Source organism: Acomys minous (genome assembly GCF_964271855.1).
Source record: "Acomys minous genome assembly, chromosome: 3".
Classification (NCBI taxonomy): domain Eukaryota; kingdom Metazoa; phylum Chordata; class Mammalia; order Rodentia; family Muridae; genus Acomys; species Acomys minous.
In genome coordinates this window covers 86,338,915-86,593,453 of record NC_140485.1, presented here as the reverse complement: position 1 = coordinate 86,593,453, position 254,539 = coordinate 86,338,915, and the positions used below count along the sequence as shown (strand labels likewise).

Below are 254,539 nucleotides of genomic sequence, written 5' to 3'. Positions count from 1 at the left end.
TATAGATGGTTATGAGCCACCATGTGGTAGCTGGGAATTGAACTCAGGACCTTTGGAAAAACAGACAGTGTTCTTAACCTCTGAGCCATCTCTCCAGCCCCCAAAATGAGAACATTTTGCCCAGTGGTTTGTTTGCCACATTTGAAGCCATATCCATAAGGAGGTTCTTTGATATTCATCATCTTCTTTGAGGTAGGCTGGATATTGCCAGGAGTTAACCTGTCTTATTGTCAATAAATTCTTAAGATAAAAACATTGTTAAATGCCATATTCTGTAGGGCTTTGAATATTTTGATGACCTTACCTTATCTTTCTATAGAATCATACCTGTTACACCTAGGATGTATATTCTTTGTGATATAAATAGACTAGTAATTGACATGACCATGATTTGGTCAATTCACAAGTAACTTGTCTAACTTACTTATCCTAAACAGCCTGCAACAGCACTTTCAAGGTATTGGAGGTAAACCTTGTATGCCACTTGAGTGGTATGGGTACAATACCTCATATTAGGGTAGACATTTATATAATGTGTGTGAAGAATAATCTTAACTTTGAATTCTATACCAAAGTATCAAAATTAAACTAATTTTGCATCAATATATAAATTTCTATACCAATGAATTAAAAATAACCTTGTCGAGCGGGGCGGAGCGCTCAGTTATACTCTGGGTGCTTGCCCAGCGCAGCCTTGGTTTTCCTGCTGTGACGCAAGTTGGGCGGAGCGCTCGCTTCTACCCTGGGTGCTTGCTCAGCGCGGTCTCAGTTTCCCTGCTGTGACGCAAGCCTGGTGAAGCGCTCACTTCTACCCTAGGTGCTTGCTCAGCGCTGCCGCAGTTTTCCTGCTGTGACGTGGGCTGGGCGGAGTGCTCAGTTATACCCTGGGTGCTTGCTCAGCGCAGCCTTGGGTTTCCTGCAGTGACACAAGCTGGGCGGAGCGCTCACTTCCACCAGGTGCTTGCTCAGTGCAGTCGCAGTTCTCCTGCTGTGGCAGACGGTTCAGGCCCTGAGAAACTAGCTGAACTCGACGCGTGGCTCGGGCCCAGTATCCCTGGCTGGACTTAGCAGGGGACCCAAAAGGTTGTGGATACCTTGGCCTGACCCAACGATCATTCAAAGACCCAGAACGATTGCAGGACCCACAGCAAAGGGGAGCTGAGGATCACTGGTGGTGAGAGCCCAAAACGACAGGGATAACCTCCTGCCATCCACACCAGTGAAGTATCAGGGCTTCCAGCCTACGGAAATCGTGAGAAAACAAGTGAATCTATCATCAGACTCCCTCCACTCAACTCTGGAAGTTACCCAACAAAAACAGAGATGGCAAGATGTCTAAGGGACAGCGTAAAAGCATTCGCAACAACATGAACGTCTCCAGTTCCCAGCTATCCCAAAGAAAACAACCCGGAGAACTCACATACAATGGAAACACAAGAAAATGACCTCAGATCCTTGGTAATGAGGATGTTAATGGAGGAAACAAATAAAATTCGAAATCAGATGCAGGAAGAAGCAGCGAAGCAGGTGCAAGACATAAAAGAAGCACATAGAGTGGAACTGGAAAATTTTCAGGAAAATATAAACAACCAGATGAAAGAAATTAAAAAATCTGTTCAAGATATGAAAATGAAAATAGATTCAATGATAAACACACAGACAGAAGAAAAACGAGAACGTAGGGCCTCAGAGAAGAAGGCGAGTGACACAGAGGTGAGTTTTTCTAACAGAATCCAAGAGATGGAAGAACGAATCTCAAGTCTAGAAGATACAATAACAGATCTTGAAGCAACCAATAAAGAAAATGCCAAATCTGGAAAACTCCTGACACAAAACATCCAAGAAATTAAGGACACCATGAAAAGAAGAAATCGGAGGATAATAGGCATTGAAGAAAGAGAAGATATCAGACTCCAAGGCCCAGAAACTCTTCTCAGCAAAATCATAGAAGAAAATTTCCCCAATCTAAAGAAAGAGATGCCTATAAACATACAAGAGGCATACAGAACACCAAATAGAATTGACCAGAAAAGAAAAACTGCCCGTCACATAATAATCAAAACACAAAACATACAGAACAAAGAAAAAATATTAAAAGCTGCAAGGGAAAAGGGCCAAATAAAATTTAATGGCAAACCTATCAGAATTACACCCGACTTCTCAGCAGAGACCATCAAAGCCAGAAGGGCCTGGACAGAGATCCTGCAAACCCTAAGAGACCACAGATGCCAGGCCAGACTACTATACCCAGCAAAACTATCAATAAACATTGATGGAAAAAACAAAATATTCCATGACAAAACCAAATTCAAACAGTACCTATCCACAAATCCAGCTTTACAGAAGGTACTAGAAGGAAAACTCCATCCCAAAGGGTCAAGCTACAATCAAAACTACTCAGGAAATAGATAACTATACCATGGCAAAAACACAACTACACAAACGCTCAACTGGAACCAACATCAAAATTAAGACTCTTAATAGTAACTGGTCGTTAATATCTCTCAACATCAATGGTCTCAATTCTCCAATAAAAAGACACAGACTAACTGAATGGGTGCATAAACAGGATCCAACATTCTTCTGCATTCAAGAAACACATCTCACCCATAATGATAGGCATTACCTCAGGATAAAAGGTTGGAAAAAAATATTCCAAGCAAATGGACACAAGAAGCAAGCAGGCGTAGCCATTTTAATATCGAACAAAATAGATTTTAAACCAAGATTAATCAAAAGGGATGAGGATGGACACTTCTTACTCATCAAAGGTAAAGTCAACCAAGATGACATCACAATTCTGAACATCTATGCTCCCAATACAGGGCACCCACATTTGTAAAAGATCTGCTAAAAAGGCTTAAACCACACATTGATCTCCACACAATAATAGTGGGAGACTTCAACACCCCACTTTCACTGAAGGACAAGTCATCGAAACAGAAACTAAGCCGAGAAATAACATCATTAACCAATGCCATGGGTCAAATGGATCTAACAGATATCTATAGAACCTTTCACCCAAACAAGAAAGAATATACCTTCTTCTCTGCACCCCATGGAACCTTCTCCAAAATTGATCACATTGTAGTTCACAAAGAAAGCCTCAACAGATACAAGAGGATTGAAATAATACCTTGTATCCTATCAGATCATCATGGGCTTAGGCTGCAATTCAACAACAACAGAAATAACAAAAAGCCTACACGTATGTGGAAACTAAACAACTCTCTGCTAAATGACACCTGGGTCAGGGAAGAAATAAAGAAAGAAATCAAGGAGTTTCTGAAATTCAATGAAAATGAAGGAAAAACATACCCAAATTTGTGGGATACATTGAAAGCAGTGCTAAGAGGAAGATTCATAGCACTAAGTGCCTTTAAAAAGAAATTGGAAGCATCGCACATAAACACCTTAACGACACAACTGGAAGCCCTAGAAAGAAAAGAAGCAGAAACACCCAAAAGGAGTAGACGTCTGGAAATAATCAAACTCAGGGGTGAAATTAACAAATTAGAAACTAAGAAAACAGTCCAAAGAATCAACAAAACCAAGAGCTGGTTCTTTGAGAAAGTCAATAAGATAGACAGACCATTAGCCAAACTAACTAAAAGGCAGAGAGACAGTATTGAAATCAACAAAACCAGAAATGAAAAGGGAGACATAACAACAGACACTGAAGAAATACAAAGAATCATAAGATCCTACTTTGAGGCATATATGCCACAAAATTTGAAAATCTAAGGGAAATGGACGATTTTCTTGATCAATTTCACTTGCCAAAATTGAGTGAAGAACAGATAAACAAGCTAAATAGTCCCATTTCCCCTACAGAAATTGAAGTAATCATTGATAGTCTCCCAACCAAAAAAAGCCCAGGGCCAGATGGCTTCAGTGCAGAATTCTACCAGACCTTCAAGGGCGAGCTAATACCGATACTCTTCAAGCTACTCCAAAAGATAGAAAGGGATGGAACATTACCAAACTCATTCTATGAGGCCATAGTCTCATTGATACCTAAACCTCACAAAGACTCAACAAAGAAAGAGAATTTCAGACCAATTTCTCTGATGAACATCGATGCAAAAATACTAAATAAAATACTTGCAAAACGAATACAAGAGCACATCAGAGATATCATTCATCATTACCAAGTAGGCTTCATTCCAGGCATGCAGGGATGGTTTAATATACAAAAATCCATCAATGTAATCCACCACATAAACAAAATGAAAATAAAAAACCACATGATCATCTCTTTGGATGCAGAGAAAGCATTTGATAAAATCCAACACCCATTCATGTTTAAAGCTTTAGAGAGATCGGGAATACAAGGCACTTTCCTCAACATAATAAAGGCTATATATAGGAAGCCAATAGCCAAAATCAAAGTAAATGGTGAGATACTTAAGGAAATTCCTCTAAAATCAGGAACAAGGCAAGGCTGCCCACTCTCTCCATATCTCTTCAATATAGTACTCGAAGTTCTAGCCAGAGCAATAAGACAACATAAGGAGATCAAGGGTATTCAAATGGGAAAGGAGGAAGTCAAATTATCCCTATTTGCAGATGATATGATAGTCTACATAAGTGACCCTCAAAATTCCACCAGAGAACTCCTACAGCTGATAAACACCTTCAGCAAATTGGCTGGATACAAAATTAACTCAAAAAAGTCTGTAATCTTCCTATACACAAATGATAAGCTTGCAGAGGAAGAAATTAGGAAAACTACACCCTTCACATTAGCCACAAGCAATATAAAGTACTTAGGAGTTACTCTTACTAAGCAAGTGAAGGACCTGTTTGAAAAAAATTTCAAAACCCTAAAGAAAGAGATTGAAGATGACATGAGAAGATGGAAGGATCTACCTTGCTCATGGATCAGGAGAATTAACATAATAAAAATGGCCATCCTACCAAAAGCAATCTACAGATTCAATGCAATCCCTATCAAAAATACCTACACAATTTTTTAAAGACATTGAAAGTTCAATTCTGAACTTCATATGGAAAAACAAAAAAACCCAGAATAGCTAAAACAATCTTGTACAATAAAAGGTGCTCTGGAGGAGTCTCCATACCTGATCTCAAACTGTACTATAAAGCAATAGTAATTAAAACAGCATGGTACTGGCACAGCAACAGGATGGTTGATCAGTGGAATCGAATCGAAGACCCAGATATGAATCCACACACATATGGTCATTTGATTTTTGACAAAGAAGCCAAATCCATTCGATGGAAAAGGGATAGCATCTTTAACAAATGGTGCTGGTCTAACTGGATGTCTATGTGTAAAACAATGCAACTGGACCCATATTTGTCACCTTGTACAAAACTCAAATCCAAGTGGATTAAAGACCTCAACATAAAACCAGAGACACTAAATCACTTAGAAGAAAAAATGGGAAAGAGCCTGGAACATATTGGCACAGGAGACAACTTCCTGAACAGAACACCAACAGCCCAGGCATTAATGTCACCAATTAATAAATGGGACCTCATAAGGCTGAGAAGCTTCTGTAAGGCAGATGACACGGTAAAGAGAACAAAGTGACAGTCTACAGACTGGGAAAAGATCTTCACCAACCCCACATCTGACAAAGGTCTAATATCCAAAATATATAAAGAACTCAAGAAATTAAATACCACCAAACCAAATAACCCAATCGAGAAATGGGGCATGGAACTAAACAGAGAATTCTCAACAGAGGAATATCAAATGGCTGAGAAACACTTAAAGAAATGCTCAACCTCCTTAATCATCAGGGAAACGCAAATCAAAACAACGCTGAGATTCCATCTTACACCCATCAGGATGGCTAAGATCAAAAATTCAAGCGACACCACATGCTGGCGAGGATGTGGGGAGAGAGGAACACTCCTTCATTGCTGGTGGGAATGCAAACTAGTACAACCACTTTGGAAATCTATCTGGTGCTATCTCAGAAAAATGGGAATAGGGCTTCCTCAAGACCCAGCTATTCCACTCCTTGGAATATACCCAGAAGATGCTCCAGCACATAGCAAGAAAATTTGCTCAACCATGTTCATAGCAGCCTTATTCATAATAGCCAGAACATGGAAACAGCCTAAGTGTCCTTCAATAGAAGAATGGATAAAGAAACTGTGGTACATATACACTATGGAATACTATTCAGCTATTAAAAACAAGGAATTCCCAAAATTTGTGGATAAATGGATTGAGCTAGAAATGATCATAATGAGTGAGTTAACCCAGAAGCAGAAAGACTCAAATGGTATATACTCACTTATATCTGCATATTAGCCCAACGGGCATGTCCCACGAAAGCCTTCACTTACCAGGAAACTGCGACAGAGGAGAGGACATTCTAGTGGAACTCTAGATGAGAGAATCATGAGAGAAAGGCAAAGTAGAAGGACCCAGAGGGTCCTAGAAGCCTACAAGTAGAACATTATGATAGGCAGATTTGGGCACAGGGGTCCCGCTCAAACTAAGGCACCAGCCAAGGACAATACAGGCGGTAAACCTTAAGCCCCTACCCAGATCTAGCCAATGGACAGAACACTCTCCACAGTTGAGTGGAGAGTGGGATATTACTTTCTCACATACTCTGGTGCCTCACCTTTGACCATGTCCCCTGAACGGGGAGACCTGGTGGCAATCAGAGGAAGGAGAGCAGGTTACCAAGAAGAGACTTGATACCCTATGAGCATGTACAGGGGGAGGTAATCCCCCTCAGGAACAGTCATAGGGGAGGGGAATAAGGGGAAAATGGGAGGGAGGGAAGAATGGGAGGATACAAGGGATGGGATAACCATTGAGATGTAACAAGAATAAATTAATAAAGGCATCAGTAACAGCAAAAAATAAAAATAAAAAAATAAAAATAACCTTGTGAGCATAGTTAAGGGCTTAAGTTGAGGAGTCAACTCAATAATCTCCTTTTTGTCCTATCATCTCTATATATTTATATGTTCCCCTTCTTTCTTTTATGCCCCTATCTCCAACCCTAAGAAAGAAAGATAAAGGAAAAGAGAGATCCCTGAGTCCAGCCTCGTCTTCTCTCTGGAAAAGACCAATAGTAACGTATAACCAACTTCCAATAAAAATAAACATCTGTAGCCCAAGAAAGCAACCAAAAACTTACCCCACCCACTTTAAGTGAAGTGGGCATCTCTTACGGTTTGTTCCAGCTGACTTTGGACCAATAATACCTTTGTAGGTTCCCAAATAAAATTGTGGAAATGGCTAAATAAGCTAGAAATAGCATTTGTGGTCCAGTTTCTAAATGTTGAGCAATTCCAGGCTTAATAGAAGTCCTGTGTGTGACAGTCTGAAATGCTGGACCAGTTGGGATCCAAAGCTTTCTTTGAAGCAGTCTTGGGAGCTGTCCTGTTCCGACAGAAAACAGCAACTGAAGCACTTGGGGCTGGAAAATGAAGGGTGCAGGATGTCATCTTACAACATGCTGACAGGAATGAATCCAGTCAGGTCTGATCCAGCTTCAAAGTCAGTTTCTTTTCTTCTGAAAACATATAATTTCTCACATGCGTTATACACTCCTAAAATTATAAGTGTATGAGGTGTGCAGGATGCACATACAGTTAAGGCTAATTCTTTGCTCTTTGCATGAGCAGAAGAAAGACATCTATAAATCTTCATTCATGCCATATGAATAATGGCATCCAATCCTAAATCACAGGGATTCTGTAACCAGTAAGAAGCATTGTTTATGCATACACTTTCGTGTCTCATCCAGTCTCAGAGCTATTCCCATGTAGTAGGATTAAGAATATTTTACCTGCTTGTTCTGCAGTTTTAATTCTCTCCATCCCGATTGTAGCCTCCTCCCTTATTTCCTTCTGATCCCATCCTCTCTCCCTCCTGCCCTCTCCCTTTCTCCCCCAGCCCTCAGAAAGGGGGGCCTTCCTCCCCTAATATCTCATCTCAGCTCATCAAGTCTCATCTGTACCACCTGTATCCTCTTCCTCTGTGGCCTAGGCAGGCCACCCAGCCAGGAGGAAGTGATACACACTGGGAGCCCAGAGGCCATGTCATAAGTAGTCTCTACTCCCCGTATTGTGGGACCCATGAGGACACTGTGCTGCCTATGTACTGCCACTGAGCAGAGTGTCTAGGTCCTTGCCATGCATAGTCCTCGGTTGGTGCATCATTCTCTGCAGCATCCCCTCCTCTGCCCAGACTTTTTAAATGTATATTTTATTTATTATGATTTATTTACATTACTTCCTGATTGTTATCCATGCCCCCCCCAGTTATCTTCCCATTGCCACCCTCCCTCTCCTGCCAATTCCCCTCCCTTAGAAGTCTAGAAACAGCCTATTATGTCTCATTAAAATAGTCTGCATCCCCTTTCATTGTGTGTCCACTAGGCCATCTTGCCAAGGGGCAATGACCAAATAGTAGGCACCCAAGTGCATGTAAATGACTACTTTCTATTGAAGCATACTCCATTAATTATTTTCCTTATGTGACCCATAGCCTTAAACTCAGGCTATGAGAGGATGTAGGTAATCAGTGTCCTAGACATATGTTTAAAAGTTACTGGTGACTCACTGGGCAGTGATGGCACAGGCCTTCAATCCTAGCCCTGGGAAGGTAGGGAAAGGCAGATCTCTATGAGTTCAAGGCCAGCCTAGACTACAGAATGAGTTTCAAGAAAGCCAGGGTTACACAGAAACCCTGTCTTGAAAAACCAAACCAAACAAAACAAAACCAGTATTGTTGACTCAATAATTTCTTTACAACATCTGAGCTGCAAATACATTGTTAATTTAAGCAAAACAAAAAAACTGAGGAATCACCGCTTCTGTCCCACCTTTTGACACCTTTACTCTTAGACCTCACTTTTGAAGCTCACAGGAAATAGATGAGAGGATTTTAGTTAGTTGAATTTTGCTAATTTCTTTTTTTAAATGAACTATCTCAAACCTATCAAAGTGCATTTCTGTACTGCTTCAGAAATAAATTAAAACATTTCCTATAGTAGCAGTATCACTCATCTCAATTTTCCCCTCTCTTTCCATTCCAGTAGTTAATCCTCAGCCTGAAATATTAACTTTTAATGTGTATATTCATATTGTTAATGAGTTTACTATATAATTTTATGTCATAGTTTATACAATTTTCACATATAAACAACTCAGTTGAGTACATTCAATCATAAAGAATAAAACTATGCTATTTACAAGGAAAATGAAATAAAATGGAGATCAAATTATCCAAAATAAGAAAGATTCACATAATCAACATTTCTCTTAAATACAGAATCTAGATTTTTATTAAAATAAAAGGGAAAAGAGGGCAACTAGGGTTGGGAGAGAGGCAATGAGAGATGCTAAAAGAGAAGGAAAGTACAATTGAAACACATCATCTGAAATTTTAAAACGTAACAATGACAGCCATTAACTTGTATACTAAGATGGACGAATCAAAAGAAGAGGTGGGAAAAGAGGAAGGAGAAATAGAGAAAAATAGGTAGGCAACTTGTATGTTGTCTGCTAATATACATGTCTTCACACTTGGGCAATTCCCTTTCTTTCAGTCTCAGCTGGACTTACAGATCATATCCAGTGGACAGACTGTGTAATATGCTGTCACATCAAAAATCAGATTACTAAATGGCCATAATTTCCATATTTGGTACTGTCCCTTATTCACTCTTAGACTGAGCACTTTATGGGCAAGTCGACAGCTATGCCATGATTGGTCAAAAGCTAGCCCTATGGAAGTAGACCTAATGAGGTCTACCAACAGCCATCAACATAACTTGGAAGTAGTATATTATCAGGATCATGAGAAGATCAGGTTATCAGACCCTAGGATTATCAATGATTCTGAGCCAGAATGACCCAACTATGTTCCAACTGGATGAATCCCTGAACAACAGAAATTACAAGATAACTAATGTGTATTATGTTATGCTGGTGTGTCTGAGGTATTTTATTTCACAGCCATAGATAACTAAACACAATGTCTTGCATAATTCTAAACTTTTTATTAACATGTCCTATTTATGTTGACGCACAGCTTAAGTTTATGATGTATGAATATATCACAGTTTATTCATTTTTAAGTTGATTGGTTTTTATGTGTCACTACAAATAATTACCCCAACATTTTTCCCTAACCCTTATATAAACTTTTAAATTTCACAAAAATTTACATTGCTGAGACTGGAGAATAGTTCAGTGGTAGAAAGTATGCTTAGCTATAAATTCAATCCCAAGAAGAAAAAAAAAGACATAAGAAATGTAAGGTTTGTCTAGTCTAGTGAAGTGTATTTTTGTTGTTTTTTATTTCGATATGGGGGGGGGTGATGCTAAATAAACATTCATTGTACCACTGAGCTATGCACTCAGGCCCTATTTTGAACATAATAATCCATCAAGATAAAACTGTGTATTTCACTACAGAAATGAATCTCTGTAACTGATGTAATTATAAAACAAAGCAGCAGCTTCTCATTAGTTTGTCCTGAGTACATTAGTGAAGCTAGTTAGCATGCTTCATGACTGCAACTCTCCACTTTGGTTTGACTGCAAAACATGCTGCTCCTTTCATAGCTCGTTGGGAGATTTCCTCCCATGACGGTTCTCTAGAATAGAGAAGCAAAGTCCCCTCCCACCTAATCCCACACCCATTATCCTTCTTTACCACCCAGATGTAGTAGGCTCTGCCCAAAGACCCACAGTGGAACTACCAGGCTTCCTGGTATTCTTTGTAAAACCTCTGAAGAAATGAAAATAGTCCATGTTATCACTCTTGGCAAAGCAGGGCTGGATAAAATGTCATCGTGAATTAACTAGCATGTGTGCATGCTTTGTGGTGTGACAGAGGTTTTAAAAGGCTCTCTATTTTTGACTTACAGACTTTAAAAGCTGACATTATAACTTGTTCTTTTCTTATAGTAGATTTGGTAAAATAAATTGGGGAGAGCAGAATTGATTACTCATGCTAGCCATATTTCTTTATGTCTTCTATTTCCAATCTCATAATGATAGGAAAAGAAAATCCCTGCTTTATCTTTGACATATAAGCAAGCTACTTCCAATATCACCACAACTGTCACTGAACATAAAAGTGCTAAATAAGGAAAAGTTTGCTTTAATTAGACATACAAATCTAATAAGCTGCCCATGATGACTGTATTTCTGGGACATACTCAGATAAGAGTGATATGGCACCTCTATTCAAGGGATGTGACACTTGCCCAAACATCTCAGAAAACATTTCACTACAATTAAGATTTATTCAATAAAATTAACCTATAAAATTCCCTCAATATTTGAATCATCTTAGAAGCAACCTGTATCTTCCTCAGTGTGTATATATAAATACAAAGAGATGATAAATGATTGGTAGATAGATAATAGATAAATGATAGATAGATAGATAGATAGATAGATAGATAGATAGATAGATCTTATTGCAGCAAGAGAATAATATACTAAGTGCAGTTTTCAACTAAAATTCAGTTACGTAGATACTTCAGAAAAGATAGCAAAGGCCAGCCATGGAAGATCTAAGTGCCCCTTCTTTTCAGGCAAATGCTGTGTCCTCACCTCAGCCTCCACAGCACGAGGCTTTTTCAGGACCTCAGTGATCTAACTCACCATGCACATAAGAAGCACTTGAAAAAGATCTCTGGAATATATGCAAACTTCATAACAATAAAGTTTGACATTAAAGCATACAAAAGAACAGAGAACTAAAGCTTTTTCAAGCACACATTATTTTCATTGTCCCATCTTCTCTTAAAAGGATCATTTGAGGGCTCTCCAGTAAAGGTCAACAGAACAAAGTGAGGTTATGGAATATCCTTCCTGCCTGTCATTAGGCAGATAAATGTCTTCCTGAGGCAGGAAAGCTGATAGGAATGAGAGCAAAGTAGAGGCAGAATCTAGGAAATTAAAGGTATTTTGCAGGCAATGAGTTCAGCAGTAAATGTCTGTTCCCAATGTCTAACAGACCCTGTGGGGAAATATTTTTACAGCCTCCACCCCAGGCTTCAATTGCTTTAACAACATGTTCCCTGCTAAATATGTATTGTCTAAAGAACCCGATGCTCTCTATAGTATAATTCTGGAAAGCTATACAAAAGTTTTATGAGCAGTGACGTTAGGAGACTGGAGGGAAAGACTTAATGTCTAATACTACGTTTGATTTTTTTGTTTGTTAACTTATGCTTACACAGTAATTTTCTAGTACAGTAGCTTCAAATGAGGATAAAGTAAAAAGGTGCAAGAAGTCATAATCTCTTGTAAAAATGCATACACTAAAACATTTTTTACTTTTTAAAATATTATTTTATTTTATGTGTATGAATATTTCTCTGCAAATTTCACCACGACTTAAGATTTATTCATGTGTGTCTGGTGCCTGTGGAAGCAGGCAGGCACCAGGATTCAGAAGAGGGAGTCAGATACCCAGGAATTAGTGTTACATATGGTTGTGGGCTGTTAGGAGGATGCTGAAAACCAAACCCTGATCGTCTGCAAGGGCAGTAAGTGCTCTTAATCACTGAGATCTCTCTCATACCCCATAAAGAAGTAGTATTTTTAACACAACTGATTAGATGTACAAAATTAAGTCGTTTGAGCAAGCCCTGGCCCCACAAGGCAAGTATTCTCCTTGCAAAAGACATGAATACACTTACAAGGAGTATTGTATAGAGACACAAAGATGTTACCGTGTGAACAAGGAGCCTAAGCCTAGAACTGTGTTGGGACCAAAAGTCAGGAAACACATGTTGTCACATAAAACTGGAAAAGGGGTGGGGAGTTTCTCCCTCCATGGGAAAGAAAGCATAGTTCCCTACTCAGGTCCTTGATATCCAGGCTTCTAACTACTTCAAAACTTGGAAACAATAATTTTCAGTAGTTCTGTCATTGTTTGCTTTATGTGCTTTGATGGAAGCCACAGGAAACTAATGGAGCTCTTCCTTCTGTCTTGTGGTATCATAGGCCCTCAGGAGCCTCCAGGCTTTAGAGGCCATAACTTCTGCCTCAGCTCTGATGCTTCGTATTTATCTCAGTGTCCCTGATTCTTCATGCTACAATGCTTCCCAGCCCAGGTATGCTGGTTTCCACACAGAGAAAGACTGTGATCCCTCCTTGGCTGTGGATCTCTCTCTTATACTCAATTGTCAGTCAGATGTTAACCTTGGACTGCCTAACTACTCATTCTCTGTCTGTTGATCCATGGCTACTCCTACTCATGAAGATGAAAGTGGTTGTGGGTCTTCCTCTGGTCCAGCCCAGGGGAGTAACCTCCATCTAGGATAGGTGTCATGTCCTCTTCATCTTTTACTCCAAGGCCAGGCACATGGAAATCTCAGTTGCCCTTTAGTAGACTTTCCCACTATGCTGTTGCAATGGGCAGCCAAGTCATTTCAACCACTTCCAACTTAAGAGCCAAGACCCCGAATCCAAGCAGCTGTGGTAGACTCATCTGAAAGAGATGAGGAGGTTTGGTGTGTTTCTAGGACTCCTGCAACACTCACTCTTTCACACTTAGAAATTCCATCTGACACATGAGCCAAAAGTACAAAATTTACCCCAGGCATGGCATCAGACCTAGGTTACAATTCTGTACCCTCTGAAATGTTTTTACATCTATTATTCCACCAGTCTGCATGCCTATCTGCCTTGATTTTATTTGGTTTTAAGCTTCTATGTGGCTGCAACCCAAACTTCAGAGATTGCCATTCAGTATCTGTTCGGAAATGAATGAACAATTCCAGTAATCACTGAATGAAAACCACAAAGTTTACACAAATATAAAGGAAGGCTCTAGAAAAGTAAATGGTCTCATTCCTCAAGCCTTTATTATAAAACCAACAGAATATGTTTAAGTCATTAAAGATTTGGAAGGAATAAGAAGTTAGAAATAAAAGGTTATTTCTCTTGAAATTCACAAATTTTAAGACAGCATGTATTAATATGATTTCATTAACAAATTATGATCCATTATGATCCCTCCCATACTGAAGGAATAAAGAAAAATTACCTAATGAAAGAAGCTAGTTCCTAATTAGGATCAGACTGCAGAATTTGCTCAGTGTAATTTTCCACTGTAAATTGTGGGGTTGACCTTGGTCGGCATTAAGGACATGGGCTTGAAAACACATCTTTCCTCTGCCATCATGTCCTCATAAGACAACAATGCCTTCCACAGACCATTACTCAATCTGCCTTCTCCCCTATTCTCCTCCTGCCCAATGTCTCTACCTTTAAGGAATCTTCCTTAGGAGACAATAACATATATGACACCCATGGGGATCAGAAAAGACACAAGACTTAGAATCAGACAAGTCTGTAAGTAGGACCACATCAGTGCATCTTACTCCCTGTGTGGCTCCATCCTGTGACTCATGCTTCTGAGTTGTATGGCAAGATAGTATCATTTTTCTTGGGTGTTCAAAGCAACTGCTCACATGAGCTATTACAATTCTGAGTCCTGTCAACTATGAGATTGACACTCCTCCCCTTTCTGCACTCAAATTCCCAGAGAAGCTAAGTAAATTTCCTAAAAACATGCAACAAACATATAGCAAGGGTATGTTCAAAATATTTCCCCAAAGTGTCCATTCCAATACCCTGACCTTAAAGAGTAGCCACTTAGGACTCAACATGTGGGAACCGACTCTTCTTAAATGAAACACTAAGCTTACTAGCTTTCTAGCTATCCATGCTTGAGGTCCAAATAGCTGCCTTTACCACAGTAGCATCTTTAAAGATTGCATGGATACTATTTACTTCCATGAAACTACCTACTAATACCTGTCCTTCCATTCTCCATCCACATTTCCTGAGATCCAAAGTCTTCAGACTTGTCTTGCCCCCCCCCGCCCCCGCCCTGTGTGTGAGTGTGTATGTCTGTGCTGAACTGGTGATTTCATAATGGGGTAAGAATCAGAGCTTTGCACAGCCTTTTCATCTACACTTACTGGTTCACCACATGAGTAGAAAATCTGTGGAAAAGTTCTGTCTATGTTCACCAAGAAATACAGCTTCCTAAATCAGCACTTTGGAAAACTTCAGGGCTTTGAAATTTTTCCAGTCATTCTAGAAATGTCTAAGTGACTCTTAGAGATAGGATAACATTGATACAGTGGAGATGGAAAATGAGAAGAATTATGTAGAGATGAAACAATGATTATATTACTATGATTAATATTTGTCTGAGATTCTCAAGTCTTTGATGGGGTTGAAGAGCAGATAGTCTTACAACTAAGCTTAGTTGGTTAGGGGTTAAGATGTTTTTATATCTAGATAGAAGTTTTAAGTTAATAGAGATGAGATAGGATAGATATTGATTTTCGTTCAGAATTTTAGACTCAACAAGATAGGGAGGGTGTTTACTTCAAGTTTTCCAAATATAAATAGCCAAATCACTATGAATGTAACATTTATATAATTTCTGATTGTTCTTCCTGCTGTATGTAGTTTATTTTATTTATGTGTAATAATATAATTATATATGTCAAAAAAGAAATACAATAATAATAAATTGTATTTTAAAATATTTGTCTGAGAAAAATCTTCGAAGTAGAATTCATAGGCTCTCATATTATTCAGACTTCTCTTTATTCCTTAAGAACCTGTCATCTATCTTCATTTGTCCCTAAATTTGTCACTCCCAGATAGACAGGTGCTATCATCTAGAAAGTTATTTCAACACCTTTGATACCTCAGCAATATGGTTGCCCAAATATGACCTGAGCAAAAATGATACCAATTAATATGTTACCATGGAATGAGGAAATCTTCTAGGCTTCCATCTCCAGACAAAGAATTGCAAGCAACTAAGGAATGCTGAGAGAGAGAATCAGTCGTCCCTAGAGATTAGCCACCTAACTGCCAATTGGTCAGGCCTGGGATTATATACATACAAGCAACACAAAACAGACTTAGCAGGTGTATTGATATATTTAAATGTTTATATATGTGTGTAATGACACAATTAAAGAAAAAAGATTATGAATTTTGAAGGGCATGAGTTCAGGGGAACATGAAGGGAGTTGTGGAAGGAAGGGGAAGGGAAAATGGTATAATTATGTTTTCATTTTTAATTTTTAATTGAATTAAAATTAAAAATAGAATTTCAAGCTGGGAGTCATGGTGTTCACCTACAATCCTGGCACTCGGAAGGCAAATGCAAGGAATTACAAGTTTGAGGCCAGACTAACCTATGTAGCAAGAGTGTGCGTCAAAAATAAATAGCTTATTGATATAAATGAAAGAATGGCTCACAACTACTTATAATTCTAGCAGCAACACCCTTTCCTGGCCTCCATAGGCAATTGTACACAAATGGTAGACACACACACACATACACACACACACACATACATGTAAAAATAAATATAGATTTTAAATTCTTAAAATGTAGATATCAAAGACTAGAATAGACTATGGAAAATATGAAAAACATCTACATGCAGAGAAATCTTTTTTGATAGTAATTCATTTCAGTCATATATCAACGAATGTGAAATTTTCCCATAAAAATGAAAAAGCTGAAAGCTAATACGCCTTTCCTCTGTGTCTTAGAGGAAATTGTATATATTTCAGCAACAGTTCTTTACTTAAAAACAACTTTATGAATTTAGCTGATTACAAAGCAATCTCAGTTTTAGAAATCAAAATAGCTACTGCTTTCATAGCCCTTCTTTTCTTCAGAGCAATTGTCCCCACTGGCTGTTTTTCTCTCCATAGGGCAGCTATTCTCTACACGTTTTTGAAATCATCTTTCTAAACTCTCCTCTGAACCTCAAATATATTTCTCTCCAATGGTAGCAAATATTTATTCTTCAAGGGAGAATCTGATTTTTAGAATGTCTGACATCTGTCAACCCAAGATAAAAACAAACACAAAGCCGGGAATAGTGACACATGCCTGCAATCCCAGCACTCAGGGAGGCAGAGGCAGGCAGATCTCTGTAAGGTCAAAGCCAGCCCAGCCTAGAAAGTGATTTCATGACAGAAAATGCTACACAGAGAAACACCTCTCAAAAAACCAAGAGGGAGTGGGGGGGGGGGAATAGCTTGCATTAAAAATAAAATGAGACTAAGATTTCTTAGTAATTGATTTTGAAATTATTTCTGAACGAGAACTCTAAATGGGCAGCGCATTCTACACAGATGTATAGAGAGCGGGGACTGACTCTGACATGGACTCTGATGTCCCCTATTTGACAACTTCCCCTTCTTTCTTTCTTTTTTTTTTTTTTCATTTTTTGTTTTATTTTGTTTATTTATTTTTTGTTAATTTATTCATATTACATCTCAATTGTTAGCCCATCCCTTGTATCCTCCCATTCCTCCTTCCCTCCCGCTTTGCCCCTACTCCCCTCCCCTATGTCTGTGACTGATGGGGACCTCCTCCCCCTGTATATATTCATAGGATATCAAGTCTCTTCTTGGTACCCTGCTATCCTTCCTCAGAGGAAGGGTAAGCAGGCTACCCAGATGAGACTTGATAGGCTGTGATCATATGGTGGGGAAGGAGGTCCCCTTCTGTCACAGGCTTAAGGAAAGGGAATAGGGTGAAAGAGGGAGGGAAGGAGAACAGGAAGAAACAAGTGAGGGATAACAATCTAGATGTAATCTGAATAATTTACTTAAAAATGCAATGATTAAAAGAAAGAAAGAAAATATGTTTTCCTCAATGGCAGCTTCACTGGAGTAAGAACTGCCTTCCCAAGATCGACTGTGTTTGTTCAGTGGTATAAAAGTCATTTTCTTCTCTGTGAGCATAAATCACACTCCTCATCTTGCACTTTTCACATCATCTTAATTAGACATTCATAACTGATGCTACTCTTGCCCCTTCACCTAGGATCAGCGATTTGTTTCTTTTCTAGTGCAGAAAGTTGTTTCTCTTCATGTTTGTGGAGCCAATTAGCTGGTTGGGGGCACTGCAGATTTGCCAGGTAGACTCACTCTTCAGTTTACATCATTTTCTGGCATTCATAAACTATTAAGGTTAACACTAAATTGTAGCTTTCCTCTGTTTCTGAGGCCAACAGCTTGTGGAGGTTAGCTGGGCCCCTTTCTTGTCTAATTTAAGAGCTCATTAGGAGCCTTTTGCCTGCTTCCCAAGAGCATGACTACCAAGGTGATCAAGGGCTGAGCTCTGCCATACCACAGCAAGGGCTGAGAAACAAACTCTTTCCCCGCTCAGTGTTTATACATGTCTTGTCTCCATTTCTGCGGCCATATCTCAGTGTTTTGCCTCCCTGTGGTCCCAGAGGAGATAGCACATGAGCACCTCCTGCTCCACCAAGAACTCAGCAGGCTGATGGAATCCTGGCTAAGTGTTTGGGAACACACTGGAGTTACCCAGGCTACCAGGGATGCTTGAAGGACAGTGGTCAGCTGTCATAACCTCATCTGAAACTGGCATCAGGCTAAAGCAGGGTGTGTATTCCCTTGGGCTATATCACAGGAGCGTACCCCAGGAGGAGGCTCAGGCACCTTAGAAAACTCCTTTTAAGAGTCAGGAACCAACCTTCTTTGAGCCTTTGGACAGCAGCTACTTGGAGTAGGAGTTCCTGCACCTCTTCTGGCCCAACTCAATATTTAAGGGCTGAGTATCAAGAGATTTTGGTCTCCGGACAAGAATGGAGGGCTCAGCACTGACCTACTGCTAATGTGAGTTTTTGCCTTTGTCGTAGACAGTTATACCGAGATTTTTATTTGGTTCAGAATTGTCTAATTACTATCATATGTAAACTAAGCTCAGATGCTTGGTTTTTTGTATAATCAAACAAAGCTTCTGCCTCTCAGTTGAGGAGAGTTGTCATATTTGTTTCTTTTGGTGGTTATTTGAAACTGAAGCATTTAGAATGGCTTATTAAAATGAAAAGTGAAGACTAGTTATTCTAACTAGTGTCTCTAACTAGTCTCACACGAATCACTTGCTGAGGATATTGACAAATCTGAAAACACATTCTGAACTGAATCCCTAGGCTCTCCGTAACAGTGGTATGTTACCCATCCTTCTAACAAGTTTACTACAGGTTGGAAAAAACAGAATCTTCTTTGTAAAAAAAATAGATTTTGTCTGGAGTTAAAGTTTTTCTGTAGGATCATACAACCTGCCTCTGGTGAGTGAGTGTGTAAGAGAGGGAAAGTGCAGAAAGAAAGACAAAATATCACAACCTGTGGTGATTGTTTCTTAGGATTCCTTGATGTCTCATACTTGAGAAGAGACTAGCAATATGCTGTTGGTAGCAATCTATGCTGTTGTAACACAGATAACACCAATGGTTTGTGTGTAATTAAGATAAATTTTCTTGCAAAGTACCTGTGTTCCCACTCTGCCCAAACATGAAGACACTTCTGCTTTGGAAATATACAAATGTATTTTTCAGAAGGGAATGAAATATAGACTCATTCAACACTGCCTTGCCACTCTTCTTCCTTTGTTTCCTCAGCTCCCCACTTTTCTCATTGTTTGTTTTTGAGATTTTTCTTTTTGGTGAAAAGGAGATGAGGTATATAGGTCATATGCAACAACAGCAGAGATAAGAATCTCTAACTGCTCAGTGACACGAGTCAAGTTTCTCTGTATGCTGGCAAAGAAATGCATAGTCACTGCCCAAACCACAAAGTAAAGTCTTCTAAAACCCCTCAGACAGCAATGTTTTCTCATTAAGCCTGTTCATTTATATTTGGACATGCACCTGTTGACTTCTGTTGCAGCTTGCCAAGGCAGATAGACAGCGGGAACCTGGAGCAGAATTAGCCCATTCTCAGAGCTTGGGGTTCCCCTTTGAAGATGGTGCCATTGTTTTTAATTGAGCCTAGGCAAGGCTCATCAGATCATAACATGAAAAACAAAAAGGAAAGAGTTTACTTGGGGTAGGGTCTCACACTCCTCTTGAGATTATCACAACATTGTTAGGCCTTCCCTTTTAATCCAGGAACCCACTGGAATAGACTTTATAATGCATTTCCTAGTCCTGAAAATCAGAGGTGAGAGCCAGGGGAGCAGAAAGGGAGAAAAATCTTGTCTGGGTTTAGAAAGTGTAAATGTGTGTACTGCCTGTGGCTCCTGCTATTGCTTCAAACAGCCCATGGCAGGTTCTGCTTCTACCACAAAGGGTGATGAAGGTACTTAAAGCCAGAAGGAAGAAAATGGAGTGTGAAACATGTTGCAGTTAAGAAGCACTCTTCCAAACATATGTGTAATGCGAAAAGTGACCACTGTGGGATGGTATCTGTGATGAACTCCACGTGGTTGAGCATTGACCAAGTTTCTCACATCTCCAGCAATCCTGAACCAAGTTGTTCTACTTAAGTCCCCATATTTCATAATGAGATCCTATGTCTCTCAGGATTGGATTTAGAGTTAGGTCCTTAAGAGGGAAATTTTAAAATATGGATAACCTATATATTTTATAGATGAGGAGGAAAAGTAATAAAGCAATTATAAATAATAAATGTAATTATTTTGTAATTGCTGTACTCTAGGCCTTATGGAAACATAAATCCATCATAGACTCCCACCAAGTAAAAAAACTTATATCATCACCAGGCATGGAAGTACTGCATATTTCTTTAATGCCAGCACTGTGAGTTGTAGGTTATTCAGGTTGTTGGGTCTACATAAAGAATTTTGGTCCAGCCACTGCTATATAATGAAGGTCCTCTCTCAAAAAAATTTGCCATCAACTTTCTTTACAGTCATTAGAAGAGGTAAGGACAAAAAGCTCCCAAAGTTGTACAGTCAGTTTCTCAGAATAAAATATTTCAGTGTCTCTTTTGCAAAGAATTCATCAGCTAGCTCAACAGTCTAAACAGTGACTGGAGTCCTTTTGTTTTGCTTTGCTTTGTTTTGTTTTGTTTTTTCAAGACAGGGTTTCTCTGTGTAGTCCTGGTTGCCCTGGAATTCTGTAGACCAGGCTGGCCTCAAACTTATGGAGATCTGCCTGCCTCAGCCTCCCAAATCCTAGGATTAAAGTCATCCACCCCCACTGTGAGGTAATGGAAAGCCTTAATTTAAAACCAAAGTTATTGAACAAATCTTCAGGGTTAGAGAAAGTGTCCTGATTCCTAAGAGGTGTAGAAGCATCATGGGTGAAAAGTCAGCGTTCTCCTCCTGTGTACACTATGACAGCCTGTATTACTAGCTCCTTTATATAGCCCCCTTCCTTAAATGTACTCAAAGTTCTTCTTTACCCATGTGTTATGATCTGGTCCTGCCACAGTTTAGAATTCATTGGCATTTACTTTTGCCACATCTATATTTCAGCAAGTACTTCAAACAAGATACACAGATAGGATCTGCAAAATGGAGACAAAGAACCTGCTAAATGGCTTAGCTAGCAAAAGTGTTTGTTGCAAAAGCCTGATGGCCCAAGTTCAATGCCTGGATCCCATGCTTGAATGAAAAAAAAAAAAAAACAACTTTAGAAAGTTGTCCTCTGACCACCATATGTCCACTAAGGCACTCAAACACACTCAAACACACACATCATGTAATTTGAACATAATAATTTTTAATTTAAAAAGAAGTGAAACAGAGGTATGTGTTTACCAAATGATGATAAAACACTCAGGGACCAGCAACACCTGAGTCTGATACACTAAGAGGAGTTCCTTAAATTGCAAGAATTGTGAGAGGCGGCCATCATAATTGTAGCCAGGAAGAGTATGGTCACTCAAAAGCATGACAATAAGAGGACAATCCATGGCAGTAAACAGTCTAACCTTAATCTCTCCCATTATCCACTATAAAACATAGCCAGAGCTGAAGGGAATCCACTTTCCTTAGAACACAGGATAGGTTCAGTGTCTGAACAGAGTAGAAAATAAATCGGAAGCAGTATTGAGTGGGTAGGAGCTTGTGTTAATGAGACTCATTAGAAACCTTTAGAGTAATGATCATTTACATCACTTACTTGGAATCAAAGATGCAAATTCACAGACTTGCTACTTCAAGATATTCTGATATACTCATTACCTCATTGAACTCCTATAGTAATGGGCATTCTTCCCATTTTGCAGATGGTGGAAATAAGATTTAATCAAATAACGTGGTTTGGCCAAGGTTTTACAACTAGTAATGACAGTAAGAATTCAAATTCAAATCTGTCCAACCCTGAAGCTGAGGAAGATGCACCTGTGATTGTGGGGGGTCCTATTAACATCTGTCACACTGAAGCCATACACGGGCATGGGAAACCACACAGGGACAGATGAATTTTGTGAGCACATGCTGAATCTGAGGCTCTTAAAGTAAATGACCAGTAGATATGTGCATGTGAATTCAGGCCTGGCAGGCTCCGAGGAAGAAGGAAACGGATAGCCTTGGGAATGGGGTAATGACAGATGCTCGAGTGTAAAGACCATTACCCAGTAGCTCTCTAAGCATAGAAGAGATGAGGAACTCTATTATTTCTTGGTTTTCTTTTTCCTTGTGTGTGTTTGTTTGTTTGTTTTGCTTTTAGAAAATATAGCCTTACCATGCTGGCCTTGAATTAATTTGTCTCCTACCTCAGTAATCTCTACAGCTCCAACACACAGCACATGCTACCTTGTCTTTTGTTTCTTTCTATATGGATAGTCAAGTGTTCAATAAACATTGGATATTGATAATATAAAATATTAGTTAGGGCTAGGGACATAGCACAGTGGTAGACTATGCAAAACCCTGAGTGCCATCCTTAGCAAAACAAAAGGAAAAATAATAAAATGAAAAATTAACCACTTGCTTATTGGAGGTCTTCAAGCATGAATAAGGTCAGCTTACTCCTTTGATTCACATCAGCCTTCTAGATTGGACTACTCAGTTATGTCTAAATCAGTAGTAATAGCAGCATTCTTGAATCCACTGCCAATGGGACTATTAAAAAGAGACTAAAATGTTGGAGAGATAGCTCAATGGTTTGTTGCTCTTGCAGAGGACTAAGATTTGATTCCCAACAAGATTGTGGCACACAACTATCTGTGTCACTTGAATTCCAGGGGATCCAATGCTCTCTTCTGCCTTCTAAGGGCAATAAGTATGCATGTAGTACACATACATATAGGCAAAATCATGTATAGACAATATAATAAATAACTCCAAAAAGGAAAGAAACAACACTTATTGGGATGTACAATGGGTAAAAAGCACAACAGGCTTGACAGATTGTCCTCGGGCAAATTTTTACTTTATAATTTAGCCCCCCCCCTCTCTTATTTTGATTGTTCTTAAAAATACTAGTTGTCAAGAATATTGTTATTTAGTCCAGAACATGATAGGTAGTAGTTTTTTAAAATATGTGGTTTATTTATTATTTCCATGTCCATTGGTATTTTCCATGAATGTATGTCTGTGTATTAGGCCTGAAACTAGAGTTACAGACAGTTGTGAGCCACCATGTGGGTGCTGGGAATTGAACCAGTGTCCTCTGAAAAAGCAGCCAAGGCACTTAACTGCTGAGTCATCTGCCTCACTCCAGTAGTACAGTCTTTGAAATGTTAGATAACATTGTGGTTTTACCTGTATATTCTAGTATATTAAAGCTGAAAGAACTTACAATAGAGGAGCAGATGTGTATTAAGAGGTCAGGCCAAGATAAGGTGAATCTTGGATATAAAGCAGGACATGTGTTCATTGCTCTACTGATTACCATCATTTAAGTGTGTATAGGGCAGTTATGTCCATACAAGTCCATACAGAGTCTAAACAACAAATAGACCACTGTATTATAAAGTCCAAATACTTTGGTTTAATAGGACACTATAATAAACTATTTACAAAATTTTCATACCACAAGAGTTAAATGGTCTAAAATCACAGTTAGTACAGTCCTTAGGAGAATAAGATCAAACATGTGGAGAGCCATTTGGGTTTTGTTTGGTTGGTTGGTTTTCATTGTTAGGTTTTTTGTTGGTTTGGTTTGTTTTTTTTTGGTAGGTTTTTTGTTTGTTTGTTTGTTTGGTGCCTACCCCCCCACCCCCACCCCCACCCCACCCTAATACAGGGAAAAACCTTGTAATGAAAATGTCCACCTATAGGTGGCAAGCTTGCACTGCTGGGACAATGTCTTTGTGTGCCCTTGCTAAAAGAATATGAGGAAAAAATTCACATGAACTTAAAATGGAAAAGAACACACAATAATTTATAAGATGATTAGTTTCTTCTGCAAAATAACCACGTGGAATTTCCCAAATGTATTCATTCAGAATATATTTTGCAGAGTTCTTACAAAATAACATCCCCTGGCTTGGAGTAGGAAAGACACACTCCTACCTGAGAACACAGGCAGGCTGAGGCCTTCCACCTGCAAGCACATCCAGTACAAGGCCTTTCTGACAGTAGCTACTGTCTTTGACTTTACAGATGGGAGCACAAAAAGTCAGAAGCCTCAGGGCAGAGGCAGCTGAGCTGCATTGTGAATCTTGTCTCTGACACAAAAGGCAGAAAGGGACAAAGATCCACAACTTGTGAGTAAGACTAAGGATTTTTTTTTTTGAATAGTGTCATTCTCAGGATGAGCTGGTCCATCTAGAGTAGAATGGACTCAGTGGCCTAAGACCTATTCTTACCCTAGACAACCACACTCACTCCCTAACCAGAGGAGGCGTGTTTCCCAGAATGAGGGACAGGACCTCCTGGAAACCTTTCAGCAAGACAGTTAAGAGATTAGCTTATTATTAAGACAACAACAGCCATCTTACTTTAATTTTTAAAATATAACCATCTTGCTAAATGTGTTTAATTAAAACAGCATTGAAATCAGGTGTGGTGACATATGCCCATGATCCCAGCCCTTGAGATTCAGACAGGAGGATCAGGATCTGGCTACATAACTGCTCTCATATGGAATACAGAAGAGTACGTTTTCAGAACATTGCCTGTACCAAAGCATACGTTCAGATTACACTTCAGTGATTACTATTGAATTGTTTGCTACAGGCTGAACTGTCTTCTTTATCGAATCTCTTTCCCTCCATATCTTGCATTCCACCTAGGCCACTTTTGTTCCATGTTTTCAGTTTCTTCTACCTCATACCAAGTCTATATAGTTTATCAGAAATCCCTGCTGGATAGCCTGTCAAGTATGTCCAGACCACTTTTAGCACTGCCATTGCTCCTTCAAGGTGAAGCTCTAGTTTTTTCCTGGAGTGGCCACCTCCAATCTTGCTTCCCTTCAAACTGTTCTCAACACAAGAACCATAAAGACCCTGTTAAAATCAAGTTAGACCTTTCAAGCCTTCTGCGCAAGATTCCAAAAACTGTCTTTATTTGTTTTTGAGTGAAATCTTATGAAGGCTTCTAGGATTCTATTTGGTGACACACACACACACACATACACACACACACACACACACACACACACACACACACACAGAGAGAGGCTTTGTCTTGCCTCTACTCCTGTATTCTTTGAACTCTGCCTTCTTAGTAATTCATGGATACCCCAGATACCCTCATGACCATACATTAGCATACAGTTTCACTGGTCAGGGTTCAGCTCATTATAAAAAGATGTGAATGTCCCTGATAAGCTACAGTGTTGGTGATCATTGAGGAGATAATGGCTGACAGAAGCTTTGTCAATTATGAGACAACACTACTTGACCTCAATTTTCCAATTATTCAAAGCCAGAGAGACCTTTTAAAGTTACTTTTTGGATGTACATGAACTAACTATTTAATAGCATTTTGAAAATAGTCATACTCAGTTGTTTTGAGAATATTTTCCTCTGAAAATATTGATCAATCTATTTTCAAACCATTTTGCACATGATATTCAGCTCCTCATAAGACACTTTTGTCAGTGCTCCCCACATGCATGTGCTTGTCTCTTTTTCTCCAGTATAACATTTACTTTTTATTTTCCCATTTTCTTTGGACTATGTCTTTACAACTTGCTATGTCACTTCTATTCTTTCAGTCACCTGGAGTAAAAGCCTCTTGGTCACCCATTCATCTTTGAAATTCCTGCATGATTACTCCAAAGCAACACACAGCTTTGGATGAATAAGGCAGGAGGCACTGGCAGGGCTGGCATTAAACCAGGCAGATGATGCCTTCATACAAATTAGGGGAAAGTGAACACTCTGAGTAGAATACAGAACGAAGGCAGAGCCAAATACCAACTTTTGCCTACGGAAGAGACACAACCTTCCCAGTAGGACTCAGGAACTCTGGAAATGGGCCAGGAATACAAGCTTGTCTTGATCACTGCACATAATTCTATCACTCCCTTACAATATATCCAAGAGAGGTTGCCTGACTTGTTTGAGATACAGGTCACCTACCCATCCTGGACACAATAAACAATTTTAAAACAGAGAAGAGGTTTTACAACCCTGTCCTGAAGCGGTTTTCTTCATTAGCATGACAGGGTTACTAATCCTCACGGGGAATCCAGCTTATCTCTCCATTTAGCACAACATTACATTATTTCCCTCTCTTTACAGAGAATGAGGAATTTTTGCTACTCATGTCTTACACAGGTTTTCTCCCCCTGCAGCGATCGGTCACTAGCATCCTAACAGTAAGACCTACTGTCAGGAGCCTGGCTGATGCATGGGCTGCAGTTGAATAAGAACATTTGACTCTCAGTCATTTTGCAGTGGAACACACCTCCCAGATTTTTTACATGATGTGGCACCAGCTTTGGGCATTTCTCATTCAGTGTTCGTCTCTGTCATCTAGTCTGAAAATTGGGCTAGAAATACTTGACAAGTCACTAGCTGTCTCACAGTTACAGGTGGTGACGTCGCCCTGCTGCAGCTGCTTATCCATGGAACTGAAGGTTAAGACTTTGTTCCTGAGATGTAAACTAGGGAAAAACCCCACATAAAGCACCAGCGTTGGGCAGAATATCAGACAGACAATTTTCAACTGAAATGCCAGTTATTAGAAGTCATGTGGAGTCAGGAGTTGCCATGGAATCCATTTATGTCTAAACCAGCTCCTCCTGCTGGAATAGTTTCTCATTATCATGTCTTTTTGATGGGAGGGGCTGGAAAGAGAAAGAACACTGTTCAGTATCTAATAAGAAATTTGGTTATTACTCTAATGTACTCACATCCCAAAACGAAGAAGCAATTAAAATTTTTAAGAAGAGTTAGTAGAAATTTTTTAATATCCATTTTATTGCTGTCAGGTTTGCTATTGAGGTTTTGTTTTCCCCGAGGCTTTGCATTATTTAGGGAGCAAACATGATGGCTTATGGCATATTTATCATCACAAACAAGTTATTGGATATCCAGGAGAGAAAATAAATATAAAAGCAGATCTAAACCTTGATAGGATGTGCATTTGCCGTGCATGTGTTGTCTTCTCTTCTCTCCTATGTATCATTTTTATTTAGATTCTTAACCAAGCCATTCTGGCTTTCCTTCTAGTAAAACTGCTTGTTAAGATCAAGCTATCCCCTTGTTTCCTCCATGTTATTCACTCCAATCATGAGAAGTGATAGTGTGACATATGCTAATCCTTGAGTTGTTTTTGTGCTAAAGACCCCATGAGGTTGCAAGTAAAATACAGAAATAGGTTGATCAAATGTCATTTTGGGACAAGTGAATTTCAAAACACACAGAATCCAGAAATTAGAAAGTATGTTAACATATGTACAATATAATTGGTTATAATTAGTCAGAAGATCTGCTAGATGGAGAAACACTGGAATTATGTTTGCATATTTATCTCACTCTGTGTTTTGCATTAGAGAATACTAAGTGTGTTGTTTCATTTTTTAAAAAGTGTATGTAGATGACTCTGAACTTTGAGCCAGCATTCCTGTTTCTACTTGCCAGTATCACCAGCAAACATTACTTCCATGGATCCAAAGGCTTTATCTCAATTTAAAGGTAGGCCCTGTCTTCTTATTTCCCCTTACTTAGTGCCCTGTGATCTACCTGGGAACCAAGAAGCTAACATCCTTTAATGTTTCTGAGTTGATTGCTCACAGGAGACAAATTCAAGGAGCTCTTAGACTGAATCTTTCTAAGAAATGCTGAATGATATTTTTCACCTGCCAGATAGGAAAGAGTTAAAATGTGGCTTATCAAAAGCTTGTATCAATTAGGATAACTTTCCTGGACAGCAAGTTAGCAATGCTAATCACAGGCACAAATCCATGTACCCTTTGAGCCCACCACTCTACTGTTAAGAAACTGTAGACAGGTAAATGGTGTAAGCGCAGGGCTGTTCATAGCAACATGGTGATGACAACAAGAGAAATTAAATCTCAATACCCTAGTGGATAACAGAGTAAATCATTTTTACTAGTACATACCCTTAACATGAATGCTTCATGGATGCTCAAAAAAGAAAGAATGAGAAAACTGTCTGAATACTATCATAGAAAGTGGAAATTTAAAGCGCAGAACGTTATATCAAAATCAGTCTTAATGTTTTCTTGAATATGCATAATAAAACCCCAACACTAAGAGGCCAAGTAGCTATGTAACAGCTGACACAAACTGACAGTGCAAAGGTATATTTGCTGGTCTGCAGCTTGCTTTAAATGTCATCTAATAATCTGAATTTCCAAGAAGGCCAGCTGTTAAGCAATGATTCTGGTAACCTAATTGTCTGGACATTATAGGAGGAGCACTGAGCAGTGGATAAGTTCCATCCCAGTAGTGGAGTTCTGACTTTTGAACAAATAACCTTGCCTCATACCTCTCTAGAAGACTCCTAAAGAGACCCAGAAGCCATATATGTTAACTGTAACTTCTTTTATAATCAGAAGAAACAATAAACAGAAGAACAGTGATTATATGATAATGAATCTATCCTAATTCATACCCATCTTTCAACAATTCGTACAATTGTTTTTTTTTATTTATGTACATTTTATTTCTCATTTAATTATTTTGAATTTATACTACTCAGTTATATCTTGTCTGCCTTTCAAAGTTTGTTTGTTTTTCTTTTTTGGAACAAGGTACCAATCAAACCACCCATAAATAAACAGGCTTAATCAATGTACAAAGGTCATGGTTGTTAATTCTGAAATAGCCATCTCTCATTTTGGCACCCAGATGAGAAAGGGAAAAAGGTTGGCACTTCCTGTAAGCCTGAACCCTACTGTAGCTCCATGTTGTACACTCTAGAAAACCTTAGGCTTTGTATCAATACAATTGTAAAATATAATTTTTATTTTATGTTTTGGTTTTTCAAGACATTGTTTCTCTGTATAGCCCTGGCTGTCCAGTGACTCACTCTGTAGACCAGGCTGGCCTCAAACTTGGAGATCTGCCTGCTTCTGCTTCCCAAGTGCTGGGATTAAAGGTATGCACCACCTCCACCTGGTATAAAATACATTTTTTAAAAACATTTCCTTAATGAAGAAGATGCTCATGAGAACATGGCAAAAATAGCTACAGGTCAATAAAGCTCACCTGTCATAGTGTGACCTGAAATGAGACAACATCAGCTTTTCCAGGGGAGAGTCAAAGCCAATGCATCAAGGCAAGGCCTCTTCTCTTCGCTAGTGACAATTTCCCACTTCTAACACCAAACACTCATGTGGAACACTTCACTGTTTTTCTTTAAAACATAAAAAAGGGGCTGGAGATATAGTTCAGTTATCATATTTCCAGTTGCTTTTCTTTAATACATGGGACCCTGGGTTCAATGCCTAGTATTACAAACCGGGCAAACAAACAACAAAAAATGCTGGAAAATGGACAATGGAGCCAGCTGCTGAGCCTGCAGATCTAAGTTGAATCACAAAGCCCTACAGACTGGAAAGAAAGAATATACTATCATAAAGAATATACTATCATAAGTTTCCTTCTAACCACTACATGTACACTCACACACAGGAAATAAAACTCTGGAAAAAGAAATGAGCCCATCAGGAGAACCAATGGCCATTTTCTGTCTTCCCAGTGTGTTTCACACGTACCTGTCCCAAACTCTCTGTCTTCATTGAAGCATAGCTAAAAATCCTGAACCCTGGAGCATTTTGATGATGCCTTGAGCATGTGTCATTTTTCCTGAGGCCAAATTCCCTACAGAAGAGTGATCTGGGCTAGGTTTGTAGCGCACATCTTTAATCCTCACACTGAGGAGGCAGAGACAGAGACAGGTGATCTCTGTGAGTTCGAAGACTACACAGTGAATTCCAGGCCAGGGAGGACTACATAGTAAGACCCTGTCAGAAAGAAAGGAAGGGATGGGGGCAGGGAGGGAGGGAGGAAAGTGATCTGCATGGATGGCTTCTTGGCCCTTGTTTGGTGGCTTCCCTCCTTTCTGAAGAGGCAGTAGTCAAGTACCAGTCAGAATGAGCCATCTGCACAGAACCTCCCTTACTCTTGGGCCTTACCTCAGTAACCAAGCCACTTTTTTCTTATTATCCCTCAAAAGCAGGACTAACAAGCCAAACCCTCCACTCCTTACAGCATCTCAAGGAGACTAAGAGAAGGAATTTCCAAATGTAGTTCCTTTGCTGGCCATAGCAGCAGCACTTGTTAGTGATAATAGTAATGGAAGTGGTCTTGCCTTTCAGTATTTTAATTAACCTGCATGGAGACTTGCATAGATGGCAGTCCCATGGTGGATTCAAGAAGGCAGTCCCTAGCCAGGAGGTATTCATTCTCCACTCCATGTCCGCAGTGAGGCAGGGTCCCTGGAAGGACCAAGGCAACAGCTACTTGAAGATCCTGTCCTAGCATGGCACCTTAGTTAGGTTAAGCAACAGTCTCCTAGTATCCACACTGGTCCCAGTAGCCTTAAGGGCTAGAGATGTTGCTGATATCCCTAGGTAAAGCCATCACTCATTTCTTCTGGTGTCCAGACTTACAGAGCATCATAATCCACTGCCTTCCATAGGATTTTATATTCTTAAATCAATGTGGGGCTAGAGGACCATGCTTCAATGTCTTCTTCTGCTACCAACTCCACCACAGGTTACCCAGAGGATTAGCTAGGTCTGGAAGTAGGCAGCTGGTTTACTTATTTGAAGGGACCCACCACACCAAAATCCCTTACTCATACTTTCTAAGAGTTCCAGGGCTAGGCTAGAAACATAGTTTGGGGTTCACTGGCATTAGCAGATAAAAGGGAAGGGCAACGCTAGTCCAAAGACCCCACAAAGCTCTGAGTGGTTGGTGTTAGAATACTAGAGATGCCCAATTTCTGGACCCCTCACCTTTTCCCAAGTCATCTACTATGCTCAGTCCCTCCCTGTGGAAAATCACTGGCCCATCTTAGCCAGCTTATCTAGAGATCTTACAATTAAGAAGCTGGTTAGGAACCATTTTTCTAGCTTCCCAGTGTCTAGGTCGCTGAATTAGATATGCATCATTCCTAGCTCAATTTCTGAAAAGAAGCAAGATGAAAAGTGTCTGCTTCCTGAGTGGTACACTTTCATCAGCTTCAGTTTCAGAATGTGCAGGATCGGTTTTCTTTACAGCTACATCTTTTTAACAAATGTTTTATTTTAAGTCATAAAACTTGTTCCTGCCTATACAATGACGAACAATAGAAGCAGCACTCACTGTTCTGCAGCCAATTCAAGGTTGTATTTTAGACTACAGTTTCAAAATGTGGACGGAAAGTATCGAGAATATTCAGAAAAATGGTACAAAATCCTTACTTGTGTGCATCATTCTTGTTTTACAAATTGGTGCCTACTATTTTCTAGTGTGTAGCTACTGAAGCAAATAATTTTCTGATTTTTGAAGGTCAATTAAGGCAGATACCTGGGTATGAGAAAACTAACTCTGTTTCTCTCTGTCTCTCACCCTCCCTCCGCCCCTCCCTCCCTCCCTTCCTGTCCAGTTTCAAAGATTCCTGATTAGAGGAGCAACATTTATTTCCTTAAAAAAAAAATGACAGGCTTGCCCTACAGGAGGGCAAGAAGTCTTTCAACATCACAGCAACTTCACAAAAGCTGTTAAAATCTAACTGTAGGTCCAAGATAAGATTAAAATTACCGTGTGTTTATAAAAAAAAAAAGTTAGTATTTCTGAAGACCTTAGTATATCCCGAAGCTGTTCCGAGGTAGACAGTTGAACACTGCATATAACATATTAAGCGGCTTAATGTGGTCTTCTTCAGATTTTGTATCGATTATAATTATCCCCTTTATCTTGATCTTGCCATTAGTTAAAATCCTTTTATTCTTTACACACCTGAGAAGATGGAACTTGTGAACATGCAACAGTGAGCGCGTGTCTCTGGCGGTCTGACAGGAATAACTGGATGTAGTTCTAGAATGTAGTTTAGGATGTGGCACGAAGGCTTGAGAGGAAGATAAAGGGCATGAGAGAATTCTGTGCAGAGCAGCAGTAGTTAGCACTGCAATGCAGGTTTGGGCTGGGGAGGTGAAACCCAGCTTGGTAACTTGTCCTGGGATTTCTTTCAGTATTCACTTGTTGTTGTACAACCTCCTGGCTTGGCATCTCTGACTTGGACTTTATCTGAGATCAAGAAGGGTCAGCCCGCCCTCCCTGTAGAGGTCCCTCCCTGGCTTTCTGGACTTGGTTGGCAGCACAGGCTCCTCCAGTTCCCAAATCCACCTGGGGAACCTACTGTGCTCATGCTCCCACAGTCCTTGGGCGCCTGCAAACTCAGCTAGAGAGCCCGACACGCCCCCACAGGCTCCGGCCAGCCAGGTGGCTTCTTAGTGCTCCTGAGGAGAGGGACTCCCAGAAGTCTGTAGTCATCACTCCAGGATGTTAGTCCTCCTGGGACAGGAAAAGAGAGGAGTTAGTCTTCTGTTGTTTTGGTTTGGTTTGGTTTTGGTGGTTTTGTTTTTGGTTTTGGTGTTAAGATCGATGTTCCTGAAGTCTCAGTACTCCGGTAAGCGACTAGAGTGCTGGGCACTGGTGGCTTGCTTTTGTTGGCAAAGAAGTACATAGGGATAGTCCTCGGATTCAGGAAACTTGTTTAAAAATCCCCACACCAGCACGTGGGTGACACACGAGGTTCGGGTTTCCAGCTGGTGTCCTGGCTGTCCCGAAGTGCGAGGGACTGGCGGGCAGGGTCCAGGTGCTCCGCATAGAAGCCAAGGAGGCCAGTTCCCGCTCCGATCTGAACACAAAGATTAGAAAAACAGGTGGTAGGTTGCCTGGCTAATTCACTATTTCGGTAAATGAGAGTTGTGTGCTGAAGATTTAGAGGGTCTGTCACCTCTGGGCAGGGCATTGACTATATTAATGGACAGCTGAGCTTCTGTGGAGCCTTGGAGGAACTTGTTGGGATCCTCAGTACAGTTGTTTTGCCGCCAAGACTCCCATCCTCATTTTGTCCCTCTTTGCACGGAGGCAAAATACTGAGTGCCTCTTCAAAGGCGTTGGTCGGAAAAGCCTAGCCTCGGCCGGCCGACTCCTTCACCAACTCCCACAGAGGGTAGGGTCAGATTTCAGATCCCAGAGAGACATTTCCACAGCCAGCGCTTCGTTTGAAGTAGAGATGGGGTGTGAAGGAAAGGCAGGCTGCACAAATCCTGTCCAGAACACAGTCGGAACAGAAAACTGCGGCATAACTTTAAGGTACCTACCATTGTTTGGTTGGCCTCATCCTGAGTTTGGTACAGGTTAGTGGAAAAGGGAGTCACCAAAGGTTCCCTCCCCCCCCCCGCCCCCCCCCCTCTCTCTCTCTCTCTCTCTCACACACACACACACACACACACACACACACACACCAGTAAGAAACTTGAAAACACCTGGTCTTCCTGGAATCTTCCATAAGAGCCGCAGGACATCTTTACCTCTCATTGACAGTGTATCTTTAGATGGACATGATTGGAACCCACCCAGAGTTAGGCCTCTAAGTGGCCACAGCCACTCGGGAAATGATTCCTTCTGGATTATAGCCCTGTTAGCTGGTTCCCGTTTTGAAACACCTACACAGTCTTGGTTTAATTCTTTTTCTCCCTTTTCAAAAACGTTCGCCCCTTTCCAGGTGTCGCTGGAACTATTCCGCACACTCCACAACGCCCCCATTGTCCTGGAGGCTCCCTTACTGCCATTTGGAGGCGCGCGGGAGGGGAGGTGCATGGGGTAAGAGATATCTTATTTTTCAACATACACTCTTAAAGATGATCGGAGTATCAGGAAAGCGCACGACTCTTTCCAGCGAATTTATTTTCGCAGCGGCAAAAAAGAGGAGCAGAGAATGCGCTATTTCCAGAGCGCTGCTGACTTCTAAGGCGGGTGAAACCTAGCATGGCATCTGTGAGCTGCATTGTCTTAAGAGAAACTTAACTTTTTTTTTTTTCATTGCGATCTGTTATCTTTTTCTGAGATGACTGAAAAAGAAAGCGCTTAGAACAGGAGGGTCTCTAAATTATAGTTTTTTCAGAAGCCGTACTTGTAAGTTCGTTTGAGAATTGGTGGGGAGCTGTATGCCTTTCAAGTTCATTCAGTTAGTCTGTGCCCTGTCTGGAAGAAACATTCATGCTGGTCTTTTGTTTGTCGAAATAAAACCCGCAGAGTTGCCCAACAGTCTGAATAAAAGCTCTGTGAGACGTCTATCTGTATGTCAGTTGTTCCAACATTCTGGCCTCAAATATCACCTCCTTACACGGACTACCCACACGCTGTTTCCCATACGAGACTGCTCAGCACAACTGATCACCTAATATCAATCACAAACCCTAATCATTTCGAAAATGATGCCCTTTTTGGAATTAAAGGCAGGTATTTATTTCATCTGGCGATGAATTCTGTTACAGCGGTGTAATGGTAAAAGGTCCAACGTCGGTCTCCCGCGCAGAGTCCGCAGGTATGAGCCTCGAAGCCATGGGCAAATCCTAGCCCTTGTCTGGGATGCTATCGCATCCCTTCCTGGAGCCCGGACCAGGCCTCACGCTGTGCTCAGACACCCTAGTCCAGGGAGCGCGAGTGGCACCCGGCACACAGAAGGCCTCGGGGTCAGGAGCGACGGCGGCAGCGGGGCAGCGGCGACCCGGTGCCCAGGGCTCATTAGGAACGGAGCCGCTAAGCGCGTCTTAGGACCCGGGCCCAGGCGCTTGTTTGGGGGGTGGGGAAAAAAGAGAGGGGAGCATCAGTGCCACTCAACCCGATTGGCCAATAAGCATCAAGCCTTGAAGTACGTCTTGCCAATAGAAAGAAGGAAGGCTGTGAGTGGCATTGGAGAAGGGCGGGAGAAAGGGAGCCTGGGAGCGAAGTTGAAGCTAAACCGGGTAAGCTATAAAGAAGTTACAGGGGGCCGCTTTTGGCTCCCAATTAGGAACAGTACGAGCTCCTAATCACCACGGAGGACTCGGACTCGGAAAACACCTCGTCTGCCCCGAACCTGTGTCTTCCTCCTGCTGATACCTACCTATCCCTCCCCTATTCCTGCCCAGGGAAGTCTTCCCAGGGTCTTCAGCACGCTGCGGGTGACAGCAGGGAGGCTGGCGCGGGGGCTCGGCTTGCGCGTAGGTTTGAGCGCAGTTAGGGGGTGGGAGCCTCAGCAGCCTCCCGAGCGTAAGGTAGGTAAAGCCAGAGGAGCCAAGAGCGTCAGGCGATGCCTGTCAGGGGCTGTAGAGCATGCCACCTGTTAACCCTGCTCTAAGGTGCGACGCGGGCGACTGTTGGAGTCCCCGGGGGCTTGAGGCGTAAGCCGCGCTTCTTGAGGAACCCCTCAGATATGAGCTCCAAGGAGGAGAGGCAGCTAGACTGGGAGGCGGTGGAGGAACTCCAACAGGCCAAATCCCGGTTCCGCGGCCCGAAAGCCTGGCTTGGCGCACAAGGTTGGGCGCTTAGGAGAGGCGCGTTTAGCCGTCGGTGTTAACCTCCCGGGCCCGGGAAGCGGCATCCTAGCCCGGACTCCAGCCCGACTTCACCAAATCTTAAATACTCCGGGTGGCGACGAGCAAGTATGGTCGCACAGGCCCTTTGGAGTCGTTTTGCGGAATTGCAGTGGGTGTGAGTCTAGTTAAGCCGCAAATCTTTCAGTCTCTGGTGTTCTTGTCTTCGTAGTGATCGAAAGAAGTTACCACTGATCCCTGCTCTTCACAAAACCGGTCGGAAACAGAGGGAGCCGGGAAAAAAAAAGCTTCGGGTATTATTATGTCTGTTTTACAAGGACCCGGGTTCTCACCGCTGAACAGATGAAAACGCTGGCCAGTATTTTATTCTTAGAACCCCAAAGGATTGCCCGGCTTTGCCGTGAACCAGCAACTTTCTTTTATACTTAAACCTCACGTTTTCAAGAAAATATTTTGCTTGCTGAGCTGTTTGTTTCTACCATCATCCCGTTCTCCCTGGAGCAGACTTCAGCCTCTTCGTTTAAAGTTATGTTTCTAACGAGTGTGCTCTCTAATTGAAAGTTAACTTTTGGTTTTGAATGATTCTGTGGAGTTTACGTTGTAAGAAGAAAGGGAGCCCGAGACACGATGAAAGAAAAGTCTAAAAATGCTGCCCGGACGAGGAGAGAGAAAGAAAACAGTGAATTTTATGAACTGGCAAAATTACTGCCCTTACCCTCAGCCATCACCTCGCAGCTGGACAAAGCATCCATCATCAGACTCACGACCAGCTATCTCAAAATGAGAGTGGTCTTTCCAGAAGGTAAGCGCCTGTGCCTAGATTGAATGGTAACTTTCCCTAGGCAGCAGAGAAATGTATTAATGTTTGCCATCACAGGTTATATTCTCTGAAAATGGAAATTTAACCAAACCATTTGACCGTCAGCGCTGGACGGCTTGTCCTGCTTGCTTGCCCTGGCTTTTCTACTCTCTTTCTACCTCCCCATACTTTTCTTTCCAGCCCATCTGATATGTTTGGTTGGGAAGAAGACTGATAGTGCTTTTCTCAATACTTGGCTCAGTTGAAAGTACTGCTAATCAAACATGACTTTTCTTTTTATTCCTCTTGTCAGAAATATATCCAGTAGAAAGCAAGAGTATTGCCCAATTTCTTACTTTTGTCAGATAAAGATTAGACCTATATACATGGAGCTAGGTAAGACAGATAATAAATTCTCAAAAGGACCACAATTCTGCAAGAAGAGCTGGTGTATGCAGGAACAATATGTCCTGACTCCATCAGTTTCTGGGCTGTTTACAGCAAATTGGTTCTGAGTTTTTAAGATGTTCAAAGAGTCCTAAACTGGGGCTTGGTGAATTTTATTTCTGGCTTTCTTGTTATCTGTAAAAAGCAACTCAAAACACTCAAGACTTGAGGAAAGTAGAACAGGCAGAAATGTTTCACCAGCTGATAAATGCAGACAAACTTTCATAGGGCCTAGAAGTTGGAATAACTGAACAGCAGATATGATTTAAAATTGGAATTTCAGTGACCAAGATCCACTGTGAGAAGCAGAGCCAGCCTTCACAGAGCATGGTCATCTGTGATTTCATTTCTACTTACTAGGAAAAGTTAATACTCACCAGGCAAGAGACACTTTGATCTTCCATTTGCTCATTCTAACTCACAGCCAAATAACAAACAGAATAGAAAAATATTTTGTTAGGGGAGGAAGTTTTGAGAATGTAAAAGAGTGATTACTAGACAAACAAAACTTCTAGAGAAAGAAGCGTGTTTATTTACAAATGAGAACTTCTTTTTGACCTGTTGTTGGTTTGGGGTGTTTGAGGGTTGTTATTTTTGATGAGGGGTACAGTTATTACTAGGGATGAGGTTTCACTTCAGTTGATCTTGTTTAAAAGCTTGAAAAAGTGCTTCAAACTAGTCAGGGCCACCATAAAAACCTTCTAAATAGTTTATTTCTACCCTCAAACCCATCAATGGTATTATATAGTTAGTTCCTTGAACATCTCTTTTCACCCTGAAATGCAAGACAGAGAGAAATTACAGTTTAAAAAAATATCTTTTTAAAAGTTTTTGTTTTTAAAGAAGAAAACAGAAAAGACTAGGAACTAAAACTCACACTTCACATCCAAGCTGTGCTGATAATTGCCGATGGGAAAATCACCATTATGCCACACTGCCTTCTGCTTAAAAAAGAGATCTATCTGTCTTTTATACTGTCAGCGCCTACTTTATAAAAATAAAGCTATTTTGAACTCCTCTGGCTGAGCTGTTCCTAACAGGATTATTAGCAGTGATTTGTCAGCTACTGCAGTCTCAGTGGGCTCCCTTTCTGCGTGATTTCTAGTGGGTCTCCTCAATTATTGGTGCTGATGTTGCTCACTGTTTGATCAGAAGCAGCATATGGTGCTGCTAGTGGGGCAGCGAATAACCGCAGGAGAAGAAAAGAGGGCCTGCTTCCCCAGCAGTCACTCAGCAGAGCCCGGGAAACGACAGGCCAGATCCCCTAGTCTGCTAAGTGCAGACCCGGGGAGGTTTGGAGAGTCGGGTAGGATATTTTTGTTTTAGTTTTGTATTTTAAAACATGAAGATTTCTTCTGAAAGTGCTAATTCTTAAAAATTAAAAATTGAGTTATAGAGATAGAAGAAATAGAAGGACCCAAAGTAAATTCTCATTATCTTAAATAAAGCACAGGGTACTCTTGGTGGCCAGGCCATCCCCTTTGGCTACTTTTACAGCCTCCTCTTCCCAAATCCTGGCCCCTCCCACCTCTCCTCTCTTCTAAGGCTGAGTGTGTGAGTTTATGAGGAGGAGGGGATGGACGATGTGTGAACTCTGAGCACATCATTTATTTCTCCAGCTTCTGTGGAGTTCATAACTCACCCGAACATCCAACCGATGAGTTAGACAGGATCCGCATAACAGCTGGCACCTAGGGATGAGGTTTCAATTTTGAGAATGTTTGAGCTTCAAAACACAAACAAACAAACAAAAACACCAAATAGAAACACAGCCCTTTAAGATTTTTAAGAAAACAAACAAACAAACAAACAAACAAACAAACGAAAACCGGGAAGTTTTAAAACTCAGTGGTTTTCAAAGAAGCAACACAGAGAATAATCGCAAAACCAGGTACTACCTGCAGGTGGTGCCAAATTTGGGGTTAGCTTTTACTTAGGGTTCGACTTAACCTGCGAGAAACTGAACACTTTATATCGCTGTAATCTTTTTAGTGGTGCTAAATAGAATTTGAAGTTACTTTATACATCTTGAAGCCTTCCTACCACAATAAAGATTTATTTTTAAAAATAAGTGTAGCTATTTTATCATGGTTAAATATCCTATCACATTTAACATGGATTTTTATAAGCTGTCTAATCTCAAATGATTAAGAATATGATGGCATGGCTATAGGCATAAAAACTTGTTTTTGTCCATACATTTTATCTATGCTTCTTTGTAGTGCCCAAAGGTTCTACGGTAAGTGAACAAACAAATAAATTCTTCCCACTCTTCTGGGGTTAAGGGGAGGGACTGAGAGGATACAGAAAATAGATCATTCTTTGTACATTCCCCCCTTATCATTGTAGTACCTGTTGTCTGGGTCCTTGTTTTAGTATTAGCTTGTTTATTCAGAGTAGATACTACTGAAAAGTTGAGTGACAAATAAGGGAGGAAAAAGAAAAAGAGGAAGAATGAGACAGGGATGCAGGTATTTGGAATAACTATGAATTTAGTATAAAACTGGGTGTGGTTGTGAACACCTGTAAACACTGTTTTAAGAGGTGGAGGCCCAAAGCAGCAGATGAGGTGAAGAGAAAAGTGAAGGAAGATAAGGAAGGGGAAGGAACAAGCATTAGGGAAGAGGGGAAATCAAGGCAGAGTACTATGAGATCATTGAAAGTACAAGTCTTCTAACTAATCATTCTAAAATAGTGTTGAAATGGACACATTTAAGAATGTAAAAATGTATAAGTTTGTGTTATTATCAAAGCCAGAAAGACAGTATTAAGGTATTAAAACAACAACAACAAAAACAAAAATAGGACTTTATATGCAAAACAGGACAATGCAACTTTCAAAGAAGTACATATTTGTTATTTAGGTCTATTGTAATTTTGGCCAGGAGCATAGTGTCATGCAGAATAAGCTGAAAGATCAGATATGGTTTCAAATCCTTAATTGTTTGTAGCTTTACTAATATCCGCACTTCATTATCTATGAAAAAATAAAATAACCACAGAGTTGAAATTAGAACATGTATATAAACAAAATTCCCCAAACCTCCAACAGTCACCCAAAACCTGAAATCCTTAATCATTGTAATTTTTGAGTAAAAAATATCTAAAGAATAAAAAAGGCCCACTTCCCACGTGGATGTGTGATTTAAGGCTGTTTTTCTTGCCGCTCAGAGAAATGTGTGAGCATTGGGTTTCCATGTTTATTTTCTCACACAAGTTTTTCTCATTTAAAGCCTCCTTTAAGCACAGTTTATGCTCAAGTCTGGTTTTCTCTGCTTAGCTCCAGTTTTGATGTTCGTTTTAAGTTGGTGCAGAATCAAACCGTGTATAAGGCAAATTTATGACTAGAACTTGTAGATTCGATCAATGGAAAATAATTTTTAGAGAAAACTTATGTATTGCTAATCAACAAACATAATATCATACACTATGGTGGGATGCTTCAAGACGGGCACAATCATCTTTCTAAGGCTAAAACTTATATTTAAGGATAGGTCTTGGTTTTAGGGGCTTGTTTTTCATTTCGAGGGAAATCTTATTAGCTTTGAATTTTTATAGTCAGATGCAAGCTCCAAGCGAGGACTCCTGGATTCTTGCGGTATTCCCTTATCAGTCCACGTATTTCTCAAGAAAAGGAGAACAGCAGTAACGATATCAATTATTTGGGTGGGTCATTTCTTGCCAGTATCTTGGGCCACAGTTGTTTAGGATCAGTTTGGCTATTCCGAAGTTCCTAACGAAACAGGTAAACTTCTCACCCCGACCCCCCTCAGGATTGACAGGCAGGCAGATCTGACACTCTGGTGGCTCGGTTCAGACCCCAGGGTCGCTTTCTATCTGTGACCCTAGTACACCTTTTCCACCGCGGAAAGTTCGTAGCCCACTACGAAAGATATGTAGCGTCCCCCTTTTGTATCGTCTCTTTTGGAAGTTTTGGCACAGTTTCCAAACCTTGGGTTCATGGGGAATTGGGGACGTCTCTGCCCCTACCTAACAGACAGATTTTGTCTGACACCATAGTGTGACACACTCTTAGCGATGCATAGCCGCTGATTCCAGCCCAGGCGGTACTTAGAAGCTTAGAAGAGATTCGTCCCTTATTCGCGGGAGGGCGGGATCCGTAGGTCTTCAGGTGCCCGACTGCTCTGTTTTGAAGGCGAGGGCTTCTAGGGAGGGGGCATTGCCGAGCACGGCCCCTTGCGCACACCTTCAGCCTCCGCGCAGGACACTCGTCTCTAGTTTTAAACTAGAGCTGGGGGGAAACCCAGCAGTCCCAAGTTTCTTGTGGTGTTCGATATCAGGCAGCGTGTGCTGCCGGGTTACACAGCCTGTTTAGCAGCCTCTGTTCCCCAACCGGAACGGTGAACTTCAGGGTAAGGATGAAGCACAGGAAACCCGAGGCCTGCTGTGGCCCGGGACAGGAGGGCAGCCAAGAGCAGGGCATGCGCCACGGCTCCACGCAGCGTTACCAGACAGGCCTTGTGGAGGTGGGTCGCCTGAACTTCCTAAAGCACCCTTTCGCTCAGTGTCCAGTACAGTTCCTAGTGCTAGCAGAGACACTGGCGCGCCTCGGTGTTGGACGAAGTGTTCTGTCCTGGGGCTGCACTAGGGGTTGGCCCTGTCTAGAGCACCCATCCCGGGTCCCTCTGTTCCCCAGAGAGCTTCGCTGCCGACCCCGCAAGCTAGAAGCGGGAGGACGCTTGCTGCTAAACCCCGGGAACTCTGGGGCTTTCAGCCAGGGCGCACATACTTGGGAGTTGGAGCTTTCTTTTTCACACCCTCTGCCCAAGTAGCAGCTACTTGCCTCTGGGGACCTGAAGTTAGGAGAAATGTGACAGAGCTTGTCTCATTTCTATCCCTGGTTGTAGACGGGTCACAGGAGCTCTCCCCATTGCCTCAGGGGACACTTTTTTTTTTTAAATGGAGATGCCTTGCTGATAAGGGAGTAAAGAAAGAAGGGGCCACTACAACAAGCTCTTCTCTTTCTGGCCAGTAAAGGAGGCGATGGAGCCTAGCCTGTAATCTGTATTTTGTGAAGGGCATGAAATCCATTCGAAGAGAAAGCCCGATCAATTTATTTTTGCTGCTTGCAATAACACAGCTGGATGATGCGTTGAGCGCGCGCTAGACTGAGGCTCATCATTCATTCACCAAGAACCGGCCTAAATGGTGCCTGTGGGATTAGGTCAATTTTAGTGGATCTACTTCGGCTCATTTGGTTACTAATTGGTTTCTTGTTTTATAAATCGAAATCTCATTTTCAGGAAATTACAAAACCCGCGCAGTCAGTCCATTGAGGTAATCCTTGGGTCAGGGGGTATTTAAATGGAAATGTCTCAACCGTACACCAAGAGTAAAGCAACAGTGAAACTTGCTTGAGTTTTCACATGAAATGTGAGCTAGCCCTTTAGATTCATAATAGATACATCCCTTCTAATACTACTTATGTAAATATGATAAACCAGACTTTAAGGGAAGTGAGGGGCCTGAGAGAAGAAAAATTTATCTGCTGAGGTTAATGTGGCATATCTTGGAAATCTTCCAAAATAGATTATGTTTTCCTTTGTCTTCAGCCACTTTAGCTGGGGAAAATCCTTTTGTCTGAAACCTGATTTAGTTATCGCCTCCCTCACAGAGAGCCTTTTTCTCCTTTGCAAAACCCCGGTCCCTCTGCCTCGCGGAGTTACAAGGGAATCTTTAGATCTTGTTCTCACTGTAATCCCGCCGCAAAGGGAGCTGGTTCCTCCTCATTTTAAACAGACAATCAAAGGATTTGCGAATTTTCTGCGGTAGGTCAAGTGCAGAAACGAAATCTCAGTTGCCCCTTTGCCAACTGAAACTGGGTGCCAGGGCGTTTCACCGAAAGAGGCGAGAGGGCCCACAGCAGCACTTTAAGACTTGGAGGGAACTGGAACCTTGATCTGGTTGGGAAGGTATCCTCCACACTTTGGAGGGAGAACTTCTTCCTTGTTGAGATCTACGAGTAAAGCAGGGCGGTCAGTTCCTCATAAAACATTAACCCAGCTTCAACCGTGTGACAGGTTTCCTCTGCGGACAAAAAGGGAACGCAGCTTCTGTGAAAACAAGTTTCCTCCCAGGTGTGAGGGGGGTGCAGAGCAGGGAGAGGGACTCTCCTGTTAGTTCTCACCCGCACCCGCTAGGGCTGCTTATTAACCTGTGGGCAAGTCTTATTTTCCTTTGTAGGCGCATGTTAATGAGGGCACAACCCTACAAAGCAAAACTGGCGTCCAGAGTTCTTAGGCAGGATCTTTTTACACGCCCCCGCCAACCCCATGACCCCACCCGGTGATTTTTTTCAGGTCTTTAGAGTACGGAGGCGGTTCCAGGCGACCCTCAAAATTTTCTATTAAAGACATTTGTTTGCCTAAAACGCAGGTTTCGCTAGCTTGCGGGGCTACGAGGACTAGTCCCAGACAACCGCAGCCTCAGCTCACTGGAGGACCAGCGGGAATATTCTGCCCTCTGATCCCACGAAGCTTCTGGTTTTCTGGGCTCTGCGGGGCCCCATGGTCGAAGCCAACCAAGTCCTCGGCACTCTGAGCAAGGTCCTTCCTCTTTTCCTTAGTGTGGCCAACTCCAGTTGCCTCTTCTGGATTGGGGAAGAAATTCAGGAGGATGAGTTGGGAGGGGAAGGAGGGAGGCGGCAACCAGAAGGGGTGTGTACTGGCTCTTTGTACTAGTTCAGGAGGCTTACTGGGGCTAGAATCACGGAGTCACTCTGGGAGGAGAGCTGGGCGTGCTGGGGCGTCAGCAGGATCCTACAGCGCTACCAAGGGAGGGAGGCAGTCACAGGAGTGGAGCTGCAGTATTTGCAGAGCAGTAAGGAAATCGTTAGATTTATTTAGGTGTGCAAACACCCAGAAAGACCCCATTTGAGCATAAGGGGCACTTACTCCTTGTCACGGTTTTTATCACTTGCTTAGGAAACAGGTCCAAGCTAACACCTTAAAAACAAAACAAAACAAAACAAAACAAAACAAGAATTCTAACCGAATGTTTTATTGTGAAAAATTCTTCCCTTTTCAAATTACAATTCGAGCATGTTTATTACAGTATATATTTCAGAGTATTTGTTCCTAACAAATTAAATCACCTTTAAAAACTTGGTCTTGGTCGTGATTTAAAACTCAAGGATTTAACTATTGAAGTAATTTTACTAGCGACAGTTAAAAGATACCCATAAATAATTGAATATGCCTATGCACTTTTTTGTTATTTTTACTTTTTTCTTGATATGGGTAGTAGACAATACTTTATACTAATATATGGAGAGTCTTAAATAAACATTTCTTGAGGCATTACTAGAAAATGTTTGTGCCAAAGGTTTGAAAGGTTAACATGCTAGCACAAAGGGGAGGAACACTCTGTCTGTGTCTGTACTAGAGAAGTAGAAATAGGCTTCTCCAGTTCCAGAACAGTGCAAAAATAGTGCCGAATGGCTGGAACCTCAAAATAACCAACTCCAGAAAAGTCCTTGATGTTCTTTTGGGAGGGGGCTAGGGTGCAGAGGATAACGCAAGGCATGTGGGGCGCGGGGGGGGGGGAGGGGGGGCGGGCGGACCGTAGAATTGCCTAGGCATGATAGAGTAAGGGAAGCTGAATGTTAACCACAAACAGGGTTTTCTCCAAGGATATTCAGGTCAGGCTGAGGGAAACCGGTACCTAGAAAGACTGGCAGCCAACCAGAAAGGCCTCCAGGGACTGAACTTTTGTGGCCCGTGGCCTCTTGTTTCTTTGGGTTTCAGTTGACAAAGCGTGAGGACTTTTTCGGGCTTCTTAGAAGGGCGGGATGAAAACGTGGGTTGAGAAATCCCTCTTCCCCCAAACAGAACAGGAATCCACTCTAAAGTTAGTACTGGGATTGTCCAGGGCGTGAGCCACTAGAACTCTTGCTGGAAACCTATCCAGTTCCCAACCCCGGCAGATATGATCCGGAAAGGGGCGAGGCTCTGAGAGACATACAAGCTGTAACCATCCTCTAGCCCCAACTACCTACAGGGCTTGAGTTCTCTCGCTAAAGGTTGTGTGTCTCCACAGGGCTTGGCGAGGCATGGGGCCACACCAGTCGAACCAGCCCCTTGGACAACGTTGGTCGCGAACTAGGCTCTCATTTACTCCAGGTACAGAACCAGGACTCCTGGCCGCTGGGCCACCATCCGGGCCTTTGTTTTCTTCGGGCGGAGGGCGGGTTTCCAATAGCTCCCCTTAAATATGAGCTCTCAACGTGAGTGGGTCAGTGGTGCCTGCCTCAATAAGCAGAAAGGGAAGCAAACCAAGACTTTGAGTTTGCAAATCTGCCTGCCAAGGCCCCATCAGGACTCTGTCCAGGAGAGGGAGTTCCGTTTGTCCCTTTTTGGCTAAGAAAACTGAAATGTGCGGCACCAGGCCTGGGAGGCCGGGCTTAAGAAGCATCTGAAATGATGAATTTGCAAAGGAAAAAACCGGAATCTGCAGTAAATGCCCTCGGTGCTTTAAGCCGGCGCATTCCGGATTCAGCTGCGTCTGCAACTCATTTTCTCTCTTCCCGGTATTTCCCAAGCTTCGTTCTTTTGCCAGTGCTCCTCACTTTAGGCTAGTCCAAGCCCTGTACAAATCCAAGAACACACATATGCATCCCCAGTAATGAGTTTAAACAATTTGAGGTGGCCATTACTTCGTTATTTGCAGTGCACAGGATTTTTTTTTTAACTGCCCATTGGCCGCTTAAGTCGAAGAACAAATATTTTAAATAATAAAACTCCCAGTGGCAATTTTTTTTAGGAGTCACATTAGTCCCCCACTCTACATCCTCTATTATTATGCATGTCGGCTGAGGTCCTCTAGAGTGGCAGCCGGGAACTAAGGAGCTTAGCAGACCGAGCCAGCAGGAAGCACGTGGTTGGGTCCTTCACTTTCCATTGCTACCTTTCCCTCTCCCTTCTAGAGGCCAAATAGATTTTAGTTTTACTGAACAAAGAGTGGGTGAATGTTTCCCCATTGATCTGGCCTCCATTTTGAATTTATCTAGAAAAGCCCATAGCTCTCTTCACTGAATGTTTCTCTTCACTGAAACATTTGAACTTAGATGAATTACCTGGGTCTCCTATGCTGTCTTTCCTTGTTCCTGTATATTTATATTTTTTTCCCTAGCAGTATGAGCAGAAAAAAACACCTAAACAGTTTTTTGCCCTTTATACCTTTCTCAGTTTCTTTCCTCTCCTCACTAAGTTTCTGGCAGTTACACCCTGAAATTCAGGGGTTCTTCACTCCCCTCTTCACTGGTGCCCACTTTCCTACAGTCTGATTTTTCCCTCATTGGGCTGCACACAGGGGGCACACACATTCCAAGGCTCTGCCTGAACTGGTTCAATGAACAGACACAGGAAGCTTACTTGTATGCCACACAAAAAGCCCTGCCCTCTTGATATTTCCATTTTTAGTGGTGCTGTGGAGTTTCTGGGGGTGCAGATGTTGCAGCGAAAAATAGGAAAGGGAAGAGAAGGCCTTTTTTAAAAATTGAAATGGGCCCAATTAGAGAGGGCTCAGCTGAAAAAGTGTCATTTGGGCCAAGACTAGAAGGCGGTGACACTAACGGCAACACTCTTCTCTTTCATGTTCCTACAATAACACAATTTCCTTAATTCATCTTCTCTTCTGCCTGTCTCTTTCTTAAAAATTTTACACTACTGGCTCTGATGTCCTTTGGACAAATTCTTAACTGTGTTTCTGAGAGATCACAGCTCCAAAGCTTCCCACAGAATTGAAACCAGCACCTGTCACTTGAACTGTTTAGTCCTTGTGACCCTAGCTGGTCTCCAGTCTAGACCACTTCCCGGGGCTCCCAACTTTTGTTTCCTACTGCCAACTAGACACATTTAAGACAATAATGTATTATCTCCCTTTCCTGACTTCTGCTTACACAACATCTTGGTTTCCAATTGGACAGGTGACATGGGCTCACAAGAAAAATCTCAATTTTTCTGTTTTCGGCCTTAGTTAGCAGTGCTGCCTTTTGATTCATCTCCTGACTGGAACCAGGAAATGAGCCTTACTTTCTCTGTCTGCCACCAAGTTAATATAAAATTTGCATTCAGTACCATCGTTAAATCACACCCTCCCCTCTCTTAGACCTGATTTTAGGCCTGCATGTGCTCTTCATCTTGACTCCTGTAGGTCTTTCTGCTAGGAAAAAAGGAACACATGAAATATGTTACTTTCTTGCTTAGAATGTCTTTTAGAGCCACAATGCCTGCAGGGGCAATTACAGGGCCCTCAGATTGACATTCCAAACTCTAAAAATCCACTGAGTATGTGCTTATCATATTAGTCTCACTAGCTTTTAACACACCAAGCCAACCTTCCCCTCAGTCCCTGACTTCATTACATCATTTCCTGTTCTTGAGATGCTCTTCTCTTTAGTCCATGCTTCAAAGTTCTTCAAGACCCCTAAAACACTTAGATTCCGGCTCTCCCATCTATTCAACACTATCTGCTTAATTGTGTGGTCAACACATTTAACTTTGGGATAGATGTCCCTTTCAGCTCTCTGAGTTATCCTAGGTCTCCATTGCCTCATTCACAGAGATGAAGGGACAGGTAAAAGTCTAAGACGTTTCCTTATAAAGAGCCTGCCAGCTTGGTGCATCAATGTAAACATAGACAAACACACATATTGTAACACTGCTTTACAGACTGGCTGCTCAGAAAAGCCTCTCATCTCCTAAATCCCCCTCTCCTGAGTTTTTCTTGGCCAGCTTGCTTCTGTCTATAACTTCAAATTGCCAGTTCTCCCATGTCAACCAGTGTCTGTTGCACTAGATTACTCTTTTCATTGTTGATCACAGCCTCGAAGGAACACTTCAATATTTACACAGGTTCTTACAGGAATCACTACCCTCAGAGCCTGTTGAAGGCTATGATTCAACTCCTATACCCAGAACTTTGGTGTGCATCTGCCAACAGATTTTTTTTCCTATTGCAGTGGATCTTGAGTCTACACCCTCAGTCTGACATGTCAGTGTGCTGCACACTTAGAGACTTGGGAAGTTCAAAAGAGGAGATCCTTGTGGTTGTTCTATGTCCTGTTTTTGGACAGTCTGTGACAGCCTCATCTTTCTGTCCTGACTGTCTCTAATGTCAGTTCTCCTTGCTTCATTTCTTCAGATCTCTCATTCTATTTCTGCCTCCCCAGACTCTGGATGGCTTCATCTTCGTGGTGGCCCCAGATGGGAAGATCATGTACATTTCAGAGACAGCTTCAGTTCACCTGGGCCTTTCTCAGGTAGGTGAGTGGTTCACCCTTCCAGCCTGCAGTGTTTACAGCTGGAATTGTGCAGGAGGGCTTCCCCAATCATTTTATATCTGCATTTGGGCACTGAAAAAACTCTCAGGTGACTGGAGGACTCAATCCTCTTGTTTCTGGACAGACTCAAACAATTGCTACTTTTTGGAATTTTTACCGCAAGTTAGAAGGTGGGAGGAGGTTACATACTTACCTTGTTTTGCTGAGCCTTACAAGGGACGTGACTGACTATCATTGCTCCCACCACTGCTGACATTTATGAATATTTTACAGTCAAGGAAGCTGAGAGTTAGGTAAGATACACTACGTAGCAAGTGACAGAGTCTATTCCATCTTTATGGTCCTACTGACCCCCTGATCCAAGTTTTCAGCTTCTTCCAGGGGCATTGTACCACTGTAGAGATAGTGACACCGTCCTCTTTACAGGTAGAGCTGACTGGGAACAGCATCTATGAATACATCCATCCGGCTGACCATGATGAGATGACAGCAGTGCTCACAGCCCATCAACCCTACCACTCTCACTTTGTACAGGGTAAGGCAGACAGGCCTTAAGCTTCTGCTTATGTCAGTCAGTTTGGGGGCTTTCCCCATTTAGCTTTGGCTGCTTGGGGCTGCCATCTCTCCTCCTGAGCCTTCCTCCTCTTCTTTCTGGCAGAGTACGAGATTGAACGTTCCTTCTTTCTGAGGATGAAGTGTGTTTTGGCCAAGCGGAACGCTGGCCTCACCTGCGGTGGCTACAAGGTGTGTGGTAGAGATGTACTCAAAAGGCGGCCAGGCAAAACTTAAGGCTTCTGGGGTGAGGAAGGTTGGTTCTTGCCGCTAGAACCACACTTGTCTGCCTTCATAGGGTCTTTGGAATTGGGGCCCTGAAAGCTTCACTGTGGTCATTAAACTGTGTGGGCTCCTGGAGGACACTTAAAAGACTGTGTTCACAGATCAGGACACTGGTCTTCTCTTAGAGAAAGTAAAGCTTTAGGAAAGCAAAACTTTTGAACCCCTCAGTCATTTGATTCTCATGGAAGTTAAGAACTAAAGCCTTAGCTACAAGCTGGGGTTCTTTAGTTAAATGATGTTTTAATTAAATAAAAGCGTCATTGGAAAGCAAGATTCCTACCCTGATTCACCTGTGGCAGGGTTTGGTGGGATCCATTTGTATCTCTAACTTTATTTTATTTTATTTATTTATTTTTTAACAAGCTCCCAGGTGAATTCACCGTGGCTGAGCAGCGTGGGGAGGGGGTTCTGCCAAGCAAAATCCTTAACTGGTTTCAACACAGCCTCCTTTCACAAGCTCATCCTGATCTCTGCTGAGTCTCGCCCTTCCCCCTTCACCACAGGTTATTCACTGCAGCGGCTACCTGAAGATACGACAGTACAGCCTGGATATGTCGCCCTTCGATGGGTGCTACCAGAATGTGGGTTTGGTAGCTGTGGGTCACTCCTTGCCTCCGAGCGCTGTTACAGAGATCAAACTACACAGCAACATGTTCATGTTCCGAGCCAGTCTGGACATGAAGCTTATTTTCCTGGACTCCAGGTAGGTGGGCAGTCTACAGGAAATGTAAAGAAAGGCAGTGTTCAGAGAGGGAGAGCCTTCCCTTGATATTACTAGCCCATTTTACAGGTGGGGCTCCTGACTAGGTTTTAAGAAATGGGGGTGGGAGACAGGAACCCAGGTAAGATGGAAAGTTCTGCATTCATCCTTAGGGGGTCCCCCTCCCCCTCGCAGGGTGGCAGAGCTGACTGGCTATGAACCTCAGGACTTGATTGAGAAGACTCTGTACCATCACGTGCATGGCTGCGACACCTTCCACCTACGCTGCGCACACCACTTACGTAAGCCACCCCCTATTCCCCCAGCCCCCCACCCCTGCCTAGTTGTGGAGCTGGACGACGACTGAAGTCCAAGCAGATTCCTGGGAGTTCTCCCTAGAAGGAAGAGGTGGTTGTGGTATGGGAGAATCCGAAAGGGACTGTTGTGACCTGGTATGCTATCTTAGACTTAATGGAACGGGTAACTCTATCGGAGTCCGGGCGAAGGGGGCGTTCCCCTAGTGGGGTTTTATTCTTAACCTGCAAACACCACTAAAGATGAGAACTGTTCAAACAACCCAGGCTACTTTTCTCATGCGCATTAACTCACTTGCCTTTTGATGCAGCTTTGCTGGGAGCTTAATCTCCCAGTACTGAGGATTTAGAGCTGGAAAAGCCGGACTGGGAAAACCCTTAACTTCTAGTATTTTTTCCCATTGCTAGTGTGGAAGACAGCGGGCCCTAAGAGGGACCGTACTAGCCATTACCATATAATAGGTATCTAGTAGTGGGGCTCAAGACTCAGTGCCATTTAACCGAGTAATTAACTGATGGGTAATTTGCCTGTCATCTCTCCTACCATCGCTGGCACTCAAATCACACAGCACTTGGGACCTGTCTGGGACCCGCCGGTTCACCATCGTCTGCCTCTGTCTTATAGTGTTGGTGAAAGGGCAAGTGACCACCAAGTACTACAGGTTCTTGGCGAAGCACGGCGGCTGGGTCTGGGTGCAGAGTTACGCCACCATCGTTCACAACAGCCGCTCCTCCAGGCCTCACTGCATCGTCAGCGTCAACTATGTCCTCACGTGAGTGCCATTATTAAGTGCTGGCCTGGAACCACCTACTGAGGGCTTGTGTTTTTGTGTGCACGGTCAGGCTCCCGTCCCCCCAGGAGAGGCGGTTTGACGTTAGTTGTTCTGCACAGCCGCAGATCGAGGACTTTCAAGGCTCTCTACGCTGTTTTCTAGGAAAGGAGTTAGGAGAGTCTTTTCTTTTTTTCTCTTTCCCAATACGGTCCACATTTGCTTTGTTTTCTCTCTTAACCTTTCAAACGAACCCTGTATTAAATACAATTTAATACGGCAGAAAGAAGAGAGAGAGAGAGAGAGAGAGAGAGAGAGAGAGAGAGAGAGAGAGAGAGAGAGAGAGAGAGAGAGAGGAAAAGATCCGATGTACAGAGCCATTTACTGTTAACAAACTGGACATCTGTTTCACTTTTTCAGATCTGGGGTTTGAAGTTCTTAATTTTAAACAGAGTCTCCAATCAAAGTTAGAATTCTGAAAGAGTGCTTCTTTCCTTGAACCACAAAGGGAGCCTGAGTGACCAAGAGAGTCTAACTTTAACCCCTAGAAAGCAAAGGCTGCGGGTTAGGGTACAAAAACATGTGGGTGCATCTTCACTAGATATGCGGGGGTGTGACAGACAGGGCAGCTGTTGCTGCTGTGTTGGAACCTTGTTTTTTTCCAGAACCATGCCTCGAAGCTGATCACGTGGTCTAATATGCGCCTGCTGAAGAAGGCATATTCTGTATAGTGTTTGTGAAGGACAAGTTGCAAAGGGTTGAAGTCTTTATAAAGAATTCTTTTGTGTGTGCAGCTTTTTAAAAAGGGGCTGAACATTTGTGATTTTAGGGGACCTCAGAATTGTTTTTACTTTGGAAGTACTAATACACAGACACTTAGCAGAAATGCTGTTTTGACATTAGGCAGTTGGCTATAGAATGCTCTTTGGAATATAATATAATATACACGATGAGGGTTGGATTCATTCCACATCGCTTTAAATTGTCAAATAAAAAATGCAGTTTTTGCTTAGCAATAACACTCAGTGTTTTAAGAACAAGATCTAATTCAGTAGACTCAGAAAATGAATTTGGTTTAAGTAACGATTGATTATTTAAGAAAAAGAATTATAGATGGTTATTAAGAATATTTTAATTGCTCGCTTTTTCGTAAACTATGTTAAAAGAAGTATTTGATGTTCGTAATAGCAAAAAGTAGTGTATTTTAGTACAGAGTAAAACGATATTATTTTGGGTATCATGAAACAAGCCATCTATCTAATGGACACAGATTCTCATATTGCTAAAATCAACACAAGAAATTGGCAAGACATAATTTATAAAATGAACAGGTGAAACAGAAGTAGTAAAGGGTGAAAAATTATGTCTGCTTACCATGGAAAAGAATGAACATTTTCAAAGAAAGTGCTTTGTATGTCTGAGACATCACAAGCATTTTATATAACCTCTGCTCCCTAGTGGTGCCTGTGGCTAGTAATCATTCTTTATCAAACACCAGGGTATATAGTCACACAGACCCCTATAAATGATCTGAAAGGAAGTTTGACTTCTCAATGGTTAAGCTTAATTTGTTTGGAGTCATTTTGAAATATTCTGTTTTGCTTTCCAGTGGTAAGTGTTCTTTGTTTTGTTTTTTGTTTTGTTTTGTTTTTCCTGTTGCTGGGTCATTCTTTACATACTTCTTGAAGATTGTAGAATTAGACCCTTAACTTTACAGCAGATTTAAAAGAAAATAATGAATATAAATACATGATTTATGGAAGGAAAACTAGTGTGGCACACATTTACTGAACATTTCGTATCTCAACTGAAAACAGAAGGAGACACACAGAATAGTACATGCATGGCACACAAGATGGAAAGCTGAACTTGGTTACCCTTTTTATGAGTCTCAGCTCCAATTCCTTGTATAAAAATCCCCAGAGCAATTTTTATAGCTGCAAATGTGGAAACTGCTTCAGATAAAATGTCATCAATTGGCTTTGTGTGTGTTGACAAGATTTCCATAACGAACAGGTTGCTCTTTGTTTGATGTGTATATCACACATCTGGCTGGAAGTTACTAATTTACATTGTCTTAGCAAATTAAATAGATGGCTATTGATTCTCTATGGTAGTGGTGGATTACCACATTTGTTCTTCGGACTACTTCTCCATACAGCCAGAGAATAGTGAAGTGGATCCTTTCCAAACACATCACCTCCACAGTGTCCTTAAATACTAAGCAAGCTCTGAAATAACTTGACACTCCAGATGTTTTCCAAATGTAAACATTTATATAGTATACACTTTGAAGTGATTTTCATGCCATGCAAGTAGAGGAAAATTTTAAGTAATTAATAACAGCGTAATATGTTGGTGAAACCTATGCTCATGCAAAGTTTATTTTTCTAATTTCCTAATGACAAATGTATTGTTAAAGTATACTTAGAAAAAAAAGCAGTCATTATTTTCTAATAAATGCACCAAAGAACAGAAATATCCCTAACCTTGCCTTGATATGCAGCTGCAAGAGTTCTTATAAGAAAAGTTGGATGATTTTAGAGCAGGTATTGTGTACATTCTGCTTTACTGGCTTCTGTGTGAGTACTGTATGTTGCAGATCTGCAGGGAAAAAGAAGAAGACAGCATAGCTATGAACATTCTTAGCTTCTCCACTGTAACATCTGTAATGTTTTTGTAACATCACCCTACAATGAAACAAAAACACAACTAGCTTATGATTTTCTATAAGACATGCATAATCTGACAGAGTTGTATTCCACATTAAAAAAAACTTATATAATCAGTGCTCCCAGGCTTTCAAATGTACATTAAGCGCTAGAGACACCCTGGTCTTAGTATTAAGAGGACAAATTGAGAAAGTCGTTGCAGTGACTGCTGGGGCAAGGCCTGGGAGTGTAAAGTAAAAAAGGGAAGTACATTCTATGAAGGCTTAGCCAGGAATTCATATGTACTTCAGTTTAATTGGTAGTGGTAATTATTCATAGCTAGTTCAGATGGAAAAACAGTATTTAATGCATAGAGAGTTGAAAATGTGAAATACCTAATAAACTATGAAAAGTAATTTAAAGGAAAATAGAAAATACTGGTTCTCTTTATAATTACAGACTTTGCATATTTTAAAGTTAAAAAATACTCTTCTACTTTTAAGATAAATAAATGGAATTCAACAACTTTTGAAAATATCATAGCATTTTTTCAGACCTGGATGTTAAAAAAAAATAGGAGACTGTTGACATTTGCCACATTTCTTTTTGTCTCTTGATGACTGTAGGTGATCAATTTTTATTCATATATTTCCTACTAAATAATTTCAAATAAAGTTATAGACATTGTGCTCATAACATTTTTACATGTCCTATCTAGCTACTGTATCACTTATGATGGTACATTTATAGTATTCTGAATTTCTGCCTATTGAAGCTAGCAAAAGTATAAATAGGTACCATTAAAATCAGCTTATCACTAATCAAATGTTTACTGATGGCCCTAAAGGATAGAATATTTTAAAGTCGATTTATAATAAGAATTATAGAATAATACTATTCTGGTATTATGCCTGTAAAATAAAAGAAAAAATATATATCTTTAACCAGAGAATGTTAAAAATACTTTTAGATTCATTTGTTCTTTCAGATAGGTTAGTGGTGCTGAATTAATTTCAGTGCTAAGATTTAATTTGTTTAAATTTATTTAAGGACCAGTGGTATTTCTATTGCTAATACAATTTAGGAAATTCCTTTTAAAACTTGGTGAAATATCTATCTATCTATCTATCTATCTATCTATCTATCTATCTATTCATCAAAAGTCAGATGAAGGAAGACCCTGCTGACTTACTGAACTTCAGGAAATACCAAACAGGTCCCTCTTGTGCCTCAGATCTGTGAAGTTCTTGTGTAGATTTAATCTTTTTGATGGTTCAAAATAGTAACAACATGTTAATGTATTCCTGCAAAGGAGATTCTATCCTTACTTGTATTTAATTCCTATCAATAATACGGAACATCAAAATTGTCCACAGATGATCCTGGAACTTGCTCTGTAGACCAGGCTGGCCTCAAACTCTGAGATCTGTCTATCTCTGCCTCCAGAGTATTAGAATTAGGGTGTGCACTACAACACTGAGATATGTTCCCCTTTGAAAAGGTCTTATTGAGTAGCTCTCATTTTCTCAATTCTTCTATTTCAACTTCCTGAATGCTAGAATGTCAACATAATCTTAGCCATATGTGCTTTGAATTTATCTTTTATGGATTTGAAAATGTAGTGTTCTATAAAGTAATGAACACTGAACACACATATCTTTCCAAGTGCTTAGTTGCTTGATTTTTTTCTTGAGAGTTCTGTGTAGTGGTTGGATTACAGATCTCACTTCTATTTGTTGGGTGAGGAAACCAAGGTTCACATATGACAAGTGATGGAGCCATGGATTTAAAAAATCTTTAAAATTATTATAATTTTATTATCATGCACCATGTGCATGCAGTGCTCTTGGAGGCTACGAGAAGGCATTGCTTCCCCTGAGACTGGAGTTTCAGCCAATTGTGAACTGCTATGTGCGTGCTGGGAATCAAACCTAGGTCCTCTGGAAGAACAACTGTGCCACTGCTCCAGCCCTCAAAAACCAAGAATTTAAAAACCTACTCATTCTCTGAGAATTTCTTTGATTATATTCATCCCCACCCCCTAACTCCTCCCAAGTCTATCATTTCTCCATTTATATCCCTATCTACCCAAGTCAGTTTGTTTCAATAATTAAAAACAAAATGACCATTTAGCCCAATTTGTGTTGCCCAACTGTCACACTCAAAGAAAACTGACTGTCCTTCTCCCAGCAGTATTTGCTATCAAATGCCAATAGCTCCTAAGACTGTAATGGGATTACAGGCCTCCCTCTGTCCACGTATGCTGAAATTTTATTTGTTTTAACGTGTGCATGTCACAACTGCCATGGCATGGAACTGCCTAATTGTGTTTGGAAAACACTGTTTCCTTGAAGTTATCTATCATCTTTGGCCTTTGAAGATCTTTCAGTACTATTTTCAGAGTTGATCCCTGAGTCTTCTGGGGAGGGGTGTGATGCATGCTCCATTTAGGGTTGAACGTTTCACAGTCTTAGAGTTTTTGTGTTAATTGCTACCTACCTCAAAAAGAAACTTCTCAGATAAGGGATGAGAGATGCTCTCATTTGTGGGTATAACAATAAATCATTAAGAGTGATTTTAATAGCATGTCCATTTAGCAGAATAATAGTACTAGTTTTTCCCCTAGGGTGTGTGACTTGTCTTGCTGCAGATTCTTGGGTCCAATAGCAATGACAACTATGGGTTCTATCTCTTGGAGTAGACCATAGATTTAATTAGAAAGTAGTTGGTTACTCATATAACACTTGTGTCACAATTGCACTACTTGGGATATCTCTTTTTTTGTAATGTGATCCTTTTTAAAAATTAATTTATTTAGAATACATCTAAATTGTTATCCCATCACTTGTATCCTCCCATTCCTCCCTCCGTCCAGCTTTCACCCTATTCCCCTCCCCTAGGTCTATAACCAAGGGGGAACCTCCTCCACCACCATACAGTTACAGGCTATCAATTCTCATCTTGGTAGCCTGCTTATTCTTTCTGAGTGCCACAAGGCCTCCCCACCAAGGGGAAGTGGTAAAATATGGGGCACCAGAGTTCATGTCAGAGTCAGTTCCCACTCTCCTTACAACTGTGGAGAATGTCCTGTCCATTCGGTAGATCAGAATACGGGCTCAATGTTTACTGCTTGTATTGTTCTTGGTGGGTGCAGTAGTTTGAGAAGACCTCCCTGGGACCCGATCCACCCATCATGATATTTTTCTTGTAGGATTCTAGGATCCTCTGGATTCGTCTATTTCCCCATTCTCCTATATCTCTCTTATCTAGAGTCCCAATAGTATGTCCTCACATCTATCCCAATCTCCTGGTAAGTGAAGACTTTCATGATTCATGCCTTTTGGGCTAGTGTCCAATTATAAGTGAGTATATACCATGTGAGTCTTTCTGCTTCTGTGTTAACTCACTCAGTCTGGTCATTTCTAGTTCCATCCATTTGTCCACAAATTTCAGGATTTCATTGTTTTTAATAGCTGAGTAGTATTCCATGGTGTAAATGTACCACAGTTTCTTTATCTATTCTTCAACTGAGGGATGTTTAGGCTGTTTCCAGGTTCTAGCTATTATGAATAAGGCTGCTATGAACATGGTTGAGCATATGTCCCTGTTGTGTGCTAGAGCCTCTTCTGGGTATATTCCAAGAAGTGGAATAGCTGGGTCTTGAGGAAGCCCTATTCCCAACTTTCTGAGAAAGCGCCAGATAGATTTCCAAAGTGGTTATACAAGTTCACATTCCCACCAGCAATGAAGGAGTGTTCCTCTTTCTCTACATCCTTGCCAGCATGTGGTGTCACTTGAGTTTTTGAACTTAGCCATTCTGATGGGTGTAAGATGGAATCTCAGAGTTGTTTTGATTTGCATTTCTCTGATAACTAAAGATATTGAGCATTTCTTTAAGTGTTTCTCAGCCATTTGATATTTTATTCAGTGGAAAAAGGATAGCATCTTCAACAAATGGTGCTGGTCTAACTGGATGTCTACAAGTAGAAAAATGCTATTAGACCCATATTTATCTCCATGCACAAAACTCAAGTCCAAGTGGATTAAAGACCTCAACATAAAACCAGAGACACTAAATCTGTTAGAAGAAAAAGTGGGGAAGAGCCTGGAACACATTGGCACAGGAGACAACTTCCTGAAGAGAACACCAACAACCCAGGCCTTAAGGTCAGCAATTAAGAAATGGGACCTTATGAGGCTGAGAAGCTTCTGTAAGGCAGAAGACACTGTCAACAGAACAAAGCAATAGCCTACAGACTGGGAAAAGGTCTTCATCAACCCTACATCTGACAGAGGTCTAATATCCAAAATATATAAATAACCCAAGAAATTAAACACCACCAAATGAACTAACCCAATTAAGAAATGGGGCTCAGGGGGCTGGAGAGATGGCTCAGTGGTTAAGAGCACTGACTGCCAAGGGATGGGATAACAATTTAGATAAAATATGAATAAATTAATAAAATATATTTTTAAAAAAGCACTGACTGCTCTTCCAGAGGTCCTGAGTTCAATTCCCAGCAACCACATGGTGGCTCACAATCATCTATAATGTGATCTGATGCCCTCTTCTGGCCTCCAGGGGTACAAGCAGGCAGAGGCAGGCAGAGCAATGTATACATAATAAATAAATAAATAAATAAATAAATAAATAAATCTATCTTAAAAAAAAAAAAAAGAAAGAAATGGGGCTCAGAACTGAACAGAGAATTCTACTTGGGATATCTTATCAGACCAGTCATTATTGTAGCTCTTAGAGCTCTCAGCTAGATGAGCTGTCTATTACATCAAATATTCACTATTTTTCCTTTGTGGTGACATCATTAAAAATCATATCTTAAAGAGTTTATGAAATATTATATATATTGTTGTTAACTGACTACCCAGTCATGTAATTGAGCATCAGAATTATTCTTCCTATTTAACTGTAACTTTATGCCTGTAAACTAATCTGTTCTCATCCCTCTTTACTATCTGAAGCTAGAATACAGTCTCTGAACCAATGACAGTATCCTACAATATTTAGCCCTTTATATTATCTCATATGTATACCAATAAAAACACAGGAGGTATAAACTGAGGTTAAAAACCTGCCAGCTCAGCAAGGTAACTTTATTTTCTGAACTATATACAAAATAGCTATTTACAAGTCTACTTCTACACGAAATCTCTTTCTATCTATGTCATTCTATCAAGCTAGTCTACCTTTCTCTTGAGATCCTCCAAATCCAAGAGGGTTCCTTCACTCTATTTTATAGAATGTTGTTTATTCTGTGTCTTGACAGCTGCTTCTGTATTGTTTCTACAAGCCCAGAGAGAAAATCCCTATATTTTATCTGGAGCATCTTTCATGAAGGCTTCTTCCAAGCCAGAAGAGAAAGCTCTTAAAACTCTACTTACTATTAAAGAAGTCTTTAGCTTTTCCCCTACACCCTTAGCAAGCTGCCCCATGTCACCATCAAGTCAGTAGCCCCCCTCCCCCAGCCCTTTGCCCAAGCTATTTTATGTTTACAGCTCAAGGCCATCTAGCTGACTTTGCTTCTGGTCATAGAGCAAAGACCACAAGACCTCTCCCAAGCAAGTTGCCTTATAAAATAGGCAGAAACTTTCCATTCTTTAACACTCTTTTCTATAGAGGCTTTCAGAGGCACACCAACTGCATCTGACATCCATTCAAGCCTCCATATCCTGCCAACAACTAGGTTTTGCATGTACAACAATCAAACATCCGGCAACAGCATGCCGCCTTTCTCTGTATGAGGATGAGAGTCAAGCTAGATTAGGGGAGGAAAAGTCAAAGGGGGAGAGTTGTGTTTAAGTGAGGAAGGCCTGTAGTGATTAGCCCACCCGACTTCAAATTGGAATTTAATGTGCATTCATGGTGGAAGGTTAAGAAGCTGCCTTGATATTATTGCCTCAGAACTGTGTGTTCAGATATTAACATTTTGCTCCTAAAGCAATAGTGATGGCATTTTATCAGTGATATTTAATTAACAACATATAGTTTCCCCTTTAAGCCTTATTAAGGACATTTAAAATGTTACAGTAAAAATAATGTAGGTCCAAAATATGCTTTTTCTGATTTCTTGCATCTCTAGATTACAGATATGTTATTGCTGTTACTCATTTAATTTTTGCTACCAGGTTTAACATTTTATGTTCTTGTAAAACAAAAGTGTTAAATTAGATGTTAGCAGTGAATTGGTAAAACCAATCATACTGTTTATCAGATTTGACAGAAATTAGCTTTTGTGTGTGGGGTATTTCCATATTGTGTGTGTGTGCGCGCATGCGTGTGTGTGTGTGTGTGTGTGTGTGTGTGTGTGTGTGTGTGTGTGTATGTGCTCACAGTTCTTCCTTTGACAGGAAGGAGATAATTCAACAGCAGCTGTCCCTTGTGGTTGAGAATTGGAAACACTCAAGCCTTCGGTTACTGTGCTGTTCTCTGATATCCTGGAACTGCTTGTTTCCTCTTCCCCTTCTGGGCTCCACTCATCCCATGATGCTGCTGTGACTTAAAGAATATAGACTCACAGGATCTTCCCTTTCGTTTTGGAGTGATGACTACTTGGTCATTTACTATATGGTGGCCAGCCTCATTTCTCCTCTGGCTTTCTTCTCTGTTGGCAGGAAGGTGTTCTGATCTTTCACCATATAATAGGAAAACATGGATCACTGACTCATTTGGAGGCCAAGACATGCTAAAGTGGTTCATAAGTGAAAAGGAGCTTTATTTTAATTATAAGAAAGCAAGCTTTTTCTTTTTAACAGTCACCATTTTGGGGGAATACTAGAATACTTGGTATAAGCTCTTCATCTGCAGCTGGACCTGGTGATACAAACTTGCAGTCATAGCTATTCCAGAAGCTCAGGCAGGAACAAGTTCAGGGCCTGTCTTGGCTATAGCATGAGCTCAAGTTCAGCCCAGATAACTTAGTGTGGTCTTATTTTAAAATAAAACACAACCCACTAGTAAAGTGCTTGCCTAGTTTGCCTGAAGTCTTAAGCTCAACCCTTACTGTGTGTGGCTCTGCATGCAGACCTTAATAATTCACCAGAAGACTGCTACTGCTTTTCTTTAGTTAGTGTTTCTCTCTGTACTTTGCTGCCATTGGCTTATGATATTTGATGTTTTTCCCGATGAGCAGGTGGTGAGAGAAAACTCACTGGGTTAAAGTGTTTTCTGTGTTTATGCTATTAAACAAAGATGGCTTGGCTGGAATAAGTGAAACATGGAAATTCCTGATGAATATCTATAATAAAGAACCTGAACATTTTGTCTTGATTTCAAGAGCACCCACCTTTCTCCCTTTCTTGTGTTTTGGACATTCCATGGTCCAAGAAAAGTAAAGGAATTGCCTGTGGTGATGGCAGAGCTGAGAGGGATGAAAGGGGACTTATTTTTGCACAACACTGATAGTGTTTAGGATCTGCCTAGCTTTTGAATTTTTAAATTCCTAAAGGCACAAATTTTGGTATTTATAAATGCCACTCTACTCAGTTCCTTAACTCTATTCTATAAATGTTGAACCCTATGTGTATAATTTCTCCCATTCAGTTAGTCTCACCAGTTGTTGCTGTAATATGCTCTAAAGGCAGGAGAGGTATCTGCTTGCAGGGTGGGAAGCCAGAATTACCCAGTGCCCCCTTTGTGCCAAGATGGTTGAGAATACCTGATAGAGATTACTTTCCCGGAGAAAAAGAACATTTAGAAGAGCCAAGTTTTTATTAGATCTCTTATTTAATTGGAACCACATTGTTAGTAACTATAGCTGATTGATGTTAGTAATTATAATTTCTAGTACAAAAAACATGAAATATTTGCATTTTTGATGATATTCAGTAGGGCCTTTCGTCCTCATTATTCTACATGGATTGTGCATGGCAGTATGTGAAACAAAATTTTGGGCAGCACTTAAGCTCAAACAGCCTATAGTAGACAGCCAAACAGAAGAGACCCCCTAACTTGAGAAGTCAGGTTAGCCTAGTTTGAAATGGAGCTAGGAACACTTGCACTGTTTGTTGAGGGTACAAAGTTCAGAAAGACTCAAGGTGAGAGTGAGGCTCAAAGAGATGGGACTTAAAAGGTTGGAAACAGGATTAGGATCTTTTGATATGGGCCAGTGACTTGTGTCCATTGGAAGCTTAGCTCTGCATAGTTCTTCTCTCAGTAAGTAATTGGAAACAAGATGCAAGCTGCTATTGGTGGAAGTAAGGTTTCCTGCCCTTCTTCACTCTGAATTGTTTTGCTGGAGGTAGGCTTTAGTTATCAGCTTTGGAAGCTATTCTTCTCAAGAATCTTTCTTTTTCCAAATTATTAGTGATGCACCTTCAACATGAATTTAATACTTTTTTTACACTCATGCACAGAATATAATTTGGAAAGTCTGAGATACTAGTGTTTTAAGTTGAATGTAAATACTATTGAAAAGAATGAATAGTACTACCATATAAAGTGGTTTTTATATAGAAGTTAATTTTCAAAAAGAAAATGTGAGGTATATATCAGGACAGGAAAGTATAAGGTCAGGTTGTGACTTGATCTGGATTTGCAGGACCAGAATATCACATTTGCCTCTCTAATTCTGTTCTTATGAGACTATGGTACAGTCTAACCCCCAGGCTTCTTATTAGGATGCTTTAAACCCTAGAAATTCCTGCAAGGCATTTGAAAAATCTGTTATAAAATGAGCTATCATTACTTATTATCATACAAGATAGCACAGTAGCTAAGAGTCTAGTGATTATTCCCAGTGTTGCCACTCACTAGCTCTGTGAGCTGGCAAATTGCTCAACTCTACTGTTTGCAGTTTTAATATGTAAAATGTGGGCAATTTACCTTCTAGAGTCATTCTGACTATTAAATGAAATAGTGTGTGAACATATTGGCACTGTACTGAATTCAAAGTAACATTGAGAAAACATCTATTAGTTGGGTGCTTATTTTAGTGAAATAAAAAGTATTTTTAGCACACTAATAAGCCCAAAACAAATGTGTATGAGTCTTTGGGTTTTAACAGAAGGAGAGCATGAGTTTTAGGAAGGCAGGAGTTTGCTTAAGATTAATAAGTCAGTAGTAGTCAATTTGATGTATTGTTAGATCCTTATTCAGTTGTTTAGGAACCTTTATACATGCCTTAAATTATAAAATATTATAAAAGGTTTACTGAGCACATGGTGTTTGACAGGTACCATGCCAACTTTGAAGGACACAAAAATGAGTGACAAATGTCTTTGGGGGAGTGGGGTAGGAATGAAAAATTTTAAGTACATGTGTTCTTGTCTAACTTTCCTATAGGCCTGATGATGATGAAGTTTTATGCAAGGCAAGTACTCCTATCTACATAAGAACTTAGAAGAAAGCAAAAGTGCCTTAGCACAACTTAGTTTGTCCCTGGTGAGCACAGAGGTGGTCAGAGTCCTCCCAGCTCAGGAGAGAGTAGAGGTATTGCTAGGACTTGTGCCTATTTGGAGGTATTTCCTGGTCTCCAACTCTCTCTCTCTCTCTCTCTGTGTGTGTGTGTGTGTGTGTGTGTGTATGTGTGTGTGTGTGTGAGAGAGAGAGAGAGAGAGAGAGAGAGAGAGAGAGAGAGAGAGAGAGAGAGAGAGAGAGAGAGAGAGAGAGAGAGAGAGAGAGAGAGAGAGAGAGAGAGAGAAGAGAATTCACAATTGAAAATTTCAGCAGTCAGCCTGGCTATAAGCTAAGGCGTTCAATTCCAGTTTTCACAGAGGCATTGTGGCTCCTTTGTATCTCATTCTTTGGTGGTGGTGGTGGGGCGAAAGCTGTTATACTCAAGTTGATTTTAGTTCTTCTGAACTGAAGTTAAGCTGATTTTTTCCTTTTAAGTGAGATTTCTCATTATTTTGTGGTTATACTGATAGGATTATTAATCACAATGAATTTTAACATTGAAAAAAATCACTAGATTACCTTTGTAGATTTATTACATTTCAGAATACTGTCAATAATTTTAGGTTTCTGTAGTTGTTTTTCTCTTTTTCTTTTCTTAATTCATTTTTTTTTGAAAAAAACTTTTGTCAGGATCTCTCTAAATAACCCTGATTGTCTTCAAACTCACTTTGTAGACTAGGCAGGCCTTGAATTCACAGAGATCCACCTGCCTCTGCCTCCTTAGTGCTGCAATTGAAGGCATGTGCCATTATGCCTATCTGGTTTATGTAATATTTTAAAAAGTATTTTCTGTTTGAGGGATGAATCCCAGGTAAATGGCCTGTCTCTGTCTCTGAAAATTGTTCTTTTAACTACAATACTTAGGAAGACGGAGGATAAAGATGCACTCCTATTGGAATGGCTGATGTAAGGAGCTCAGTGGGACTAGGTTACTCAGTCAGTGCATGATAGGTAGCAGTGGAAGCAGTGTGCAGACCCTGGACTACATAGGATAGCATTTTTGTATGCTTCTTTAAGAAGAATGGTCATGTATTAGGATGGGCAAAATAAAGCTGTTACTTTTACACTTAAAAGCCAAACATTGGCTTTTTATGAAGTAGCTGGTGACAACTTGCAGATATTTTGCCAAGGTCTATAGAATCATTCTTTCTTTTAATTTGACATCTCCACAGAGACTCTCCTGTCACCTTCCCTTTGCCAATTTAAGCATCAAAAGTAATATTTTTTTTAAAAAAAGTAGCAGTTGATAAATGTCTCCTATTGAATATCATTTTGTTTAGAATATCTAAACAAAATCAGAATTCAAATAGGAGCTGCTGTTTTCACCATTGTGATATTTTTTGATTGATTGTAAAATGGATAGAACCCTCCACTGGATTTTTCTTTCTTAGGGATTTCCTGTTCAAAGAGAATTTGTTATATACACATCAGTAAAGCTGTGCTAATATAGGCTTCGGGCCAGATCTTAGAAATAGCCTCATTATGTTGAACTGGATATCATAATGGTATCCATTAAGGTAGGATTCTCTCAGTGTTTGTACTTTCAAACCCAAGTCCCTTGCCACTTTTTACATTTCATCAGCAGTAGCACCATTCCTTGGTAACGTATCCAGAGAAAGTGTGGGTCTCACATCCCTCCTTCTAAGCATTGCAAGCTAGAATCTGTGGCTTTCAGTCTTCTTAGGGGTTTGTGGCTTGGTGTTGTTCATTCATCATTTTACTTTCTGGGTTTGTGGTGTATGTTCTGGTGACCAAAGGGTAAAATCCCAGGATTTACTTCCTTCAGGTATCTATGTAGTTGCTATTGCTGTCCAAATGTGCAGCATAACAAGAACCGCCTCCCTTCCCCAGTCTAATGAATGTCAATCCAGAGTTCTTCATTTTAATTTTCCCAAGCTTTAGGAGACTCACAGTGTTGGAAGTCAGTGTTAAGTGTCATTGTGGAAATCATACTGCAGCCCTCGCAAAATGAAGCACCAATTGTGTAGCTATGCTGTATTTGGCTTCTGGACCTGATGGGGCTCAGGAATGCTGGAAGAATGAGGCACACAAAGGTAAAGGCAGAATAGGAGTTGATGCAAATTCTCCAACTAGAGCATGCAAGAATGTGGTGAAGTGTTCTATTGCCAACACTAATTGCAAACTGGGGAAAATACTAGACAATATAGGGCATTTTACACTTTAATTTCCTTCCTGTTTGTGTGTTTTCTCAGTTGACTCATTAGGACTTTTATTATAAAAAAGTTTCTGTCATAAGAATCAGCTTACTTTCTGTTGTGATAATTAAGGGGATGATAAGTGGTGTTTTAGATTGAATTTCTAAGGTAAACTGGGGTGTTGTAAATATTCAGCAAATATTTTACCAGTGCCTGCTGCATGCCAGGCTCTTTGGTAGGGCTGTGGATTGACACAAAATGACAGCTGAGATGCCAGGCTTTCATACAACTTTTAGAAACTTTGGAGGCTCAGTTTGTGTTGTTATAGGTAAACTAGAGGCATCTTGCAGAAATATTAGATACAGTGTGAGAAAATGAGAGAAATCAAGAACACCTAGAGTTTTATCCTGAGCAACTTGGGTAGTGTGGGATAAAGCAGTTTTACAGGCAGTGGCAGCAAATACAGTTGAGTGTTGCAGGTTTCTAACTTGGAGGTGCCTGGAAGAGTCACATTCTGGACTTCAGTGTTGGTGGTGTGGAAATGTCTTAGCTAGTGATTGGAGATCATCAGGGTATGGAAAATAGGACAGAGAGTAGAACAAGATCACTGGTGACTAGGTGACAACCAACAGGGAGGAGAAACTTTTTGGGGACAGAGCAGTAGCTTTGCAAAACAGAAGCTTGAAAGGAAATAAACAGCCAGGTTCTGAGAAAGTATCCTTTCTCTAGTACTGATTTCCCATCCTTCTTCAGTCCTCTTTTACCTGATTGCTTTGATTTATTTTCATACCAGTTAACAACTTCTCTGGTTTCCAAAGTATTCTCCCCCTTGCAGCATCAGCACCACTGGAGAACAAGTAAAAATGCACATTTTTTTTTGCACTGCATCCTAGACTTGTAAATAAATGAAAAAAAGTAGAGTCTGGCAGGTTTGTTTTTTAACAAACCAATTCTGTGCTTTTTTAGGAGTGCTGAAAGTTTGGGCTACTGTTTTCAGGAGAAGAGTCACAAGCTAAATCAAGCTAAGAAAGCAGATGGGAAATACACTATCATCTCTTTCTGGGCCAAATGTCTAAGGCTAAAGAAATAAGTGTATTTTATTTTGGCCAGTAGAGCACTTCTGAAACATTGTCATGGGGAGCCTTGCATGTTAACAGCAGTTAGCTACCTATTCATCTATTGATGACTGTATGCTGTGTGTAGTATTATAATATCTGCCTTCAACTACACAGAGTGAAAATTAGTCATTTCAGTGTGAAGCCCAAATTCTCTACCAATTCTTGAAATCTTTCTTTAACACAAGATCCTGGCTAGACAATTTAAAATGATGCTCGAGGTACACATTTGATGAATTATGAATTTTATTCATAAAATACATCTCAAATTTATTTTAGCTGTTTAAATAATGGAGCTTAATGTATATTTAGTCAAGCATTACAGTAGTAAGGGCTTAAGGAGATTAGAAATAAATGAATCCAATTAAAGAACATGTCCCTGAGATTTGATATGTCATCTGTAGGAGTGAACTGTTTGCACAGTGACTGTAAAGAAATCATTAATGATTAACTATCCAGAAGAGGGTTAATCAAGAATAAATGTTACAGGACATACTTTAAAATATTTAAGTTAAACAAACAATGACTTGTGCATCATAGCATCCTGCTCCATGTCATCATTTCTGCTGTCTTTTCCAGGAGAGTTCAAAGCCTGGGGTTTTTATGTCCCCATAACGCACAAACATGAGCTTTGAAATGTGCAGAGCAGGGAAGACTTTCCTACAGTACCAGGCACTTGGTTTCACAGGTCTTCTCACATGAGGTTGTGGGGGTAGAATTTGGGGACCCTGTCACCTTGATATGTAATCAAGCTTTCCATTGTGTGGATTATCATCTTTTGACTATAGGTATTTTTTTTCCTGTTTCTGGAGCCAAAAATAGTTGTGTTATCTTTATGTTTTCTTCTAGAGGATATTTTTAGGGTTTAGAAATCAGTTTTCCTTGTGATCAAAACTAGGAGAGAGAAGAGTCATGTTAGGATAGAGCCAAATGTAAGGGGTTAGGTGACAGCAATTGTCAACCTAAACAAAATAACTCTCACCTCAGAAGGAATAAATGACAGTTAATAAATTGTTTATTCTGGAGCTGCATTTGAGTGGCCATGACTCAGAAACAGATTTACGTTGTCCCAAATGTCACATTCCAACATGGTAACAACCCAATGAAATTTTACAATAACAGATCAAAGAGACATTTTTCAAATGCATCAGGTAGGTAGGTTGCAGTAAGCTGGGAGATTCTCAGCTAAAGGCCTCAGATGCTACCTTATAGCATTCATAGCTTTTTGGTTGGTGAAAACTAGGAGTCTGCTTGTGCATTACAAAGTGTTTATCCAACAGTTACAAATATGTATATTGCATTCAGAGGTAGATTATAAATTACTATTTAACAGTATTAAAGGTGGGCCATTTGGCCCAAAATAATTTGACTTTTGATTTGGAACATATCAATTTTTCCATATCTTGTAAGTTCCAATTAGTTAATCAGTCTTACAGAAGGCTCGGTGTAAGATACAGTTTCTCCTATAACATTCATTTACAGAGTTCCTATTGGCCTATCTAACTTGGATTTATTTATAACTGTGTTGGTTTGGGTAGGTTTGGCCTCCATAGATTCATGTGTTTGACTGCTTGGTTCATGGGAAGTGGCACTATTAAAAGGTGTGGCCTTGTTGGAGTATGTGTGGACAAAGTGAGTCACTGTTGGGCTGTGCTTTGAGGTTTCTTTAAAATTAATTAATTAATTATTTATAATATATTTTATTTATTATAATTAATTCACATGTTACATCTTTCTATTCCCACCGTCCCTCCCTCCCTCTTCTGCCCTATTCCCCTCCCCTAGCCCTCTGACTATTCAGCTATTAAAAACAAGGAAATCTTGAAATTTGCAGGTAAATGGACGAACTAGAAACACTTATCCCGAGTGAGGTAACCCAGACCCACAAAGACAAGAATGGTATATACTCACTGATAAGTGGATATTAGCTCAACATAGACATATTCTGAGAGACTCCACCCGGTGGCGGATTGGGACTCTGGGCGGAGTGCTGAGAGTTGTAGGGAAGACTGGGGCAGATGGAAGGACAGGAAAGACTAGAAGGGGCGAGGAGCTCAATAGGGAGAGGACCATCAAGGCGTGAGGGTCTGGACCCAGGGCGACCTGCACAAATTGATGCACCAACCAAGGACAGTGCATGCAGAGAGCCTAGGACCCTTGTTGCCATGTAATGGATAGACAGCTGATTCTCCAAGGGCAGAGGAGGGGGGACTGCCACTGAACCTCTGACATGCACTCTTGTGCCCACGATTGGATCACTGCCTCTTGGCAGCATGGCCTTTTGGCACAGGCTGGGAGGAGGAATGTAGGCTATCCTGTTGAGACTTGATAGGCGGTGGCCAGCCAGCCAGTAAGGTAGGAGCCCCCACCCCCCATCAGATCTTTCAGGTCTCTATGCTCAAGGTCCACCCAGTGTTGAATCCAGTCTTCTCCTGGCTGCCTCCAGGTCAAGATGTACAACTCTTTTCTCCTCTAGCACCAAATCTACCTGCACACTGCCGTGGTTCCTACCATGATGAAATCTCTGAAACTGTAAGCCAGACCCAATTAAATGTTTTCCTTTATAAGTTGCCTTATAAAGGTGTTTCTTCACAGCAATAAACCCCAACAAAGACAATAACCTTTCCCTGTTTTGGTCTCAAATTCACTATCATCCTGCTCAGTCTTCCCAGTCACCATGCCTGGATATTTTTTCTTTATATTGACATCTTTCTAAATGTGAACTAAATTAGGAGTGCAGGACTGAGGATATAGCACAGTTGGTAGAGTATGTGACTAGCATGCATGAAGTGCTGTGTTTGATTGCTAGCACCACAGAAGCCAGGCATGGTGGTACATGCCTGTTATCCCAGCACTGAGGAGGCAGAGACAGGAGGGTCAGAAGTTCAAGATCATCCTCAGCTACATAGTGAATTGAAGACAACTGTGTTACATGACACTGTTTCAAAAACCGAAAACAAAGAAAAACAAAGAAAGAGAAAACCAAAGCAAATAAACAACAAATAAATAAGCAGTTAAAGCAGTAAAGGGGAAGATGATCAGGCTTTAATTTATCCCATTAAAAAAATCAGGCAGGCCATTTTGTGCTTAATTTGTTTTGATCTGTCTTATAAAAACTAAAATTCTCCTTGTCTTCTAAGAAAATACAAAACAGAAAAGATCAACAGAATTTGGGTTTCAAACCTAAAGGATGAACAGCTATATTTAAAACTTTAGCATTGAAATAGGAATGTTGTTTGAACATGAAAATGAAAAAAATCTCATAGTAAGAAATGTGGCCCCAAATTAGTTCACTTTATCTCAATACTGAAATACTTAACATAAAACCTTCAGAGACAGAAAATTCTGCAAAGTAGCAAGAATTAAAAACAGATCAGTACAGAAGTGAAATATCTAGGTATTATGAAAGCATATGTGTGTTTGGACAATTAAAAATCATGAATGGTATTCTTAAGAGGTTAAACTTATGAAAAAAGAAATTCAATAGTGCTTTATGTTTCATATGTAATATTCACAAATACAAAATCTTAGATATAAAAGAAGTTGGTATGGTAGGAATGCTTGAAACTTGCCTCAATTAGTAGTCTGTTCTGATTATAAAAGTGAAAAATGCTCATTACAGAAAACTCATGACAGTACAGAGAAATATAAAATGATAAAATATATTTTGATGTATTTCCTAGGAATCTGCACTTCAATTTTAATTCATTGCCTCTCATTATGCACACAGTACTTGTTAATTTAAAAAGAAAAAAAATTGAGTTTATTGTGTTTTTCACATCATTGGAGTCCAATCATTTAATGGCTGTATAAAAATTTATCACAAGGTTATGCCATATCTTAGTAATTTCTTTGTATTTGGTTATTTCATACTTCTAACTAAATGTAAGGAATGATGGTAATAAATACCTTATATGGATATTTGATACTTATTTTTTAGTATTTTTTGTAAAATTATTTTCTTTTTTTTAGGAAGCTCTCTGTCTTTTAAAATATTTATTTATTTATATATATTATTAATTTATTCATATTACATCTCAATTGTTATCCCATCCCTTGTATCCTCCCATTCCTCCCTCCCTCCCATTTTCCCCTTATTCCCCTCCCCTATGACTGTGACTGAGGGGGACCTCCTCCCCCTGTATATGCTCATAGGGTATCAAGTCTCTTCTTGGTAGCCTGCTATCCTTCCTCTGAGTGCCACCAGGCCTTCCCTGAGTCATCTCTCCAGCTCCATTTTCTATTTTCTAAGTATACATTTATATCACTAGAGGTGAAACTGCTGGAAGTAAAGTATGAACATTCTCCACACTCTTTATAGGTGTTACTGGTTTGTTCTCTTAGCAGTAGCAATGTGGATGTCTATTTACTCCAGTATATGTGGTTGGGATTCATCATTAAAAATACCTCTGCCAAATTAAAAGCAAAATTATCATCTGTTGCTTGCTTTAATGTATACAGATTATTACTCATGAGTCTAAACCTTTGAAATATTCCTAAGCAATTTGTGCAACCTTTTCTTACTTTTCTATTGTGGAGATATTGCATTCATTATCAGATTATAGAATTTATTTCTCTTTGGATTTAAAAATTTATTTTTCTTGTCTTCTTCCATAAAATTGTGGTAGCTAGAAAAAATAGTTTAGGATGAAATGATTTTAGGATTCTAGTTTTCCTAAGTATTATATATGCTTGAATTATAGCTTGATAAAATAAGTTAATTTACTGCAACAAGAATAGGATTTGACCCTGACTTAGGATCTCACATGATTTCTGAGTCATCATTATTAATTATAATCTGGGAATTTGCTTAGTAGATATCTTGTATTTATGTAGGAAGTTGAGATAGTAGTTTTGAATTTTTGGCCACCTGGATTTGAGATGAGTCAAAGCTGATTACATTGAAAATTGCTTTTTTAATCACTAGTAAGTGAGCTTCATATAAGATATATTAATTAGAAAATAAAGGTTGTTATGTGAGAAGTAGTTTCGGAGTTTATTGTCAATATATGATATTCACCACAGCGACACAGACATACTCTGGAAATGCACAGAGTGATAGCTACAGTGATGGATGTGTGAACTGAGAGGAAAAAGGAGAAATCACTGTGGCCTGTAGGAGTAGGAAAACAAATCCAGTGTGATGGCAGCACTGCACTTAGCACCATTTTAACATGCTTCAAGGATTAATTCAAAGTACTATATGTCTGCTATGCAGATGATCACTTCTCCATGTGTTACAGCTTTTTGCTGTACTTTTTGGTTGGTATTGTTTGCCTGCTGGTTGCATTCATAGCTATATTTCTTGAAATCAAAATGCAATGGTAAACTTTGTTCCCAGGTATTGTCTTCCTCATGTGCTACTATCTACTCTAAAGAGTTTTAGATGAAACTTTCAAAGTGATGGTGAAAGGTGGTTTTAAGGAAAAGGCACTGTTGATAAAAGCAAAGAGTTTGGGGGGAATGACAATAGACAAAACATGAATCTATTCATTTATATGAAACTATTTCATTTCCAAAGGTGTCTTAGCCTAATTTTCAGGCAGATTGTCTTCGTATTTGAGCTTCTCAGTACGGAATCCTCCTTATCATCACTTTCTGCTGTGCTCCGTGGGAGCCTGAATATGAAATATAAAGCAGGTCTCTCTGCTGCCAGGATTTCCTGACGGCTAGGTAGCAACTCTGCCAGAATACAGAGAAGGTCATGCACTATGCGTGAGAGTGACTCTAGCATCCAATTAAAAAGTTTAGTGTAGGCACAGTCATCCCCACTTAATCTGATCACGGCTTAATGCAATCCTCTGCTTATTTCAATCAGTGCCTTTGGAGCCAAATCAGTTGTGTGTCTCTGTTTTCACGTTTTGCCTGGATAATTTGATCAATTTCAGCTGTTGAAAAAAATAGCTCAGTTAGAAAATCTGGCAATGTCTTTTAAGAATTGACATGAAGCATAATGTCCCCAAAGAAGCTCCAGGATGACCGGCTGATCCAAAATTTCCCATGTCAAAAGTAAATGTTTAGTTTTCTAAAAAAAAAATCATATAGTGTGGTGTTGGGGTGGGGGAAACATTTTTGTAAAGAATCTAGAAAGAACCTGAGCAATGATGCTGCCTGCTTCTTTGCACACAGATTGCAAGGTTGTGAATATTAAACAAAATGATAGAAATGATGTTAATGTATTTATCTGAGGCACAACATTCCTTTCATTAGCTTTACAAAGGTTTCACGGGGAGCTTTTTACATTAAAAGTTGCCATTGATTTTATGAATGGTTGTGGTGCATTGTTAGGGGAAGGCTGAGGAAGGCCAGTGGAGTGAATGTAGCTCCATTTTTTCTATTGAAATTGAAGTCATTCCAAATATGTACAGGGTTACTATAAAGTTTAAAGTAGACTGGGTGACTCATTCTGAACACTCAATGATTTTTGACTATCTAAAATATGATAAGAGAATTACTTTGGTCTGAAAATATGGATGAACTTGACAGCTACAAGTCCAAATGATTGTGTGTTACTCATCTCTCATTGCTTTCAGAATGAGGTACCCAAAGACCTCTGTGGTGGTTGCACAAATCATTGAAAGGAGAGAAAACCAAATGTAAATCATTCTTAACTGCCTTTGGAAGAATATATCAAGTACCATATGCCAATAGTTCCTCTTTTAATTTGCCAGTTGTGGAAATCAGTATGAGCTACCCTTAAAAAGATAAATTTTGGAGTCCCAATTATATAGAACTTCTCAAGAAAGCTTTAAGTACAGAACCATGACTTTTTGTTGTTTTTAAAATTATCTTACTCATGTTCCTCACCAAACTCTTTGGAATCCAAAAATCTGGGCAGCTGAGGTTTGTTTTGTTTCGTTTTTGTTTTTTGTTTTTTGTTTTTTGTTTTTTGTCTTACTTCAGGAGAGAAGTGTTAAATAAATGGCTCCATTAAGCATTCATGCTATCTTGAGTATGTGTGGGGTACCAGAATTGCTTCACTAGACGACAAGGAGAGAAGTAGAGCCAGACTTCTCTGGTGTCCGAGTTTGCAGGAGGGAAATGGGATTTGTAATGTAATCCCCATAAGCATCCAGCCCTTTAAGTTGTACAAATGAAATACTCAATTTAATAGAAATCTAAAAGTAAAACAAATGCTTTGTTCTTCCCAAGTCTGCCATTCAGAGCTTCTCTTGGCAGCACATCAACCGCACTTGAAATGTCTTTAAGTGGGTATTTTTTTTTATTATGCTTTTCATCCTAACATATCTATGGAACTGTTGGAGTTTTGAAAAGAGAAACAGGAAGGCTGAGTCACATTGTGTATTTGTGTTGCTCTAACAATTCCATGTCCTTACATAGTAATAAAAAAATCTTACCTAAGTATTTTGACCACATGCAGTAGAGCTTAAAGACTGAAATGTAACTGAAATGTGCTTGGGATGAAAAAGAAGAAATACAATGTAAAAAGTGTTTTTTATTTTAGAATTAAATTTTTTTACTTAGTTTTTTCTTTTTTTTTTTTTAATATTTATTTATTTATTATTTATACATAGTCTGCTCACATATGTGCATGCCTGCCAGAAGAGGGCACCAGATCTCATTGCAGAAGATTGTGAACCACCATGTGGTTGCTGGGAATTGAACTCAGGACCTTTGGAAGAACAGACAGTGCTCTTAACCTCTGAGCCATCTTTCCAGCCCCCTTTGTTGCTGTTTTTTGTTGTTGTTGTTGTTGTTGTTGTTTTTGTTTTTTGTTTTTTTGAGACAAGGTCTCTCTGGGTAGCCTCTGCTGTTCTGGACTCTAGTAGACGAGGCTGGCCTCGAACTCACAGCAATCCGCCTGCCTCTGCCTCCCGAGTGCTGGGATTAAAGGCGTGCGCCATCCCGCCCGGCTCAGTTTTTTTCATACAATATATTTTGATTGTAATTGCTCCTCTGGATCCTCCCCCCACATCTTTATGTTGTTTCTTTCTCTTTAGTGTTTACAATAAACGGCATCTAAAGTGAGGTAGAGTGGTGAAGTAAGAGTAACACTGTTGACTGAGCGTTTGCTGTTCCAGGCTCTGTGCTGCAGGGTTTTCCCACATGATTTTCTGTAAGCCTCTGTGCCTTTATGAATAACAGACTAGAAATGAAAGCTTAGATGGCAGGTTGTTGGTAAGAGACAGAGGTTGGCTTCTACATTGATCTGCGTGATGCTGTGCTTTTCTGCTAAGTTTGAGCAATTATTAGTATTATTTAAACATTTTAAAAATAATTTTTTATTTTATATGTGAGAGTGTTTGCTTCATGTACATGTGTATACTATATGCATGCCTACTGTCTACAGAGGCCAGAAGAGGGCATCAGATCTCCTGGAAGTGGAGATGGTTGTGAGCTGCCATGTCAGTTCTGGGCAGCAAACCTGGATCCCATGGATTTAAACTGCTGAGTCATACCTTGAGACCCTAGGGGCAGTTATTTTTAATTTTTTGCTGTTGTGGTTAAGGATTTTTCATTTTCATTAAATCATCAAGAGCATTGATATAATTCTTATATTTTACAATAATGTGAATATGCACAAATTTAAACTATATATTGAGTTAAATGTTATTTAGACTTATTTAATTTGTAATATTTATATTATTGAAAGCTACGTAAGCCAGATGTGGTGCTGCATGAATTTAGGTGGCTTTCTGTGAGTTTGAGATCAGTGTAATCTACAGAGTGAGTTCCAGGACAATCAGAGCTACATAGTGAAACCCTGTCTCAAAACAGACAAACACACAAATAAGCCATGCAAAAGTTTTAAACAGACTTAAAATTTTTTAATTTTCCCATGAATATATGGGAAAATTATACACATTTATGAGGTACATCCTGATATTTAAACACATGTATGCAATGTGCAATGGAACAGTAATTAAAACTTTTTCTTTTTTTATATATTTGAAACTTTTGATCTCTTTTCTTCTAATTTTCCAAAAATATATAATAGGGTATGAACAATAGTTACTTTCTTATGCTACAAAACACTAGAACTTAAATACTAAAATTTCAAATTCCCTTTCCTCTCCTCTCTCTCCCCATCCTAGACTTAAGTAGTGGCTGTTCTACTCTGAGAACTTACATGTGTAGGATAGAATATGTGGTGCTTGTCTTTCTCTGTTTGAATATTTTTTAAGGATAATCTCTTGTATAGCTTAGGCTGACCTCAGACGTGACATGTACTGGAGGATGCTGTCAAACTTCTGATTCTCCGGCCTTTCCCTTCCAACTGAAGGATTATTGGCATGTGCATTTGTGGTTAGTTTGTGTGGTAATAGGGATCCAACTAGGACCTGCTGGCTAAGAGACAAGCACTCTCTATTCACTGAGCTACATCCCTGGCCCACCACTTAACATAATGCCTTTCAGTTCCATCCATGTTGCTTCAGATTACAAAATTTTGTTCTTTATTATGGCAAAGTGGTACTGTGTGTGTGTGTGTGTGTATGAGTGATATTTTCTTTAGCCACTCATCTGTGTATGAACTTTTCAGGAGTGGCTTTGTGATTAGTGATGCAATAAGCATAGGAATTCAGATGCCTGTTTTGATATGCTGGTTTCATTTCTTTCAGAAGTATGATAGCTGCACGCAGCTCAATTTGTAGTTTTCTGAGCATCCATTATACTGCTCAGTAATTTGTATTCTTATCAGCAGTGTAGTGAGCAAGGGTTCATTTCCTCAGTACTCTCAGTAGCATTTTTTTTTGGTGTGTGTGTTTTTGTTCATTTGTTTGTTTGTTTTTAATAATTATGATGGGAGTGAGAGGATATATTTTTGTGATGTTAATGATAGATAGTGCTATTGAGTCTCTTCCTTTGTTAATTGTTTCTAGCTCTTCTTTTGAGAACTATCTATTCAGGATACTTGTCTATTTTTAAGTTGTTATATTTGGGAGTTTCTGTCACAAGATCTCTCCTATATTTTACTAGTATTCTTCTGGCAGATGAATAATTCACAAATATTTTCTTTCATTTGATAGATTGATATTCACCCTGTAGGCATTTTTATTTGTTGGCAGAAGCTGTTCAGTTTGATATGGTCCTATTTTTCAAATTTTACTTTTGCTGACTAAGCTTTTGAGATCTTATAAAAACAATACAAAACATCATTGTATATCACAGTATCTTATGGTATTTCTTCTACATTTCTTCTACTTATCTAATAGTTTCAGGCTTTGCATTTAAGTTTATGACCTATCTTGGGTTAAATTTTTTATACAGTGAGAATAGGTATTTTGAGTCTTTCATACAAAGATACCAACTGTTGGTTTTACTGTTGAAGCATTGCATATTTTTTCATTGTATGCTTATATGCTTTTGTAGTCTGGCTATTATTTCCCATTGGCCCAGGCCCTTGTATTTATGTTAGCACCAAGATTTTTTGCTAGCATATATACATATAAATATATTTGCACATATAAAGAGCTTTATTTTTCATTACATTTTTATTATTTAAGCAATTCTCATACAATGTATTTTGGTCATATATTTTCTCCTTTCCCAGGATCTCCCAGATCCTCTTCATCTCCTTTCCTTCATGTTATTTTTTTCTTGAAAAACTACTCAAAACCCCAAACCCAGAAAACAAAAATCACAAAGCCACTACACAACAAACCACACACACACACACACACACACACACACACACACACACACACTCACAATCTCACTTTGTATTGGTCTGCTATTCCTGAGCGGGAGGCCTGTCCTAGGGTGTGGTAGATATATCTCATGTCCCTCCATTGGAGAGAGCAGATTTTCCCTCTCCCAGGAGGTATCAATTGCTAGGTGCTTCTTCGTGAGGGGTGGTGTAGTATATTAGAGATGAGGCACTATAGCACCTTTAACTTTTTTCTTTGTGCTCAAGAATCTTTTCACTTATATACGTTTTAGGATTGTTTTTTGTGTTTGTTTAAAGAACAGCCTTTATATTTCTTTCTGTTAGGTTGTAAGCACTGAACCTAGTGCCTCTTTCATGCAAAGCAAGTGACTCATCCTTGATTTATTCTCCCAGCCCACTAATAGTATTTTTGGTGATATTGCACAAAATTTCTAAATTGTTTTTGGGTAGTGTGGACATTATAACAATATCAATTATTTCAATCCCTGAACACTGAGAATTCTTTTCAGTTTTTATGTCTTATTCAATTTGTTTAATGCTTTGTAATATTTCTTGTAGAGGACATTCATTTTCTTTGCTAAGTTTGTTTTTAAGTATTTTACTTAGAAATATCTTTTGTTGGTAGGATTACTTTATTTGAATTTTTTTTTAGCAAGTTAGCTATCTGTGTATAAAATGCAACTTTAAAAAAATTATTTATTTATTTATTTATTTATTTATTTATTTATTTATGTATACAATGTTTTGCCTACATGTATACATGCACACCAGAAGAGGGCACCAGATCTCATTATAAAAGGTTGTGAACCACCATGTGGTTGCTGGGAATTGAACTCAGGACCTTTGGAACAGCAACCAATCCTCTTAACGTCTGAGCTATCTCTCCAGCCTTCTTTTTTATTTTTATTTTTTACTTTAAGATAGTGCCTTATCTTGTAGCCTAGGCTAGTCTTGAATTCATGGGAGTCCTCTTGCTTCATCCTTCTAAGTTCTGGAATTATAAGCACAAGCTACCATGCTAAGCCAGATATTTATGTTGATTTTGTTATTTGCTTTCTTGAGCAAATCTGGTGGAAGCAACGGAAGGGTCTTTGGCTCAATGTAACTAGTATTCATTGGCTGGGGACAAGTCTTTTTAAAGTTGTGTCCTTGTCTTTCTCTTCCATTTATATGACTTACTGTGCATTTGCCTCCATAATATAACAAAATATCTCTTTGCTTATGTTTTCTAGAACATTAGAATCTACTGGGGGAAATCATAATCATTTGAAAAGTATTGTTAGAGTAGGAAAATTTTCTGGTCTCCTTTGTACCTCCCTCAGGATCAGCCCTGGTGCCTCCTTCCTGAGAGATAGAGGCCTTCTGTTCATTGATCTCCACAAACCCTCTAGAACTGAGCCCCACAGCAGAGATACTCAGTAAGTATAAACTGAATGATCTCAGAAGGCAGGAAGAGCTTCAGAGGGACAAATGGGATGTAAGATGCTGGGGGAAGAGAAAGCCCACAAATCAGAAGCTTAGTTTAGGGGCTATTGTTTAGATAAAGTAAGGGGCTGAAGAAGGAAAACAAATCAGGAGTCATATTGTGGAACACATTGCATTTCTGAGTAAGGATTACCCATGGTCCACATTGTTTTCAGAAGGAGGTAATTATAATCCTTCTGACGCTAATGTGATCAGACTTCCTGTGCCTGAAAGACAAGGTGTATGACTTCTTTTTAAAATCTTTGTTGTTCTTGTAGAAGAATATTTTTACTCTCATTGAATGATTTGAATAGTCATTGTCATATTTAAAGTGTATTGGTTCCAGGATTTACCCACAGATACCCCAGTCTATGAAGTCCTCTATATCAAATAGAATATTTGTATATGCTCTACATACAATTCCCTTTATGCTTTAATGTTTTCTAGGTATGTATAATTCCTAAAATAATACAAGTGCTGTGCAAACAGTTGAACTATATTGTCTACAGAACAATAGGAAAAACATCTGTACATGGTTCAGGACAGATGTAATTAAAAGTATTCTAAGTCATGTGTTATTTGGCCTCACAGATGTGTAACTTGTAGATGAAAATACTGTGTCTGATGGCATGCTACTGTACTTTGCTGATACGTGTCATTGCACTGTCAGTGATAATACTGAAACTATTTTAGATGGTTTCCATACTTACTCATTTGAAAGACTCCTGGCTTCAATTATGATATTGATTTTTTGAGTTGATAAGTAAATTGCATATATGTATAGCACACAGAGGGGCTCTTTATATATGTATACATTGTGCAGTGGCTAAGTCAAGTACTTTTAATATATACTAGGTCACGTCCTTATAATGTATGTTTTTCATAGTAAGGACACTTAAAAATCATCACGCAGTAGCTTTAAAGTAATTTGTTATACTTTTCTATTTGCTTGATTTTGCTAGTCTTCTAGAAAGGGAAAATGATTATAGATAAATGAATATTTGCTCACTCAAGGAATATGCCTGATACATTCTTGTATTAAGTTTTACATATGCCCCTTATCTAAAGAGTATTAAAAAAAACTTTTGGAAATGCAAACCCATTAAAGAGATATAAATAAATAGATAGATATAAAGTTCACAGTGTTCTAGTGAGTAAAAAGAATTTGTCATTTACCTTGGCACATTCGTTAGCTCTGGAATTCAAGAAATTTCTCCCATAAGTGGTGATGAAGACTATTTGAAAAAAGTTACTGTGAGGAACTAGTGGGAAGAGTAGATATTCTCTGAACACAATTAGAGTTTTCAAGTGACATCTGATCATGTCTTGAGCGTGTACCTGTGGGCAGGATCATGTGGACTTTATAACATAAGCTCCTTAAACCCTTCTTGCAGTCTGCAGTCACTATGTATGTTTTTCTCCTCAATAGATTACAATCTACCACACTCATTCTCATTCTTGCATCTCTACCTGGCACAGAATCTGGTGTATCAGAGGCTCAATAAATGCTCACTAGAAGAGTGAAGGAATGGGAAAAAAAATCTAGTGATAAAATGTGTGCTGAAAGACTGATTTAGTTCTGTTGAAAGGGACAACTACTTTGAAGCTGTCTTCCTGTTAGAATGTTTATCACAAGGATATTGTTGATAATCTGGTACTATCAGTTCTCTGTTGAGTTCACTAACATGGAATACTTTAGGGCACATTTAATAATTCATACCTCACCATCCAGGGCACAAAAGCTCCCCTTAGGCCTTAAAACTCATCCTTTTCAGGAGGAAGAGAGGGCTGCTGGACTTCCTGAGGTATGCTGGGGTAACTCAGCAGATTTCTCCTGGGCTGCTTTCTGAGTCATTATACTTACTGTTTAGGTTTTTAATTAAAAACACTTATCTGAGTAGTTAAATGTGATGCCTATTTTCTATAATAAAAACAATGGCTGGCCACCACATTCACACACACTTGCTAAATGTGAGGCTTTTTTAGAATAATCCAGCTGTTTGAGTAAACCAGCTCTATGACTAACTCTATGACTTTCTTTTTTTATGTATAGAGTATTGTCTTTCCTGGTGAGAAAATGTGAATCTATTCCCTGTGATGGCTGACTAAAGGCTTTCTTCTTCACTCCTGCAGAGACACAGAATACAAAGGGCTCCAGCTCTCCCTGGACCAGATATCAGCCTCTAAGCCCACCTTTTCCTATGCCAGCAGCTCCACACCCACCATCACTGACAGCAGGAAGGGGGCCAAGTCTCGGCTCTCAAGTAACAAGTCAAAATCCAGGACCTCTCCATACCCCCAAGTAAGTACATGGATGTTTTTACAGTTTTTTCTTCTAACTTAAAGTTGAAGAAGTATAAAATTCAAATTATTATGTGTTGTTGATAGATTAAAAATGTTAACGTTAAGAAGAATTATGAATTGATTCTGATGTTTGCTGTATTCATGAGAGTTTGTTTTCATCGTCACAATTTCTTTGTTATTTCAATTGATTCTACTTCCAGCTTTCCCTAACTCCCAGCAATGATTAACTTGGAAGATTTAGCCAGCATAATAAAATATAGGACATGAAAAATTCAACATAGAAAAGTTAAATTAAGATGGAAACTTCAAAAGATAAGAGGTTGATGAAATACCAGTGAGATATGAAATATGTGCCACACAACAGATATGATACTGAGGGATTTATTATATGAGCATGGGGAGAGAATGGAAGTGAGGGTGTACCCCAGAGAGAAACACAGAGATGGAGAGATGAGAGATAGAGAAAGCAAGAAAGTAAGAGGGTAAGAGGGAGAAGTAGGAAGAGAGGTAAGAGAGAGAGAGAGGTAGGTGCCCAGTGGCAGGTAGGCAATGGCATCACTGGTAGACTGGAACAGAATCCTAACAGTTGAACTAAGAAGAAAGAAAAGCTTCAGAATGAGATATGCCCACAGATTGCATATGGGAGAAATGGGACAGACAGAACTTTCCAGATTACAGGATGGAAACAAGTCTCTCTTCTTCAAAACGCACTGATACCCAAAGGAGGTATCTCTAAAACATTGCAAGTTACTTTGAAGAGAAATGCTTTTTGGAGGGAAAAAGAATATTTTTGTGACCAGTGTGTAATAAATAGGAACTAATTTTTGGCAAGGTGTGTATGCAGCTTCCTGCCTGGAGGGAGTGGCACAGGTTTGAGGATTCTCCACTCCCTGTATCCTGTGGCCACTTTACCTCCATCCTTTTATGAAGATGGACTGTTAGACTTCTTAGTTCTCACTGTGAGTAACTCAGAAGATTGTTCTTGGCATAGTAGGAAGCCGAAAGGCTTTCCAGGGCTCTATACTTGCCTAAAGATTATTATTCTTAAAAAAGCCAACCTGTGGACCACTGAAATGACTATTTTTGTTCTTTTCAGAGCTGTTACTTTGTCAATATAAATAAATGTGAACTATTTGAAGCAATATTTTTCATTGACTCAATGGCCATTAAAAAGACTGGGAGGAGGGGAAGAGAGAGGGCTGCAATTAGGCTATAAAGTGATTAAATAAATTAATGAAAAAAAAACTATTTGCTGGATTATTTTAACATTTGGAAGATGAGATGACAGTGACTTCTGCCACCAAGAGACTTAGGTCACATGCTTGAAATTTTTTCACAGAAGGTGCAATTTCTTTACTCTGACAAGATGGGGAAGTAGGTGAGGCCTACATGTTCTTTAGTGCATGACTTCTTTCAGGATAGCTGAATACTTTACTTGTGAGGCATAAAATAAGATGTCCAAAGACGCCAACAACAGGAGCTGCTGCTTTCTCTAGAGAGTCCGTGAGGAACTTTTTATATTACCATCTGGTGCTTTGGAAAGTGAGTTTTATTGCTTCCTTTTAGGAATGGATTATCCTCTGGGTAGTCCTTTCCTCAAATATGTATGAATGTTAGACATAAAGATGAAAGAAGAATTCAAATTAGGAAATACTAAATTAAGAAGGAGTTTGTTCTTTGTTATATAGGAATTAACACACATATGCGCTCGCTCTCTCTCTCTCTCTCTCTCTCATGTCTTAAACCTCATTGCATGATCTATTTTCTTTCATGCCCCATTAATGTCTAAAATCTCTATCAGTTCACTCTTAAGAGTAAATGCTTTCCCATTAGATGACTTCTTATTCTTGTTTATCTGATGAAGAATTAATCTGAAAATTAAATATGTTGCATAGTTTTTTAAAAGTAGAAAGTAGAAATTCCTATTTATTATTTTCTTTAGAATTGTATATTCTTCAGTGATGTTTTATAATGTTTAAAGTCATACACAAACAAAGCAAAAACAACACATATTGTTTAGATAGGCTTTCTCTTGTGCATTTATTTTTGTATTAATAATTGGATAAATCCAGTACTTAGAATTTTGGCTGTAAGCCTCATTTTAAGCAACAAATTTGAGTATAAATTATGTTTACCTAATATTTATGTGCCTCCCAAAGGTCATTCTTTAACTTTGTTTATTTTAGATAACCATAGTGGTAGAACAATCAGTCTTTAAGTTCCCACAATACAGATTCGAGCACACACGTGTCAGAAATAAAACACACTATTTCTATTTACAAGGAGCCATTGGTACAGGCTGACAAGTGAACAGGGATTTGCAATTAATTGCTTTGGTATGAGAGCATCCTCCAGGAATTCACTGGAAAAGTGTCACAACCAGGGGAAGTCATCATTGTTTCTGCTGGAGGAAAGCAACTTTGAAATCTTCCCATTTTAGATACATTTAAAACCCCAGAAATTTTAGAGAAAAAAATATTTTCCCAAAATATTTGGGTCAAATGTTTTTTTTAGGAATAGCAAGTCTTTAAGTTTCATGCAGCATAGGTTTTTTATATGGTTTCACTCAACATATGTGAGCTGAGGGTCTGTTTCAGGAAGATGCTATGGTGATCACTGTGAGATTTGGGGAGTATGGACTGAGTAAAATATATGCACGTGGTATAAGAAATACTCTTAAAGATCTCAGTAAAGTTAAAGTAGTAAATTATACAATAGAGCAAGAAGTGTAATGAGAGATGATTTATGTATAGAGGGCTTTGTGAATGGTACCTGAAAGGTGTGGGTGATACAACTTTGGGAGTAGGATCAGGCATATGGAAATGAGAAAGCAGGATTAGAAATCAGGAAGACCAAGATTGAGAAAGTCAAGAACATGTTATTGGTGTGACTGGGCCTAGGTATGGAGTGAGGAAGGTTGGTCTTTCTGAATGACTGAGTGATATGTTCAGAAAAACAGATTGGTGCAATATATTCTAAGCCAAGAATTTTAAGTATTTTGTGGAGAAGAAATAAATTTTTGGGGGTAGGAGAAGATGGATATGATAAAGCAAGGAGTCCTGATGTGAATCAATAAAGACCTATTAAAGTTATTTACTGAAGTAGAATGCAACATGAAGAAAGAATGATTAAATTTCTTTATCCATGTCTCTGTACCCCTTCTTGTTATAGATATATTTTACATTATTATTATTTTGAAATTATACTTTTACAGCTTTTCTCAGTTTTTCTAGTCAAACTTGCACAGAATTCCTCCATTTGTACTAGTAGATAAATAATGATGAGTATAGCTTGAATTACATTTTAGATACTTCTGCCCATCTTTGGTACATATTAACTTTTTATTAAGAGCTTATTATAAAGAATTTGCAAATAAAAACCACCACATGTTCATTTCCCAAAGTATTCTTTTCTCTTTGTTATTTCCATCTTCAAATTCTCATTTGATGTTTCAGAAGGCGGATTGCAAAATGGAGCTTACAAAGTAATTGCTTGTGCCTCTTATTAGGTTAACGATTACTTAATGATTCTATATTACTTGTTGCCCCCTTTTATTGATGTATATTAGGCACATTAAAAATTTCTAGCAGATGTCTAATTAATGAAAAGCAGCAACTTTGCTTTTTTTGAATTATTAAACACTCTTCTATGAACAGTCAGGATATGCACAAATTACAATTCACTCCCAGCCCCTAGTTTGGGGGTGGAGTAGATGAGCCCTCAGGTACTTCTTTGGTATTAGAAACACTTGGGAATGATTTCAGATTTGATTACATTATGGCTGCTTAATGAATGATTCAGTCACCCTCGAACCTCTGTGTATTCCTTGAATTGGAAAAGGTCAAAAAATGGAATTGTTTTGAATGATTTTAGAAAAACCATGATAGAAAATATTATGGATAACTTTTTAAGATTCTCCACATAGCTTCAGAGTTGCTGTCATAGCACTGTAGTATTTTATTGTTACTGGTTTTATATACACAAAAATAACAATGCAGTTTTTATAGTTCTTTTGGATTTACTGAGTTTATAGAATTTATTTATCAGACCTTACGTGTTACAGATTACTATTATGTTTGCTACATTTTTTAAAACTAGCCCTGACTACTCTAATACCAGTTGAAAGTTATCTTGCCATGCTTTACCCATGTCAATCATGAATAAGTTGCCTCCTGACTTCAGAGTCTCCTTTTAAACTTTTTATATTGGTGCATTTATGGTTGTGTTTAACAAGCCAATGCATGCCAGCTGAGTTTATGGCATCATCCTGCTCTCCTCTCACCTTTTCTCTAATCAGTAGTAACCAATGCATGTGTCATCCCAAATAAGGATATATACATTACACTGTGGATGCTTCTGAAATCTGAAAGTATTTAATCACTTGCTACAGACACACTGTAACACTTGCAAGTTTTATTTGACATCTGTTCCTTTAAACAGTCTCACAGAGCCCTCTTAATTTTCATGGCCAGCAATCTGGATTCCTTTTGATGAAGGTAGAAACTCTCTTGAAAAAGGCTTTTCTGGCCTCAACAAAACACTGGTTGAATTATACTGGAATTCTGACATTTGAAGTTACAGGAAAAAAAAATACCAATAATTTTGCAAGAAAGTAGTTCCATTACACATAGTACTTTTGTTATTATTATTATATAGATATTTTTCATTTGATGTTTTATATGTACATGAAGACATGGAATTCTTTACTAATTTTTAAAAGTATTAATTTATTTGTATAAAATGAAATCATCTTCCCAGAAAGTCTTATATTATGTGGACTAGTTTATATTACTAGGATTGGGCCTTCGACAAATTTAGGACTTTTCTTCTGTAGAAGTATCAGATTACTACAATTTTGACCCTTTAAAATTATCTCCATATATGAACTTCTGAGTTTTATTTTAGGAAATATGTTGTTCAGTATGGTGAGACCTCTGCACTTTGGCTTTCTGCTTTCTGTTTTCTGTCACGTTTCTTTTTTAGGTAACACCTAAGGTATGTAGTAAAATGCTAATGGTGAGTGCTTTAGAAACCATGTGCATGGTATAGATGGGAACAAAACTAGCCTGTTAGTGAGCAATTAGAAGATGTGGTCAGTCATGGGTTCTCAAGGTCATAGCTTCTGCTTTCTCATTCCCTTGGCAACTAACTGTCTGGCAGAGGGGAAGACAGTTGTATTCAGGAGTATTGGCTTCTGCCTACTCTTCTCTTAATTCCTTCAAGAAGGCTGGAGTCATATCAAGTGTCTCTTCTGACCACAATGAGATCAAACCAAAAGGTCAATAACAGGAAGAAAATTGAAAAAAATTCACAAATATGTGGAAATTAAATAACATTCTCGAGCAGGCAATGAGTCAAAGGGAAACAAAGACTAACAAAAATTTTGAAACAGATGAAAATAGAAATAGAAATAAGACATGACAAGCTTTACCAGATAGAGCAAGAAATATGCTAAGAGAAAACTTATAAGTATAAAGAGTTCTTTAAAAAAGAATAAGAATCTGTAGTGTAGCTTAGGGCAGAGTACTTGCTAGGGGGCTTATTACCCAGCCCCACAAAAACCAAAGACAACAGAAACAAAGGGATGACTTTAATTTACTTTTATACCTAAAGATGAAGTTCACAAAAGGAAAACAAAAGTAAAGATTACAAGTAAACAAAACACTGAAAACCTATAGTTAAATCAGCCAAACTGAGAAATCTTTTCAAAATGGGATTAAATTTGTTTTTATATATTTTGATCATATTCTTTCCCCCAACTCCTCCAAGATTTTTTCCACCTCCCTACTGACCAGAGTATATGGCTCTCTCTCTCTCTCTCTCTCTCTCTCTCTCTCTCTCTCTCTCTCTCTCTCTCCTCTCTCTCTCTTAAAAATTCAAAACAAAAACAAACAAACAAGGAAACAAAAATGATCAAACAAAACAAGACAGAAAATACCAAGTACACAAAAGCCAAGGGGGTCTGGTGTGTGTTGCCCAGTGACTTGTGAGCATGGGGACTACCTTGGAGTATGGTCACTTCATTGGAGAAAATGGACTTTTCCTTTACCATAATGTATTAATTGCACATAGTTTCATGGGTTTTGTCCATTTATCTTTCTCTGTGCTGGGGTTTTAACTGGCTGGAACTTACATAGGTCTTGCGTATGCTTCAATAGTCATTGTGAGTTCATAGGTATAACAGTGCTGTATCTGGAAGGTACTGTTTCCTTGGAGTCTTTCATCACCTCTGTTTTTTTAAAAATTTATTTACTTACTTTATATCCTGGTTCTAGCCCCATCCCTCCTCACCTTCCAGTCCCACCCTCCCTCCCTCTCCTAATCCTCTCCCCCTATACTTCAGAAGAGGAGAGCCTGCCTTCCTATCCACCTTGACTCATCAAGTGGTATAAGGACTGAGTGTGTCCTCTTCCCTGTGGCCTGGTAAGGCAGTGCTGCCACAGGAAAGTGATGGAAAAGCTGGCAAAAGAGTCAATGTCAGAGACAGCCACTGCTCCCCTTACTAGAGGACCCACATGAATCCTGCTTTCTCATTTCCATATGCCTGATCCTACTCCCAAAGTTGTATCACCCACACCTTTCAGGTACCATTCACAAAGCCCTCTATACATAAATCAGCAACATTTTGTAGGGGGTCTTAGGTCCAGACCGTACATGGTCCTTGCTTGATGTTTCAGTCTCAGCAGGCCCCACTGGGCCCTGGTTAGTTGGCTCTGTTGGTCTTCGTGTAAAGCTCCTGTCACTTCCAGGTCCTTTTCTCCTTCCTCCCACTTTCACTTTTCCACAAGGCCCCATTTGCATCGCCCAATATTTGGCTATGAGTCTCAGCATCTGTTTTGAGGTGCTCCTGGGTGGACCCTCTCAGAAGACAACTCTACTTGACTCCTGTCTGTAAGCATAGCACAGTATCATTAATATTGTTGGGGGGTTGTTTCTCTCCCATGGGTGGGTTTGGTTTGGACATTCCCTCAATTTCAATCTCACTACTCCTTCCCTGAGCCTCATTGGGAGAAGCTTAATACAGATATCTCATTTAGGGCTGAGTATTCCAATGTCTCTCACTCTCTACATATTGCCTAGCTGTGGTTTTCTATGTTAATTGGCATCTATCTATATAAGTAGCTTCTCTGATGAGGATTGAGTGATGTTCTGGTCTATGGGCATAGAAATATATATATATATATCCTTTTATTGCTATGATCTTTTAGGAAGATAATTATAGTAGATTTTTCCCTTAGCCTTAGGTTCTTGTCACTTTAGCAGTGTTAGGTATGGCTTCCATCTCATGGAGTGGCCAATTAAAAATATTGGTTGGTAACTCCCATATTTTGTCACTATTAAACCAGTATATCTTATAGGCAGGTTACTATTGTCAGTTTCATGGTTTGTAATTATGTGATATTGATGATTCCTTTTTTTCTTTGCTAACATGCAGGGTATCATCAAACACCATAATTGTTAGTCTTGGGCACCAGCTCAATTTCTCCGTGTTCAGTTATATAAGTGGTCAGCAGTAGAGCCTTCTCAAATTGACAAGTATTAGCTGGACTAATATAGGAAATAAAACAAATTTTAACTGCAATGAGACATTTTAATTGCATATTTATAAAGTCATAAGCATATAGAGTATTTTAAGTGATTATGTGAACAATTATACATAAAAATTGCCTGACTTAGAAGAAATAGATGTAGTTTTAGGAGATAAAACCTACCAAGACTGACTCATTAAGAATTAGAAAATCTCTAGAAGGAGAGTGAACTGCCTCTGACATGAACTCTGGTGCCCTCGATTAGATCACTGTCCCTTGGCAGAGATGCCCTGTAGGAACACAGAGGAAGGGCATGCAGGCTACCCAAATGAGACCTGATAAGCTGTCATCAGCTAGTGGCAGAGAGGACCCCACTGGTCAGAGGTCTAGGCAAGGGGAATAGGGTGGAAGAGGGAGAGAGGGTGGGAACAGGAAGATAAGAGCAAGGGGATCACAATCAAGATGTAATGTAAATAAATTATAATAAAAAAGAGAAAAAACCCACCTCAAACTAGAAAAAAAATTCCTAAAGGGCTAGAGAGATGGTTAGCAGTTAAGGTCAAATATTCCTCTTCTAGAGGACCAGAGTTTAATTCCTAGCTCCCACATGTGGTGATTTACAACTGCTTATAACTCCAGCTCCAGGGGATTCAATGCATTCTACTGGTCTCTGTGGGTACTCAAAGACATGGTATACATTCACACAAAGAGAACACACACAAAGCAGCAGCAACAACAACAACAACAACAAAAACCCAAACAATGACCCTCTCTTCCCCAAAAAAACCTTCCAAGAAATACAAGTTCATGATCACATGGCCTCACTACTAAACACTTCCAAACATTTACAGAAGGATTATATGTGAATGTTTTCAAAGTTGTCTAAAAAAATTGAAAAAAATTTCCCAAGCTAATTTGACAAGGCCAGATCCTTTCCTTACCTATGCCACAGCCAGACAAAGACACCTCAAGAAGAAAAGAGAGTACTGTGAACAAAGAAGCAGACTGTCCAGCTCTGCTAACATACTAAGCTGATAAGTACATTAAAAGGACCATCCATGACTAGGTGGGACAAATTAGCAATGTGACCACAGTGGAGTTTAGGATTTATATGATTATTAAAATAGGATCAGGGAAACAATTTGACAAAATTCTGCATGATTTCATTAAAAACTCTAAAAAAAAAGTTTGTTTCGGAGCAAATGTACTTCAGTATAATGAAAACAACAAATTCGATAAGCCCACAGCTAACATCAGGCTTCATGGCGAAAAGCTGAAAGATATATAAAATCAAAGTGTCATAATGTACAATCGATACATATGAATAAAATAGTAAAAAGATCAGTACCAAGACAATACATAAGCAGAAAATATTTGCGCTGAGCTGAAATCACTAGAGCAAGGATTGGCATCACACTGAGAAAGAATAGCATAGCTGGATTTCCTGACTTAAAACTATCTTATAAAAGTACAGTGATAAAAACATTATATTAGCTTGAAACAGAAATAAATTCATGCCTACCTGATTAGCTAATAGTTGACTAGTATGTCAAGAGTACACAGTTAGTAAATAATGTTTGGAAAATTTGGTTTGGATATTCAGTTGGATTGGGATATCAAAAGAATGCATTGGACCTCTGTTCTACCATATCCAAAAATAGCTTGGCTTACAAGAAAAACCAGAGACTACAAGGTTTGTAGAAGAAGTGAAAGAAAATGTAAGATACAATTAACCAAGGGAAAATATGGATATATTTACAAACTTGCTTGTGGTAATACTTTTAGAATGTGTTTATTATGTTATATACTGTAAATATATGATCCTCAATTAAGATATATAAAAGTTCAATGCATATTGTTTGCTATCTTATCTATCCTGTTTGAGTTTTCTTCAGTTTTCTCTATTTAGAAGAAGAAAATGTAAGCCTGTCCATCTGTTTAAGTCTACAGTGAGGAATGAGTTAACTCATCAGAGGGCCTTTAAGTTTCTATTTCTTTTCCCAGAGAAACAAATATGATAAATCTTGTAGTGTGCAGTGTAGTTATGTAATTAATCATTTGTCTAGACCCAGGATAAAGCTGAGAAGACCACATAAAGCTTATGTAAGGGAGCTGGAGCAGGTAGCACCATCTGTATGCATATAATCCAGACCCAATTTAACTGCCACCTACACGTGGAAGATCTGAAAGTGAGTCAGCACACAGTGCTATTCTTGTTGGTGATACCCTTTACTTCCATAATTACCATTCAAATTAATGCTAGCAGTTCTGGAAACCCAGGTTTTACCCACTGGGCTAGAGCTACTTCCATTACCAGAGAAAGCTGGTATATCCTTGATCACTGCAGTTGGAGTTCCTCCGACGTAAAGGCTTAGTAAAATGTTTATTTCATGTTTATTCCTACCTGTTTAAAATTATCTGTTGAGTGAAAATACTTATATCTGTAAGAATTCACCCTTGAATTTACAAGAGGGCTGGATGGATTGCAGGTCTTATGTTTGGGAACCTATGAGAGATGCCTTATAGAAGGACACTAGAGGAAACTTAGTCCCTGGTCTGGCATGCTGGTTTCTATTTAGGTGCATATAACTTTGACAGCTGATGAGATGTCTACTATGCTTACTTTTCTGTGAGAAAAGGAATAAACAAAATCCAAGAAACATTTTTTTTTCTCTGGGGGTGGATTAAGAGAAGACCTGTGTGAGAATGTGTGTGAAATACACCTGTATGCGTTTCTTGTGTTTTTCTTTAGCTTCTTTTTCCTTGTTTGTTTATTTTGTCCTATTCTGGTTTCTTTATTTTTATTTTATCTTACAGTACTTTTTATAGATGCCTGTTTGCTTCCTAATCGAGAGGTCAAGAGAGAACATGGATTTGGGTAGATGAGGTGGGGAGGAACAGAGAGGAGCTGGGTAGAGGAATCATCAGAATAATAATGAGGTATATGACATTTCAAATTATAGTTAAGACATATTACAAAAAATTCTGTTTTTATTTTATGAGCTTTATCAGAGAACTTACAGGTATAAAAGATTTATTGCCTGAATAGTTTTTGAGCTGGATATAGCCATAATGTGGATTAAAGTTTTTATTTTTATTATTAGTATTTTTTGGGGGAGGTTCTCTGTGTAGCCTGGGCTGTCCTGGACTCACTTTGCAGACCAGGCTGACTTTGAACCCAGAGTGATCTGACTGCCTCTGCCTCCATAAGTGCTGGGATTAAAGGCATATACCAACATAGATGGTGGATTAAAGTTTTTAAAATCACAATAAACAATACAGTATATCATAAAGGGATCAGATAATTAAATAATGAGTGAAAGTTTTGTTAGCCCATTACTTGGGAAGTTGATAGTTGTACCACTTACTAAAATGAAGGAAGAAATAACCCAAATATTTAGTTTCCAGTAATTTAATCGTGATTTGCTTTCCAATCACCTGTAACATAAGTGGGTTTATTTACTACACATTTTAAAATTCAAGAATAATATCCATTTTCCTTTACAATATTTTCTCTGGACTGGTGTTACACATCTCATTGATAGAATGTTTATCTAGTGTCAGCAAGAATGTGGATTCCATACACTAGAAAAGTAGGGAGGGAAGGAGGAAGAGAAGGAAGGAGGGAGGGAGGCGGAGGAGGAGAGTGTTTCCTATTATTTTTAAAAAATTATTTTAAAAACTCTTTGGAGCCATATGATAAGTTAAATAATTTTTCAGAGGATTCTTTTCCAGTGCCAAGTATTTGTGACATTTATAAAGCAATCACATTACACTTAGCTTTTCTTTGCTGTTTATTCTTATATCAATAATTTATAGTTAAAGCAGTGGTAGCAATATTTTTCTGGAAGGAGATCAGAAATCCAGAAAGTGATGTGCACTTAGCATTCTTCTCACAATTACAGCTGAGTTTTCAGAGCCCTAAGTTCTTTCAGGTTAGAAAAGAACTCTGTTGTTTTCCTGTTGTACATAACATTCCTGTGATCATAGACATGTGAATTCAGTCAGCTTCGAATGAGTAAGTTGCATTATTTTCATTTTAAAAATTGTTTAATTCTGCTATTAGTTTTGTTGCTCATCCCTGAGAAAATCTCTGTCTATATCCGGTGTGTGTAAGCCACAGCCATTTCTAGCAGTAAACAGGACTCTTGGCTGAGGGAAGCATCCCAAAGCAGTGGGCTTATTCTAATGGACATGCTGTACCACTTTAATCTAACTCTTTCGCCATCTGTTCTCCCCATAACGGTGAATGAAAAAAAAAAAAGGACATATTTTATGTTTCAGGGTTACATTAGTAAAAGTAAGATAAAAGTGATTTAAAAGCATGCATATGTTCTCAGTACAATCCAGTCTGCATCTGTGATTCTTTTCCTCATGGTTCAGACACAAATCAAGAGGAAATCTGCTCATACTTGATAGAGTGAAAGTTTTTCATGGAAAATAGGACTTCACCATCAGAGTGTCTCTTAATACATTTACAGCTAAAAATGATAAAACCTCAATGAGCTGCCAGAATAAAAATAGATAACTGTAACATCTATTGCTGGAACATCTGGCATTTTTTTCTGAGCTAGGTTGTAACTGCCACATCCAGATGAATGCAGAACATGTTGTTGAAGCAGACTTCTTTCTAGTACTGTTAGGACAAAAGGGAGCATCTGTGGGTGTAACTGCTTAAGAAGACTACTTTAGTGACTGTGGGACACTATCCAAGGAGTATCAAGGTGACTTAGTAGGGTGTCCCAGTTGGAAATAGTCCCTTTTGTATAAACATTAAAGGAAGAACTTTTTTTTGGTCTATTTCTTTTTTAGTCTGCATATATATAAAAGGAGGTAGTGGAAAGATACACAATTCTGGAGTTGCTCTTTCTCTCTTAAACTTCATGTCATTTTGAGCACATGGTTGTTATTTTTCAAGCCGTATTTTCTCTGACAATGAATAGTTTAATAATACCTTTAAGATGTCAACATTTAATAAAATTGTCTGTGGAATCTAAAAGTGCTGGACAGATACCAACTGTTTTCTAAGGTACCTATTGTAAAGGGAATCAGTTAACACACGCAAATCAGGATTCATGATCTCTACATCAGTCAAAGTTCATTGACCTACTGTAGTAACTAAAAGTATGAAAAGGGAAGCTGATATTTCCCTTCTTTCAATTTTTCTCCCTATTCAAGTGCTTATCATTTTATCACATATTAAGGTTATTGTCCATGCATCAATGTATCTATACTAATGTGAGCACCTTGAAGAGGGGAGGGTGACTCTATTTTTCATATCAGCTGGCAGACTGTAATGTAAGTAGTTTCCATTGAATGCACATGAGACTTAACTGATGGCTTAGACCTTTAGCCTTGTGAGATATAGTCTCTCCTGGAAGGAATGAGTTTTTTTTTCATGAGCTGAATCCCAAAAGGGAGCTAGTGGTGGCATATGGCTTCCTGTTTTAAGAGAACAAGGGCATCCATCTGATTTGTTTTTAAACGTGAAAACATGAATGCTTGTTTTGAAAACTAAAATGAAAAGTCTGAGGTTAATTAAGGTATAGCATACCTAGAATGACAACATATTTTCTAAGAAATGAAAATGGAAATCCCAGTAAAATTAACCCAAAATTAATTCTCAGTGAACTTTCTTTGATGGATGTAAACTAATTAAAATAGGAAATTAAATTTATTTAGTTTCTCAGCTTTATGCTAGAGGCCATGATGCTACTTTTCAAAGAAGAGCAGATAGGTATCCAGTAGCTCATAAATCATGCTTCTGCTTGACAGTACAGATGCCAAGAATGGCTAGGGGTTCCATCCACAAGCTCCTTGCTGTCTTAGTCACTGTTCGATTGCTGTGAAGAGACACCATAACCAAGGCAACTCATAAAAGAAAATGTTTATTGGGGCTTTGCTTACAGTTTCAGAGGTTTAGTCCATCATCATCATTGCAGAAAATATAAATTTGGCAGTACACAGACAGACAGGCATGGTGCTGGAGAAGCAGGCATCAAGGACAGAGAAAGAGAGATAGAGAGATAGAGAGATAGATAGAGAAGAGAGAGAGAGAGAGAGAGAGAGAGAGAGACAGACAGACAGACAGACAGACAGACAGAGACAGAGACAGAGACACAGAGAGAGACAGAGACAGAGACACAGAGAGAGACAGAGACAGAGACACAGAGAGAGACAGAGACAGAGACACAGAGAGAGACAGACACAGAGACAGAGACAGAGAGAGGGATAGAGACAGAGAGATGCTGACTGAGTGGACTTTTAAAACCTCAAAGCCCTAGTGACACACCTTCTCCAGCAAGGCCTCACCTCCTATTCCTTCCCTAGCACACCAACTGGGGACTAAGCATGCAAATACTGAGCCTATGGAGGCTGATCTCATTCAAACAACTACACCTGCTGTAGGCTTCTTTTTGAAATCCATTTTTCATTTTGTTTTTTATATCCCTTCCGTACCCCAATCCCTTCTAAGACCCCGACACCACGTAGGAGAGAAAGATGATTGGCAAGGAGAAGGGGCATACTTCTCATTGACTGTTTCCTGCTGTTTAGTTTCATCAGGTTCTTTGGGGGCATACCAATCTCTGTCGTCAGGATATTCAGCAAGCTACAGCAAACAGCCTTCTCTTCCTCCTCTCACAGTCTTCTCCAAGAGTTGTTCTTGAAGCCCTCCTTCTTCTCTCCCCTGCCCCTACCTCGGCTCCTGTATTTTTCCTAACTGACAAAGACCATGCCTCCACAAGAGGTGGTTTCCTGTTGACAAGATTGTGCGTCCTCTTACGAGGCTGTTAGCCATGTATGGACAAAATGGAGCAGCCCCCGTATCCCACACCTGGGATTAGAACAAAAACATGTTTACATAACATAACTGAGTTTTTAAAGAACTGAAAACAAACGTCCACAATACGCTGCTATGCCCCTTCTCTGCCCTTGCAATGTCTCTCTAGGCTTTGATGAGTGTGTAAACTGGGAAACATTGAGAGCAAAGTGCGCTGTGGAAAGAAATGCTTGGGTATTTGTAATAACATTGTGTAGGGGATTGGGTAGTAGCTTAATCTCCTTTTGCAGTTGGGAATGCATATTTTAATCTCATATATGTCTGTAATATTCTTAGTACAATGAAAACACCACTTCTAGATAATGCAGTATAAGGGACAAAATATTTTCCAGAATGGTTTTATGATAACTACAAACCAATGACCTTTAAATGGCAATCGTATGTCTGTAACACACTTACATTTTGAGGTTGTTGTTTGTTTGTTTGTTTGTCTTAGTCCCAGCTGACCTGGAACACACTATGTAGACCAGGCTGAGTGGGAGCTTATAGTTTGCCTGCCTCTGCCTCCTGAGTGCTGTGCTTAAAGGCATGTTGTTCCTTTATGCCCAGCCTCCCCCTTGATTCTCAGGGCAGTCCTCTGAAGCACTCTGTTCCTTTTCTTCTCATGGCAAAACCAACAACCAGGAAGAGAGATCTCGTGTACAAGTCACATCACATTGTGGTGCATCAACCCTTGTTTCTCCTCAAATTCTTACCTGATGAACTTGAATTGTCTTTTTATGATCAAAGATCACAGTCAATAGTGAGACTGAAGATATGTTAAGTTTAAGCTTTGTTAGAGGAAGTTTCTTTTCCCTCCCTTCCTTCCTTCCTTCTTTCTTTCTTTCTTTCTTTCTTTCTTTCTTTCTTTCTTTCTTTCTTTCTTTCTTTCTTTCTTTCTTTCTTTCAAGGTTTCTCTGTATAACAGAGCCCTGGCTGTCCTGGACTCACTTTGTAGACCAGGCTGGCCTCGAACTCAAAGAAATCATCCTGCTTCTGCTTCCCCAGTGCTGGGATTATAGGCGTGTGCCACCACATCTGGTTTAGAGCAAGTTTCTATTTAGAAAAAATGTATTTTTACAGAAGGCATTATATTAAATTATTTTGTGAAAATAAGGTAATTTTAAAATATTTTTGATGTTCAAATATTTATTTTGAAATTATTTCACATTTAAAGAAAACTTGCAGTGTTATTGTAGTGTATTCATGAAAACAGGATAGCATTATCAGTGTTTGTCTCCAGTTAAGTTTGCTTTATCATGATTTCTTTCTTACTATTCCCTTCTCTCATATTTTTTCCTGTACCATTTTAGAGTCATACATGATAGCATCTTACCTAAACTTTGGTATTTGTGTATTTCATCAGATCATTAATATTTTCCCAGATAATCTCAGCATAATTATCAGTCTGAAGAAATTCACATTACTAACATACTTAGCCTCATGTTCAGATGTAAGACCAAGGCAGTGCTTTTTGTTACAGCATCTCCAGTTTCCCTGACGTACAGATTCTTATCCAGGACTTTATTTGTACATAGATGCTGCAAATTAGAGGTTTTAAAAAAAATTGAATAGATCCTTGTCTTGGCCACTTTTCTTTGATGTTACTGTTAGTTTTGCAGAATAAAGCCCAGTTGTTTTATGTATAATTTGAGTTTGTTCTGCATCTTTATGGTTCACTCCAGTTACCCATTACTTGAGGGGTACTCACGGGAGCACCAATACCAGAGTATGTTCATCTAGAGGCCTCTGACATCCGTCTAAATTGTTTGGAGATATCAAAGTTTATCACTTCTTTTTTCACTGCTTCCTCCACCACATAACCACTTCTTATCGTTTTCAAATGAAAAGCAGTATTTGGTTAGACTCTTGAAGATCCTAAAACTAGTTTATTCCTTATAAAACTCCTTCCTTGATTCCTCATCTGTGATCATTTATATTAAAGAAACCTTTGTTAGGTTGGCTGAAGATTTATTTCCTAAACCAAATACTCCTTCCACACATGACTGATTGGCACTATCTTACGGGGAAGGTCCTACTCATCACTATTTAGCCATTTCTTTGTTTACTAGCGTGGTCTCATTGATGTTACTGTGTTGTGTGTACTGAAATCTTCTGTCACTGCTTTTACTTGCCTTTGATCAAATATTCTCTATTTTGCCAGTTAAATTCCTTAAAACTGGTTTCTATATATTTTTGAAACATCTCCATAATTTTATTTTTTGAGCACATTTCTACTTTATGGATCTTCAAGATATTTCAGACTCTCCTCGCACCTGGCCCAGTCCTGGAAAGAGTTCTGTTCCTTTTAGAGGAGAATTGTATTTAGAAATATTTAGTATGAATATTCCCTGGAGCACATCACTGCATTTCAGCTGACCACACCGGGAGATAGCTCCCTATTGCCCTTCTTTTCAGCCCTTCTCCTCCTTCCTTGCAGGACCCAGTTCGCTTGTTCTTTGCTTTATACATATTGTGTTTTTTATGCAAAAGTTAGACTGTATATGTTTTGCTTCTCACATATTTACATGAAATGTAATATATATGCAATATATATTAGATTCTTATTTTCTCTCCTGTGTATTCCCTTGTTAAAAACAGCTGTCTGCCTCTTTGTTATGCATATATGTTGTTTATTAAGCTGATGTTTTGTGTTTCAACATTTGGGTGACTTCTAATATTTTACAAATACAATTGGTGCTATGTTAGGTTTGACACGCAGCTATGAACTTTAACTGCTTAGTTTTGAGTTTTAGTCTTCCTTATATTTTAAATGTATTTGTCTTATTCTGAGAGTGGTGTGTTGGTCTCCCAGTATGAAACACCTCTTTGAGTTTCTTCTCACATCACCTCCAATTTCTGCTTCATATGGAAAAAACTGGTATGTTAGATAGTAGATCACAGTATTTTTTTTCTTTATGAGTAATGGCTTTAAGACCTATTTTGTTTCATTTGATTTTTTTAAGCCAATTTATACATCAGTAAGATCCCAGTTCTCGACTTTTGGTTTACACTGGCCTTACTTGTGTTGTACCTCTTTACTTTCAGACTTTGAAACACACCATCTTTTTTGTATTATTTGTGTGTTAAGAGAGGTGTGTGTAGTGTGTGGCTCATGTATTTGCACATGTGTGTGTACATGCCCAGGGCCACCAGAAAGTCTCAGTGGTGATTTGGTTGTCTTGTTCTCTTTCTCCTTCTTATTTTCTTGGAATAGGGTCTTTCATTGAACCAGGAGCTAGGCTGATGGTCAACAAGTTGCAGTGACTTACAGGTATATAGGCCCAGGCCCAGCTTTTATATCAGTTCTGCTGATTTGAATTTAGATCCTTACATTTGTCCAACAGGCATTATGTTCTCAGCACTTGAAATACTGGCTATCATCATCACAGATTGATTTTTTGTTCTGTGAATAAGATAAAAATCTCATTTCTTCTTATTCGTAATTTAATCTGATTTAAACTTATTGTCATCATTGATATATTTTTCTCAACACTGTCATATTATTTTATATTAGTTATTGAATGCTTTATAATATGTCTATTTATAATTTACTGATTTTATTGCCATTTTAATTAAAATTTAATTTTGATACAAATATAAGTTCATGTGAAATTGAAGCATGCAATTGATAAAAATTTTAATTTGTGGATAATTTAGCAGAATTATCACACATACTTGTAGTGGTAAATCTCACTCTACTGTAGTGCATTATCATAACTATGATATTACATTATTGCCAAGTCATTTCACTCCACAATGATCTTACAAGTTTACCTTTAATAGTCACAGTGATTTTTCTTCTGTACCTAGTTTTCTTCTCAAACCTTAACAAGCACCTATATTTTGTATCTACTTCAAATCTTGCCATCAAGTATGTTATATAGCTGTAACTAACATCTCAGACCTGTAACCTCAACTGTTTAGGAGGCTGAAAGAGGAAGCTTGAATGTCAGAACCTGCTTGGGCTAGAAAGTACGCTCAAGCCAAAACAGGCAACATAATAAGAACTGTCTTTAAAAAACAAACAAACAAAAACAAAGGAATGCATGCTATCCAGATGAGACCTGATAGGCTGTCCTCAGATGGTGGGGGAAAGGCCAGAGGGGAATAGGGCAGAAGAGGGAGGGAGGGTGGGAATGGGAAGGTAAGAGCAGGGGGATTACAATCAAGATGTAATGTAAATAAATTATAATAAAAATTACCAAATAATAATTAAAAAAAAGAGGGCTGGAGACATAGATTCTGTCATTCACAAAACCCAGGATTCAATCTCTAGTTTTGAGAAAATAAAATAATAACCAAAGAATGATGTATAATTGGAATTATACAACCCCCTAAGGTTGACTCTCTCTGCTCCAAGCATAAGTCTTTAGAGCTCCATCAACATTATTATATGTATTAAAACTTCATTCCCTTTTATTGCTGAATAATGTTTCGTGGTCGAGATATACTACATTTCATGTATCTGTTCATGGTCTGAAGACTTTTAGTTTTTTTTTTATTTTGTCTATTTAAATTAGAGCTAGATAATGGATACAGCTCAGTCATAAAATGATTGCCTGGATTTCAGAAAACAAAAAATTAAAGAAAGAGGAAAAAAAAGCTGCTACAAGAACTCCATAACAAAAACCAAGCAATCATATAAATAGACAAAGGAATTGAATAGATATTTCTTCCAAGAAGAGATACAGTGATCAATACATTCATGAAAAGGCTCAAGACAACCAATGTTACAGAAATGCTAGTAAAAATCTCAGTTAAATACAACCTGTACATTCATGACAATGGCTATGAGAAATACATGACCGTGCATGTGCACATATACACACACAGAGGAGGTGGCAAGTGTTGATGAGTGCATAGGGAAGTTAGGACTTTCATGTGTGTAGTATTAGCAAGAACACAGAATGTGTGTAGCTTTTTTGGAAAGTAGCATGGCAGTTTGTTAAAAAATGAGATGCAGAATTTTCATATAATTCAGCAGTCCGACTTTTGCTCACAAGGCTCATCCAAATATGTATAAGAGTTATTGAGCCTTAATCAGAGATCTCTGTATACAAATGTTTATTATAGCACCACACCAAAAGTGGAAACTGGCCAAGTCATTAGCAAATGAAAGGAGAGGTAAAAATATAAACAATCAATCATTATTCAAATTAAAAATGTAGGTAAATTATGATGCATTCTACACTATGTATAAACCTGAGGACACTTTGCTAAAATAAGTCAGTCACAAAAAGACATGTTTGAGACACCTATAATTGTCAAATTCATAGAGATAGAAGGTAAAAATGACAGTTTCAAAGGGCTAGGGGAAAGAAAGGAATAGCAAGTTATCACTTAGCGGCTATGGAGTTCAGCTTCCCAAGGTGCCAGTAAACTACACCCCAGCCATGTAGTAGGTATTTTTGGTTCATTTCTAAATGTTAAAAAATTGGGTTCCTAATTCCAGTTAGCATTTGGTTGCATGTGCACCCATGTGTGTATATGTGTGGCTCTAGATATTGGTTGATGTTATTTAATTCAACTTAGATTGATGTCTTACATTTTCTGTTTTTTGTATTTGGCCAAGGTTACCACGGAAGTTACAGTAGGAAGGAGTGAGGAAACAAGTCTTTCCTCTCCACCTAATGCCCCTCTCATTATGTGCCTCTTATTCAGCCTTAGATTACTGCTATCATGTCCCTTTTCTTGTTAACAGAAATTAAATAATCTGCCCAAGCCCTTGTAAATGTAATAAATGGAAAAGGAAAACTAAAGGAGAACTGAGCTTTCCTCTGCAAGTACTCACTCTCTACTCTGAGCTCATTGTAGTCAATGGCTGTCTTTCTTTTTTTCTGTTTGCTGGTTTCCCCCAAATATATAATAACACTTGAAATATTTCAAATAACCAATACAAAGTGGTCAGCCATGAAATCATATACATACAAATAAAACTGTATGAGCTGAGCAGGTTGTGCTTATAAATTTAAGAGTGGTGTTTGTGTGTGTGTGTAACAACAATTAAAGAAAAAGAGTCCAGAGGCCATGAATTTGATATAAAGCAAGGTGGGGGTAGGAAGGAGAAATGATGTTACTATAATATAATAAAAAAAATAAAGAGTTCAAAAATTAAAAAAAATTCAAATCCAACAATGGAGTTTTAGTATTCACAGCAGTGTTTATATTGAGTTCAGTTAATTTTAAGAAGTAATTATTGCTAGGAATGGAAATGCAAGCCATTAATCCCAGCACTAGGAAGGTAGAGGCAGGCAGATCTCTGTGAGTTAATGACCAGTCTGACTTACATAGTGAGTTCTAGGTCTTTAGGGGATATACAGTGAAATGCTATCTCACAAAACAAAGCAACACACACACACACACACACACACACACACACACACACACACACACACACCTATAAACCAAAACGACTAACTATAGATCAGAGTTTTATTTTTTGTGTGCTGGTACAAGTTCACACGTTTTCCTTAAAAAGCAAACATTTATAACTAGACTTGGTCTGTAGTTTCAAAGCAGTTTAAACTCTGCCTGCTTAAATGTCTCAGGACAGTGTCTTTATTATTGTGGTTTCCAGGTTATTGACAAGAGGCTGCCCTTCAGAATCTTTTCAGGTGTTATTGAAATATGTACCTCATGTATGGCTGGCTGGGTTGCCTCCTGTAGGATTTTCTTCATGAGCAATTCACAGACTTTACTCTGCTGTGACATTACTTTCCCATATACACTCAGGGAAAGCTTTTTCCACTCAACAGGGCTCAGAAGTCTTGACTGGAGTACTTTAAAAATAGGTCTAGTTTATACTTTTATAAAAAACAAGTGATGCCTGGGTAACTCTTAGCTTGGAACGACACACATGTCTGAGTCTTTCTGAGGCAAGCATTGCTGAAGGAGACACAGATGTAGTATTCAGTTCCCCACTCAGGAGGACCAGAATGTGTTAACTTTGCTCTACTGAAAGAGAAGTTGCTATCTTGTGGAAAGAGGCTGGTGTGACTGGAAGAAAAGGCTTTTGCCAGGTGGGAGTTGTGAGGTAGTGATTAGAATTCAAGGTACATTGGTGTCTTCCACCTACAGTCCTGCAGGGAGACAAGTTTTTATTTTTATTTTTTCGTAATGGAAAATGCTGAAAGATTGTATTGAGAACTTGGGAAATAATTGAAATAATAATTAGAATGACCATTCCTAACTATTGGAATTCTTGACCTTGAAATTTGCATTCAGATTTGTCCTTTTCATATGACTCTTACTAACATAGTTTTTGGTTGTTCAAACTGAGGTGCTTTACCTCTCTTCCCAAGCACTCTGGGTAGAATTTCTCCTTGTATTCAGGTGGGAAAAGTCATGCTCAGGGTGAAGCATTCGCTTTACCTTGTGAAAGACTCAGCACAGGTTATTGTTCAACCAACTAATGACAAAGGTAGTGGAGCCCAGATTCCTTTCTCATGAATCACTATTCTCCTTGTAGGCTGAGAGAAAGTATACTACAGACTCGCTTTCAGCATCTTAACATTGGATTCAACATTGGTTCATGTTTTCTCTCATCTCTTTCTATTCTTTTTTTTTCATTTGCTTGTGTGTGTGTGTGTGTGTGTGTGTGTGTGTGTGTGTGTGTGTGTGTGTTTGTGTGTTCATGTTCAGATGTATATGCAGGTACATGCATCACATTGAATACATGTGGGATAAGAGGGCACTCTTGGCTGTTGGTTTATACCTTTCTCTTACCTTGTTTAAGACAGAGTCTTGTTTATTTCTGTGTGCACTGGGATAACAGATATACACTACTTCATGTCTAGTTTTACATAAGTTCTAGGGATCCTAACTGAGGTCCCCTTGTATGAAAAGCACTTTATGCACTGAACTATCTCCATTTTTTCATAACAGTGATTGACTTCAAGTATAAAATTGTACTTTGGAGTACAGGTTTACAATTTTTTTATTGTTTAATTAATTTATTCAGATTACATCTAAATTGTTTTCCCCTCACTTGTATCCACCCGTTCCTCCCTCCCTACCACTTTCACCCTACTCCCTGTTCGCTAGGTCTATGACCAAGGGGGCCTCCTCCCCCACTATATGGTCATAGGCTATCTATCAAGTCTCTTCTTGGTAGCCTGCTTATCTTTTCTCTGACTGCTACCAGGTCTTCACAGCAAGGGGAAAGGGTCAAATATGGGGCACCAGAGTCATGTTAGAATCAGTTCTCATTCCCCACATAACGGTGGAAAATGTCCTGTCCATTGGCTAGATCTGAGTAGGGGTTCAATGTTTATTGCATGTATTGGGTGGATCTGGAACCAGGGGGTTCTACTCAAACTACTACACCAAATAAGGACAATACATGCAGTAAACATTGGAGTACAGGTTTTAAGAGCAGATAGACCATGAAGTATCTATGTTCTTTGAAAACACAATGAAAGCTTTGGAGCAGTATTAAACAAATAGCAAGTTCTCAAATTATCATAACAGATAAACTCTCCTAGCTAAATCATGTTTGGTACTAGGGAATCCTTAACTGGCAGAAATTATTACCACTTTATGAGTTTTAAAAATATTTTCTTTTATTTATTTTAACTTAAAATAAAATTTTCATATATTATCATCATACTTTTCCTATCTCCCAACTCCTCTGAGGCCCTTTCTACCTCTCCACTTACACAATTCCAGGCCTTTTCTTTCTCTTTCTTTAAAAAAGGAACAAAAACAAAGAAAACAAGAAACACACAATCACACACACACACACACACACACACACACACACACACACACACTCCAAAAATGCAAGCCAAAATATACAAGCAAATCAATAAGATTAAAAATATACTCAGATTTGGGCACAGGGGTCCCGCTCAAACTAAGGTACCAGCCAAGGACAATACGGGCAGTAAACCTTAAACCCCTACCCAGATCTAGACAATGGACAGAACATTCTCCACAGTAGAGTGGAGAGTGGGATATTACTTTCTCACATACTCTGGTGCCTCACCTTTGACCATGTCCCCTGGAGGGGGAGACCTGGTGGCACTCAGAGGAAGGGCAGCAGGTTACCAAGAAGAGACTTGATATCCTATGAACATATACAGGGGGAGGAAATCCCCCTCAGGAACAGTCATAAGGGAGGGGAATAAGGGGAAAATGGAAGGGAGGGAAGAATGGGAGGATACAAGGGATGGGATAACCATTGAGATGTAACAAGAATAAATTAATAAAGGAGAAAAAAATGGAAAAAAATACTCAAACAAAGTAATATGAGACAAAAGGTCTACAAAAATACCATTGAGCTTATTTTGTGTTCACCAACTACTCCTGGGCATGGGGCCCATCCTTAAGCATAGTTAACATAGCTGAATTGGAGACAAGCAGGTGTCAGTTGCATATAGTTTCTTGGTTAGGGGTAGGAGCCCATGTCCACTTTCTCTTTTCAGTACTGGGACCCTGTCTGGCTTGAACCTTTGTAGGCCCTGTGTATGTTGCCACAGTCTCTGAGGGTTTGTTTCAGTCCTCTGGAAGATGCTGTTTCCTTTGGGCCATCCATTACCTTTGACTCTGATAGTTTTTACATACCCTTTTCTTCATAGATACCTGAGCCTTGAAGGGAACAGTGTAGTGAACACATCCCATGTAGGATTGAGTGCTCCAAAGTCACTTGTTCTCTGCACATTGTCCAGTTCTGTATTTTCATGATAGTTTCCATCTACTTCAAGAAGCTTCTTTGATGATGGCAGAGTGAGACATTAATCTATGGATATAGTGAATATTATCAGGCATCACTTTTTCTTGCTATGTTTGCAAAACATAGTGCTTGGTTTTCCCCTACGTCCATGGCCCACAAAGTTTCAAGCTCTTAACTACCCTAGCATCATCAGGCTTGGGTTCCTTCTCATGTAATGGGCCTTAAATCCAAAGAGTGGTTTGTTACTCCTATAACTTTTTTGCCACTCTTGTGCCACTACATCTTACACCAGCATATCTTGTAGGCAGATCACAGTTGTATTTCCCATGGTTTGTTGCAGGGTAAATGATTACCTTTCTCCTTTGGTAGCATGCAGAATATCTTCCAGTGCCATGAATGCTAATATATTACCAATTTTAGTGGCATAGGAGATTCTGAAATTGAGCACAGCTTCTTGGGAGGTCTGTGATCATGCTTTGTTTCTTTTTTTATTTATTTTAATTTATTCTTATTATATCTCAATGGTTATCCCATTCCTTGTATCCTCCCATTCCTCCCTCCCTTCCATTTTCCCCTTATTCCCCTCCCCTATGACTGTGACTGAGGGGACTTCTAATATGTGTTATTATTGCATGTATATTTGTGTACACCTATGTGTATAGGTATAATATGAATGTGTGAGTGTGGATGTGCATATGCCAAAATTGCATGTATACCGCCATGCTCATGTGGCGGTCAGAAAGACAACATGTAGGAATTGTTTCTCTTTTTCTCCTATGGAATTTGGGGGTTGGACTCAGTTCTAGGCAGCAAATGCTTTTACTGATTCAATTTTTATCCTGCTGACTCAAATTCTACATTTTGCTTTTAACACCTGATGACAGAGTTTCGAGAAGGTGAGCAGCAGAATTCCAACAATGATAAATGGCCTGTATTCCTCCCATAAGATTCTATGTGTAACTGAGCTTCAGAAGCATAACTGAACAGAATAGCTTACATAAAGCAAGGCTTTCAAAGTTACATTGCACTCGAGCTAGGGAAGCATTTAGTAACTATTTTGCCTTGTACTCACGCGGCGCCTAGCACAAATTTCAGAGTTGACAGTTTAGCCCAAAATTTCCAGGGGCTGGAGAAAGGGCTGATTGGTCAACAGCTGATATTGCACTTGATGACTGTAGTTCAATCCTCAATACCCATACTATGTGACTTATAACCACCTGTAACTCCAGTTGCAGTGGGGATTTACGGCCTCTGGCCTGTGTGGGCTCTCATACTCACATCCATATACCTACATTCATTCCCTTATACAATTAATAATGAAAAACAAACAAAATTTAACAAAAACATTAAGGCTCAAAACACTGGTACCTTAAGCTTTAGATTTTTTTGTTTTGTTTTTGTTTTTGTTTTTCTAGACAGGGTCTCTCTGTGTAGCTTTAGTTGTCCTGGAATCGCTTTGTAGACCAGGCTGGCCTCAAACTCACAGCGATCCCCCTGCCTCTGTCTCCTAAGTGCTGGGATTAAAGGCGTGTGCCACTAAGCCTGGCTAAGCTTTAGTTTTTAATCTTGTTTTTTTCTAAGAAGAAACATAAAAAGCAAACTGATATAAAATAGGAAACTTTCTTGGACTCTTATTTAGGCAAGTCTGTTTGGATGATGGTGAGGAGTTTGTCTTTGATTCTTGATTTTGTTATTCAGTCCCCCCTTGTAGTCGTGGCCAATTATTTTACTCTGTGCCTTAGCATCCTTTTCCATACCACTGGGGACACTCACATTGTACTGAAGGGTTATTAGAACTACCTGGGGTAAATCACTTCATTCATTGTCTGGGACTGTTTGCTATTATTTTTATCTCTTCCAGCAGCCAGGAGGATTTTCTGTATGGATATTAGCTAATTAAATTGCTCAAAGTTAATGGGAACCTTAATGATACAGTAAGTCTTATTTTGGCTGCCTCAGGCCTATGTTACTCCGGTACATGTAAAATGAAGGCTGTTTTTGTTTAGCTAATTTATTTATTATTGATGTTGTCCCTTGCCCTTTTGGTTTCAGTATTCGGGATTCCACACTGAAAGATCAGAATCTGACCATGACAGCCAGTGGGGTGGAAGTCCCCTGACAGATACTGCCTCCCCACAGCTCCTGGATCCAGAGAGGCCTGGCTCTCAGCACGAAGTGTCCTGTGCTTACAGGCAGTTCTCAGATCGCAGTTCGCTCTGTTATGGCTTTGCTCTGGACCACAGGCTGGTGGAGGACAGGCACTTCCATACCCAAGCCTGTGAAGGAGGCCGCTGCGAGGCAGGCAGGTACTTCTTGGGAGCACCACCGGCCGGGAGAGATCCCTGGTGGGGCTCTCGAGCAGCCTTGCCACTTACAAAGGCCTCCCCGGAGAGCAGAGAAGCCTATGAAAACAGCATGCCTCATATCACCTCTGTTCACAGAATCCACGGTAAGAGTTTAAAGGACAGCAGATTCTCAGCAGGAGGCTGTACACTGGAGGAACTGAACCCAGTGGTTTTCTACCAGTGGGATTTTAAAAGCTAAGTCCATTCAGCAAAGTGTATTTATTTGGTAGGTTTAACACATTTATGACAGAAGAGAAAAATAAAACCATTTCCCATTTTAAAAGCCATAAAGAATAGAAATGAAGAATCAATATTTATAAATCTATTGAATTTGTAGTCATATTTAGATTTTTGCAGTGTCATTCTCATTATGGTCACACAGCAGCTGTTTATCCATGAAAGCACTATTCTTATGTTGGAAAGGACAGTCTTTGTTTAGTGGACTATGGCTTTGCTAATAGATGTTTAGCTTCTCTGGGAATCATGCACAAGTACCTGCCTCCTATCACTATGACAACCAAAACACTAGGTTGAAAAAGAAGCTACCAGGAATTTCACCTTGGGATAGTTGCACAGTTTCACTAGCCCAGAGAAATGGACACTAGTGTTAAAGCTTTGATAATTGGTAATCCTTTCTTCAAACTAAATTATTCTGTAAATTCCAAAGTAAATTACATTAGTAATTACTTTATTCAAAGAAAATGAGATAAGAGTCTATCATGATCATTCTAAATGTGGGTCTAGGTGGGTCTTTGATAATCTCCCCATTTTATTAAAAGTCGGTGACATTATGAAGGCCCTTTTTATCTGTCTATCTATCTATCTATCTATCTATCTATTTTTATTATATTTCTTTTATATATATTTATATTATTACACATAAATAAAATAAACTACATATAGCAGGAAGAACCACAAAACAATAAGGAATTATATAAGTGTTACATTAACAGCGATGTGGCTATTTGTATTTGGCAAACTTGAAGAAAAGATCTTTCCTATCTTGATGAGTTTAAAATTCTGAATGAAAATCAATATCTATCATATCTCTATATAAAGGCCCTTTTAACACTCTCCCTGCTCTTAACATGAGAAGTGTGCTAGATCATGTTCCCTTACACAAAGTCCCCATTGCAGTTACTTCTATAAGCAATTTTAACCTTTTTCTATCGTTGCCTTTTATTTTTCTGCTTTTCCTTTGAGTAAACAATCTGTTATGAACCAAGAAACATTTCGGTAGTCTGGTAATGGAAACCTAGGGCAAAGGGCAATTACTTGCCAGATAAAGGTGAGAAGCAAAATTCTGTCTTAACCTATATGATCTAGAAAAAAATGTTAGAAATAAAACAAGAAAAGAAGGAAGTAATGGTCTGTGTGCTACACAGCTCTTCTGCAGCATTCGCTCATATGTCCCTTCCTTCTTTTTTTTTTTTTTGACTTTTATATTTATTTAAGACTAAGGATAATTAAGCTTATAAAATATATTTTGCATGCATTACTTGTCAGTGTTAGACTTGCCTCCTTCATTCAGAACAAGTTGTTATAAAATGCTAATATTTATTTATTCAAGACCTTGTTTCAGAAATGAGTAGCTCCATTTCTGTTTCAGAAATAACCAGAGTTTTCATTGTTATCTCTGAAGCTATTGTGCTTACCCTACTATTGATAACAACATATTTATATTTTTATTATGACAACATAGCTATATTATCTGTCCATACATGTGCTTATATACAAACATTTTTATTAACTCCTAATTTTCTAAAAAATAACATTTAGTGTAATCCTACTTAACTTTTGTGCAATCTCATTTACAACAAACCGAGAATTATAAAAAATTTCAGTGACTTATTTAAGATATAATAATTCAGATTATACAATTGTCTTCTTAAACTAAACTAAAAACATTTTCCATGTACCCATATAAGATGACAGTGCTCTAGAAAATAGCACAAATCAAATTGTATTCATCTTCTTCATGGTATTTGTAGAGGTATAGGTCCAATAATGTATACACATGGAAAAATATGAATACATTTTACTGTTTCACTAATTGGCAATCTCAACTTGTGAGGTTTATCTTCCAAGAGACTTTTTATAAATGTTATATGCAATTAAAACCCACTGATACATATGAAGACAAGATATATCTGAATTCAAATAAAAATGTCAATGTTTTGTCCTATAGGCCTGTTTCTATTTCCAATATTGCATTAAAATGAAAAATGTAAGCATTTTTTTTTTGTAGGAAAGAAATACACTTGTGTTTGTGTATGTGAATTTTGACACTACTTACTTTTACTTTTTGTGATGTAGGTCGAGGTCACTGGGACGAAGACAGCGTGGTCAGCTCTCCAGACCCTGGGTCAGCCAGTGAATCAGGTGACCGATTCCGCACCGAACAGTATCAAAATAGCCCGCACGAGCCTAGCAAAATTGAAACTCTCATAAGAGCCACCCAGCAGATGATTAAAGAAGAAGAGAACAGATTACAGCTAAGGAAAGCCCCTCCAGATCAACTGGCTTCTATTAATGGAGCTGGAAAAAAACACTCCCTCTGTTTTGCAAACTATCAACAGGCCCCACCAGCAGGTGAAGTCTGCCACAGCTCTGCTCTTGCCAGCACTTCACCATGTGACCATGCCCAGCAGAGAGAGGGAAAGATGCTCAGCCCTCATGAAAATGACTATGACAACAGCCCCACTGCACTGTCTCGGATAAGTAGTCCCAGTTCTGATCGCATTACAAAGTCCGGTTTAATCTTGGCTAAAGACTACCTACATTCAGATATGTCTCCTCATCAGACAGCAGGAGACCATCCTGCCATCTCTCCAAACTGCTTTGGCTCCCACAGGCAGTATTTTGATAAGCATGCCTATACATTAACTGGATATGCCCTGGAGCATTTATATGACAGTGAGACTATTAGAAACTATTCCTTGGGCTGTAATGGCTCACATTTTGATGTAACTTCCCATTTAAGGATGCAGCCAGACCCAGCACAAGGTCACAAGGGAACGTCTGTTATAATAACCAATGGAAGTTGATGTTTTTATAAAATATTTTGTTCTTCAAGGGTCTCTGAAACATATTTATAGTTTAATACCCCATTAGCAGCATTTAACATGCCACAGATTGTTAGAAAGTTTAAATTCAAATTTCTGGCTATTTGACATGAATTCCTGTGAAATTAGAAAACAGAAAACATTCAGAGCTATACAAAGATAAATAAGCTAAAATGATTTGTCCACATATTATAGAGGAATCATAATAGATATGTTTGAATTAAAAAATACAAATGCAAATTAAGCATATATACATATATACCACATAGAAGGGCTGATGAATGAAACCACTGTGTTGTGACAATCTAGTAAAATTTATATACACAAATCAAATGATGTTCACAAACTGCTATGTACACTTCTCATGCATAAATACACAGAATGGTTACATTTCCTTGCCTAGCACATAAAGCTTCTTAAAGAAATACCAGTTCCCAAAATAACTAAGGAAGAGAGGGATATATCTTGTAAACTGATTTCTTTATTATGGTTTCAAACCAGTTCACTCATTTGATTCAGGCATATATTAGAGAAATGGTTCTGGCTATAGTACATGAATGCATTTTCACTTGGTATCCATTACAAGGAATCAGGAAAAAGTGATATTCCACCTTGATTTTGAGTTAGACAGGGACCAGTATTGCATTGACACAACAATAAGGAAATTTCTTAGTCACAGCATTGAAATATTGGAAGACACATAAAAATGTGGCCTACTTAATTTTAAGTGGCTCAGTGAAGAAAAGGGCAGAGAAGAGTAGAAGGATTTAATAATCTCCAAGCAACTTTTAAGGTTGAGGATAGGTAACCAACATTTTGGGGGCTAGTATACAAAATACACTAAATCAGAAACTTAAACCATTTCGCCCAGACAAAATGCTGATAAGTGCAAAAGAAACTAAGGAAGATCTCGAAAGTACTACATGGCAACAAGATAAGTGTTTAAAAGCATTCCAAAGCACTGATATGAAGTGTGTCAGTATGTGGACAGCCTCATGAAAAAGTCTATGATAAAAACTTAGGCAGATACACAAGTGATTCAAAGGGGGCATGAGGAAGCCACAGGAAATCATTGACTTTCTTTACTGTTTTTAAACAATGGAAGCAACACACTTGCTCATATGTTCAGGTGGCGTAGTAGGAAGTCCAGTGAATTGTATGCCAACATCTGAATTCTGACCTTGCCTGAAAGGCAGCTCTTATCCATGGCTCTGTGATTTATTGGTACACTGAAAGCAATCTTGTAAGCAGTTAGATCTCTGCCATGAGTTGTTAAAACTGGTGGTTCTGGATTTTTTTTATACACTAGTAGAAGTCTAGATACTTTGTTACTTAAGAAATATGTAGGCTCTTTCAAGCAGGAAGCATTATTATCAACTTTCTCTTAGATGCAGCCAAATGTAGGTCATAGAAGTTTAAGAGAGGGAAAAATAGTAAAATTTATTTAATGCTTTATTCTCTAGTATTCAAAGAAAGATGACGTGCATGGTTAGAAAAGTTTCATAGATAATATTTTTTAGAATTCCCATGCCTGTTACTCTTGCCATATTTAAGGAGGAGAATACTGGAAGGACTTGATAATTATGGAAAGATTACATGGCACTGGACACTCAGGGATTAGTATGGCATTTTCATCACTCAACACAATCTTTTGGTAACAGTCTATATGAAAATAAATTGAGAGTTGAATATTAGATTGTTTGTACATGAAAGAAGAGGCTACATAAAATTAAACAACTACTTCGTGTGTATAACAGAACAATGTTGTCAATGAAAATGAAGCAGGTGCAAGGCAGTGAGAGAGTAGTTTATGCACTTCAATATGATCTCAAAACATACAAATGACAATGAAAATTAAAATCTGAACTCCATAAGAAAAAGAGTAAGCAATTTTGAGAATTTGTTTTTAGAAACACAAACATCTGGAGATTTGGATAAAATTTCAACATGAGGAAGGTTTTCAGAATGGTGAAGGTTTTGCATAACTCTATAGATCAGATGCAATATCTGATGAATATGTATTTTGGGCAGAAAATCTATACTACTAGGTTCTATTGCTGGTTAGGTATACATTAATGCATCAGAGGTACCTTCTGAGAGAAGCTTGCCACTAAAGGAATTCCAGTCGAGTTTTTATGTGGAAGATAACTCAAACAAGAATAAATTGTGACCTCTGCAGACAAAGCCTGATAAGGAGGAACAATGCTTCCCAGAATGCCATAGCTAATATTTTTTTAAAGAAAGACAGAATCATCTACATTACATTTTGATTAACAAACTTAGATTGACCCACTTAAAATACATTAACTTTAAATTAAACATATTTCAATTTTGCAGTGGCAGTTTTATAATGTTGCCTCATAGACATACAGAATGCTTTGATTATTATAAATAACCCCAAGTTAATTGACCTTTTACAACTAGGTGACTTCTTACTGTTCATGTAGAAATGTATTTATAATCTACATTATTTTGTCCTGTACAGGAATATATTTTCCCATAAAAATGTGTTATTTGTGTCTTAGAAATATGGGGTGTAGAATAAACACACACCCAGTAATTTAATCAACTAAAATTAACTTAAATTTGCTTCATTTTAATCCTTGATTTTCCTATCTTTTCTTAAAAATGGAAAGCTTGAGAAGCATCTTTCCTTCTATCACTTTGGAGATTCATAAAAATATGTTGCATCTAGTTATACTATTATATTACATACAATTCACTGGTCTCTACAAAGCCCAATCTATCTTGAAATAGCAAGAATATCTCTGATGCTCATTTACTTGCTTTACCAAGATAAAATATAAAACTGTGGATGGCAAATGAAATACATGTTTCCCCAATTTTTCCTGGGAAAATTCTGTTAAATTTATTACTGAGGTCATATAGTTGATGTATTCTTTTAGATGTATTTTTAAGGTCAGAGACACTGTAGATCAGACAGTTATGTGTGCTTCAGCCTCACAAATCTTTTGACATCACATGCAAAATCTAATGTGGCAGCTTTTCTAAACTGTACTTGCCTGTACAAGACACTATGATACAACTGATAGGACATTCAAAACTGGACAGGATGTAATAACAATTCCTTCAGTGTTTAAACAGAAAACCTCCTATTTTTTTTCCTGTAGTTTATAGGGCTAGAGCGTTCCCAGCAAGTACTGTTTTTTAATGCTGTCTGTACCCTGCTGCCACATACTGCCTTTGGGCAGAGAATCCCACTTAAGATTTAATGGGAACTCCTAATAAGGATAATATGTTCCATTTCCTTTTCTTTTTTAAATGGAGTTTAATGTTAATACAAGATTATTTGGAAAATATGAGTAGATATTTTAAAATAAAATGAAAGGTCCCCCACCTAACATCTAGATCAAGTAAGTGATAATATAGCTGGAAACATTCTGAATACAAACTTGCTATTTTATCATTCTGACTCTTGCTCTTTCTCTCTCTGTTTCTCTCGCTCAAAACCAGCTAATGACTAAACTATTCGTATGATCTATTAGTACTGGTAGTAATTGGAAATGACAGAGTGAAAACTGAGTACTTGACTGGGAATCTTGCTTACATTGTGATGCAGTCCTTCTTGTTAAAAAATTTGAATGTCTGGATTTGGCTTCTTACTTTACTCAAATGATAGATGTAGACATTCAGTTTTCTGATTGACTTAAAGAATGTAAGTCCTCCAAATAAGTAATTGAGCATTCATGTGAATGTCAGATTTTTGTGAATAAGGTTTTCACTGTAGGTAAAATATGTTGGCTAGCTCTTACTGTGAAAATACATCGTGAATAAGACATTCTAAAATTTAAGTGGCTGACAGAACAGCTGTGGATACATGCAAGTGTATCATAAATTGAAAATGTTCTTTGGGGAAAGTTTTGTGTGGTACTTATTTCTTGTGCACAAAGGTTGTACGGGTAGTGCTTAAATTCAAAAGGTAAGATGACAATTCCATAGAGACATTTGTTCCAAGTTCCTTCTCTAAGACTGTGTGAAGAAAGTACACACACACACACACACACACACACACACACACACACACACACACAGACAGACACAGACTTTTATCTTACTTTGAGGATTTAAAAGTGTACTATATGCAATGTGAATGTATGATGATTCGCACAAGAAATTGCAATTGCTAATTTTAAACTAAGCCTGTAGTTTTACTTACTGGGGTTTGCTGTGTGAACTTGCCTTCATAAACTAGGTAAGAGAAATTTGTCCTAATATGCTAATCTTAGACACATCTAATCATTTCTTACCCAATAATTATGACGCATTTACACTTCAAAAGAAATGAAATTGGCATGGACAATGTTTTTACAATAATTGTAACTTCTTTTCAAATGAACAGATTTCAAAAAAAGAAGAGGCACTTCAAGAAAAGTAAAATATTTTATGCTTGTTTTTTTGACTAACATGCTATAAAAAGGGATTATATTTGTGAGAGAAGATGGTGGTTCAAAATATCCTCTTGCAATGTATAGTTTTTAGTGATATTGTACTATAAACTTGTAATCTGAACTTTTACTTTGGAATGTAAAGTAGAAAATAATAGCTATGTCAATGATATCTTGCAAAGTGTCCACATTTATAATTATTTATATTGTAAATAGCTTTCTGAAGTAAAATTGAAGTTAATGTGCATAAAATGTATTTATTATGTGAGGAATTTTTGGTTTAAAAATATAGTTACCAATATGCAGTTTGAGTCTGAATTATTCATTAAAAGAAGAATCTTTACAGGGCAAAACTGATTTGTCAGCCAGACTAATAATCTACAGAAATGATAGCCATGTTAGCTCTGAATTTGGTTGGGTTGGGCAATACTGCAAATACACCATGTCACAAACACCAGAACAGAAGCGTACGCACATACTGTGCTTATTCCACTCAGAGTGCAGCTTCTTAGTGGGTCCTCAAGATGTCTTCAGAAGAACTTCCTTTTTTCTTTTATTAGAAGTAATTTTTATACAATATATTCTGATTATGCCTCCCCTGACTTCCTCTCAGTTCCTCTCCACATTACCTCCCATCTAGATCCATATACTTTCTATCTCTCATTAGAGAAGAAACAGGCATCTAAGGAGTGATAATAAAATAAAATAATATAAATGAAAACCAAACAAAACAGAATGTGGAAAAACAAACAAACAAACAAACAAGAAACAAAGCAAAAGCCCAAGAATTGCACATAGATAAAGAGACATACACATTCATACACTCAGGAAATGAATCTCATAAAAACCCAAAGCAGGAAGCTGTAACATATATACAAAGGACCTATGATATGGAGGGTGGCAAAACTAAACCAAAAGAACAAAACAACAACAACAACAACAACAGAACCTATAAAGATGCCATCAAATTCATCTATTGCTGGGCATCAGGCCTGCCCTTCAGAGTACTTTCTTTCCCTGGTGAGACTCTCTTGGAAAAAACTAAGTTTTCATTTGCAAGTGGTTATCAATTGGAAACTGCTGAACTAGGCATGGGGACTTGCGTCCACTTCTCCTGAAACTCTAGGACCCATCTGGTGCAGGACCTGTGCATCAGCAAGACTTCATATTCTGTTTTTCTAAGTATAACATTCAAAGTCACAGGTTTCTTCTTTAATGCCTAAGGGAAAAGAAAACCCATACTGTTGAGATGATTTTGTCTGTGGTCATTCAAAAGCACATGAAAAATCATATCTGTATAATTTTTGTTTTGGCATCTCAAGGACTTTACAAAATCAAAACTAGGAGTTAAAAACAAAGAAGCATTTTTCCTAGTTAATTCTTGAGCACTTTTGTTCCCCCCATAGTTTTCTTGTTTTAGCTCCCCAAACTTAGGATTTGTAATAGTATGTTTCAAAAGCTGTTATTGGCCAGTTCAACAAATATAAACAGTATTCTTTTAATTCAGTGGGAATGATGTTTGCATTTTGCATTTAAAAAACCCAAGCTTGGTAAGATATCAGAGTACCACCATTATCAATATCTTATCACTATTGCAGCATTTATCAGATATTTTCAAACATGGTTAAAAAAAATACTTGTTTTAGTGTTTTTGACTGAGACAATAAATTCTTATTTATTTACTTATTTGGTTTTTGAGACAGGGTTTCTCTGTGTAATAGCCCTAGCTGTCCTGGAACTCTCTTTGTAGACCAGGTTGGCTTCGAACGCACAGAGATCTGCCTACCTCTGCCTCCCAAGTGCTGGGATTAAAGGCCTGTGCCACCACACCCGGCTGATAAATTTATTTTTATCTATCACAGTTATAAAAATAACTGCATTTCCAAGTTAACTCATAATATTTTTTGAATATTATATTAGCTTTATGCCACAATAGCAAACATCTGAGACAATGAGATTATAAAGAGAAAATTTATTTTAGTTTCCTCTTGGTTTCAGTATGCAATCATTTAGCGCCACTGATTTGGGGCCTCAGTAAGGCAGCACATCCTGCCTGGAGTTGAGGGCATGCCTTCTGGTGACCTCAAAACTTCCTTGTAGACCCCTACCTCTTTAATAGAGTCATTTCCCAAATAAAGCCAAGCTGGACAACAAGCTCTTTTAACTCACAGGACTTCAGGGGACATGGTAAAATAGAGACCAATATACTTTCTCATTGTAGGGTATTATGAACATAAAAAGCACTCACATAACTTTTTTTCCTCATTGCTTTGAAGAAAATGTTCTTTAAATAATTATAAAATGGAATATCCTCTTTCCCATCCCATGGCCCAAATTGAAACTACCACCTGGCTGTGGTCATTGCTACCAAGGAAGGTTTTCACACCAAGCACATTCTTGTGTATTCAAGGGAATACCTTCCTGAACTCTGCCCAGACTTCTGCCTCCACCCAGAAGAAGACATTTACAACTAATAAAATATAATTAACTTAAGTAGTAGTTAGGCATTGTACACTTTCAGGTTACGAACTGAAACATAAGTATGACCTTTCATGATTGCCACTAATGATTTGGTTTTGTTTCATGGAAAGCTTTCCTTTATCTTGGGATTAAAAATCCAACCAAAGCTGGGAGGTAGTGACGAATGCTGTCAATTCCACAGTCCTAGCACTTGGGAGGCTGTGACAGACAGATTTCTGAGTTCGAGGCCAGCCTGGTCCACAAAGTGAGTTTTATGATAGCCAGAACTGCATGGAGAAACCCTTGACAAATTGGGACAGAGAGAGAGAGAGAGAGAGAGAGAGAGAGAGAGAGAGAGAGAGAGAGAGAGAGAGAGAGAGACAGAGACAGACAGAGACAGACAGACAGAGAGAGACAGACAGACAGAGAGAGACAGACAGAGACAGAGAGAGAGAGAGACAGAGAGAGAGAGAGAGAGAGAGAGAGAGAGAGAGAGAGAGAGAGAGAGAGAGAGAGAGAGAGAGAGAGAAATCCAACTGAGGAGAAATGAATCAGTGGTTAAATTCCTTCTCTTGCAGAGTTCCCAAGTTCATAGGTTCTAGCACCTAAGTAGTACAGTTCACAACTGTTTTCTAACTCTATTTCCATCTAATGTCCTCTTCTGGCTTCCTCAGGCACCTGCACTCATGTACACAACCCCAAAGTTAGGCACACAATTATATGCATAATTGAAAATATTTTTTAAAAAAATCTTTAAAAATCCAACCAAAGCTCACCCATTCAAGAACTAGGATACGTCAGCAACAGATGCATTGTCCCCCACCTCTCTGCATGTGTGTGTGTGTGTGTGTGTGTGTGTGTGTGTGTGTGTGTGTGTGTGTGTGTGCATGTGCATTCATATGTGTCTGTGAGCATCTTTGAGTATCTTTTGTCCAGAGGACTTCCTTGGGCATCATTCTTCAGGAGCCACCCACCTCATCTTCGTCAGGGTATTTTTAGGTGGTCATTAGGCTGACCAGAGAGTTCTAGAATTCCTCCTGTCTCCACCTCCCCAAATGGAGTACAAATGAGCACCAGCATGCCCAGCTTTTATGTGGATGCTGAGGATCAAACTCAGGTCTTTATGTTTTTAAGACAATAGTTTTTTGTTTTGTTTTGTTTTTCCAACTGAGCCATTGCTGCAGCACCCATACTTGGTTTTGAGGGTATTCTACAGTCAGATCTTAAGTGGCTGTGATAGCTACCACAGTACATGTGCTTTAGGTAAGAAAAGAAATGGCATAAATGTTTCTTAGAGGAAGGCTGACCTACAAGCACAGACAGTTCCTATAAGGTGTCTTCAGGCAGTGGTGAGTATCATGGAGACTAGTCTGTGGCTGCTGTGGTGATCATGGCAGCCAATGGTTACTAAGAACTTGGGCACTCTTAGTGGCCTATCTAGCCTGTTGTGGTCAACTTCCTGTAATTCATTTTCAGGCTTTAAAAAAATAAATATGCCTTATACCTTACTATGTGCTGCATTTACCAATGAAGTGTGAATCACGGTGGAAGATGTATAAAACAGTCCTAATTTGGAAGTTTGTAAATGATTTCTGCTATTTTAGCCTCCCTCAAGTCAGATTCCTCTGTAGGGAGTAATTCCTGAAAATCTCATTTGCGTGCCATCTTAGCAGACCTTAAAGGAAGTCTTGGAAATATCTACAAAGCCATAATAAATATTCTCCATTTCTGGTGAGGGCTATTCTGATTGTTTTCTTTGGAATATATTCTAAAAAAAAAAAAATAACCTGAAGAGTCCTATGGGTAAGGTCTCCAGAGTTCTTGTGGAAATGGTACTTGGGATCTAATGTGGGAAGAAATAATTCAGAAAGTAAAAAGGTTTACTATTCTGTGTGTTTCCACATCTCTGATGTCCAACATTTCCCCTGTGTTGGTCACGTGCTGCATTAGTTAGGCTAGACAGAGCTTGTTTATGATGCCCTGATAAATGTATTTTTTATTTATTTACAAGTTCAGAGGCACATTTCACACATATGTGCAATTTTTTCATATAATTAAAGGTTGTCCATTGCTAAATTTTTTTTTCATGGTGGGCAGAAAAAGAAGTTTATCCATAAGGCTTGCTTATATACTGCTTGCAGACATCTACTGGTCATACTTGTCCCTTGTTTAAATATCGATATTTACTTTATAATTAACCTTGATTGTTTTTCTACACTGTGTTATTTGTGTGTGTACACTTCTGCATGTACGTGTTGATGTATGTATGTGTGTGTGGAGGTTAGAAGTGGACATTGAGTATCTTCCTCAATTGCTATCCATACTTTTTTTTGAGACTGTATCTTACTAAATCTGGAGCTCACCAATTGGCTACACTGGCTGGCTCATGAACTCAGAATCTCCAAGCTCTGCCTTGCTATTGATGGGATCACAGGAGTCTTATGTCACATGCAACTTTTAAATGGATTGTGAGGATATGAACACCATTCTTCCTGCTTTTTCAGCAAGCACTTTACTTGTCTTAGTCATGACATCACCCCTGAAGATGCCTTTTAGTGTAAAGTATAGATCTTACATTTGGAATTCATTTTCCATTCACAGACACTGTTAGAATATTACTGAATGTTACCAAAATATAAGATGGTAGAAAGAGAGAGAAGAGAGAGAGAGAGAGAGAGAGAGAGAGAGAGAGAGAGAGAGAGAGGAGAGAGAAAGAAAATAATGTTACTTCATCCATATCCCAACTGCTTTCAGAAGTTAGTTCTTTCCTTTTACCATGTAATTTCTGAACATTAAATTAAGTCATCAGGCTTAGCAGCAAATGCCTTTACCTATGGACAACGTTGCCACCCCTTTCATATTCTTTTGGACTGCTTTATGGCTAGGTTTTTTCCTTAGAGATTTTTGTATCCTATTGTATTACTGAAAATTTTTATTCTTTTTCCAAATACATACACATTTATCATGCTATCCTCACACTGGCCAAATTAAAAATAGCTTGTGATCAAATTCATTACACCTTTTTGGGTGTTTCCCTCACAATATCAATTCCTGCTAATCCAATTGCCCCTTTTATCTATTTTTATTGTAGTATATTTTAATTATACAATGTAATGAGTTTCATCATGACCTTTTCATACATGAATATATTTTGATAACACTTGTTTGCTTCATTACCCTTTTATCTTTTTCCCTGTCCCTCTTATCCCCTTTCATAGCCAAAGAGGTTTTTTTTATTTACTTTTTTTTTTTTAGTTTAATGTATTTTAATAGCAAACTTACAGGAACAGCACAGAAGACAGACAATATTAAAAACATGTACTTGCATGTAGGACAACTCAGAAAAGTATAGTGAATGGATGGAATCTACTGTATGATAAAAATGCTACAAACACCATTTAGTTGTTGTCAATAAGAAATTTACTTATTTTTAAAAAATCCAAATGCTGGCATTGCTCAGAAAATTTTAACAGGTTTATTTATAATTGTTATAAAGTTGAACTGTTGAAATGTGTTCACTGAAACATTTTGTTTGCATTAATGCTTTACATCTTGCATTTACATTAAAAATTCACACACAAATGAAAATGGAAAAACTGCCAATTCCTGATTTCTGTCTCTTATTTTTCCACTCTCAGTCATATACTTAGGTACCTTTTGACCCCATGGAAAAAATATCTAACATTCAGAACTACTGATAACAGGAAAAGGCAAAAAAATTTTTTTTGAGAATGAAATGTTTTCCCTCATTTACTTTCATGTCCTCTATTGTCCTTCTAAATTCTGCATTTGGACAAAAACATGTGATCTATTTTTCTGTAAACTATTCATTCCTTTTTATTATGAATAAAACTCCATTGTGTGTCGTTACCTGTTGTGTGACACTGTTCCTGAGGAAACCTGAATGAACTGAAAATTTGTTTACAGATGCAAAACTGGCAATAGACCAAAATAAGGATATTATTAAACTCCAACTTGCTGATCCAATGAGTATTATTGTGGTTACTTATAGGAATATGGGTGAGGGGTTACTTACAGAAGCAGATATGGTGCATCACCAAAGCTCAACAAAGCATGTGTGAGATCTCACAAAACCTGGAAACTTGGAGCACATCAGTTGCCTTCAGTAGGTTTGGAGGTTGTACTCTACTGGTGGTCCGATTGGTCTGAACCTCTTCCAGACAGTTTAGCTGGTTTCTGCTTCTTGCAGGCAGCTGGGCTTATCTGAGAGTCTTTATTTCAGCTTGTTTTATTAAGAGGGATATTTTGCAGTCTTTATTGCTTATGTACTTTTGGTGAGGAAGGGGCCTAGTGAATTTGGTCAATTTCAGTGACTTCCTGAAATTCTTTTGTTTCACATCTCCTGAGAACATGCTTTTGTTTCACCTTCTAGAAAATATTCTGTCCTAAAATATCCTGTTGTTTCACTTTGTTTTTTCTATCTTATGTGTTAAAGAATTCTAAGACAGTTTTAACCTTGGAGAAAACTACCATACAACATCACAATATCATTCATTATCCATTTATATGTTAATGGACAACTATAAAGAGGGGATTCAGATCAAGCATGAAATATTCTCCTTATGGTATAAAGTCCTGATGCCTCTCTTCGGACTCTACCCCAGCTTGTAAAGAGTGAGCTAGTGTGTGTGTGTGTGTGTGTGTGTGTGTGTGTGTGTGTGTGTGTGTGTGTGTGTAGGATAGAAGTTAACTATGGGTGTAGTACTTCTTCAAGAGCTCTCCACTTTGTTTTTTGAGACAGGGTTTCTCTGAACCTAGAGTTCATCAGTTTGGCTAGACTGGCCTGGTCAGAAATCCTCAGGTACCCTGCTGTTTGTCCTTCTCAGCACTGAGATCACAGGCAAAAGAAAAAAGGGAGATAGAGAAATATAGAAGGAGGATAGAACAAAAGGTAGATTATTGACTCTATTCATCTTAAGGCCCTAATTGTTACTCCTTTATTTCTTTTTAGCTCCTATCTCCTTACCTACAAAAGAAAGACAAAGGAAAAGAGAGACAACCCTGAGTCCAAGCTAGTTTTCTCTCTTTATATGACCAATAATAACTTATAACCAACTCCTGATGAAAATAAGGATCTGTAGACCAAGAGAGTAAATAGAAACCTATGCAACTCCCCTTAGAGAAAATGGGATGTTGTTCTCTTAAGGTTTCTTCAGGCTGATTTAGGGAGAATAATATCTCCCCCCCCCCGCCAGTTGGGGAAAATGGTTGAGTAAGCCAGGGATAGGATTTGTTGTCCATTTTCCAAATGCTGTGAAATTCCAGCCTTAATAGGCGTCCTGTGTGCATAATATACTTATTAATTAATCTCTTTTGTGTAGGTAGCTACTTTTTCTCACTTTTAATTTTTAACTTTTTACACAGGGGCAATACGTATTTAGCAAATATATTGTTTTCCAAAATGACGAATTATTTTTGATACGTTGCCTTAATTTTATTAACTTTTTACAGCCTATACTTTAAAATGTTTTTATTATTTTATTTTTAATTAATTTTTGTTTTTCATAGTTTATACACATCACATCCCGATTGTTACCCCGCTCGCTCATATCCTCCCTCCCTCTCTCTGACTTCCCCCCTCTTCCCTTACTCTAGTCCTCTGACAAGGGGAGCCTTCTTCCCCTACTATCTGACTCCTGCCTATCAGGTCTTGTTAGGATTGTCTGAATCCTCTTCTTCTAGGGCCTGGCTGCCCTACTAAGGGGAAGTAATCAAATAGTGGGCACCAGAGTCTATGTTAGAGGTAGCCCCTCCTCCCTTTACTAGGGGATCTGCATGGCTAATGAGCTGTCCATTGGCTACATCTGAGCAGGAGTTCTAGGTTCTCTCCATGCATTGTCCATGATTGGTGCATCAGTTTCCACAGGCCCCTATGGGATCCATATTTGTTGGCTTTGACCATCTCCCTGTGGAGTTCCTGTATCCTCTGCCTTCTATCCTCCTGCTCTTCCATAGGACTATCAGAGCTCTGCCCAGAGTTTGGCTGTGAGTCTTAGCATCTGTTTTGATTCCCTGCTGGGTGGAGCCTTTCAGAGGACATCTATTTTTAGATCCTGTCCTGCTCCTTCTCTTCAACCACGTCTGGTGTCTACTACTTGCCCTTCTGAATGTGAATCAAGCATCCTCCCTAGCATCCTCCTTGTTACTTAGCTTCTTTAGGTCTGTGGATTGTAGTATGGCTATCTTATATTATATGGCTAATATCCACTTATCCATGATCATATACCATGTGTGTTTTTCTGGGTCTTGGTTACCTCATTCAGGATGATTTTTTTTAGTACCATCCATTTGCTTGCAAATTTCAAGATTTCCTGGTTTGTAGTAGCTGTATTCCATTGCATAAATGTACCACAATTTCTGTATCCATTCTTCATTTGAGGGGCATCTTGGTTGTTTCAATGATTTTTACTTTTAAATTCATTAATATTTTAAGAATTTCATATGGTGTATTTGGATCATGTTTCATTTCTCTTCCATCCATTAAGATTTACCTGTACATTCCTACCCCCTGCCACTTCATGGCCTTTTATTCACAAAATAATTTCTTTTTCCTTGAGAATTTCATATAATGTATTTGAATCTCTTTTCATCCCTCTCCACCAGCTCCTCCAAGATCCACCTCCCCCTTATTTGGAAATAAAAATTAACAAGTCCAATTTGTGCTGTTCATATACTCTTGGATGTGGGGCCACCCCATTGAATAGTGATTTCCGTACAAGGGGCTAAATCAAAGAAAACTGATTATCTTTCTCCTTTTCCCAGCTTCTATCAATTAACTATAGCTTCTTAACTAGAAGTGGGACTTTATGACTACCTCCTAATTCCACGGTTAGATTTTGCTTGGCTTGAACTTCTACAGGTCTTGTGCATGCTGTCACCATCACTGTGAATTCATTTGTGCAACTTCCCTGTTGTATCCAGAAAACACCATTTTGTTAGAGTCAGCCACACCTTCTGCCTTTTACAATCTTTCTGCTTGATATTCTCAGATAATTCTCCAAGGCTTAGGAGGAGAAATTATATAGATTTCCTATTTAGAACTGAACACTGCAGTCTCTTACTCTCTATATGTTGAATAGTTTTGGGTCTCTGTGTTAATTGTGGTCTAATGCAAAAAGAAACTTATCTGATAAGGATTAAGATATGCCTGTGGATTTAGGGACAAATCCATTAGGAATTGGCTTAAATTCAATGTTATTTTAGCAGAGTTATAGTAGTAGATTCTCCTCTGGGGCCTCTGACCTAGGTAGTAGTAAGTTCTTGGGTTGATAACAGTATCAGGTATGGGTTCCATCTTACAGAGAAAGAGTTAAATCTAACCAGAAAATGATTGGTACTTCTATACCATTTAATGCCACTATTGCACTAATGAGCATATTTGTCCAGACCTGTTATTGCTAGAGTTAAAAGGGTTCACAAATGAATAAGATTGATGGTTATTTTTCTTTTCTTGTAATGCCTTTCAGCACTATGAAATCTAGTAAATAGAGATGAAACTTTGAGATCAGCACCAGCTTGATGTCTTCATGCTCTATGATTCAAATATATAGTATCTTCAATAGAGTTTTATTGTCAAGGTCTAGAGGGCAGCCAAGAGCAGTGGAAGTAGTCAGTAAAGTTTGGAGGTTATGAGACTTCATGGTCCAGCTGCCCTCCTGATATAGGATAACTCATATATATATATATATATATATATATATATATATATATATATATATATATATACATAAATATATACTTTAGGAAGTTTCTACAGTAGCACTCATAGGTCTTTTTAAAAAGCCTTTAATAACACCTATAGAGATACTTGTATTCCTCCTCTATCTTTCATTTCCATACCCCATCCCATTTAATTTTTATTGTTTCATTATCCCCTTTCCCTGTTTTACATAATTGAAATCTATTTCTTGTGTGTGAGGCCATTCACTGGAAAGTGATCAACATACCAGGATCCACACTCACCCTAAAAGAAAAGTGACTCTCCCTTCTCTGGGAGCCATCCACTTTCCACAGGTCTTTAGTTCGGGGTGAGGCTCACAAGCTCCTTCTCACTTCATGTAGAGTGCTGACTGGGTTGATCTTGTTCAGATTCTGTAAGAAGCAATCACAGCTGCTCTGGATTCATGAGTGCAGAGAGTCATGTTACACCCAAAAGACATTATTTGGTTCTGCTCATCTCTGATCTCTGGCTTTTATAATATTTCTACTTACTCTACTAAAGTATTTTGGGGGTACTTTTTAAATACTTTTAGATACTTTTAGTTACCCTTGAATTTTGGGGAAGAGGTATGCTATAGACGTTATATTTATAGCTGGACGCTTATTTTCTGCCATTTGACCAGTTATGAGTTTCTGTGCTAACAATTATCCACTGGTAGAGACTGAAATCTGCATTGATTTATAGGCAGAGAGGTGGGATTTTAAGTGGAAGTCTCCAGAAAGGTCTTGTGGTTAATGATATGGTTTCTTGTGTTGCTTCACATGCATATACATATGTGTGTGTTTTAAAATTTGTATTTTGTGTATATGATTGTTCACCTAGGTGTGTGAGTTTGCACCAGATATTTGCCTCATGCTTGCCGAGACAAAATAGGGTGTTGGATACCCTGGAGTTATGGCAGGTTATGGGCTGCCATGTGGTTCTGAGAACCGAACTGAGAGCCTTGAAAAGAGCAGCAAGAGTCATCAAATTAGAAGATACTGAGTCAGCTTCCAACGTCTTGATTATTAAATTTCTTCTGAGTATTTACAAAGATAAAATAGACATTTTCCATCTTAAGTTTTTTTGTTTATTTGCCTGCTTGTTTGTTTGTTTAATTTGGAAACAATATCAGACAGAAGCTCTTTTTTGCATAGTTAACTTACATAAATCATACTTGACAAAATGTTATGACTTTTAACAGTTTTAACTCATTTATTGATTTTTTCCTCTGTAAACAGCAGTGCTTATTTTACAATTTTAAAACTTATTTCCTTAATATTTTTCAAGTTATGGATTCTTTTAGATTATTGGTGAATGCTAAATTTTATGAAATGCCGTTTGACACTCAGAATAGTTAAGATATAATTTAGTTTCATTTAGGAAAACCATCAAGCTTAATTATACAGCAAATATAGGTATTTAAAGAAGGAACAGGTATGACCATCACACACACACACACACACACACACACACACACACACACACACATATATATATGCATATTTCTACACTTGGCTGTGTAAAGTTTAACTCTTTCTATTTTCCAACTCAATTCCTTGTTGTTGACTTTATCTAGACAGAAACCTTATACCTACCATTCAGTCACCAATACTCCACACACAGATAATGCCAGAAAACAGTAGATGCTAAATTTGTGCCTATATTTGTTCCCTAAAGACCTAAATTTCAGTTCCTTGCTGACAAGTCATTTATTATACCTGTTTTTTCTTTCAAGCTGTGTTACCCTTTCAAAGGGTCCATAGCAGGATCAAAGGAAAAACATATATAAAGTATTTATTATGGTATTCATGGGACATAAAAAGCAGTTGGCTCATTTCCCTTGAAAACCAGTTTGAATTTTCTGTCACCAGAAAAATACTGTTAGAAAACAAACCAAAAATTTTCAGAACCTCTGCAATCCCATAGTAAAAAGTCTGTGAGTGTGTTTTTCATTGAAGTCATCAAATGATTTTTTTGAAACCTTATAATTACAACTTCAGGAAAAAGTATAGATGCAATGACCAGTAAGAAAAGATATTTTTTATTTTATATATGTATATTTATAATTATTATGTTTCTTATTTAAGCCTATTGTGCATGCTTGGACAAGGACAGATAGACAGACAGACAGACAGACAGACAGACACACACACACACACACACACACACACACACACACACACACACTTTTTTGGCCTTTCTTAAACATCATTTATATGTCACACAAAGGTAAAATTGATATTGACTTCTTGTTACCAGGTCAGCAGCAAGCTTGGCTGGAATTTAATGTCAATGTTGTATTTTTGTAAGAGAAAAAAACATTTTATTTGTTAAATCTTAAATCTCTCTTCACTAAACTTGAATATGAACATTTTCTCATATACAAGAGAATAAGTTCTATTACTTATGTATGATTCATGCTCAATCAATGCCTCAGTAAAAGCCTCTGGTGTCACCTCATGAAATGGTTTCAAACAGGAATACAAAGCCCAGATGAAGCAAAGATGAGATAGTAGAATTCTGACAGGGCTATTTTTGAAATGATGCTCTTAGGAAAAGCTGCTGATTGAAATCAATACCTCAAGACCCGGAATTTGAAAAGACCATTTCTGAGACCTGAGAGGGTCACTGACTAGAACTGTCAATTGATGGCATTCAGACCATGCAATTGCTTTCACCAAGGTGCCCATGTGTTTACTTAAGTGAGTTGCTGTAGCTGGTGGCTGAGCATACATTGAGAGAGTCTCTTTGGATTCAGGCACCAGGGAGGAGACTAGAGGGGACTTTATCTGTGGTTAAATCAGCCAGTCCAAAAGGGCTGTATTGGAGGAAATGAATTGAACTGGATTTTCTGTTTCATTTCTCTCTAAAAAATCTGTGAAGGTTGTGATGAATATAAATCTTTTAAATATTAAAAAAAACTAGTGTACCCTAAACCTTGTAATACCAATTTCAGACCAAATTCCACTTAACAAGTTATAATTGGTCAGAAAAAAAATCATTTGTACAGATATGAGATAATGTTTCCAATTTTCTTCAAGGCACATGGAGTAATTTTCTTTTTGTTAAATATGAGTTTGTTTGTGGTGATGTCCTGGGGTGTGGGATAACGTACGGGCTATCCATGTAATTTCAGGTTGCTTTATATAGAAGTTGCCAGATCACTTAATTATTTCAAGGAAGATTTAAGACTATTTTTGTGGGGATAAATGTAAGTTTTAATGATGCTGTTAGCCTTTCGGATTTTTTACAGCATCAGATTTAAAAATTTTAAATTATACAGAAGTATATTCTGTCCTTTTTGGTATATAATAAATAACAATCATCCTCTAGCATCTTCAGTATATCACAATCATTAATGTTTTTAGGTTCACTTTAATAAAACTGAATCTCTTACTATGAGTGAGCTGATCCCAGCACTGACATTTCTGTCAACTCACAGGATGACCCAGATTTATATTCAAGTCCCACTGCAGGTGACTGTTCTGATAGAAGATTGACAATCCTATCCTCTGTTCCAGATATTGTCACAGCCCACAAGTCCAGATATGTTCTTTAGAATTGTACACTCTACCAAAGTGCATGTCAATTAAGCTTTGAAAGCTGAATTAAGGTTTTAAAATGCCAGAAGCACAGTTTGGATAGCAAAGTGGCCATTGGCTGCTCTACTCATGAAAGACCATGTTTAGAGGGTGGACTTTGTTGCTATGGTTACCTTTCTAAGAAACTCTCCAGGAACAAAGTTTTGGCCTTACTGGCTGAGAAGGAGGTAAAGAAAGGCTGGGTGTTAGTTCTATTGCAAGGATCTTGAAGGTGGCTTTCTTGTTGCTTCTTCAGACCGAAGCAGCTGACCTGGACTATAGCACGATATACTTTATGAAGTTGGTATAAAGATTCTGACTATAAAATATTCCAATGTAACTCTAACTACTAGGTCTTTCTGGCATGTATATGTGCAAAAGCTAGATGACGGATATGTAGGCTGGTAGCCTATCTGTGGAAATTGTCTTCCATTTCTGATTTTGAAGCTTTTGGGATCTTAGAAATTAGATTGTATACCTTAAGTACATATGATTTCAAGATCTTCTCATTTTTTTTGTCACCCCAGCAATGGGCCTTAGCAAAGTTCTTATACCACCAGTCGGTATCCTCAATTTTTATATGGGGGGAAGTATACCTACTTTGACGAGTTAATAAAAGATTATAAAAACAATTTCAGGAAAGCATGGAAGCACATTACCTGAGACATTGTACCCTCATCACTCAATAAATAACATTTATTGCAATTACAATTTTATTCTGAGAAATATCATTTTGATATTTTCTTTGGTCTGAATTATGTAATGTCTAGTGTTGCCTGAAAGAATGGAAATTAGTCAGTTTGTTAGTTTAGAAAGATTTAGAGGACACTGCATTTTATTGAAAGCATTCTTTGTAAAAAGGAAAATGACATTGGGATGTATGTGATAGTTTTATTTTTATTGCAGTTCTTTAGTGGGATTCCAGGACTATTCAGCATGTTTTATGCTTACAGAATTATTTAGGGTATAATCAAGAATACCATAATACTGTCTTCATAAATGGGGACTGTTTTAAAAACTAGGCATAATTAGCAGGAGGATATTCATAGTGTAGGTCTGACATTATTATGACTGCAATATAAATTCCACAAGGCAGAGAAGACTCAGGGAAAGAAGCCTACAGATTTATCATAGCATGATGTATTTGCAATATGATTGTACTTATCTTTTTATTTGCCACAGACAATGTAAATTAGCAACATCTGAAGAAGAATTCAAATAATTTAGCATCTGTGGCTCACTGTAAAATATGCTGTTCTGGTGCCCAGAGAGAAAACAGAAATATACTGTTTTCTACTGATACATTTGACCTGGAGTCCCAGAAGAAGCCTCAAACTCAAAGGGAGTTTCCTCCAAAGGGAAATGATGAAATGGCAGTGGGGTACAAGATTATTTCTCCAGACTTTAGTGCAAGAGCCCTCTGAAGAATACATTGCTGTTTTATCTAAGATGTTACCAGTGAATAAAACCCTTTAGAGAGAGTAATGTTTGAAGGAATAATGTTACTAACCTGTTTTCCAAGTTCACGTGACTTACATCTGTTTTGCTGAAATTATGAACTTTAAGAAAAATCACTGATCATTTAAGTCGAAATAAGAAGCCAAGATTTGATCAGTGTCTTTATTGGTGCTTAGAATTCTTGATGGATACATTTCCCAACATATATAAACTCCACAATGTTCAGAGTGTAGAGTTGGTGACTCTGACAATGGGTAAGGCATAGAGGGCTGGGGCACTTTTAATGTTTGTTCTTCCCTTATATGCTAGTGTCCCCTTTGCACTGATGGGGACACGGAAGCTTGATTGCTTTTGAACTACCAAACCTAGGTTATATGAGACACTAGTTAGACTTTTCATTGAGTGAGAATGATGTCAGGTAGTTTGGAGGCAAGGCTCTGGGCATAGAGTGGTAGGCTTCTGCCTGAATGCAGTGGGAAAACCCAGTCTAGCGTAGCAGCTGCAGGCCAAGGAGCATTATGTAAGGCATGAAACTACCATAAGGACAATATTAGCACTGGAGCTATTAGGGAGATCACCAGAGAACTTTCAAGGAGAAAAGGGGTAGCCGGGATAACTTGAAAAGCTCATGTGTTCTCTTGGAATGTAGCCTGCTGAGCTACACCTAGGGAAAAACACCCAGTTTTCAAACATCATGGCTGTGAAGCCCTAGGGAAGTTATGAGTGTCTGTGTGCACATTTGACGCTCCCTTCGTTTTCTCATTACCTAGCACCAGTGAAAATTTAAGTAGAAGTTGCAGACTCTCTGAGGCACAGGAGAGCATGTCACTATTTGTCTAATTGGAAGTTTGAGTGAAGCTTTCCCCCCACTCTCTGATAGTTTCACTGGGGCAAAAGGGCCTCTTCTCTCTGTACCCACTTAGCAACAAACACAGCTGGGTAGTGTTGATCCAATTATAGGCACTAATTTGCAAGTGGCTCTAAGCAGACCCAAGGAAGCCCAAGACTTTCTCTTAGCTGGGTGTGTATTGAGTTCAGAAAGTGGAAACATGACATCCCTCTGGCCTCCCAGGCTACCACGAGAGCCTCAGCTTAATGCGGAACTGATTTCTTTCTTTGAGCAATAATAGCAAAGCAAGCACTTCAAAAAGACCAATCCATCTTCTCTCCATAAAACGTTAATACCCTTCAGCGGACTAAAAAAAGAACAAGTTTCTCACCCTCTGCACGGCAAACACCAACTGAGAAAAGTAAAAAGAATTGAGAACATTTGAATATCCTCTTTCCCCATCATCCGTTATTCATTTATCCCATACTGCAAGAAAGCATATCCTCTCTGCGGCTTGCCTGTGAGCTTTAGTTTTGCTTAGGGTTGGGGGAAGGGACAGAGTCCTCTCTTGAGCAGCCATCCAGTCCTCCCTGCTCCTGGATGCTCATTGTACACTCCAATTAAGTGGAGCCAGACCAGGCATTTGGGACTGGAGGTGTTGTAATCAAGATGTATGGGAGCATGAATCTCTAAAGTGACTGCTACTCCATTGTTCTGTCAGCTTAACTTGAAAACTCTTCTTTTCTCTGTGGTCTTCCTAACCTGCTCTGCAGTTCAGGGTCTGTCTGGAGAGCAGAGAGTATCAGAAGAGAACTCAAGAACACTTTTTCACTTCTTTTCTTCTTTCCAGTGTCTAAGAGGCTCAGCACCTCATCAAGGACAGCAATAATTCTGCTATCCACAAGGTTTTGACTATCCTTCGAGAATAAGAGGAAGACAGTCACATTACAGACTCTGGAGAAAAAAAATTGAAATAAATTAGAGATTTTAAGTGTTTGAAATAAATTTTAAGAAAAAGAGATAATGGTGACATATTATGCTAATTTCATCATAGACTACTAATGGAGGAAGGGAATTAAGTATTTTAGTCTAACCCTCTATGTGATAAAAAAAATGGTGTAATATGTAATAAAAAATATGATTGCTGTGTGGAAAACTCTGTGGTGAGGACTTTACATGCAGTGTTCTCTGGTCCTCACTATGGCCTCACTTAAGCTCCCCTATTACTGGCATTGTGAAGACAGATCACACCAAGGATGTGAGGCTGGATTCTTGCTTGAGTTCTTACAATAGTCATTGATGTGGTTGAATTTCCAGAGCTGATGACCTGAACCACCACTTTGCAGAAACCGAGAGTGGGAGCTTCATATACCCACATTCCAATCTGCATGCAACTGTTACCATAGATGTCCTCCCTTACTTTGGTGATGGAGAACTGAGAGAGTTTGTCAATGACATCAAATATTAATGGTACATTCTACCAAAAAAAATAATTTGTATTGTTTCCTTGACTTATGAGACAGAGCTTTTTATCTTGCCTGGGTTCTTGTTTTTAAAAATTGTCTTGATCTACATGTTTGTGCACATCTATAATCAAGGACTGGAAGAGTGCTCCTCTTCCACAGAGAAAGAGATAGAGGCAGAGGAAGAGATAGTGACAGATACCACGAGGCCAGAAAACCCATATACTAAAAGTCTAAGGGCTGAGGTGTAGTTCAGTGGTAGGATAATTGCTTAGCATACAAAACTCCAGTCTTCTATCCTTAGTCATGGAAACAAAAGCCTAGTTACATCTGTTTGCAAGTTTATAATTAAAATTATTCACACAGTATGTAAGTGGGACATAGCTGAGGGGTGAGAGAGAAACGCAGCTCACACAGACATAGCTGAAAGGAAGGAAAGGAAAGCAATGGGCCCATTTAAGAGTGCTTTGAGGAGGGGTGTGGAGTAAGGAAGCATGAGACCTGCGCAATAGGCTTTGAAAGGTCTAGACAAGCACTCTACTCCTTCTTCCTGTTATGGGAGCCTGAAGCTTCAGCTAGTGGTTCACTCTTAGGAACTATTACAGCAGGAAACCACAGCCTTACTAAGCATTTGTCCCTGAGGGAGAACTAGTTCACCCTTTGCTTTCTTTCCCATGGAATAGTTTTATGATTTCCTGAGGAACTAGGAATATGTACTAGAAATATAAATAAAGAAAAAAAATGGCAGAGGGGAAGTATTTTTGCAGATCTGTTTGTGCTGGGAGGTCCTGAGGCCTGTGTTGCTTTGAAAGGGCTAGGCTTATGAAATTGGACTTCTTTCCAGAATTTTAGCTGGTATTTTGATTAGCTTTGCAACAGCAGAAAACTGTTTATTCCTAATTTCATCTAACACATTCAACTTTGAGGCCATATCCTTCCTTTTACCAACTGTGTGACCAATTACTTTAAGATTACTAATAAAAACACTGAATGTTCCAATATTTACAAGGCAGAAACATTTTCAAATCCTCTAAGACTGATTTAATGTTACAAAATGGTGCCTTTTAAACTTCCTTTAGTAGGCAGAATTAAAGATGTGTACCTAACATCAATCAAAATTCCCATCTATTGGTTACTTAAACAAATCCACACTCTACTGTGAAAGGGATTCTGTAGATGAAATTACAAGTCAACTGATGTTCACATGATGGAGAGTTTAGTGGTCTGGACACACTTAAACCACTCCTTTAAAATCAGGGTGCCAAGAGAGGAAAGCAGAGGTTCAAAGCACAAGAAAATTTTTGTGTGCCATGGCTAGTTTGAAGATGGACACAGCTGTATGCCAAGGAATGGGAGCAGGTTTTAGGAGCAGACAGACTCTACACTGATATCCAGAAATAGAAACAGGAACTTTAATCTTAGAACCACGAGGAACTGAGTCATATCAATGTTGATAATGGATTCCAGAAGTAAATCACAGAAGGAAGTGAAGTCCAGTTTTTTGGCCTCATCCCGAGGTAAGTATCTACAAGGTACTATAAGCAGCTTTGTATCTTATATAAATTTTATAACTGAAAATTGTTTAGATGAGTGAGCAATTACTACGTCACTGACAATGATATAGATACACATCAGACCAGGCTATCAGGGATAGGAAACCTCAATTGAGACAGAGCATCTCAGGATTTGTCTAGGTTGCTTTTTTACTATACTGGTTCACATCAGTTACCTCTCTTTCTGAACTCCAGTTGTCAGAGGAAATGGGTTGAGTGAATCTGGGTGAGTAGCAGAAATGCCCAGAGAGGAATAGCCATTCTATAGACAAAACACACCTTGCTATGTTTTTATTCCATAGAAATTTGTTTTTACACAATTCATGTTTGTTAATCCTCCTGAAGATGACTGTTTATCTCCTAAACTCACTACAATGCCATTAATCTTAAGGAATTTTACCTATAACTGTTATATGACCCTACAGAAATTATCTTTAAAATAGAAAAAAGGTGGAATTTTTTGTTTGCTTTTTAAGAAAAGCTAACTTAGAAACAAAAAAGATATGAAAACTCTGGAATGTAGATTTATAGAAATAGTTGGCAGGGCCATATGTTTTCCTTTGTAACACAAATGTGTCAAAAGACCAAATATCTGCAAAAATCAACTACAAAGAAAACCTTGTGAGTTAATGCATATCAAACCATTCAGTCATGAGAAAAATTTGGAGATGCCAGCACAGGGTCTGTCCAGATTCATTCTCTGCTGTGGTGATTAAAACCCAGATGCTGTGCCAAGGTTGAGGTCCCTGGATTGAGGCACTTCTGGGATGTGTGTGCATGGGGAGAGGGGCAAGTCTAGTTCAGTCTCACTGTTTGAAAGCTTCACACAGCCTGCTTAGAATGCTAATGCGTTATGCATTCTGCTGGGACAGAAGGTACATTTTCTTTCTGAAAACCGTTAGATCTTCCATTCTTTCACGATGTATAATATTTTATCAAATTCTGACAGTTTCCTTTCTTGAGTTATTTTTACATTCTAATTTAGCAAGTATATGCCATAATCCAAAGGAATATAAGAAAAGCATAATAAGAAATGCTAGTCAAAACAGTAAGATGGCAAAAGGCTAAAGGGTAACTTAAGAACCTGTTGAAACAGAGGGAAAGAGCAAGGAGTAGTAGAATGTGGGTGTCATTTATGTAGGCTTGCAGCATGGTGTTCCTAACACATAATAAACAATTGCCTGATAATATGATAATGCCAATATTAGCTGTGGTTTAGACTTCTGTCATAATACATTAATTTATATATAGAACACATATTGCAAACAGTGGAAGCTGGTTTTTCATATGACAGACTGTCAAAGGGAATTGTGTTAACTAGCAATTTCACACATCTTCAACCAAATGATAAATGGTGCTAAGTGATGTTGTGCCTGCCACAGAATGAGATCCTCAGGGGCCTCCGACACCACTAAGGGAAAGAAAAATGTAGTCTATTTAATAAACATAATACATGCATGTGGAGAAGGTTTAAAATAGTTTGTGCCAACTCATGTTTTTTCTAAACTTTTTATTTATTCTTTATGAGTTTCACATCATGCACCCAAATCCCACTCAAATCCCTGTCCCCTCATATCCACCCTTTCCTCTTGCAACCTCCCCCCCAAATGAAACACACACACACATACACACACACACACACACACACACACACACACACACACACACCAAAGCATAGAAAAAATCTCATTGTAGAAGCTGTAGTATGTCACAGTGTGTTCCACAGTATATTACTTTGTCCATGCATCTTTACTTGCAAATGTTCATTGCAATGAGCTTTTGGTCTGGTTCAAGATCTCTGGCTTTTGTGACACCATCAATATTGCATATTCACTGGACCTACTCTGGTTTATCCTGTTGTTGCCTAGTGTTATGAAGATCCTGCAGCTTTGGATCAATAGAACTGGTCCTTTAACACATCCTAACCATTAGCAGATTATATAAATTTTGGGGTGGGCCCTGCATCTGGGCCTGGGTGGTAGCTGAGTTGTTCAGCTTGCCAGTTTTCCCTTATTTATACCACCAAGGTGTGCTCTCCAGCTAGGGCCACCTTATGCCATCATTGGCAGAAGGCAGGGTCAGCTTTTCTGATCACCCCTACCCATGCCTCCAAAGCCAGCTCCACTGTGCTGCTCAGGGAAGGTGCAGGGTAAGACTTGTTTCCCATTCGTTGACACATTTGTTGTCTTTGCAGTTGCATACTGAGTGAGCTATATAGCTAAGAGAAAACTCTCCACTTTGGAAATTGTATGTGCAATTTGAGAGCATCTTAAGGTCCTACCCTAGTCATGGAGAAACTGGTCAGCATTGAAAGTCTGGTACATATCAGAGTGGACGAGAATATATAACACTTCTGTAGCCACATAACCTTAGTTTGGGAAATCTCTGGGTCCTATTCTTACATTAGACCTGGAACTATGCCACTATCACACAACTGAAGCATTTTATTTTTTAAGACAATTTTATATCACTTCCAGATTTTAAAACTTTTTCCATTTTACTGAATTCTTGGTTTAGTTGTTGGCAGATCAAACGCTGCTCTTAAGAGCACATATTTTAAAATTAACTGTTCCCTAACTTCAGTGAGCAAAACCTGGTTCCAAAGCTTTTTCCTCTAACAAAAACTCTTTTAATTCTTTCTCAACTTACATAAAACAAAGAAGAATTGAATTCCTAGGACCTGTGTATTGAGTGTGCCTCTCAGATGGTGTAAAGCACGTATGCTTGACTGCCTTCAGGGGCAATAATTTCTGTCTTGAATTGTTGGTGAATTTTGTGCTTTGTAGCTTTTGTTGGCACATTGATTTAAGTTTCTTTCTCCCCCCCTCTTTGTGTGTGTGTGTGTGTGTCTGTGTGTGTATGTGTGTGTGTACAGGCCAGAGCAAGATATTGAGTGTCTTCCTCAATTTTTCTTTGCTATTTTGCTTAGAGACAGGGTCTCTCACTGAAACAAAGCCTACCATTTCAGTTAGGATTAGCTCTAGGAAACTGCCCGTCTCCATCCCACTAATGTTGAGGCACATGCAGTCAGGCCTGGCTTGTCACTTGGGTGCTGGAAATTCAAATTTAGGAATTTGCTTAAAGACCAAGTAAGCACTCTTACTTAGTGAGCCACTTCTACGTCCTCTTAAGTTGCAATTTTAAAGTTTTAACACATTTACTTTATCTCCTAAGGAAAGTAAGTAGCATTACTCAGCCATATGAGAGGTGTGCTACCCTCCTGTGAGGAGTCTGCAGAACTCCAGTATCTCTGGACCAACTAAAAAAATGCAAGTAGTATGGGAAGATCCTTTTAAAAAGTAGACTCATGAAATCAGAAGGAAAAATGATGGAGCAGAGCAACGTTCTCAGCAGAGCATGGCAAAACTGGAGACAGGGTAGCAAAGCTTCTTGGTGGCCACAGCAGACAAAGAGCATGGTTTTACCGAATAGAGATAGTTCTTGGCCCTTGAACCAACTGTTAGCTTCTTTAGCATGGAGTTACCACTGCCATGCCCAGCTGGAAGAAGGAGAGTGCAGAGCTGTGGTGCTGCCCATAGGCACAATGGTAGTACTCAGTGAGCTGAAGGCAGACAGAAGGTATATGGAGGCCTGGATCTTGAGCATAACCTGACCTTGAAGAGCTCTCTGGCTCTGGGCAACAGCAGGATACCAGAGATGAGTCTCTGTGATGGTCCAGTATTTATGGCGCTTCAGAAACCAGAAACCCAGACCAACGAACGACTCCTTGCAATGAGTATTTGCATGTAAAGCTGTTTGGGAAAAATAAATAATAAATTATATATACATATATATGTGTCTGTATACACACACACACACACACACACACACACACACACATATATATATATATATACACATATATGCCTGTATATATACATAGTGTGATATTCTGTAGTTTGCAAAGCCACTTTGATGAACAACTATTTGATGGAGAGTTGGGTGTGCAGTGGAAGCAGAAATAGAGACCTGACAGTGGTGACAGGGATGGGAGAAGGTGACTATGCTGTTGTTGTTGAGATGCTGGCAAGCTGGTATGCAGCAGCCTGGAGCTCTTGCAGGCTCTGCCCCTGAACATACTACTCAGCCTCACTATTGCCCTGGCTCTGAACATGCCAGAAATGGATCTTTTTCTGGATTGAGTCTCCTTGAAAGATCTCTATGGTATGTGCTACCCTGGAGGCCATGCTGGTATCTAGGAACTGCTGTAGCCAGGGAATCTGCTGATTTCCATGGTCTGTGCTGTTGCCCCAGGTTGTGTTGATGCCCAAGGACTTTGTGAATGTCTGTGGTCTGCTTTAGCACTGAAGGCTATGTGTATGTCCATGGTTTGTCCTGCTACCTGAAGCATGTTGATGTCTGTTGTCCGTGTTACCATTGAGAGCAGTTTTGATATTTATGGTTGTTGCTCTTGCAGGAGGCTGTGTTGATGTCTGTAGGCTTGTTGTCACTGGAGGCCATGTTGATGTCCATTGCCTGTGTTGCCATTGATAATACCACTGGAGATCATTCTGAGAGGTCTGTGGTCCATGTTGACACTGAAGCTACATAGAAGTCCATGATCTGCAGACTCACAGTTGAGAATGAGAGATGTAGAAGGTTTATGTGACTGCCCCTCCCAAATATATAAAAAAAAAGAAAAATCAGTCTAAAGAGGAAGCCACTGAAGAGAACTCTTAAAAATTGAGATAGTGATGTTGAAGTGTAACTCTTCATAGTTGGAAGACTCAATTTTGTTTTGTTTTGTCTTGTTTTTAAAGGGCCTAGCCACTGTGAGTTTACCATGTTCCAGTGACTACATGGGCAACACACATTGGATTTGTTTTTTGTTTTTGTTTTTTGTTGTTTTTTTGGGGGGGTGGTGGTGGGGAGGAGATTTCCAAGTGTGGGGAGGTGGACCTAGAAAGACTTGGAAGTTAATGTGATGGGTGTGCATTATGTGAAACTTCCAAATAATCAATAAAAATAATATGTTGGAAAAGAAAAGAAAAAAAAGGTATCTAAAAGATACCTTTTCTGGCTATTTGAAATTCAATCATATGGTCAGACACGAGGAACTCCCACAATCACTTCTGGATGACACCTTAGTATCCTAGAGACCATTGCAAATTTACTACCAGTAAATTTGTGCTTAGACCTTTCCAATATTAGGTTAGCAATATCAATAGCAATCTTCCCTACATTTATGTGATTTAATGCCTCCCCTGTTTTCTGTAAAGAAAAATTGCTAAATTACAGACATAACAACAACTGTAGTGAATACTTGTGAAGATTCCCTCCCCCCCCTCTCTCTCCCTCTCTCCCTCTCCCTCTCCCTCCCTCCCTCCCTCCTGCCCCTCTCCTCAGGCTTTTTGAACAACTGACATAAGCTGAACCAATCATATTCTTTCCTCCAAACAATTTGGCATTGAGTCTGAGGCCTCTAGTAGTGCACCGTAGGCTGGAACTATATTTGGTAATCAGGTAAATCTTGGAGCCGTTAGGTTGCCATAATACTATGGATGGAGCAAAGTAGAGAAATGCTGTCTGTAGAAGAAGACATGAATGAGTAGGCATCAGACAGAAATAAAGATATAATTTTGAGAGCTTTGAAGTGAATAACCTTCAGGGTTCTTGGCAAGGCATTTCCAGCTCATTCTTGCCCTTCAGTTTTATAAGGTATTCTCCATTTGTATAATTAATTCTCTTTGTGTTTAATATGTCTATTAGAACCCAAGTACCTATACTTCTGGTTCTCATTAGTCACCATCAAAAATCAGGACATAAGTTCATCCATTCCCAAATCTTATCTGTCTTTGTGTTGTTTTCTTTCTATGCAGTCAAACTTGGACTCCTTTTTATTTTAAATAGTTGATTGTTTTAGCGCATAAAATACAAATTTCTATTGTAGTCATACAAATCTAGAATTTGTTTAATTTTATAGTTGTGTTGCAAGATTAAGAAACTGATTAAATTTATTTGTCTCTGATGTAGTTTGTGCATGTTGCATATTTCTCAGTTCTTAGAGGTCTTGCCTTGTGGGCAAGAGCTGAGCTACAGGAACAGGAATAAATCAGGTAGTGAGGATGTTAATAAGTGAAAGACCAAGGAGAGAAAGATCCCTGCTCACACAGAGTCATCCCAAGAGAACTTCGTAATCTCAGATTGGAGTTTCAAGGCTTATATATATTTACAGGTTCAGAAATGTGCTGGTTGTAAATAATAGAGGAGTAAAAAACTTGGAGGTTCTCAATAGTATGAGTCTGGGTGATGTCATAGCCATTTAGAAACCACTCTATGTAATACTTAGAATATACATAGAAATATACATAGAAATAGAGAAGTTCAATGTTAGGCTGTAGTTATAGAATTTAAAATGGTCCACATGGCAGAAGTTCTGCTGGTATAATCTATTGGGTGAATGGATAGTGCTGTTCCATGAGGAGATGTCTTTTCCCTCTCCATCTGCCTATTGTCAGAATCTGACTAGTTCCTGTCTCAGTGCTATACATTCTATGAGGAATATTTGTAATACTTTGCACTAACTCATGTTTGAGAAAGAAAGAATTTGCTCGATGGTCCTAATATAAATTGAAATGGAACCTCAGGGGTCAAGAATCTCTACTTTGCTCCATCCTAGCACTTCATCCCTGAGAGTGATCCACAGTGGAATTTCCTAGGGGGATTGCTTAGAACTGTTATGTTTTAAAGGAACATTTATAATATAACAAATTAACCAGTTAATATAGGGGCTCCTTACTTAAATATACTGTGAAATGTTCAATTTAAGCAGAGTTAAGATGTTTCTTTTATTGAAGATGTTTCAGAAGAGACTTCATACAGTGATACATAGTATAATCTTATAATGGTATGTGCTTATAGTAATTTCTAACAGAAGTGATCCTAGAATCCTTTTTCTGTAGCAAATATTTTTTTAAACTAGTGTCCCATAGAAAGTAATGTGGGTGTATTATCTGAAGGAAGTCTCTGGGGGAAGGCTGGCATTTTCTGGTGTTCAAAGTTTGCTCTACTCTTGTACTGTCTGTGTATGGCTCTTTCACTTGTACATAGTGTTGCTTATGGCAGTGGAATAATTATACTGTCATTGAAAAGAAATTGTTTTTGTGTTGACAAAGTTTCTGAGACAATTTCTCATATTGATTCACTCTCCACTTCTCTGTGACAGATAAGGTGTTGTACAATACAATTCAAAGTTGATATGGTGTACCTAGAGTTAGTGTTAGATCACAGACCTCAAAGTACTCAATCTTACAAGACTGTTTCTGCTTCTGCCACCAAGCCTAAGTCCTATGCCACTATTCAAACTTCTGCCGAATTGCCTCTACTGAGAGTTCCCACTTCAAATTCCATCATTTGCTAGAGTGGCTCACAGAACTTAGGAAGATACATTGTTTATATTTAAAGTTTTTGTTTGCTTTATTTTGTTTATTTGTTTTTAAAGAAGATACAACTCAAGGACAGTCAAATTGACAAAATGCACGAGTCATGGTATAGGGGAAAGCTCCCTGACCTTTCCCAGTGCCCCAGTGTGTTTGCTTACCAAATCTTACACATGAACCAAGAAATTTTGATTGATCTCCAGTTCCTCTTCTTCTGCCTGGAGTGTGGTGAGTGGTTGGAAAGTTCCTATTCTCTAATGACTTGATCTTCCTGGTTACCAGACCAGTCTTGATCATGGCCCATCTAGGGTCCAGAGGAGTAATCTTAATAGTATAAACTCAGCCATCATCAAAGGAGCTCAGGATGAATAACAAAACCACCCCACCATGCAGGAAATGGCAAGGCTTTCAGAAGCTCCATGCCAGATCTGAGGAAGAACTAACCATATTCTTGTGTCACATCCCAGACACACATTGAGCCACTTGGAAAGCCCCAACTACATTTACAAACCCCTCAGAGTGCTTTATTTCTCTTTGGTCTTTGCTATGAGATGAGATGCTATTAGTTATATTGGATAAACTGAATTATTAAAAAGTTAGTTACATATTTTTCATCCTTTTAATAATTTTAGCTAGGAAGCTACTTATTTCTTCTGCTCACAAAATTCTCTTTTAAAACATTTATCTGAATATAATAATGATGTTACTGAATTGCCTCCAAATTAACAAGAAAGTCACAAAAGAGTGCCCTACTTGGTTACAAATTTCTTTTACATTTAGTGAAATATCACTTACACTTTTGCTCATGAGAAGGTACTAGGCCGTCATTGCGAGAACTCAAGACAACAATAATAGAATGTGATGCAGAAGAGGTCATTTTAAGAGCTCGTTGTTTTTCATCATTAATAAGATTGAGCCTGTCTGTTTGAAAATAATATGGGCAGCGTTAAGATGCTTTAGATTATGTTAGTACTCGTACTCATAATGCATATAACATATGCATTGCATTTTTATTTATGGGTTCAGTGGAACAGTGATTAAGTAGTAGAGAGAAGAGCTTTTTAAACACCTTCTGGAGAGTGATTTCTATTCTTTGCTGTCACATCTCCAATTATTCTTTCTTTTCAAATCCTTATTCTCTTTCTTTGAGTTTTCCTGGTACAGGTGGCTGCCATTTGTAGGGCTATCAATTTTGCTGCTCTCTTTTAAGGCAGCTATTATTTATGCTAGTTCCTGCTTATTCTTCTTTTGATTCATTTAGACAAGAATAGCTACAAAACATTTTAAACAGCTTGAGAAAAAGGTTAACTTTAGGGATCACGTGTTATCATGCATAGCCTCCAAATAAAATGCCTGTGTCTGTCCAGCTCAATTCTTAGGGATCGACTTTAAAAACATTTTTAATTTGAGACACTCCTTCAGATACTAGAAATGTGAGCCTCAGTACCCTCACAGTAAGGCTGTGAGGCCAGCCAGAAACACATACAGTGGCCAGAAACACAAGCTCTGTCATAGAAAAGTCTTTCATATTCATGAGGCAATATGAAACTCATGTTATTCAGAATTGTTGTTTTGCTTCTGTTCGTTGCTATTGCTTATTCTACCCTTTCCAATAATTTGGTTTAAAGTCTGTTATGTTAGAATTAATGGCAGGTTTTGCAGTCTGTTAAACCATAAATTACCACTCCTTGTCTTGGTTCTGAAAGAGATTACTTACCCATTCACAATTTTTCCATGGGATGTTCTCCAGATGTGTGCCATTTGAGCCTTCTGATTTCTTTTTCCAGTGGATGAAGCTCACCCCTTGTTGAGGAAACAAAGAACTGGAGAATATATACATCAACTTCAAGCATGCAGGTCCTTAGGCAATGTTAAGATGCCGCCACACTTGGAGTCCCTTTGCGTTCACTAACAATGCCCCCACTATGGTGAGCAAGTGCATAGCTGGCCTAACCCTCCTTCATGTATAATTTTATGCTAATCCTTGAATTGTTCAAGGATCCTTTTACAATCCACTGTCTTTTTCTGTCTTTTGAGGCACCAAATAATGTTACAATTTGGAAATCCCATAGATGTGGACAATTGTGTCTTTACACATTTCTGCGCTATTAGGTTTTTAATATGTTATATGTTAAGGATATGGCCTTTTCCAGTCCATTCTGGAGTGCTGCAGGGCTTCCCAGTTTCAAAGTGGTCCAAAGTAGTTGACCATTAAGACAATGTTACCTCTAATCCAATTTCCCATAATCTCAAACTATGCAAAGGCAAATGTTTGAACCTCTGGCTGAACTCACTCTTTTGAATACCAAATCAAGACCCTTAATGTATTATCTTAACTATTTTAGCAGGAGACTGATTGTTTGCAAAATATCTTTGGGTTGCCATTAGTTTGGGCTTAATCCTTTAGAAATATTCAGCTCTCAGGTCTATTCAAGAGCTCAGAAAACCGGCTCATCGTAGCAGCTCAGCTCAGCCTGTGCGATTGCTTGTGTACTCAGACTCCGTTTATTTTGTTCAGGTTCACGATCAGGAGAGACAGCACTGTCAATTCAAAAAGACATTCTTTTTTCAAACTATTGATCTCTATTGCTCTTGCAAATCCTTTAGTATTGGCTCTCAGGATTACTATAATGCTATAATCATTCTGTTAAGGATTCAGATTTGTGGTGAGCTAAAAGATGGGAACATCAAAGGACTGAAATGCCCTTGAAGCAATCAATTTTTGTTCATCAAATACGAATGCTGAGAAGCTGCTTTTGGCTAATAATTTATAACTGAATTAATGACACATGGCTTTTTTTCTTGGATCGTTTTATTCCTCTTAAATGATCTGATTTTATATTCTGGGAAGTGAATTTAAATTGCAGAGTGTTTTAAACAAGAATTGTTTGGAGGGTGAAAATCTTGTTCCATTTGCTTTCAAGCTATAAAGGTGGTTGAAACTTCCTCTTCCTTTGGGCTCTAAAGGAAGTTAAATTCTAGCATCATATCTCCTTTGCTTTTTCTGGTAGTTAAACAGGAGACTGTATTTGTGTGCTGGTAACATTCTTGGGAAAGTTTCCTCCAGCAAAAGTGTCAGATAAAATAATGAATGCCCTGGTGTGGCTCAATTGCTTTCATGTAAAATGGTCAAACAAATCAAAGGTCTCTAATAATACAAAATAAATGAATATTAATGCAGTTATATATTTCTCTGCTGCTAAAAGTATGATTTAGGAATATCTGTTAACATAACTATAAAGAGTGCTGAACATTTTAAAGAAAGTAAGTCTTGGAATCCTTTTGCATTCTTCTTTTGGGCTTTTCCATTTCTCTAAGAATGTCAATATTTATACTTTGGTCTATGAGAAAAATTTTCTATTTGGAGCACTGAAGATATATATATATATATTGTTCTAAGCCCTCTTCAGAGTCAATTGTTAAGGCTAAATAGAAAAACATTCTAATGAAATATGAATATCTTTCAACAGCAGAATGAAAAACAAAAAAACAAACCAAAACCAAAAGCCAAAAAACCAAAAAAAAAAAAAAACCCAAAAAACTATGTATTACTTTGACCTTTATGTGAAATTTTTGTTATTTAGAGGGAAAAATGAATGAAAAATAAATCTTATTAAATTTGGAAGATAACAAACATTGATATTGTGAACAAAGTTGTAGAAAAGGTAAAAATCAATTCCCTTAATGATATGTCAATATCTATTGAAATTTGTCAACAGTTTTGTTGAATGATCAAAATTTGTTTCCATAGTATGGCTTGAGTTACTATTTAACAGTAGTAAGACTATATTAATAACATTCTAATGAAGGCTTTCTACCTTACAGTATCTCTTTGTCTTTGTGTTTCTATTACTCAGGGCTGGTTTTGGCAAATAGCAGGTTCTCAGAAAAACTTTTGTTGAGATATTAAAAGGAGATCTCTCTCTGATATGTGTCAAAACATGACAAGACTTTGAATCAAAGCACTAGTTTAGATTTTTCTGCTAGCATGGGTTTGAGAAGAAAACTATCCTTAGTTGGAATGAGTTGGTGTCAGTTTTCTTTATGAGTGGAGATTATGGAGATGGAGTTCTACCTTTGCTGTGGGGTGCATCTGTGGGTGCATGCTGTGGCTGTTCCCATAAACTGAGAGGGCACAATTACAAATTGTGTTTTTGGATCTTAAATTAATTTTGCTTGAAAAGTCTACTTTTAGGTTTGCAAAATTTATGATTAGTGTTTCTAGAATAGTATTCCTTTCAACCCAGTACCTGCAACTCTCAGTTTTTATGTCATTTTAAAGTCTTGTCTTAAATTTACATTTTCTGAAACAAAATCTCTCTCTAGATAGGATTAGTTTAACACTGATATGCATTCTTTTAATATTTACAACTTGCTTTTAAAGTTTCATTTTGTTTTACATGTATTTATATTGCGCTTGCTGTTACATTTAAATTTTTCATTATTTCTGACTTTGGGGATGGTATTAGGTCCCCAGTTTCCTTACTTGCTGAGTTTTCAGGGTTATCTGCCTTAATCTTTGTAAACTGAGATTTATCTAAGACCCTGGCAGAATGTTTATTATCCTTTGTGTCATGTGTTATTTCAACAGTTAACTGTCAACAGTTAATACTGTTGGTGTTAGAAAATATGTACAAGGACACTTGCTTTATAAATACTCCTGACACGTTTATGCAGGTGTTGAGGGTAACAGAAGGCTTCTTATCTTAGGATAACTCAGTTATCTTTTAAATAGAAACTGTTGGCAGCTAATATACTTATCCACTTACAATATGCAAAGGTGTGTGTGTGTGTGTGTGTGTGTGTGTGTGTGTGTGTGTGTTAGAGAGACAGAGAGACAGAGACAAAGAGACAGAGAGACAAGGAGAGAGAGAGAGAGAGAGAGAGAGAGAGAGAGAGAGAGAGAGAGAGAAAGAGAGAGAAAGAGAGAGAGAGAGAGAGAGAGAGAGAGAGAGAGAGAGAGAGAGAGAGAGAGAGAATGAGAGAGAGAATGAGAGAATGAGAGAATGAGAATTAGCTGGGGCTGGACAAAATCTTAAGTAGCAACATGTATAGATTATATAGTAGAAACTAGCTCCAGTATAAAGAGTGGTGTTTCCTTTCTTGTAAAGTAAGATTCATTGATTCATGAGTCATTTTTTCATGTGCTTCAAATATACATTCAACCCACTGGAACAGAGAAAAAGCATACACATGAGTCACTATGTTGGAGCTACAAGAAGCAGTTTAATCTTTATTTATCGTTTAACTTATATTGATTTGTCACTATCTAGGAGAAGAAACTTAATTATGGTTTCAAAGAATGGAATTGACTCAGATCCAGGAACAATTTCAGAGGTTGAACATCTCTCAAAAAGAATTTTTCAACCTGTAACTATTGGACATCAAGCCTAAACTTTTAGGCCTTCTGTATCCTGGCATCTGGTCCCAGGTCCTTGCAAGTTACACGCATCTTCTAGTTCAGTGCTCATGATAATGTGATTGGTATGGTTTAAAGTAAAGTCTAAAGTGATTTAATTAGAACTGTGCAATCTTCTATATACATCTATGCATATAGTTTAGTATGACAACACTACTGTACTTGACTCCTTTGTGGTAAATATTGTCACTCTGTTCTGAGAGCATATTTAAGCAGAAAAAAAAGGTGTTTCTCATTTTTCTTCTCCTCTTCTTTTTAGTTTGAGATTTCTCTCTTTTTCTGGTATTTGATATCAGAATGCTATTCAGGAAACTGAAACTTTATCTTCTCAGTACTGACAGATTTGATTTCTATAACACCCATTTCTGTGAGAAGGGAAAATAACTATTATGCCAACGAGTTTAGAGAAATAACAACTTCCATCTTCACAAAATCAGTATATTTTATCTTTCCAGTTGCAAGGAACAAAAACATGTTCTGGTGTGTCAGTGGTGGAATTTTCCTAGGATGAGGAGGAAGGTAAGGAACTTGGGAATTATTGAAGAACCAGCCCTCTGTGAGGATTGAACATTCACCAGAGCATCATGGATGCTGTAGCATTTACATATTCCTGCAGCTCCCTGTACTTTTCTGCTTTCTCTTTCTGCTTTACAGACCTGACTTTTTACACTGTAGCTCAGGACTCTTATTCAATTGGTAAGTTAATGTCCAAAATGTAATTATATCTGTGTTTTTGTTTCATTTCTTTTTTCCTTCCTTCCTTCCTTCCTTCCTTCCTTCCTTCCTTCCTTCCTTCCTTCCTTTTTTGGGTGTTTTGTTTTCAAAGCAGGGTTTCTTTATGTAGTCTTGGCTGTCCTGGAACTAGTTCTATACACCAGGTTTGTATGCAACCCACACAGCCTGTCTTTCAAGTGCTAGGATTAACAAAGTGCACTACAACTGCACAGCAGATATCTATGTTTTTCTAAAGTTGGGCAAATGTTTTGGAAGCCTTATATTCTGTATGTACCTGAATAGAATGAAGAGTTCCACCATCTAAAGTCATAAGTCCAAGCAGGAGCAGAAAACAACAGAAATATTTCTACAAAATCAGAACTCTGTAAAGGTAACATGTGTACTCAAGATGTGAAGAGTGAAAAGAAAGAAGAAAGGGCTCAAGGCAGGAACACAGGTGCCAGATATGGGTGACTCAGGGGGCTGGATAGTCAGCTTTGCTTCCTGAATGAAGGCATAGCTATGAGAAGAGAGGATTTTACTTTTAGTATGAAGGATTTAATCCAGGGTCTCAGCCATGCTAGGCAAGTACTCTACAACTTAACTGTATCTCTAATCTAGGAGATATTTAATGCACTTATTATATAACATTTTCCTAACCTCCATGGGGTACATCTACTTTCTGAATACATCAAATGAAAATTATGTCTTTAAAATCCATTCACTGGAGGATGGGTTCCCAAGGCATATACATTATTCAAATTATAATACCTTTGAAACTATGACTCTCTGAGTCAAAAGACAGTAATTGAGCATCTACTATATTCTACATTTGACATATTACTTTGTAAAACTGATGTAGCAACATACAAGTAAGGCTCAGAAACAAAAACTGTAAACCGAATATTCTCAAATTTCAGCTCATTAGAGTATCTGTAACATTTCTCAAAATTCAGATTGCTGGGCTGAGTTCTGAAAGTTTCTGATTCAGTAGGCCTGAGACTTTGGAACTTTAACATTTTCCCAGGATCCTGAGCTATTATGCCTTGAAAATTGCTGGCTTGACTTTCCTTCTATTTAAGTACAATGGCCAAGATAATGAACTAGTTTGTCTGGCTACAAAACCCATTTTCATTTTACTGGATTCTAATGCCTCTGTAATCTAAGGAAGGGACACTCAAACTTGATTGCACATTGGAGTCAATAGAAGTGGTATGCTTATCCACACCCCAGGGGTTTTTGAAGTTTCCCAGAAGCAGTTAAGGTCAACATTCCAAGTTGTAAGTAAGAAAGCAAAACCAGGTGTTCTGGTAGACATTTGTAATCCTGATGCTGGCTTCTTTGGTCAGGTAGCAGAAACTAATCAGTGATCTCCATACCAGTGAGAGACCTGTCTCAAAACAAGGTGGATGGCTCCCAAGGAGTGTAACCTAATAGTCACTTCTGGCCTCTCTACACACACACATACATACACACACACACATGCTGATGCATCCATATGTAGAAGTGCACTGAGACAAAAATGTATTCCCTATCTTCTGACACACAAAACATGGAATAAGATTTAAACATTTCTGAAGTTTCAAAGGCCCACCCTCTCTAACATGTGTGTGTGTGTGTGTGTGTGTGTGTGTGTGTGTGTGTGTATTTGTATGTGTGTGCCCACACATGTGCACGGGTATGCTTACTGTATACAACCACTCTACCTCAAAGCCTTAAGCAGCTAATTAAAATATGGCATTGTTCTTGCTTAGTTCATTTAGTTAAGGGTTATGTTGGTGTAATAATGTGACAGTTGTTGGTTTCCCCAAATCCATGATTTCAGTAATCCTGGGTAGTTGTCTGGGTTTGTTTAGCTGGCCTTTATTGATTAGAGAGCTGTTGGTTACTGCTAGAGTATATGTGCCACTATTTCCCGTTAAGGTTATTGTGCCATACTGTTATTTTTGTTCATATAAGTCATAGCTGGGTAGGACTTTTGGTTGCTTCAGTCCTTTGGAAGCTTGCATGGAGCCTTCTGGTACCATGAGGGAGAGTACTCAGAGAGGAAGCTTTCAGGTCAGTTCCAGATCAGGAGTCTCTGAGCCCTGAGTCTGAAATACATGATGTCTTCAGCAATAGAGACCTATCTTCTATTTCTGGGGGACAATCAAAGGCAATTGCAATAGACTATAATATTGTGGGAGTTGCAGAGATAACCCTGACCAACGACTCAAAAGAGGGCTTCTCATGCTTGATTGTGGGGTTTTTCTTAGTCTTTGGGTGTTGGAGGGAACATTGTCAGTCCAGATGGAAATTTTATTGAAAGTATATATGTATATCTATATGTCAATTTATGAATATTATAGGCATTTTTATGTAGAGAGTTAAGAGCATGATTTATTTCTTTTTCAGATATATTTATTATAATTTTATTTTCCTCTCTTTTGTGTTTGCCTCATCCCTATTACTAACTACAGTTCCTTCTTTTACCATCTTCCCCATTAGATTACTTACTTGTGTGCTATTATTCCCCAAGCCCCATGATTTCTCTCTATTTTGATTTCTAAGTACATTCTAAATGTCCTTGTACCCAAAGATAAAAGTCTTCCTTTATTGGAAATACTTTTTTTGCAACAACTGGAGACCATTACAGAAAACTACAACCAGTCAAGATGCAGAGTTGTGGATCCCAGTCCCAACTGATGCATCTACAATACATGACACAAACTAAGGCTCAGATATTATTGCAGAAGAGGGAGCAGAAAGATTGTAAGAGCCAGAGGGACAGAAAATTTACTGTAAGATTGTGTCTCCTAGGAATATCGAAGCTATACCCATAAAATCTTAACAGTGTTATTGCTTAAGTATAAGCTAAACAAGAACAAAAGATATGTCAACATGGACAAGGGAAAGCTCTGGAGACCTCAGCCCTAAACAAAGAACTACAGGCCACTAACAAATGTGAGTAAGAGAAAATTTTCCTCAAGAAATAACACCCCAATTATTTATTCAATATCAAAGTTAGTCCTGAATATTTATGTAACAGGTTATATAATAATGAAAAAATAGGCCATGAATTTGAAAAAAAGAGCAAAAAGGGATATATGCAATGGTTTGGAGGGAGAAAGGGGAAGTGATATAATTACAATCTCAGAAACAAAATAATTTTCATTGGTATATATTAATTGTACATAGGATATTCTTCTACAAGTATATAAGGTACTTTGAAGATATTTCTCTTCACATCTTCTTACTCTCCCCTTTCTTATTTCTCTTATTTTCTGTCAATTTTTTTATTTCCATAATTTGTTTCTATAGTCAAGTCATATACGCATACATGAATTTATTAGTCTATTTAAAATCTAGGAACTAAAAATAAGAGTCTTTCTGAGACTGACTCAGTTCTCTTAATGTGATGATCTATGCTTGTTTATTTTTCTGATAATGACATTTTTCTAATGTCTGAAATATTCCATTGTGTATGTATATCATAACTTTATCTCTTTTGGTTTACTGTTGCTGTGATAAAACACTCTGACCACAAACAACTTGGGGGAAGAAAGGGTTTATATAAGCTTCTCAGGTACATCATTGAGGGAAATCAGAGCAGGAGTTCCAGAGAAGAGAGCCACCTGGATGCAAGAGCCATGGAAGGATGATGCTTCCTATATTGCTCTCTGGCAAGCTTTGCTATACAACTCAGCCAGGGCCCACCTGCCAAGGGATGGTACTGTATACAGTAGGTTGGGCCCTCCTATATCAATCATCTGTCAAGATAATTCCTCACTGACAGGACTATCAACCAACATGATCAAGGCAAATCTTCAGTTGAGGTTTCTGCTTCTCAGGTGTCTTCAGATTGTGTGAAGTTGTCAATAAAAATGAATCAGTACATTTTCCTTGTTTTTTAATTTTTAAAAATGTAATTACTAAGTAGTAAATTATTATTATTATTTTAAGTGTATATGTGTTTTGTCTGCATGTATGTCTATATACCATGTACATGTTTGGTGTCTGAGGATGCCAGAAGATGGTACTGGAGTTATAGATAGTTGTGGCCTCCATGTAGGTGCTGGGAACCAAACCTCAGTCCCCTGAAAGAGAAGTTAATCATTGAGTAATCTCTCTAGCTCTTGTACAACTTTTGTTACTCATTCCTTTGTTGATAGACACATAGGGTTACTCTTTACCTTTGTTATTATGGATAATGCTTCAGTAAATACTGATGTACAAGTATTTCTGTTGCATGTTGGCTGACCCTTGGGTGCTTTCAGTAGACAGTTTTGGTTTTTGAAGAAACTTCTCACTGATTTCCATAGTGGCTGTTGTACTTTACATTCCTATCAGAAGTAGGCAAGGATTTCCTTTGGTCTATATCTTAGCCAGCATTTATTTTTTAATGACTGCCAAACCACCAGAATTAGATAGACTCTCCATGTAGTTTTTGCTTGTATTTTTTTCGTAGTTGTGACTGAACCTTTTTTGATGTGTTCACTGGCAATTTGTTTTTCATGTATTGATAGCTTTCTATTCCTTCCAATATCTTTTAAAATTTGTTTTGACTTTTTAATTTAAGGTTTCTAAAATGCATCATACATTACAGATATTAATTTCCTCTCAGATATCTAGCAAAGATCTTATACTATTTCTTAGGCTGTCTTCTCCCTGGACTGTTTCTTCTGCTGTTCAGCTTTTATCATTTTGCATGACCCCAGTAGTCATTTGTTGTCATGCCTTTCTGTGCAACTAGTGTCCTATGGAGAAAGTCCTCTCCCATACCCATGTCTTAAAGTTTTGTTCCTTCTTTCTTCTCTAACAGTTTCAGGTTATCTATCCACATACAGCAAGCCCAGATTCTGAAGTCAGACCAGTTTTAGGTAGTGTTGTAGCTATGTAGCCTAAGGGAAGTTCATTTACTAGCACTGTTATGTTGTTTATATGAAATGAGTTGGATAGAGTGAAGTATGTTTAAGTATTGCAGGTCTATACCCACAGTGTTTCTCCACAGACAGCTTGGTTTGGTAAACTGTGTCCAAAAGTGTGTAAGCTTAAATATTAGTGATATGAAATGCTTAGTTGTGATTTCAGTTGGGATTAAATAAAAGTGGATTGCACTGCATTCTAAGGAATTTTCCATTTTCATTTTTTCCAGCTTTTCCCATTGTATTAAAAGGAAGTTTCCATCATTAAAAGGAAGATCAAGTTCTATATTAAGAATATTGAATGCTGGGTATGGTAGCACACACCTTTAATGCCAGCACTTGGGAAGCAGAGGCAAGTGTTGGATATCTGTGAGTTTGAAGCCAACATGGTCTACAAAGAGAATTCCAGGACAGCCAAGGCTACACAGAGAAACTCTGTCTTGGAAAACAAACAAACAAACAAAATCCAGTTTCTAGTTAGAATCACTATCTTTTTTCTTTTTTTCTCCTTTATTAATTTATTCTTGTTACATCTCAATGGTTATCCCATCCCTTGTATCCTCCCATTCTTCCCTCCCTCCCATTTTCCCCTTATTCCCCTCCCCTATGACTGTTCCTGAGGGGGATTACCTCCCCCTGTATATGTTCATAGGGTATCAAGTCTCTTCTTGGTAACCTGCTGTCCTTCCTCTGAGTGCCACCAGGTCTCCCCCTCACTATCTTAAAAATGTCTTTATTTTTATGGCTACTTTCTGTTTGGGTGATGATATTTTTCTTCCTGTAAAATTAAAGTCTTTGAATACATCAATGTTTTCTTGGAAATGTATAATGTTTTCTAGAAGTAAGTTTATGTGACTTACAAGACAAGTTTTATCCAATTATGTAAAAAATAGTATGTGTCATTCTGAGATTTTCGAAAGAGCTGAATCCAGGCTTTGAGCCTTAGGGCATGATGCAGTGGGTTTATTCCTACAGACTGTGCACTCCTGTAAGGCTAAATACCATTTTGTCACTTTCTGGCTTCTCCATCACTCTTTTGCTGGTGTTGGTGATGAAATGGCTTTATACATTTTCCTTTATACTTTTTCTATACCTATTTTATTTTCCTTGGCTTGTGCTCTACTGAGGATGGGAGAACGGTTCTGAGTTCATAATGTAAGATGGAGCTGCATTTCTCTGCAGATGACATATTTTATAATTCAGCCTGTGTCATGGTTTCAAATGAAGATTACACTGGCAGAAGTAAGGGGAAGAGACCTCTTGAATACAGAAGATTTTTATTTTTAGTATACTTTGTGTTATGTACAGGGACAAGATGGCTCTAGCAAGTTCTGTGATAGGTTGGATAAAACTACCCTTCTTCCAAAGGTGCCTGTGTTTCAGTTCTCAGAATATTAATGACAAATGAGAAACTCTCCTCAAAAGTGAGATGGGAAAGTTATCTTGGGTTATCTAAATGGGTCCAATATACTCATAAAGGTCTTTGTAAAGGGGCCTAACAGCACAGGTTTGGATGTGTAAAGAGGCAGGGCAGAATCAGAAAGCCAGTTATTTCATGTTTTCTCTCATCTGCAGCACTTAGATAAAATTATACATATGAATATGTATTCATATATGTCTTCATGTGGATCATAAAACTAAAAAAGGGGATCATGTAAGAGAGGAAGAAATCTTAAGGCAGGTGAGAACTTTTGATGATCATCAAATACATGTAACAAGAAAACAGAAGTTTGGAAGAAGGAGAAACAGGAGGCACGAGAAAGGGCTGTGGGGGAGCAGAACAAATGAGAACAAAATATGCTAGCATATATATAAGAATGCCGATGAAATCTATTACTTTGTATACTAATACATTAATAATAAAAGTGACAAAATGGATGAAAAACTATGAGCCAAGGATGGCAGGAAGTCTCTAAAATGCTCAGGTGGTAGATTTTCCCCTGTCATGGACCTGCTCCCTCATTTAGACTTCTGACTGCAAGAGCTATGAGTTAAAATATCTGCAGTTATTTGTTACATGAGATATATGAAGGTAACGGGTGGGTCTATCTTTGGTGAAGGGTTCTGCGAGCACTGGGGTTCTCAGACTCTTTAGGCAAAGTGGTAAGAGCTTCTGGACCCTTCGTGAAAGCTCCTGGTGCTGTTACTTCAATTGGTTTAGTTCACTGTACTTGAGACTGATGAGTAAAGATTCAATCAGGTCTAGGTAAAGAGGAAGTTTAAAGCTGGGGGGCTAACAGGACCGGGTGTAGGTAAAGAAGGAGTCTATAGCTGGGGCCTAACAGCACAGGTTTGGATGTGTTCATATCAAATGTTAACATTTGTTTTAAATCTGATACATGATTTTTCCATTCTCTTCCCCATGTAGAAATTACTTTACTCAGTTCTTCTCTCTTCCTATCTGAGATTATCTGCATGGGAAGTTACAATTCTATTGCTGTGAAGAGACACTATGATCAAAGCTTTCTTATAAAAGAAAGTATTTAATTAGGGTCTTGCTTATAGTTTTACAGGGTTAGTTCAAAGTTATCATGGTGTGAATCAGTCAGGCACGGTGTTGGAGCAGTAGGTCAGAGCTTTACATACTGATCTACATGCAGTGGGCAAAAAGCTAGAGAGACACTGGTTTGAAATCCGAAAACTCACCCCCAGTAACAAAGTCACACATCCCAATCCTTCCTAAGCAGTTTCACCAATTAGGGACTAAGCATTCAAACATATGAACCTATGGGGGCCATTTTTATTCAAACTACAGCAGAAAGATTATTCCAGATCCAGATTCAGGCAAGTAGAGTCTAATTTTTTAGCCCTTCATCTGATACTTCCTAGTGACTGTTACTGGTGATCTTAGATATCCAATAGTACCAAAGGAAAAAAATCTATTATGTGTTTAGAAAAGAGGATTTTTCTGTCTTATGAAAAAGAAAGCACAACCCTATTCCTGACAGAGGCCCTTTGAAAATAAAGGAGACTAATTTTAGAAGGAAATTGTTATGGAAAACAGGTGGATACAGAGAATCTCAGACTTGCATAGTACAACTGACATACAGCTGCTTGTTATACAAGATACTTGATTATTCAAAACCAGCTTGAATTGGCTAAAGTCTACAGCCAGAATATATATTGTTTTTTTGCAATATAGTTTGTCTGTTCAGCCTTGGCTGTACTGGACTCACTTTGTAGACCAGGCGGCCTTGAACTCACAGAGATTCACCTGCCTCTGATTTCCAGAATGCTGGGATTACAGGTGTGCGCCACTGCACCTGGCTTAGCCAGAATAATTTTGTTAAAACACTTTTTCTATGACTTATTCTTTGGCAAACAGTAGTATGGCTTTAATAACAAGGAACTGCAACAGATTTTAAGCAGAGAACAATCGTCTTGGGCAAGTGATGTGGCTATTGATTGACATTAAGCTTCTCAATTTGAAAAGAAGATTATAAGAATGCCCATATTGCGGCATTATTGTGAGGACAGAGTCATACCCAGAAATTCACTTTGGAAATTCAGAGGTACCCACAGACTGGAAGATGAAAAATTTGTCTTCCTGTCACTATGTCTCAAATACCCTCTCAGTAAATAAGTGAAAATGTAAATTTTTCTCATTTATTTTTGTCTTTCAAAGTCAGTTAATGCACCAAATAATAGAAAATACATCTATTTCTTCAAGGTAGCCAATATATGTTCATTTGGATAAAAAATAGCAGCAGCAGCAGCAGCAGCAACAACAACAACAACAACAACAACAACAACAACAAAAACCAAACCCACATGAAGCCTGCTGCCACACACACAGCACAGGCAAGTGGGAGACACACAGAGGCCATGCAGTATGGGCAAAGGACATCACCAAGAGCAGTGTGGTCTACCTGCAGCAGGAGCCACTACAATGTGCAAGTATGTGGTGGACAGGTGGGAGAGAAAGAGATGCAGAACAATTTGAGCATTATGAAGACAGATGAAACTGGAGATGCTTGTGTGAGCAACCAGAGCTGCTACTTGAGGCCCTGGTAAAGTCTCAACCCATGATGGCACTGGTCTTGATTGTATGCATGCAGTGGCAAGGTTCAGTGTAGATGTCCTTGGCTCATACTACCATTAGAAACTATGTGGATGACCATCAGGTCTGGCCAGCAGCCTGGGACCACAGAGATGTGCAGAACTGGCCCAGATCTTCACTGGCTCACCTCTCACCAGGGGCAGCACTTGGGAGAGCATGCCCTGTATCTCACCCTAGGCAACAGAGGAAAGCTGTCTCTGATTTGGAAGCTTGGGTGAGCTGGCACAGAGAATGAGAGAGAGAGAGAGAGAGAGAGAGAGAGAGAGAGAGAGAGAGAGAGAGAGAGAGAGAGAGAGAGAGAGCGCTGGCCTAGTCCCTTGCCAGCTGCAGCACATGGTAGAGTGGGCCGCACCCCTGGACTAGGCAGCACAGCGGAGCTAGCTTTGGAAGCATGGGTGCTGGTGAGCTGTCTCTGAAGGCATGAGAGCAAGAATGCTGACTCTGTCTCCTGCTGTTGACAGCACTGTTTGGTCTAGCCTGAGCAATGATGGATAGCTTGCCTTGGTGGTTCAGATAAGAGACAGCCTGCAGGCTGATCAGCTCAGCGACTACCCAGGTCTAGATCCAGGACTTTGAGTTGTTCCACTTCAAAAATCTACATCACCTATGATTCTTGGAGTGAGTGAAAGGGCTGGTTCTGCTCATCCAAAGCTGCAGGATCTTTATGACACAGGGCAACAATTGGATAACAGGGAGGAATCCTGGTGAGGATCTAATATTGATGGTGTGACAGAAGCCAGAGGCTTTGAACCAGACCAATGATTCATTGCAATGAACATTTGTAAGTGATGATGTGTGTACAGAGGGGTATACTGTAGGACACACTGTAACACACTACATCTTCCATGGTGAGATGTCTTCTATGCTTTATTTTGTATTTTCCTTTTTTTGTTGTTTGGTTTTTATTTTCTTTTGGGGGTGGACAGTGCAAGGGTGGAAGGCAGATAGGAGGGGACAAGGAAATGAGTGGGACTGGGGTGCATGATGTAAAACTCATGAAGGATCAATATAAGTTGAAAAAACATATGCATTATGAATATTATTTTCTAGAAGAAGAATATAAACCCTTTGAAGTCATTTGCCACATCTGATATGCTGTTTGATTTTGAGTCACATTTTCTAAGAAGTTTCATTTTACATGGCAAATCTTACTGATTGTCAAGGATTTCTAAGGAACTGTGCTGAGAAGGTTTAGTCATTTATGAACAAAACGAGAAAGAATGCTATGTAATCTATTGGCAATATCTGCGTCTGAGATGGAACAGGAGCTGGAGAAACTTCTGGTAGTCTTTATTAATGAGTCTCATTTTAATTGAAGATCATGCCACTTGAGCGAAGGGAATTTTAAGTTCATGTGTGCTGGTTCTGGGTATCTGTGAGCAGGAGTGGCATTACTGTCAACAGGTGACAGTTACACAAGGGTAACTTTGCTTGTCGTTTATTGATTCTTTTTATTGTATATATTCTAGTTTTCTTCAAACAAAATGTCCAGCCCTTGTAGTGGACACACCTAGGGTTAGGTTTAACCTCTGTTGGCATTGTCTCCTCCCCATACCAAATATAACATGTAAATAAAATACCAGCATGGCAAGAAGAATTTTAAGCACCTAAGATTCCTGCCCCTTTGGAGGAATTCCTGCCAATCTTATATAATTCCTTTTCTTTGTATATATAAAAGACCTGTGAATATGAAGTTATGCTGTGATTTAAACTTGAAATATACACTATAGATTCATGTGTCTGAACATCTGGTCCCCAGCTGGCAGTGCTGTTTTGGGATCTTATGCAAGCTTTAGGAGCTAGGACCTGGCTAGTGGAAGTAGGCCACTAAGAGAAGGTCTTTGAGAAAATCTCTCTGGTTCTTTCTTGTCACATCTTTCTGACTCCTGATTGACAAGAAGTGGTGAGCCTCTGGCAATGCGTCTGTGCCATGCTCTCTGCCATGCCTTTCCCATCACTATAGTATGAAAACCATGAGCAAATTACATCTTTCTTTCTGATCAGTTATTTTGTCACATTGATGAGAGAAAGGTAATGACTACAGATGTCATTCCTATGATCATATTCTGTTGTGACAGAAGTAAAATGGTTTTGTAGATGTAATTAAGGATTAAAATTTACTGACTGAGTTATTAACAAGGCAGGTTATTTTTACTCAAGTGTGTTAATGGTTTGCATGTGAAATCCCTACCCTCCCTCCCAGCTCATGTGATTGAACATTTGTTCCCACTTGCTGGCACTATTTTGTGAGATTGTAGAACTTTGGGGACTATGGCTTCACCAACAGAAATAGGGGAGACAGTAGTGAACCTTGAAGAAAATAGCAGCTTCTGCCTCTAGTTCCAGCTTTCTGCTTCGCAATTTAGCAAGATGTAACAAGCTGTGTTGCCAGAGTCCTATCCATTGATGGAAAAAGTCTAGCCACCACATCTTCCCAATGATTCTACTAAAACCAAACTGTTAGCTAAAATGATTCCTTTCTCCCTTAAGTTGTTGCTGACACAAATTTGGTCATAGTGATGTAAATGTGACTTATACAAGGTTTTCATACAAGAGAAACTAGAGAATTTAATGCTTTCTGAGGAGTCAGATAGGCTGCTGCCATCAATAAAGTAAATACTGTGTTTTGAGAGAGAGAGAATCCAAAGGCAGCTTCTAGAATTTGAGAGCAACCCTAGAGAAAGCCAGTAGGAGCAGGGACCTCAGTGTGGATTTCAGACCTGTGAAGAGGAAAGTATGACTTACTTTCTTTCTCAAGGCTGTGTTGGCATGGAAGTGAATTCTGCAAATAGATGTATGTAATAGATGTAACTCTGAAGAGAGACCAAGTTCCAGAAAATGGCTAGTGCATTCCTTCTCTGCACTGCTCATCAGGGGCCCAGAAATGCCGTGCTTAGACGTCTGACCCATGGAAATGGGAAGAAGATTTTTCTCAGCTTTAAATTTGTTGTTTTAGTGAAGAAAACTCACACAGTTTTTAACTCAGTGATACAAGGGATAGTGGAAGAAACAGAAATTCTACATGGACTTTAGACTGATAAAGAGAAAATCATGGTTTACATTTTTCCTCACTGAGTATGCATCAACTTATGCTAATCCACCAACACATCCATCTGTTTTCTTGCCTAGCTGTGTGAGCAGGGTAGAAACCTCAGAGTTGCTACAGCAAAGGCATTTCCAGGCCATATAAGATTTCTTTGTAATTTATTCTAAGAAAAGCATGATAGTATACATCAGAAGTAAACTTCCATAGTAGATCTGGGCATGGTAGCACATGTCTGTAATCCCAGCACTTGGGGAGGAAGAGGCAGGTGGGTCTCCGTGAGTTTGAGGCAAGCCTGGTCTACAAAGCAAGTCAAGGACACCAAGGCTATACAGAGAAACCCTGTCTTGAAAAAACAAAAACAAAGAAAGATTTCTGTAGTAGTTTTATATTATTGGGAATAACTGAAATAATTTATTTTAGAAATTTTCAGCTGCTACTATAAATAATACTTATCCTTGACATTGAAGTTCATACTTTTCTAATTACATAATGATTTCAGGATGTGTTTTTGATAATGGTACTACTGATAAACAGGCCTAATTCAACCCTTCACTTTTCAATATCTAATCCTCCTGTAGTATGAACTGCTATGTGTTTCTTAATTTCAATATCATTTTGCCAGTCTTAGAAGTTATTGCTTTTCAAAAGCCAACTTTATTGAGATATAATTCTTCCAACAAGATAAATTGTGAGCAATTAAAAAATGTGACAATTTTATTAGCAACCACACATTTTATCAGATTAAGTTATAAACTGTTTTAATTACTCCCCTTATTTTCTTGTGTCCTTCCCCCATGAAAACATCAATATGCTTTTTGTTTTACAAAAACTTCCTATAAATGGAACTGTATAGGCTATATTTATGTGCCTGTCTTATCTTATTTTATAAAATACTTTTGCTATTTTTTCTGTATTGTGTGTATTAGTAAGCTTGCTTGTTATGAGCAGGAATGCATACATCACTTCTTCTGATATTAAACATGTGTGGTGATTCTGGCTATTGGGTGTTATTAAGTTGGTTTAAACATTCTTTGTCCACACAAAGAATGTGTTTTCAGTTCTTCTAGGTATTTACTTAAAAAGTAGATGGCTGAATTATATTAAAAACATGTATTTACTTTTGTAGAAAAGAGCCAAAGTATTACTAAAGTTTCTCAACTCATTCATATCATACAAAGCATACATCAGAGTTCATTGTAGCCATCCCACAACTTTAGCAACACTTGGTATTATCAATATTTTATTTTAACTATTCTAGTGGGAAAGTTGATATTTTATTATGGTTTGTCATTTAATTTTCATGTGAATTTTAGCATGTTTTATTATATATTAATTATACATTGTGATATTTTCATATATGAACATAATATATTTTGATCATATTCCTCTAGGCCTCTCCTGTCCTCCTCACACTCCATTTGCTACTCAGCCTGTTTCTTTCCATGTCTGTTTTTTGTGACTCAATGAGTTTCACTAACTAGGGTTCTGTATATGTGATGTGATGTGGTGTGTGTGTGTGTGTGTGTGTGTGTGTGTGTGTGTGTGTGTGTGCATGCGCACGTGAGTGCATATGTGTACATGGCACCAGTGGTTACACTATTGAAGAAAATGTGTCTTCTTCCACCAACATCGTTAATATCAATGTATCCTTATGAAGCCCCATGAGGCCTCTCCCTTAGCTATCATTAACTACGTACATATCCTCAGGAAAGAGTTGGGTCTCCTGATTCCTTCTCTCTGTGACATGGTGTTGATGAGCCAAGACTTGTGTAGACAATCATGGCTGCTGTGAATTCAAGCGTGTCATTCCTTGAAGACATATCTTCCAGCTCTCACATTTTTTCCCACTCTCTCTTCTATCATGCTCTGCTGTGCCTTGCAGGATGATGATGGAACCATCCCACTTACACCTGGGTATTCAATAGTCACTTTTTCAACACTTATTACAATACTTATTACTATACTTACTATAATAAGCCTTGGCAATTACCACTGTCCACTGCAAAAAAATGAGTTTTTGTGACCAAAGCTGGCAACAGCAGTAATTCATGACCATAGATATAATTATCTAAAAGAAAATTTGACAGATACATCAATCACATCTATTTAGCACAACAGCTGTAGCTTCTGATATCATGCATATGTATAATTTTAAGGTGATAATCTGTCCATGAAGCTTAATTTCTATTACCACAACAAAGACATAAGAGACGCCATACTTTGCAGAGGAAAGAAAAAGATTAAACTTTATCACATAAGAAGGTATCAAAATATATAGATTTTTTGATTAGTAGAACTGGAAAGATCCTAGATATGCTCACATGAGGCCTCAGAGGCACAGATGAGCTGCACAGGTAGGCTTTTATTTAGTTTATAAAAGCAGGAAAACATTTCTGATAATGTTCCTCCTCTTACTGTGCTCCCTACGTTCTTTCGCCCTATCCCCTCCCCTAGACCTCTGACAGAAAGGGACCTCCTCCTCTACCATATGACCCCAGCCTAACAGGTCTCATCTGGATACCCTGCTTCCTCTTCCAGAGTGGTCAAATAGGGGGTACCAGAGTTAATGTCAGAGGCAGTCCCCACTCTCCCCACAACCGTGGAGAATGAACTGTCCATGGCTAGATGTCTTTCTTCATATATGAAAACACTATATACACTTCAATCTGTCTTAGAGATCATGGCAAACTCATATGTATTAAGTCTTTCTTTTCAACAGCTAACTAGTGTTCTTTATCACACATAGACCTTATTGGATCTAACCCAGATTCCTACTGATGTATCAAGGCACTATTTTTCAGCTTAAAGAAAATTGCCACTTTTTTCAACTTTAAGGAATTTCTGCTAAAAAGCTAACACCATACACATGATCTCTGCTTTAAATATGCTATTCCTTTTTATTTGTAGTGGTTGAAATATCTAACGGCTCCATAATAGAATTCTGAGTCTAAATCCCTTTGGAGTCTTCTTGGAAGTATTCATCACTTGGAGGCATATGCTTCAACTTATATATTTGGTGGCAATAGTAACTTTACAATTATCTCACACTTTTCATGTGTTTAAAATACATACAACACTATTCACCTGCTTGGAAAGGACAGTATATGAGTATACATAATGGTGTGTGTGTGTGTGTGTGTGTGTGTGTGTGTGTGTGTGTGAATGTTTGTCTATGTTGGTAGGTACATAGGAGGTAGTTCTTTAATATTTTACAAGATTATATTTGTATTATACTACAACAAGCTATACTCTAAACAAGAAAATAAATGTCTAAAGTAGATATATTTCCTTTTACTGAAGGTTATAAAATGATAGCAATGGATATGTGAAATTTGCTGCAACTCCCTGAAGAAGAAAACATGTAAACTTTTCTTATTTCACCCTCCACTATCCATTGCACTTCGCATACTCCCAGAATGAGGCCAGGGTTGCATATTTTTTATTTGTTAGAAGGCTGTAGATTTTGTGCCTTAAAATGAAAATGTGGGACAAATAATACTAATTAACATATTAAAGACACGGTATGAGTTTTCTACCTGGGTGATTTGCTCTCCTCAGCAAAGATAACAACTAGGTGCTTCAGTAGCTGAAAGTGCTTTGAGAGACAGACTAATGTGAGAAAATGTGATATTAAGCTCCACACCAAATGGAAGCTCTCTGACAAGGCAGTGTGGACATAAAAAGTTGAACACAACTTTTGCTAGATGAGCATTTCCTCAGCAACATCCAGCAAAGCCACTTATCATGAAATGCAAAGCGAGATCACCCACAGTGTGCTTCTGGATCACTGCCAGGCTATGTGCCCTGTGGCCAAACTGTCTGCAGCACAAGCTCTTTGGGAAGGACATATGTGGAGGATGGAAGGCAGCACAGACCATGCACCAAGCTGAAATTAGATCGTGGAGAACAGGGTGGGCAGAAGAAACACTGTGATTTAGTATCAAATGCTAGGCTGTGACAAAGGACGGCTGGGAAATCAGACACCTTGGCCACATTCTTTTCAAGCCAAGAGATCTGAAGGGGAAGAGAAAAATGAACAAAGAAAAAAATATTTGAAATTTTAGCCTGTTAAAGAGATATTAGTGGGCAGGTGTTGCTGCTGGTAACAATCTGCTTGTCAATGGCTATGTCTTCAGGAGAGTCATCACCACCAACAGTGTGAATATTAGGCAGTCAATAGCGAATATGACTGTAAATGTTTCACTTGTGTGAAGAACAGTCATTGCATAGTCACGGTCTTTACCTTGCCTGAAATGTGCAATTATGTCACATTTTCAAACTTGGGAAAATGATTCTACATTAATAACTTCCAATGTAAAGTAAAAACACCAGCCATCTGTATATTATCAAAATGTTATGTAAAGGCAGTAGTGCCATTTACTGCACAGAATCAATTTGGCACAGCAATAAAATGCACACATACACTAGTATAAGCTTTGAAAAGCAGGCTATTTATTCTTTTCTATAGAACTGTTCATTTAAATTCTGCTGCCATTGTTGTGCAGTAAATTTTGTTGTCATACATACCTATAGCTAAAGTGCTTTTTATTTGATGTAATCCTACTGCATCATTAAAATATCAGTATTTTTTATGTTTTGCAAATATTTGTGGATACTATTAAGCGGCACAAAGATAGTGCAGTAACAAACGCCTGTTTTATGGCCACTGTCAGACTATATATTGTATAACGCCTGAATATTATCAGCAACTTTGACTTAAATGATCACAGCCACAAGTCCATGAAGCACAAGACACATATACAACCTTCCTTAGTCCATGTCCTGAAATGGTAAAAATTCAAGCTATCTATTCAAGTAGAAAATGTGGTATTTTTTTCTAGAGGAATTAAAAACTTAGAAAGGGAGAAAAGCAAAGGAATGAAGGTAGGAGCTGGCATTGTGGAAAATTCTAGACCTGAAAGAAGCACTGTTTGTCTACAAAGAGAAAGCAGGTGAGTCAGGAAATGAGAAAGTTTGAAAAGCTGCTTTGTTGTTGACCACAGCACCTTATCATTAATAAACAATAATTGGTTCGTGATGTTACAGATTTTTCTTTCTTCTTACAATTCTCCTCAAGGCAAGTCAGAGATGCTGATGTTTCACAGAGACAAAGTACTGGCAGCATATTGTTCATTGCAAATATAGAGCAAATCATCTCTAAGTTTGTTCAGGAATGTAGCCAACTAATGGAGGTGCAACAAGGAACAGCTAGGGGCTCTGCTCCGAACTGGAAGGATTATGTTATGTAACTGAGCCGGACTAGTGTAGGGGTACTGTGACAGAAGATTTAATTTACTGCCAAATATTTCTTTCTTCTAACAAATTTGTTACCACTTTTGTAAATTGTAAAAGACAACCTCTCCACACCACATATGCATTGGCTTTCTTTTGGTAGAGCTTTGTTGGTAGAGGAAAGAATCATTTTCCTTGATTAAAAATGACAATATTATCACAAGAGGATGTCAGGACAAATGTGTAATCAATGTGGTATAATAATTGGCTCACTGTTGTTTCCTTCTTCACTGAAGTCCTGGTCAGAGATCTGCCCCATTCTATGTTGCTTTTATTTTTAATTTTTTTAAAATTAATTTATTCAGATTACAACTCAATTGTTTTCCCAACACCTGTATCCTCCCATTCCTCTCTCTCTCTCTCCCACCCCCTCCCTATTCCCCTCCCCTAGGTCCATGATCCAGGGGGATCTCCTCCCCCACTTTATGGTCACAGGCTATCAAGTCTCATGTTGGTAGCCTGCCTAAAGGAAAAGTGAGAAAGGGGAAACGATGAACATCCTCCAGAGAATGGGTTTTCCCTTTTCAGTGCACTTGAGTTTTGGTTGGAGAGCAATTCCAATTACTAATCATGAGAGATATTTCAAAACTTCCTATGATCTGCTCTCTATACTGCTCTGTAATGCTGTGTTTTTGGTTTTCATTATGCTTATTTTTTACAAAATTCAGGGGCCTTTTGTAATTCTCTCCTTTGACAGAGTTTGTCACATTCATCAGATGATTGTTTTAAATTAGTGACCCTGTCAAGAGTTTCTAAAAACAAATGCCAACTCAGAAATTTAATTTTGACTCTATTATGAGACATTATACTGGTATTGAATTTATGGCAACGTTATAAGCTGTCTTGACAATAACTACAAATTAATACAAAGTTGCAAATTGCTTTAAAAATATTTTTTCCTCCTATGGAATAAATTGTGTGTGGGGGGGGAGATTTACTGTGGGAAGCATAGATTTGGATCTATTCCTAATAACATGGTTTTAGATATTATTTCATATCAGAATAGGATGAAATGAAAGAATGATTCTTTTTTTAAATTAATTTATTCATATTACATCTCAATTGTTAGCCCATCCCATGTATCCTCCCATTCCTCCCTTCCTCCCACTTCCCCCCTACTCCTCTCCCCTCCCCTATGTCTGTGTCTGAGGGGGACCTCCTCCCCCTGTACATGCTCATAGGGTATCAAGTCTCTCCTTGGTGACCTATTATCTTTCCTCTGAGTGTCACCAGGCATCTCCATCCAAGGGACATGTTCAAATATGGGGCACCAGAGTTTGTGTGAAAGTTAGATCTCCTTCTCCACTCACCAGTGGAGAATGTCCTGTCCATCGGCTAGTCTGGGTAGGGGTTCGAGGTTTACTGCCTATTTTTTCCTTGGCTGTTGCCATAGTTTGCGGAGAACCCCAGGGCCCAGACTCGCCTGTAGTTTTCCAGGACCCACTGGATCCTTCTATTTCCTCTTTCTCCCAGGCTTCTCACACCTAAAGTCTCAATAGGATGTCCTCCCCTCTTACCCACTTTCCTGGTAGGTACAGTTTTTCATGGGGACGTACATCTTGGACTAGTGTCTCGATATAAGTGAGTATATACCATTTAGCTGTTTTTGCTTCTGTGTGAACTCACTCATTATGACAATTTCTAGTTCAATCCATTTGTCCACAAATTTTGGAAATTTCTTGTTTTTAATAGCTGAGTAGTATTCCATAGTGTAAATGTACCACAGTTTCTTTATCCATTCTTCTATTGAGGGACACGTAGGTTGTTTCCAAGTTCTGGCTATTATGAATAAGGCAGCTATGAACATGGTTGAGCATATATCCCTGTTGTGTGGTAGTGCATCCTCTGGGTATATTCCAAGGAGTGGAATAGCTGGGTCTTGAGGAAGCCCTATTCCCATTTTTCTGAGAAAGCACCAGATAGCTTTCCAAAGTGGTTGTACTAGTTTGCATTCCCACCAGCAATGCAGGGGTGTTCCTCTTGAAAGAATGATTCTTATTTGTATAAATGAACAGAATTGAGATCTTTCTAAAGAGTTAAAACTGATGTATAATATGACTAATTATGAATTATTTAAATTAAAGATATTGAAGATATCTTCAATAAACTAGGCTGCAGATAAAATTACAATTTGAGGAAATACAAAATAAAATCAATTAGTTTCCTTTTTTTATTTTAATTTTATTAAAAAGATTTAGTAGGATACAGTTTGCAAATGGGTCCAGTAGGTAACAATGAAGATGTATTGTTGTGATTTCTGAAACTTCTTTTTAAAAACATGTTTTTAAATCTACTTGGGAATCTAAAGAGAATAATGAAAGCAATTTCTAATTGTAGTTAGTTTCGAATTAATCTGAATGGTACTTTAAAATTTAATTTGTGTTATTTTGTATTTATGATATTAAAGTAGGAGTGACTAAAGGAGTACCAATTTAAAAAGATTTAGATTCCTTTCCTGAGTTCTGTATCTTGTTATATACAGTATTAGCAGTGAGGATAAAGGGAGTTTTCTATAAGATTATATTTAAGTAGTGGCTTATAAAATGGATTTTTAAAATTATCTTTTTAGGTTACCTAGCAAGTTTCAAGTCCTAAAGTTAGAGTTTTTCTTAATTAAAAAAAAAATAAAATGAGTTTTTGAGGCTTTATTTGACCCATTTTCCTATAGACATATGAATTATATGGATAATTCCCTCAAAGTCATGAAGGAGGTTTGGATGTTTTACATATTATAAATAATTAGAATTAGGTTACAGAGACCCCACTCAACAAAAAACAAATGTTATGCAATTGAACAATTCCTTTTAAAACTTTGAGTTTTGAGAAATGTAAATGGAGCAATTTTAAAAATAATATTAATATTTTTCTTCAACATAATTCTAGTGATTTTAATCTTTGCATTTGGGTTTTAAAATTGAGGAACATTATAAAGCATGGACAAGTTGGTTTGTATGTGTAAATTTGGACATAGATATAAGTATGGGTTTATAGGTGAACATATCAAAAATTTAAAGGTATTATAGATAGAGACACTTTGTGAAGAGAGGAAAGAGTATTATATCTGTTTTTGCCTGTCTGAAGAGACAGAATTCTCTGTGTGTTGTTCTGCTTTGCTTTTTACAATCAGTGATAAAAATAAATCTTCTATGTGGGATTATGTGTTATTCCTGTAACTTTCATACTTTCTTTTGTTAATTTTTAAAATGTTAACCATAAACTTTATATTAAAAGAATACAAATGTAGAATATGGAATTCAGTATCTCTGCTACTTCACTTTTTAGGGCCATATAAAAGAGCAGTTTATGTATACCCAATTAGTCTGGTTTTTATTCCTTTTTATTATTTTATTTTATTTTATTTTTAAGATTTATTTATTATGTGTAGAGTGTTCCACCTGCATGTACCCCTGTATGTCAGAAGAGGGCACCAGATCTCATTATAGATGGTTGTGACGCACCATGTGGTTGCTGGGAATTGAACTCAAGACCTCTGGAAGAACAGGCAGTGCTTTTACCCCCTGAGCCATCTCTCCAGACCCCTTTTTTATTTTTACATTTATTTTATGTGTGGTGAAGAGAGTCATAGGGGACACAGCCAGGGTACAAGTGTGGAGGCCAGAGGCATCCTGGAGGCATTCCTTCTCTTTTCAGCATGTGCTTTCCAGGGTGGAAGTCAGGTTGTCAGGCTTGCTGGTCAGAACTTTTACCCGTTGAGCTATCTCACTGGTCTGAGATCTTGAAAATGTTTTTCTTGTCAGTAGCATTTGTGTACTTTTAACAAAGTTTCATGTCTGAGATCTTCATGCTCAGAACTTCTCTTAAGAAATCTGCATAATTTCTGATGAGTTTCTTCAGTGGGAGGTGCTCCTGAGCTGGTGGTGATCTCAGTAGCTGCCTCTCACTTGTTATTTGGGAGCTCATTGTCAAAAGGAAGCTTAAAGCCAAGAATAAACCCACAGATGCTGCCTGTGTTTTGTTGTCTTAAGGATATAAGATTTTATCAATAAACATAGTTTCATTTAGAATTTTTGTTTGTTTGGCTTCTCATTATGATCTGGCTTCATATCCAATATAACATATCTGCAACAAGCATCAAAGTTTCTTCAGGTTCTAAACACCTATTTCAATGTAATTAAATGGTCTTTTTTTCTTCCTTGAATTCCTCAATTCATGTTAATACTTTGAATGTTTGGAAAGATTATTACTTAACCTTTCCATACACTAAATTATGATTTTTATTAAAAAAAACCACTGCCAACTTTTAAAGATAACATTTACCTATGTATATATTAGGAATATAAATATTGATTTAGTTCCAAGATATAGTTTTGTTGGCAGAATTGATGCAGTTGTAGCTTGTGTTTAAAAGATTGCAAAATGACTAGTCATTTTAGAGAATTAAAGAAATTTTAGCTAAGACGGTAGACTGGTTGAATGTTTTAGTTTTCAAAGTGTTGTACTGGACTGAAGCATATTCAAAGACATGAGCAATGGGAGATTTTAATATTAAATATTTGCTGAAAAAATTTAAACCAAGATTATTATCTAATTTTAATTTTTCCTTAAAACAGAAAAATTGGTTGAAGAATTTTATCTTATGTAGTAAACTTGGCAAAACTGATATTAGACATTATGGCAGAGAATGTATTTTAAGTTTTATTCATGTAACTTTCAAAATAAATATATAAGCATATTTGTCTCTTTGTTCAATTGTTTATTATTGTTATTATGTAATGCTTTTTTGAAAATAATAAGCAGACCAAATTTTAGTTCAGATTCATTTTGTTATGCATTCTTAGTGAAAATTATTATCTTTCTGCCTTATTCATACCTATGTTCTTTATACAATTGATAGATATTATGAAAGACCAAAAATCTTTTTCCTAAAAATGAAAACTGGAGGTCATTTACATTTACTTCACCTTGATTTTTATTTTCATGATTGTTTATTTCTAATCTTGAAGTATTAAATCTTTGATTATTGGAAATGCTGGGAAAACATTACTTGTGGTGATAAGATTGTGCTTTTTGAACTTAGAGTTTAGTAAGCCATTTAATTTGTGTGCCATTTAAATCAAACATTGTGCAAGCTAAAATTTAAAGTAAATTAATTGTTTGATTTCTAAAAAGAGTCATATTGTTGGTGTGGTATTTTCAGCATTGTCTAAATTTTAAATAAAAATCAGGTATATTTTCTATATTTCCCAAGATAGATACCTGATTAAAATTGGATGTGTAATTTTCATTTTATTTTAGACTTATAGACTACTAGAATTATGGGCAGAAAGAAATAAGATCTTGAAAAATTACTTGTTTAATGTTTGTCCTGTTGTTTAAAGATTGATTTTAAATCTACAGAAGAAGTTGTATGGCTCTGTAGTTTTATAATAGGCTTTTCCATTAACTAATGGGGACATCAGAATAAATTGGAAATATATTATTCATTGGTTAAATGAAAGATTACTTTATGCTGCTTTCTGTAATCTACTGATACTTGGAAGTAAAGAACTGTGTTGTTGCTCTTAATCCCTCAGCATGAAATCAGATGAATAATTATAAATATGAGCTGGATGTAAACAAAGGCAAGTCTAAGTTAAAATAATCACCTAACTTCCTTAGTTTGAGGAAGACAGCATACAAGGAAGGAAGATATCTTGGAGAAAATAGCATCTAAAATTTGAAGGGTTTGTAGAAGAGGGAAGCTGTGCTGATGGTCTCACAGGCAGAGGAAGACTAAATACACATAAGGATAGAAAAAGAAGAGAAGTAATTTGAATATGATATGGGAGCAAATAGATAGAGGAGCAAAGGACATGAAGCTGGGGAAAGAGCATAAAACAAACTGCCTCTTACACCATAATAAAGACCCCATTTTGTTTTTGTTTTTTAATTGAAAGACCAAGATTTCTAATATTTTAATCACGAAGCATAAGAAACATAAATTGCTTCATTAGATTAATGCAGTGGGACAAAACTGGAGTCTGAGGGCAGTTTTTAATATTTTAATATTTCCAGTGAGATAGAAGTGTAAGTACAACAGAAGACAAGAGAGGCTTGAAAACCACTATTTAAGCCAGTGGTTAAAATTGTGCTTAGGAGTCTCTTTTGAAAAGGCAAGAAACACATACTCTGATTTACTTTAATCTTGATGGTTTAAATTGTATATAAAATCGTAGGATATTTTCAGGAGAGGATACTAGATTTCTTTTTACTCAACATTTACATTATGTCATAAAGCTGTCATTTGTCTTTTTTCATTGCTATGATTGATAGCCTTTGCATAACTGCATTATGATTTATTTAACTTAATTCTATTGATTAGGCTTGGGCTTCGTTGTTTTTGTGTTACTATAATGGTACATAAATGTACTTGTTGGTGCTCCAGTCATGGGTTATAAACATGTTCAACATTAGAAGAATTAGATGCTTGATATAGTTATTTTCAATGCTGAAGCACATGTTCCTCACTCAAAAACAAGAAAGACTTTAAAATCAGATTTCAGCAAATCTAGTAGACATATATTGGTGTTACTTTGCATTTTGCAGATGATGCTGTGGAATGCTTACTGGCCTTTTAGGTATCTTCTTTTTGCTGTGCCCATTAACAAATCACATGGCCTGACACTTTCTTCTTGTTTCTGGGAATCTGTTTATTCTAGCTCCAAACCTGTTTCAAACACCTTCTTCTGATCTACAATGCCATTCATTGTATTATTTGTGATTTATCCATGAGGAACAGAAGTTCTAAGTATCAATGTGATCAATTTCCTTTGTCTTTTCTTCTGACACTAATGCTTTTTGTACCTTACTTGAAAATATTCTTTGCCATTCCAGGCAAAGAATATCTGATCTTAGCACAGACCTATAGTCTTAAAATCAGGCTTCAATTTTTTTTACATATTGCAAAGAACATAAATGCCTTAGTTTAAAAAATTATTTATCTTTGTGCTATTGCCATTAATCTACCTCTACATTTGTATGGATCCTATGATGCATTATTACATTTGCTTTAAAGAATGAAACCATGAAAACTGGCTTGTGTCTCACCAGCCCTTTGTGTTTCTTTGAGCATTGCAGCCCATTAATCATTTTATTCTGCCAGTGAAAACTTAATATTTCTTTTATCAAAACATTCTGACCAGGAATTCTCTATAATTTTTCTAGATACTTTTTTATTTTGCCTCACTGTTAGGCAACTATTTTCAGTCATCAGAGTCTGGGTTGGTGCCCACTTTTCTATTTGCAGTGGAGAAGTTCCTATTGAAGCATCAGGCTTCTGTCTTACCATGACTTCTCAAAAAAAATACCCCCACCATTGCCACTTCCCCAGCTGTGGCTCTGTTTGTGTTTTTCTTGCACAGTTATGGAGTTTATTGAATTAACAGATAAGGTATTGTGTGATTATAGTTATCGCCCTCCACCATCCCTTCCTAATCTGAGCAGATATTATCTTTGTAGCCAAGACTGGTTCCTTAGTGTACAGTTATATGTTATCATGTCCAATTTTCAATTCTGTTCTATATTTTTAATTGTACTTTTCAGTTCTTATAAATTGCATTTTATGTTTTCTCAAAGATTCCAGTATTCTGACAAAACACTCTCTTTTTCTTTTTTCTTTATTTCAGGTAGCTGCAATGTACTTTAATTGATAGTATTCAAGATAGTAGTGTTCTTTAAGCCTCTCCTCTGTGTGTTTTTTCTTAGAAATACTAAAAATAATTATTTTAATGACTATGTACTATAAATTTCATATTTATATTGCTTCTGCATTGTTTGCTTTTTCTTTTTGTTTTAGTCATTGGGTTGTGCTTCATCTCATACTTTTTATTTATTTATTTTGGACAGAATCTCTGTATAGAGCTCTGGCTGGCCTATGAGTTCTAGGATTCAGTCATATACACCATACCTAATAAATCATAAAGATTGTGGGTGGTGTTATTTTCCTGAATATAAGAACTCATTTTCTTCTGACAAAATGACGATGCAAGTAAAGATCACATTGATTTGTTTGAGTCCTGACTGTTTACAGTTGGCCATTATTCTTATGGTACCATTTTTTTTTCTCAAAAAATACCAAGACCCTTATTTGGAGAGCCCTGAATGCCAAATTTTGTCTTTCAAATATGGTAAGAATAATATACTTTCAATTACTCCATAAATCTGCTTTACTTTTTAGTTACTAGATATTTTGTTCTTCCTTTGTTCCTCTCTCCCTTCCCTTTTATCTCTCTCTCTTTCTCTTTGCACTGATGCTTTTTTTTTTAAATCTTGGCTTGTGATTTGAAAAGATGTCTTGAGGAGGAAAACTGCTGTGAACATAAAGATCATCACTTTAAAGCCTGGCTGTATTGATCACTACTAGTTATTTTTGATTGATTTTTTGGCTGTTTTCTAAGTGTTACAATTGTATCAGCTAGAGACTTAGTATCATATATTGGATGTGTTTGTTGTTTTGAAGCACCAACCTAAGTGAAAATGTTCATTACATTACTATATAGGAGAAAACTCAAGATTGACATTCATGTTGCAGCCAGGAATTAAAAGTCACAATAATATTAAAGTTCCCAGCGAATATTATAGTAAATGAATTTCCCAAAGAAAATTTAAAGTTTGGAAAAGCAACATAAGAGCTAATACAAAAATATTGTTTCTGAATACTGTAAGAAAAGTGACCATATCTCTGAGAGAAAATCTAGGTAATTATTACATTATTCATAATAAGGTAGGTGTTTCAGAAGGTTTACAGTGCCAGCTAGGCATGAAAAATCAAGTTAAAAACTGTTCACTGCATCACATGGAAAAATCTATATTTGACTTTGGAAAGAGATACTTTAGAAGTATTATACAGTAAAAGGTTAAAACAAGTGAAAGCACTGAATGCACTTTATGAATAAGGAAGAAAGGACAAATCTTAAGCAATTAAAAATTGGTTGTAAGAGAAATTAAATCAGAGTAAGAAGAAGTGCTTAAGAGAGGACTGGGCCTGCTCAGGGTACAGTATTTATCTACTGGGTGAAGAACTAAGATGAAGTGTTTTATGAAGTGGAGGGGTGTAAAGTTGAGATAAGGAATATCAATGAATAGAGATCTCTAAGGAATTATGAGGAAAAATGAAGGAACTAAAAAAGATGATCCTTCTAGTAATCTAAGATGTGAGTGACAAAGGGTGAACATTTTTAGACGGATTAGTGGTGCAGGAAGTGGAGGATGTTTTTGGTTTTGTTTCCTTAGGAAGAGTGATGGATAATGCTTAGATGGAAAGGGGATGACTATGTCCATCTTATTGGTTAACTTAGGGCTATTTAAAATCAAAATCATGCTTCTCAGTCAACATTCTTAGCATAGAGGAGAAAGGGGTTCATGAGCTCTAACTCCTAACTGAGGAAGTATTGACAATTAATGGCTTCTGGGGGAGAAGAGTCAGTTTTCTTGTTTGGTTTCTGTTTTGTTTCGTTTCAAGGTTATGTGTGGCTCCTTTTAGGTCAATCTTTCTTCAGTGGATAGTATAAAGACAGCACAAATTGGAGTTGATGGCTTGTTTTTGCTTTTTAAAAATGTACTTATTTATTTTAATTTATGTGTGTGAGTGTGTTGTCTGCATCTATATATGCACACTGTATGTGTGCCTGGTGCCTGCAGAGGTCAGAAAAGCTCATCAGAGGCACAGGAACTAGAGTTAAGAATGTCAGTGAACCATCATGTTAGTTCCCTGAATCAACCTGGGTCCTCTGTAAAAGCAACACATGCCCCTAAACACTGAGTCATCTCTTTGGCCTCCTGGTGAGATAATAATGACAACAATAATAAATACATGAAGTAGGTGGATAAGGAAGTGGGGGTGGATCTGGGAGGAGTTCTAGGGAATAGTTTAGAATGGGTATGAGCAAAATACATTGTATAAGACTCTTAAAGAACAATAAAATTATTATAAAAGGTCATAGCATTATCAAATCTAATTTTTATTTTTACTATACTTCAAATGTATGAAAACATCAATTAGTAAAAACATACCTTCTGAAAGTCTAAATGAAGAAAAGAGAGAAATTGTAATATGTTTCTGTATTTGCATCAAGTCCCTGAAAAATATATTGAATTGTTACTTTCTTCCCCCTTTCATCATCCATCTCTCCTTTGTTTTCCATTTTCTAAAAGTGATATACATTAATGCTATAAATTTTAAAACTTTTGTTATTAATGTATTTATTGATAAACATATAAGATTGATGTTGCTTCAACTTTTTATAATCTTACAAATTTAATCACAATCTTTTATTTGTTATGTAATCATATTAATTCATCTAAATCACCAGTTTTAGCTACTGTATAGTATATATCATTGCTTGAATACAGGTAAGGACATTAGTCTTCAAGGGCAATTGCGTTACTTCTACTTTTTTGCTGTTATAAGCAGTATTTCATTGTTTCTACCATGTAGGATGCATATGTTATCAACATTTTTAAAAGTTTCTAAGTTCCTCTCTCCCCACATCCTCGCCAGCATATGGTGTCACTTGAATTTTTGATCTTAGCCATTCTGATGGGTGTAAGATGGAATCTCAGGGTTGTTTTGATTTGCGTTTCCCTGATGACTAAGGAGGTTGAGCATTTCTTTAAGTGTTTCTCAGCCATTTGATATTCCTCTGTTGAGAATTCTCTGTTTAATTCCAAGCCCCATTTCTCAATTGGTTTATTTGGTTTGGTGGTGTTTAATTTCTTGAGTTCTTTATATATTTTGGCTATTAGACCTTTGTCAGATGTAGGGTTGGTGAAGATCTTTTCCCAGTCTGTAGGCTGTCACTTTGTTCTCTTGACAGTTTGGGCCCAGGGCTCCCTCTCAAACTAGGGCACCAGCCAAGGACAATACAGGCGGTAAACTTTAAACCCCTACCCAGATCTAGTCAATGGGCAGAACATTCTCCACTGTTGAATGGAGAGTGGGGTATGACTTTCACACGTACTCTGGTGCCTCATAATTGACCATGTCCCCTGGAGGGGGAGACCTGGTGGCACTCAGAGGAAGGATAGCAGGTTACCAAGAAGAGACTTGATACGCTATGAGCATATACAGGGGGAGGAAATCCCCCACAGGAACAGTCATAGGGGAGGGGAATAAGAGGAAAATGGGAGGGAGGGAAGAATGGGAGGATACAAGGGATGGGATAACCATTGAAATGTAACAGGAATAAATTAATAACAAATTTTTTAAAAAGTTGCTAAGTTGCTTGCTAAGAAACTGGGAATTTATAATGGAGTCAAAGTATATTTGTATGGTGTGTTTCTCTGTGTATGTTTGTGTTGGGAGAGGAAGAAGGGAGAGAGAGACAGAGACAGAGATAGAGTTTTTATTCATTACAATGTCTGGAAGGGCAAAATTGGATGTTTAATGCATAGCTGAGTTTTTATTGGTAAAGTGACAGAGAATGTGTGCTGATAAGTTTAAAAAATAGCAAAGGAAAGAAATATGAGTTAATTGAATAGAAAACTGAGTAGAAATAAGGATCAAGGGATTGGAAATTTTGTTATATATAAAAGGAAACAGAAGAAAGTAGGAAAGAATGTTGAATGGTGATGTTAAAGACTTGAGTGTCTGTCAGTTGCCCTAAGCACTAAGTACACATCTGTATGTCAGAAATAGAGAGGAATTGAATAGGCTAGAACAGTAAAAGAACAGGAAGGATAGATATTAAATATATTATGAACAATAAGCATTAAATTTATTCAGGACAATAGTGGACTCCACCTCCAGATTATGGCATACATTTTAAGTGTCTTTTTCTGCCAGATAGCAGATGGGATGCAGACCCTGAAAGCTCAGTACAGCAGCACGTGATCTTTGTGTAAAGAAGTTGAGAGTCTGCTTTGGCAGTGTCTTTATTTTGGCAGAGAGAAGGCTTTAGAATAAGAAATGCTTAAAATTAAGACAAAGGTGTGAAAGATGTGGTGGCTATCACATATGTTCAGTCTGAGGACTGGTCAGGGCTGAGTTGGAGCAGATGGCAAGAAGGAAGGGACTACAAATAAAAATTCATGTCACATTTTGCTTTGTAATTTTCATGCTTTATGATCAGCAAGGACTTGTTGCTCAGTTGGCATCTCCATAACACATTTCTCTGCTTATGAAGTAGTCCCTCCCAGAAGCTGTTGATGATGTTCTATGGAGAATATATGTGAGATACTTGGGAAGATATGTGAGCAACTTCAGGGATATAGGACTTTCTGATTTGCCTCTTTCCACTGGAAATCCACACATAGACCTGTAGTGATGATAACTCTCCAAAGGCACACAGTGCTTGGTTTGAAAATTTAATTAACTAGAAAGTTCCATAAACTGAGCAGCCCAAGTGTTAAACTGGTTGATTAAAAGCAATACAGGAAATTTATGTGTCTTTGCCAGTGCTCTATTGCTGTGAAGAGACATCATGAGCATGGCAGCTCTTTTTGTCTGTTTGTTTGTTTGAGAGATAGGGTTTCTCTGTGTATCCTTGGCTTTTGTGGAACTCACTCTGTAGACCAGAATTGAACTCAGAGATCTGCTTGCCTCTGCCTTCTGAATGCTGGGATTAAAGGCATGTACCACACTGCTTGGGCAACCAAGACAACTCTTATAAAAGAAAACATTTAATTAGGGCTGGTTTACAGTTTTAGTGGTTTAGTTCATTATCATTATAATGGGTAGCATGACTGAAAGGAGGCTATCACAGTGATTGAGACCTAGCTGAGAATTCTACATCTGGGTCTGCAGGCAGCAGGGAGAGAGAGAGAGAGAGAGAGAGAGAGAGAGAGAGAGAGAGAGAGAGAGAGAGAGAGAGAGAGAGAGGGGCGGGGGGTGGAGAGGGTGAGGGAGGGAGGGAGGAAGGGAGGGACTGGGACTGGCTTGGGCATTGAAAACCTGAAGTCCACTCCCAGTGAGGCACATCCTCCCACAAGGCTACACCTACTCCAACAAGGCTGTACCCTTTATTCCTTCTCAAGTAATGCTACTCCATGATAATTAACCATTCTAAGCCCATGGGGACCTTTTATTTTATTTTTATTTTTGCAAATTCTTTTACTAATGAACTATTTTACATATTTTACATCTCAACATCAGCTTTTCCTCCAGTCTACCCTCCAAGTCCCTCACTCTCACCTTCCCTCTCCCTCATCTACTCTTCCTTCCCTTCTTCTCAAAAAAGGAGAGGCCTCTCCTGTGGATATCAGCTGGCCTTGGCATATCAAGTTGCAGTAAGCCTAGATGCATATTCTTCTATTGAGGCTAGATAGGACATCCCAGTTAGGGGAAAGGGATCCAAAGGCAGGCAGTGTAATCAGAGACAGCCCCTACTCCTGCTTTTGCAGTCCCACATGAAGATCTAGCTGTGCAATTGTTACATATGTGCAGAGAGTCTAGGTCTGTCCCATGCATCCAGGCTCTCTAGTTGACAGTTCAGGCTCCGTAAGGCCCTACTGGCTCAGGTTTTCTTGTGGTATCCTTGACTCCTTTCTTCCACAGGATTCCCCAAGATCTGCTTAATGTTTGGATCTGGGTCTCTGCATATGTTTCCATCAATTGCTGGGAGAAGCCTTTCAGATGACAGTTATTCTAGGCTCTTATCTACAAGTCTGGCAGAATATCATGTATAGTGTCAGAGGTGGGCCTGGGTCTCAAGGTAGGCTTATCATTAGTTGGCCATTCCCTCAAATTGTGCTCCATCTTTTATTCCTGTATATCTTGTAGTCTCAACAAATTGTGGGTCCAAGATTTTTGGCTGGGTTGGTGTCCAAATCTTTCCTTTAGAAAACTTGCCTAGCTACAGAAAATGGCCTCTTTAGGCTCCATATTGCCCATTGCTAGGAGTCTTAGCTAGGGTTATCCTCACAGATTCCTGGAAGTTTCCATTGTCCTAGGTTTCTATCTTGTCTAGCTTCCACGTCCCAAATCAAGTTGTTTCTTCAAATATTCCTTGTCCAACCTCATTTCTCCTGGTCTGATTCACACCCCCACTTCTTTCCTCACTTAGTCCCTCCCACCATCCACCCAAAGCATCTTGAAGGATATTTTCTTCTCCCTTCACTGATAAACTTGCTTGAAAGGGCAATATGAACTAATGCAAGACAGGTTGAAATACATAAATGCAGGTTTATTTGGAGCAGAGCTTGGATACCATAGGGAGAGGGAGGAGAGAGGAGAAAAAGAAGACAGATGTAGAAACAGAGAGGAAAGAGAAGAGGAAGTGATATGCACAAAGAAAGAGAGAAAGGAGAGAAGAGAGCAAAGGGAGCCAAAATGTCTGAATTACAAGTGGGGAGGAGAAGCCCTGCCCCTTGCCTGGGGAGTTCAAGGTAGAGGGCAGAGTAAGCCAGTGATGCCCTTCAGCAGGTATGGACCAAGGGATGCTGGCAGAACCTGGAAGCCAGGTCTGATTTGATCCAAATAGCACTTTAGTTATTTTTCCAGTCAGAAGTCCAATATTCACCTTTTTTCTTAGTAAAGCACAACTGTGTTTTAAGCTGTGTCTCTCAGGTCTTTGAGCTTTAAACTTGCTTAAATATAGACCAATGATGGCATCATTTCTTCATGCTTGGAAGTAAAACATCATAAGGATGATATAAGTCCCCCAATTTGAGACTCTGGACATGTAAAATTGATTGTTTTCAATTTCTCATTGGTGGCTTGGCTAGATTCCAAACTCTGTAATTAGGTGGATGTTAAGTTTCAAACTCTGGGCAAATAGCTGAGGTGCCTATTTAACATATCAAAGCAGACCTGGCCTCCAGGTTCTCCCAGTATCCTTCAGTTTCTACCTTTTACAGGATATGGCTTACATACTCCTCCCCCTATTCTGAACTCTCCAGCCCAGGAAGTTAGGATGCTCTTTCCTATATATTGCAAACATTTTATTTTATTTTGATTGATTAATTTATTTATTCACTTTGTATCCAGGTCATAGCTCCCTCCCTCCTATCCTTCCATTCACATCCTCCCTATTCCATCCTTCTATCTTATTCTGCAGAAAAGGGGAGTCCTCCTACCCGCCTACTCAAGCTTATCAAGTCTCATAAGGCCTGAGTTCTTCCTCTTTCCCTGTGGCCAGGCAAGGCATTTCTGTCAGGAGGAAGTGATCAAAAATGAGGTGACAGAATCTATTTGAGAGATAGGTCCTGCTCCCCTTACTAGTGGACCCACAGGAAGCCTGAGCAGGCCATTGGCTACATCTATGTAGAAGACCTAAGTCCAGTCCATGCAGGATCTTTTGTTGGTGCTTCAGACTCCACAAGCCCCTCTGGGTGTTGGTTAGTTGGCTCTGTTGTCCTTCTTCTGGGGCTCTTGACACCTCTAGGTCCTTTTATCTGTCATCCAACTTTCCCCCTAGACTTCCTATGCATTGCCCAAATGTTTGGCTATTGTTCTCAGCATCTGTTTCAAACCACTGCTGGGTAAAGCCTCTCAGAGGACAACTTTTCTAGGCTCTGTTGGATTTGAGGGATGGGCAAATAAAGAATAAAGAACCACCACAGTCTCAGTATACCAAAAAGCAGTTTTATTTACTGTATATGGGACAATGAAACACCAGAGCTCCTGGCCTAGGGAAATCTCAGGGAAACTGATGGATCTGTCCTCAGAGCCCCCCACCTGCCACATGCCAGTCCATAGAAAGCCCCAGGGCTCACAGGGAAGCCCAAGTGGCTGTGAACACATTACCCAGCCACAGCTGAATGTGACCAGGCAAGAACCTAGCTACCGGCCACAGCAATCCGTGCCTGCACAATTGTATGATAAATCCTGGCTTAGCCAGTCTCTATGGTCCAGAAATGTCTCCTGCACTCTTGGAAAAGGCAGAAAACTAAACAGTGACCCCAATGCAGCTGGACTGAATAGCCACACTTGCTCTATTTAAACAGAGTCTGGGCAGGAACCTAACTACTGGTCACAGTGGTCCATACCTACACAATTAGGCAGATAAAACCTAGCCTAGCCAGGCTCCATAGCCTGGCAGAGTCTCCTACGCTCTTGGGAGAGGCTGAACAACACTGAGCGTTCATGACAGAAAACTAAACAGCAGACACAACTCAGTGGGACTGAACCAACTTAGTAGTGCAATCTGAACCAGACCAGGCAGAAGCCTACCTCTGCTGACCCAGTGGAGAGCCTAAGGTATAGAGCAAAGTCTCCTGGAGTGGAAACCAGGTCACCTGCCTGTTCCAGAGAAGAATTCCATGTTCCCCACAGGCAAGGACACTTGACCTATAATCACTCACCAACTGTGCAGTCTCAAAGACCAGTGAAGAATGCCAGAAGCTACCTCCCAACATAAGAGACAACAAGACTAAAGGCCAGCAAAGAATGAAAACAACAAAACAATTCATCATCTCCAGATCCCAGCTATCCCAAAGAAAGCAGCCCTGAGAACTCAAATACAATCAAAATACAAGAAAATGACCTCAAATCCTTAGTAATAAAGATGATAATGGAAGAAATAAATAAAATCCGTAAACAAATACAGGAGGATGCAGCCAAACAGGTTGAAGACATAAAAGATGCCTATTTAGAGGCACTGGAAGAAATTCAGGAAAATACAATCAGATGAAGGAAATCAATAAAACAATTCAAGATCTGAAATTCAATGAAATTAAGGAACAACATACTCAAATTTGTGGGACACATTGAAAGCAGTGCTAAGAGGAAAATTCATAGCATTAAGTGCCTTTATAAAGAAATTGGAAACATTTCATATAAACAACTTAATGACACACCTGGAAGCCCTAGAAAAAAGAGAATCAGAAACACCCCAGAGGAGTAGATGTCTGGAAATAATCAAAATCAAGGCTGAAATCAAGAAACTAGAAACAAAGAGAACAATTCAAAGAATCAACAAAACCAGGAGCTGGTTATTTGAGAAAACCAGCTAGATAGACAAACCATTAGCCAAATTAATTAGAAGGCAGAAGGACACTATCCAAATCAACAAAAGTAGAAATGTAGACATAGCAATAGACACTGAAGAAATACAAAGAATCATAAGATCCTACTCCAAAGGGATATATGCCACAAAATTTGAATATCTAAAGGAAATGAAAAAATTTCTGGCACTTTCTCAGAATAATGGGAATAGGGCTACCTCAAGACCCAGCTATACCAGTCCTTGGAATATACCCAGAAGGGCTCTACCACACAACAAGGACATATGCTCAACCATGTTCATGGCAGCCTTATTCATAATAGCCAGAAACAACCTAAGAATGGATAGTGAAACTGTGGTACATTTACACTATGGAATACTACTCAGCTATTAAAAACAAAGAAATCCTGAAAATTGCAGGCAAATAGATGGAACTGGAAAAGACCATCTTGAGTGAATTAACACAGACCCAGAAATATACACAGGTTATATACTCTTTTACAATTGGACACTTGCCCAACAGAGATGCCCCTGAAAGTCTTCACTAAGCTGGATTGAGATAGATACTGGGACTTACTACTGAGATGCTAGATGTGAGATTTAAGAAAAAGTAGAAAAATAGAAGCAACCAGAGGGTACTAGAAACCTACAAGAAGACCACTAAAGCTGGTAGATCTGGACCCAGGCAGGTCAGCTCAAACTACTGTACCAACCAAGCATAATGCATGCAGTAAACCTAGAACCCCTATCCAGATCTAGCCAATGGACAGCATGTTCTCCACAACTGGGTGGAGAGCAGGGACTGACTTGGACATGAAATATGGTGCCTCCTATTTGACCGCTTCCCCTTGGTAGAGAGACTTGATGACACTCAGAGGAAGAGTAAGCAGCCTACCAGGAAGAGATCTGATAGGCTATGATCTTATAGTGGGAGACAAGGTCCCCTTCTATCATAGAGCTAGGGAACAGGAAAGTGAGGGGATAACAAATGAAATTTAATCTGAATAAATTACTTAAATAAAAATTTAAAAATCATGAATTTCCTTTAGATTTCCCAATTTTGAGGTGTACAGGCTTTTGAAGTAAGACCTAATGACTCTTTGGATTTACTAAGCATCTGTTATGTCTCCCGTTTTATTTCTGATTTTGATAATTTGGGTATTGTCTCTCTGCCTTTTAGTTTGTTTGCCTAGAAGTTTGTCTACCTTATTGATTTTCTCAAAGAATGAGCTCTTTGTAACACTGATTCTTTTTATTGTTCTCTTTCTTTCTATTTTATTGATTTTGGCCCCGACTTTGATTATTTCCTCTCATTTATTCCTCTTGGGTGTGTTTTCTTCTTCTTCTTCTTCTTCTTCTTCTTCTTCTTCTTCTTCTTCTTCTTCTTCTTCTTCTTCTTCTTCTTCTTTTCTAACACTTTTAGGTAAGCTGTTGAGTGTCAATATGACAACTCTCCAATTTTTTCTTTTTGTTTTTTATTACTACATTTTATTCTTATTAATCCTGATTGTTTTCCCCTTATTTGTATCTTCCCCTTCCCACTCTCCCTCTATCTTTCACCCTAGTCCCCTCCCACAGACCTTTGACAGAAGGGGACCTCTTCTCTTACTGTATGACCACAGTGTATCAGGTCTCATCCTGATAGCTTGCTTTCTCTTCCTTTGCGTGTTGCCAGGCTTTCACACCAATGGGAAGTGATCAAATTGTGGCCAGCAGAGTTCGTGTCAGAGGTAGTTCCTGTTCTCTCCACAACCATAGAGAATGAGCTGTCCATTGGCTAGATCTAGGTTTACAATAGGAATTGCCTTTCGTTGGTACAACAGTTTATGCAGGCTCCCTGGGTTCAGATCCACTAGGCTTGATTGTGGGCCTCCTGAACCCTCTGAGTCCTCCATCCCCCCATTATTCCATACCACTCTCACCTGGAGTCCAGCAACATGTCCCAGTATCCATCCTGATCCCCTGCTGAGTAGAAATTCTCAGAGGACATCTATGTTGGGTAATATCCACTTATAAGTGAGTATATACAATGTGTGTCTTTCTGGGTCTGGGTTACCTCACTCAGGAGTAGTATTCCATTGTGTAAATGTACCACAGTTTCTTTATCCATTCTTCATTTGAAGGACATCTATGTTGTTTCTAGATTCTGGCTATTATGAATAAAGCTGCTACGAACATAATTGAGTAAATGTCTTTGTTGTATGGTGAAGCATCTTTTAGGTATGTGTCGAGGAGTAGTATAACTGGGTCTTGAGGTAGCACTATTCCCAATTTTCTGAGAAAGTACCAGATTGAGTTCCAAAATGGTTGTACACATTTATTCTCCTGCCAACAATCGATGAGTGCTCCCCTTGCTCTACATCCTCGTTAACATGAACTGTCACTTGAGTTTTTGATCTTAGCCATTCTGACAGGTGTAAGATGGAATCTGAGTTGTTTTTATTTTGTACTTCTCTGTTGCATAAGGACATTGAGCATTTCTTAAAGTGTTTTTCAGTCATTCAGTATTACTCTGCTGAGAATTCTACATTTAGCTCTGAACATTATGAAGGCATTTATTGCTATAATCTTTCCCCTTAGCACTGGTTTCATTGTGTTCCATAATTTTGAATACTTTGTTCCTGAATTTTTAATGACTTTTAGGAAGCCTTTTTTTTTTTTATCTCTTCCCTGACCCAGAGGATGTTATGTAGGGAGTTGTTCAATTTTCATAAGTATGTAGACTTTTTGTTATCTCTGTTGTTGTTGACTTCTAACTTTAATCCATGTGATCTGAAAAAGAACAGTGGGTTAATTCAATTTTCTTGTATCAGTTGCAGTTTGCTTTGTGACTGACCCCATAGTTGGTTTTGGAGCAGGTTCCAGGAAGTGCTGAGAAGAAAGTATAATCTTTTGTGTTTGGATAAAATGTTCTATAGACATATATTACATTCATTTGGCTTATGACTTCTGTTGGTTTCATTATTTCTGTATTTAGTTTCTGTTTCAATGATCACTGTTGAGAGTCAGGTGTTGAAGTCTCCCATTATTCAAGTGTGGGGATCGATGCATGATTTGAACTTTAATAATTTTTCTTTTACAAATGGGAGTGCCCTTGTATTTGATGCATAGATGTTCAAGATTGTGATGTCCTCTTGGCAGAGTTTTCCTTTGATGAAAATAGTGTCCTTCCCTATCTCTTTAATTTTGATTGAAAGTCTATTTATTAGATATTGGGATAGTACTTCACCTCGCTTCTTGTGTTCATTTGTGTGGGAAACCTTTTTCCAGCTCTGTTCTCTGAGTTAATTTCTATACTTGTTGTTAAGGTGTGTTTCTTAAGTGCAGTAAAATGTTGGATTCTGCTTACATCCATTCTGTTAGCCTGTTTCTTTTTTATTGGAGAGTTGAATCCATTGATGTTGATAGATATTAGTGACTAATGATAATTAGTTCCTTTTATTGTAGTTTTGGTGGTGATAGTGTGTTTGTGTGCTTGCCTTCTTTTGCTTTTGTGAAGTTATTCATATCCTGTATTTTCTTGGGTGTAGTTGACCATGTTGGGTTGGGGTTTTATTTCTAGTACCGTCTTTAGGGCTGGGTTGGTGCATAGGTATTGTTTAAATTTTGTCATAGAATGTCTTGTTTTCTTCTGTAGGCTTTGGACTTTATCAAACCTACTTTATTTGGGCATATTTTTATTAATAATATTTAAATTTTTACAATGTATTTATATTATTCTCCATATATAAAATAAACTATATATTGCAAGAAGAACCACAAAACCATCAGAAATTATATGTTACATTCATAGTGTTTTGGTTATTTGTATTTGGCAACCTTGAAGAAAATATTTTCCTATCTTGGTGAGTCTAAAATTCTGAATGTAAATAAATATGTATCATGGCTCATCTCTATCACTTTGAAACATCTATGTCAATCTAAAGACATCATAATCCCTAAACAACTAATCTTAATTGTGAAACTAAATTATCTAGTCTTCAACCCCATCAGAGACTTAAGAAGGAATAAAATCAATTACCTGAGTAAACAGGAAGTGCAGCTTAGCAGCTTCCAAATTGAAAAAAAAAATGACAGACAGTTTGCTGCCCGATCAGTCATCCAAAACTCTCTATAATATTGGAGCATGATCTTCAGCCTTCTGGCCCAATATATCTGACATACATATTTGTGAGTCAGGAACTATTAAGTATTTGCTTACTCTGTCTTGGCAGAGTTTGGCCATCAAATCTACCAGCATCCACCTTGCCTATTTTTAGGCAGAATTATGTCAATGGTTAAAATGAGGACATTTTGCCCAGTGGCTGATTTGCCACATTTGAAGCCATTTCCATAAGGAGATTCTTTAATGTTAATCATCTTTGAGATAGGCTAGATGTTGTCAGGAGTTAATCTGTCTTAGTGTCAAAGAATCCTTAAAACAAGGAAAGCATCTTTCAATGCCATATTCTGTATGACTCTGAGGGTTTTGAAGACCTTATCTAACTATTTTACCTGTCTATATTTTTTCTGTCTATAGAATCATATTCTTGTAATAAAAATAGATTAGTAATTGACATGACCATGATTTGATCAATTGACAAGTAACTTGTCTAACTTACTTAACCTAAACAGCCTGCAATAGCATTTTCAAGGTTTTGGAGGTAAGTCTTGTATTCTACTTGAGTTTATGGGTACAATACCTCATATTAGTGTAGAAATATATATAATGTATGTGAAAAATAACATAAAATTGAATTCTATATGAATGTATCAAAATTAAACTTATTTTGCATTAACATACAATGTATTGGGATTAGGAATATTAATTACCTGCTTGTTCTGCAGTTTAAATTCCTTACATCCTTGACCTAGAAATTATCATAATGAGTGAGTTCACCCAGAAGCAAAAAGAGACAAACGGTATATACTCACTTATATCAAAACACTAGTCCAAGGGATACGTCCCATGAAAAACCTTACTTACCAAGAAAGTGGGTCAGAGGAGAGGACATCCTATTGAGACTTTAGGCGAGAGTAGCATGGAAGAATGGGGAAATAACAGGACCCACAGGGTCCTGGAAACCTACAAGAAGAACTTTATGACAGGCAGATCTGGGTCCTGGGGTCCTCCTCAAACTAAGGCACCAGCCAAGGAGAAATAGGCAGTAAACTTCGAACCCCTACCAAGACCTAGCCGACGAACACGATATTCTCCACTGTTGAGTGGAGAGTGAGATCTGATTCTCACGTGAACTCTGGTGCCCCTTTTCTGACCATGTCCCCTGGATGGGGAGGCCTGGTGGCACTCAGAAGAAGGATAGCAAGTTACCAAGAAGAGACTCAATAATCTTAGAGCATACATAGGGGGAAGAAGTCTCCCTCAATCACAGACATAGGGGAGGGGAGAAGGGGGGAAGTGGGAGGGAGGGAGGAATGGGAGGAAACAGGGGAAGGGCTAACAATCAAGATGTAATATGAATAAATTAATTAAAAAAAAAAGAAATTCCTTACATCCTGATTGTAGCCCCTTCCCTTATCACTTCCTGATCCCTCTTCATCTCCTCTTCCTCCCTCCCCTAGTCTTCAGAAAGGGGAGCCCTCCTCCTGTAACATCTGCCCTCTACCTATCAATTTGATCTCTATCACCTGCATCCTCTTCTTCTGTGGCCTGAAAAGGCTGTCCAACCAAGGGGAAGTGATCAACATTGGTGCCCCAGAGTCCATGTCAGAAGTAGTCCTTCTTCCTCATATTGTGGGACCCACAAGGAGACTGTGCTTCCTATCTACTTCTTATGAGCAGAGTGTCTATGTCCTTGCTATGCATGGTCCTTGGTTTGTGCCTCAGTCTCTGAAACAATCCCTTCCTTGGCCTGGAGTTTTTAAATGTATATTTTATTTGTTATAATTTATTCACATTACCTCCTGATTGTTATTTCCTCCCTCTTATTTTCCCATTCCTACCCCCTCCCTCTTCTGCCTACTCCCATCCTCTAGACTCCTGGGAACAGCCTATTAAGTCTCATTAGGATAGTCTGCAACCCCTTCCACTGTGTGCCCATTAAGCTGTCTTGCTAAGGGGCAGTGACCAAATCGTGGGCATCCGAGTGCATTCCAGATGTTCAGCAGCAGTTCCCTCTTCCACTCTCCCCCACGGAGAATTGGCAGTCCATTGGCTACATCTAAATAGGGGTTCGTGGTTCTCTGCATGGATTGTCCTTGACTAGTGTTCAGTTTGTGCAGACCCACCTTTGCCTAGCTCTACAGACCTGGATGTTCTCCCTGTGGATTTATTGCTCCCTCCTGGCCCTTTCATTCCCCTACTGTTCCCTACAACTCTCAGCATTCTGCCCAAAATTCAGCTTATTGTCCCAGTTTTTATCCAAATTGATCCCCTACTGGGTGGAGTCTTTCAGAGGACATCAAAGTTGGGCTGATATCCACTTGTAAATGGGAATATACCATGCATGTCTTTCTGGGTCTAAGGCTGTTTCTCAGCCACCTTATATTACTCTGTTCAGAATTCTCTGTTTGGTTCTGTACCCCATTTTTATATTGGATTACTTGGTTTGGTGGTGTTTAATTTTTGAATTCTTTGCTTGGCTAGAGTTACACCAAGATACTTTATATTATTTGTGGGTATTATGAAGAGTGTATTTGCCCCAATTTCCTTCTCAGTCCGTTTGCCATTAGTATATAAGAGAGCAATTGACTTTTTCTGAGTTGCTTTTTTGTTTGTTTGTTGTGTGTGTGTGTGTGTGTGTGTGTGTGTGTGTGTGTGTGTGTCTTTCCCCATCTCTTTTGATTAGATTTGGATGAAAGTCTACTTTACTAGATACTAGAAAGACTACTCCAGTTTGCTTCTTGGGTCTGTTTCCTTGGAATACAGTTTTCCAACCCGTATTCTGAGGTTATGTCTATCTTTATTGCTGAGGTGTGTTTTTTGTATGAACAGAATGATGTGTCCTGTTTTTTGCTCCCATTCGGCTATCTAGTGTCTTCTTATCAGGGAGTTGATACCATTGATGATGAGATATATTAATAACCAATGGATGTTAGTTCCAAGTTTTTTGGATGTTGGTGTTGGTGGAGTATGTATATGTTTCCTTTCTTTTTGTTTTATAGATGTGGTGTTATTTACATTCTGTGTTTTTTCTGGGTTGGAGCTTTACTTCTATTATCTTCTGTAAGGTTGGATTTATGCTAGGTACTTTTTAAAGTTCGTTTTGCCATGGAAAATCTTGTTTTCTCCATCTATGATGATTGAAAGTTTTGCTGGATACAGTAGTCTGGGTTGGAATCTGTCTGCATGACTTCCATCCAGGCTATTCTTGGATTCATAGTCTTTGTTGAGAAGTCAGTTGTAATTCTTATAGGTTTACCTCCGTATGTGACTTGGGCTTTTTCTCTTGAGGCTTTTAATAATATTATTATTTTTTGGTTCTGTACATTTAATGTTTTAATTATTATCTGATTGGAGGATTTTAATTTCTGGTCTAATCTATTTGGAGTTCTATACATTTCTTCTATGCTTATGAGTATTTCTTTTTTATTTTGGGAAAGTTTTCTTCTATGATTTTGTTGAAAATGTTTTCTTTCTGGGCCATGAGTTTTGGAGTCTTCTCCTTTTTCCATTCCTATTATTCTTAGATTTGGTCTTTTTATAGTATCCTGGATTTGTTGAATATTTGTGTCAGGAGCTTTTTAGTTTCAACATTTCCTTTGACTGTTGTATCAATTACATCAAGTGTATCCTCTATACTTGAGACTCTTTCTTCCATCTCTTCAATTCTGTTGATGTTGCTTGTGTCTGCAGGTCCTCTTATCATCCTTAAGTTTTCTAACTTCAGAATTACCTCAGATTGTATTTTATTTGTTGCTTCTAATGCCCACTTTAGGTCTTGAATGGTATTATTCATTTCTTTCTCCCATTTGATTGTATTTTTCTGTAATTCTTTATAGGATTTATTCAATACCTTCATCTGTTTGAATGTATTTTCCTATGTTTCTTTGAGGGGTTTATGTTCCTCCTTCAAGGTTTTTATCATTTTCATCACCTCAGATTTAAAATCTTCTTGTACTTTGTGGGTGTTCATATCTGCAGGGCTTGCTGTTGTAGGATCACTGGTTTCTGATGGTATCATATAGCTCTGAGTTTTGTTGCTTGTTTTTTTGTGCTGGCCTTTAGCCATCTGGTTGTCTCTGGTGTTAGCTAACCTAGTGGTTCTTCCACTGGGGTTGCTGTGTGTGTATGTCTCTTGTGAGCCATGCAGGTTGGGAGCCAGCATAAATAACTCTAAACTGAAGGATTCTGTGTTTTCCAGCATATAAAATGACTTTTTAAGCCCTAAAAATCCATGCTAGAGTTGGCGGTCCACTCCACATTTACCTGCAGCTTGCTTCACCCTTGCTTTATGTGTCAGGCACATATAGTGGGGTGTGCTGCAGCTGATTGTGTGTGTTGAGTATGAAGTAGGGAGCAGCAAGCTGGCACTAGCTGTCTGCCAGCATTTAATAAAGCTCCTGGTTGTCTGTGCCCTGTCTGCAAATAGACACTTGCCTGAGTCTGCTGTACAGGTAATGCATTGGAAGATGGGTAGTCTTTTACAGCGAGTATATTCCAAACTCTATATTTTAACTGGAAAAGTTGGTGGTAGTCTTATATGCCCAGTCATCTCATATGCCAGAAAATACGCTATGACTTTTCTGAGGCCTTCTCAGGAAGGTGGACAATGGGTGTTGAGCCTGCACCCAGATGAGCTCTACCTGGTTCACTCTCTTTGATCCAGTTGGGTCAGGGAGGACAGGAGCAGGCTGAAAGAGATTCAAGATGAGAGCTGCTCAGGTGTCCCTCAGTTCTTCTTGGTATGATGGATTATGGGTATTGTGGCTGAAGCCTGACTCACCTTTGTTGGCTCACTTTCTGCAACCCAAATGGGCCAAACTGGTAAACAATGTATGGGCACAGAGAAATCCAAGTCCAAAACTGCCATGGTGTTCGATGGGCTTTATCTAGATAGCAGTTAATGTGAGTTTTCAGTCATACCCAGCTTAGCTCTGACTGTTTGCTCTCTGTGTCCCAGATGGGCCAAGACAGCAAGCAGCAGGAAAGTGAAGATAGATACAAGACCAAAGCCACTTGCTCAGGTATCCTACAGGACTCTTGGGGATATCAGTTGGTGGGGGTCACTTTTGCTTGTTAGTTGTCTATGGTGCAGATGCGCCAGGCCAGTAAACCTCACATGGGCAGAGAGATACAAACCTAAAGCCACTCAGTTTTCCCACAGACATTATCCAGATAGCAGGTGATGTGGATTGTTGCCTGCATCCAACTCAGCTTTGCCTGTTTGCTCTCTGTGTCCCAGATGGGCCGGACTGGTAAGCAGTGGGTGAGTAGAGAAGGATTCAAGCCCAAAGCTGATCATTTGGGTGTTTCACAGGTATTTTAAGGGTATCAGCTGATGCAAGTAATAGCCTGCACCCAACTCCCCTTTTCCTCTTCTCAGTGTCCCATATGGGTAAGCCGTGGGTAGACCAAAAGAGATCCAAACTCAAACCTGCCCTGTTGCCCCATGGGCCTTATCCAGATAGCAACTAATTTGGGTTGTGGCCTTTGCCTGACTCAGCTCTCTGGATTGTGTCTTATTGTGCCAGTCCTCTGTTCCCCAGAGGCCATGCTGTATCTGTATTTAGAGGGGTGCAGGGTGCTCAAAGCTTGTGAATCCTTAACCCAGGGTGCTCCCACCGTGATGAGAGGGAGAGCTGGTTCTGATCTACTTCAATTTCTCTTCAGTTGATTTTGCTGTCTCTTATCCTCTACTCTCTAGACATGGTACACACTGGCACTGCCATCTTGGTTATTTTTCCCCACTTTTTCTTCTAACAGATTTAGTGTGTCTAGTTTTATGTTGAGGTCTTTAATCCACTTTGACTTTAGTTTTATGCAGGGTAGTAAAAATGGATCTATTTGCATTTACCAAAAGCAGTCTTCAGATTCAATGTAATCCTTATCAAAATACCTACACAATTCTTTACAGACCTTGAAAGATCAATTCTCAGTTTCATATGGAAAAACAAAAAAACCCAGAATAGTTAAAGCAACCATGTACAATAAAAGGTCTTCTGGAGGAATCTCCATCCCTGATCTCAGGCTGTACTGTAAAGCAACAGTAATAAAAATTGCATGGTACTAGCATTAAAATAGGTTTGTTGATAAATGGAATTGAATCAAAGACCCAGAAATAATCCCACACACCTATGAACACTTGATTTTTTCAAAGAAGACAAAAAGCATACAATGAAAAAAAAATGGTGCTGGTCTAACTGGAATGTCTACATGTAGAAAAATGCAATGTCCTTTTTCTTGTTTTCTTTGTTTCCAATTTATTGATTTCAGCCATGAGTATGATGAGTTCCAGCTATCTACTCCTCTTGTGTATGTCGGCTTCTTTTGGTTCTAGAGCTTTCAGGTGTGCTATTAAGTTGCTAGTATTGGATCTCTCCAGTTTCTTTATAAAGGCACTTAGTGCTATGAACTTTCTTCTTATCACTGCTTTCATTGTGTCCCATAAGTTTGGGTATATTGTGCTTTCAGTTTCATTGAATTGTAGGAAGTTTTAAATTTCTCTTTTTGTTTTGTCCTTCACCCACTTGACTAGGGGGTTATTCAGTTTCTATGAGTTTGTGGGCTTTCTATTTTCTTTCTTTCTTTCTTTTTTCCTTTTTCCTTTTGTTGTTGTTGAGTTCTATCTTTAATCCATGGTGGTCTGATAAGATGCAAGGGATCATTTGGATTTTCCTGTTTCTGTTGAGGTTTGGTTTGTGACCAAGTATATGGTCAGTTTTGGAGAAGGTTCCATAAGGTGCTGAAAAGAAGATGTATTCTTCTGTGTTTGGGTAAATTGTTCTGTAGATATCAGTTAGGTTCATTCGTTTCATTATGTCTATTGGTTTCCCTGTTTCTCCATTTAGTTTCTGTCTTGATGATCTGTCTGTTGGGGAGAGAAGGGTATTTAAGTCTCCTACTATTAATGTGTGAGATCAATGTGTGATTTAAGCTTTGGTAACATTTCTTTTATGAATGTGGGTGCTCCTGCATTTGGTGCATAGATGTTCATAATTGAGACATCATCTTGGTGTAATTTTCCTTTGATGAGGATGAAGTGAATTTCCCTACCTCTTTTGATTAGTTTTGGGTGAAAGCCTATGTTACTAGATACTAGATGGCTATTCCAGCTTGCTTCTTGGTTCCATTTGCTTTGAATACAGTTTTCCAACCCTTTACTCTGAGATAATTTATATCTTTATTGCTGAGGTGTGTTTCTTTTTTGAAACACAATGAAGGATCCTGTTTTCACATCCATTCTGTCATCTTGTGTCTTTTTATTAGGAGTTGAGGCCATTGATGTTAAGAGATATTAATGACCAGTGGTTGTTAGGCTCTTTTATTTTGATGTTGGTGGTGGTAAAGTATGTGGGTGTTTCCTTTCTTCTGGACTTGTTCATGTGGAAATATTTATATCCTGAGTTTTTCTGGGTGTAGTTAGACTCCTTGATGTGGCGTTTTCCTTCTAGTACCTTCTGTAGGGCATTTGTGATTAAGTACTGATTAAACTTGGTTTTGTCATGGAATATCTTATTTTCTCCACCTTTGGTGGTTGAAAGTTTTGCTAGGTATATTAGTCTGCATTGGCATCTGTGGTCTCTTAATGTTTGCATGACATCTACCCAGGCCTTCTAGCATTCATAGTCTCTGTTAACAAGTCACGTGTAATTCTGATAGGTTTGCCTTTAAATGTGACTTGACCTTTTTCTCTTGCATCCTTTAATATTTTTCTTTGTTCTGTACATTTCATATCTTGATTATTATGTGATGGGAGGATTTTTTTTTGGTAGAATCTATTTGTAGTTCTGTAGGCTTCTTGTATGTTTATGAGCATTTCTTTCTTTAGGTTGGGAAATTTTTCTTTTATGATTTTGTTGAAAATGTTTTTGGGGCCTTGGAGCTTGGAGTCTTCTCCTTTTCCTATTCCTATTACTTTTAGATTTGATCTTTTTATAGTGTCCCAGATTTCTTGTGTTTTGTGTCAGGGACTTTTTAGTTTTAACATTTTCTTTGATTGATGTATCAATAACTTTGACCATATCTTCCACACTTGAGATTCTCCACACAAGAGATTCTCCATCTCTTGTATTTGGTTGGCATTGCTTATATCAGTGGTTTCTGTTCTCCTCCCTTTGTTTTCCAACTCTAAAATTTCCTCAGCTTGTGTTTTCTTTGTTGCTCATAATTCCCTCTTTAGGTCTTGCATAGTCCTGTTCATTTCTTTCTCTTATTTGATTGAATTTTCCTGTAATTCTTAATAGGATTTACCCAATTCCTTCATCTGTTTGAATGTATTTTCCTGTATTTCTTTGAGTGATGTATTTTCCTCTTTCAAGGCTTCTATCATTTTCTTCACCTCAGATTTAAAGTCTTTTCCTTGTGGTTCATGGGTGTTCATATCTCTGGGGCTTGCTCTGGTAGGATCACTAGTTTCTGGAGGTGTTATATGGCTCTGAGTTTTGTTGCTAGTCTTCTTGCACTGTCCTGCAGCATCTGGTTGTCTCTGGTATTAGGAAGCCTACAGGTTCCTCCAATGAGGTTACTGTCTGTGTCCCACATGGGCCAGGCAGGTTGGAAGCAAGTAAAGAGAGCTCTAAGATGAAGGTTGTTTGTTAGGGCTCCCCAGATTCCTCCTCAGGATGGTGAACAGGGGATGTTAGAGCCTGCACCCAGCTCATCTCAGCTGCATTCCCTGTCCATATACAGCTGGGCCAGGCACGAGAAGCACAGGCCTATAGATTTCCAAGCCCAAGGCTGCTCACATACCATACAGTCCTTTTTGAGATGTCAGGGCTCTGCCTATCTGATCTTCGTTCCAGATGGGCTAGACCAGGAAGCAGCTGGGGAACTATGGGAGATCCAAGACTGAAGCTGCTCAAGTTCACCACAGACCTTCTTGAGATGTCAGCAAATGATAGTCTTGGCCCATGCCAGACCTTCAGCTCTGTCTATTGGCTCTGTATCTTAGATGGGTCAGGCTGGTAAGCAGCTGGGGGGCATGAAGGGGACCAGAGCCAAAAGCTGCTAGTGTGTTCTACAGGCCTTCTTGATATGACAGGGCTCTGCTTATCTGCTCTGTGTCCCAGTTAGGCTAGGCCAATAAGATGCTGGCCAGCAGAGAGAGGTCAGAGCCCAACACTGCTCATGGAATGGCAGCTAATGTGAAGTGTGGCCCATGCAAGTCTCTGTTCTATCTGTCTGTTTTGTGACCTAGATGGACCAGACCAATAAGCTTCAGGTGGGTAGAGAAAGATCAGAGTCCAAAGCTGCTCACAGGGTGTCAGCTAATGTGAAGTGTGGCTCAAGCAAGTCTCTGCTCAGCCTGTCTGCTTTGTGTCATAGCTGCATCAGACCAGTCATCTTCAGGTGTGTGGAGAGAGATCAGAACCGAAGGCTTCTAGTAGGATGGCAGATAATGTGGATTGTGTCCCATGCATGTCTCTGCTCAGCATGTCTGCTCTGTGTCCAAGCTGTGTCAGAGCAGTATGCTTCTGCCAGGTGGGCTTAGACCCAGGCCAGAAACTTCTAGCAGGATGGCAACCAATGTGGATTATGGCCAGTGCCTGGATTCAGCTCTGCCTGTATGCTCTGTTTCACAGATGGTCCAGGCTAGTAAGCAGCTGGGGGATAGAGAGAGATTGGAACCCCAAGTTTCTCAGATGCTCCACAGGCCTTTGTGAGATGGCAGGGCTCTGCCTATCTTCTTTGTGATCCAGCTGGGATAGGCTGGTAAGCACCTGGGGACTGAGAGAGATCAGGGCCCAAAGCTGTGTGGGTACCCTATACTCTTTTGTGGAATGGATTGTGTCTGGTGCCAGGACTCAGCTCTCCTTGTCTGCTTTTTGTCCCAGATTCAGTAAGCAGCAGATAGGCAGTGAAAGCCCAAAGCTGCATGGATGTCTCACAGTCTTTTTCAAGATGGTGGATAATGTGGGTTGTCCCCTAGGATTTTCTGTGGGGTAGCTGGGTGGCCAGGAGTAAGACCCATCTATTCTCCACACAATTTAGATCCCTTTGACCTGGGAATCAACAGTTTGGTTTTTAGGTCACTGTACAATCCTGGTTGTCCTGCTGACCTGAAGTGGTGTGTCATCAGTGCCACCATCTTGGATCTCCCCAGATATAGTCTTTTCATAGTGCTTCCGATTTTCTGCATGTTTGTGTTAGAATATTTTTAGATTTAACATTTCCTTTGACTGATTTCTTCTATCATATCTTCAATGTCAGCTATTCTCTCTTCTATCACTTCTAATCTGTTCATGAGGCTTGCCTAAGTTCCTGTTTGAGTTCCCAAATTTTTTATTTCCAGAATTGCCTGAATTTGTTCTTTCTTATTGATTGTACTTCCACCTCATGTCGATTTTCTTCCATTGTTTGTGTTTTCATAGATTTCTTTAAGATATTCCTTTATTGTCTGTTTAAGGATCTCTATCATTTTCATCAATGTGATTTTTAGGTCATTCTCTTGTTCTATGTGTCCAAACTTTGTACCTGACATGGTGTAGTTGCTAGGCTATAGTGGAGACATTCTGTTATGGATTTTATTGATTGTGTTTTAAGCTGTCACCTAGGCATCTGGGTTTGGTAATATAATTGTATCTGCTAATATCTTGCCTTGTTTTGTTGGGTAAGTAATTTGTTTTTTGTTGTCTTTTGCCTTTCTGGTTCTTAGAACAGTTTGTGATTGTGTATTACTCCTAAGATCCTGATAGGTGTGGCCACTGAAGGTTCTTGGTTAAATTTATTTATTGGTATTGGTATCTCACAGTTAGGAATGAGAATGTACTATGAGGGAAGGGTCTGAGAAAGCCCATACAATAGAGGAAAACATGATGTTTCCCCAGGATCTTTTTAGACCCCTAGGAATAGGTATAGAAAGGGTGGAGAGGCCACAGCAAGTGATCTGCTACAGAACTGGAGATAACAGTGGGGGACTGGATTTGGAGGAGATGAGAAAGAGGTGAAGATCTGTAGTTAGCTTACCTGTCTCCCTGGCCAGAGTGACTAGTGGGTCCTCAGGGAATGACTGCTTGGCTTGGGCTTGGGGTCTTAGATAATGCAGTAAGTGGTTGTAGGGAGGCTAGAAAGGGAACGTTTTTGTATATCATTGGAGATAAGGTTGAGGGCAAAGGAGGATGCAGCAGGTGGTCTCCTACAGAGGTAGTAATAAGACTGGGGCTTTTATTTGGATGCAATGAGGCAAAGGTGATGATCTGAAGGTAGCCTACCTGCTTCACTGGCAGGGGTCCCCTCATCTTTCTTGTATGTGTGTATAACAGGGAGGTTTGCATATACCACAGTGCTGAGTAGCTTTTGGAAGCTGATAGCATCTAAGGGAAGGCAGAGACAGTTTTTTCCCAAGGATGCATCCCCTGAAAGGCCTACATACAAGCTGATACAGGCAGCTCTTAGTGGACTTAGTGGGTTGAAAGGTCACATGAGGTCCACATGTGCACACTATTAGTCCAAGCTCTCAAGAGGATATCTGTAAGTTCAAGGCCAGCCTAGTCTACAACGCAATCCCAAGACAGCCAGGGGTTATTACAAGAAAAATTCTTTCTCATAAATCCAAAAAGAAAAGAAAAGAACACATGAGGTTGGAAGGGAAAAATTGTGGGGAGGGGTTTGAAGGGGAAAATTTGATAAAAATATGTATTTTAATGCATAAAATTTCAAACAATGAAAATACTTCATTACATGCACTAAAGATAAATTTATTAAAAATAATTTGGAATTTTGTGTATTTTCACTTTCTAAAATGTTTTATTATTAAGACATTGTCAATGTCCTTCTAAAAGATATGGGGGCAATTTTTTTTAGTCTTGGGAAAACTATTGAGAATAGTTTTAGTTTCTTTCAGCACAATTTTATATAAGAAACAGTTACATTCTTGTTTTTTTTTATTACTTCCTTGAGTAGAAACAATTTAAGTCATATTAACTAACAGTAATAGCACTCAGATTAAGTTGAAGTGAATTAACTCTGTTCATGCATTTGTATTGGCCTTCCATTTCATATCTGTAAACTTAAGTAAGAAAATTCCATTGACTCAGAAATAAGTCTCCACAAAAATGCTGTAAAAACTCATGTGAAATTAATGACTTAGTTCTCAGAAATGGAGTTAAGCTATACCATATATCAAAGCATCCTTGAAAGCATGCCTCTCTTAATTTCTTGTGCATTTAAAGCTGTGGACTGGAGATCACAATATAGTCTTATTGAAACAACACAGGGCAGTAAATATTAAAGTGTATCAGAATTAAAAAAAAGAGCAATATGATTAAACTTAATCCATGGTAATAGCCATCTGGGCCACTAGTCTGCTTTTGAACTGTGAGCACACCTGCTTTCTTTTGCATCCTTTGCCAGAATGTGTGTGACACTTTGAGCTGAAATTTCAGGGATAGTCAACATAGATTACTGAAAAATCTCATTTATATGACACTCTGGGTGTTCCCAGAAGAACCTGGGAAATCTAGACAGTAGTTTATAAACTAATAGGACATCCATATTAGGCTTTTCCTTGTCTCTGGGTACGATATGGGCCTCTATTGCATAATCCCTTTTGATGGAGAGGTACTTCTTGCAATGAAAGTCAAATCCATTATTTTGGCTACTCACCCCTCACAGCTGCCACATGTCTTATTTTATGTTGAGTGTGCAGCTGGTTACAGCTGTCTAGACAGTTTTATTCATCAGAGTCTTTTGGTGAAGGGTGGTGCTTACTCATACCATAAGTAATAGGTAGCACCACAGAGACACTGATGAGAAAGTGAAAACAGCTTTGTGACTGTAAGAAGATTGCTCAGAAGGAAGGATTCTGAAGCCTTAGGTTCTAATACTGGATTCAAATATCGTGTTTTTTGAATCAAGTCATTCGTAGTTTTCTAAAATTAGTTTTACTTTTTAATCATAATCTTATTCATCTTCTCTCTACTTCTAAATCCTGAAACATTTCTAGATATGTAAAAGCAAATGTAGGAGAGTATGATGGCCTTTTAAGATAATATGTGTACAAAAATGACCAAAATTTTGATACTATTAACAAAGTTTGATCTGTTATGTTTTCAACTGATACAAAATTATACATATTCATGTGGCACCATGTGACATTTTTATTGTGTATAAAATTATATTGTGTATATATTATGTAATATTCCAATCAGGTTCTACATCAATAACTCCTGAAATATAATTTATTGATGAAGAAAACTCTTGTTTGTCTATTAGCTATTTTGACATTTACATTACATTATCATCATCTATAGTTAGTCCACTATGCTCTACAATGCACATCCTGTTACATATATGGATCCTTATGAACGTATTTTCATGAATTTATTTTCAAATAGTCCCTATTCAGGGACCATTCTCTGTATCATTCCAATCTTAGTATATTATTGCTGAAATGAGTAGAAAGCTTGTAATCTTTTAAAATATATTTTATTACTTTATTCATATTACATCTCAATTGTTATCCCATCCCTTGTATCCTCCCATTCCTCCTTCCCTCCCATTTTCCAATTACTCCCCTCCCCTATGACTGTGACTGAGGAGGACCTCCTCCTCCTGTATATGAAAAGCTTGTAATCTTGAAAAGTCTCGTTATAACTCTTGCTCTAGAGTGGAATAGGAGCTCAGTAGATAATACTGAACCCTGAGATAGAAGGTATTCTGAGGATGTCAGAGTAACAGTGAGAAGGAACAAGAAACCCAGCTCTGAATATACATACGTACATACATACATATATATGCTTTTGTGACTCTTCTTGGGCCTTTCATTTGGTTACCTCACTAATTGAGCATTTTTAAAACACATCATCAATCCAAAAGTTTTTGTACTTCGGTGCGTGTCTCAATTCCTCCACTGGAAATTTTTTAGGTTACAGAAGATAGCCAATTCAGGCTCTGTATCTCCTACTGTTAGGGGTCTCAGTTAGAGTCACCCTTATGGATTCCTGGGGGTTCCCGTTTCACCAGGTTTCTACCTGGCTTCCAAATGTACCCCAATTCTAGTTGTCTCTCCCACTATCTCCAGCCGTCTCCAACCTTATCCTCCCCCACTATTCCCATCCCAACCTGTCCCAAGTCAACCTGCAATATCTATTATATTTCCCCTTCCCATGGAGATTCATGCATTGCCCTCAAGCCTCATGTTACTTAGCTTCTCTGGGTCTGTGGATTATAGCATAATTATCCTATATTTTATAGCTAATATCCACTTATAAGTAAGCACATACCATGTTTGTCTTTCTGGGTCCGGGTTAACTCACTCAAGATGATTTTTTTTGTAGTTCCATCTATTTGCTGTTTCATGATGCTGTTTTTTTAAAACAGCTAAGTGATAGTCCATTGTGTAAATGCACCATATTTTCTTTATCTATTCTTTGAGGGGCATCTGGGTTACTTCCAGTTTCTAGATACTATGAATAAAGCTGTTTTGAACATAGTTGAGCTAGTGTCCTTGTGGTAGAACGGAGTGACCTTTGGCTATATGCCCAGTAATGGTATAGCTGGGCCTTGAAGTAGATTTATTCTCTTTTTTTTTTTTTTGAGAAAGTAGCTGTACAAGTTTGCACACCACCAGCAATGGAAAAATATTCCCCTTGCTTCACATTTAAGGCAGCCTGAGCTGTTACTTGTGTTACTGATCTTAGTCATTCTGACAAGTGTAAGATAGACTCTCATAGTTGTTTTGATTTGCTTTCCCGATGGCTGTGTTCCTTGGCCATTTGATATTCCTCTGTTGAGAATTCTTTGTTTATATCTATACCCCATTTTTAAAAAAATTATTGTTTGCTGTCTTAATGTCTAGTTTCTTGAATTCTTTATATATTTTGGAAATTAACCCTCTGCTAGATGTGGAGTTGGTGAAAATATTATCCCATTCTGTAAGCTGCCTTTTTGTGCTATTAACAGTGTTCTTTGCATTACAGGACTTTTTCAGTTTTATAAGGTCTCATTTATTAATTGTTGATCTTAGAACTTGGACTGTTGGTTTTCTGTTCAGAAAGTTGTCTCTTGAGCCAATGAGTTAAAGAATATTCTGCTTTTCTCTTCTATCAGGCTCAGTGTATCTGGTTTTGTGTTGAGATTTTTGATCCACTTGAACTTCAGTTCTGTGCAGGGTGATAGATATGGATCTAATTGCATTCTTTTTCATGCTGGCATCCTGTCAGACCAGCACCATTTGTTGAAGATACTTTATGTTTTCCATTCAGTGACTCAGGCTTCTTTATCAAAAATCAGGCGTTCATAGGTGTATAAATGTATTTCTGCATTTTTTATTTGATTCCATTGATCAAATACATTTTATGTCAATATCATGTGGGTTTCGTTAGTATAACTCTATAATAGAGCTTGAATTTGAGAATGGTAATGCCTATGTTTTTTCATACGGCATTGAATATTTTTTCTTTCAACATCCTTAAAGAATTTTGTTGGATTTTTGATAGGGATTGTGTTGAATCTGTAGATTGTTTTTGGTAAGATGTCTATTTTTACTATGTTTATCCTACTGATCCATGATCTTGGGAGATCTTTCCATCTTCTGATATCTTTTCCAATTTATTTCTTCAAAGACTTGAAGTTCTTGTCATAGAGGTCCTTCACTGGCTTCATTAGATTTATCCCAAATATTTTATACTATATTATTTGTGCTGTTGTGAAGGATGTTGTTTCATTGATTTCTTTCCCAGCCCATTTGTCATTTGTATATAGGAGGACTATTTTTTTAGTTAATCTTCTATCCAGCCATTCCACTGAAGGTGTTTATCAACTGTAGGAGGAGTTCCATGGTAGAATTTTTGGGGTCGCTTATGTATACTATTATATCATCTGCAAATAATGATACTTTGACTTTTTTTCCAATTTGTAGTCTCTTGATCTCCTTTAGCTGTCTTAGTGTTCTAGCTACATCTTCAAGTACTATATTAAATAGACAAGAAGACAGTGGACAGTGTTTTTGTGTTCCTGATTTTAGTGGAATTGCTTTGAGTTTTTCACCACTTAATTTGATGTTGGCTATATGCTTTCTATAAATTGCCCTTATTATATTTAGGCCTATCCCTTGTATCTCTGTTTAGTTAGTTTGAATAAGGGTGTGCCTATCTTGTTGATTTTTTCTCAAAGATTCTTGGTATTGTTCTCTTTTTCTATTTTATTCTTCACAGCCCTCAGTTTGATTATTTCCTGTCCAGTATTGTTCTTGAGCATGTTTCCTTCTTTTTGTTCTAGAGCTTTAGATGTTCTATTAAGTTGGTAATATGAGTTCTCCACAATTTTCTAATGAAGGTGCTTAATGCTATGAACTTTCCTCTTAGCACTGCTTTCATTGTGTCCCATAAATTTCAGTATGCTGTGCATTTGTTTTCATTGAATTCTATAAGACTTTAATTTCATTCTACTTCCTTGACCTAGTAGTTGTTTAATATCTATGAGTTTGTAGGCTTTCTGTTGTTAAAATACAGCTTTATTCTATGGATATCTCATATGATACAGGGCATTATTTTAAATTTCTTGAATTTGTTTTTTTTTTTTTTAGTTTTTTTTTCCTCCTTTATTAATTTATTCTTGTTACATCTCAATGGTTATCCCATCCCTTGTATCCTCCCATTCTTCCCTCCCTCCCAATTTCCCCTTATTCCCCTCCCCTCTGACTGTTCCTGAGGGGGATTACCTCCCCCTCTATGTTGAGACTTGCTTTGTCACCAACTATGTGATCAGTTTTGGAGAACATTCCATGGTGCACTGAGAAAGTATATTCTTTTGTACTTGGGTGAAATGCTCTGTAGATATATTTTAGTTTCTTTTGGCTCATAACCCTAACCTTAACCCCAAACAGAGAAATAATTAAGCTAATAAATGTTATGAGCCAAAAGGAACTAACATATATCTAGTAACTTTTGTAGGGCTAGATGTGTGGATAGACACTGTTTAAACTTGTCATAAATATTTTGTTTTTCCATTAGTGGTGATTGAAATTTTGCTAGGTAGTCTGCCATAGAATATGCAAATTTTTAGGGTCTGCAAGACATCTGTTCAGGCCCTTCTGACTTTTAGAGTCTCTGTTGAGAGGTTGGGTGTAATTCTAATATGTCTGTTTTTATGTATTACTTGGTCTTTTTTCTGTTGCATATTTTAATATTCTTTTCTTTCCCTCTATATTTTTAGTACTTGATTATTGTGTGGAGGGGGAAACTTTTGTTATTGGTCCAATATATTTGGTGATCTGTCAGGTTCTTGTACCTTTATTGGAATATTCTTAAGGTTAAAATTTTTTCCTTCTGTGATTTTATTAAAATTTCTTTCTGTAGGGAACACTCCTTCATTGCTGGTGGGAATGCAAACTGGTACAACCACTTTGGAAATCTATCTGGTGCTTTCTCAGAAAAATGGGAATAGGGCTTCCTCAAGACCCATCTATTTCACTCCTTGGATTTTACCCAGAAAATGCTCCACCACACAACAGAGATATATGCTCAACCATGTTCATAGTGGCCTTATCCATAATAGCCAGAACATGGAAACAGCCTAAGTGTCCCTCAGTAGAAGAATGGATAAAGAAACTGTGGTACAATTACACTATGGAATACTACTCAGCCATTAAAAACAAGGAATTCCCGAAATTTGTGGACAAATGGATTGAACTAGAAATGACCATAGTGAGTGCGTTCACCCAGAAGCAGAAAGAGTCAAATGGTACATACTCACTTATAACTGGACACTAGCCCAAGGGGCATGTCCCATGAAAGTCTTCATTTACCAGGAAAGTGAATCAGAGGGGAGGACATCCTATTGGGATGTTAGGTGAGAGAAGCATGGGAGAGTAGGGAAATACAAGGATCCAGAGGGTGCTAGAAACCAACAAGAAGAACATTATGACAGGCGGTTCTGGGCCCAGGGGTCCTGCTCAAACTGTGGCACGAGCCAAAGACAATATGGGCAGTAAACTTCAAACTCCTACACAGATCTAGCCAATGGACAGGACATTCTCCACTGTTGAGTGGAGAGTGGGGACTGACTTTCACATGAACTCTGGTGCCCCATTTTTGACCATGTCTCCTTGATGGGGAGGGCTGGTAGCACTCAGAAAAAGAATAGCAGGCTACCATGAAGAGACTTAATAACCTATAAGCATATATAGGGGGAGGAGGTCCCCCTCAGTCACAGACATAGCAGAGGGGAGTAGGGGGGAAGCGGGATGGAGGAAGGAATGGGAGGATACAAAGGATGGACTAACAACTGAGATGTAATGTGAATGAATTAATAAAACATTAAAAAATAATTTCTGTGTCTTTGAGATGGGATTCTTCTCTTTTTTTTATATCTATTATTCTTAGAGATGTTCTTTTCATAGTGTCACACATTTCTTGAATGTTTTCCTTCAGGAAGTTTTTCAATGTAACACTTTTTTTTGACTGATGTATCTTTTTGTTCTATTGTATCTTCCATCTCTGTAGAGGAATGCCTTGAGTGGATGTAGTAGCTGTCAATAAAGTGCTGTTAAGCCAATCAACTGGGCAGAAGGACAGGAAGTGGAAAATGGGGCTTCCTGGAGAGAAGGAGCAGCCAGGAGTTGACAGTTGAGATTGAACAAATGACAGAGGGAGTTGCTGGAAAAAAGATGCCCAAGGAAGATCGGATTGGCAAATGCTTGGGATATATGTAAGTTTTGAGGACACAGGGTTAGAGTAGTTTGGGTTGGTTTACTAGTACATTAGTAGCAGTTTAGATTCTGCCCAGCATAGTGCTTGCAGCTTTGAATTACATTTCAGTCTCATTGTGTCAGTTATTGGCTTCCTAGGCTGTACTGATACATTATCTCCAACCAAATGGTGCCCAATGAATTTAGTGTATCCACACTCTTGAAAAATCATACTTTGTTATAGTTTGGTGGTAGGAATAGCTCCCAAAGAGATAACTCAAATAATAAAATAGAGACTGCTCTGGTCCCTCTCCAAGTCACTATGGCAGAAGGCTCCTGGATTTTTTTTGCCTTTGTTTATGTTTAGGCTTTTGTTGTTGAGAATGGCAGAAAGCTGAGAGATGCAAGGCTAAGTTACCAACAATGAGAAGGGAAGAAGGAACAAACTCTTTCCCATAGAGTTGATAGTGTCTAGAATTCAGAACTCATTAGCTGCAAGGTGTTTGTCAGCTCTTTCTGGAAAGGGTCCACGCATGGGAGTTAATAATAACTACATTCCAAAGAGTGGTGGAAAGGCCTTCTCTTACTGAAGCCTAAATTGGTACAACTGTCCCAGACTTAGAATTTTTTGTTAACTCTTGAATTTTACTTGAGATTTCTGTAGATTTTGACTGGAATTGAGATGAATTATTTGTGCAGGGCAGTGGTGGCACACACTCTTAATCTTAATACAATGGAGAAAAAGGCAGGTCTGTGGGTCCTTATCTTCCTGCTAGGACATAGGTGAGCAGATCTCCTGCTGGTAACAACTCACCAGACCCAAATGTGTTAAAAAAGATAGTTCCTTGCAGACCCTAAGCCCCACAAATGTGTCAAAAGCTGGCTCTTTGAAGAAAAACATCAAAGGTGCCCTGGAGAAAAGCATTCTCCCAAGTGTAGTGGGATTGTCTCTTGCTAGTCAAGGACACTTAGTTTAAAAATCCACAGGCTGGAAGGTTTGGGAACACACTCCCCATTTCTCCCTCTAGCTTTCTCCCCTTGTCTTTCTTTTATTAGTAAGCTTAGTGAATTAAAATCTAGTTCTTTGACTCTTGGCTGCTTTCATTTTAATCAAGTGTGGTCTGGCCCTTCACAAGCCAGAAGCTCCCTTCCCCCTCTGGAAGGGAGGCAGATTTCTATTGTCTCAACCTGGCTGAGTGCAACTGCCCTTCACTCCCTCCCAGAAGGCCTACTTCTTGGCTGGTCTCAGGATGGAGCCTTCTGCAGCTAGCCTCCAGAAGGCTGAAGAAAACTCTGTGACCAGATTCTTAGGCCAGCTTCTCGGGGAAAGGAACCCACCCAGGTGGATCTCTGTGAGTTCTAGACCAGCCTGGTCTCCACTGACTGAGTATGACCTCCTGCTGATAAGTTACTTGCAGAGACAGCCTAGGACTTAAACTTACAATTTTTTTCTTAAATTTACTATGTAAGTTCCTTTTGTTTAATAATAGATTATATGTCCTTACTGATCTAAAGAATGGATACACATAAATGTTAGGTTTATGTAAGGAAAATGTCACTGCTCTAATAAGACCAGCCCATCTCCTTAAAAGTAGAGCTTCCATTGGGAGAACTGATGTCAAAGTTTAATTGGCCTAAGAGATAGATTCTTCTGTTCTATTTAAGCACCAAGGTTGGATGGGGAGACAGACATGCAAGTTGCATGCCTCCCATGTCAAAAAGCCTTTGTATGCTAAGTGGAGGTGCCACTGCTCTGGCAGCCAGCTTATCCCTCTAAATATGAGCTCCTTTCATGAGGGACAGGTAGTGGTAACACCAGATGCAAAAAGACACAGAGCACTTACAGATGACAAAGTATACATCAGCCTATTTAGGTCCCAAAACCTCAAAGGCTACAATTCATATATGTGTAAAAGGTGGAAGCGTTCATCTTCTATGGAGGAAAGGGTTGAGACAAAAATACCTGCAACAAAAAATAAAAACCCAGGTACAAGATGCCTCCGGTAAGCTTAATGCCTTTTCTTTTGCTTAGGGCAACTGGCTTTTCTCTAAAATGGGATGCATTTTCTCTGGAAACAGGTAACAGCCTAGTGTATACATCAGGCCCCATAGAGCCTAGAGAAGGACATTTAGAAGTAAAAGGTGAAAGTGTCCATCCCCTATGGAGAGAAGATGTGAGACAAAAACACCACAACAAATGTAAAAACCGAGGTACAAGATGCCTAGGGTATGCATAAATTGTAAAATAAAATGGGAGTTTATATAAAGTTTAAAAGGTGGAAGTGTCCTTCCTCTAAAGAGGGAGGGGGTGAGAAAAAAACACCTGCAGCAAATGTAAAAACCCAGGTACAAGATGCCTAGATTATGCATAAGTTTATTTAAAGCTTAATGCCTTTTCTTTTGCTCAGGGCAACCTGCTTGTCTCTAAAATGAGATACATTTTCTCAGGAAACAGGTAGCAAGATGCCACAGAGCCTAGAGAAGAACATTTAGAACTATACAATCTTGTTTTGATTTCAATTAAATAATGACTGTATGTTCTTTGGTAATGTTAATATTCTGCTTTCTCTTTGAAAGAAGTAAAAATTAGACAGACCTGGATGAAAAGGAGACTGCTAACTTAATTCAGTCTATATGTACATGAATTCAAACTACAAAACCAGCCTTGATTGTTCTGTGTATCCTGCACACCTCATGTATGTATAGTTTTAGAACTGTGAGAAATTATATATTTTCAGAACAAAAGAACCAGACACTGATGCTGGATCAAACTCAACAGGATTCATGCTCCAGCATGCTGAGATGCTGACATTCTGTATTCTTTATGTTCCAGCCACAAGTGCTTCGGTTGCTGTTCATCATCAGAAAGAAACAGGTCCCAGAACAGCTTTGAAGAAAGCTCCTGATTCCGATTGGTCTAGCATTTCTAACTGTCCCACACAGGACTTTTATTCATCCTGGAATTTCTCAACATTTAGAGACTGGACCACAAATGCTGGTTTAACCATTTTCTCATTTTTATTTGGACCCCTATATAGGCATTATTTATCCCAAATCAGCCAGAAGAAGCCTTTTAAAAGAGAACAATGTCCCACTTCCCCTAAGGGAGGTTGGGTAACATTTTGGGCTATGGATGTTTATTTTCATTGGGCATTGGTCATGTTATTATTGAACTCAAGGATTTCTCTCTGAAAATATAGAAATATATAGGGATGAAGAGACAAAAGGTAGATTATTGAATCTACTCTTCAACTTCCAGCCTTATTTATTACTCACAAGGTTATTTTTAATTCATTGGTATGGAATTTTGTATATTGATGTAAAATAAGTTTATTTTTAATTCATTGTACTACTCAATTTTATCCCAAAAATATACACCCTCAGTTAAATAGTTAGGTAATGTAAAATACTTAGATAAGGTCTTCAAAAACTTCAGAGACCTACAGAATGTGGCATTTAAAGATTTTTTGATTGTTTTGAGGATTCTTTGAAAATGAGACAGGTTGACTCCTGGCAACACCCAGCTTGCCTCAAAAAAGGTTATGAACATTGAGAAACCTCCTTATGAAGATTGCTTCAGATGCAGCAAACCAGGCATTGGACAAAAATATCCTAATTTTCTGCCACAGACAGAATTCTGCCTGAAATGGGCAAGCTTGGATGCAGGGGAAAACAATGGCCAAACTCTGCCAAGACAGGGTAGACAAATCCTCAAAAATCCCTGCTTCCCAAATAATTCTGTACTGGACCAGAAGGCTAAAATTGATGCTCCAATATGTTAGAGAGTTTTGAGTGACTGTTGATGCAGCAAAGTGTGCCTGTTATTTTTTAATTTTGGAAGCATTAACCCGCACTTTCTGTTTACTCATGAAATTAATTTTATTTCTTCTCAAGTCTCTGATGGGGTTGAAGACAGCAAAACACTAGGAGTTTAACATGAATATAATGACTGTGCCATGGTTCTTCTTGCAGTATATAGTTTATTGTATACGTGTGTGTGTGTGTGTGTGTGTGTGTGTGTGTGTGTGTTGTATATTGGTGTAATAATATAAATGTATAGGTAAATTTTTTTTATTAGACTAAAAAGGGGAATTGTGGAGGAATGCCTTGAGTGGATGTAGCAGTTGTCAATAAAGTGCTGTTTAGCCAATCAGCTGGGCAGAAGGACAGGAAGTGGAAGACAGGACTTCCTGGAAACAAGGAGCATCTGGGAGTTGACAGTTGATACTGAACAATTGACAGAGGGAGTTGCTGGAGAGAAGATGCCCAAGGAAGATGAGAATTGGCAAGTGCTTGGGATATATGTAGTTTCGAGGACACAGGGTTAGAGTAGTTTGGGTTAGTTTACTAGTACATTAGTAGCAGTTTAGATTCTGCCCAGCATAGTGCTTGCATCTTTGAATTACATTTCAATCTCATTGTGTCAGTTATTGGCTTCCTAGGCCGTACAGATACAATATCTGCAATACATCTCTTTTCTTCCGTTGGAAATTCTTGTATCCGTAAGTTCTGTTCACTTACATAGATTTTTCCACCTCCAGTATTTCCTGTTTGTGTTTTCTTTATTGCTCCTAGTTCTACTTTAAGATCTTGAGCAGTTTTAAAAATTTCTTTCACCTATTTATCTTTTCTTGGCTTTAAGAGATTTATTCCCTTCCTCCAATTGTTTGTGTTTTCCTGAATTTCTTTATGGGATTTGTTTATTTCCTGTTTAAGGACCTCTGTCATCTTCCTGAGATTGGTTTCAAGATCATTTTCCTGTGCTTTTGCTGAGTTAGAGTAGTCAGGGCTTGCTGTAGAAGGATATCAGGCTTCTGGTGGTGCCATAGTCCCCTGGTTGTTGTTAATCGTATTCTTATGTTGTTGTTTAGTGTTCTGGGTTTGGATAATTATAGGTTTAGGTGCCAATTTCGGAGTTTACCTGAGAATGTTTTTTTCTTTTGGTTTCTGTTTCCATTCTGGTCTTCTTGCCCGAATAGCCTGTTGTTCTGGTGACCAATGAGTCTTCAGGTCCAGTATGTGTCTTGTTTGCTAGTTCAGCCTCCTTCGGAACTGGCATGGCTTCTGTGTTTCCAGGTATAGATGTGGCCTATGGAGCTCCAGGTTCAGACCTTGTCTCCAGTATAGCAGAAGTCCTCTGATAGAGTTGTAGGATAGAATATGGAGGTGAGAGGAGGGGGTCACAATAGCATAATTTTATGGCTAGAGAGTCACCACATCAGGATGTGTATTAAAGGGCTGCAGCATGTGACAGGTTGATAAGTCCTGTTTACATAGTTGTGTGAATATCAATACTTTAAAATATTAGACAATGCATTGTAGCCACATATTAGGAACACATTATTAAAATATACTGAATGTGTATATCTGTAAGGGATTGTGTTGATTACATTACTTGCTATGCGAAAACCCACCCACGATTGATGGTGCCACTCCCTAACAGAGATCTTTTACCTATAAGGAGATAAATGTTGTTTTCTGTATTTTGATCATGGGTGCAATGAGATCAGCTTCCTCAAACTTCTGTTGCCATGATAAACTATGTCTTAGATCTATAAGCCAAAATAAACCCTTTCTCACTTAGGTTGATTTTGTCATCATATCTTTATCACTAAAGCAGAAAATAACCAATTTGGGATACTCTTTTCTATCATACTTCATAATAGAGGAAAAGGAGAGGCAGGTGTCCTATGTGGAGTGGACTATGGGCAGCACAATGGTGTCCCTCGTCTATTGATATACTAATCATGTTTGAAGCTACTAATCCTATGGAATTTGTGAAAAAGTAAATGCCACTAAACAATAGTGTGCTATTTTTTCTTAGCTGATGAGGCTTGAACTATTCATAGTTGTTCTTCATAACAAGCCACTAAAAATTATTCTAAAGTAGATTTTTAAAAGATCTCTGAAATTACTGTTAGCAGATACCTTGTACAAAAACTCTTAAATGTTAGTAATGGTTTAAAGAAAGTTAAATTATTTTCTTTTCTCCAAATTTTAAAAACCTTTAACGTAGCAAGGTGATTAACAGTCAAATAAGTGTTAGTAGTTTACCAAACTTTTTCAGCCACAGAATCTATTTATATCTTTTGTACAAATGCCATTTATATGCCAGTTTACATGAGATGCCTTTTAAACATGATGCCTTGAAGACTTATTGGGCAGCTGCACTATTAAAATCAAATTGGTAACATTAGTTCAAACTAGGAGTTGAAATAGGATCAGGAACCCCTTATATTAAAGGCGACATGATCTATTAATCCTTGCTGAATACTTTATAGATAAAGCTAGAAGCAGAACTGAAATACTAAGTTAAAGGAGGACTCTCAAGTAGTTTGTAATTTCACTCTTTATCCATTGAGATTCCAATAATGTATGAATGGTCCTTTTGTTTGTAAGAGAAAAATATGAGTTTTGCTGACAGGCTATAAACCTTGCTTTTGTTTCAGGTACTTCATATATTCTATGTCTTTAAATAGCATTTCAGTGTCTATTGAATTTTTAAAGTAGTGTGTCGGGTTCTAATGGTCCTGCTGGTTTAAGGAAAAATACTCCCACTAATAAATCATAATGAATCACCAGTCTCAACAGGCTTGTGACCTTCAATCAGTAGGGGGTTGGGGACTAAACTCTTTCCCCTCTTCTTGATGGAACTACTCTACTTGCTCCAATCTGTCCTTCTAATTTATGGGTGGGCGGCACACAGGACAACTCACCTGCAAAAATAGTTCATGCTGTGTTGTTTATTATACTAAGTAGGTTTCATGCTGACAGAGAGTTTTTACAAGAGGATGGAGTTGCTGTCAAGATCTTCCATCATCCGAACAAAGCTGACACTCAAATTCTCTCATATATTAAATGCAGTGTGGGTGGAAACAGGATGGATGAGAATAGGCTAGGAGGTAGTAGTGCGAAGTCTGCTTAAATGTCTTATTTAGCGGCCTTGCTAAATATGACTTTAGCAAAAAACATCTATCAAAAGAATAGAAAAATGAGGAAGCATGCATTAGAGACATTAAAACCATGCTGATCTAGTACAGGGTAGTGAAAAATCTCTTTAGCCTACGTGAAGGAATGCTAAGGTGTACAGCTTTAAATGATGTTTTGGTGACCTTAGTGAAATATTCATGTATATATTTTCTTTATTCTCAAGTTTTAAACATTCTTGACTTATTAATTTAATATGTTGTCTTTATAGAGCTTTTGAGAGGAAAATGTTGAGAATAAGAAAGGGAAAGCACACTGGATCTCAGAGGGGCAATAATTCTTAACCCTACAGGTCCCTCCACTCCCTGTGGTTTTATGAACACTTTTACAATCATAAAAGAATATATAAAATTATGTGCCACTTAATTTTTTCCTACTACTAATATTTCTCATATTACTGGAACACCTGTGTGATCATGTATCATTTCTAAAGCCAAACAGTTGTTTCCCAGCATCCATTCATTATTCTCTTACTGGGAAATTGTCCTATTACCATCTGCAGCTTTTGTCCTCCCCGAGCTCTCCCGCCCCCGTCTCATTTGTCCTCTCTGTAGGCTCAACAGTTAAGTTCTTTGCTAGGTTCAGGACCTCTGAACAGCCATCTTTTGCTGTGGGACATTTTACAGATCTGTGTAGGAGGGAACCTGGGAAGTTATGAGCAGTGACTGATGGAATCACTTATGTACTGCTTGTTCTTGCCACCCCCTCAATGTGGACTCCTTGTTTGCTTTGCTCATCATTGCTTTTCCAAACCTTTCATGAGCCTGGTACACAGTAAGTGGTCAATGGGTCCTTAATGATTTACTGCATGATGTAAGATTGTTAGGATGGTTTATTTTGCTTTTGTTTTGTGTTTATATAAGCAGTTTAAAAGTAGCTTACTTTTAAACTAATTGGTGCAAACACTGATTATGAAAATTTAATTTGTTTACTATGAATTTGAAATATTTTTTAAAATCTGTTTCCCTCTTTGTCAGCTATATGAATACTACACCTATTATTCATTCCATGGGTGTCTTTGCACCTTTTAAGTAATTTTGTGAAGTCTCTATGGATTATAACATTAGTCTTCAGTCTTATAAAATAGTCTCTCATATGCTCAGGAGACAAATTATAAAACCCTAAATGGATGCTGAAACTATAATTAGCAACTTGTATAGAGAGTCTTACATTTTTCTTATTCATATACACTCAGGATAAAGTTTAATTTATTAATTAGACACAGAAGAGATTAACAAGAGCACAGTAAATCAGTTATATTCTTCTGAAACAAATTTACATAAATATCTATTTTCAACAATAATTTATCATCTATGTTTATTTATTATCTCTCTATCTATCATATCTATGTATCTATGTATCTATGTATCTATCTATCATCCACGTATCTATCTATGTATCTATGTATCTATCTATGTATCTATTGTCCTTTTCTCCTTTATTTAATGATATGATGTTAAGAGTCAATAGGTTGTCTGCAGTCATGAGATGTATAATGTGACTGATGTAGACATAGTAACATAATATTAAGCTACTACATAAAGGTTATTTGATGAGAGCATCATAGTATCAAATATTCAGCGATTCATGTCCTAGGTTGGATGGACCAAGCTGGCATAAGATTTAACTTCACTATGCAGAACAGTGTACAATTTAAAACATATAAATAATTTACTTCTAATTTGCCATTTAATTTTTTTCTACTTCATTGAAAATATACTCTTTTCTCACACAATATATCTTGATCTTCCCCTCCCACTACTATTCCTAGCCCCCCCCTCCTTTTCCCCCTGGAACAACTCCCTTTCTGTCTATCATTAGAAAGTAACAGGCTTTAAGGGATTAAAAACCAAACATGACAAAATAAAATATAATATAACAAAGCAGAAGCATCATATTGATACTGGATAAGGCAACCCAGAAGAAAGAAAAGAGCCTCAACATCAGGCACAATAATTACAGACATACTTGTTCACAGAGTCGAGTCCCATAAAAATACTAAGCTGAAAGCTATAAAATATATGCAGATGACCAGGTTTAGATTCTGTGCTTTCTGCTTCTCTGTCTCTTATACTCTTTTCACAGCACTCTTTAAGCTTGAAGGGTAGGATTTGGTGGAGACATTTATTTTAGAGTTGTGTGTTTCAAAGACTTTCTCACTGTATAATATTTGGCTGTGGGTCTTTGCATCTGTTTTTGTCTGTTGCAGGAGGAACCTTCTCTGATGATGACTGAATAAGACACTGACCTATGAGTATAGCAGAATATACTTAGGAATTATTTTATTGATAGTTTTTTAAAAAGAGAAATAGTGTTTAGTTTTACTCTAGTGTTCTAGGCTATCTAGTCTCTGGTTTTTAATCATCCAGGCAGTGATGGGTATTGATTCTGTCTCATGGAGTGGGCCTTAAGTCAAATCAGATATTTTTTGGCTACTCTTAAAAGTTCAGTGCCACTGTTGCTCTAGCATATCTTACAGAAAACAGATTGTAGGTCAAAGGTTTTGTGGCTGGGTTCATGTTGTTTCTTCTTTGGTAGCTTATAGAATATCTTTCTGAATCAAAGACAGTAGAACATAGGTACCAGCTCAACTTCTCCATGTTCAATGAGTTCTGTTTATGCTGTCCCCAGTAATAGGAATTTGCTGCCAGTTTGTAGAGAGCAATCCATTTTCTTAGCATTAGCATAAATTCTTTGGGCATTTCCATGGGACCTCCTAGGCCAACAATATATTTGAATGCAACCTAGTCCTCTACTAGTCAGTTTTGCAGAAAATTACATGAGGTACTGAAGAGAAGGTATTTTTTGTGTGTTTGGATGAAGTGCTCTGTAAATATCTATTAGGTCCATTTGGTTTATATCTGTAAGTTCCATCATTTTTCTCTGGTTAATTTTTGTCTGGATGCCTTGTTAGTCAGAGAGAATGGCATATTGAAGTCTTCCATTGTCAGGGTCAATTAAGCTGTAGTAGTGTTTCTTTTTTTCTTTTTTCTTTTTTCTTTATTAATTTTTTTAGTGTTTCTTTTACAAACGCCATTGTTGTTGTTATTGCTGCTGGTGGTGGTGGTTGCGTACATGTTTTATTTTTGTTTCCTGGTCTAGCATTATGTATTCCTTGTGTTTTATTGGATGTGGCTAACCTCTTTAGGTTGGGGTTTTCTTTATAGTACCTTCTGTAGATCTGATTTATAAGTAGATATTATTTAAATTTGAATTTATCATGGAATGTCTTATTTTTTACATCTATTGTGACTGATGTCCTGGGTATGGCACTCTAGGATGGCATCTGTGCTCTTTTGAGTTTGCAAAACATATGTTAAGGTACTTGTGACTTTGAGAATCTCTATTAAGAAGTTATGAGTTAAGTCTGCCTTTATATGTGCCTTGGTCTTTTTCCCTTGCGGGTTTTTAATATTCTTTCTTTGTTCTGTATGTCTAGAGTTTTGATTATTTTGTGCCCAGGAGACATTTAAAATCCTGTCTCTTTTGTGTTCTGTATGATTCTTGTACCTTGACAAGCATCTTCTACTTTAGGTTAGGGAAATTTTCATATATGTTTTATTGAAAATATGTGCATTTGAACTGGGTTTCTCTTCCTTCCTCTATTTTCATCATTCTTAGATTTGGTCATTTCATAGTGTCTCAGATTTTCTGCATATTTTATGTCAGGGATTTTTTATATTTAACATTTTCTCTGACTGATGGATCCCTTTCTTCTATCATATCTCAGTGCCTGAGATTCTTTCTTCCATCTCTTGTATTCTGTTGGTGAGCCTTGCCTCTGAGGTTCCTGCTCAGGTTCTTAAATTGTTATTTCCAGAAATCCCTGAGTTTGAATCTTCTTTTTTAAAACTTTTATTGAATGTCTGTGATTTACATGTCATGCACCCAAATCCCTCTCCTCCCCCCAGTAAAATAAATCAAACAGACAAACAAAAAAATCTTGTCACAGAAGCTGTAGTGTATCACAGAGTATAATCTTTTGTCTGCGTATGTTTACTTTCAAATGTTCATTGCTATGAGTCATGGATCTGGTTTGAGGACTACACTATCTTTACTGGATCCTCACTGGGACTGCTGTCGGAGATCCTGTTGTTGCCGTGTGTCAAAGAGACTCTTAATCTTTGAATCGACAGGTCCAGCCCCTTCGTGTATTCTAGCAGGTCATACATGGGGTAGATGTTGGGGTGAGATCCACTCAGAGCCCTGGATCAAGGCCTGCTTCCTTGTCCTCAGGGCAGGTCCCACTCCCCCACTCCCATGTCCTTGGGGCAGGGGGCCAACTTTCCTGCTCCTTCGTCATCATGGCAGGGCCGGCTCACCTGCTCCTGTGTCCTCAGGACAGGACCTGCTTTCCCACTTCCATGTCCTCAGGGCAGGGAGAGCTCTCCAGCTCCTGTGTCCAAAAGGCAGGGCCAGCTTTCAGTCTCTCATGCCCCCAGGACTGGCTCACCTGCTCCATATCCTCAAGGCCAGCACAGCTGTTCTTGGGTATTCAGGGCCAGCTCTCCCTCCTGCTCCAGTTCAATTTGCCAGATTGTTGCTGGACCTCTTACTCCTGTGGGTAATGGATCTTGTGAGCCATCAAGCAGGTGGCAAGTAGAGGCCCCACAAAGTCTTTGTTGAGTAGCTCACAGAAACCATTGATGTTGGCCCAGCTCAGCTTCTTGTCCTGGGGAACTTGGGGCTTTGTTGATTTGTGCCTCCCAAGTCTCTGGTTCCTTCCTGTGCTCTAGCCACCATGGGCCCCTGCCTAGGTGCTACCCCTAGTATCCACTTCTGCATGATCCAGCTGTTGGCACTCAGCATGGCCCCAGCCCATGAGAGGAGGTCCATGAGGCCTGTGGTGTGGATGGTGCAGTACTTGCTCTGGCTTGAAATGAAGAGCACTCTCTCCTTGAAAGCCATCTTCTTGGTCCACATTGCACTGGGATGCAACCCTGAAAGCAGAGGCTGCTGCAGTGGCAGCAACCTGGGGTCCCTGGGAGCTCACAGGAACGTGGTTCCATGGTCCTGTGGCAGGAAAGCATAGACAATCCATACCACAGGATTTCCTTCTTTCTAAGAACCACCAGCACTGTGTTTGGAACTCTCAGTATGATCCTTTGGTGGCTGTACAGTCACTGCTGTTCTGTGCATCAGATACAGTGTGCAATCTATGCCATCTTGGATGATTTCGGCTTGAGTATTTCTAATACACTGTGCTAAGTGTTTCCTCCCAATCAGGCTACTCTCTGGAAAGAACATTTCTGTGTCATTCTGGAACACAATCATCCTCCTCAGAATGCATTGAGGACATCATGTTTTGAACCCTGGACCCACGCCCACGGTGCAGATGTACCTTGAATCTTCTTTATCAACTGTATTACCACCTTCAGGTCTTGAACACTTCTAATTCTTTAAATTTTTAAAATTATTAATTTTTTTTTTTGCTTTTTAAAAGGGATATATTTATCTTCTCTAATTGTGTTTTTCCAGATTTCTTTGAGAGATTTATTTATTTCCTTTTTAAGGACTTCTACAACCTGCAAGTACAGGTTTTAAAGTCTGTTTTTGTACTTCAGCTATGTTGGTTTATTCAGAGTGTGCTGTGGTAGGATAACTGGGATCTAGTGGAGACATATAGTCTTGGTTGGTATTGATTGTATTTTTTAATCTGGCACCTAGGCTTCTTGGTTTAAGGTGATTGTAGGTCCAGGTGCTGATTTTTGTGATGGTCTTTGTTGGGTGGGGTTTTGTTTCTCAGTTTCTGTATCCTTTCTGAATTTTCAAAGAGTATACTAGCTGTGTGTTGCAAATTTTCCTGGCCTTCTAGGCTGATGTGTTCATGGGGGAATGCTCAATGATATTGGAATGGAAGATGGAGCCACAAGGGAGGAAAGATAGTCAGGAGGGTATTGTCCATGAGATCCACAGGAACCATGGACAAGGTGGAAAGGAGGCAATAGCCAGTGAACATTTGCAGCACTAGGGGGAAGACTATGTGATTGGGTTCAGGGGAACAGAGAAAATGGAGAAAGTCTGTGGGCAGCTTACTTGTTTTTCTGGTAGGTGTAACCTGCAGTTAGTCAGGAACAGTTTGCCTGGATTGAGGACTAGGATATGACAAGCGGGGGAGTGAGGGTCAGGAAGGATTGTCTGTGGGATCCACAAAAGATATGGCAGGGTAGCATGAAGCCTGCAGCTGGTATTCTGTTACAGTGCTAGGAAACAGTCTGATAACTCCGCATTTTGGATTGGGTGGATATTTCTGTAATTGTGTCCATCTGCTGAAAAGAGAAGTTTTGTAAGTGGGTTGCATAAATGAATACTTGAACAGATGAGCAAACTGAGACTATGTTTCTGTTACCTTAGTTTTAAAGTGCATCTTCACATTCTGCTTTGGCTTAAAAACCTCACAAAGGACTTACACTTTTGATTCACTATTTAGTGTTGAGCAGAGATAATTAAAGGAAATATGTTTATTTTATTCTTAAAAACACAGAAATGTTTTGGGTAAGATTATCGTTTTCATCAGAAATGTCTCTCATAAGATGATAATTTGAGTACTTGTTCTTCAGCTAATAGCATTATGTTGGGAGGTTGTGAAAATGTTAAGATATGAGGCTCAACATTGAAAGTAGGTCACTAGTGGGATTTTGGAAACTATAACCTGACTCCTAGGTATAGTGATCTACATCCTGGCTCACCACGATGTGAGGGGACCAATGACACACACTCTTATTAAATCTTCAGAAACCAAATGGATAAGGAAACCATGGTGGCCTGGAGGTGCATCAAGCAGTTCCCCAGCAAGGTAGGTGGACAGCTGGCCTGCCTGGGCCTCGAGAAGCTTCCAGTTCCATGGGCACTGGCATGAATGCACTGCAGGCCTTCCTGCTGCAAGTGTAGACATCACTGCCTGGCCAGGAGGATGCCTTCCATTGCAGCCTTTTTTCTGCTGTCAGGAGCCACTGTGCTGCACTGGTCTGAGAGTTTTTCATAATCAGCTATCAAGGAAAAATTAGTTGTACCGATTTGAGTCACCTTCTGAGGCGGGAGCTTCAGATACAGTATAGTGTGTGTACCTCCAGTTTTCTGGTGGCTTGGGCTGCATGATATGTTCTTTGTGCTTAACAGGTACACTATTGCAGTAAGGAGCATCAGACATTAGACTGGAGGCTGGGACACAGCAGGCTTGTCCACAGTCAGACCATTTGTACCATACAGTCCCAGACCACAACTTCCTGTTTCTAGAATTTGAAATTGTAACAGAAGCAGAAGATGAGTTTTTGTCCAAGACTGGAAGATCATTCTGAAATTACAGGAAGCATGGGGGAATACCTGAGGAAGAACTGGATTCCATGGCAAAGCGTGAATCCAAGGAAGTTCACATTTTCCAAGAATTTAAGTCCAAAATAGCTCTAGAAACTGAGCAGATTCTCTGGTATGGAAGAGGCATTCAGCCTATTTGGATTTCCAGTGAAAATATCCCTTAAGAAAAAGATATTCTAGATTGCCTTTGTGGTGCCAAGAGGACATTAGAATTCCAGGTCATACCTCAGCTCTTGAACCACCTAAAGGAAGACAGATTGGACAGAAGTGTGGACTGGGACATCTTGGTTGTCTTCACCTGTGCTGAAAGGTGTAGCCTAGGCACAGACTACACAGAGGCGTTTCTGTCAAAATAAGATATGAAAAATATACTCTGAAAAGGGTTAAATTCTTTAAAATGTCTCTTATGAACTGGGTTTGGCGGTGTACACTAATAATCCCATTACTCTGGGAGTCAAAGAAAGGCAGATTTCTGTGAATTTGAGGTCAGCCTAGTCTACAAAGTGAGTCTACAACAGTCAAGGGTACAGAGAAGCCCTGTCTCCATAGCGAAGAAACAAAATGTTCCTTATGCCTTGGTACCTCACAATTCCATCTCTAGGACTTTTATCCTAAGAAAATAGTTACTAAAGACAGAAATATGAAGATGTTGCTTGACACAATATTTACAATGTCTGTGCATTACTAATATAAGAATCCAATGACAGGGAATTACCTTTATATCTTCAATGAAGGGCAATAGTGTTAATGCTATAAATATACATGGACACTAAGTAAGAGGAGTATAAATTAACACAAGCATATCATTGATGATGTTCCTGGTATGCTGTTAATTGTATAGAAATAGTTGTGTGTGCATAGAAATAAATCTGCTGGAGAGATAAAAAAAAAAAAGGAATTGGAGACATTCCATACAAGGAACTTAACAGAACACCTGAAAGCCCTAAGGAAAAAAAGAAGCAGACATACTCAAGAGGAGTAGAGGGATGGAAATGATCAAACTCAGGGCTAAAATCAATAAATTAGGAAGAAAGAAAACAATCCAAAGAATCAATGAAACCAAGAGCTGGTTCTTTGAGAAAATCAACAAGATAGACAAACCCTTAGCCAAACTAACTAAGAGGCAAATGAAGAGTGTCCAAATCAACAAAAATCAGAAATGAAAATGGAGACATAATGACAGACACTGAGGAAATCCAAAGAATTACTGGGTCTTACTTCAAAAGCCTCTATGCCACAAAAATTGAAAATCTAAATGATAAAATTGCACCCACTAAAATTGAATCAATATCAAGCTATCAAATTTAATAGTCTTACATCGCCTCAGGAAATAGAAGCAGTAAAGTTTGGTGGTGTTTAATTTCTTGAGTTCTTTATATATTTTGGATATTAGACCTTTTTCAGATGCAGGGTTGGTGAAGATCTTTTTCCAGTCTGTCGGCTGTTGCTTTGTTCTGTTGACAGTGTCTCCTGCCTTACAGAAGCTTTTATTTCTTCCTTTATTTCTTTCATGACCCATGTGTCATTAAGTAGAAAGTTGTTTAGTTTTCACGTGTGAGTAGGCTTTGTTGTTTCTCTTGTTTTTGAAGTCTAGCCTTTGACCATGGTGATCTGATAAGATACAAGGTATTATTTCAATCTTCTTGTATCTGTTGAGGCTTGCTTTGTGACCTACTATGTGATCAATTTTGGAGAAGGTTCCATGAGGTGCTGAGAAGAAAATATAGTCTTTTGTGTTTGGGTAGAAAGTTCTGTAAACATCTATTAGATCCATTTGATTCATGGCATTGGTTAGTGATGTTATTTCTCAGCTTAGTTTCTCTTTCAATGACCTATCCTTCAGTGAAAGTGGGGTGTTGAAGTCCCCCACTATTAATGTGTTGGGATTGATGAGTGGTTTAAGCTTTGTTAATAGCTCTTTTACAAATGTGGGTGCCCTTGTATTTGGAGCATAGTTGTTCAGAATTATAATATCATCTTGGTTGATTTTACCGTCGATGAGTATGAAGTGTCCTTCCTCATCCCTTTGATTCATTTTGGTTGAAAGTCTATTTTATTAGATATTAGGATGGCTACACCAGCTTGCTTCTTGTGACCATTAGCTTGGAATATTTTTCCTCAGCTTTTTACCCTGAGATAAGCCCTGTCCTTTTGGGTGAGATATGTTTCTCGGCTGCAGAAGAATGTTGGGCCTTGTTTATGCATCCATTCTGTTAGTCTATGTCTTTTTATTGGATAATTGAGACCATTGATGTTGAGAGATATTAATGATCAGTGACTGTTAAGTTTTGATGTTTGTTACAGTCAAGTGTTTGAGAGGTTGTGATTTTGCGATGGTGTAGTTACCAATTTCCTTTGTAGTTTTGGTTGTAACTCATCCCTGTGTGGTGGAGTTTTCCTTCTAGTAACTTCTGTAATGTTGGATTTGTGGATAGGTACTGTTTGAATTTGTTCTTCTCATGAAATATTTTAATTCCTCCATCAATGGATATTGATAGTTGTGCTGGGTAGAGTGGTCTATCCTGGCATCTGTGGTCTCTTAGGGTTTGCAGGACCTCTGACCAGGCCCTTCTGGCTTTCATGGTCTCAGCTGAGCAGTCGGGTATAATTCTGATAGGTTTGCCATCGTATGTTACTCTGCCTTTTTTCCTTGCAGCTTTTAATATTTTTTCTTTGTTCCATATATTTTGTGTTTTTATTATTATGTGGAAGATTTTCTTTTCTGGTCTATTCTATTTGGTGTTCTGTAGGTCTCTTGTATGTTCATATGCATCTCCTTCTTCAGACTGGAAAAGTGTTCTTCTATGATTTTGTTGAAGATATTTTCTTAGCCATGCAGTCAGGCATCTTCTCTTTCCTCAATGCCTATTATTCTCAGGTTTTTTCTTTTCATGGTGTCCTTGATTTCTTGGATGTTCTGTGTCAGGAAATTTTCTGGTTTATCATTTTCTTTGATGGTTGTTTTGAGTTCTACGATTGTATCTTCAAGTCCCAAAATTCTTTCCTCCATTTCCTGGATTCTGTTTGAGAAGGACATCTCTTTGTTGGTTGCTTTCTTCTCTATGGTCTCTCAGTCACGTTTTTCTTGTTTGTTCCTTTATCATAGATTCCATTTTCAACTTCAGATCTTGAAGTGTTTTATTGATTTCCTTCATTTGTTTGTATTTTCCTGAAATCTTCTAGTGCCTTTGTATATGACTCTTTTATGTCCTCCACCCGCTTGGTTGCATCCTCCTGCAGTTGTTTACAGATTTCATTCATTTCTTCCATGAAATGACTTGAGGTCATTTCTTGTATTTTGATTGTGTTTGGGTTCTCCGGGTTGCTTTCTTTGGGATATCTTGGATCTGGAGGTGCTGAGCTCTTTTGGTTTTTGTTGTTTGCATTCTTACATTGTCCTTAGGACATTTTGCTGTTTTTGTTAATGGGATGTGGCTTCTGGTTTCCTTCACTGGTTGTTGAGAGTGGGTACTTTGTGAGTGATTATAGGTCGCATGCTCTTGCCTATGGGGATCAGGGAGATTTTCCCTGACACAGGCAGGTGACCTAGTTTATACTTCTGTAGACTTTGCTCTACACCTTAGCTTCCAGGCTGGGACAGCAGAAGAAGGCTTCTGACTGGTCCCTTTCACGTTAGTGTTGTGATTCAGGCCAGCTGTTATGGGGTCTCAGATCGAGGCTAGTAAGCTCTGGCTGGGCATGATGTTCCCAGTTGCCTGCACTTCCCGTGGACTTGTAGTCCAGACCTTGCTAGGCTCACACCCACTGAGCTATCTGCACCTTTTAGACCAGCATATAGACTCCTCTGGGGTGTCCAGCCTTTCCTAAAAGGGTGGGAGATCTTGCTGGGGCTGTGTGTAGTGTCCCTTCTGGGTTCTAACAGCTAGGATCTGCAGGCTCTGTCCCTTGTGCTCTGCTCCAATGTGGGCCCAGTATGGTCCCACTGGCTGCATGCCCCTCACTGTAAGCTAGGTGGACCCAAGCAGCTCAGTACCCTGTGCTCTGTTCCAATGTGGGTCCTGTTTGGTGCCATGGGCTGCACGCCACTCCCTCTGAGCTAGTTGGACCCAAGCAGCTCAGTATCCTGTGCTCTGTTCCAATGTGAGCCCCGTTTGGCCCTTGCTGGCTGCGCATGCTCTCTCTGAGCTAGGTGGACCCAGTTGCCCGTATTTCCACATGGTATGGGGTCCTTGGCAAATTTTTGTGGGGCTGGTGGATGGGACCAAGGGTAGCATCCCTTATTTCCCTGTGAGTTCCACAGGCCAGGGGATTCGGTACAGACCCACACATTGAATTCAGGCTTTATCTGTCAGCTACAGCCCACAGGTGGGTTTCGTACGAGCACCCGGAGAGTGGGTTCAGGGTCTCTGTGAACTGTTACTTGACCCGGGGCCAACCCTGCCAGTGGTCTGCACTGTGTGAGACCCCACTCACCTACTCTGGATTTAACAGTCTGTGGCTCCATTCAAGTCCCTGGTCTCTGTGCAGTAGATCAGATACAGTGCTTTCTGGGCACCGCCATTTTGAGGATTTCCAATAGTTTTCAAATACACTATTAATTTATCTTGCCTCAAAATCATTACAGTAAATTGTAAATTGTCACTAGAGTATCGGCATGGAGACTGGCTGGAAAGCTGGCTCTGTATGAAGCAATTATCAAACCTGTATGTTCTATAGTTGCATCTAACAGGACTGGTTACATCGTGAATCTCTAGTCTAGACCAGTAAAATTCATTTGTTCACTAGATCTTACAGATAATAAATCCACATGAAGTCAGTTATACTAATAGAATGTGAAATTTAGTAGACTAACGTGGAAGGTCACTATTTATTTGCTAAAAGCTGCATCAGTGGTTTGACATAGCCAATACTTGTTTGCTGGATTCTCTACAGACTTCCTCATAATATATAAACTTTGGGGTCTCACCCAACCTCTATCCTTCTGCTTGGGCCTCATTTAACATTTCCTAATCATTCTTTTGAATGATTCATACTTCATTCTACACAACAGCGGGTAATGTTTTAGTTGCTGATATTTGTAATCTCCCTCTTGTTTGGTTTTTTAAAAATTAATTTATTTACCCATTTTATATCTCAATCATATACCCTTCCTTCTCTTGGTCCCATCCTCCCTCCCTTTTCCCTTTATCTCCTCTATAACCCCTTAGAAAAAGGGATTTCCCCACATACATTCATCACAGCACATCAAGTAGCATCATGACAGAGTGCATCTTCTACTATGTGGCCTGGCAAAGCAGCTGTGAAAGGGGGAAGTGATTGAAAAGTATGAAAGGAAGTCTTTGTCAGACAGCCCCCACTCTCCTTACTATGGGACCCACATGATGACCAAGTTGTCAATTGGGTACATAGGTGTAATGGCCCTACGTCCAGTCCATGCATAGTCTTGGTTGGTATTTCAGTCTCCACAACGCCACCCCCCCTCACCCAGGCCAAAGTTAGTTGGCTCTGTTGGTCTTCTTATGGAGCTCCTATTCCTTTCTGGTCTACTATCCTTCCCCTCACTCTTCCCAAAACTCTCTGCCCTCTGACCAATGTTTGGCTGTGAGTTTCAACATGTTTCCATCTGTTTCTTGATGTTGCCTCTCAGAGGACAGTTATGCTAGGCCCCTATCTGCAAGCATAGCAATGTCCTTAATAGTGTCAGGAGTTGGTTTTCATGTATGGTATGGTCAGGCATTAGTTGGACACTTGCACAGTATCTGTTCTTTCTTTATCCTTGCACATTTTGTAGGAAGGGTAAATTTTGGGTCTGGGTTTTTGTGGATGTGTTGGTGTTCCCCTTCCTGTAGTAAGTACTAGGAGTACTATCTGATTAGAGGGTAGCCTCTCCAATCTCCATGTCCCCATTAGTAGAAGTCTCAGCTAGAGTCATTCCTACAACTTCCCAGGAACCTACTTTGTCATAGGTCTACAGCCTATCTTGGAGATTCCTCAGGCCATGGTTTCTCTTCTCCCTGCCAGCCCTCTGTCCTCCTGCCCCTACTCCCTGATCTACTCACATCTGATCCCCACCCTCATTTCCCCTCAGCATTCTCTCTCTTGTTCTGTTCCCTCTCTTTGAGCACTTCCTCTGTCTGTTTTATTTCCCCTTCCCAATGAGATTCATGCAGGCTCCATTGGGTCGTCCTTTGTTACTTAGCTTCTTTGCATCTGTGACTTGTAGTATGATTATCCTGTATTATATGGCTAATATTGCTCATAAGTGAGTACATACCACATATGTCTTTCTGGGTCTGGCTTCCTTCACTCAGGATAACTTTTTCTAGTTCTATCCATTTGCCTGCAAATTTCATGATTTCTTTGTTTTTAATAACTGAGTAGTATTCCATTTTGTGAATATACCAAAGTTTCTTTATCCATTTTTCAGTTGAGGAACAAGCGAGTTGTTTCCAGTTTCTGGCTATCACAAATAAAGCTCCTATAAGCATAGGTGAGCAAATGTCCTTGTTGTATGGCAGAGCATCTTTTTCATATATGCCAAGGAATGGTATAGCTGGGTCTTAAGGCAGAGCTTTTCCCAATTTACTGAGAAACCTCCAGATTAATTTCCAAAATAGTTGTACAAGTTTGTACTTCCACCAGCAATAAAGGAGTGTTCCCTTTTATTCACATCCTTGTCAGTATGTGCTGTCACTTGCTATTTTTGATCTTAGATATTCTGACAGGCTAAGAATCTCAGAGTCATTTCCATTTGCATTTCTCTGATTACTAATGACATAGCATTTCCTTAAATGCTTCTTGGCCATTCAAAATTCCTCTGTTGAGAATTTTCTGTTCAGCTCTGAACCCCATTTATTAATTGGATTATTTTGTTTGTTGGTATTTAATTTCTTGAGTTCTACATATATATTTGGATATTAGCTCTTTGTCAGATGTAGGGTTGGTGAAGATCTTCTCCCAGTCTGTAGCCTGTCATTTTGTTCTGTTGACAGCATCCTTTGCCTTACAGAAGCTTTTGAGTTTCAAGAGGTCACATTTATTAATTGTTGCTCTTAGAGCCTGAGATGTTGGTATTCTGTTTAGAAAGTTGTCTCCTGTGCCAACGAGCTCAAAGCTTTCCCCCACTTTCTCTTCTAATATATTTAGTGTTTCTGGTTTTATGTTTAGGCTGTTGATCCATTTGGACTTTGGTTTTGAGTGGGATGATAAATATTGACCTATTTGCATTTTTACATGTAGACATCCAGTTAGACCAGCACTATTTGTTAAAGATGCTGTCCTTTTTCCATTGTATGGTTTCAGCTTCTTTGTCAATGATCAAGTGACTGTAGGTGTGTGCGTTTATTTTTGTGTCTTTGATTCAATTCCATTGATCCACAAATCTGTTTCTGTGCCAGTACCATGCAGTTTTTATTACTGTTGCTCTGTGGTACAGCTTGAGATCAGGAATGTAGATTCCTCCAGAAGATCTTTTATTGTACAGGGTTGTCTTATCTAATTGGTTCTTGTTTGTTTGTTTGTTTTACATATGAAGTTGAGAATTATTCTTTCAAAGTATTTAAAAAATTGCATTGCAATTTTGATGAGAATGGCTTGAATCTGTAGATTGCTATTGGTAAGATGGCCATTTTTACTATATTAATCCTACCAATTCATGAGCATGGGGGATCTTTTGATGGAAAGTTCTGATATGTTGTTCATTTTTTTCTTCAGAGACTTGAATTTTTTCACACAAGTCTTTCACTTGCTTGGTTAGAGTTATACCAAGATACTTTATGAGTGTGATACTTTATGAGTGTGTGTGTGTGTGTGTGTGTGTGTGTGTGTGTGTGTGTCTGTCTGTCTGTCTGTCTGTCTGTCTGTCTGTTTGTGGATATTGTGAAGGCTATTGTGTTCTTTCCATAATTTCTTTTTATGCCTGTTTATCACTTGTGTGCAGGAAGGATACTGTTTTTTGTTTGTTTATTTTTGTTTTTATTTTTGCTTTTTTCATTTTTGAGTTAATTTTGTATCCAGCCACTTTGATGAAGGTGTTTATCAGCCATAGGTGTTCAATGGTAGAATTTCTGGGGTCACTTATGTATACTACGATATAATCTGCAAATAATGATACTTTGACTTCTTCCTTTCCATTGTGTATCCCTTTGATCTCCTTTAGTCATCTTTTGCTGTAGCTCAAACGTCAAGTACTATAGTGAAGAGACATAGAATGGGCAGCCTTGTCTTATCCCTGATTTTAGTGGAATTGCTTTAACTTTACATTTAATTTGATGTTAGCTATAGGTTTGCTGTATTTTGCCTTTACTGTGTTTAGGTATATGCCTTGTGCCCCTGATCTCTTCAAGACTTTTATCATGAAGAATGATGGATATTGTTAAAGACTTTTTTCTATATCTAATGGAGACAATCATGTGATTTTTTTCTTTGAGTTTGTTTATATGTGGATTACATTGGTGAATTTTTGTATGTCAAACCATCCTTGTATCCCTGGCATTAATCATACTTGGTAGATGACATTTTGGACATGTTCCTGGATTCAGTTTGGGAGTATTTTGTTGATTATTTTCTAAGTCAATGTTCATGAGGCAAGTTGGTCAGAAATTTTCATTCTTTGTTTTGTTTTTGTGTGGTTTATATATCAGGGTAACGGTGGCCTCATAGAATGAGTTTTGTCATACTCCTTCTGTTTCTATTTTGTGTAATAGTTTTAGGAGAATTGGTATTAGCTATTATTTGAAAGTCTGGTAGAATTCTAAGCTGAAATCATCTGACCCTGGGTTTTTTTATTGGGAGTTTTTGATGACTGATTCTATTTCCTTAAGAGTTATAGGACTGTTTAAACTGTTTACTTGATCTTGATTTAACTTTGGTAAGTGAAATTTATCAAGAAAACTGTCCATTTCTTTTAGATTTTGTAATTTTGTGGAATACAGGTTTTTGAAGTAAGACCTAATGTTTCTTTGAATTTCCTCAGTGTTTGTTGTTATGTCTACCTTTTCATTTATGATTTTGTTAATTTATATACTCTTCCTCTCCTTTTAGTTAGTTTGGCTAAGTGTTTGTCTATCTTATTGATTTTCTCAAAGAGCCAGATCTTGGCTTTGTTGATTCTTTTGTATTATCCTCTTTGCTTATACTTTATTGAATTCAATCATGAATTTGATTATTTTCTGCTGTCTACTCCTCTTTGGTGTGTTTGTTTCTTTTTGGTCTAGAGCTTTCAGGTGTACTTTAAAATTGTTTGTATGAGATCTCTCCAATTTCTTTATGAAGACATTTTGTGGTATGAACTTTCCTTTCAGCACTGCTTTCATTGTGTCCCATAAATTAGGACCCTTGATTTCATTAAATTCTAGAAAGCCTTTACTTTCTTTCTTTCCTCCTTAACCCAGTGGTTAATGAGTAAAGAGTTGTTCAGCTTCCATGAATTTGTAGGCATTCTGTTGTTGTTGAAGTCCAGTTTTAATCCATGGTTGTCTGATAGAATACAAGATGTTATTTCAATTTTCTTGTATCTGTTGAGGCTTGCTCTGTGGCTGAATATGTAGTTAATTTTGGAGAAGTTTCTGTGAGGTCCTGAGAAGAAGATATATTCTTTTTTGTTTGGATGGACTGTTCTGTGGATATATGGTAGGTTCAGTTGACTCATATCACCAGTTAGTTTGATTATTTCTGTTTAGTTTGTCTGTCCGTTGGTGAGAGCAGTGTGCTGTAGATGGTAAAGAACAGGGGGAGGGGAGGGGACCTCTTCCTTATCAACACAATTGCACTGAAGACAAATGGTGGGGCTAGCTCTCCCATGCTGATAACGTTGGTGCAGTTCATCGCCAGCTCCTCAAATATGCAGGGCCTACTCTCCTGAGTGCTGTAGCTGGCTATGGGTGGGGTCAGCTATCCTGCTCTCCTGCTCTCAGGGTCAGCTCTCCCAGGATGTCCAGATGAGAGGTGGGGACAGTTCTGCACAGCCCTCAGACATCCACTTGTCCTTTGGTGGTAACATATCCCTGCTGCTACTTGGCTATGAACCAGACATAGCCTCTGTGGCAGCACAGGCCAGAACCCCAACATGATTCCAGGTGGCATCACTGGTTACTCATATGAGGCTGTTCCTCACTACCCTAGAGTCTCCAGTTCTGCCTCTCTTCATTGTGCTTACTTCCTTTTGTTTCTCTTTCTCTTCCATTTCTCCACCATTTACTTGTTCCTTTTAGTGGCACCCTGGGTCTCTGAACATCTGGGGCCTTCTCAGAAGTAGTCTTAGGATTGCTATGTGTGGAGAGCCACAGATAGCAGCGCCCCCTGCTGCTTCCCTGGCACAATGCACCCTTGAGTGAGCTCCTTATGCGCATGCCTGAAGGCATAGCGTGAGGTGGCGTGATCCACACGCACCAACCAAGAGCGACAACGTGGCAGTCTCTGATAGGACCAGGCACACTATAAAGGTTCTGTGGGAGCTTTTCCCGGTGTCACTCCGGTAGTCAAGGTTCCTGAATAAACTGCTGCAAGAAGAGTTCCCGGTGTTGGTGTCTTTCTTGCTGGTTGGGGGTGGCATCAACAGCTATGCTCTTCTCATATATTATGGTGCTGGGCAGGGGTCATCTCTGACATGGTCTTTGCCCTCCAAAGCTTGGGAAATGCTGGACTGGTGGTCATCTCTGCCTAGTTCCTTGTCCAGGCCCCATGATATTGGTCTGGTGATTATCTTTGGCTTGCTCCTCACCTGGCCCTTTAAGAGGTTCCTCTGCCTCATGCTGAATCTTGACTGGGGCCAGTGGTCCAGGTAGGATTGTAGTTTTAGTTTTGCTGTATTATTTAAAGCATAAACATGTTATAGAACTGAAATTTTCCACCAAGGATTTTTTGGAGTATTCTTATTTATTGTAATTTATTAATATTACCTACTAATTGTTATCCTCTTGCTCATATCTTCCCATTCCAACCCTCCTTCCCTTTTCCACACTATTCTCCTCCCCTAAACCTCTGACAGGAGGGATGGTGGTGAACACCTCCCCCACCTTCTGACCACAACCTATCTGTTCTCATCACAATAGCCAGCATCCACTTCCTCTGTGTGCCTACAGGGCCTCCCAACAAGGAGAAGTGATCCAATTCCTGGGCACCAGAGTTCATGTCAGAGGCAGTCCCCACTCCACACCCACCACTGAACCATGGAGAATGAGCTCTCTATTGGCTATTTCTGAACAAAAGGTCTAGGATCTCTTCACTCTTTATCCTTGGTTGGTACTTCAGTTTGTGCAGGCCCTCTGAGTCCAGATCCATCTGCTTTGATGGTCTCCCTGTGGAGATCCTGACCCCTCTGGGTCCTTCCATCCCCCTACTCTTCTATACAACTCTCAGCACTCAACCCAGAGTGGAATACCACTCAGCTATCAAAATCAAGGAAATCTTGAAATTTGCAGGCAAATAAAAGGAACTAGAAAAGATCATCCTGCGTGAGGTTACCCAGACCCAGGAAGACATACATGGTATATACTTGGTTATAAGTGGATATTATCCCAACATAGATGTCCACTGAGAGACTTTGCTTAGCAGAGGATTATTGGGACTGATGCTGAGACTCGCAGACAGATTCTAGGTAGAGCACCCAGGTAGGATTTTTTTGTGTGTGTGTCTGGGTTGCTACCTGGTACTAGACTGGCAGCTGTCTCAGAATAGCTTCCTGCCTGGGACCCCTGCACCAAACTGTTGGTCCTCTCATGCTTACTTTTGTCAGGGAATGTTAGATTACTAATCATTAAAATGTTCATAGGTCACAGCACTAAACCTAGACATAGCCTCTCTCCTCTGCTACCTAATGATGCACATGTGACATAGCAGCCACACCTGAAATGCTTCTAGGGAGAGGTCTCTCTTGTTTCATATATTTAAAAACTTTTAAACTATTCTTGCCAGCAAATAATAAAGAGAGAAATGCCTTTCAAGTGAAACCAGTGAAACGAATCTAGTAACTTATTTAGTTATAGCCTAAAAATATAATAATCATACTAGGCTATAATAAAGATGTCAGAATCAATACCTCCTTGCTTTTTTTATTTTTAAAATAGGCAATAGGATTTGAAATCTATTTGTCATTTGTTATATTCCTAAATCTTTCATTTTAAATGTTAAATTTCTAGGAATTTTAAGAGTAACTAACCTAATAATAAAAAATCAATTGTATTTGTTCTATGTTCAATAACATATCTAAGATAAGTCAGTTTTGATTAATGAAGAAAATATTTTAGCTTAAGAATAAGTGTTATGATTGTTAGTAGTTTTAAGTTTTGGATGTGGATGCCAGTTCTGAGTTGTTTTTAACAATTTAAAAGATTATGAGATGTATTGTGGGTCCCAAAATATGGGAGAAAGGACTACTTCAGACATGGATTCTGGCCTCCCAAAATTGATCACTTTCCCCCAGGCAGGGTGGCCTTAACATGCCATAGAGGAAAGGACATAGTACAGATGAAACTTGATAGGCTAAGGTCAGGTATTAAGAGAGAAGGTCTCCCCTTTCTGAGGACTAGGGAGGGAGAGAGAGGGCATGAGGGAGGAAGAGTGGAGTGGGGAGGTGATATGAGAGGGGCCTACAATTGGGATGTATAAAATTCAAACTGTAGAACCAGTAGGAACTTATATTGCTAATCCCACTACTTGGGAATAGCTCTGAGACTGGCTGAGATATGAATGTCTATGTATAAACAAGGCTCCTTGTTGGTCACAGAATCCTTGTCATTATTTGTATGGTATGAATGAAGATTTACAGATGTCTTACTTCTGCTCATACAAATATCAGAGAACTAGCCTTAATTGTTCCATGTATCACACACACCTCATACATTTATAATTTTATGACTGTAATGCTTGTAAGAAATTATATGTTTTTAGAACAAAACAGCTGGATACCATTGCTGGATCAGACCTGATACGACTCATTCCTCTCAGCATTCTGGACACTGACATCCTGCATCCTTCATGTTCCAGGCCCAGGTGCTTCAGTTGTTGTTACTCATCAGAACAGGACAGCTCTGAAGAAAGCTTCTGATCCCAATTGGTTCAGCATTTCAGACTGTCCCACACAGGACTCCTATTAAGCCTGGAATTTCTCAACATTTAGAAACTGGATCACAAATGTTATCCCTAGCTTGTTTAACCATTTTCTACAACTTTATTTGGGCCCCTACAAAGGTATTATGCAACCCCAAATCATCCCAAAGAAACCTTAAGAGAACAATGCTTCATTTTCACTAAGGGGGATTGTGTAGGTTTTCTTTGCTCTCTTGGACTACAAGATACTTATTTCCAATGGGAGTTGGTTAGAAGTTATTATTAGTCTTATTTGGAAAGAAAAAGAGGTTGGACTCAGGCATGTCTCTCTTTTCCTTTATCTTTCTTTTGTAGGTATAGAGATAGGAGTTGAAAAGAAAAAAGGGGGGATATAGAAATATAAAGGGATTATAGTAAAAAAATATATTTTTGAATCTACTCCTCAACTTAAGGCCTTAATTCTTACTTACAAATAAGGTTATTTTTAATTCATTGATATAGAATTTTGCATATTGATGCAAAAAGAGTTTAATTTTGATACATTACTATAGAATTCAATTTTAAGATTATTCTTCACACACATTATATATATTTCTACTCTAATATGATGTATTGTACCCATACAACTCAGCTATAATCCAAGGTTTACTTCCAATACCTTGTATGTATTATTTCATGCTATTTAGCATAATAAAGCAATTCAAGTTAATTGTTAGTTGATCAAATCATGGTCATGTAAATTACAGGGTTTTTTTTATCACAAGAATATATATTCTAGGTTTAACAGATAGGTATGATTCTACAGATAGATATGGTAAAATAGTTAGGGAAGATCTTTAAAGGCCTCAGACATCTACAGAATATGGCATTAACAATGTTTTTTTTTTTTTATCATTTTAAAGATTCTTTGACAACAAAACAGGTTAACTACTGGCAACAGCCAGCTGGTCCTGGCATGATGACACGGGAGAGGGAAAGCAGGCCCTGGCTTGAGGACAAGGGAGTGGGAGGGCTGGCCCTTTCTGATGACACAGGAGCAGTAGTGCTGGCCCTGCCCTGAGGACACAGGAGTAGGAGAGCTGGCCCTGCCATGATGACAAGGGAGTGAAAGAAGGGGCCCTTGCCTGAAGACAAGGGAGTAGGCCCTGATCCAGGGCTCTGAGTGAACCTCACCCCAACATCTACTCCATGTATGACCTGCTGGAACACATGAAGGGGCTGGACCTGCAGATTCAAAGATTAAGAATCTCCTTGACACATAGCAACAATGGGCTATCAGACAGCAGTCCCAGCGAGGATCTGATAATAATAGTGTAGGCCTCCAACCAGACCCATGGCTCTTAGCAATGAATATTTGAAAGTAAACATATGTGTACAAAATGCTCTACTGGGTGATACACTACACATTTTGTGATAAGGTTACTTGTTTGTCTGTTCATTTTATTTTACTCAGGGGAGGAGAGGGATTTTGGTGTGTGACATGTAAATCATAGACATTCAATAAAAGTTAAAAAAAAAGAAAAAAGAAAAAGAAAAAACATTTTAAAAGTATAGTCATTTAAAAATTATGAAATGTAAAGAGAATAGTTATTCATTTATTTAAAATAGGAGAAAGAATTTCCTTAAGCTGCTTTCATTTTTTTCATGCCAATCAGAGTTTTCACATGTAAACAGAATAGGTCTTGGGAGAGGAGGTGGACAAAGAAGAAAAGAAAAGAAAAAAAAAAAAGGAAATATTTTAAGATTTGAGTAGCACACCAAGCATCAAAAACATGAGATTATATGTGCTTTAATCCGGACTGTCACAAATCTGGAGAGTAAGGTTGAGACCTCATTAAAAACTGGCTCAAAATGTAATATTATTTAACATTTGCAAGCAACATGTAACCTACATAATTTTAGCCAGATAGCTAAGAAAACACCTGCCAGGGTTCAATTTCCTAGATTTCCTGCTTTCCCATTATTGAGATCTGATTTTATGAATACATTTTTCTCTACATATTTAGAATATAGTGTCTGCAAGTTCATGCCTCAAGTGTCTTCATTGCTAATACTACTTATTTTATTAAGAAAATAAATTAATAAGCATTCACTCAGAATTTTGAAATCATGAAGCCACTTATAATTACTTGTCTATGTGATTCACCAGCCTTTTCATTTCTGGTTATTTGGTGATCAAGTATAATCTTTCTCTAAACTGGGATGGCTGGTGATATATTCTTTATAAGCAGAGATTTCTTTTGGAGTAATAGGAGTTTCTCTAGAGCCCCTCATTTAAAATAAAAGAGGTCTTGGTTGACTGAAGTTCTGAGTCAGACCAAGTGAGCATCCCTTCTTGTCATGTTAATTTTTAAAACCATCTCTGAAGACAGAATCCCTCCAAGACAACCTCCACAGGCTATACTGCTGTTGTCAGAGAAACCATTTGTTCCTTTTTCCCTGTGCAAAGCAGGCACTGTTTGAATATCAGAGAATGAAACAGGCAGTTTATTTCCTCAAGGAGCTAATATCCTAGAAGATATACCAAAAACAACATACAATTTCATAGCATGTTAAGTAATGAGAGACAATAAAGAGAAAAAAAATCAGTCAATAAATACACAAAGTACCCAGGAAGAGAGATTGCTACAATTCAGGAAAGAAATTGACAGTGAGCACCATGGTGTTTGCCACAGATTCTCTTTCAAACCCAATGCGTATGTTCCCCCAGCTGTGGGAATGCTGAAAGCCAACAGATTTCTGTTGCATTGCTCTCCTAGGATTACCTTTAGACTTGACTGAGGTCATATTGTGGAATAGCCTATGTTCTGGCTTGTGAATGAGAGGTTGTAAAGGCCAAATATCTTTGTTTCTGGTCAGCAAAACACTAAAAAGCCATGCCTGCATTTGAGGCCCCCAGAATATAGCCTGAGATTTCTGTGTGATTGTATCATAGCTTTCATTCTTTCCTCTGCTCAGAACTATGGCCATAATAATGTAAGTATCTCAGGCTTATCATTTCTAGCCTCTCACACAGCACTCTGTTTGTCAAAGGTGTTATCCTTTGAATTATGTGTGTGTGTCTGTGTATTTGTGTGTTTGTCTGTCTGTGTGCTGGCCTGTGCACATGCATGTGGGAGTTGGTTCTCCTTCTGTCATGTGGGTTCCAGGGATCTAACTCAGCTTGTCAGGATTGGAGGCAAGCACGCTTAACTTCCATGCCATGCACCTGGCTCCAAATATGGAAAGATGGAATTCAGAATATGCTGTTTTATATGTTTATGTATATATTATATTGCCCAGAAAGTCACGTTTTGAGTTTCACTAGGCAATATCAATCTATCAGTCAAGGTAATTTATGTAATTGTTCTATTTTATTATTATGTTTTGTTTCATGTGGATGAGTGCTTTGCCTGAATGTTCTATGCATGTACATGTCATGTCTGGTGCCCACAGAGGCCAGGAATTGGATCTTCTGGAACTGGAGTTTGGAGCAGTCAAATGGGTCCTGAGAAATGAACCCATATCCTTTCTCAGAGTTAAATGGTTCAGAGCCTGTCCTCTTAATTACTAAGCCATATCTTCAGCCCCATTGTTTTTTAATTTTAAATCTATACTGCAGAATGGATCCTTTCCTTTTCTTTATCCAAGGCATACACTCCAGAAACATAACTGTCTTTGTTTTTCAAGAACAATATTAGTAAATTCCTTTAAAATGGTGTGGATGGGTAATAGAAGTGTGAAAAGCAAACAAAAATTATATGGATTGTGTACATTGTGATGCATTCATGCCCATCTTGAATAAAACCAATCAGTAGCAGATAACTAGTTTACTAAGCTGTGGCAGAGACCTTATGCTGGTAAATCTTCTATTTTTCTAAATAGACTGAACATTTTAGTTTATTTGGGTGTAGAATCTTTGCATTCTTGTTGGTTACAGAATCCATGTGATTTATTATTAGATGACATTCTTCATACAGCATGAATGAAGATTTATAGATGCCTTTCCTCAGCTCCTACAAAGAGAAGAGAACCAGCCTTAATTGTTCTGTGCATCCTATGCTCCTCATACATGTATAATTTTGTAGGGAGCCCTGCTTTGACATGTTGTTTTTCATAAGATCACTTAAGGCCATGCACTCAGAGTTTGTACTAAGCGTACCTTTCCACTGGTTACCCTTGGTGGTTTTTTTTTCCTATATCCTATTTAGATATACCCAATGTGTTTGCAGAACCGGAACACCTGCTTCCTTGCTCCACCCCACTGCCATCCACCCCTCCTTCTGCTGACTATATATACTGTTGCTCTGCCACACAATAAATGGGGATTTGATTGGAGTACCGTCTTGTCTTTATTTCTCGCGTCTCTTGTCCCATCCTTTCCCACTCCCCCTTCTAGGTACCCCTATTGACTGACCTGTGGACCAGGTCACAATTTTAGGACTATATAATGTTTGTGAGAAAATATACGCTTTCAGAACAGAAGACTCCACACTGACACTAGATCAGACCTAACAGGATTCATTCCTCTCAGCATTCTGGACACTGACTTCCAGCATCAATCGTGTTTCAGCACCAGGATCTTCAGTTGCAGTTCCTCATCAGAACAGGACAGCTCCCAGGACAGCTTCTAAGAAAGCTTCTGATCCCAATTCATACAGCATTTCAGACTGTTCCACATGGAATTTTAATTAAGCCTGGAGTTTCTCAACGTTTAGAAACTGGACCACAAATGCTATTCCTAGCTTGGTTAACTATTTCCCTATTTCCCCATTTTTGGGGGACCCCTACAAAGGTGTTATTCATCCAAATCACCCAGAAGAAACCTTAAGAGAATGACATCCATTAAGTGGGGTTGGGTAGGTTTTTGATTGTTTTCTTGGGCTGTAGATGTTTATTTTCATTGAGAGTTGGTTATAAGTTATTACTGGTCTTATTCAGACAGAAAACAAGCTTGGACTCAGGGATGTCTATCGTTTCTTTTACCTTTCTTTCTTAGATTTGGAGATAGGGTTGGAAACCAAAAAGAGGGCATATAGAAATATATAGGGATGATAGAAAAAATAGATTATTGAATTGACTCCTCAACTTAATGCCTTAAATTGTTACTCACGAATAAGGTTATTTTTAATTTACTGATATAGAATTTTGTATATTGATGCAAAACAAGTTTAATTTTGATACATTGGTATAGAATCCAAATTTAAGATTATTTTCACACACATTATTCATATTTCTACTCTAATATGAAGTCTTAGACATACAATTCTACTATAATACAAGGTTTACTTACAATATCTTGTGTTATTGAAGACTGTTTAGGATAATTAAGTAACACCAGTTAATTGTTAGTTGATTAAACCATGGTCATGACCAAAAAACCCCTAATAGCTAAAACAATCTCGTACAATAAAAGATGCTCTGGAGGAATCTCCATACCTGATCTCAAGCTGTACCATAAAGCAACAGTAATTAAAACAGCATGGTACTGGCACAGTAACAGGCTGGTTGATCAGTGGAATCGAATAGAAGTCCCAGATATGAATCCACACACATATGGTCACTTGATTTTTGACAAAGAAGCCAAATCCATTCAATGGAAAAAGAATAGCATCTTTAACAAATGGTGCTGGTCTAACTGGATGTCTATGTGTAAAAAAAATGCAATTGGACCCATATTTATCACGTTGCACAAAACTTAAATCCAAGTGAATCAAAGACCTCAACATAAAACCAGAGACACTAAATCACTTAGAAGAAAAAGTGGGGAAGAGTCTGGAACACATTGGCATAGGAGACAACTTCCTGAACAGAACACCAACAGCCCAGGCCTTAAGGTCAACAATTAATAAATGGGACCTCATGAGGCTGAGACGCTTCTGTAAGGCAGGAGACACTGTCAAGAGAACAAAGCGACAGCCTACAGACTGGGAAAAGATCTTCACCAACCTTACATCAGACAAAGGTCTAATATCCAAAATAGATAAAGAACTCAAGAAATTAAACACCACCAATCCAAATAATCCAATTGAGAAATGGGGCTTGTAACTAAACAGAGAATTCTCAACAGAGGAATATCAAATGGCTGAGAAACACTTAAAGAAATGCTCAACCTCCTTAATCATCAGGGAAATGCAAATCAAAACAACTCTGAGATTCCATCTTACACCCATCAGAATGGCTAACATCAAAAACTCAAGTGACACCACATGCTGGCGAGGATGTGGGGAGAGAGAAACACTCCTTCATTGCTGGTGGGAATGCAAACTAGTACAGCCACTTTGGAAATCTATCTGATGCTATCTCAGAAAACTGGGAATAGGGCTTCTGCAAGACCCAGATATTCCACTCCTTGGAATATACCCAGAAGATGCTCCAGCACACAACAAGAAAATTTGCTCAACCATGTTCGTAGCAGCCTTATTCATAATAGCCAGATCATGGAAACAGCCTAACTGTCCCTCAGTAGAAGAATGGATAAAGAAACTGTGGTACATTTACACTATGGAATACTATTCAGCTATTAAAAACAAGGAATTCCTGAAATTTGTGGACAACTGGATTGAACTAGAAATTATCATAATGAGTGAGTTAACTCAGAAGCAGAAAGAGTTAAATGATATATGCTCACTTATATCTGTATACTAGCCCAAGGGGCATGTCCTATGAAAATCTTTACTTACCAGGAAACTGGGACAGAGGAGAGGACATCCTATTGGGACTCTAGATGAGTGAAGCATGGGAGAATAGCAAAGTAGAAGGATTCAGAGGGTCCTAGAAACCTACAAGAAGAACATTATGATAGGCAGATTTAGGCCCAGGGGTCCTGCTCAAATTATGGCTCCAGCCAAGGACAATCAGGCTGTAAACTTCAAACCCCTACCCAGATCTAGCCATTGACAGGACATTCTCCACCATTGAGTGGAGAGTGGGGACTGACTTTCACACATACTCTGGTGCCTCATATTTGACCACGTCCCCTGGATGGGGAGACCTGGTGGCACTCAGAGGAAGGATAGCAAGCTACCAAGAAGAGACTTGATACCATATGAGCATAGAAAGGGGGAGGAAATCCCCCTCAGTCACAGTCATAGGAAAGGGGAGTAAGGGGAAAATGGGGGGGGGGGAATGGGAGGATATAAAGGATGGGATAATTATTGAGATGTAATAAGAATAAATTAATAAAATAAAATTTTAAAATTGAAAAAAAATAAAGTTTCTATGATAGTAAAAAAAAAATCATGGTCATGTCATTTATAAATCTACTTTTATCAGAAGAATATATACCCTAGGATTAACAGATAGATATGATTCTATAAATAGATAAGGTAAAGTAGGTCTTTACCTGTATTTATTTATTATAAGGTCTTATTTATTATAAGGTCTTCAAAAGCCTCAGAGATCTACAAAATATGGCATTTTAAAATGTTTTTATTTTTTTAAAAAAATCTTTGACAACATGACAGGTTTCTCCTGGCAACACCCATCCCACTTCAAAGAAGGTGATGAACATCAAAGAACCTTCTTTGGAAATAGATTCTAATGTGGCAAACCAGTCACTGGGCAAAAATGTCCTCATTTCTGCTACAGACAGAATTCTGCCTAAAAATTGGCAAACTTGGATATAGCCAGAGTCCATTGACAAACTCTGCGAAGGCAAGGTAAGCAAGTCCTGAATAGTTCCTGCTTTACAAATATGTCTATCATAGATATATTGGGCCAGAGGCTGAATATGATGCCCCAACTTTATACAGAGAATTAGGTAACTGTTCAGGTGACAAAGTGTCTGTGTCATATTGTTTTTCACTTTGGAAGCTGCTAATCTGCACTTCCCATCTACTCAGATAAATAATTTTATTCCTTCTCAAGTCTCCAAATGGGATGAAGACTAGATAATTTGGTTTTACAATTAAGCTTAGTTGTTTAGGGGTTAAGATGGTTTTAGGTCTAGATAGTTGTTTTCAATTGATAGAGACGAGATATGATTGATATTGATTTACATTCAGAATTTTAGACACATAAAGATAAAAAATATATTTTTCTATAAGTTTACTAAATACAAGTAGCCAAAACGCTATGAATGTAACATTTAAAGAATTCCTGATTTTTTTCATGATTCTTCTTGCTGTAGGTAGTTTATTGTATATATGTGTAATAATATAAATGTATATGTAAAAAGAAAAGACATTTAAAAATCTTTGCATTTTGGAATATTAGAACTAGCTCTAAATTAAAAAAGATATTCTGGATGTCAAAGGAACCATTCTTATGGTTCACAGCCTTGGGGAAGATGCCAATTTCGACTTGGTCTTCTGATTAGAGAGTTATAAGACCAGTTACAAACTAGAACCTTCACAGGCTGGTTTTCATTGTCTACAAAGTATCCTCTCTTTCTTGAGAAATTGGAGGGAATATATGTGTCTTTTTAGACATCCAATGCCTTTGAAGAGAAGAATTGTAATATTTTAGTGATTTCTGGAAGAGCACCACTTCAAAGACTTAAACATGACAGAGAAATCTGCATTTCCTCTCAATAAAAATGACAATAGATGCTACAGATTTTCAGTTTCCAGTCCGGTTTTAAGCATTTCAGTTTGCAATATTATAAGGGCAGATTGTCAATTGAGGAGAAAAATCGGTCTTAGTGGGAGAATTTTCCATTAAGTTGGCACCAAAGGACTTCTTAATAAAATTCCTTGATTTCTATTTAAATCAATAAACCTAATCTTAAAAAAACCCAAACTATCTAAAGCATGATCATATAAATTGCAAAGAGTAAGGTTTAGTGTATTGTACCCTGTGGGGGTAATTATAAGAACATGGAATATTAGTCACATTTACATGCCATAGGATTAAGTATTACTTATGTATTGCAGGGGATTTACATGGTGACATAGCTCACACTATAACCAAACTACTTGTGAAATCTCTTTTCATGATAGAAACTCTGAATATTAAGAGTAATGTGCAGTTAGTGAATTTTACTAGTATTGGTAGTTTACAGGATCACTTTCATCTGCATTATCTCAGTTAATGTATCTGTTGCATGACTCTTAATTAATGCATCTGTCACATGACATGAAGCTAGTAACATTATTTCTTTTTTAAATGAATATTTTTAAATTTAAAATTTTCATTCATATATATATATATATATATATATATATATATATATATGTATATATAACACTACCTATAGCAAGAAGAACTGTGAAACAATCAGGAATTCTATAAATGTTACATTCATAGTCTTTTGGCTATTTATATTTGGCAGCCTTGAAGAAAACATCAATAAGCAATTCACACTGTGCAGAGTTGATAAGGTTATTAATCTAAGAACTTAGTTAAACTCTTAGGATATCAATTATTCATCAAAAGGTTAATAATACACTTGATACTTTAAAAAATACTTTTATTACATATACAACAAACTTCATACAGCAGGAAGAACCATGTGACAATCATGAGAATAATGATTTCTATACATGTTACATTCATAGTGAATTGGCCATTTGCATTTGACCCGTTTGAAGTAACTGTCTTTCCTGTCTTGTTGAATCTAAATTTCCAAATGAGATTTAATATCATTCCTATCTCAACTCTAATAGCTTAACTTCTTTATCTTGATCTAAAATGATCTTGTCTTCTAACCAAAGAAACTTGGTGTAAAACTGTGCTATCTTGTCTTCAATGCCCCTCAGAGACTTGAGAAGGAATAAAACTTACCAAACCAAGAATTCACTGAAAGTGAATTCATAAAGCTGAAAGAAGCGATGTTTTCTACTGGCATGCAGCTTCCCACACTAGATAAAATAAATAAAAAGGAATTATCTGTTAAAGAAGCTCTCAGGAGATTGTAAAAGAAAAAGAAAGATACACATGATACTTTAAGAAAAAGATGAAAAATTTTAAAAAATTTTTAAAAATTTTTTAAAAATTAAAAAAAATTAAAAAAAGAAAAAGATGAACAGAAAAAGTTTACAATATTGGGATATGAATAATTTTTTTCAGGAAGAAATATCTAGAAATAATAAAAGACAACACTGGTGGTTTTGATTACTTAACAATTAAAATTTTTATATAGGAAAAACAAGAATACGTACACATTAAGTAAAAAAAACAACCATTAAAATGTTGTACGTATGGTGTATGTATGTATATATGTATGTATCCACCTCTATCTATCTATCTATCTATCATATATCTAAGAATGTTAAAAATTAGAAAAAACAAGAGCTGATTGCCATCAATAAAAGATTTAAAATTCTCAGGTTAAAGGGAAAGGAGTGATAATAAACAGAATAAAACAGAATAAAAACTGCAAATTCTGGAAAGGCTTAATATCAATAGTTATCATGGAAATTTAAGTGATAATGATGTAATTTTTGTTATATTTATTAAATAAATAAATATTTTGAAAGCTCAGTGATACTGAGTATTATCTAATAATTAGGTTATATTAATAATATGATGCTTAAAGAAAATTGTTTACATATTTTATATAGTAATTTGACAAGTGCTTTTAAAAATTAAAAAATATATATGCCATTTGGTTTATAATTATGATTTAAAATCTGTAATACAGAGCATAATATCTTCACACATAGGTATGGTACAGTTTGTAACATCAAAACATTAAAACAATTCATATATATGTTAGTAGTAAATTGTCTGGTTATACTGTGACTCAGTCATACAGAGTAGAAGCATCCATAGGCACCAACATGATAAATCCAGAAAATAAGAGGTATTAGAACAACAATTCAAGTTTTTCAAAAATTATGAATTGCATTTGTATCCTACATTGTTAATAAACCTTAGAGGCACAAGAAGAGGGACTAGGGAGATAATTCAGTTGTCAAATGCTTGCCAGAAAAACTTGGAGAACTGAGGTAGCATGCTAAAGAGATGAGGACAAGAGCTTATTGCCTTGCTAGTCTTGAGAGGTCCAAATGAGAGATTCTATCTCAAAAAGTAAGGTGGAGAATAGAGGAAGTCACTCTAAATTGCCCATGACTCCTGCAAACACATGCTCACACATGTATTCCCATAAACATGAACACACACATCAACACATACATACAACACACACACACACACACACACACACACACACACACAATCACTAAACTAAAAAGTATCAGAAACATGGTATTAGCTGTAATCCTAGACAAGCTAAGAAGGAGTCTTTTTGTTTATATCTTACTATACTTAATATCTGTTAGAATGCAAATTCTGACTAAACAGCTAGGCTTGTCTAAACTTAAAAAATCAAATAAATATTTAACTATTTAAGAGCCCAATGTATGCCTAATTTTTTGAATAAATACCTAATCTGATATAATTTTCTGTAAGGAAGTTGATATAGTCAATAAGTGATATCCTAATGTCAGCATCATTTCACCCTCTGTTCTAGGATGTAAACAATGTCCAGTGACTAGCTTGATTGTATCAGGAATGGCAAAAAGCTCTCACTTTTAAAATACAAGAGCATATCACAACATCGTTCATTGTTCCAGAGATTCCTCTGATATGGGTGAATCATCAAATCATTCAATGCACAGTAAAGGTCAGCTGAGCTCTGAGTCAGCATTGATTGCGTTGATAAAACACATCCATCACTGTCATGCTTGCTCTCTTGGTATCTCAGCAAAGCTTTGCGTGATTGGTGTTATTTTAAACTAACATTAAAATACATAATTCTATTCCATGTAAGGCTACATAAAGTTAGTAATTAACAGAAAATAACAGAATATTATTATAAGTAACAAAATATTATTTCAAGAAACAATATAATACAGCAGAAAAAGCCACAGCTCTCAAATAACAATTAATAAAATATATATTCAGTGATTATATACTGACCTAAACTATGTAACCAAAGAAATACCTTGCCTATTGTTACCATATTATATAGGCAAATCCAAGATTTTCTTTTCCTGGATTACCTCCACAGCATGCTGTGGGAGAGAGTCACAACAAATCTTGGCTATAAAGCCAGTTATTTTTCTGCTCAACAAACTTATTACAGTGTGGAATTTACCTGCCTAACTCAAGAACATGTGCAGTGGTGATAAATTAGTGAGTATGTTTGGTAGTGGAGCTGAAACAGATATCCTGCGAGATGGATGCCAAAGTTGAAACAGTTACCATTTCAATAAATGGATAGCTCTCTCAGATATAAGATAAAGATCTGGGAATTTATTATATCCTAATAGCAAATCAGAGATGGTATATTTTATGTGAAATGCATGCAAATAATTAAATCAAATAATGAGGTGTGGCTTTAACTGCTTTAAAAGACTTCATGATCTAGGACCTAGGCATGTAGCTCAGATGGAGCATGCTTGCCTAGCATGCATGAAGCGCTAGATTCAGCCCCCAGCACCTACTAAAACACAATGTGAAGGTACACATCTCTAATTCTAGCATGCTGAAGATGGAGGCAGGAGATTCTGAAGTTCAAAGTCATTCTCACTATACAGAGAGTTGGAGGCCTTTTGGGGATACAGGAAACAAAACAACAACAATATTACCATACAGCAACAAATGTCATGACATATATTTGAATCGCCAGGGGATTTGACGATGTTTAATCCTTTGCTTCCCATACTCCAGTATGGATTCATTGCTGTTGTTGCTTTGGTGAGGCTGAGAGATGAGGACAGCAAGAGACAATCTTCTTTTACTACTAAGGGAAATGTTGACAGAGGGAGCAAGTAAAGGCTTTAGAAACAGCCAGACCAGACACAGGTGGCGGGCACAGCTACTGTAGATGGGCACAGAGTGGATGTGAGGTGCAGACTCAGAGGCTGTTATTGGTAGGATCTGAAGCAGTAATCTAGTAAGGGGTTCATTAAGATCTGCAGCTACAAATGGCTTAAAATAACAGCCACCACATGCTCATTTTTGCCTATGCATAGAGGGTATTTTGAAAGATTTATCTGCTAAATAATTTTCATGTGTTGCTAAAAGTTTATCATAATCTACATGATCCAGATTTCATAAGCAGACAAGTAAATGAACTGTGACACTTTTCAACTTTATGTATATTATCTTATATTAGGTAGAAATGACCCAAATCAACACTTTAAAACATGTTTTACTTCTGTTAATTCATTATTTTATCTTGAAAATGCTGATAACTGGATGATATGTGCCTCTGAACTTTTCAAAGGAATCTTTGTTGAAAAATAATCTTTGTTTAGTATTTTAGTGTCTTTTAAATTCTAATTGTTTCAGTTTAAAGCATCAAGGAAATAGAAAACATTTCTGTATATTGTTGAGAAAGAATAAATTATCTGGATAGAAACTAACTATAATAAATTAATAGCTGATGACTGTTCAATACCAGATGTGAAGACTGAGTGTTTTAATTATCTGCAACTGGTAAAATGCTGCTTTATGAAAATGACACTACAGCATGCAAACTCATACTCTATCATGACATAGTCCACTGGTTCAAAAAAATAATTGTTATGTGTGGCCCTTTTTTAATTGAATTAAAGTATAAAACACAAACTACTCTCTTAAATAATACTGCAATAGAATGTATTGTGGCTTTGTTGGTGAGCCTGTGCATTGTTCCATTTGGCTGTCTTTAAAAGGGGACTACAGGTTTGCTTTGCTCACTCCTGAAATAAAGAATATGCAGGATACCAAGAGGGTATGATTAATATTTGATTTTCTAAAAACAAGTATATATGTAGTTTACTATAAATATTTAATCATTGTTATTATAATCCCTAGCATTCTGAAGGAACTTTTTGGTAGCCATATGAAAGACTTCTGGGACGGATTCTTGACCTAAGTGGTCATATATTAGACTGAAGCAATTGTTTTCCAATTACATTTATCTTGCTATCCACCTCTTTATGTCTGACAGATTCCATGTGTGAATCACCCATATGAGAAAAGACTGACATACTATAGCCATGCTTCCGAATTTTCTCTTTTACATCTATCTCACAACTTTGAGAAGACATTTAATACCTTAATTAAAGGCATATAGAATTTTGTTGTAGAATAGAATACTAATGTTAGACTCTCTATTACTATTCTGAATTTGGACTTTTCTGTTCAAAACAGGCTATATAGTACCATCTCAAGATACAAAGTTAGTGTGCACTTCAGACTTTGGTTGTTCTCTCTTTTTCAAGCTGAATTTAATATCATTAATTTTTAGTGAAAGCAAAATAGCTAATTTGCATTTGTGGCTTTTGTATTCAAAATTTCTTAGGTTTCATTTAAGATTTTTTTATTACGTTGATCTGATCTATTGTGAATGGCAAGATTGGATGGCATATGTACTTCCCTCAAGATGTGCAACTTGATTTCATATTGTGGAAAATCTAGAGTGTAAAATATTAGCATTAGGTACTAAGTTCTTTATTACTGTGACAATATTTAAGGACACCAATCACTAGACTATTTAAATAATATATTTAGAGTTTGAAAGTTAGCTCCATGTGATCAGCCAAGGCATATCCTTGGAAAGAACAAAGTTCTAGAAAGCTCTACTTACATAAAAACCACAGATATTTCCTGTTCATGTATGATTATAGATGATATAGATGTTATTGTGAGTAAATGAAAGCAGAGTGCAATATTTAAAAAGTCTAGTATCTAGTGCTAAAAATTTTGGTTAGATTTGAAAATTATAGACTACAAGTATTTATTTTCAAAGAAGTACAGTTACAATAATTTCTCAACAAGTACACACAATTTAGCACTTAATAAAGATGCTTTATGAGATGAGAAAAAATCTGTATTCATTTTGGAAGTCTCTAATGAATTACTAAATTGAAATGTGAACCCTTCCCCCTTTCACATTTTTCCTATAAGATCAAAATGTTCTGTGCGAATGAAAATTATTTAAAAGAAAAGGTTTTAGTTTGTATTTTCCATTTTTAGAAGCTAAATTAAATATAAAATTCCTGAATAAAATAGAGTTAAGGTAGAAGAAACCAATATTCTTTGTAATCAAATTTCTTATCTTAAATTTAGGAATAGAACCACAAATCACTTCTATGAGCTCTGGGTAGAAAAAAAAATACTATAAAATAACTAATCTATGAAGTGTGCGAAGGGCAGCAGAGACTAATCTGCCTAAGGATGGTGGCATCTGCCAGAGGCTTTAAGAAGTAGACGGAGGGAAGCAGGGACCTAGTGAGGGTATGGTGGTCAGTGTGCTGGTAAAGGGATAAATGCTAAGCTGGAGAGGGAAGGGAAGTGGCAGATCAGGAAGGGGGCTTCCTGGAGGTCACTGTGGCTAGACTAGAGTTTGATGTGATCAGAAACCGTGGTTGTGCCTGAGATCAAAATATCCAAACTTTCACATGTTTTGCAATGAGATTAGATGTAAACCATGCACGTTACCAAGGACATTGATTTTGGTGTAGAGAGTCACATGTCAAATTTGAATGTTTTCCCCTCTATTTTACATGTTTAGAAAATGATAGGCAGATTTGGGCTCAGGGGTCCCGCTCAAACTAAGGCACCAGCCAAGGACAATACAGGCGATAAGCCTTAAACCCCTACCCAGATCTAGCCAATGGACAGAACACTCTCCACAGTAGAGTGGAGAGTGGGATATTACTTTCTCACATACTCTGGTGCCTCATATTTGACCATGTCCCCTTGAGGGGGAGACCTGGTGGCACTCAGAGGAAGGACAGCAGGTTACCAAGAAGAGACTTGATACCCTATGAGCATATACAGGGGGAGGTAATCCCCCTCAGTCACAGTCACAGGGGAGGAGAATAAGGGGAAAATGGGAGGGAGGGAAGAATGGGAGGATACAAGGGATAGGATAACCATTCAGATGTAACAAGAATAAATTAATAAAGGGGAAAAATTGTAAAAAAAAAAAAACTTAAAAAAAAAGAAAATGAATGGTAAGAAAATATCTTGAATAATTTTTTGAGTTCTGGTTTGGGTTGATTTCTGGTGCAATCTTCTGAGTTTGTGAGCTTAGAAACTGAGCAGGAGGGGTGAAAGGAAAAGGGCAATTTGAATTTGTGGAGACTCAGAAGTAAGGCAGGTTAAAATTGTAGTAGGCAGCTGTTTGTAGTGGACAGTATTCAATGTGGTGCTAGCCTGAAGTGGTATTGAATATTCAGTTTGTTAGACATGTTAATCACAATAGGAATTGTAAGCCACCAGAAACCTTCCTCGTTTGTTACAGTGGATGTTAGGGAGGGAGGGAGCGAGAGCGAGAGAGCGAGAGAGAGAGAGAGAGAGAGAGAGAGAGAGAGAGAGAGAGAGAGAGAGAGGGAGGGAGGGAGGGAGGGAGGGAGGGAGGGAGGGAGGGAGGGAGGGAGGGAGGGAGAGAGCTAAAATGCAGGAGATAGAACTCTTAGGCTATCTGGACTTAGATCTCCATTCTACTTGGTAGGCCTCCTATCATCAAAGACGCTCCACGACACTGGGAATGTTCGTCATTGTTACTTAGTTCCTTCCACTGTGAAATAAGAGTAGTTCTGGCTTTAAAGGGATAACAAGAGGACTGGGTTTTTTTTTTAAAGTTTCACATTTTATTCTTATTGTTTGTTTATTTGTTTTTGAGAGAGGTTCTCTCTACATAACCCTGGCTGTCCTGAAATTAACAGAGAGATCTACTTGCCTCTACCTCCTGAATGATGGGATTAAAGGTGTGCACCAAAAATCTGGCCAAATTTTAGTATTAAGTAAGGCATTTGGGATAAATACGTACTATTATTATAATTCTTCTCCTTTTTAGGTCTCATACACGGATAGCACCATGTCCACTGAGCAGAAATACAGTAGTTCAGTTTTATTCTGGTTGTATTTGGAAATATGCTTAAAAATGTTCATTGGCAGAGGAGGAGGTCCCAGAAGGAGGCTGCATAAATGGTAATTTCACTGATGACCAAAGGTAGTTGCTGAAAGCTGTAGCATACTGTGGTGAGAATGGTGGACCTCGAAGTGACTTTAAGATATTCTACCCTGATGACTCACCAGTCTAAAAATGCTTCCTGAAAATCTGAATGAAAGCTGTAACAAATATTTTGCTATGCAAATTTCATCAATCATTTCTGTCCCCTCTGTAAATCCTTCCTGTGTATTCCCAAACAAAAACAATCTTCTTTTTATAGTAAATATTATCATCATCATATTAAATATTTCAAAAAGTTTGACAAGAAAATGAGCACTTACTAAGATGCTATTTTTAAGAAAAATTCATAATACCTTGCAGATACTATTTCATTTGATTCAGGCCATGGGCTCCTCTAGGCAATTTTTCACAGATTGTGATTCTTGTTTCTTATTTTACTCAAATATTAACCTCAACTTTTATTCATATATATTTAGAGCTTATTCCTAGAGTATAATGACCAATGGATTGGAAGTTCAACTTTTCTCTTTCAGAACTTAGCAGAGTATGATGCTTGTTGACTTATAATATAGTGTCAGAATAGCCATGCCTCCAGACTGTGCCTTCATACCTGGTGGTCTTTGTGCATGGTAATCTTCCCCAAGTGGAGTCATGCACAGTGCATTTGCATTGGCACTGAGTAAGAGGCAGTTAGATCTATTAGTGAGCAGAAAAACTACCAAAACAGGGCTTAGAATGTCATTTATCTATTGATTCATCGCCCTCTAGTAGCCCCTGAACTCTGCAAGCAAAGCATAGGAGATTCTGGTCCTGCTGTGTCTGCTGTGGTTCTTAACATGGGACTTTGTAAAAAGTGTATCTAGAATGCTAATTTTTCCATAGCAGGGATTGGCAACTGAAGCAAAAGGAATTGGATGCCCCATCTGTTTTCTTCATTTCCTAAGAAATTCCTATTCTTATCATATACAGGGGAAGGAGGTACCCCTCAGTCACAGTCATAGGGGAAGGGAATAGGGTGAAAGCAGAAGGGAGGGAGGAATGGGAGGATACAAGGAATCGATAACAATTGAAATATAATATGAATATTATCAATAAAAAAAGAAATTCCTATTCTTAACTGTAGAATAACTGGCTTTCTTAGAAGACAGAGTAGAAGAAAAATAAAGTACTTAAGAGAAGGTAGATAGAAAATGAACTTCCTGGACAATTGTAACTTGTCTGACCCTCACACATTACAAGCATAGCTGGTCAGCTTGAGAGGTTAAACGATTTGCCCAAGGTTACATGGATGGCTGGTTGTGAATCTGGTGTAGCTCACAGGTCTCTGATTCCCAGTTCAGTGCTTTTTTATTTATTTATTTATTCATTACCTTCTGCCCAAAAGAATGCCAGATAACGATTTCTTTTAAAGGAAAGGAAATCCGTATAGGAATTTGCAGATTGTATCTTGATAAATAGATTTTACATTTTTAAAAAATTAACCTAAATATATCTTTCTTCACCAAAGCTCTCCTAACTCCTGCTGTCTACTAACACCTGGTGAATTATGTGTCTGTGTATTTAGTTATGAATACATATTTCTGAGTCTTTATATTCCTGATTAAAGTTTACCCTTACACATAATGCTGAACTGATTTAGAACATTTGCCTTTGTTGAAACAAAAGCAACTCATTTCATTCCCATCAATAACACGTAATTGTATGTACAGTGAGTCTCACTCATCCAGGCTAATGAATATTCAACCAGCAGTGAAAGAAGGGCGCCCCTGGAATGATTACTAGGGGCCCTTTCTGATTTAGCAACACACCCAAGAGTCTGGCAGGGACAAAGCAGCTTTCTCCACTCAGCTCGATAGTGGGGCCCGTGGCTCCGCCCATCCTGACTCAGGGGCCTGTCTGTCTGATTTGGGGGCTCTGGCAAAAAGCCTGAGCCCATTGATTACAGATCGCTGTTAATAAAGAGCATTTGTAATGCAGCAGCGGAGAGGCAGTCTCCGCACGCTGGTTCATGATGGCCCTTCAGGCTCCACAATTAAGTCGTCCAGCAGGCATGCCCCCTGTTGCAGCTGCTCTGTCAATCTCATTTTGGAGCACAAATGATCTTAGACCCGGTGTTTGACATGGGGTTTTAACACCAAAGAAGGCAATTCTGCAACTTCAAATGAGCCTAATTGGCTGAGCGCTCAGGCGTTCACTCAAGCTGCTTCAGCCCATCGGAACAAGATTTCCAGCTAATTGAACTGCTCAGAAGGAAAAGGACCAGGAAAAATCATGAGGTCCAGACTATTGGAGAGGGTGGCATATATGTATATTTCCCCATGATAGCAAACTTAAAAATACATTTTTTTTCCTCCTTAATCAGCTGCCTGACAACATAAGAAAGGTAGTTACAGCTGCAGACACTCTGCAGCTAAGGTCCACAATTGAGTTGCTGCTCTTTGGAGTGGAAATGTACATGTGTTGTTGATAAAGGACATTTCAAATACTTGGTCTGTAGGTCGTTTTCCTTCATCACTCTCATGGCTGATGGAAATAAATGCATACAAATCTTGGCTGTGTGGGGTCCTAGGGTAGCTAATAAAGGCGCCTTAAATGGAGTCTGTGTGTTCCTGTTCATTTCTAGAATTTTCGTTGTTCGTGTGCATAGGTGAAAGAGTGAGAAAGACGTGATGTCTATATCTGCCCATATTCTTGTCAGATCCATCTGTATCCAGCTCTCACATCTGGTGTATATAATTGATGTGTCCATATCTCTATACCTGCATGTACCCATATTCTGGGCTGACACACACTGTCTGTTTTCAGTGTCCTAGAATAAATTATGAACGACATAAAGTATGAACAAAACCAGTTTGGACAGCATTTTTTTGTGTTATGGCAGATGACAGTTTTGTTGACTCTGTGTGAAACACTGTTGTAGTAATGTCTTAGGAAGTTGGAACCAAATGAATTGATTGTCTGTGAATTTTTTAAACTAACACATTACTTAAAGTATTATTAGTAACTTGGAAGTGTTACATTTACCTCATATTTGCCTAATTTACACAAATCTGGTATCACATGTCATAGTGTTAAAACTAATTGGGGGCGTTATGAAATACACCCACGTAGGATTGGCTCAGTCTTATGTAGACAGTTTGTTTTACATATTGAAAGGGAGGTTATAGAAAACATCTCTCTATGCATCTTATTACGTGCCGGCATTGGTTATTGAAATATGCTCAGAGTCAGCTGATTTTCTGCCTAGGAGCAAATGCTCTGCATTTTATGGTGCTCAAACATGTGCTCTCTGGGAGAGTAGCTGTGCTCAAGCATATTAAATCATTAGAGCTGTTAAACTGAGGCTTGCATCTACTTTATTTTGTGACTGTGGGCAAACTATTCAGGCCTCAACTCTCTCGCCGTAAAAAACAAAAAAACAAAACACCCAAACAATAACCACTACCCCATTAGGACCGTATGGCTTACCTGAAGATGCCTAGTGACAAGAGAAGTGAACTTTTTCCATTTACTCTCTTTACTGGGGCACCTACATGATTTTGCCCTTGCATCAAGGTTATATTTTTTTTTTCAAAATTTAAAAGAGATCTTCAATTCCTGAATATGTGAGTACTCTCCATTGATTTTATTGTCCAGATTCATCTTTGTTCAAGCATCTTTAGTCTTTAGAGATTGTAATACAAGGTCCCTTGACTAAAGTATTTAGTGTACTCTTTTCTAGGTATATGTAGATATTTTCAATAATTACACTGGCCTAACTTCAGAACACTTTCAATATCTACCCTTCAAATATTAAAGGCCATTGTCAATTTTCACTCCCTTTCTGGTCTCTCCAGTCCTAGGCAAATACTGTCTTTCCCATTACTGTAACTTTGCCTGTTCTAGATATTTCATGGAAAACTCACATCCTTTGTAGTTTCATCTGCTATGCCTTTTTCCTCCACTTCTCAAAAGCACAGACAATGATTTATTCTCTTTTCTTTTGATAAAAGCTTGCTTTTCCCCTCTTCTTCTCTAATCTGAATCTGCTCCATAGCTATCTGATAGGAATACTCTGCAATGTAGCTCAAGTTCAATGGTCCTCTTTCCAGAACTCCACGGCACCTGATTTTCAGTTGATTTCCTTGTATAGCCAAGCCTCCAAATAGACCACATTAGCCCCATCTTTTATCCCAGAGCTTCATGTGGCTCCGTGGAAGGTTGGCTCACTTTCTTTGGTCTTTCCTTTTTTTCTGTTTCTTCTTCTAAATATGTAAACAGTTGTGTCCTCCTTAATACATTTTGTCCTTAAAGAACCTTGTCCTCCAAGACATTCTCCACCATTGAGCGGTGAGTGAGGTCTGACTTTCATACAAACTCTGGGGCCCCATTTCTGACCACGTCCCCTGGATGGTGAGGCCTGGTGACACTCAGAGGAAGGATAGCAAGTTACCAAGAAGAGACTTGATACCTTATGAGCATATACAGGGGGAGGAGGTCCCCTCAGTCACAGTCATAGGGGAGGGGAGTAAGGGGAAAATGGGAGGGAGGGAGGAATGGGAGGATACAAGGGAGGGGATAACAACTGAGATGTAATATGAATAAATTAATAATAAAAAAGAAAGACCACACACACACACACACACACACACACACACACACACACACACACAAGAACCTTGTCCTCATCCCTTTACTATGATTGTGAAAGGCCTTTGAAGACTAAGAAAGTAAATAGAATGATGGTTGAGAGGAGGCTCAGCCTTTGTTTCCAAGGATTTATTATTGTTCTTCCCATCACTCACAAACACCTCCTACATTTTCTTTTTAAAAATAAATATGTTTGTTTATTTATTTATTATAATTTATTCATATTATATCCCAATTGTTATCTCCTTGCTTGTATTTTCCCATTCTCACCTTCCCTCCCTCTTCGGCTCTATTCCCCTCCTGTAGACCTATGATATGGGGAGCCCTCCTCCCCCACCATATGACCACAACCTATCAGGTCTCATTTGGATAAAGCCTGCATCCCCTTCCTCTGTGTGCCTGCCTGGTCTCCCTGCCAAGGGGGCTGGGGTTGATCAGAACAGATGCTGGGACTTACTTGTTACTGAACTCTGGGTGGAGCTCTGAGAGTGGTATGAAAAAAACGGGGGGATAGAAGGACTCAGAGGATTTAGGAGCCCCACAAGAAGACGATAAAGACATCCGGATCAGGACCCAGGGGTGCCTGCAGTAGCTGTTGAACCACCCAAGGACAATGTGTGCAGTAAACCAAGATCCCCCCTGTTCAGATATAGCCAATGAACAGCTCATTTTCTATGATTGTGAGAGGAGCAGGGACTGCTTCTGACATGAACTCTGGTGACCTCTTACACTTTCAATTGGAATTTTAAATAGTCTTTAAAATATTAATCCCTTTTTACCTGTTTATACTTTTGAATCCAAATTATAATGAAAGTTATGAGTGCAATAATTAACTTCCACATGTTACATTAGTTAATAGATGTGGACAATTTTAAGAGGTTTGTAAAACATTTAGGAAGAATGAAAGTGCTAGTGCTGAAAGTCTAGAAGATGAGAAAACAAGTTAAGGTCATCTGACATTCTCTAGCTCCCAGGGCTAATAGGTGAGGACTTAAAGAAAAGCTAGCTCTCCTGATCCTCAATCTGGTTAGTCCTAATCTTGCAGACTACCTCTGATTGTTGCCTTTGGCCTTGGTTGTGCCTCCCTGTTCCCAGCAGCAGGGATGTTAGCTGACTTGTCTCAGACTTGTAGCAGCAAATCTCTTCTCCTAGTAATCCTCCAGAAGTCAACTCCTCTTGCATCACAGTTAAAGTTTTATTTTTAATGAAGTTTTAGCTATGTTTCTTTTATAGAAGTGTAGCATCTCTTGTACAATTACTTTTAATGAATATCTGATCTCATTTTCAATGTGTTCATGGACAAAGAGTAGGTAAATAATATCTATGCCCCATGTTGTAAACATTAAACACAGCAATCCGTGAGAGTACCTGATATAAAATCTAGCTCCTTCTAAATGCCAGACTCCATGCTTTATTTTCCTTTAAAACAAAGCAGTCACACAAAGCATCACATTGATATAAGTCAGAGACTTGATACCCTATGAGCATATACAGGGGGAGGTAATCCCCCTTAGGAACAGTCATAGGGGAGGGGAATAAGGGGAAAATGGGAGAGAGGGAAGAATGGGAGGATACAAGGGATGGGATAACCATTGAGATGTAACAAGAATAAATTAATAAAAAATTAAAAAAATAATAAAATTGTGATTGTAAGTTAAAAAAAAGATATAAGTCATTTGTATGATGTATTAGAACTGAAATTCCTCTGAATAAATGTTGACTTGTATTTTTTAAGCTCTTAAGAAAAATTCACCTATCAGAATTTGGTTCATGTTGACTACAAAAATTTGAATTTCAGTGAAGTTTCTAATTGAGTATGCTCAATTTTG

General features: G+C 38.4%; 1 protein-coding gene and 1 pseudogene across 3 annotated transcripts; both read left to right on the top strand.

Annotated features, from left to right (window-relative positions):
- The first annotated feature begins 35,147 nt into the window (after positions 1-35,147).
- On the top strand, positions 35,148-115,039 carry SIM1 (SIM bHLH transcription factor 1). Of its 2 annotated transcripts, XM_084776249.1 has the most exons (13): positions 35,148-35,423; positions 35,914-36,504; positions 45,007-45,089; positions 48,140-48,233; positions 48,681-48,785; positions 48,909-48,994; positions 49,591-49,790; positions 49,983-50,089; positions 50,727-50,874; positions 78,158-78,253; positions 80,433-80,601; positions 106,681-107,077; positions 109,290-115,039. In XM_084776249.1, the coding sequence occupies exons 2-13, from the start codon at positions 36,330-36,332 to the stop codon at positions 110,018-110,020; spliced, it is 2,391 nt and encodes a 796-aa protein (XP_084632375.1). In that variant the 5' UTR covers positions 35,148-35,423; positions 35,914-36,329; the 3' UTR covers positions 110,021-115,039. The 2 variants fall into 2 exon arrangements, with proteins under 2 accessions (XP_084632375.1, XP_084632376.1); XM_084776250.1 differs by lacking the exon at positions 78,158-78,253 and having other exon boundaries at positions 109,290-115,038.
- Positions 115,040-218,016: 102,977 nt separating this feature from the next.
- On the top strand, positions 218,017-218,592 carry LOC311593815 (programmed cell death protein 2-like; annotated as a pseudogene). Its single transcript has one exon. The product of its transcript is annotated as a programmed cell death protein 2-like (transcript).
- Positions 218,593-254,539: the final 35,947 nt, after the last annotated feature.

Bases quoted from the DNA above. Each gene is read 5' to 3' on its own strand.
- SIM1 (XM_084776249.1), top strand. From the start codon at position 36,330: ATGAAAGAAAAGTCTAAAAATGCTGCCCGGACGAGGAGAGAGAAAGAA. The intron at 36,505-45,006 runs GTAAGCGCCTGT...GTGTCTCCACAG, and splicing joins GAGAGTGGTCTTTCCAGAAG to GGCTTGGCGAGGCATGGGGC. The intron at 78,254-80,432 runs GTAAGTATAAAC...TCACTCCTGCAG, and splicing joins CCCCACAGCAGAGATACTCA to AGACACAGAATACAAAGGGC.